The sequence below is a fragment of the Marmota flaviventris genome, chromosome 8 (assembly GCF_047511675.1).
Source record: "Marmota flaviventris isolate mMarFla1 chromosome 8, mMarFla1.hap1, whole genome shotgun sequence".
Taxonomy (NCBI): Eukaryota; Metazoa; Chordata; class Mammalia; order Rodentia; family Sciuridae; genus Marmota; species Marmota flaviventris.
Window position 1 is genome coordinate 122,948,416 of NC_092505.1, and position 288,358 is coordinate 123,236,773.

Genomic DNA, 288,358 nt, shown 5'->3' on the forward strand with positions numbered 1-288,358 from the left:
TTCAATTCGCTGTCCTCTCTTCTCTGAGGTCTGCCCTAACCCCTGTATAGTATAGTATACCCTGCCAAAAGAGTCAGTCTCTCTCTCTCTCTCTCTCTCCCCACCCATCCTCCAGGCAGAATCTTAGCAGAGCTCCTGAGATGCTATACCTGAGATACTACTCTTCCCACTGGCCGGGGTACTCCACAAGACAAGAAAGGACTCATATCCCTGACACTTGCTAGGGGTTTTGACACATGTATAGGTGTCTAGTCCAGAGTCTTTAAATGAGCTAAGAATTGGGTGACAGAGACAGCCCACGCCTTGGTAAATGCAAAGGGTGGCAGGAACCTAAACTTACCTTTTTCCAGTGATGCCCCTTTCTCTCATCACACAATGCCTGATGTGCTTTTCAAGTTTCCAGAACTTATACTCAAAAGATCACCAATTTTCTCTTGGACAGTTTTCCTAAACCACATGCATGCTCACCTCATTTGACACACATAGTACCTATGGCCGAGGCTGGCCGATGGTGGCTTCTGGGCACACAGCTGACCATGTATTCTGCCCTCCTTTGAAAATCAGAGTGACATATGCACCCTTCAGGCTGAGCACACCGTAACCACAGTCACAAACACCACTGAGGTAGCATCCAGTGTGCGGATGTCCTGCTAGGGGTGTCCACGTGAGCACTGAGCAATGTAGGAGAAGACACAAGAGCCACAGCTACAGGGCAGGATGGCACAATTGAGGGCCCACATCAGGGCACCTACATGACTTGCAGCTCTCAGAGCAACAGGAAAATGCACAGCCTTGGCCATTGGCTAGGAAACCAACCATACCTTCTTCCCAAGACTTGTAGCCTCAACTCACAGAGGCGGGTCACCCCCAGGGGACTGTGTCTCCACACATGGACATGTCTGACACCTGGATTAAAGGTGAAGGAGAGGCCCTTGCAAGTTTCCACATTAAGCATGAAGTGTCCCTGCAGGTCCCCAGGGAGAGCAGCTTCCACCTTGCCGCACACTGAGATGCCACAGGGCACTACCCAATCCCTGTATCTTCCCAGGCACAGACCTGGGCCTCCTCTAACCTGCTCCATCCCCCTGAGCAGTACAGGACAAGAATGAGAAGTCAGGAGACCAGACAAGGCCCAGGACACTAGGGTAAGGGGGAGCAGGCAGCCGAGAATGTACCCAAGAGAGGCAGCAGGAGGTGGCACCATGTAGGGGCTGAGGCTCAGCCTGAGCTCATTCGCCATCATCCTATCAAACGTAACTTGCAAAACACAAATTCAAAGATCACCGATTATGAATTTCAAGACGACAACCACAAAGCCTTAAACCCCCAAGCATGGGTGTATTCTGAACACAGGGCCTGGGTGTCTGCACTGCTCATGTGCCCATAAAGTGACTTTGGGTTGGCTAGGGTGTCACCAACCATAGGATCCCTGGAGGGTCAAGGAAAAAAAGAGCAGGAGAAACTAGGGGGTCAGAGCCAACATCAAGAAGGAGGCAAATCCCAACTTCACTGAAGCCTGATTAGGTCGTGATGGGCAGAGTTGAGGGAGGCTGTTACCACCAGTCCTGCTGAGTATGGGAGAGGGGGACCCTGGTCTGGCTCTAAACCTGTCCTATTCAAAGTGTGCTCCCAGCCGAGCAGGTCCAGCATCTCCTGGGGACCATTAGAAATGCACATTCTTAGATCTCAGCCAGGTCCTCTGGACCCTGACTGCAGGGTGGGGCCCAGGGGTCTGCTATGACTCTGCTATGACTCCCCCACTGAATGACTCACCCACTATGACGCTGAAACAGATCCATCTGTGCTATCCAGGACTAGACCCAGCAGTCTGTGTAGACCGTCAGTACCCACATGGATCCCAGAGACCACCCAGCAGCAGAGGAAGCCCAAAAAGTGTTCCCATCGGAAGCTCTGGAGCCAGACTGCTTGCGGTAGAGCCCCAAACCTGTCATGGTGTAGCTGTGCATCCCTGGGTGACTTGGCCAACCTCTATGTACCTCCATCCCTCATCTGTAAGACAATTATGATCACACATCCTGGGGCTTTTCTGATTAACGAGTTGAGATCAGTTAAGTGCCTGGAAGAGTGTCTAGAACACACAGTAAATTCTCTGTGTTTATTAGTCCAAATAAATAAAATAACAGTGAAAGTTAACATGGAGCTGATACTATAGACCCGGCAGTGAGTCATGTTTATGCGGATAATCTCATCTGCCCATGACATGGGTGTTTCTTCTCTCCTCATCCTCCTTTTGCAGTGAAGAAGCTTGTGGGGGTGGGGTGAATCTACAAGGGCAAACAAATTAGATTCCGGGTCCCCTGTATGCCAGCCCCCGTGTCTTAGATTCCGGTGCCTAACCTCCAGCCTGCCTTCAGCTCTCTCTGGAATGGTAATTAAAGCCTCTCTCTAATTTGATTGCAGTGAGGATCAAATTAAGTTCCGGAAGAACTCTGGCACACACAAGGCCCCGGCTGCCCACTGGCCGTTTCGTAGTGACCAGGTCTGCTGCCTATTCTGTGGGGAGGCCTGCCCATGTTCTTTGCAGCGTGAGGTCTGTCTGCTGCCATCTCAGCACACAGCTGCCAGAGAGCCCCTAATGGCCACAGCTCCTCCTAGCCTTGCTAATAAGAGAGACCCCTCCTTCCATCCCCCCTATTCCTTTCCCTTTGAAGTAGCCAGGGTCTGCTTCCCTCTGTCTTAGCCATTTCTGCTGTTTTTCTCCTTGAAGAAAGCATATAAATATTCAAAGAACACTGGCATTTAGATGCCCTACAATTTAAGGACCTATTTAAAATTAAGCATGCTGAATAAAAGGCCTTTATGAGGTGTTCTAAACCCCTGTAAAATACCATCGCCGACACCTCGGTAAAGCGGGTTATTTGCAGCTTCATAAACAGGCTACATGGTGGGTGTCTCGGCCGCACTTGGCGCTCCCTCTGTTCCTTCTCATAAATGTGGATTGGACCCTTGGAATGTTGTGTTTATGAGCCCCGCGGGAGGCCCGAGCCCAGCCTAGGATCGGGGATCCATCGAAGAGTTATGTCCTGGGGTAGCGGTAATCTCTGATTAAGTGGAAAAGCAAATCCAGTCGTGTTTGGGAAATCCTGCACATAAATCTCAAGGTTGGAAGCTCCCGACCTCTCCCACGTCTGTATTTCTGCTTTTCTGCTGGTGGCGAACCTAGAGGATTTTCAAGTTCCTTGCTACATCTCTGCTAGGAGTCTGGTGTGGATGCGAGGGTCTGACACCCCTGCCCAGTGGCTCTTGGGCAAGTACCTGCTCAGGGTGGCCTGTGGGCTATCTCCACCAAAGCCCCTTCCCTGCTTTCTCACAGAGAGTCAGGGTTAGAACATATGCTAGAACATAAAGAGGAAGAACTGTATACCCACATTGTACAGATGAGGTCAATTCTTTGGTTTCATGCTGTACCACAGTTATATAAGATGCAGTCATTGAGAAGAATTGGGTAAAGGGAACAGAGGACCACTGCCTTCTCAACTTCCTGGGAATCTATAATTGTCTCTGAATAAGAAGTTAAAATGAATTCAAAGGGAGGCACCTGGTTTTAAAGGCTATATTCCAGGCTGCTCTTAAATGACACAGTGTGTGCTCAGCTGTCACTACCTGTCCCAGTGAACAGATTCCTAATAAAATTTTGGTAATTGAAGTTTTTTGTAAACTGTTCCTTGTTGTTTAAATGCAGGAGGGAAATTTGAGTCACTAGATGTTTGTTAAAATATCTGTTAAGTATCCTGCTCTGTGCTAGATTATTGAGTTTGGTACTTAAAGGAATTTATTAATTATAATTAGAGTAAACACCAATATTATATTATGGAGAGCGCTATGATTTATACTCTACAAAGGCCTATAAATCTTCACACAGGCTAGTGTCTTGGTGGGCACTTAACAGAATCTTCATTGATTGGTTGATTAACTCAATATGGTTTTTCCTATATGTCTTGATAAATTTCAATTCAATGAAAATCAATAAACACATAACTATTGAGTATCTATTATGTAGAGTTGGGAACTCAACAAATACTAAAGCTGATTATGTGCTCAGTGAGGATAAGGTAAGCAACTCTAACCGTGGCCAAGCTATGCTAGCGGCCATGTTGGTCACAGGACATTTGCACTGTGTGGTCTAGTACAACTGCTCCACATGGTGGGTGTTATCATCAGCAACATCCTCACACCATAGATAAAGAAGTGGGGATAACTTGCACTCCTGAGGTCACCCAGCTGGTGAGTGGCAGAGTCAGGATTCAAACTCCACAGCCCAGCTGCAGAACGGGAGTTTCGACTTACGCTCCACTACCTCTATCTAAGAGACATCATCAAAATGCATACAAAGCATCATGGGATCCCATCAGCATGAGTAGTTCACTCTGAATTGAAGGAGGGAGGATTTCCCAGAGGGGCTGGGAAGGATTTCCAGAGTTGTAAAGGGTAGAATCCAGTATGCAAAGCCGAAGAGGAAGCTTTCCAGGGGGAGTGAGGGCCCAGCGATCAGACGCAATCCTTCCCCATCATAGCAAGCATTGGTTTTCTCATCATTGAATAATGATGTCTGTGTTTCACAGCTCTGAGAACGCTGGTCCACGTGACCAGAGATGACAACCATCAGTGCAACCTGACCCTTGCTTTGGAAGCTCTCCAAGAGAACCAGCTTTGTCACCTAAAAGTGTAAGGCCATACAGATAGCATAGCTGTCTGTCCTGGATCTTTGGGCTGCAATCCACTTTTGATCCCCAAACACAGCAAGAATACCCTTGTCCCAGGAATTCTATCCTCTTAACAAAAATTTTAACTGTTTGGTACAGCATTGTTAACTATAAATACATTGTTGTATGGATCTCTAGAACTTTCCCACCTTACCTGATCAAAACTCAGCTATGAATTTGAAGACAGAGACTTGAGGAGTATCAAGGTGCGGGGGAGAGCCAAGTGGGCACTGTCCAAGGTGCTAAAAATGCTAATGTCCACAACAGTTCTTTCTCTGGTTAGTCCTCAGAAAATGCTAGAACAGAAAGAATCTTAGCTACTGTTCTATTCAGTTATCTTACCAGTGTTGAATTAAGATAGAAATCAAAGACATAAAGGGACACATTTTCCTTTAAATAAAATAGACTAGAAAAAATTCATGAGACCTCTTTGGAAACTACAGTATTATGGAGAGGTTCATTTTCCAAAAGAGGACATCGTGACTGTTGTCAATGAGCACTGGGCTGGGAGTCTACTGGGCTGGGAGTTCACTGAAATCCTGTCCTTCATCTCAGATAGCTACATCTGCCATCCCAACCTCCCCAAGATCAAAAAATAAAAATGAAATACTTCATGAGAAAGCACTTTTGTATCACCAAGGCATTAGCACATAAGATATTGTATTCCAAGTAAAATAATAAATAGTGCGGCAAGCAGTGCCAGGTTAGACAGATTTATTCCTACCAAATAAAAACCTCTTAGGCATCTGATTCTCTAACAAATACTCCAGAAACAAAGCTCTAAGTCCTCTTTTTATGGTGTGAACAAAGCCTGTTAATAAAAGAAGACTAGTTTCCCTTTGAAGAACACTCATTCCGGACATATCTTGAGTGATAAGGCAGAGCATTAGGTAATGACCTAATGGCCAGACAGGGAATTCACCTTCTCTGGGACAGAAAATGAAATGTCAGAACACAGAGAGAGGTCTCACGTCAGAAGTGCTAATCTGAACAAGAGGCCCTGCGCTGACACAGGCTGGGAAGTTATACCATCCAACTCCAAGCCCAAAGCACATCCACAAGAGTCAAAAGCATTTCATTCATTCACCAAACACTATTTTGGAGTCCCTGCCATCCATTAACTTGTTGGAAAGGGAGGTGGGAGTGAGGTTATGAAGTATCTTGAGGTGTCACTTGAGGATTTTAAATACTATCATTAAATCCTTAATAATTTAATACAAGAATGGCAGGATCAGCCTTGAACTTTAGAAAGACAGTGGGACTCCCTTTAAAACAGGAAGGGCGGTGAAGGGCAAGTCTTCTGAAGTAACAGTGGAGAGAGATGGAGGGAAGGATCAGATTACTCCCATCAGTAATTTGATGGGAGACTCTACTGGGCTTTGTGTCTGATGGGACCCAGGGAGGGAGAAAGAATTCTAGAACGTTGTCTAAAGTTCTCTATGGCCGACGTTGGTGCCATTCACCAGGTTGCAGCCTACAGAGCAGGAAGAGCAGCCTGGGGTTTGGGGGTGGTGAGGATGATGAATTCTGTGTGGAGTCCCCAGGGGCAGAGGCAGTTCGGGTAAAGAGAGGTCCGGGTGCAGACAGAGCTTCCAGCTGGATCCAAGGTTGTCAGCAAGTAGGTGGTAATGAAAACCACGGGGTAGGAATTCAGCCACGCAGCATGCAGACAGTGAGGAAATCAGCGACCCGAGATCATAACCTCGGGGACACCCTGGTGCACAGAGGCAGAGAAGGTCTAATGAGATACCAAGAAGGACTCACAAAAGAAGTGGGCGGGAGAGAATGGAAAAATGAAGCCAAGCAGAGCAGGAGGTGAAAGAGCAGTCAAATTTGTCCAGAATGAATGACACCAGGCCTTGAAGTCCATGTTCTGAAATTCAAAGGGAAACGAACAATGGAAGGTTTGTTGAGGACCAGCTCTTTCCTAGAGGTCTGCAGGAATCCAGGATGATAAGACACCACTCCTGCCCTCAAAACACCTCAAAGCATCAGCAGAGCTCCTGCCTCCTATTAACAAAAGCTCAATTATTACCAAAATGATGGCATGCCCCCCTCCCCGCGCGCCATGAAGGTGGGGACAGAGGGGCCAGGGAACAAGAAGGAAGCCTCCTGGAGGGGGGTTGACCCCTGAAACACGTAAGGTGCTGGAGGGTGGCATGAGAGTCCACAAAACAGACACAAAGGCCAGAATGGAAAGAAGGACCCATGGGATACAACTGGCCTGAAGTCCATGCTGTGCCTTCACCTGGGTTCTTCTTTGCAGTCACGCTCAAGGACAGGCAATTCTTTAAAACTTCAAGCTGCTGTGATTCCAGGATTTTTGCTTAGGCTGTGCCCACTCCCTGGAATGCCTTGCACCCCTTCATGTACCTAAGTCCTGCCCTACTTCAAAGATCTTGGAAGCATTCCATGATGTGCACAAGCTTGCCTTTGACTGACCATGGACTGTGAGCTCTTTGAGGGCAGAAGCTCTATCTTATCTATACGGCCCAGCTCCAAACTCAGTGCTTTAAAATTCCCAACATCACACTGGTTAAATAAATCACTGAATGCTAAGAAGCCGCATGAGATCAGCTAAACGAAGCAGGGAAGATGCCCTGAGAAGAAATGGGTTCTTTAACAGATCCACCAGGTGATGGAGTTTATAAATTTACTTTATTCCAATGTGAGACAAACTGACAGATCAATAGATTATATATATATATATATATATATATATATATATATATATATATATATATATATATATATATATAAGCACGGTGAGGCCTGAATTAGATTCTGGAGAGAAGCAAACATCATCTCTAGATTTGAGAATTTTTTAAACTACAAAATGCATTTTAATCCAGAGCAGGCTGGGTAATCACTTCTAAAATATTGCAACGTATCACTAACAGATCACCTGAGCCTGGGAACCTCGCTGTATGGAAAAAATAAACATTTCCCTCTTTAGTTCTTGAATATTCTACTGTGCTGGGCTGGGCCACCTTGCCATACAGTCCCTTTGAAGAGCACGGATGGGGATGGGCTCCCAGGAGCGCCCAGCTCAGCAGTCATTTTTTTCCCCTCCTAGCTGGGAATCAAACTCCCTCCCCAACTCATCCAGCCTCGCCCTGGTGAAGGTCCTCCCACCCTGCTTGGGTTTAAAACCTGGTTGCAACCATTTTCAGCTGAGGGACCCAGGGGAAGTTACTCCATTTTCCTGGGACTCAGTGAGGACTCTAGTACTCCTACTTCTTAGGGCAATGATTCTCAATGGGGAGCAGTGGCTCTCCTGGGGACATTTGGCAGTGTCTGTAAACATTTTTGGTTATCTAATTTCATGACAAAAGAGTGCTGCTATTGTCATCTACTAGAGAGGGTCCTAACGATGCTCTAAGCATCCTACAATGCACATTTCTGTCCCCACAAAAGAAAACAACCCAGCCCAAACTGCTAACAGTGCAGAGATGGAGAAGCTCCGCTCATGGGACTCTCAGGGAGCATTCAGTGAATGCTGGCTCCTCCCCACTTGGTCATCAAAATCCCACCGTCCCCCTGGGTCCTGGCTTCCTTAACAACATCTTTTCCTCCTGTGTTCTTCCTCCCGCCCTGTCACAATGTCCTGACTGAACCCTACATCGTTTCACACCTGGGACCTTCTTCTGCACCCTGATGATCTTCAGTCCCCACCGTGGACCAACGCTCCCCCATGATACCAGGATCCCCTCACCATCAGGACATGGCACTTTATTCCATGGATCTTCAGTCCCTGTCCCAATGCCCATCAACAATACAAAAAGTGCCAGGTGAATGCTGGGAGGGACAGCGTGAGAGCCACACCCCACAGAGCTGCCAGACTGCAGGAAGCCATCCAAGAAATACGTGAGGATCTTCTCCTAGCATATAGTCAGGGAGAGGTAGCCTGCCTGGCACTGGGACCTTTCCGTGACTCTCCCACTGCAATAGATTGCCCAATCCATGTGACCTTTCCCTCCTCTCTGCTAGGAAGGTTCCTCATAGTTTAGCTCTGGAGATGGGCGTAACCCATTAGGAACTGAACAGCACAACTTGAACCTTTTTTGGAGAAGAACATCCTATAGAATCTCTTTGATGTCTCCTGATATAAATAAAGCAGGTGCAAGCTCCATCTTGGTCTAGAAGCTTGATCCGTCTGATCAGCTGGCCCCCTCTCTGAAACTACTTTCTGTGGATTTGTTTTTTTTCACCAGCCTATTCCACCCAGGGGTACCCCATTCCCACTGCCCACGTGGGACGTGGGTAGGACCAGACCATCCCTCTGAAACACCACTTCTGTTCCGGTACTCTTCCAAGCACTAAGCCCCAAGGGTCACTTAAAGCTAATGTACAAAACATCTAAGGTGTCACCTCCTGAGGTCCCAGCCTCCGTGTGCCACTTCAGGTCCCACCACCCTTTTCCTTCACAATCCCATGCTCACCGTCTATTAAACATGTGCCCTCTATCCCTCTCTCGGGGCATTTGTTCATCAGATGTCCCTGCCTCATTTCTTCAGGTGACCAAATTCTATCCATTCTTCAAATCAAAGTTCAAACCCACACCCTCCCTAAAAGGGTTCCTAGTGACCCCCATCCATAAGGGTCCCTCTCTCTTTACCTCCCCAGTTTGAACTCTTCCGCTGCTCATGGTCACCTGCCATTTTGCTCCTCTCTCTGAGACTCAGTGTCCTCCTCTGTGAGCCAGGTACTGATGAGGTCTTTAATAGAGCTGGGTGTCCGTAAGCCTTCTCTGATCAAGTGTTAAAACTATTTCGAAATAAGGCAAAGTTGGAGAATGAAGCAAATATGCACCTCTGATGACTATGGCCACAGACATTATTCATATTATTTGAATACATCTCCTAGCTTTTTTTATCCTGACTTTAACAGTAATCTAAGAAGGTGAGATCTTTATGTGATTATTTGGGGTGGGGAGAACAGGAAAAAAAAACAAATGGTTACTAAAATCCCAGCCTCCTGCCTCCTTGTGTTCCTAGGCCCCAGGCTCTCAGAGGTGGAAGGTGGACCATATGTTCCCATAAGCTTCACTCTTGGAAGCTTTTAGCCTCCATTAATAAATGCAATTGAGAGCAATGAAACATTTGGATCTCACTTTAATAAGTCAACAAAATGTAAATGAAAACGGCAGTTGGCAGAAGCCTTTTGTCCTGGAAGAGGAGGCGTGTCTCCCACCTGCTGCCAGCCCTGTTCAGTGGCTTAGAGAGAAGGAGGGAACAAAACCCAGAGACTAGGAAACCACCTGCAGGTGACAGGTGAGGCTTGAGTGGCACTGAGAAGCCCCATTTCCCTCCTATCCCTGATCTTCGCCACCACCACCCCGCCCCCCCGGGAGAGAGTGCCTGAAATCCCACTCCAGGGACTTTGCACTCTTCTGAGAGCCTGATGAACTTGTCTTTCCTAAATGGTCATCCTTTCATAATTAAATGGCCATCTCACACTCATTCAGAAGCCCCAGCCTCAAACTGGCACAGGTGAAATGTAATGGACAAAGGTGGCAAAGACGTTTCTGTCTTCAGCTCTTCCCATCTCACCTGGGAGCCAACCCTCAAGGGCAAAGCCACGTGGGTGAGAAGCAGCAGCCTTCACAGGAGCTACCTGCCCTGCTGCAGGGAGGAGGGGATCCTTCAATCCCATTCGGCAAATAGAGTGAGCCAATCCTGCCCGTCCACCAATGGGGTGCAGATGAGGATTTAAGTCCTCTTGGATCCGATGTCTCCTGGACTTTTGGAGGTTGGCAATATTTATGGAACTTAATAAGTATGCTCAGCAATCCCCCCTTCTAGAAGCTCACCCTGCAGATATATTGACATGAGTAAAGTAGCATATGTGCAGATATTTGTGGCAGCATGGTTCATGATGACAAATAATTGGAAACGATCTAAATGTCCACCAAAATGGGAATGCTTAAATAAATTGGTACAGCTGTTGAAAACGAGGTCATTGTGTATTCCAATGCGAAAAGCTACCCGACATGTTTTGTTAAATGAAGAAAGCAAGGTGCGGGACCCTGCGTGAGCAGGGAAACTGTTCTGGATGTTCTGTGTTTGTAGAAGCAGACATTCTCCAGAAGCACACACAGGAAGCTGGTTATGGTAGTAGGCTCTGGGGAGAAGAAAAGAATGGATCAGGGGCTGGAAGGACAGCTTGCTCTTCTTTATATTTGTATACTTTTGAATTTGTAACCAGTGTATATTTTCAAAGGATAAGTAATGTAAAAAAAGGAAAGAAACCGGTGGGTTTGGTAGTTAGAAGAGGGCATGCATCCAAGCCCTTCCACCTAGGGTGGGCCAGCTAACCTCCCTGGGACTTGGTTTCATTGATTTGCAAACAGGAATAATGTTATTTACCGCAACAGGTTATTGTAAGGTTGGAGAAGACAGTGGCCCAGGCTAAGGCTCAGTAGGTTATCCCTCCACCACCATCACAGACACTAGCATTGTAGCAAGTGAAGAGTGCCCGCCGGGCACCACCATCAGACTTGGAAGGTGGTCTCCCTCTTTCTTTGACCCCAGACTGATCCCTTGACCATGGACTGACCCTGGCCTTGAACTCAGACTACACTCAAAAGTCCTACTAAGATAATCATGCGTTCATAAACCTAGTCATGGCCAGGGCAGGGGAGTGGCATCTGCAGGAAGAACCAGCAAAGCAGCGTGGAATCAAACCAGACACGAGGCAGTGACAATCCTGGCTGAAAAGCCCTCCAGTGTAGCTCCCCTCGCTGCTGGCAGCAGTGTGAGTCGGTTCAACACTTCACAAAGCTGTGAGGTGGCATCTATCTACTAGAGCTAAACATAAACCTGCCCTACAACCAGCGATTTCATTTCCCAACACATACACAACAGAAGTGACTACATCTGTCCTCACAGAGAGTTGTACAAGAATGTATGCTCCTAGCAGCTTTACTTGTAAATAGCCCAAAACCGATAAAAAGTGAAGTATTCTTACTAGAGGAACAAATAAACAAATTGTCATATACCCGTGCAATGACATACCATCTAGCATCAAGGATGACTCATCAATGTCCAACACAAAGTGGACAATTGGCACAGACACAAACGTGAGCATAGGATATGAATTTAACAACAGGCAAAACGGACCCATGGTGACAAGAGTTAGAACAGTGATCATCCTGAGGCAGTAGGCGCTAGCCAGGAACTGGCATAAAGGAAACTTCTGGGATGCCAAAAATGCCCAATATCCTGATCCAGGTGATGCCACATGGGTGTCTACCCAGTCAGGACTCATCGAGGTTCATGCTTGAGACACTTTATGGTAAGGAATAGAACTCAAATAAAAAAGAAATGGGTGACAATAAAACAAAGCTCTCTCTCATAAGTTTTCATTGCCTCTTCCCCATGCTAAGTCCCCCTTTGCCAGCCAGAAAGTCCACCCAGTTGTCTAAGATGTCATCCTTCCCAGGAGGGCCCAGGTCTCTCATACCTGGCTCTGTTCAAATTAGTCCTGGGAAAATATTTCTATTCAAGTAACCTCCTCCTTGAGAGGCCACGTGGCTTCCCAGGTGTCAGGTTGTGACAGTGCACTGGGTTTCTCGGCTGTGGGGGCAGCTGCTCCCACTCTCCCAAGGCTTTCTATGCATGGGGTTTGGGTGGGACTCAGGATCCAGGCAGCAGAATACCCTTCATTAAGACTGCCACACTCTGTGGGAAGTCCACTGTCCAAAGGGGACTCTGGGTGTCTCTGGTGGTTTGAGGAGCATAAATCCACTTACAACTTCAAGGAGGGGCCCTTGGCTGTCCCTTTGGTGTCAAAAACAGAGAAACAAATGGGAATTGTTGAGGCTCCCATCTGAGAGGCCCTTGGAGGGGACTGGCTTCTACTCCATGCGCCCTCTGCTGGTCCTTGGGGGGAAATGCAGCTACTTGGCCTGAGTCAGCTCTAGACAGAACTGGCTGGGGGAGGCCTTATAGGCTAGAAAGCCAGTCCTCTGGATGGTCTCCTTCTCTGCCACCTGCTCTTCCCAGGAGTCCCAAGTGGCCAGAGTATTTTAGCCATTCCCATATCAGGAAGCTGGGGAAAGCCAGTTTTTAGCTAAGGTGACCTTTTAGCCACTTCCCCAAATACACACACACACACACACACACACACATACACACACACACACACACAGAGCGCTTTCTGAGGACATTGCTTCCTCAGGGAGAGATTAGGAATGTTCACTCACAGGAGAATTTCTTCCAATAAATATAGAAAAATCACCCCCAAATACTTCAGTCTTCAAAGCCCTAGTTTACACGGAGCTGAAGGGCGGAGAAGTGGTCTTTAAGGCCAGGGATACAAGCTGCTTAAAATAAGTTCATCTATTTCCATCTCCAGACCCCCTCCAGGGAACCTCATCTCTCAGGAATTCTCAGGACTGTTTTTATCTGGAGAAAGGCTAGGAGATTTGTGAACCATGCCCAACTGAAGATAGGCGCCTGCTTTTGTTCCAACCTCAGTCTTCAGAATTCCCTCCTGTGTCATTAAAACCACTTGAAGTGTAATTATAGCTCTTCTGCCCACTGACCTCTGGGGGTGGGGGGCACAGGAGGCGAGAACCGGAATGCACTCTTTTTAGACTCTTCAGCGCTTTCCCAATAACAGCTATTTAAAGCCCTGTCAAGCCAACCAAAGGCTGTAATCTTGTCAGAAATATGTCTGTCTTTTCATTTTTTTTTATTTTTCCAACTCCAAGGCTTGGTTGGATTTAGGGAAAACTTAGCTTTAAAGTCCTCGGTGAATGTTTGAACTGACAAAGAAAAACAGGAGCCTGGATACACGTGCAGAGCCCACCTCCGCTCGGCTTCTGTCTGGGCTGACAGCCAGGATTTCTGGCATCTCCAGTATATTTGTTCAAATACATCTCCAGAATGTATTTGTTCAGATCCACAGGACCTGGTAGGGCAGAGTGCAAACATCACAATAGCCTGGACCCTGAGGCAATAGATTTAGAAACATCTGGCTGATGTTTAAAGTGTTATCCAAATAATAATCCCTGTCCTTCTTTCTAAAACCACAGGCTTCGTCTGGCATGCACTTTGGACCCACGTGTCCAACGGGAGGCTTGTTTGTGCTTCCTTCCCAGGGGCCCTTCCTGGACCCAGGAGACTCTCTATCAACTCTGCTCCACACTGTCTGGCTCAAGGGAGCTGTTTTGAGTCAGCTTTTTCGCTGCTGTGTCTGAAAATCCCAACCAGAACAATTGTAGTGGAGCAAAAGTTCATTTGAGGGCTCCCAGTTTCAGAGGGCTTAACCCATAGAAGGCTGGCTCCATTCCTTGGGGCTCGAGGTGAGGCAGGACACCATGGCAGAAAAGAGTAGGACAGAGGGAAGCAGCTCACGTGATGATCAGGAAGAGGAGAGAGAAAGATCTCCAATTGCCAGATACAAAATATATACTCATAGTCACGCCCCCCCCCCAATGAACCACTTCCTCCAGCCACACACCAGCTGCCTCCAGTTACCACTCAGTTAGTCCCATCAGGGATTGATTCACTGATTAGCTGAAGATTCTCACAGTCCAGTCATTTGTCCTCTGAACCTTCTTGCATTGTCTCACAGGTGAGATTTTGGGGGACACCTCACATCCAAACCATAACAGGAGCATCGTGCTGTGTAAGAGGGTGAGTGAGACACTATGTGGGGATAAAGAGAAGGCAACCTTTAATTGCTTTAAAAAGTGAATCTGTCACCCAAGGGACATTTTGGGGGAACAGACTCTTGCTGAAATACTGACAGCCAGGAAACAGCAGGCAAGATTCCACAGAAGATCCCCACACACAACCTCAGTGCTGAGGTTCATGCCCCTTAGCCCTGTTCCATTCAGCCCACTGGGGGTGACTAGGAGGAGAGCTGGATGTTCCAGGTTGGTGCTATGCAGTCCCAGGAGCAGGACAGGAGCTGGCAGGAGGACACAGAGGAGGACTCTCATGCAGAAGAGTCCTCTGAGGGAGGACTGCTGTCTAGGAGGTGGGGCGTGGTCCAGAGGAAGGTTGAGCAGGAAGGTGGGCACCTGCTTGGCAGGCTCCACCTGGTAGCAGTTCCCACATCCATTCTGAGTCTATGGATATCACCATCCCCAGGAGAAAGAGACTTCGGGGGCCAAAGAAATTTGGGAAAAAGATCAAAATTAAATAGGTTTCTTTTCAAAAGACTTCTAAGAACCATTAATGTGTAAACGATGAGGTTTATAGTTTTTGATAGGCCTATATTTTGTTATATCTTAGATTTCCTTTTTCTTCCCCCCAGCCATCTCAAAGCATTCGTGAGCTGCGCCATTCTCGTAGCTGTTCGGTCCAGTTCAAAGCTTTGTTTCCCAGAACGCCCTTCTGTCTATGGTTTCAAGTTCAACTTGGCTGAAAGTGGAACTTGCTTGAGTTGTGGGAAGTGGAGGTAAGGCAGAAACCATTTCTCCCTGAAGGTGTCTGAGGTCAGAGATGGAGGAAGATGCAGAAGAACTCAATGAGTTCCAGCCTGTCCTCCCTTACTGTGTGCCTGGCTCTTTGTTCTAATTTCTATCCCTAATCACCAACAGTGGCTCAGACCCACCACCAGATGCTTGGATACCACGGAGGTAGCAGCTACAGGTGTGCCACAGGCTTCCTTGTGCTTTTCCGTTAATCCTACCTTCACTTTTCTACAATTGGATCTACCTGACTTCTCAGAATTTTCTCCGCAAACTCCGTCTTGTCCATCCATGACAGGGCTTTAGAGAGATGGATAGTGACTCTTTCTGGTTTGCCAACTTCCCCTTCCAGATCCCATTATCCTGTTAGAGTTGCCAAAACAAGATACCACGGATTGGGTAACTCAAACAATAGAAATTTATTTTCTAGTTCTGGAAGATAGAAGTCCACCATCAAGCCTGGGATTTTCCCAGGCCTCACACTGTGGCTTGTAGATGACTGTCTTTCTCTACTTTGAATTTGCATGGTCTTCCTCTGTGCATGTCTGTGTCCTAATACACTGTTGTTCTTATGAAGGTACCAGTCATATTGGATTAGGACCTGCATGAGTCAGTTTCCGTTACTGTGACAAAATACCTGAGAAAATCAACTTAAAAGGAGGAAAGATTATTTCAGATCATGGTTTCAGAGGTTTCAGTCCAGGGTCACTTGGCTTCATAGCCACGGGCCCGTGGTGAGGCAGAACATCATGGCGAGGAGCATGTGGTGGAGCCAAGTTGCTCATCTCATGGTGTCTGCAAAGCAGAGAGAAGAAGGGGTAGAAGACAAAATCAAACCTTTCAGGGATCACCCCAGTGACCTACTTCCCCCCATGAGACCCTACCACCTTCCTAATCACCTATGAAGCTATGAGTCCAGCCATGGATTAATCTGTCAGTGAGGCCAGAGCCCTCATGATCCAATCACTTCCAAAGACCCCACCCCTGGGCATTGTTGCATGGGGGAGCACACCTTCAACCTATGGGCTTTCGAGGGACGGGCCCATGCCAGTGACTTCATTCAAGCTTACCTTCCTCTTTAAAGATGCTGTCTGCAAACACAGTCCTATTTTGAGGCACTGGAGAATAAAACATCAACGTACGAATTTTGGAGGACATCATTCATCCCATAACACAGACCTCCCCCTCCCGACTCCTTCCACCATTGTGAAAACTCTAATTCTTATAATAAATTCCTGTCCAATGACACACACAGCGCTCTACTTTATCTAGCTGTACCTGACACAGAACTGTTACTAGAAGTGAAATGCGGCTGTAATAAAATGGAAACAAGTCACATTGGCTTTAGGACCCGTTGGCAGCCAGTGGCTGGAGAAGTAGCAAGGTCACAGATGTCCCCACAAAACTGCATCCTGCCTGCATCCTGCAGAGAGGCAGCTGAGGGCTTTGGTGGGGGGTGCTGGCTGGAGGGTCTCAGGATCAAGGATTCAGGTCCCCTAGCCCCAAACCTCTGAAGTTTCCTATCCGCCTTGGCTCACTGCGCTGATCTGAAGGGGCGACGCTTCTCTTGGATGCCCAGCCTGGGCTGACCATCAAGCAGAGTTACCAAAGAGGAAGTGCCAATGCTAGGGAAATAGCCAGAGATGCACACAAAGCAATTAGAGAGCCACCTAAGCCTGTCTATAATTAACTGTCTCCGTGCATGCCACCAACAACGCGTCTCTCCTCTCCCCTACATTATGTTCCCAGCCAAACAAAACCACTTAAAGCGTCCTGAAATGTCAGGCTATTTCACGCCTCAGGGCCTTTGTTCATCTGCTCCCTCCCACCCAAAAGCCCCCCAGCAGAGCTGCCTAGCAAACATCTGTTCCTCTTTCAAGTGCCACCTTTTGCACAAAGCTTTTCCACCCAGGTATGTATCACTTATTAAGCATTTTCCGTGTGCCAGAAAATATGCAAAGGACTCCATTTGATTCCCTTGACAATATACTATAACACAGGTATGGTACTCGTAGCCCCACATACAAGTAAGGAATCAAGTTTCAGAGAAATTAAATGATTTGGCCAGGATCACCCAGCTCCTACGTGGTACCACTGGACTTTAAACTCAGACCATTGTGATCAGAGCCTGAATCCACATATAATCGTATGTGCCATGTGGACTGGTTCCTCTGAAGCAAGTTTGAGCCAAAAACTAAGGTCACGCCAGGATCTTTCACCAGCATCCTGATGAGTTTCAGAATGGAGATCTAGAGATCACCAACTCCACCTGAGAGCAATCTTTCCTAAGGACAGACACCAAGAGTGTCTGGCTGTCTCTGGAACTACCCGGGCAGGGCACAGAAATGCTGGTCTTCACTCAGAAGGGAATTCTCTGCCAAGGGATGACTCCTGCTTGTCGGACATTGTCACAATCCCTGTATACCTGAGAACCACTCCTGACTTCTCCAGGGAGAGCCATTAGGAGGCATAACCAGAAGGTCAAGACCAGGTCCTGCCACCACACTGTCTGCTCTTGGCACCTCACACTAGGGGTTAAGAGTCAGCATCTACTCAGTCTGTTCTTTGAACACCAGGACGGCGGCTAAGGCCACGTCTCCCTGCCTGTGTTCTCCAAAACACAATTAGGACCTTGCTGATTTGTACATAGATCGTTGTCCCATCATCTATTCACCAGATGATCCATCTGAACTCTAGTTATTCCCATTGCCTGCCTGCATGTCTATCTGTATGTGCACATGTATGCATCTGTGGTGTGTGTGAGTGTGAGTTGGGGGAGGAGGGGAATATACTGAATGTATTACGTATATCACCTCTGATCTCACTTAAAAACTCAGATGGTTAGAATTATCTACTCTGCTTTATTTATTTAGCCTCAGCAAGGCTAAACTGCTTTCATTTTTTTTTTTTTTTTTGTACCAGGGATTGAATTTAGGAGCACTAAATCACTGAGCCACATCTCCAGCCCTATTTTGTATTTTGCTTAGAGACAGGGTCTCACTGAGTTGTTTAACACTTCATCTTTGCTGAGGCTGGCTTTGTTGTGGTCCTCCTGCCTCAGCCTCCCAAACCGCTGGGATTATAGGCATAAACTACTGCACCCAGCCTAAGTTGCTTTCTTGACAGTCTACAGCTTATAAGTGAGGAGTCGACTCACACCTGATTCTGCCAGACTTGAAAAACCCTAAGCCCTTGATGGGATCTCATAACTCCATATACCCAAGTGTTCTCCAAACCTCCCACTCACCCTTCAAGGTCATACTTGACTTAGTTCCAAAACTTGACTCTACAAGGCCACTCTGCTCCTCTCCCTGGTCACAGCCACCTGTATTCCCTCCTCCATGGGCCCAGGGTGCCTTACTCATTCCTCTGGTTGAATGTCCACCCACTGTGTTGAAGCTGCATTACTCCATGTCTAACTAGTGTGTGAGTTCTAATGAAAGAGGGAGAATTAATGAAAACTTTCCTTATTGCTATAATTTGAACCTGGAATACTCCCCCCACCAAGACCCATATGTTCAAAGCATGTCCTCAGCTTGGTGCTACTGGGAACTGGTGGAAACATTAAGATGAGGGTCCTACTGGGAAGTCTTCCAGCCACTGAGTTGTGCTCTTAAATGAAGACTATGGGACCCCAGTCTCTTCCTCTTTCTTTTTGCTCCCAACCATGAGGTTTTGCCCCACCACATGCTCAGGCCCAAATCAATAAGACCAACATATCAAACAGTACAACCTCCAAAACTGTGAGCTGAAATTAGCATTTTCTCTTTGTAATTTGATTATCTCACCTTTCTTACAGTAATAGAAAGCTGACTAGCACAGTAAATTGGTTCCAAGAAGTGGGGTGATGTTTGCCATTACCATATGCCTGACGATGAGGAAGAGTATTTAGAATTGGTCTGCAGAAGGGGTTTGGGAAAATTCAGAGGACTGGGCTAGAAGAACCCTACAATCATGTAAGTGGAACTTAATGGGCGATTCTTGTGCAGACTCATAAAACCAGGATTCTGTGAGAATGCAGACAGTAAAAGCTATGCTTATGAGGTTTCAGGTGGAAATAAGGACTGTTAGCATTTAGACTATTATTATTATTATGTGGCAAAGAATTTGGATGTGCTTTTATTCATTCCCTGAGACTTTTGATAAACTCGGCTTCCCACAAACCATGAGATGTGGTGGTCTAACTTATTTGGTAGAGAAAATTTCAAGGCAGCAAAACATGCAGGTAGTGGCACGAGTGTTATTGGGTGCCTTTAGTCAAATTTACAGTGGGAATCTGGAGCAAATAGAAGCAAAGCAGAAAGATTGGACACACTTGCTGTTTCAACAGAAAGGAATGTGTCCTTTTGTCTTCTTGGTAAATGTGCTGTGTTGCTTAGATGTAAAGAAGGCCAATATTTTTAAATCAAGAACAAAATGATTTCCATTCTCCCAGTAAAAATGACAAACTTTTCATAAGCATAGTGCAAATAAATCTTAAGGGAAGAAAAGGCAAATTGTGGTCCTATAACCTTTTAGCTGTGGACTCCAACAGAGGCACGAAGAGTTGATTCCCTTGAGACTTACTCTTTTGGGACAAAGAAGGTAGTTCTGCTGTCTGTAGCACCATTTAACCAGGCACTTCAGATACCCAACTATGCCATAAGACCAGGGGGGAAAAAAAGAGGCAAAAGAATAAATTTTAAAATAAAATAAATTTTAAGATACACACAGAAGAAACAAAAAAAAATTACAGCCATCTATCACAACTTTAAGAGAATTTCGCCAGGCTGCTAAATGTCAGATAATCACACAAAATTTAATAGCATTCTGCCATACAGACAGTCATCAATTATGGAACATAAATTTTAAAAATAGGATATTAGCTAGAACGAAAGTTAAAAAAAGGCAAAGTTTCTACAAATCTAACAAAATCTATATGATGATTCGTTTTAATCTATAAGAGGGTATACATAAAAACATGAGTACTATGAAAGGTACACCATGTTCAGTGACATTTTAATATTGTAAGCAAGTTAAATCCCCCAAATGAATATAAAAAAATCCAATGCAATTCTAACAAAATGGCAGTTGTTCTTGTAAGAACTTGACAAACCCATTGCAAAATCTTCTAGGAAAAATACAGAATCACAGATAGCTAAGTCAATAAAAATTGAAGAGCCAAGAGGAGAGACATACTCTAGGACAGTAAAAGCTACTATAAAGCCATAGGAGTGATAACAGAATGATATTGGCATAGGAACAAAGAAGACCAATAGTACCAAATAGCCCAATGGTACCCTTTATATAGAAGAACACAAGAAGATCAAGGTGTTTCCACAGAGACATGAGAAAGTGTTGTTTAGTCAGCAGAGTTAGGAATTTGTCTGCTATAAGGAAGAGAAAGCTGGGTGGTTATTTTATGCTGAAATATTCCAAATGGAATAAAAACCTAAGCACAGAAAGTAAAACTATAAAACTCATAGAAGAAAGTAAACTTGAATGCCTATAATCAAATCCTCAAATGCATAAGCCATAAGACAAAAAAAAATCCTCAAAAATGATAAACATCACAACTTAATAGTCATGGGGTTTAACAAGGAGCACCGCAAAGTTAACAGATCAATTTCAGGCTGGAAGAAGATATTGCAGTATCTAATGCCAATAATGAATTAATTTCTATTCTAGACTGTATCAGAAACTCTGAATCATTGAGGAAAGATGAGAAACCCAATTTCTTTTAAATGAACAAGGATATGAATAGGCAAGTCAGAAAGTAGGAAGCTGAGTGAATAATAAGTTAATTTTCTTACTACCTAGTAATCCATATATGCAAATTACGTAGTGAATAAGGTGGTGGCTTACACCCATTAGAGAAGCAGAAATTGGAAAAGTGAGTAATTTGCTGTCAAGGAGAGGATGTGAAGAGTTCAAAGCACCGTGGCCTCTTTCTGGAAGTTTGAGTTGGCACAACTGTCTTGGAAAACAACATAGCAGGACTTGGTAAAATAATGGTTATTTATGTCTATAAACTGCCAATTCTACTTGCATTTATGCATCCCAGGAGATTGTGCATAATTTTTGTAAGGGAACCAATAGGAGGATGTTTATCAACAATGTTATTAATTCTAATCACAAGAAGTTAAATTTGGAGGTCATTGGAAGGATAATTAAGTAAATTTTGGAAAAATTCAGAACCAGAATGGATTTTATAGGTCAACACCTTTTATATAAATTAGAACCTAAGCTTGTGCACACACACACACACACAAAAAAAAAAAAAAAAAAAAAAAACCTTTCCAGAGATGTTCTAAGGTGACATGGCTATTTTCAATCTAAATAACAAATAGAGAAAGATAATGAATTTCATCAGGAATGAACATTGCTTCTGGGAGTAGGCGTGCAATACTAGATTATGGATGTATTCAGGGAGGCGAAGGGAGACAAGGGTTTTTAAAGGTAAAATGAGGAGGGTTACATAAGTTGTTTTGAAACAATTATCCTTCACCACAAAGATCGATAATAAGAGTAGTCTCAGTCCAAGGTTGGACAGGCATACTAGGCAGATGTCCTTGCTGAAGAATTTTTTTGTGTGAGGTTATACTGGTCTCTGTGCAAGGCGGCGGTTCTGGTCAAGTCTCTTGTGATGGTTTTTGTTATCAGCGACACGCCCATATGTGATCTCCTCCATAACCCTTTTTATTTATTTGCTCAGGTTTGGCACAGGAGATCCATTCTGACAACTTTCACACTATTTAAACTTTTCTATAAAACTTGTTAGCATAGGAGACTATGAAGGATGGAGGAATGAGTGTGGAGATCAGAGATGGGGGAAGAAATGAATAGATAAATGGTAAACAGGAGTGGCCCTGTGTGGACAGATGTTGAGGGCTGGGTTCAAACCAAGGGTTGTGGGGAGCTCCACGGTGGTACCCACGGTCCTCACAAAGGAGAAGGAAAGAGCAGAAGAAGAAAGCACACAGCAAGAGAACCAGAGAGCTAGCGGTGTCTCTGGAGCAAGGTGCCTGGCTTCTAGTCCTGGCTCTGTCACTAACAGACTTGACCTTGAGCGAGTTACTTCACTGAACTCTGCCTCAGCTTCCTCAGATGTAAACAGAAATGCTAACAGGATCCACCAAAGGACGTGTGGAAGATTAAGAGTCTCCATGAGAAGCACCTGATGAGTGGTGGGGACTCGGGGACCATCAGCCAAGATTGTTTCTAAACCAATTGTGTTTAATAGTAATGCCATGTACTTTGAAAAAACTAAAGGACCTGATAAGGAGTACAAACATGGGTCTTTTAATCGGCTTTCTCAGGAATCTTTTAGATCCACCAGGAAATAAAAATATCCCCACAAGGTTGCTAGGAGAATAAATGTGAGCAGAAATCCCCTGAATGGTACTTTATAAATGTTACTTGCTAATATTGTTCTAGAAGCAGTGAAAATCCCATCCAGGAGTCTTCAAATAGGAAGAAGATTCCATGTAAAAGTCTTCCCCCTTGGGTCATGGTAAATTTCTCCCAAGACACCCAAACACAAGCCTCACAATGAGTGAGCCCACCGCCAAATCCTTCTTGGATCTATGAGAGTAGCAGGACTCCCTGGCCTCTGGTGCCTGCATCCCAGGGCTCAGTGGATGGATACAGGCTTGCATTCTCTCTCCCTCAACTCCCTCCCTGACCTCCCCACGGGAAGTGAAAGGAGGTTCAAGTGGGAGGGTTGGGCGGTAGCCTCTGCTGGTGGATTCAAACTGCCAGAGAGGACTCGGAGGTAGGCTGCTTCCCTCACGGTTTCTAAAGCAGCCCTTTATCAAAGCCTCTGGAGAATTCTGGTTCTGACCTTAGTACAAATATTCACTCTTGCCTAAGGAAATGATGTTTTAAATTTCCAAAGCTGTTCATGCCTAAAGTCTATTTGCCAAACAGTGATTCTTCTCTTCTGTTGGATTTTATTCCTCCAGATCACTGATGCTAACATTTCTGGAATCTATAAAAATTCTGAAAACCTTTCAGTCACATGGCATATCTTGGATTGCTAGGGAAGACAGGAGGTTTTTCTGTCTCTGAAGAATAACTCACATTTCCTCGGCTCCTGCCAGGTACCCAGTCCTGCACTAGGCCCCTGAGGCTTCAACACCCTCCTCCTCTGGAAGTACATTGTCCTCTTGACAGCAGCCCCAAAGGTGGACCCTAACCAAGGTAGATCCCCATTATAACTTTCATGGACCAGCTGTAAAAATTTTTGCCTTTGTGGGTCAACTTCTCCATAAATAAAATAAAAATTGTATTTCATCACTACATTGTTATAATTATGAATACAATCCAGGCTAGATTCAGTTTTAAACCTAAAAGCAATTATAATTATTTTTAGGGGTCCCTGAAATTATCATGGGCCTTAGGTTCTGTGCCTACTGAGCCTGGTGAATGAGTTCACCCTATATTGAACATTTGATGTGTGCTTCAGACCTTTTATTTCTTTATAGATATACGGGATGATGATACTGTGGAGGAGGAGCAGAAGGAGGAGGAACAAGGTAATAATGACAGATACCATGAATTGAGAGCTTACTCATATGACAACTTTATACAAGTTATTTTCTTATACAGCAACCAAGGAAGTTATCATTATAATTCCCATTTACAGATACAGAAGCTGAGGCTCAGAGAAATGAATATAAAACAGTAAATAGTAGAGCCAGGTCTGGTTGGCTATTAACCCCTCATCCAATGGCCTCCTCTTTGATAAGAGAAAACTAACAGAATCCAAGGGCAGCATCAAAGAATCTGCTAGAGATAATTCAAATGGTTAAGACTATAGTTCATAAGGTCTCCAGCAGACGAGGAGAAATCTGTGGACATCCACACCAAACAGATGTCAGTTGTTCTAGGCCTGTGCATTAGTCAAGGTTCTCCAGAGAAACTGAAACTATAGGAGATGGGGTGGTATTTATAAATTGTGGACATTGGGTCACACAAGGACAAGGAGTCCTCCAATCTGTCATCTGCAAACTGGAGAGCCAGGAGAATAGGTGATGTAATTCAACTCAAATCTACAGGCCTGAGAACTAGGGAGGGGACCTGATGTAAGTCCCAGCACAAAAGCTTGAGAACTCAGAGCTCCGACACCCAAAGACAAGAGATGACGTATATCCTAGATCAAGAAGAATGAGAGTTTGCTTTTCCCTTGTCCTTTTGTTTGGGTTCCAGCCCTCAACAGATTGGATCTTGCATACCTACACTGGAGAGGAAGAATCTTCCCTGTTAAATCTATTGATTGAAATGCTGATCTTTTTTGGAAACACAGACACACCCAGAAATAATGCTATCTGGGCATCTCTTAGCCCAGTCAAGTTGATGCAAAATTAACCATCAGAGACCAGAAGCTGGAAATGAATTTGAGGAAGAGAAAGGAACATTTAGGTTAGGGGAAAAACATCTAAGTGTGCAAAGGTGAAAAGATAAGGGGTGTAAAATCAACCAGGAGCTATCACTTCCTCACTTCTACCTTTGAGTTACTAGCTAAGGGTATTCTGGGGGGCTTCTAGTGCTAAATGACCAGCACTTTTTATTTATTTTTATTTTTTGATTTTTTGGTTGTGCTTAAAAGAGATTATTTCTTTAGAAAAACACAGTCCTAAGAATCAGCACCTGCTTCGTAGCCATCTATGCTGGAAAGCAGGTACTGTCAAACTGAGAAAATGATTTTATTATTCTTATAAATGATTATTCTGCTTCTCTTGGGAACTCCAGAATAGCTTATAAGGGAGAAACTCGGTTTCCCAATGACAGGGCTGTTTTCAAATCAGAGTTGGCATTTGCATCAATTTCGCTGAGAGGGAGCAATTCTTATTTTTTTTCCCAATCCTATATTATGGGGTAGGATAAAAGAGTCGAGTTCCTTGCATGAGAGGAAAATAATGCTTGAAATTGCAGCCTTGGGGGAAAGATGGAGGCTTGTAGGCTCACCCCTTGTGGCGGGAAAGATAACTGTGATGAGAAACGCTGTATAGAACTGATGGTGTCCAATAGGACGCAGTCAACTGGTGACGCTGAACAGAGCCCCTGGAATCCTTCTGTGGCAACACCAGGGAAAGGGAGAGAGGGCTGAGGGAGAGAGTGTGTCCCCAACACCACTCACTGGGCTTGCCACCTGTCTCACAGTATGATGAAGCTCCATCAGCTGATTCTGAGTCCTCCTCTGAACCTCCCCCCATCTGCAATCCGTTTAAGCTGCCCCCTTGCAGACATCAGAAACCCTCCCAATGCTCTTGTCTGCATTTGTTGGGGTCCGTGATCTTCCAGTGCTCCCCATGATCCCAAAGTTCACTAAGATTTCCTGAACTGGTCAGACCTAAACTCTCTTTGCCATATAGTGACTTTGGTGGATTGTGTTCCTCCTTTGCATTCAAGGCCTCTACCTTCTTGACCCTCTGATCTAGCCTTACCATGAGCCCTCCAGGGGCTCTGCAGATCCCCAGTCCCTCCTACTGCCATCGTTTTGTTCATATGGCTGCCCAACCTGAGATTTCCTCATCACTTCTTTCTACCTTGGGTCAACAATGCCATCCAGACTAAGTTTCCTGAGCTCTTATTCTGAGCCAGTCCATGGGGTGTGGGGTGTGGGCGGGGGAGTCAAAAGCACAAAGGTAATGAAGACACAGATCCTGCTTACATAGAGCTAGTGTGGATGTGAGACAAGAAGTCTTACTGCGCTTCCTGCTGCTATAACAAAATACCCAAGACTGGGTGATACACATGACAGAAGCTTTTGGGGAGCTCACAAGTCTGGAGGTTGGGAAATCTGAGAGCACTAATTTCTGGTGAGGACTTCATGCTGCACCATTCCATATTAGAAGAATGAGAAAGGCTGAGACCAGGGGAAAAAAATGAGGCTGAACTCACTTCCATTACAGGCCCCCTCCTGGATTATAACTAATCCATCCATGAGAGCAGAGCCCCTAAGACCTATCTATTCTTATTAGGCCTCACCACCCAAAGCTGTTGCATTGAGGGTTAAATTTCCAACATATGGACTTTGGAGACACATTCAGTCCATAGCACAAGGCAAAAGTACTGGGAAACCTGGTATGTTCTCCAAAATAGTATGAGAAATACGTGGCGCCTTTCAGTCACACATGGGGAAATGGCCAGAGGAGGTGCAGGAGGCCCCCTTCCAAATGCCAAATCCAGCTTCTTCCACCACCTCCAGGCAGCTTCCCCTGACCCTGCCCGCATGACCTTCTTGAGCATGCATTTGAGAGGGCAGTCAAGGGAGGGGTTAAGAGGCCACACTTTGGACCTGAATGCCTGAGTTTTGAATTCCTGCTCTACTCTGTGACTACAGGCAAGTCACTGAAACTCTCTGAGACACAGTTACTCTGTTGTAAAATGGAGATAATAATAGTACTGACCTACTAGAGTGGCTATAAGGATTAAATGATATAAATATGCAAAGCACTTAAAACAGCATCTGGCCCAGTGTTCATGCTTCAGAAGTGTTTGCTGTTACTATCCAGGGTCCTCATAACATACTTCCTGTGGGCTCCATTAGTACACCATAGCTGCCCCATAAACACTGTTGGAAGATGGTGTTTGGGAAGGTATTGGTTTCATCTATTTGGATGCATTTATTCTCTAATATTCTGCCTTTTCCTCCACAATGACAATTCTGTTGGCAATGTTCTGGCCTCATTGGCTCACACACTATCCAGAGACTCCCAGAGAAAGCTGATTGCATTACATTTTGATTGACGTTTTTTAAAAATAATAGAAACAGAAACTTCTGTTGTGAATGTCCAAGAATAGACTCTGCAGTAAGTCTTCCAGCTTCGGGTCTCGGACAAAATTGGAAGAGGAAGTGATCATTTGCCGTCTTTCTTTATAGACTACATATTTGGCATCTCTTCGATGCTAAATGGGACTTTTTTAAAAATAGTCTTTAACAAGCATCTTGACAGAGACTCCATGATGGCTACCAGAGGGTGTAGCCACAGAGAGTCAGCAGGCATGAAATCCGTCCTACCCCAGCCAAATGGCCATTCTCCCAGGGATGAAGGCCTGTGGCAGTGGAGAGACTGGCTCAAGAGAATCATCTGGAAATATGGTATTGGTTTGATGTTAAAGCTCTAAATGCCTCTTTCCCCGGGGAGTGTGAAGTGGGATTAACCAAATGAGAGGCAACTTTCATCCTACCGTGCCCACTGCTCTGTGGGGAGCAGTGAAGGAGACCTTCAGGGACATACTCCAGGTGATTATTTTTTGGAGCCTTCTCTCTGCAGAATCAAGCCCAGATCAAACTTCAAATGTCAGCAAATATTGGCTGAATGCCTTTATCTGTAAGTAGTGGGCTGGTGTGGGCTGGGATGTGAAGAGAGGAAAAGCCCAGACTCTTGTCAATGAAGAGGAGCATCATGGGTGGAAAGGGCTGGGCCCTCATAGGTAGATGCATCTGACTCTGCAGAGCGTTAGGAAGTGCCCATCTCCGGGGCCATCTGTAAAGTGGGATAATAATGATTTCATGGGGACATTGCCATACTGAGTTACCACTGGAGATAAGACCCCCCATGGAGGCCGGTGAGTCTGCCCACAAAGGCTACCGTAGGTGGGGGCAGGAGTGCCATTCTAGAAAGATGGGGATCTGCTGCCAGTCAGGATTCCAAAGTCGCTTCTATCATGGCACCCACCCAAATGGGCTCCAAGGCCAACTAACTGATGTCCACAACCCTATGGCTGTCACGGCCCCTGTCCTTCCTCAAAGCCCTCATCAGAGCAGCCAGAACGCCTGTCCTACTGGGCGGCAGCCCCCGTCGCTGGGGCTCTTTCCCATTCCTCTTCCTCTGCCTCCTCCTCCTCTTATTTCTCCTTCTCCTGATCTTCTTCTGTCGACTGTAATCACACTGCTCTGCCTTTTCTTCCTTTGGCCCAGGGGGAAAGTGAAACGTCAAGTTGGGATTAAGAAGTAACAGGGAAAGCGGGCACCCTGACTCATCCTGTAAAGGGGCCATCTGCACGCCTAGGGGCAGGCCTGGAGCTGGCTGTGCTCCCCCTCAGAAGAGTTCTGCTGGGGGAAGACAGGAGGCCCAGAGTCCCGCCCACCCAGCACCCCCAGAAGAAGGACTCCCCAGGAGAGGAGGGAAGTTAGAACCTTGAGATCTTGGGGCAAAGCTTGTGTACCAGATCCCAGTCAGAATCCCTTTTTTCTCCAGGGAAGCAAGCTGTCTCGGAGACTTAACCGCCTGCCCCCTCTTTTATGGAGAGACAGCTGAGTCCCAGAGCCCAAACTGAGGGCCAGGAGTCAGCTGAGCTGGAATAAAGATGGAAGTCCCTCCATTCCTCCCTCTGCTGCTGCCTCACCCACCTATCAGGGTGAGAAGGACTGGAGAGGAGCAAACACCCCAACCCAGTCCCCCCACCCACACACACATCTGTTGATAATGACAGGTGGGGGAATCCTGGCCTCTTTCCATTTTAAGAGATATTTTTCAATTATTCAATCAATCATCAAGCAGGCTTCCTGAGGCCTGGCACTGTGCTTATTTTCATGGGAAACCAAAGAAGCAGAAGATGCAGATTTGCCCTGAAAGAACTCCCAATGTGTGTTGGAGAGACTAGCTGATTCCCTGCTCGGATTTCTTTCTTTTTTTTTTTTTTTTTTTTTTAGGAGAGCTGAAAAAAACTGCACATGCCACTCAATTCACCCGTTTACAGTATAAAATTCAGTGGTTTTTGGCATAATCAGAGCTGCGCAACCAAAACCACAATCAATTTTCTAACATTTGTATCATCCCAGGAAGAAGCGCTGTGCCCATCACCAATCATTCCCCTAGGAAACCACTCATCTACAGCCTATCTCTATAAATTTGCCTCCTGGACATTTCACACAAATAGCAACCATACCGTGGTTCATCTTTTGTGCCTGGCTTCTTTCAAGTTTCTTTCATGCTTAAGGGTCATCCATCTTTCATTCTCTTTATGGCCAAATAATATTCCATTGCATGGATATACCACATTTTTGTTTATCCATTGGCCCATTGATGAACATTTGGGTTGCTTCCACTTCTTACCTTTCATGATTAATGTTGCTGTAAACATTAAAATATAAGTTCTTGTGTAGCTATATGTTTTTGCTTCTCTTAGGCATATACTTAGAAGAATTTCCAGGTTTTATATAACTCAATATTTAATGTTTTCAGTAACTGCTAGACTATTTGCCAAGGTAGCTGAGCCATTTTACATTCCCACCATCGATGAGTGAAAGTTCCAATCTCTCCACATCTTTGCCAGCATTTATTATCGGTCTTTTTTTAGTGTAGCCATGCTAGTGGGTATCAAGTGGGATCTCATGTGGTTTTGGTCTTTGTTTGCCTGTTTGATAATTATGTTAAGCCTCTTCCCATGCATCCATTGGCCATCTTTATATCTTCTTTGGGGGAGTTGCCTACTCAGATTTATAGCCTGTTATTAAATGGTGTTATTTGCCCACTTGGATTTTAACCCTTTTCCTACGAAACAGATGAATTTTCATTTATGTTAGGAATTTGTAAATATTTCAAACTAGTCAAATCTAGAAATACTCATTTAAAAATTTTTTTTTTGGCCTCAGTGTTCTCAATTATATCATATTTTTTACATTATTCCAAAGATGGGGGAGAAAGATGGTCAAACAGCCAAAGGAATAGACATTAACTTCGGAGGAGACCAGTTTAAGCAGGCCATCCTTCAAATCAGGGTTTCTGAATACCCATTTCCCACCAGCCGGCCTGCACAGGGCAGAGAGGGGAATCATGCTGGTGTCTTTCTTAGAACTTTGCCAGCAGACTGGGAAATACCTGAGAGTGAGGAAAAATGGCACCCGTGTCCAAACTGTCCTAGAGGTAATGAAGTCGGAAATGACACCTGAGGGAAAACTTCTGTGTCCTCCAGACCCCCCACAGCTGTTTTCCTCAACCACATGCACACACTACCCCATCCAACCTGAAGAGGGTCCACTATGTAAGCAAGAGCAGGTGCCCCCTTCATTGTGGAAAGCACCCTCAGAGCATCTGCCCACGGGCCAGGTTCTGCACTGGGCACTGCTGTGCTCAGCAAATTACTCCCTGCCCTCAGTTTATCACAATCTGCTGGGGAAACAGCTAGTTTTAATAGAGGAAGGTAAGAGACATGCGGGGGAAGCCTTCTCAGCCTGATGACCTCAAAGACTTCCTAGAAGAAGGACCCTGGGATGGCTCTTAATGAGTTTAGAAGTTATTCAGACATCCATGGCTCAGGACATACTCTTCCTACAAACTCCAGAAGGGTAAAAAAAAAAAAAAAACCTATGGTGACTTCAAGTTCAAGTTTGCTTACTCAACAATGATATGTTTTTAATAACAGAATATCTGTGCCCTTGGTTTTTATTCATTTGCTCATAAATTTAATACATTCCAGGTAAAGAAAAAGGACAAAACCCCAATCTACAAGAAATTCCCTAGTTAAAATCACTTTCTTCTTCACCTGCCCTGAATGTCATTCTAGCCAGCTCTAGACTTAAACAGGTGTGCTTCCTGTTCACAGGTGGGCGGAGTATTCTCAGAAGCAAGGACAACTTGCACTTCTGTCTTCCATGGACCTCAGCAACACAGTGCTCTGCCAGAAGGCAGGGACTGTGTCTCTCCTAAATCCACATCCCCAGCTCTGGAAGCAGAGCCTGGCACACAAAAAGGTCCAGTTAGCTTTGGAAGGTGGGAGCAGCTTCAGAGCTGATCTGGTCCAAGCTAGCCTGCACCCTGGGCCATGGACTCTTTAAGGGCAGGGCCAAGTGCCCTCTTGTGGGCTCCCTCCAGCACAGAGCTCTGTCTGGTGCCCAGCTGGCCTTCACCACACGTCTGTTGAATATGGTTGGAACATTCTGAATGATCCAATGCAGCTGCACCACTTTGATAGAACGATGGTCTCTATTTTATGTGACTTTAAGGGATCAAGAAGAGAGACAGCTATAGTCATTTAAGAGAGACTCTGCCCTACCCAAATTTGCAGCAATCTTAATCCCCTTTCTTCCCACTACCCTGAGTTCTGGTCTGAGCTCTGCCTCCTGAAATAGAGCATCTAAAGTACTAACCAAAGCCTGACACGGTGGCACACGCCTATAATCCCAGTGACCTAGGAATCTGAGGCAGGAGGAGGTCAAGTTTGAGGCCAGCTTCAGCCACTTAATGAGGCCCTGTCTCAAAATTAAAAAATAAATTAGAAAAGGGCTTGGATGTAGCTCAGTGGTAAAGCACTCATGTTCAATCCCAAATGCCACAAGAAAGGAAGAGGAAGGAAAGAGAGAGAGAGAGACAGAGAGAGAAAGGAGCTTTCTCCTGAAAATTAGGTCTTCCACTGCTCATCTATCAGCTGAGATGGTTGCTAGGACTAAGGTGAGTTGTCTCTGTGTTCAAGGGGCCCTGAATGACTGACCCTTGGGGATGGGGCAGGGAGAGAGAAGGAGACCGATATTTTTAACTTATTAGCACTAAGGCTCTCAGGCAAGCACAAAGCACTATGAGAAATTCACTTCAGCCCTTGTCAAATGGAGAGAAAGGACCACATGTGCTGAGCAATGCAAAGAGGGGACAAGGAGCCACAGCAGATCCCTTTGCCCCAACAGTGCTACGTAAGGCTGATTAGAAGCTGGTTCAGTTGAAGTGGCATCAAGTCCCATGTCAGCGGTGTGCTCTTTCTTCTTCTTAAATGCATATGAAATGATACACATGGTGTGTTAGTCCATAGCATGAAGCAATAAATAACACCCTAAGGTTTACAGTGATGAACAGTGTCTCCCAACCTTGGTGGAGGCTGCACCAGGAAGCAATCTGTGTTCAAGCTGCAGAGCCCCTCCTTGGAATGAACTGCACCAAAGTTTGTTTCCTAACTTGGAAATTCTTCTTCTTAGGGGATTCCCAAAATTGTGGAAGCCTCTGCACCAAAACCTCCAACCCAGCCTGTTTGATCACTCTCACGCACACCCCAACCCAGAGCAAAAAAAAATCCAACTCTGGTGCATGTTTTCTTGACTTTATTTTCAATATATATATTTTTTAGTTGTCAATGGACCTCACACATGCTAGGCAAGTGCTCTGCCCCTGAGCCCCAGCCCCAGCCCATGTTTTCCTGACTTTTATGTCCATCTTTCTAAATAAGATGCTTAAAAAGCAGCTAGTGCTTCAAGTGTAAGTGTGTTAAACAGTATCTAGCAATTTCTACTATGAAAGGTGGTGACTGAGCCTTTTCTCACTCCTGTGGCCCAGTACACACACACACACACACACACACACACACACACACACATATGACCTTTCGTCTCCATCACATCACAATTTTTGGATGAATCATTGTAGTGTTTACATTTCTAGGACCGTGAAAACATTGTTCAAAGCTGAGACAAACAGTACCTTGTAATTACATTTAATTTCTTGAATATGTTTTTGATTTTTCCTGAAGTTGAAATTGCCTTCCCTTTTCTGTTCCCTGGCTTTTCCTCAGCATCAGTCATTAATTCATGCTCAACCCAGACACAGTTGGAAAACGGTTCTTATTAGAGTCAAAGGTGCAAGAAAAAATCTTTAAGTTTCTTTTTTTTTTTTCTGGCAACATCTCTCCTGGATCCCTCCACCTCCTGCTCCCTGTCTGGAAGGTCATTTTCTAGCTGCACATCTGTCTTCTCAGGTCACTTTTGTCACCAGCTTGCAAACCCCGGTTACCTCTCTCTGTCTCCTGGATCCCATGTCTCTGTTTTGTACCTACATAAGGGGTGCCTGAGAGGTCACCGTTTTATTCTTCTTGAAGGTTGGGCCATACAGAGAATTCTAGAATGGAAATTTTTTTCCTTTAAGGATTTTGAAGAATTGCTCTATCCACCAGCCTCCTGGGTTGCTGTGAAGAAATCCGCTGCCAAGTCTTCCCATTTATTTTATATGATATATCCTCTACCCACTTTCGGATCTTTGCACGGTCTCTGGATCCTTGGCCTGTGTGGGTCGTTTTTCATCCCCTGGGCTGAGCACCCGGCAGGCCCTCTCTATCTACCTGCAGCTTAAGTTCTTCAGCCCTGGAAAATGTATTTATATTATCTCTTCAATAATTTCCCACCAATCTTGTCTGTTCTCTATCTCTGCCGCTCCCGTTAGATAGCTTTAGACCTATAGATCGAGTCCATAATTTTCCTTCCTTCTTCCTTTTCTTTCTCCTTCCATCTGTCCTTCCTTCTTTTTCTTTTCATTTTTCTTTTTTGTCCTTTTTCTGTGTTCTAGTTATCATTCAGAAAATTCCTACATAATGACGTTAAGCTGGGCCATGGGCCACCTACGTTCTTGTGGAAGTGGAGGGAGGGAGAGGGGCTGGGCTCTTCCCAGTCAACCGTGGACTTTTGACTTGATCCTGCTTTCACCAGCATCCCCCAGAGCTCCCTGTGCTACACACTGTGTGTCCTGAGATCACGGCATCCTGGAGGAATTACATCAGAGTCACCTCCTAGGACCAGAGAAGAGGAGGTATGGAGCCTTCCTGCTCCCTATGCAGACTTGCGTCTTACCTGCCTGTCTCAATCCTTGCCTGGGAGGTACCTGGGCTTCCCATCCCTGAACCACCCACTCTGGCTGTGGACCACCCAGGTGCTCACTGGTGGCCCTGCTGCAGACGGAGCCCCTCTGCTATCTCCACCACCTGCGTTTCTTCCTCCCCATTGTTCAGCTCTCTCTTACCCACTGTCTACTTTGTCTCTGCAGATGTATACCATGTTTATTTCTACCATTTTAATGGAATCTCAGGAGAGAATAAGGAAAATGCATGTGCAAATCACCCTGTTTAACTCAAATTTTCTATTTTTCTTTTGTTTAAAAAAAATTGCAATTTTAACATTGTTTCGTACCAAACAGAGCTGTTGTATTTAACAATTGAAACTGTCAATTCTCTTTCTTCTGACAGTTCTAACACATTTTAAAGAACCCTAAGAAGTTATCTTTTTGAAATTTCAAGAACAGGTACATTCAGCTCCCCCCACCCCCACTGGGACCACATACTTTGCTTAGGTCCAGCCATCTGGTATTTGATGCAATTCACCTGTGCTAGTTCCCTATCATTAAAATTGGGTTCTTGGTCTCCGCAAAATCTGAGTGGCAGTGAGCACCGAGGAAGGGGTTCCATACGCGTGGGAAAGAGACACAAGGCCTAGACAGGCAGTGGGAGAGAAGGAGAGGGAGGATCCCAAAGGGACCTGAGAGTCCAGTCCATCTTCCATCGCCCTCATTTCATGGTGCCATTGAATGAGCTGGCTACACCTGTGCAGGTAGAGGTGTGTCCTGGCTCCTTCAGCTGAACAGTATAGAGGAGCAGCAGACTACAAGACCCAGAAAAATGTTGGAAGAGTGAAATGGGATGATAAATTGGAAAGCTCTTGGAAAATAAAAGGGCTATATAAATGCACAGTGTCACTACCACCTCGTGCAGTTCAGACAAGTCCAGTCCTAACTCATTGTAACATTATTGGGCAAGTACATTACAGTCATCTCCTGGGGACATGGAAATGTCCCTTGAACATGGAATATCCCTTGGACAAGACAAATGTCTAGAAGTCTCTATGAAGAAATGTAGTGTTCATTAAGGAAATTAAAGCTCATGACATCCAAGGTTGGCCCAGGAATAGATCTGTTCCAGTGCTCCTGTCTGCCCTGCAGCTCTTGGAGGACTTGTGGGAAGATGGTGGGATATCCAGATGGAGGAAGTCTGGGTCCTTGAGCCACTAGGTGGAAGCCAGCTCTGGCTGACCCACACCAGGCTTTGTCTAAGGAGAAATGAACTCTTGTTTACTAAGCCACTGGGATTTGGGGACTGATTTGTGACAAAGATACAGTCTGGCCTTTGCTAAGAAGCTTGGGCTAAGAAAAGCTCCCCTGTAGAATTCAGGGGTGTATGGTGAGAAAGAATGAATTGGATGCAAAGGCCCTTCTGTTCATGCCTGGAGATTCAGCTGAGACCAGAAGGACCCTCCTGGACAGGGCTTGGCTAAACATTGTGGAATTTCTTATATTCACTTGGACAATCTCTCCACTATAGTGCACCATGGTGCCTTGTTGAGAGCCACAGCCGAAGGGGCCCCAGCAAACTTCCAGCTGCCAGCAAACTTCCAGCTGCTGGCTGATGATTGGCTCACAGCGGCCCCAGCAACATCTAGCTGATTGGCTCCTCGGCCCCAGCAACATCTAGCTGATTGGCTCCTCTGCGGTGATGCTCATTGGGCTGTTTCCCTGCCCTTTCAGACCACGGAGCTGCTCATTGGGGGACCTTTTTGGCTCCGCCCACGTGACCCAGCCAATCGGCCTCAAGAGCAGGAGGATTGTGGGAGGTAGAGAGAAGCTTGTGGAAAGCCGGTGGTGGCAGTTGAGGCTCTGAGGGTTTTTCCTGAGGAGCTGTGTGGTTTGGTGTGTGGTTCTAAAAGTAAAGTTAGTTTCTTTTGACAAGTGGCTCCTGATTGTGCCCAGCCAGAATGCGGCATTTGGTGGCTCGCACGGGGAGCGACTGAGGGTAAGTGAAACTGCTCGCCCCTGAGGGCAGGGTGAGAGGATGGGTAGCCATTTTAAGATTCCTCTTTTATTTTGCTTCACTTTTGTTTTAAGTTGCCTGTCCCTGGAGATGAGTGAGACGGAAGAAAAACCGCTCACATCTGAGGAAAAACTATTTACGTCTGAGGAACAGATAGGGAGAAGGATGGATGCACATGTCAGGAGGATAGAAAGGCTATAATGACTTTTTGTTGTTCCCTTTTTATTTCATTCTGTCTCGGTTTTGTTTGGCGTCATCTTGTTGGGTTGTATTATAGTAGAAATACGGGATCAGAAACTAGCAAAAAACAAACTGAAAGAGTGTTAAGTAAATTGTTAGAGGAAGGAGGCATCTCAGTAAAATCAAGAACAGTCAGGGCATACGTTGATACAATACAAAAATGTAGCCCATGGCTTTTTAAGGAGGAGTTGTTAAATATATCACAATGGAACCATCATGGTGAAGATTTAAAAAGAATAGAAAAGAAAAGCCCAGGGACTCTGCCAGTTGGCACATTGCCATTGTGGACGTTCGTATCTTGTTTGCTTAGTCCAAAACCTTCAGTTCAGACAATGGTAGAGGAAGGAGAAGACATATTGATTCAAGTAAAAGAGAAGGTCTCTCAAGTTAGTCAGACAGAGGAAAACATTCAAGTAAAAGAGAAGGCCTCTCAAGCTAGTCAGACAGAGAAAGAAAGTGTAAAACAGAAAAAGCCATCAGGGGGAAAGTTACAACAGGAGACTGCTACTAACACCTTTCTATCACCAGAGGGTGTAAGTGTCCAACCAACAGCACCACCTCTACAGGAGACTGCTACTAACACCTTTCTATCACCAGAGGGCGTAAGTGTCCAACCAACAGCGCCACCTCCATATGCTGGGAGGCCCCCAACCCCCGCAGTTGATAGTTGGGATCCTGAGACAAGATCTCAAATATTAACATGCCCTGTATTTGAGGCAGGAGGGCAGCGATTTTACCAAGTTTTAAATTTCAAAACAGTGAAGCAGCTAAAAGAGGCTGTAACAACCTATGGTCCTCAAGCACCCTTCACTGTAAGCATGGTCGAATCCATTAACAACTTGAACATGACGCCAGCAGATTGGGCTAATATGTGTAAAGCTGTGCTAAATGGAGGACAATATCTGCTATGGAAGGTTGCCAATGAGGAATTTTGCAAGGAGACGGCTAGGCGAAATGCAGCAGCTGGTTATCCTCAGAGAAATCTAGATATGTTGTTAGGAAAGGGACCTTATGAGGATCAGCAGCAACAAATTGCATATGATCCTGGTGTATATGCACAAATTGCTGTAGATGCAATTAAGGCATGGAAGACTTTACTAGGACATGGAGGTTTACAAGGTCAATTATCTAAGGTAATACAAGGAGCTAATGAACCTTATGCTGAATTTGTAGATAGGCTTATTCAAACAGCTACCAGAGTTTTTGGGAATACAGAACAAGCAATGCCATTACTAAAACACCTGGCTTATGAGCAAGCGAATCGTTGGTGCAGAGATATCATTAGACCATGGAAACATGAAGATTTAAACACATATATTAAATTATGTAGAGACATTAATGAACAAGAGCAAGTCGTGGCAGCTGCAGTAAAACAGGCTTTAGATGCCAGAGACATTAATGAACAAGGGCAAATTGTGGCAGCTGCAGTAAAACAGGCTTTAGATGCCAGGCCAAGAACATGCTACAATTGTGAACAAACAGGACATTTTAAAAGGAATTGCCCCATTGGAGGAGGGTTTAACAAAACTAGGTATCAAAGGAGTAGAATACCAGGTATTTGCCCACGATGCCGTAGAGGGAGACATTGGGCTAATGAATGCCGTTCTCAAACCACCATAGAGGGTACTCCATTATCAAAAAACGAGCAAGGACCAGGTGTTTATCCACGATATCGTGGAGAAAGGCATCGGGCTCCATTGCCAAAAAATGGACAGGGGGGCCCAATGCTCCGGGGCCCAAAACCACAAATATACGGAGCACTGGAGGAACCCAGCAACCCCATCAGGGTAGTGCCCAGGACACATTGTCCATCAGATCCCTCATCAGACAAACCAGAGGGAGCGCAGGGTTGGACATCTGCGCCTCCGTCAGAGCAGTACTAACTCCAGAGATGGGAGTTCAAATCATTCCCACAGGGGTGAAAGGACCTCTTCCCAAAGGAACAGTAGGCTTATTATTGGGACGCAGCTCTTCTACTCTAAAAGGACTTATGATAAGTCCTGGGGTAATTGATCCCGATTATGAAGGTGAAATAAAAATTATAGCCAGTTCTCCAAAGGGTATATCAGTAATTTCACCAGGAGATAGAATAGCACAGTTACTAATAATACCCAGCCTACATGATAAATTTTCCAGTCGTACTGTAGAAAGAGGTTCCAAGGGATTAGGCTCCACAGGTGTAGATTGGGCTATGCTTTCTTTAAATTTAGATTCTCGCCCCATGCTAAAACTAAATATTCAAGGACATGAATTTAATGGGCTACTGGATACAGGTGCATACCTTAGCATCATCTCTCGTCAAGAATGGCCAAAACATTGGCCATTACAACAAGCCACTCAAACGCTTCGAGTGGGTCCGTCCACCAAAAATTCAAGTGGCAACTAATCCCCATAGAAGTGCAATGGTATTAGATTGGAAGGATCCTGAAGGATGTGAAGGAACTATACAGCCATATGTATTGGATCATCTTCCCGTAAATTTATGGGGACGAGATGTCCTAGATCAATTAGGTTTGACATTAACAAATAACATCAACCAAAATGCACCCACTATTATGACTAGACAAGGTTTTAGGAAAGGAAAAAGATTAGAAAAACAAGAACAAGGTATAGCAGCACCAATACAAATAGATCAAGGAACAGACAGACATGGGTTGGATTTTCAGAAAGGGCCACTGAGACAATAAAAATTACTTGGAAATCAGAAAGACCAGTATGGGTTCCTCAGTGGCCCCTGACTAAAGAAAAGATACAAGCAGCCCATGACCTGGTCAAACAACAATTAGCGGAAGGACATATACAACCTTCTGTATCTCCCCATAATACTCCCATTTTTGTCATCAAAAAGAAATCTGGTAAATGGAGATTATTGCAAGATTTAAGAGCCATTAATAATGAGATGGTTATTATGGGACCTGCTCAATCAGGGATTCCTCAGTTGTCTGCTTTGCCAAAAACCTGGTATGTTTTAGTTATAGATATTAAAGATTGTTTTTTTTCAATTCCAATTCATCCTGAGGATAGTCCACGTTTTGCATTTACTATCCCTGCACTGAATCATGAAGGTCCTGATCAGAGATATGAATGGAAAGTACTCCCTCAAGGGATGGCTAACAGCCCAACTATGTGTCAAATTTATGTTAACAAAGTAATCCAGCCACTTAGAAATCAAAATCCTGAACTACAAATATTTCACTATATGGATGATGTATTATTAGCACACAAAGATAAAAACACATTGCTAGAATGTTATGCCACACTTACAAACTTATTAAAAAATTATAATCTAGAGATAGCAATAGATAAAGTACAATTAAATTTTCCAATTAATTATTTAGGAGTTCTATTATCCTCAACCATGGTCCGTCCACCAAAAATTCAAATACGAGTAGATCAACTCAAATCACTTAATGACTTTCAAAAGTTATTAGGAGACATAAATTGGATAAGGCCTTATTTAGGTATACCAACAGGAGAGTTGGGACCTTTATTTGATATCCTAAAAGGTCCATCAGATCCAAATTCACCCCGAATGTTAACGCCTGAAGCAAGAAAGGCATTAAAAATCATTGAAACATATATGGAAAATATGCATTTGGATAGAATTGATATAAGTTTGCCTTTACTATTTATTGTACTACCAACAAAAAATATTCCTACAGGAGTATTTTGGCAAGAAGGTCCATTATTATGGATACATTTATCTTATTCTCCTAACACTATTCTTACTAGGTATCCTGAGGCTGTAGGACAATTAATACTCAAAGGAATAAAAGCAGCAAAGGGAGTGTTTGGAATTTCTCCCAATAAAATTATTACTCCATATACTATGAATCAAATTGATGAGTTAGCTAATGAGTTAAATACTTGGGCAATAATCATGTGCAAATCTAATGTTTCATTTGATAACCACTTACCATCTAATCCTTTATTGTCTTTTTGGTCATTGCATCCTGTAATTTTTCCAAAAATGACAAGAAAAACACCTATCATGAATGCTCCAAATATATTCACTGATGGGTCAAATAATGGTACAGCAGCAATAGTTACACCTGATCAAACTTTTACATTTTTAGTACCCAAACAATCAGCTCAAAAGGTAGAGCTTAATGCAGTTTTACAAGCTTTTGTGATGTTTAAAGATTCTGTATTTAATTTATTTTCTGATAGTCAGTATGTAATTAATGCTATAGTATCTCTTGAAGATGCTGGTAGGATTTCCCCTTCCTCTACTGTTTTCTCTTTGCTTTCCACTATACAAAGTCTAATCTGGGACAGAAAAGATCCATTCTTTATAGGACATATCAGGGCACATACAGGATTGCCTGGAGCCCTTAGTTTGGGCAATGATTTAGCAGATAAAACTACACATGACATACATATTTTCTCTACACTAGAAGAAGCTATAAATTTTCATAAAAAGTTCCATGTCAATGCTAATACTTTACAAAAGCGTTTTAAAATAACTAAGGAACAAGCTAGACAAATAATAAAACAATGTCAAAATTGTGTGACCTTTTTACCACAAGTTAATCTTGGAGTCAATCCTAGAGGATTGATACCTAACCATATTTGGCAGATGGACGTCACACACTTGCCAGAATTTGGAAAATTAAAATATTTGCATGTTACAGTTGATACTTCTTCTGGATTTTTGATGGGCTCCCTTCATGCTGGAGAAAAAACTAAAGATGTTATAGCTCATTGCTTACAAAATTTTGCCACTGTGGGTGTTCCAAAACAGTTAAAAACAGATAATGCCCCTGGTTATTCTTCTACCTCTTTTAAACAATTTTGCTCAACATTTGGCATTACTCATATAACAGGAATCCCATACAATCCACAGGGACAAGGCATAGTTGAAAGAGCTCATCAAACTATTAAAATGTACTTATTAAAGCAAAAAGAAGGAATTGGGAAGGGGTATATATTCCCCAAAGATAAACTTAAAATAACCCTTTTTACTCTAAACTTTTTAAATTTGGATTCATCAGGACTTAGTGCTGCGGAAAGGCATATGTGTCCAAAAAATGTACATAAGCCCAAGGTACTTTGGAAGGATATTCTAACAGGACAATGGAAAGGTCCTGACCCAGTGATTGTCTGGAGTCGGGGGTCTGTTTGTGTGTTTCCACAGGGAGAAGAGCAGCCGATTTGGATTCCAGAGAGATTAACCAAGGTCCTGACCCAGTGATTGTCTGGAGTCGGGGGTCTGTTTATGTGTTTCCACAGGGAGAACAGCAGCCGATTTGGATTCCAGAAAGATTAACTAAAGCGATTTCTACAGACCAAAAAGAAGATGATTTGGCTCAAATCCATAACAACTGATATCCAAAACTCCAATTTGGCTATTCTTACATCTGCAACAGAACCAGGATGCTTTTTTCAATATCTATTTTATTATTGCCCTTTGCCATATCATGAAGTTCTATTTAGTTTTTTGAGCTCATACAGACCTAGGTTAATGTTTTGCTGATCAGTTCTATTTTTTGACTATAGAGTTTTTAAACATTGCAATGGAGATTTCACCTGTAAAAAGTTATAAGGCCTTTACTATAATGTTATGTGTTGTATGTATTATATTATGTGTGCACACTTGTGTTTTGTGTTATATGTTTGAATGTATGTATGTCCATATATCATATATGATGAGCGCTCATGATAAAATGGATCCAAATATTTTTTTTTCACGTGATTTATATGGTTTAATTTAAATTGGGTAAACAACTGTTGAGGATTGTTTTAATATGTAAACAAAAAAGAAGGTTAACAGATCTGTTTGTTTACTTTCACCTTTCCTTTTCATTATATTTAATAATTCTTTTAAAGATAATGTAAATTATTAAGAAAATTGTTTTCTTTTAGTGCCTTCTGTAATGTTACATAATTTTTTCTTTAGCCATTATTGCCAGAATTCCTATCTTCATCCCAGTGCCGGTGAAGACAATGTAAATTGTTAAGAAAATTGTTTTCTTTTAGTGCCTTCTGTAATGTTACATAATTTTTTCTTTAGCCATTATTGCCAGAATTCCTATCTTCATCCCAGTGCTGGTGAAGTCAAAGATAAAACCAATCTACAGCTTCTACAATAGCCATCACTGAACTGCTTGCAGAACTTGCCTGGACACATTGTGAGCTCACCTGTATGCATTGTGAACTATCTGTTGGTGCAGCGACTTGTGGTAGTGTTGGGGTATTTTTGCTGATGATGTCATTGGTGGTACAATTTTTCCAAAAGGAGCCGTCAATTGGCTTGGTGTATCTTCCTCCCTTCTGCTTGTCATGATCGTCCAGCTAAAATTTGGGGGCCAACAGAGGTGAGGCAAAGAACCTCACCCCCCCGCTGGTACAAAGACCTCTCCACAGGTGTGGCTGTATACTGGACTGGTAGTCAATGACGGGTAAGATCCAATTGCAATGGTACCAACCTAAGGACCATATGTACTATTGGACAACCTAAGGCAGGCACGGTCCCTAAGCCACATGCTTGTTGTTTAAACAGAGAGGGGGAGATGTTGAGAGCCACAGCCGAAGGGGCCCCAGCAAACTTCCAGCTGCCAGCAAACTTCCAGCTGCTGGCTGATGATTGGCTCACAGCGGCCCCAGCAACATCTAGCTGATTGGCTCCTCGGCCCCAGCAACATCTAGCTGATTGGCTCCTCTGCGGTGATGCTCATTGGGCTGTTTCCCTGCCCTTTCAGACCATGGAGCTGCTCATTGGGGGACCTTTTTGGCTCCGCCCACATGACCCAGCCAATCGGCCTCAAGAGCAGGAGGATTGTGGGAGGTAGAGAGAAGCTTGTGTGGGAGAGAGGCTTGTGGAAAGCCGGTGGTGGCAGTTGAGGCTCTGAGGGTTTTTCCTGAGAGGCTGTTTTGTTTGGCGTGTGTGGTTCTAAAAATAAAGTTAGTTTCTTTTGACAAGTGGCTCCTGATTGTGCCCAGCCAGACTGCGGCAGTGCCTTCTCTGTCTCCTGGTGTCCCCCATGTGGCAGGCCCCTCAGTGCCATCTCTCAGACCCATTCTGAAACTCAGCCTCACAAAGATCCTTTTCTGCCCACCCCATTTCTTGGACCAGCAAGCAACATCAGTCATGTCCTCCCTGAGATCCTGCCCCTGGCCCTGAGCTGTGAGATCTCCCTCTCACATGGATCCTCCTCTGGGAACCTCCTTAGAGCTGCACCGTCACTGTTCCTCAGTGTCTGACACACAGGCAGATGCAGAAAGGTGCAGAAAGGACAGCTACCTTTGACCAACCTTCCCAACTAAGGTGGAAATACCATGGAACCTTGGTTCCAACTAAAGTCCTCAACTTTGAAAAGCTGAAGTCCCTTAAACATCAGAGGTTTCAAAAGCTCTTCCTTTATGAATAATGTGAGCCTGTGAGGATCCAACGAAATTGGAAATAGTCAACCTACATATTAGTTTTCTAAAAAAGTGTTGAATGTAGAATTCTCCAGTGGTTCTAGAACTGGGAATGGAGTCACCATGTATCCTATATTTGAAAGCAAGCCCAAAGCAATTTGAGTCCAACATCCGGACTTTCCACCTAAGACTTAGGGGGAAACAGCAGAACCAGGCCTGGTACCTCCAGCCCTGGGCTACCCTCTCTCTACCTGTCTGATCAGAGGGTAGGAGAATATTCTAAGGAGAAGGGAGGTCCATGGAGAAAAGCATCCCAGTCCCTTGCCAAGACCATGAGGCTTCTGGAGGCTGATGGAGGCTGTAAGAGGGGAGGGCAGGCCTCACCTGCCTGTAAGTGGCTCAGTACCCTTGGCATCCATCAGTGCCTCTACTGTTGGTGCCACTTGGGATTCAGGTTAGCGTATGTATCTGTTAAGAGAAAGCTCGACATGTGTTCCCTGAAGTTTGGGGCAAATTCTAGACAGAGGCTGGAGCCTGCATCTCTCTTAGGATTTTCTGAAGCTTGGAGGCTGGCTGTAGCAGCTCACACAAGCAAGCAGCGTGGGGATATGGTAGAGAAAACACCACCTTCACTACCACATGTAGCCGACAGCTGGCGCCAGAGAGAACCTCTCTCCTCCTGAAAGGGGATTAGGAATGAGCACTAGGGGAATAGAAAGAAGGAAAGCCTGACTGCCTCTTTATGGATAAGTCCTCAGCTACGGGGAAGTTAAATACTGCCTCCAAAGTCCACGTGTCCCGTTGGTGTGGGTTAGGGTTTGGATATGAGCTGTCTCCTTGTGGAACGATTACATTCTGAGAACTGTAACCTAATCAGTCTGTTCTAACTAACTGGGTGGTAATGGCAGGCAGATGGGGTGTGACTGCAGACAGATAGGGTGTTGCTGGAGGAGGCGGATCACTGAGGGTCTGACCTGGAAAGGTTCATCTTTTTTGTGATCCCTTTCCCTTTCCCTCTCTCTGCTTCCTGGCCCCTGAGTAGAGCTGCACTCCTCCACCATGTCCTGCCATCACGATGTTCTGCCTCAAACTTGGGCCCAGAACCATAGAACCAGCTATCTATGGGTAGAGATCTCTGAGACCATGAATCAAAGTAACCTTTTCCTCCTCTAAGTTGTTCTTGTCAGGTGTTTTGCTCACAGTGAAGAAAAGCTGACCAACACAAGATGAGACCACCATATGAGCCACCAGCCAGAGTCAGACCTGCACCAAACCTCAGGAGGCCAGCAGCACCTGTCACCCCACGACTGACCAGTTCTCAGGAGGGAGGACTTCTGCTCCTTCTCTTCCCCCTCCTTGCCCTCAACCCTGGAGGACCTAGACCCTCAAAAGGGAGAGGGGTGCAGGTGTCTGAAAAGGCAATCTCCATACCCCCAAGTCCAAGGAGGCAGGAAGGGGATCCGCCCATGGCTTTCTCCTTCCTACAAGTTCCTGGGGCCAGGGTCGAGCTCTTCTCTGGAAGAAGGTTGGCAAGGAGGTCTGAATGGAGTTTCAGATTGAAACTTTAAACTGGGTTCATCTTCTAATGAGTGAAGGTGACAGAACAGTGGTGGCATCTGCCCAGGAAGTTGCTGAGGCTGGAGAAGCATCAACATGCCCAGGCAAAGGTAATGATAAGAGAAAAAAAAAATCCCGACTTTTATTTATTTCACCCCAGGTGAATTAAGACTGCCACAAATCACAGGGGGCCTCACAAATTTGTAATCTGATTTCAATGTTTTTCGGAGCAAAGATTTCTTTAATCATCCTATTTTTCTTTTCATTTAACCCACCCATTTTATCACAAAAGGAAGATGGTTCACCCCAAGACACATGCCCAAGCAGAAGAACCCAGAACAGCTCATGCCTAATTTCTGATAGGGTTAAAGGAAGCACCAGGGCTTAGCATCATCCTAATCACCCAGCTGGGGATACGGGGGCAGGGAGGGGCTCTTTGGATTCAAGCCACCTAAGAGCTTCTTCCACCCCAGGACACTCTGAGGTGGTGCAGACACACACCTAGACTGAACAGAACAGTGCCTTGAAGTCAGGGCTTGGCATCCATCAGAGACTTTGAGGCCAAGGACACAGGGCTGGAAGACAAGCCACACCATGCACATTCAGGACACGGGCACCCCCATATTCACATGTAAGTTGAAGAAAGGCCAAAACAAGCCCCAAACATAAGACAACTGGATATTCTACCGCCCTGGACAGTCCACCCCATTACATTCTCTCCACAATTGCTGGCCCTTGAGCTTCAGGAGTGGACCACCTGAGGCCTATTTAAGGGAAGAACATGTGAGTAAAGAAATTTCCCACCCCCCAGGAAAGGAAAGATTTGTTTCCAAGTTTACCTTCAATACCACTGAATTGTTTCATTTTTCAAAACGTACAGGGCCAGCCTTCCTTTCCTGTTAGAAATTGTGCAAACATGGCACCTCTTCAGCATGCCTTGCTAACCACGGATTCCATTATGTGTTTAATAATTGACTATTCAATAGAGCATTGATGCATTTTTGTCTGGAACTAATTCACCTTTGTCTGTGCCTCAGCACGAATGTTCGGTGAATCACAGATGGGATCGTAGAAGTGCTTCGAGTGCAGGCTGCCCGGCACAGATCCACGGCCTCAGGATTATTCATGTCAGGCCCTGTGCTCAGAAATGTTCTAGCATGCTAAAACCACCTGAAAATGTGATTTATGAAAGCCATGGAGTGCGGGACTACACCTTTTCCCTTCTAATGAGAACTAACAAATCACAGTCTGCAGTCCGCTTAAGCCAGAGAAGAAATTGTCGGTTACAAAATTAACAAAAATGACGCCCTTACAGCCATTAAGGCCGTGGAGCTACCCAGTTGGAAATCGGGCCCAGCTCTGTTGACTTGGGAAGGAGTATTAGCAAAGGCATATATCTTGGCTTCTCTTTAGTGAAAGGAAAATCCTCACACACACCCTGAAGAGTTTCCACCACGCTTTCTTGGTTTGGATTTCTGGGTTTGGGCAGCTCTGCAAATGCACAAATGGTGCATAATCTTGTGATGAACTGGGTGCATGGTCCTGCAGGGTCCTTTCCTGGAGAGGACCGGCTCTGTGCCCACGCTTGAGGCTGAGCAGGGCTAGTGTGGCACGATCATCACAGATTTTTTTTCTTTCCTTCTTTTTTGTTTTTGTACCAGGGAATGAACCCAGGGGCACTTTAACTGAGTCACGTCCCCAGCCTTTTTTTTAATATTTTATTTGGAGACAAGGTCTCACTGAGTTGCTTAGGGCCTCGCTAAATTGCTGAGGCTGCCTTTGAACTCGTGACCCTCCTGTCTCAGCCTCCTCCCAAGCCTCCTTGTGCCACTATGCCTGGTGAACATCACAGATGTTTTTAAGCTTAGAACTTGTTCCCAAATTGTTCTCAGGCATCATAATCACTTTTGCTATTTTTATACCAGAAACAGAGAATGTGGCATGGGTCTGGGTGGAGAAGCCCACCCAGAGGGGAAGGGTCCTCCAGCCCGGAAAGGCTGGTTGCTTGGGCCTCTTCCCAGATATGAATTAACTGCAATGGGGGAATGGAGGGAACGAGATCACAGGAGAAATATTTCTTCTAGTCATTTGTATAAGCTGGGTATTTGATTCCATAGCTAATGTATCATTTTGTATCCGTTCACTTCAAAAATTCTGGCACAGTTAAATGTCCAGGCCTCCTTATTGGTGCAGCTAAAGTTTGCCAATGGGATTTTCTCTGCTTGGGGACGTGGGATCTGGATTTTTATTTAGTGAGTGCCCTATAGTAATGGATGACTGAATTCATTTATTCCTTGAAGGCAATCTGCTTCTCAGTTAGGGGGCAGGAGAGGACAAAGAGAATACCTTTCTCTTCCATCACACATTGCTTTGACTAGTTCCATTTTTTTTGTTTTTTTACTTGAATGCAGACATGCAAATTAGCATGCACCCAAGGGCTAAGGATGGCCTGTGCTTCTTGGGGCAGCCAGAGCCATTATAATTGAATCTACACCTGGGCCAAGATGGGAAGGATTTGGCCTGCCGATCAATTTTTCTTTTTTTTCACATCAGCAAAGTTGTTAAAATGCCCTTAAAATCATTGTCCAGGTCTTGAGCCTCTGATGAACAGAACCCAGATGCTGTGTTCACTTTCTTGACCTCTGTCAGAGTCGTCTAGCTGAAGACTGAATGCCCAACATTTTTAGCTATAACTATGACATACAGCACTTACTGAAATACAGACTCTCTTCTAAGTTGTCTGTACCTATTATTTAATCACAACTACTATATAAGGTAACTATCTCCAAATTACAGATTTGGAAACTGAGGTACAGAGAGGCTATGCACCATGCTCTTAGTCACAACAGTTGGGGAGCTGGGCTGGGGACACAGATTATGCAGTGCTCTAGTCTGTGTCCTAAGTCACCAGGCTACGGCCTTGCATGAAATAGAAATAGAGCATGCTGTTATATCATTCATGGTCTGAAAGGTTTTGATCTTTCTGGATTTCTTTATTCAGTCCCTACTAAGTGTGTGGCATTATGAAAAATCTCAAACGAATAGTAAAATAAGAGCACAGAACACGATCTCTAACTCCATGATCCAGATGGAAAGACAAGACTCGTGGGCGGGTGGAGAGCATGGGCCTGTGGACAGGGATTACAGGCGGCGCCTCTGGGCAGCTGGGTGAACTTGGCAGTGTGACTTGCCTCTCAGAGACTCAGTTTGCTTTTTGTTTATGAAACACAGACACTGAGCTTGGCCTCCAGATGTCCTGCTCCTGTGCGGCGAGGTAGTCTTCGTATTGGCCTGCGGTAGATGGTCCCGGCTGGGACCATCTTGAGGTGGGAAGACATTAGGCCCAGGGTTGGGGCAGCCAGCATGTCCTGGTATAGCTTTGGTCTACTGGGGACAGTATGCTAGTGTGGGTTTTTAAAGAAAGTACAGCAGGGCCACCACCTTCTTGTAGCCTCAGAGTGGACAGGGGACACCAGATGCAGGGACTATGATGTGAATGCAGTCCCTGGAGTAGTGTGACATGGTGACCCTGGAGTGGGAGAGAAGAGCATACAGGTGAAGGTTAAAGAGGAGAGACTTCAGGGGAGGGGGCTGCTGCTGAAAGAATTTTTTAAAGGGAATATCTAGAAATGTTTAATATAAAATACATGCTGTCCCTGCTCCATCTCCTTATGAAAGCATCAGCAAAAGCCAAGCCATTTGTTCAATGCTTTTGAGAGTTGGACTTGGGAGTGCTTTACAAGAGGTTGATGGGGAGGGTAAATATAACACCTTGAACTTGGCCTTTGGGCAAGAACAGAGAAGTCCACATCCCCACTGCTGTTTGCCAAAGAGCCAACTCCAAGATTACAGGGACCAACGTAAGTGTCTGGAAACCCACACTGCAGAAAGGGAGGGTGGCAGAAGAGTCCTGGGCAGGCTTCCTGGAGGAGGAGGATGAACTGGCTGGAAGCAGAAAGTAAAGATGGCTTTCAGAATATTAGGAGCCATAGCTGTCCCATGATGTGACCTGTGAGGGCACCAAGAAGCCCCTGACCCATTGCCTGTCTGTCTCAGGCCTCTGTGGCACGACAGAATAACCTCTGACATGTGAAAAGCACCCCTGCTTCAAAGAGGAAGCACACTTAGTACATCTGGCCAAGTCTACCAACTATCTGGGTAGAAACAGGACATTTAGAGGGCAACAGGCTGAGCTATTTCTAGAATAACCTCCCCAAGCCCCATGGTTTGAGGGTTCCTACAGTGTGGGGTAGGGAAGGCATTACTTGAAAGAAAGAGAAAATGGGAAGGAGCAGATGGCTCATGCATTCATTCAACTCACCTCCACTGAGCTCTGTGCAGTTCTGCCAGATGCTGGGGTGCACCCTGTTTCCCCCTTCCAAGAGTGTTGCTCTGACAAGAGTATATAAATAAAAACCAAGTATATCTGCATTCAATCAGACTATAAATATCTGCATCCTCCCTAAGGCCAAGGCCTCTACTCAGGGCCTCCCCAAATGACACTGGCTGCTGGGCTGGCTGTACCTGGGCTGCACACACACAGAGGGGTCCCCTGCACATCCACACCCAGCAGAAAGAACTTGGAAGACTGCTGGGTTCTGATTCCAGCAACAGTATGAACTTTAACGGGCTTGGCAATAGATAGTTCTAGAAGAGGAAATATATTTCTGGCCAGTTGCTGGCATGGTCTCCTGTGCCACATCTCTCCAATCATCACACCTGGGGAGAAGAATGGGTGTTGACATGAGCCAGACACTGGCTTAGAGAGTCACCTCTAAAAGGTAGGTGTGAGTATTGCCATCAACAGGTTGAGAAACTCTCTGCGTGGACACCTGCAGACAGTTATTCAGCTGCAAATGGCAGGACCAGGATTCAAGGCTATGGGACATGTAACATCAGTGGCTGACATGATAAACCTGGCTTCTAGCATGTTTCCGCTCCACACTCCACCCCTGCTGAATGGTCAGTGCCCTGCATATGTCTCTGAACCCCTGTGGAGCTCTTCTAAGTCCCACCCCTGTCTGGCCAGCACTCCTAAAACCTCTAGTGGATGTCATTTCCTCTAGAACACTTTCCTGGACACCCTCATCCACTCACCTGTCATGTCCTTTACTTCTCTTTACCTCTTGAGACAAGAGCCAGCTCAGATTGATCCTTTAGCTCGTATCCTGGACTGGGACCTGACTCAACTGGGACTCAAGAATTATTTGTAGGAAGAAAGGGAGGTGGGAGGAAGGGAAGGGGGGTACCATCTCCCAAGGACTGCCACAGGCCTTTCTTCCAATCCTACAAGGTCTGACCTGCCACCACTGCCCCACCCCCCACCTCAGATCTGACAAAGACAGTGACTTCTCTATCCCCAGATCAGGGGCACAGTTTCCCAAGCTGGGGCAGTAAATTGACACTGCAGTCAATTTTTAGTCTTCCCGAAGGGCACGATTTGCCGGCTGGTGATCTGCAGTGAATTTCTAATCACAGATCAGCCGCTCCCCCTCCTGCCGCCCTGACGGGTCTCCAGGGCTGCTATGTGCTGAGGGAACAGGGACTCTGTTTGCCTAGAATCTGTAGGAAAACTAATCAGGAAGGGGGACTGCGGCTTAAGGCTTCACGCAGGCTGCTAAAGCCTCCTGCAAACACTTGCACCTGATAACTGTCCTCTTGATTCTGGAACAGTTCAGAGTGGAGAGCATCAGCCTCGTGTGGGTGATTCTGTCACCCCTGCTTACGGGGCCCTGTGAGCGGTATCTCCAGAAGAGTATGGAGACCAGTGATGCAGAATCTGTGATATGGGCCAAGATGGATCTGAGGCTTCCCAACTTACAAAGCCCTTTGTGTCTGTGACCTCAATGAATCCTCATCACAGAAGCATAGGGGGTGACATCACAAAAGCTCTTCTCTTACTGGACACTTACAAGATGTGAAGCTCTATACTCACTGCCTTTACAAATGCTGCCTCTTTTAAGTACATGCATCTATGAGATAGGTGGGTTGTTTTAATTTTTTTTTTAAAATTTATCTCAGAGATGTTAAATTTCTTGCCTAAAGTCACACAACTAAGCAAAGGAAGTTCTGGAGCTTAAGTTCAGATCTGATAACCAACACCAGGCATTTGACCACTTTGACAAACTACATGCCCATTTCACAGATTTAAAAAAAAAAACAGTACATCGTCAAGACATAACAGGATTTGAGCAAAGACACAGAGAGATGAGCAGAGAAGTAGAATTGGATCCAGTGGAATTTAAGTCTTGGCTTGACTTAAAAGATGCATAACCTGGGCAAGTTTCTGATCTCTGCTTCCTCGGATATAAAACAGGGATGACAGCACACAGGTCTTGGAAGCCTGTGTTCTGCAAAACCCCTCAAAGTGCTGCTTTGAGACTGTCAAAAGATTCTCCCTCTCACTGTCTTCTAGATTTCTAAAACCTGAAGTTCTTGGAAGCCAATGAGTTCTTGAAACTCAGGCCAACAATGGCCCCAGGGTAAAAGCTACTGTTGAGCCCTGACCATGTTTCAAGCACTGTACTTGCACTTGGGAGCAGCCTGCAAAGTGGGGATTTTTATGAACTTGACAGATGAGAATGGGGCACAGAGAGAGCAGATTCCGTCTGGGGCATGGCCCAGACTGTCTGGCCCCACCCACCTTGTTGCCACATCCCGCCTGTGATATGCCGTAGCACCTGTCAATCACCTCCCAGTGAGCCTCTTACCACAAGAAAAAAAAAAAGAGACAAACTGCCAAGTATCACGGATACACGTATGGCTGAACTTTAAACAGAACAGCTGAGTAGGTTAAGAACTTAATTATTTTGCCTTTTATTTTTTATTTTTCAAAACAAAATGCATTTACCATGTGTATAAGAGCTTTTTCTTTCTGTTTGCAAATAATATTATTTAGCCTTCTTTTACTGAAGGAAATTTACTTAGGAGTAAAAAAGAGAGAGAGGGGGAAAAGAGAGAGAAAGAAAGGAAGAAATTACAGTGGATAAAAGACCTAGGGGACATAATTACAGAAATTCTGCAGGTTCTGCATTAGCTGGAAAATTGCAGCCATTTCATTGTGGGAGTAAAGCTATTTTCTTTTATTTTAAAGTGGATCCTTCACCTTCCAAAGGGCTAATTATGGTGCTGCCTACATGTTGCACTCACAGGCCCCAATTTCATCTTTTCATTAACCACCCCGGCAAATAACAAAATTGGGCCTACACTCGGGAAGCATCTTCCTGATGGTCCCGTATAACAGTCAGGAGGGAGGCGATGATCACTCACTCGTGACTCTGTCCGTGTTTTCCATAATTGAGCCCCCCCAAGGACCTTGTCGGAGGCCCCTCCCCCGGCTCAGCCATGAGAAATTCAGGAAACAAAGCAGGTGGGCGGCAGGAGCAGAAGGAGGTCCCGGGAGGGCGACAGCCATGCCTATTAAGAGGGGGAAAAAAAAAACCCAAATGATGTTTATGGAGCATTTTTAATGTTGTAGGAGAATAAAAGCAGGATATACAATAGGTAGACAGTGTGATTTCAACTACGTTAAATGTATATGTATATATACACAAATATATTTATTTATATTCTGCAAATTAGGATGTATTAGCTCTAGAATATCATTATCTATCATTATGATATTTTAGTGTTAATACATATCATCTTACAGAATTCTTGAATATCCAAACGTAAGAACTCAAGCCCAAAAGCTCACCAAAAGGAAGGAATCCAAAGCCGCCTCCTTGAGTTTTCAAGGACACCCTGAGAAAAAGGATTTTATTTTATTTTTTTTTTTCTAGAAGCTGCTTCTCACCTTTTTTCTGCAAACCCTCTTAGCGGGGTTATTAATCCCCTTGAGAGATCTCAGCACCTTTCCATCTCGCCCGCTCCTCTCCCTAAGCCACTTCATCCCTCTCAGGACAAGCCTCCCTCGCCCGCACCCCTCAGGGCACCAGCAACATCAGGCTATTTGGGAAATACTTGAGCCTCAAGGTTTGAAATTAAAAGGGCGGGGGGCGGGGGGGGGGCTGCAGGATTGGCAGGAAAAGCTGCCAACGGAAGATCCAGCTTCAGCCTTTGGAGTGATAAGACCTGCCAAGCCCCAGGCACTGCCTGGCGCCTCTTATGAGGCAGGTACCCATGGCGCTCTGGGTGTCCTGTTCTGCACGTGCGCATGCGCAAGAGCATTCTCAGTCCCCTCTGTCCCTTGCATGCCACTAGTCTTGCTGTGTCGCCTACTCTTCAGCCGCTGTGCTCCGACTTACCTGAGTATCTCTGTCTCAAGATCCCTTAGACTTCCCACTGGGCTCACAGCCTGTCTTTTTAACAATTTCTGGAGCCCCAATACTGGAACCCCCTTTCTCACCGCTTTTGCAGAGAACTTAAAAAACTTGTTTGATTAGCATGCAAAGAATTGAGAAAACTTTTTTTTTTTTTTTTTTAAACAATGCTTACCATCCAGCCTAGCAAAGGATGGGACAGCTAATAGGCCTATTAAGGCACCTTGTCCTTCTGCCCAAATGCAGAAACAGCTACTGTTTTAAAAATAGCATGCTTTCATCTTTCAAAGGAAATATGCCAACATTTTAACACTGGCTGCCTTTGGGTGGCAAGGAAAAGTTTGGTATTATTTATTTCTTTCTATTTCCTTAAATCTTTCAAATTGTCCATAGCCAGCATGAATTGCTTTATCATGATAAAATTCTCCCATGTAATATGCAACCTGCCTGATATCTGGTTTAATCTCCACAACAGCCTTAATAGGGAGATATTTATATGCCTATTTAGAGGTTCAGAGAGGTTAGGCAATTTGCTCAAGGTCACACAGGCAGATGTAGAAATCAAACTAGACCTTAGGCCCTCAGCCACTAAATCACGCTGTTTGTGCAGCAGCCCAGCTCGTGCTCATCCTGCAGGTGCAGAGTGGGCACGTGCCTGAAAGCTTACCAGGTTGCCTGAACTTCCTTGCCTGGCTCCCCACTGTACATGCGAGAGGTTCAGTACATTGAAACCCAGGAGGCTAGCCTTTCCTGGGGGTCGACTTTCCTATACTCGTCAACCTCAGAATTGGCCCCGGTGACCTCACTAGAGGCCTATGGAACCTAGAAGTGGAATGTGACTTGTTTCACTTAATAACAACTTGGGAGGACAGGACATAAGGAGCCAGCTCACACTTCTCCCAGTCCCTCCCTTTCCTCTGCCACAGGCAAGGTCCCTGTAGGGTTTAGTATCAGGTGTTCCCCAAAGGCTCCTGTGTGAGACAATGCGAGAAGGTTGAGAGGTGACATGATCCGGCTATGAGAGCCTTCACCTAATCAGTGCATTAATCCCCTGATAGGGATTGACTGAGTGGTAACTGTAGGCACGTGGGGTGCAGCTGGAGGAGGTGGGTCCTTGGGGACAGTGCCTTCAGGGTATGTATTTTGTCCCTGGTGTGAAGAGGTTCTCTCTCTCTCCCTCCCTTTGTCCTTTCTTGTTGCTGTGTCCTGAGCCACTTTCCTCCACCACACCCTTCCCCCATGATGTTCTGCCCAGAACAATGGAGTCTGTCATCTGTGGACGGAGACCTCTGAAACCATGAGTCCCAAGTAATCTTCCTCCTTTAAAATTGTTCTCATTGGGTCTTTTGGTCACAGCAGCAGAAACCCTGATTAAAACCGTCCCCAAGAAGATCCGTGTGCAAACGTGGGTTGAAGGATGGACAGGTGACCTGGGAAAGCACTAGACCTTTGTTTTCCTAAGCTGCTGGAGTGTGGGGTTGTTTGTTACCACTGTGGGACTTGATCTACACCGACTGACTTGATATATGTAAAGCTGCAAATGTAGAAGCAATTACTGGGCCTTTCCTAGTCCGCCATCCTGGAGGGCAGAGCAAGAGAGCCGTCTGCATTTCACCAAAGCATTAGTATGAGATTCCACTTGTCCTTTCTGAAAACGATCTTGGGACAATTATCTCCTCCTCCGGGGTGTACTTCCACAGCATGCTCTCTTGACGGGACAGGCTGTCAGAATCCGTCCCCATCACGGGCTCTGGATCTGCAGGCCAATTAGCGCGTGGCTCTGAGACATTATGGGACCATGTGGAGGAGAGCGCTTGGCCCGCTCTCCTCCCCTCCAGGGGCACAGAGCTCCCACCAGCTGCGTTCACAACTGGAGGCAGGAAGCTCACGGGCCATCTGGGCACAACATGAAGCAATAAAGATGGACAGAAGAGAGACTGGGGGTAGTGCATCAATTACCACCTTGCGGTCTGAGAGCCAGAGAGCCACACGGCCTTTATAGACAATCTGTGCTCTCTGTGCCTTTAACAACTCTGCCTTCCAGGGGAAACGGTGACTTAACCCTCCAGCTGCAGGCTCAGACTGAAATGAGTAGCTGTCATCGCTGGGAAGCAGGCGGGAGAGGAAGCAGACACTGCCTCTGCCACCATATGAAGTGGTCAAGTGCTTTGGCAAAGAATCCCTGGGGGGATGAAGATGGTCATCTCATCCCTCGGTGACTTAGCTGATAGCTCTGTTGATGACGGTTCCATCCAGTTTGCTCTTCCCTGAATTCTTTCCTTCGCTCTTTCCATACATAACTCCTTCCTTCTTCCCCTCACTCTGCCAGTGAGGACTCAGCACAGCATTGCTGGTGCTCTGCAGCCTGAGCGGCATGCAGAGGAGGTGCCAGCAAGTGGGGCAGGGCAGAGCCAGCAGGTGGAGGAAGGAGACCTGGCCACCACTCACATGTCCTGGTGGTCAAGCAACAAGGCTTGACCACCAGGACATGGATCAGGAGGGCTGCCTGGAGGAGGAGGTGAGACTTGATTCTGAGCTTTGATAATTAGCTTCCTGGGGACACAGTTACAAACAGATACAAAGGTATCTATGAACACCCACAAAAGAAACCGATTCTGGCTTAAAAGGAAAGGAGATTTGCAGGAAAACCTCTTGGAAGCTGAAGAGCCAGTCGGGAGGGCAGTCAGAAACCCAGCAGCTCTGGGTCCTGCGTGGCAGGAGCACCTCCCTGGTTCCACCAGGCCCTGCTCTGAAAACAGGTGGATGCCACCGCTTCTAGGGTCTTCATTCCTCTGCTCCATTTCTAGGACTGTCCCTCCCACTGGCTGGGGCATGGTCTAATGCCTTGGTACACAGTCCTGGCCAGACAGAATGGTGCTCTCCAGGACAGAAGGAGAAGACCAGGAGGAGCCCAGGGAGAAGTTTCTCTGAAGGAGGTGGCCACCAGCATCCAATGCAGTCCAATGCAGGCCCCATAAAATGAAGATTTGCTCCCGGGCATGAGCAAGCTTCAGAGTGGAGGTGAAGACAGAAGCTAGAGGCTCTGAGTTCAGGATTCCCCGGAGGAGAGAAGGTGGGGACAGGGTGCTTGTTTGAGAAGTACAGATAAGAGGAGGTGCATGTTGAGTTTTTAAAGAAGTCACTGCATCCGCCAAGGATTACTGCTAGGACAAAAGGAGGCACAGGGAAGAGGACAGGGCCAAGAGGCAGCAGGAAGGGGTGAGGGCCTGAGCAAGGGCTGGCCTTTGAACTGTGTCTTGGTCATTGCAGTTTGTCTTTGGCTGCTAAGAATTCTCCATCAATCAGCTTCTTGCTCTGTCGTTGGTCAGGAATATTATTCTAACCTTCATGATGACAGGGCTGAAGGATGACCAGATAGTTGGTAAAACAATTTTTTTCTGGGTGAAATGAGGATGTTTCTAGAAGAGATTAGCATGTGAATCAGTAGACGGAGTGAAGAAGATCTGCCAATCTGAGTGGGCATCATCCAAGCTGTTAGGGGCTAGAACAGAACAAAATGGCAAGGGAAAGCGAATTCTCTCTCCCTCCTTGAGCTGGGACATCTATCTTTGACCTCAATGAAAGGGTTTCCCATTCTCCTGCCTCTGCCCCTAGGGCTACTCATTACTCACATGAGCAAACCCTCTGCTCCCATCTTACCCCTGCTCTGATCTCAGGCCTTCAGACTCAGACTAAATTACACCACCTGCATTCCTGTTTCTCCAGCTAGCAGAAGACAGACCCACCGTGGGACTTCCCTCCTTCCACCATCATGGGATCCGATTCCCATAAGAGATTCCCCCTCTTATGATCTCAGTATATTATCTTACTGGTTGCTTCTCGGGAGAGCCCTGTATAATAAAGCCCCAGTTTGACGATGAGTCCTTGTAGACAGAAACCATGGCTTTGTAAATAGAACAGGAACCGTGCTGCATAGAGAACTGCAAGAACAGCACTCTAGAACTAATTTGCATTATTGGATTGTGCAAGACTGTGTGTTCTGATACTCTACGACAGTATTTGGCCAAATCAAATTTTAATTTTCTTCTCATTAGAAGTCTGGGGAGAGGCAGTTGGTACAGCAGCTCCATGATGTACTTAACATATCAGGCTCCTTTTATTTACCCACTCACCCACCCCTTAGCAGATGGATTTGGACATCAGGCTTGCTACCTCACAGACTCAAGATGGCTGCTTGGTCTTATATCCACAGTCTAGACCAAAAGAAAGAAGGAGGAGAGGGACAGGGAGCTCCTGTGTTTGTAAAGCAAAACCTTCCTAGTTATCCCAAGTAGACTCCTATTTGCTTCTTATGGCCACCTGGAGCTGCCAGGAATCCACCTGTGGGGATTTTAATACCCTCTGGCTTCTCTGCATCCCTGTCTCCCTCCTAATAGCATCTTTCGGGGTTTCCTTCTGAGGGTGGCCTCTCTTCCACTATGTGAGTCTTAGTAGGTGAGGAAATTCAAAGGAGTCGGCAACACCTTCCTCAGGACAGCCAGGGGAGTGTGTACTAATGTGGTCAATCAGAGGGCCTCTCCCAGGACTGTCTAATGACTGAGAGATCATAAGAATGTCTAAGATCTGATCGGTACCCTGCAGTGACATCCCAACTGGACCATTTCTACTAAGAGCTCCTTCCTCAGGTTCTTGCTTTCTAGCTTTTCACGGCTCTTTCTAAGCCCTGATCTCCAATCTTCCTGTGCGTTCTGGGGTCCAGTCCTACCAATAAAGCCTCTTCTATGGGGTGAGCAGAGACTGTGTTTGTTGATGGTATCAAACAGATGAACAAAACCCTAACAGTCCATCCCCATCACCGGCTTGCTGTGTGAGACCCTGAGAAAAATCCTCTAACCTCTTTGGGTAACAATCTCTTCATCATAAAATGATGGCTTATTCTTTAAGTGTGACCGTTCTGAACAATTTTAAAATTCTGATCACTTACAGAAAGCCCTTTTGTACCAAATAGGCTCTAATGAACATCAAGATCTGCATTCAGGTTTTAGAGGCAAGGGTGGGATGTAAAAGCTCCATTAGGAAAGACAACGGAAGCACTGGGGTGCAGCTGCTGGAGCATTCCTTAGACAATTAAGCCTAGGTAGACGCCAATCAGAATCCACTGAGCGCCAGAATGCAATGTTTTCATTAGCAAAGAGTATTCTGGCCATAATTTCCAGGGTCCACTTAAACTGCCATGATTTCAACTGTTCTTGGATCTAAGACCTCTTAATTACTCCATTGTAAAAGGTGTTTTTAGGGGGCATTTGTTTTCCATCTGAATGCCTCTTTTGCAGCAAAACTTCAGCATAAAGGGAAGAGACCTCTGTAAACTCAGTCCACACCTTCAAGGAAAAAAAAATGTTTTCTTAGAACAGCAAAGTGGCCCCAGTTTGGCCTTATGTTCTAGCAAAAGCTCATTGCTTAGCTGCATTTAATAATCCATGAAACATTTCTATCAACTTTAGTGTGTATGAATTGTGTGACTGCAATATGGGTAAAATAAAATTTAAAAAAAAGTGAGAGAGAAGCAGGAATACAAAATATGCAGAAAATGAAAATAAGTGAGATCTTAAATATTTGATCAAGGCCTTCCCTTTTCAGGTAGCCAGTTACCATCTTGGGCTCTCGAATGCCTACAAAAGCCACGGAACACCATTCTGAATTATTCAAATGACAAGGGGAAACTTTTTTCTTTTTACTACTTTTAAAAAAGCCTGTAGCCTTTCAAGCTAACCTTTACTTAAATATTTAACAGAGACACGGGGTCAAATAGAAAATAGCAAAATTTCTCAGTCAAATACTCAACCTGTAATTATGAATCGGTTTAGATAATGCAGTCCAGCCAAACTCCCTTTGGCCTTTTTCTGTGTTCTAACAATTCTTTCCGGAGTGAGGAATCCAGCCTAGCTTACTTGAAAGCTTGCATCCTAGAATGCTTTTAATCTACGTATTCAATGATTTTTTTTTTTATTCATTCAATTCTGTTTTTCACTTGTTTTTTTTTTTTTCATTCATTCGACAAATATTTTTTGAATACCCACCAGGAGCCCGGCACTCATCTGGATGTGGAGATACATCCAGAAATAAAATATATGATAAAGACTCAGCTCCTGGGGCTGGGGATGTGGCTCAAGCGGTATCGCGCTCACCTGGCATGCGTGCGGCCAGGGTTCGATTCTCAGCACCACATACAAACAAAGATGTTGTGTCTGCCGAAAACTAAAAAATAAATAAATAAATACTAAAATTCTCTCTCTTTCTCTCCCTCTCTCTCTCACTCTCTCTTTAGAAAAAGACTCAGCTCCTTTGGACCTTACGCTTAAGTGAGGGAGACAGACAATAAATAAAAATATACTCTAATAACAAATAAGAAGTACTCTGAAAGGGGTGGTGTGTGGGAGTGCGTCTGGTTTTTGGCAGGTGGAGTTTCAGAAGGCTGATGAACTGGGCAAGCTGTCTTGAGACTAAGGGGATGTGTCCTGTCAGTGAGTGACAACAGCAACACAGCTATGGGGTACAAGTATGCCCAGGACATCTGTTACGGCTTGGAGATGAGGTGTCCTCCCAGAGCTCCTACTTGCACGTGACTATTTGTCTTGAGACCTGCTTCTGGGGGACTCGATCTCACCCATCTTCTACATAAAGTCCTTCTCCTTTCTCAGAGCCATCACCTAGGCACCTTCCTTAAGCTATAATGGCAAACAGGATCCAGGAGAAATTAAACTTACTAATAAGGGAGAGGACCAAAAATTCTAACCCCATCATACCCAGGATCCAGTTGCTGCCTGTGATTGTAAGCAAAGAACATTGCTCACATGTAGGTATTTTCCCTTCTGAATGTTAGGAGTCAGGGGTCTCCAGAATGGATTTCTCAGCCACTGCCTCTTTCTCACCCAGGTTAGGTAAAGTTTGGCTGTTACATGAGGTTCCTATCTCCTATAATAAGTGGTCACTATCTCTTGCCCAGGAAGCCAGTCTCCTTCTAGAGCAAGCCTTGATCTTCACTAGCCCAGGAAAGAAAGCTTTGATTCATGGGGTCTAATTGCCCAGTCTTTCCCTCCCTGGCCTAGGGTCCTGACTCATAATGACCTGGCCTCTGATTTTAATCTGAGAGCTCCTACCAATCCATCATGCCACAGGCTACACAGAGATGCTTAGAAATCCCCAAGCTCTCATAGCGCTCCTGCCATGCTGGGACATAAACTGACTTAATAAAGAAGAACCAAAGATCATTATTCTTGTATACTTAGATGTTAAGCTACTTAATTCTCCCCCAAAGCTAGTTGGGGGGAGAATTCAATTACAGTGAAGGAAACTGAGGCTTGGAAAGGTAAAGCGACTTGCCCCAGTTCATCAGATGGGAGAGAGGGATCCACAAGGCATGGACCTCGCATTTTCAGCCTGAGTGGGAAGCACCCTTCCTCTGGGTACTTACTGGGTGGTAGCTGGGTGCTCCCTGTGCTTGGAGGTCACTGTTCCTGCCCAACTAACCTCATGAGAACACTCTGAGGATCTGTTGACAAGAGAGTCAGGACCTACATGAGCTTCCAGAAGCACTCCCCATCCTCAGGTGAGGGCCTGGCATTGTAGTTAGGAATACAAACCTTGACATCATCCTTGATGTTTTTTTTGAATAGTCCAATTCACTCCTTTAGGAAATCCGATTGGCAGAAACTGGTGAGTCTTGACCTTCCAGACCCTCGCAGCAAGTCCCTTGTGAGTGTCAGGAGTTTTAGAGGGTTTGGGGGTGGGGAGCAGAGAGGCCAGACTGCATTAGGGAAGCAAATTAGAGACCCATATTACCTAAGAAGATCTGAGAGGCTTAGGACCTGAATCTCCCAGGCCCTAGGCTTTTGAGGTCAATTCTTTTTTTAATTCTAAATAAATTTTCCCTTGCTGGTCCTAGCTCTGTATTTTTTTTTTTTTCCTAAAACTGCCCTTCTCCATCCCCTACAATTGTGTAAGCTCAGGCCCCAGAAAACCTTCATGCACTCCTGGTTTGAGGTTTCAGCCCTCAGAGGGCAGGGCTGGAGAACAGAGGTGTAAATTTGTCAGGAGAAGGAAGCAGGGGCGCAGTAAGAGAGTAAATTCTCATCTAACATGGCAGAAAGTCAATAGATAAATCAAGAAATCGCTATGTAAGCTTATTTTTTTTTTTTTTAGCGACAAGGGGTGACCACCAGAAGAACTAAACGAAGGAAATGATAAAAAGGGTTGTGGGTGAGAAGCAAGGGCGAGAGGCCTGTTGCTTCCATTAGAAGCACATTACAGGCAATCATTTTATTTTGTAAAAAGTGCTCATGCATACTTTGATATACTTTGTAATTCAGCCCTAAAAAAAAAAAAAGAAAGTAAAGTGAAAATGAGAAAGAAATGGAATACAAAATATAGGAAAATAAAAAGCAAACTCAGGTTGGGATTCAGGGCAGGAGCGCGGGGGCGCGTGGGGGTGGTGGGCGTGGCTTGGGTAAGGGGCGGGGCGGGTGGGCCCTTGTCCCCTAGGTCCCACCCTCGGGGAGGGAGCCTGCGGCCCAGCGGCTGCGTTCACACTCCGCCCACAGCGGGGAGTTGCGGGAGCGCAAGGTCAAGTGCGCGTAGACCCCGCCCCCCAGCGTGGGGGCAGGGAGGGCTAGCCCGGGACAGTTGGTCCCAGCCCCGGGACAGTACGGGCCCCGAAGCGGCCCTGCGTGGGGACACCAGGAGCGATCCCTGCTGCCCTGTCCTCCAGCGCGGGCCCAAGTTCAGCCCGACAGATCCCCAGTCCCCGTCGCTGCGGGTGCCACTGCGGAGCCTCGCGACTCGCAGGTAAGAAGAGCCAGGGGCCCTGGCCCGCCCTCCTGCCTGTGCCAATGTGGGCACACGCAAGGACCTGGATCCCGGAGAGACACCTGGGCCCACGTGACTCCCGGTGGCGGCGGAGACTTGGGCGCCAGGTGGCGGCGGAGCTGCGGATTCCTGTAGCCCAGCACAGTTCCGCCCCTGCTTCCCAAACTGCCGGTTCTCGCTGCGTCCACCTGCGCCCCCACCCCACTCCGTTACCCGTTGGACTCCAACCTCAGCAGGCAGACCACCTTCTGCACGCGTGCACGCAACAGTGTAAAATAATATCCACTCATCTTCCTCGTGTGCTGCTCAGTGCTCACCTGCCACTGGGCCAAGTACTGGGGTCACAGTGATGGGCTTGGGCTGGCAAATGTGGTGCACACCGCGTGAAGGGCCGTGCAGGGGAGCGACCTACACGAATAGATAATCCACACACACAGGTGTAAAAGAGCTAGGAAGGAGAACTCCAGGGTGCTGGAGAACGTTTATCAGGGCCCCAACTGCAGAGGCTGCTGGAAGCCAAACTTTCATGGGAATCAGAGTTCCAGGGTGGAAAACAATGGAGCAGGCTTGTTGGGAGAGAGTGTGACTTGTTTGAGGAAGGGGAGTCAGAGGGACTGGCCTGCAGAGAGCTTGACTTCCTCCTGTGTAAATGGGACTGTTCCTACTTACTGAAGATGAAAGCCCTGTGTGTAGATGAAGGTGCCCTTCCAGGGGAGCAGTCAGGGGAGCAAAGTGGAGATGTTCTGTGGGGACTCTGGGTGGCCTCTAGGGCTGCAACTCAGCAAACTCCCTTCCCCTCTCCTGAGGACGCTCTCCTCTGTCAAGTGAGGGATTTCAGTAGAATCTCTTAGATGAGGTCTGGTTTAGCCATTCATTCTTTAAACATATAACTGGTGTCCACCTTCCCTTGCTCTGAGGATTCTGAGAAATCAGACAGAGGCGCTGCCCACAAAGTGACAGTTCCAGCCTGATCAAACCCAGAGTAAGGGGTCCAACACTCTGGCAGTGCCCCAGGTAGGACCTGGGTCCGACCCCAGGTCCCACCTGGGGCACTGCCAGTTGTATGAGTCCCGAGACTTGGGGCTCACGCTTTACCATCAGGTGTCAGTTGCTTCATGACTTTCACTGGTGACTCTTAGCTCTTGGGGTCACCATCTACACCTGGTCAGAAGACTCCCCAGGAAAAGCAACTCTGCTGGTCCCTTGCTGAGGACCCTCAGACTTTGAGACCCCCATGAATTTGGGAGACCCCTTTGGGCTTCAGGATTCACCTGTTAGTCACTTGGTGTGTTTTATGGGCTTGAATAATCCCAGGGTCTCCTATGGGTCTGTTGGTATAGAGGTAGGATTTGCTCCATGGAAGCTGACTGGGAGGCCCAGGGAGGGGGGACACAGTCCAGGGAGGAACCTGGCACCATTTGTGGGGAGTGACCAAAACCACAGGATAGATGTTAACAAAAAGGTGTTGGAGGGAGAGGGAGAGATGGCAGCCCTGGTGCAGCCCCTCTGTTTTCTCTCAAAGACCACAGCTCCTGTTAAAGAGAGAAGGGAAGCTCAAGTCTTGGTGGTCACAGACCTGGCAACTCTGTCCCTGACCCTGGACAGTCACTTATCTCCTGAAGTATGAGGACAGTGGGAGCTAAACAGGTGCTTGGCGTATCATTGTCCCTGAAGAAACATTAACTCTCGCCCTCTCCTTCCCCTGCATGAACTAAAATAGGAGTTAATAACAGCGCCTACCTTAGTGCGTTATCCTGGAGATTGTCTGGATACCTAAAATACACTGAGCCTGCTGACTTGTGGAGGATACTACTCTGCTGCAGCTATTGTTATGCCTTGTTCTGGGTAAACATCCTGGGTGGAACTAAGCAGCAGGTGGGTTGGGGGCAGGGCAGGGACTTAGGGGACTGGGCAGGGTGATTAGAGGGGTAGTTGGATTATCTTGTGTAGTAGTGGTTTCCCCAGAAGCACAGGCCTCCATGTGAGAGGGATGTTCTGCATGATAAAGGGCCTGGGGGAAGCTTCTGTCAAACCACAGTGGTCCAGCCTATGAAGACTCAGGCCAGAAAAATAGCACAAGGTGTTGGTGGTTGGGGAGAGAATAAGATTGGAAGACATCTAAATGGTCTTTTTCAATGTTGCCTTTAACACATGGCCCTATACAGGTGCCCTTCAGGGGGCTACCTGCCTTTGCCCTGCTGACCTCCACCAACCAAATGGGTATGGGAATTGTCTGGGGCTGTCTGGCTCTCTGTGAAGACCAATTTTATAACCTCTGCACCTGGAAGAGTATCATGTCTAAAATGCATGAATAAAAGAATGAATAAAAGAAAATAAGCCCAGAGACAAATTTTTTTGCTGTATACACATGGTGTGTTTTTTAAAATGGAATCTGTAGCCCAAGAAACATAACTATTGTTTGTTGTTGCTGTTGTTTTGCTGAGGGCCAAGCATGTTCATGCATGTGGCAGCTTCGTGATGAACATGAAGGTTTGTGGTCAGATGATGTCACTGCTGTCACCTCCCATGCATCACAGAAGTTCACCAAACCTAAGCTTTTGCATCTGTAAAATGGAACTCAGCATTATGCAAGTTAACTACATGAAGCTCTGACCTCAGTGCCCACAGGCAGTATGGCAAGCCCTGAGTCTATAATAGCTGGTGTTATTTTTTATTATATTTATTATTTCCCTCATAATCACCAATATAAAGAGGAACCACAGACCCAGGTGTGTGGCACTAATTCTGGACTCAGAATCATGTGGTAGCAAAGGTACTTTGCAAACACTAACCAGACAGTTTGTATGAAATGTAGTGAATTCTTGTGTGTTTCATTCATTACTTAAAGCACTTGACTGTGAGATCTTAAAAGGAAAAAAAAAAACCTGGAAAATTATAATTTATATGACTTTCAAGTTCAGGTATTTTATCATCTAGATAAATCTTCCAGGCATCTATGTTAAACCACTTTGAGCTGTCGAAGCTCTTAAATAAAGTGGCTTGTTCTGACCAGTGTCTGTCTGTGATTGTTTATCATAGTTCCCTGGTAACGATGGACAGATCCCAATTTGCAGGGCAGGCCTCAGGACAGCAGCTCCTGCCCATTTTTTTTAGCCTTGCAGTTCCACACGACGGTGTTGAACAAACCACACTGGACTCACAATTCCCTCGTCACTGTCTCTGTCACGTGCACATAACCCACGTGCCAGTTTAGAAATTAAAATAGCAAAGGATTCTTTGTGTGTGTGTTGGTGCGTGCATGCATGCTGAGGGTGGAACCCAGGGCTTCATGCAAGTGCTCCAGCAATGAGCTACATCCCCAACCTCAGAAGAGCCAGGCAACAGTTGCTAGTGTGAATCTGGAAATCAGCTCTGGAGTTGATGGGTTTGTGAGTGAGAGTGCTTTGCATGAGGGTGATAGCATCTTCTGCAAGCCTGAGCTGTCTGCTCTCGCTTCACAGGGGTTCTCTCTCTTCCCTGACCCCTTGCCCAGGGGAGGCCTGACATCTTCCTGTTCCCTACTGCCTCTGCCTCTGGCCAGAGCTGCCCCTCCGCCCATAGTCCCTGGGCAGCTGCAGCCTGTGGCAGGAAAGCCTTCCTAGGTCGGCTCCTCTGCCTTCCCAGGTAACTGTGGGCACCTCTGCTGCATGCCCCTCTCCAGCTGCCCGAATCCTCTTCTGCAGAGCTGGGAGCACTTCCACAGCTATCCAGGGGTCCTGCACCTGGTGTTGTGCCTGGCCCATCATCAGATCTCTCCTCCTTCCTTTCTTCCTTCTTTTCTACAAATGTTTCAGTCAGTGTCCTGGGGATTTGAATAAGCCGTAAAGATGACACAATCCTGACCCTCGTGATGAAGCCCACACACATCATGAGATGGATTTAATGAAAACAGAATTAAGTACATAAATATCCACAGTGACCCATCATAAACCGGGTCAGCTGCCATGAAGGAGGGACCCCTGGTGCCACGACTATGTGTGGAAGTGGGACAGAGACAGTCAGTGTGGACTGCTGAGAGCCATAGCCCAGTCGGAATGACGCATGGCATTTTTGCCAGAACAAAGTGGTTGAGAGGTGACACCAGCAAGCCATTGAGATGATAATGGTTATGTTAAGCTGTGTATTCAATTGTATATTAGACCCCTGCTGACCGCCTAGGCCTGCTACTTTGGAGTTCTCTAGGGGATTCCTGGAGAGTTCCCATTGGTTGGGAAAGTGCGGGAGGAGGGATTTCCGGAGGAGGGATTTCCAGGTGGTGTGTGGTGTGTCCTCAGAGAAGGCCAGTGCGTGGCATTAGTGGGAGTGCGGAGAATAAAGGAGTTCCTGTTTTGAACCTACAAGGCTGTGTGGCGGCTTGGTTATTTTGTGCCCAGCCAGACTGCCGCAGTGGACATAGGTTCAGCAAGCCCGTAGGTGTCCATTGGAAGGTCATATTCATTTATTCACATGCCTTTAAAGACTGTTGTGTGTATTTTCTATAAATTCTGGTAAACAGTGTTTTGTGCTGTGGGTAATCCTACTGAGAATGTGTATTTTTTCCTTGTAATTACTTTTTATTTATATATGACAGTGGAATGCATTACAATTCTTATTACATGTATAGAGCACAATCTTTCATATGTCTGGTTGTATACAAAGTATATTCACACCAATTCATGTCTTCATACCTGTACTTCGGATAATAATGTCCATCACATTCCACCATCATTTCTAACCCCCTGCCTCCTCCCTTTCTAGAGTCCTCTGCCCTATCTAGACTTCTTCTATTCCTCCCATGCTCCCCCTTCCTGCCCCACTATGATTCAGCCTCCTTATATCAGAGAAAATATTCAGCATTTGGTTTTTTGGGATTGGCTAATTTCACTTGGCATTATCTTCTCTAACGCCATCCATTTACCTGCAAATGCCATGATTTTATTCTCTTTTCTTGATGAGTAAAATTCCATTGTGTATATATGCCACATTTTTTTAATCCATTCATCTATTGAAGGGTATCTAGGTTGGTTCCACAGATTAGCTATTGTGAATTGTGCTGCTATAAACATTGATGTGGCTGTGTCCCTGTAGTATGCTATTTTTAAGTCCTTTGATTATAGACCGAGGAGAGGGATAGCTGGGTCAAATGGTGGTTCCATTCCCAATTTTCCTAGAAATCTCTATACTGATTTCCATGTTAGGTGCACCATTTGCAGTCCACCAGCAGTATATGAGTATACCTTTTCCTCCACATCCTCGCCAACACTTATTGTTGTTTGCCTTCATAATAGCTGCCATTCTGACTGGAGTGAGATGAAATCTTAGAGTAGTTTAATTTGCACTTCTCTAATTGTGAGTGATGATGAACATTTTTTCATATATTTGCTGATTGATTTAGGCCCCAACATTCTTAATAAGACTCCTTTGGCACAAGAATTAAAACCAAGAATCAATAAATGGGATGGATTCAAACTAAAAAGTTTCTTCTCAGCAAAAGAAACAATCTGTGAGGTGAATAGAGAGCCTACATCTTGGGAGCAAATCTTTGCCCCTCACATATCATATAGAGCCCTAATCTCTAGGGTATATAAAGAACTCAAAAACTAAGTACCAAAAAAACAAATAACCTAATCAATAAATGGACCAAGGACCTGAATAGACACTTCTCAGAAGAGGATATACAGTCAATCAACAAATATGTGAGAATGTATATTTTTAAAACAACTGTGCTCTAGCTGCCAAACAGAAGAAGGATCCCACTGCTCTGGGTCACATATTCCATGGTGGTCAGCTTCCCTCCCCGGGTGAATCCAGCTGGGCGCCCTAGTTGTCATTGTCACCCATCTCATCCTGGGCGGCAGCAGTAGATGGGCATCCTGCCCTCCCCCAGCTCCATCTTGCAAAGTTCATGGCCAGAGGCCTCTCCCTCCCAAGCCACAGAATCCACTGGAAAGCCTATTTGCTTTCTCCTTCCTTTGATACCTCTGAGCATAACAGCCTGAGGCTCCAGCATAGATTTGCTCACCCAGTGGCTTGCGGGCTCCCATCTGAGAGGAGAGAAGGGCACAGCCCACCTCAGATGTCCAAAAGGTTGGGCCCACTCACTCATGTGCATGCAGCTATGGCACAGTGGCTGGGTGGTTCCCCCACGCCCTCACCTGCAAAGCTCTGTCATCCCAGCACAGAACCAGGGGACTCCAGAGGGACACCATGCCTGCCCTCAGGCCCACCCAGTTCCACTGAGAACAGGAGACAGTAACACCAAAAGACTTGTTTCAAAACAGGAGCCAAACAGCCCCGGAAAACATTCTCTCTCCCTAGTATATCCTGAATATTTTTAGTTATTTTATTTGTTTGGCCAGAGCTGTTGACAAAATATACCTTCCATCCCCATCGGTCTTAGATGTAGATCTTATTACGCGAGATTAGCTGTCATCTTCCCCAGAGCAAAGGAAGGAGACCAGCGTAGCTGTTCTAACATGGGGGAGGCCTCCATGTCCCTCCTGATGGGGTGGGCTTCACGGCTGCAGTGTAGACCGGCGGGTAAAGGCTGTATTCCCAGGGCACGGCTTTAATAGGATTGTCATCATGTGGCTTGTAGCCACAGAGCAAAGAAGAGGGAGCTCTGGAAATCTCCCTTCCATAAAGGCTGACACCCAGTGATGGTATTTATGCCTCTTGAAAGCTCATGTTAAGTGGTGGATATTTATGAAAAGGGTTTTGAGAAGTAAATGTGTCCATCAGTCAACCTGGAACTTTTTAGAGCTCCTCAGATGGTGTTAAATTAGACCAGCCTTCTTCCTGCCTTCCGCCTCCATCAGCGCCCCCCCTCCCTTGCTTCCTCTTAGAAAAATGGAGTGTGAAAGCAGGGGAGAGCCCAGGCAGGGCCCTGGAACTGCCTTGCAGAAGAGAATTCACATATTAGAAGCAGAACTGCAGGGCTTGGTGCCCAGACTCTGGCCCTTGCTGACTGGGCACAGTGTCTGAGGGAGAGGGGAGCCCAGCTGACCAGCAGGTTCAGACTAATGGCCCCTAACCACAGTCAAGGCAGCTCTGGGGCAGGTGGGGAGAGGGGAATGATGAGGAAACAAGTGATGAAGCTAACCTGGATTGGGGCTCGGTGAGTGGCAGATGGGAGGGAGCCAGTGTTGGCGTGGGTAAGGGAATTTGCCACATCAGGGGAAGCGAAGCCTCAGAAGGCTGGAAATTTCTGTGTGAGCAGGTGATCATTAGGACAAAACGCCTGTTACGTGAATGAGTACAGAGGAGTTTAACTGGAAATTATTACTGACTTTGGAATGTTCATTTTAAAGATCAGAAACAGGTGTTTACTGAACAAACCCTATCCTTAGTATCAACGCCTGCTCTGCTTTGGATCCACCCCCCACCACCACGTCTGGCCACCTTCCGGGAAACTTTTAGGATGCGGATCCCCATCTTTCTGACTGCTTTCTTTGTGAGAAAAAGGATGCTAGTGTCGGTTAGCTGCTTGATATTTTGTCAGTAATCAAAGGATTGAAGATGACAGAAGCAGAGGGGCTGCCTGTTGTCAGTGTCACAGAAATGCCACACTACCTCTTGGCTTCTTCTGCAACTCTGCTTTAAGAAAATAATCTGAAAAGTGGAAAAGGCACGGTATAAAGATACTGTCTCCATCGTTGCTGATAATGGTGAAAACTTAGACGTGGTCTGAATGCACAGAACGGCAGGATCGTGAAATTATAGAACACCAGGTCAATGGAATATTATGCAGCCCTTAGAAACACGAAGGTTGGTAGCACGGGAAACCTTGGCAGCACATGCACAGTGAACAGGGTGCCAGGAAGGATCCATCCAGGCAAATGGTCTGCAGGGAACCCTCCAAGGGGACAAGAGTTGTATACGAACAGTAGAATTATAGATACCATTTTTTTTTCACTATGTCAAGTTTTTGGCTTTATTATTCCTATGATTTATTTTTAAAAATCTTAAAATGAGGGCTGGGGATGTGGTTCAAGCGGTAGTGCGCTTGCCTGGCATGTGTGCGGCCTGGATTCGATCCTCAGCACCACATACAAACAAAGATGTTGTGTCTGCCGAAAACTAAAAAATAAATATATAAAAAAAAATTCTCTCTCTCTCTCTCTAAAAAAAAAAAAATCTTAAAATGAACCAAGTTAAATAAATAATGATATTTTTGCTGTTTTCAGTTTTGAGGTCATCACTTTTTAGCAACCTGAATTCAATCTTTCAGTCAGCAACTTTTAAAGTAGGCTGGGCTCCCTGCCTCCCTGTCTGTGGTCCAGGGCTATATTCTGGGTCCCCTGGCCAAACTCGTACAGATGTGTTCCTGGCCCGGTAGACTTGGCCCTCAGGGTTTTATTGGTTGATGAAGGATAGTGGCCCTTCTGGTCTCCTTCTGAAAGGCAGAAGTGGCACGGGAAGAGGTGGGGATTCGGTTTGCACTTTAGGGACCTCATTGATGAAATTTCAGCACCTGTGTCCCCAACACACACACACACACACACACACACCCTAGATCAGCAGTTACCTGGGGCAACTCCAGTTGTTTCTCCCAGTCATCCCTATATGCACACACCTTTTGCTGCCTAATGCTGGGCAAAACCTAATGTCTGGCCAACAGAGTGTCCTAAGTGGCTCCATTGGCCAAACATGGGGGAGCCAGGACACGTCTTTGTTGGAGACAAAGATTTGAGTCTGAGTGGTTTATTTGGAGTGGATTCCAGGAAGCACCAACAAGTAAGGAGCTGGCCAAGGAAGCGTGCCATCAAGTAGACTTATGTAGATTACATCAAGTAGATTACACTCCAGTGTGGGAACTGGAGTGTCATCCTGCTGGTAATTCCCAGAGTTATCCTTTCAGAGGGCCGGGAGCTGGGTTTTCCAACCCTGATCCTGTTGGTCACCAGGTTGAGCATTGTTCCTTAGGGGGAATTAGTTGGGTGGGTTCTTCTGTTAGGTTCTGATCTCCAGGTAGAGCACCAGGGCAAGCAGAAGCAGATGCTGGTAGTTGGAAGCCAAGCTGACAGGGTTCCAAGACAGTGAGGCCTGAGGCAGAGGGTACAACCCTGGAAGCATCTACTGTAAACAGCGAGCACTCCCAGAGGCCAAAACATAAGACAACCCCATTCATAACTCCATGCTAAAGAACAGACCCAGTAACTCCACGTTGAAGACTGCATTAAATAATACCAACCTCCCCCCCCCCCAAAATTATGGGACCACTTTAAGAAAAATATTACCATACTTTTTCCCCAGTGAATCAGAATAGACCCCAATCTTGGACTTAAGAAGCCAAAACTAGTGCTCTGTAGCTGTCCCCTGGGAGACCCAACACTTGAAGAGAGAGCCTGGGTGTTTAATGAGATTTATCTGTACCTTGGCAATGTTTTCCCTTCTGTCATAGCTCTGGTATTTAATAATTTAATAAAAGCTCCTGTTATTTCTTTAGTAAATTGAGACGATTTTAAAAGAACACTTCATTGGGAGAAAACATTTAACCTCATTTGCATCAACTCATGATTATATCTCCCATGCCCTGTTTTAATATTAGGATTGGATTTACTACACAGACACTAGTGCCAGAAAATGGCAGAGAATTTCTGTAGTTATGGCTTTAGGCGCTGTGATAAATGTTTTGTAGTCATTGCCTTGATACTGAACACTCCATCTCCAATTAAAGATTTAGTAAGCTCTTCATCAAAATATCTTCATCAAACTATCACAGTTGAGGCACAAGTTACGGTCATGCTGATGTTTCCACTGAATTCACCCTGTGCTTGTGTGGGTCCCGATCCATATTGTATGCTTTTTTTTCTAAGCTTGAAGGAGGAATAGCAGCAGGAATTCAGGCCATAATGCAGCTTCCCTGAACACTCGCCATATGTTGATTATTATGAAGTCTCTTGGTACACTCATCACCACGAACAAAGGCTTCACTCCAAGAGATGATTTAAAAGTGTTCACGTAGCAAATACTATAGGGTCAGTGGCTGGAGTTCATGTGCTTTGAGTTATGGGCATTTTAGGATTTGTCCAGGAGGATCCTAATGTTTCAGAGACATGATTTCCCTTTTAAATCGTGGTCTGAGATGCATCCCAGGAAGACTGAGAGGACTGACCTTCTATTCCATGTGCTGTGTCCTGTGCACACAGCAGACATCACCACCAGGGCCATTGCCTGTCCTCAGAGAGAGCTCCCCATGGCCCCCAGGGGTCAGGGCTGGCTCACTAGCCGAAGCCTGTGGACTCTCCCTGCTCTTGAACCTTCATGTTTGTCCCTGTCGTTGGATGACAAAAGCCACTTTCATACCCCGCACCCCCCAAAAAAAAGGAATTCAAGAGGCAGCTGTTTTGGTCACCTTGTGGCTTTCCAGCCACCTCTGTGTCATGCAGGTGATAGTCATTTAGTTCAGTGTTTTTACCTCTTTCTTTTTTTTATCATTGCATTTTCCCCCCAGTTTCTTCTTCTTGCCCAGAAGATGAAGTAGGTAGGCCCAGATTATGTGCTATTTTCTCTCGTAAAAAGTTTGGTGGAAGTCACTTGTATTCGTGGGAATGCATTGAGATTTTGATTTTTTTCTACACTTCAGGGTGACTGCTCTGCTGTAGGTCCCCAGTGACCACAGCACCAGATCTTTCAGGACTTCTCTGTCCCCGTTGTCTGTGTGGCATTTGCTGCCTCTGACCAGGCCCACCTGGGGAACCCCTGTCTTAGGTTTTCCTCTCTTCCCTTGTGGTCCCTTCTCTGACCCCTCTCCTGCTGCCCTTCCTTCCTCAGCTGGCATTTGCAGGGGGACAGGCTTGCCTTGGCCTCCTCTTTCCATGCAGCCCACCTGGATGTTTCCATCCATATACGTAGACGCCTCCATCATCCTCATCTGCACCACGCCTCCTCTCAGGAGCCTGGCCTCTGTGTCCGGCTGCCTGTGTGTGACTCCTCTTGTGGCTCCCATATGCATCCACAGTCAGCACGCTTTGTGTGTTCTAGACTGTTCCTTCTTTCTCAGGGCTGGTGAGCACTTGCCCTGTCAGGTCATTTCTGAGTCACAGGTGAACCGCCGTCAGCCTGTCAGGAAGCCCAGGGTCAGTCAAGCACATAGACGAAGGCCTACTCCTCAAAACCGAGAAGCTCACAACAGACAACCACCTCACCATCATTTGTCACAATTCTGGTTGTGGCGGGGTGCAGTCAGGCAGCACCCTCTGTGTCTCTCCAAGAACAGTTAGAGAGTGGCTGGGACTGGAGCCACCTCCCAGGCTTCCTCCCTCTGCGGCTGCGGCTGGGGCCTCAGCTGGAAGGGTGGCTGGAGGGTCTCGTCACGTGGCCTGGTCTCCTCACGGCAGGCAGAGGGACTCTGAGGACACACCTCCCAAGAGGACCCTGCAGGAGCTAGGCCACTGCCTGGGCTCTACTCTGTGTCACTTCTGCCATCTTTTCCTGTGTCCTGCCTAGCCTCACGGGGACAGGAGACATGTCACCGTCTCACTGTGAAAAGAGCTTGTGGACAGGAGGGGAGTGACAGGAGGAGCTGTGACGGTGTTGGAAAGGCATCTTGCCACAGCCCCTAACGTGCCTCAGATAGTTGCCTTAAGTCCACAGGAGTTTATGCTTAACGTCTAATCTTTCTACCAGCAAATATATTTATAAGATATAAAAGTTAAGAAAAAATAAAAATATACAACAAAAGTGTCCCTTCCATCCCTGCCCCCCCCCCCGCCCCCCAGAGGATCCCTGTTGAGTCTTGTTGTCCTTCCCTCATGGTCTGTGTGTCTCTTTATATTTCACTCTTTTTATATAAAACACCGTCTTCTACACCCACCCTTCTGCACCTTCCTGTTTTCCCATTTCATCCGTCTGCAAGGACTGCCTTCGCAGAGGGCTCTCCGTCCCTCTCTACACGCTGTGTTCTATCCTGTGGTCACCGTGGCTTTCTAGACTGTTTTCTGGGTGGGTGCTGAGCCGTCTCCATCCCTTTGCTCTTGTGGACGGTGCTGCAGCGAGTACCATGTGCGTGTCCTCTTTCCTGTCAGTGAGTAACCAGGGAGGCCATGCCAGCCACAGGCATGCTCTTCCCAGCACCCTGCTTCTAGTCCCACCATGACTCGTCCCAGTCTCCTCTGTTCACACGGACTCCCAGAGGTCAGCAACATGGCCACTGCAGCGCCACACTGTCCAGCACAGAGCTCTGTGTCCACCCTGTACAGCAGAGGCAGGCAGAGACAGTGGAGGAGGAGGAGCAGGGAGGTGCCTGGGTACAGGTGACTGAGAGGCCTGTACTCCACCTCCTCCAGTGTCATCCGTCACGGTGTCCCTTGATGGCAGTTACCGCTCCAGACCTGTGTGGTTCCTCCCTCGGGGTCTTGCTAGATTCGCTGGCCTTTATGCACAGGGTGGAGGCCCACCCCCGAGCCCAGTGTTTGCAGCCTCGCTGGCCAGCCCAGGTCTGCTGCCTGGCAGCCTGTCCTGCCCCAGACTACCACCAGCAGGCTTTGTTGTGGTGGACGATGTGGATGGGGTTGACCAGAGGGCCATGAAATCACTAGTGAATTGCTGTCCTGATAAAAAGCCAACATCATGGAATGTTCCCTGCCCGAGGAAGCATCTTTGATCATTTCTATTAGGAACTGTATTCCTTAAGGAACATAGGTTGATTCGGTTAAAATAAAGTGACCAAACTCTAAGCTCCACAAGCAAGACTGTTCTTGACGCTTTAAAGAAGGCATCCTTGGATGGCATATGTTCAGGATTCTTTCTGTGGTAAGAAATAAAAACTTCACCCAAACTGGGTTAAGAAAACACTATGAGTGCGCCTATTGTAATAGAGAAGTGTTTGGGTATCAGGCCCAGCTGGATCCAGGTGCTCCGAGGAATCTGGCCTTTACTGTCTTCCAGTTCTTCTTACCACTGTGTTGGCTTTATTCTCTAAGGCAGCTGCGATGGCAGTTCTGGGCTTCTATGGTGTTCACAGCTCCATTCTTTTGCCCAGTGTGCAGATTGAACAGGGACTTGTTAGTCCTATAGAGATAATGTGTCCACCCCTGGACCAATCAGTTTTTCCAGGAAGTCGAAGTGCTCTGCACATCTTGATTATGCCAGAATCCTGAGGAGTGGTGGCTGAGCAGTTTGCAGAACAAAGGGAGGCCGGCCAGCACGGTGGGTGGCGGCGCTGTCTCCCAGACACGGGACTCCAGATCTGAATTTCAGACTGTGACACGTACCCGAACCAGACGGTAGGCCTGGGAGTTAGGAACAGGCTCACTGCGCCCAACTCTCTGCTTTTGTATATGTTCAAAAATTGGTTTAATAAAAGTGCTTTCTTAAAAAAATAAATTTAAAAAAAAGGTGCATCAAGGAAAGAGAAGGGGGCTTTTTTGAAAACAATCGACAAACCAGCCTCATGTCCCTGGTTGCTGTCTGATTTTCTTGCTTTGTTTTTCTTCTCGTTGTACAAAGAAACCTTGATCCTTCCTTCCCTCTAAGCTGGGGATTGGGGGAAGACATTTGACTTTAGATGGGTGTGGTGTGCTTGCAGGGATCTGGGGGATGTCACCAAAGGGCCCTAAAATCCATGTCTCCATGGCGCCCAGCACAAAAGCCTCACAAAATTCCAGCTGGGAGAGAAGGATGTGTGATCTGTGCCCACAAGTCTGCATCTCCCCCTTTTTTGTTGGTATTTGAGCCTGCGGGGGAGACAGGCCAGCTGAGGGCTTAGGAGGGCCAGGGCCTTCCGATCCATAGAGTTAGGGGGAGGCCCAGAAGCTCAGTCAGGAACTGGCTGCTGGAGGAGATCTTAGCTCTTAGACCACCTTTGCATTTCATAGGTGAGGAGTCTGAAGCCAGAGGAGTTATGTGACTGGCCCGAGGCCACACAGAGGATAGCAGGAGCAGAGCTGGTACCACCTAATGGTTGTGTGGCCTCCATGAGCTCGATTGCCTTTCTGAGCTTCTGCTTCCTCACCTGCCGTGGAAGGTGGAATCGTAGCCCTTCAAAAATGTCCACATCCTCATTCCTGGGACCCGTGACTACTGTAGGTCACATGGCGTGGGAGACTTATGGTGGCAGACGAAGTTGAGGTTGCTCATGAGCTGAGCTGAGGACAGGGAGAGGATGCTGGGTCCCCTGGACGGGCCCTTCTCATCACAAGGGTCCTTCTAAATGCAAGAGGGAGGCAGGAGGGCCAGTAGGAGGAGCAGCATGAGAGAGACAGCCCCAGCCTCGGCTGGCTGAGGACGGCAGGGGCCACAAGCCAAGTGGCAGAGAAGCTGGAAAAGGCGAGAAAGGCCTTCTGCCCCAGACCTGCAGACAGGAGGGCAGCCCTGCCCACGTCCTCATTCAGTCCCTTTGGAACTTGTCACTTGGCAGAACAGTAAAATAAGAAACGTGTATTGTTTTAAACCACTAGGCTTGGGGTGGTTTGTTAAAACAGCCATAGGAAAACCCCATGCCTCTAAGGGGCAGTAGTCATACTTGCCTCAGGAGACCGGCATTTAGAGTCAGGGACATGATGCAAAGCCAAGGTGCTCAATAACAGTAATGTCAGGGGTGGACAGTGGAGGTGGGGTCATTAATATAGAGTAGAGGAAGGGTAGTCAATGGCCATTGTCTTTGAAGAACCAAAGTTGGGGGGCTGGGATTGTAGCTCAGCAGTAGAGCATTCGCCTAACATGGGGGGAACCGGGTTTGATCATCAGCACCACATAAAAATAAAGGCATTGTGTTGTCTCCATCTACACCTAAATATATATATATATATTTTAAAAAAGAACCAAAGTTGGTGCCTCTGATAAAGTTCGAATAGTAGGAGGTCAGTAGGAGATGCCAGATGCCCAGCAGGGTGTCCGGTGGCCCCTGTGGGAATGCCCCACTCCCAGAGTCCATGAGGCCTTCCTCCTACACTTCCCCAGGACTCCCCACTCCACAGCACCATCCTGCAGGACAGGAAGCCAGAGCTAGCTCAGGGCTGACCCTGTGATGCTCCATCATAGCCTCAGGGATCTGTAGGATGTGGGCTCTGACCCCCAAGCTTCTGCCTGACCCTGTCCCTTGGGCCTTAAGGATGACTCACCCCTCACCCCCAGTGTGAGTAGGACTGTAGTGAGCTTACCCTGGGCCAGTCCCTGCTCGGGCTCTGTGACCATTTTCAGGACTGCCCTTGATGGCAGGTCTTTTTCCACTGTGTTGAAAGGAGCAGACAGGTTCCACAAGGTCAGATGTGTTGCTCAAGGTCGTAGAGCTCATCAGGGGAAGGGCAGGACTACAAACCAGGTTTATCTGGCTCCAGATCCAGCTCCTGGACAAAGCTGGTCACCAGGAGAGGAAGAGAGATGGCCTCCTTCACTGCTGACTCGGGGGACTCGGGGGTGCTGTGGCCTGTGGGAGTGAGTCCCCCCAAGTCCCTAGGTGGAGGCCTCCACAAAGGAACACCCTGCAGTCCTCCCATACCTCTGGGATGAAGGAGCCTTGGTGGGACAGGTGGGGCACCCTTGCTTCTCAGGGACTTTGAAGGGACATTCACACCTGTCATTTGCTCTCAGTCACCGTAACCATTTCTGCATTTTACTTTTCAAGCTGACATTTGGACTGGTGTGAGATGATACTGGGGAATTTTTGTTAATTGTTAATTTTCTCAGGTGTGATCATGACATGGTGGATAAGTAAGAGAGCGTCCTTGTTTTAGGAACCGTCCTTTAGTTTTGAAGTATTTACTTCGGGCAAAAGAGGTGAAGTAAACATGGCAACACGTGAATGACCCTTTGGGGACCTCTGTGTGGACGTTCCTTCTGTTGTCTGTTTCCCTATGATTATAATTTTTCATAGTAAGAAGTTGTTATTTTTTTAAGGCATTCACTGAGCCTCAGAATGTCTGTGACACAGCCCTAGGTTCCAGGAGAAAACCCCCAAGGAAGTCACTTGAACAGAGTGGAGAGGCCCCTTGACCCCAGGAGGACGGAGGCTGGGCACAATGGGTAGGTCTGGAAGGACATCAGATGGCCAGACCTGATCCAGACCTGATTCTGGGTCTCGTGGGTGCACAGGGGATCTGCCAGCCATCTAGGGTCAGCCCTGAATCCAGTAAATAAGGAGCAGCTGGCCCATGTCCCCTGTTGCCTGGTCGTGGAAAGCTTTTTTGCCATGTGACTGTCCTTCCACAAATGGGGGGTGAGTTTCCCTCCCCAGGGGCAAAATTCCTTTGCTTTATTTCGATACAGGAAAAGGACCGTGCTATTTTGATACACATCTCCTCATGGTGTGTACTACTTAATAGGCATTACATTTGTCACTGCAGATCCCCCAGCATGGCTTATTTATTTATATATTTTATTTTTGGCCAATTGTGTAATTGCTACGGTTTTACATGAAAAGTTCATTTTTCAAACATAGCATCGGAGCAGATAATCAGATTCCCCCATCTCCTGTTAGCCCCCTCTTCCTTTGTACTCTCCCTTATCAAAACAGCCAGCTGGTGAAGAAGAGCCCGGGACTATTGTTCTCCCCTGTCTCCTCTAACTTTAGGGTGACAGTATTGCCAAGGACGTCACCAAATCCCACAGCCTGTGCTGAGCATCTTTTAATAGAGACATCACTGCTAATCAAGAAGCCAGGTTTTGCCAAATACAGGATTAAGATACTCCCTAAATACAGTGTTATCCTCCAAACAAAACCATTCCTTTCCTATGAGCCTTTGGAAGTACGAACGAATAACCAATGACCTCTTAGTGGTAATTTCATAAATTCTCGGGGAAATGAATTGAATCAGATCAATATATCTGCAGATGCATCAGACTTTTTGAGCTGAAAGGGACTTTAAGATGAAGCTGGTACAGCTCTGTTAGTGCAGGAAACATTCATTTTAACTGCATAGTCAATTCTCAATTAACAAGGGTAATGGAGTGGAAGGAGGTCACTGATAATCAAAAATCATGGCGAAAATAAGATTATAGTCAACACTCGATTTTCTGAGGTCTGATTAACTGGCATGTGGATTAATTGAGGTTAAGACACAGTGGTCCCCAGGATGTCATCCCTTTGGTAATTGGCCAGCAGCTTCTCACCAGCTGACACTCCCACCGACCCTCTCTGCCCCAGGGAGGAGAGGGGTTTCCCTGGGTGGCAGTGACCTTGGGTGAAAGGGCACCAATGGTAGAGACTTCCTGGGAGCTAGGGAGAAGGGGGCTTGTTCCACTAACCCCCTACACACCGAGTCCATGTGCAGAGCATCAGAACTTCCCAAAGGCTTATTTTGCCTTATTGCTGGCCCCCCATCCTGATTTCCCATCCAGGAGGTCTGGAGTGGGACCTAGGAATTTCCATTTCTAACAAGTGCCTTGGGGTTGCTGATACTGCTTGTCTTTGAAAACTGCTACTTTCTAAAACAGGTTTTTCACCCCAGACTGCACATTAGAATCACCTAGGGAGCTTTTCAAAGCTACTGATGTCTGGACGTGCCTTGACCAAGTCCATGAAAGGCTGTGGGTGTGGGACCCAGCAGAGGAGAGCCAGAGCTCCCCAGGTCATGCTAATGCCCAGCCAGGACTGACACCACTGCTCCAGATAATGTTCCTGCCCCCCAGGAATCTGCCCAAGGCCACCTCATGATTCTCCCTTGGCTGTACCCCTCTGTTTATTTGTCTAATGTTTTTCTTTAAATCGAGGGTTTATCATGTAAATAGATTTATTGGAAAAGTAAATCACATATTCATGTAGGAAAACTATTTTAACAGGCCAGGAATGGGACATAAGCATAAACACAAATGTATTACCTGTTGACACTTTTAAGTTCTCACCTGGACCATCACACTTGGGGAGTCTCCACTCTGGGACTGTGCTTTTATTGTCTTGATTATGTTGAAGCCCTGGGGCCTCACACATTCTAGGCAAGCACCATACCCCTGAGCTGCATTCCCAGCTCTTTCTAAAATTTTTCTTTTGAGACAGGGTCTTGCTAAGCTGCTGAGACTGGCCTTGAATTTGCAGTCCTCCTGCTTCGGCCTCCTGAGTAGCTGGCCTGCACCACCAGGCCTCACTTGAAACTGTGTTTCTTTTTTTTCTTTTTTCTTTTTAAAGAGGGGGGGAGAGAGAGAGAGAATTTTTTAATATTTATTTTTTAGTTTTCGGCAGACACAACATCTTTGTTTGTATGTGGTGCTGAGGATCGAACCCAGACCGCACGCATGCCAGGCGAGCGCGCTACCGCTTGAGCCACATCCCCAGCCCGAAACTGTGTTTCTTGATCCTTTTTCTATTGCAAAGGTGATGAAATACACTTATTTTGTTTTTTTATACACTCTCGTGGACTAAGGAGAGCAGTGCTAGCTCCGAGCACACCTAATCTGCCAATAAGACAAACAGGTCTAAACGCAAGAAAGAGCAACTTGTGTTACACAATAGCCCTGATTAGGTGACAACCTGTACTTTCAAAATAAAGTCACTGGTCAGTAGGAGAATAAACTGTGGTGTCGACAAATAACAGAAAATTCCTCAGAAAAGAAGCCACTATTGATTGACACAACAGTATGGATGAATGTGAAACCATATGGACCTTGCTGGCTGAAGCCTGATGCAGGCGATGGTGACGTGTGATTCCATTTATACCTAAAACAGGGAGGACCACCATTTTAAAGACTTAAAATAGTGGTTGCTTCAGGAAGGGGGATGGGCTCAGCAGTGAAGGCCATGTTCCAGATGTTGCTAGGGTTGGAGTGACATGGACACCTGCATTTGTCAAAATTCATTGAATGGGGCTGGGTCATGGCTCAGCAGTAGAGCACTCGCCTCACACGTGCAAGGCCCTGGGTTCGATCCTCAGCACCACATAAAAATAAATAAATAAAATAAAAAGTTACAAAAAAAAATTTCATTGAATAGTGTGCTTGAGAGTGGCACAGTGCATTGTGGGTTCAGAGGCGAGGTGGGGGGACAGGAAGAAAGCTAAGCAAATCCTTACAGAAAGCGAAACCGACCTCTGGTCAGCATGTACCTGCTGAGGTGGGCGGGGCTGAGTGCTCTGCTGCCTTAGTCTTTGAAAGGTGTCAAGAAAATCTGGATTGATGAATGAATAGAAGGGTAGATGTATGATCAAATAAACTTCATAAAGTATTAATTGTAGATTCAGGGGATGGACATCCAGGTGTTCACTTTAAAGTTCTTTCACTTTTGCTGCATGCTGGAGATCTTCAATAATACAGGTGGGGGTGTTAATACCGATGTTCTAAATGAGTACTTCTTCTGCTGCCTGAGCTCTAGAAGGAGCCGCCCAGTGGGTCTTGCTGTGATGGCTCCTCCCCAAGGGGGATGGGAGGGATTGAGCCAAGAGTGGAGGGCAGGGTGCTTATTAAGGGGCGCTGTGCCCAGAGAGAAGATGGGGAGTCTGGGCACCCCAGCGCTAGGCCCGTATGGGGGGTGGGGTGCCGAGGGCATTCCCTTCCCTCCCCTGTGCAGGCTCCTGGCTGCTCGCTTGGGCAGTGAGCCCTGGGGAGGCTGTGTTAGATGTGAGCTGCCAGCGCCCCAGGGCTTTGCCACAGAGAGGGGCACCTCCCAAGTCCCTCCAACCACAAGACCCCAAAACATGCCACCCCAATGCCTCACTGGCCATCCTGAACCCAGGGGATGCTGAGGTTGGGGGCACTGGGGTATGAGCTTACTGCCCCCAGGGTTGGGCAGGTTCAGTGAGCAAGAAGAGCCTTCTCAGGCCTGGTTGGGGGTTCTGGAGGGGACTCCATATCATTGACCAGAGGCACCACTCTGGACCTCAGGGTCTTCCCTGCCTTGCACAGCCCCACAACCTGTCCACTCACCTCACAACACTCACAGTGCACACCCCAGTATACACTGCATGGCATGATTTACACACAGTGCAGTGTGGCCTCTGCATCGTCTGCCCTCGCAGCACACCTGCCTCCTCATGCAACACCCACACCACCCTTCACACCCCTCGCTGGCAGACTCCAGCAACACCCCTTACAGCACATAATCATGTGGGACACCTTGTGACACTACTCCCAACATGGCCTCTGCACACTCCCCCACCGGGGGCACACCTCTGCTGGCCCCTGGGAGGCCTCTTGTCCTGCCATTGGAGATGGAATGCCCTGGGATCCCTGTGCTGTCAGAGCTAACCTGCTGTCCCCTTCCTTACTTCGAGGATCTTGAGATGCACGAGAAGAACCATGTACTCTCAAGGGCAGAGCCTATGGCTGATGTCTAAAGGGTGGTTAATATGCTGATGACGTCTGTTGTCTCCTCCAGAACGCGAAGGAGTCCATCTTGAATACCAAAGAGCTTGAGGCTCAGTTGGGAACAGTCTGGATCCCTCGGGCTCCTGTTGTCTCTGACTCTTCAGATGGAAAGTGAGACGGCGCAATCCCCATGACCCACAGGAGCCCCTACCTGCCCTGTGTTTCCTAGCTCTGTGCCTTTGGACCTGGCCTCCACCTTCAGTCTTCTCAGAAATAAGATGGTCCTAACTCTACACAGCGTGTGCACAAATTAAAGATAACACCAAGACGGCATAGATACAGGCACAGGTACTGCCAAAATAGGAGTTAGTAGGCCTAAAAAGTACCCAGTACACTTACATTTATCTATTGTAATTGTTACTTTTATTATCAATTTATTATGATTTTGGTGTATCATTGTCACCCATGAGGATTCAGAATGTGAAAAGATAATATTTGGAATTCCTGCAACTACAGTTTTACATTTTTTTTTGTTTTTCCACAGATGGTGTTTTGAACATTTAAGTAGCAACTTGCTTTTTCCATATCTTACTCCCCCTCCCCCCACTAAAATGAGTTCCTTAAGAGCAGGGACTATGTCTTCCACACCTGCGTCCCCAGGACCACGCACAGTCATACATGGAAGATGTCAGGGACCTGGAGGTCAGCACAATGGCACAATTTCTTGACTAACCAATCATCCCAGAAATAACACTGTTCAGTTTGTCCAAACGGCACTTTCAAAACAAAAGCTGCCAGTAGCGCCTTCAAAGCCACAGTCACGTCCTCATTTGCATGCTACCCTGTCACTTCACTTTACATGCCAATTAAATGGGACATTAAGCTGCCAATATGTCTGCCACTCTGCTTGGTAGAATCCGTTTCCCTTCAATCAGTGACCTGGATTCATTATCTCCCATCTATTAAGGATGTTTGTCTTCCCCCCACGATCCCCAGGCAGCGCCCACCAGCCCTGGTCCTGCCCCGTCTTCTTCTGGAGAGGCCTCGATGGCAGTGAGCGTGGCTGAACTCCTATCCCAGTGTGACCTGGCACTGCAGCTCATCTGAGAGATGTCAATCACACCTTTCAGAGTTTCTCCTAGAAATAGAAAAGGCAAGAGCCGGTGCCTAGAAGTGCCGGGTACCTGCCTGTCACCTAAAGCAGTTTTCAAGGAATTTCTTTTAGAGAGCCCTTAGAAGCAGCAATTGTGCCCGCATCTGAGTTCTTCCCTGTCTTGCTGTCACCTGGGTCAGGTTTTAGGTAAACGGATCATGGTGAGCACAGCCCATACTCGAATCGCCGTTTGCAAACTCTTGCTATTTTATTGCCGGAGGCTAAAGATGCGGTGATGCTTGCTTCTTCCCTCCTTCTGTGGCTCAGACACTTTAGTAATTTAAAAGTGCTTCTTCTCCACCTTCATCTAGAGAAGTAAAAATAATTATAATAGAAAATGGGTAATTTGCAGCTACAATGCCAGGCTGATAATCAAAAACTTGTAAATGGAAACATGAGCATATGTTTATCACTTCTTGAAATTAGATTGCAATTGAAAGTAGCTGTGGCCTCAAAGAGAGGGCATTACAGAAGGGAAGGCGGCTGAGCTGTTGGTGGGAGAGCTGCCTGCTAATGAGGCTTTTATGTTGCAGTTGCCTCAGGAGCAGTGAATAAAGGCAGGCGTCCCAAGAGCGGCTCAGCTGTTCAGGGACCCTCAGGTAATCACTTGTGGATTGATTGTTCCCCTGCGTCAACCATGCAGGGGCTCACCAGCCCCCTCCATCAGGGTCCAGTTCGACCTTGTCAACCTAGAGCACAGGGCTCTAGCCAACCTGGCCCACGTCCCTCACCCTTCCTGCAACTCTAGTATGCCCCGACGGCCTCTCACATCCCCAGGATTTTGCAAATGGTGTTCTTTTTCCAGCCTATCTCCTGCCTGATTCCTGTTCACTTTTCAAAACTCAGAACCCTTGTTACTTCCTCCTGAGAGCCCCTCCTTCAACCTCCTCAGTGCACCCATTCTCCTCCTGTTTCTGTTCATACCAGCTGACCACCCTGGGTTGTAACCATCAGGGCGCCCTCTGGTCTCTCTGGTTCCTGACCCACTGCCTAGCTCCCGGGAGAGGCTATTTAATGTCTGTGGAGTGAAGGGATTATTAATGGAAGCCAAGGACTTGAAGGGACTTTAAAGTTTGGCTTTGAAAAAGCACAGTTATGACTTCGTCATTGATAAAATAAATCCTATAAGGCTCTACACTGCCTGCTGAGATATAGGACCGTCTATATCTAAACTAAGGGCGGATGGCGAGGTAGGCCTGCAGACTTCAAGTCAAAATCAGGGTCGGCCCAAGAAACCTCGTGGTTTTGCCTGTCTTAAATTCTCTGTGCCTCTATACCATCATCGGGACAGCAGTGTTTTTGCTGCATTGTATCTTATTCTTGTGGTATTATTAGAAGCACTGAAGGGCAGGAGAGGGAGGTCAGTCTTATTCATTTTTCAGTTGTGAGCCCAGGAAGCAGGCCGATCCCACCTACACCCCTGCTCTGTGGCCCTGCATGGAGCCGGCTCCCCCGGGCGGCCCATGGAGCTCAGGCTCTGCCTGTGAGGGGGCACACGGAGCGACGGTGGGCTCCCCTCCACCACCCTTGTTATACTGGCAGAGCCAGTTCCTGGGTCATGGATCAGGGCAGATTTCAGTCAGTCCCTGGTTGGAATTGACTTGGTTTTCACCTGCAGATTGGTTGCCAAATGCTTAGCTCTTCATTGGGGTCCCTGTCACGCCCCTAGCCCTGGGGAAGCAAGAGGGACTCAAGAGTGACTCCTGCGTGAAGGCTGTCACCCACCAGGGCAGCGAATGGCACTATTCCAGAGAAATCCTGGTCTCAGAGCTGTCCCAACCCAGGACTCTGCTGTGTGACCTACCAGCTCCTGGAGACCCAGGGACGTGAGAGGAGTCAGGGCAGCCCAGGACCACATGCCCCTGCCCAGGCCACGTAGCTTTTCTCCAGCGTGTGGACCTGGGGAGTGACGAGGCGGGACCAGCAGTTGCGCTGAGGTGCTGTCAGTTGGTCTGAGCTGTGACATGTGGCTGACGGTGTGTGTGAGGAGCCCAGGTAGCAGGTAGCGGGCATCAGGCAGCTCGGCTCCAGGACTTCTGTGGGGGAAGGGCTGGGCTGCAGGAGGCTCATGTCCATTCCACAGGCTTTGCCTAAGCCCAGCCCTTGCTAGGCACAGAGGCCGGAGGCAAGGAGCTGAGTGCCCTGCCCCACCCGCCTGCCCCTGCCCCACGTGGGCCACACTTGGCAGCCATCGTTGGGCTTCTCGTGTGTCAGTGCCAGCTCCGTTTGTTAACAGAATAGCCTGACTTGATTAAATATTGCAGAAATGGGTGAACTGTGAGGGTGAAAGAGAAGTTTTTGAGAACTGAATGGAATGTTCCGGAAGGATTCCAGGTGGGAGCTGTCCCCTCCCTGGTCCTCCTGCCAGGCATGGGTGGAGAACTAGACTGTCACAGATTTGTGGAGAGGGGGGCAGGGGACAGAAAGTGAGGTGATTCTGTCCTTGCGCTGCTTCTCGTGTTTCTTCAGGTGACTTCCTATCTAGACGAAGCTGAAGTGGGGGGCCCTCCCTCAGGGATGGGCTTCGTGAGAGCTCCACATCCTGCTCTGGCTCGAGTCACCTCCCTGAGGTATTAAGTTGTGACCAAAGTTCACGTACAGGGCCTTCACGACTCTCCACTTCACCGTTTGCTTCTCTGTGACCGCCCAGTCCACATCCCAGCCCTGGTGAGAGTGAGCCTGTGCCGCCCTTGGGACAGTCACTGCTGAGTGGGGGGTGTGGAGGGGCCCACCCCTGAGGCTTAGAGGCCAGCAGAGGCTCACCTGGAGCCAGCTGAAGAGCTGCACAGAGAAAGTGGAGCGGCCACACAGCAGCCCCAGGGTGAGAAGCAGGACAGGCCTGGCCCAGGTGTTAGAGGAGTGGACGGAGGGAGGTGGAGAGAGGTCTAGGAGGGGAATGCAGAGGACTTGGTGATGGGTAAATGGAGCAGCAGGAGGGGCTGGGAGGGGAAAGCAACCTCCCGAGCAACTTGCTGGGTGATGGTACTGGTCACTCCCAGGGACCTGGAGGAGACAGTGCAGAGGCACTGAGGGGGCGGGGCATCCAGGGGGAGAGGAGAGCTCCAGCAAGGAAGGAGGCCAGCGGTCCAGGTCACATATGTCCAAGGAAAAGGGGTCCAAGGTACTTGTCCCCTTTACTGAGCAAGTATTTATCAAGCACCTTCTGTGTGCCAGGCTGAAGACCAGGAACATTAAGAAGGGGTGGGTTGGTCTCAGATGCAGGAGGAAGAATCGACTTCAGGGGTGTCCCCCACAAGGTGCCCTCGGCAAGGTTGATAACGTGGGTGTGGGGCCATGTCACAGAGACGGTGCATGGTGGCAGCTTGGGTTTCAGGAGGTAGCAACTGAGGGGTGCCCCGTGTGCTAGGGCTCAGGCAGAGAGGCCAGAGATTGGCCTACAGAAGTGAGCTGAGGAGAGGCCACGCCAAAGGGAGGCTATGGATGTGGGAGGGTCCCAGAACACAGGTTGTATGATCGCTGTCAAGACTCTGACTCAGGAAAATGGTCACCAAGAACCCGCAAGCACAGGATCTGTTCGAAAATAATGGCTTCCCCTCACTTAAACATTTAACAACTTTTGACTTGTATTATTTTTAATTTAACCGGTTTTTTAAAATTATGAGGTCTTTAACAAAACCACCATTTTCATTATTCTGTGACACATTGAGACATGTGAGATTTTTTTTTTACACTTGAAATTACAAAAAAAAACACAACACATCCTAGTCCTATTTTATTTGCAGAATGACCCCTTAGGAGTCATTTAATCCAAACAAGATTTTTATAAAACATAGAGGGAACAGAAAATGACAAAATAATACCAGGAAGATCATTTACAAAGCAATGATTCCTTGACCTCCCCCAATTCTGTCCTGTAACATTTGCACCCCATTGTTTCAAGAAGGTGGGAGTAAGAGACTTTTCATGAAACTCATTTTGTGTTTTTAAGTCTTTTTTGAATCCTCTTTTAAGTAAATGCATGTCTCTGGTTAAGTGTACCAAGCTCCCATGTTTCTTTAGTGGATTTGACTTTGAACTTCTAGAGTTACCATGAAAACCACCTGCTTTCGGTTCCGTGGTGACTCCTAGCCGCTCTCTGGGGAGGGGAGGGATGGTGGCTTATTGGCTCTCGGTGCTGTCTCCTAGGGAGACAGACTGCAAGGCTCTGTTCATTTTTGCTTTCAAAATTAAAGTGGATTTAATTTACGCTGGAGAGTTTTGCTATTCTACCTAAACGTTGTGCAGTTGGGAACCTGGGAGTTGGAACAGTCAAGTCCCCCACTAGGGCCTCTGGGGCCCAGGCATAACTGAGAAGTGCTGTTGCCACCCACAGGCTTCCAGTTCACACCCCGATCCTGGGAGGCAGCAGCAGCCAAGGACCCTCACGGGGTCCGGTGAGTCCTTGATGTGCATCCTTGAACACATGGGTTCACTTCTCTGTGACCAAATTTTGTTTCTGCAGGGGTAGAGTCACAGCATGGAATTGAAATAATGGGTATAAAACAAATAGCAATGGTCCCCTTAAATGGGTAATAATGACATGATCCAACTCAGAGACTCACTCTCCAGCTTTTCTCAGTTGGTCCACCAGAGCTTTTTAGGTTCACATCCCCCTACAGGGTATGGGTGCCCTGAGGCTCACACCTCATGGATTATGGCTTTTGACTGGCATGGCTCCTCTAGGATATGCTGAGTCTCCTGGGACCCCATTCTGGGCTTGGGCACTGGCTGGCATGGGGTCGACCCCAGGGCAGGAGCCTTCCTTCCAGAATCAACCCCAGCCTGATCTTTCAGGGTTCTTGGTGAGACCCTTTCAGACTTGAACTGGATAGCAAGTGAGGGTTGCACACAGCAAGGAGAGGGGTCTAGGTGTTCTGTTTGGTGAGGACAGAGGGGTGTAGTCTCCCTCTACCTGAGGGAGAAAGCCGGGGGCATCCAGAGAAGCCTTGCTTTGCACCAGCAGAAAGAGCTATTTGAAGTCCTTGCCCAGAGCTTGGCTACCCTGGGGGTTTACTCTGCTCTCCATCACAGGCAGCCTAGGCTGCACCCCAAATGTGGGGCCACCTTAATCCCACAGCTGCCTTGGAGCTGCATCCTGGGTTTTCAGGAGCCTGGAATCTCAGCACTTCTGATGGAAAAGCTGTTCAAAGCCACTGGCGGTGGGTCAGCCGCATCGTCTGCAGATAAACGGCCACACATTATTAGCTTCCGCTCCCTTAATATCACGCATGTTAGGCCGACTTCCTCCTCTCAGGATAACCTCTGGCTTTGGAATTATTGAGCATGAATATATGTGGAATCACTGGAGGAGTTTTTAGTCTATTTTGTTTTTATCTTATTTTTCCCTTCAGATTACTTGGAAATGCACTTTCTGGAACTGAGGTCTAATGCAGAACTACTCTGTAAAAAAAATGGGGGCTTCCTACGAAACTTAGAGTGAAAACCATCGGGCCGGAGCCCTTGCCCAGTCTCCAGCACCTTCGTTTTCGTGCCCAGGTGCTTTTTGCTCAGTAGGTGTCTGTCTGCCAGACTTGCTGTCCAGGTTCTCATATGACCAGGCCCGAGTGGCTCACGTTCTTACCCCTTCTGCAAACCCACAGCTGAGGTCCCGGGAGGACTCCAAGCTCTTCTCCATTTCCAGAATGTTTTCCTTTTACAGTTTGAAAGGTTCATCTTGGATGAAACCAGAAACTTACTTCACATGATCACTTTGGAGGTATCACAGTGAGGAGGCTTTTATTTACTTATATTTATTTGAAAAACTACTTGTCAGTTTTCTCTGGTTGTTTCTTGGATCCTCCTGTTGAAGGGAAATCAGATAGTCCCTTTTGTAAGTGAAGCTGTGAAATTGTCCCTGAAAGGTTTCAGAAATAAGATAGATCCTTCTCCCTTGGAGAGATGTCCAGCTTCTGCCTCAAGGAGAGGAAATGGAGTACAGATCCCTCCAGGTCCATTTTAGCCTTAGAATTCCCTGAAATATTTCCTTCATAGAAAGGATCTTATGCATCTGCCATGCTGTCCCCTAGTGTCAACTGGCCCTGGTACAGGGCTACATGCAATGGTGCATGCCATGTGAACTTTAGATTAAGCCTAAACGTCACAGTGTGGTAGAAATCCCAGCCCTGGCAAGGGGTTGGAGCCTGGGGCTCCAATTCTAGCTTCGTTAACTTGCTTCGTTACCTCGGTTAAGCAATGTCACCTCTCTGGTCCTCAGTTTTCTTAACTGTAAAGTGGGATTTTGGATCTGATGTTATATTATACAAAAGCACCAAATAAGCAGGGCTAAATATTTCAATTAAGCATAAGCCTTCTAGAAAGAGCATTGCCTCTACTTAAAAAAGGGTCTTCCTCCCAATAATGTGTGTTCTGGTGGCAATTTCTTCTGAATACAGAAGAGGAGAGGCCTTCCTGAAATTAGCAGAAAGCAATCGTACAGTGTCATGAGTTTTTCAGATTCGCAGCAAATCTTGAAGGAACACACCTTGAAGGGTAAACACTTTGTGTTATGGGGAAGAAAGGGGATTGGTTCCTTTCAGCAGAAAGCAGTAATTTCACTAAGAAGCATCATGGAAGCAGTTTTTAAAGGGACTTGTCTCTCTCAAAGCGCTTTGCTCCTGTAGCGTGTGTTTGAGATAGAAGTGACCCCTGCCCCTGCCTGTGTGTATCCAAAAGGGAGTTGGGCTGATAGTTTCTTGTCTAGAAATTGGATCTCTGCGTAGGGGTCTTGAAACACACCCATGCGTCTTGTCAGTGCCCCTGAGCTGCTGCTGTGGTCCCTGTGTATTTCCCTGGCTGTACCCACTCCCTCTGGGCGAGCTGTCGGGCAGCCTGCTTGGGTAGTAATCCACACTGACCTTCCCCTGGGCAGGCAGGCAGGCAGGCTTCCTGTGCCTGTGGGGGAGCACCAGAGACTTCAGCTGTGCCCTTAGGAGGGGGATAGGAGAGTCCTTTTCAAAGAAGTAATGCCTCCTTTCCAGGCCAGCAACTCACAATGCTGAGCCCTGCAGGAACTGTATGCTCACTTGTGAGAAAACTGTCACCCTTGGGATGGGGGGTGACACAACCTTTAGAAACAGTGCCATGTAGAATTGTGGGACTTCTCAGGAGCAATGGTGTGAAGCTCCTTGGCTTCGGTGTGACACTGCTGGGAGTGAACTGTGACTTTGTCCCCCTGCCTTGGAAGAGACCAAAGATAGACCTGCTGGAGACTTTGGCCACTGACTGTGTCTTTTTTATACCTTTAAATGAGAACATGGTGGCAGCAGTGCCAGAGAACTCCGTATAAATGCCAGGCTTTCTGCCTCCTGCCGCTGGGCACTAGCGGGGCTGCAGGAGACCTCAAGATGCCACAGCAGGGTCAAGACAGTTGACCGCACAGCCCTTCACAGGGCACAGTCCCCGAGGAGTGCCACTGTTCTCCTGACACTGCTGGCTAAGGCTCTCAGAGCACATTTTATTGCCTTTCTGCCTTTTTTTCCCTCAAGACTAGAAATAGCACCAGAGGTCCCCCCAACCCCTTATCTGATGGAGATGCGTTCTGAGACTCCCCAGTGGATGGATGCCTGAAACCTCAGAGAGTGCCAAACCCTGTCACTGAATGCCTTTCCCACCTAACCAAGCACTCGGTCACACTCTGTGGTCCTAGCTTCTGCAGTTTGAGGGGCAATAGCAAAACTAGCACAAATTTCATTTTCCCTTCTTCATGACTTCATGGAGAAGATTCATTCTTACTATAGACCTTGGTGACCTCAGCATAGGATTTTATTTTCTTATTGAGTTGAGAACTTTCACCTTTTCATTTGAAGGAGGCACTTTACAGATTCTCTTTTGCATACCCAAATTGCCAGCATTGTTACTTTTGCACTCTGGAGTCATTATTAAGTTAAATAAGGGTTACCTGAGCACAAGCATTGTAATACTACTACAGTCAACCAGATAACTGGGAAGGCTGCTCAGTGATGAATGGGCAGGTAGCATATACAGCACGGATACTGTGCTGGACAAAGGGATGAGTCATGTCCTGGGTGGGATAAAGTGGAATAGCACAAGATTCCATCACACTACTCAGAATAGCTTGAGATTTAAAACTTAAGAATTGTTTATTTCTGGAATTTTCCATTTAATATTTTCAGATGAGATTGACTGTGGGAAATTGAAACCAGAAAGCAGAACTGTGGATAAGGAGGAACTCCTATATGAGCTTAGGGGAAAAATCAGGTCAGCATAAAATAGTACTAATAAAGCCCAAGTCTGGCCACTCCTGCTGCCATCCCCAGAACCCTCCTCCTTCCCTTAGAAGTTGAAAGCTTACTGTCAAATGTGCACACCTCCAACAAATTCATAAGTATATAGGAAAATATACACCATGTGTAACAGTAATATAGATTGCTTGGTTTAAGTAATTTAATACTCTATGCAATTTGTATTTCTTCACCCTATATTTACTCAGTAATAGCTTCCCACATGAGTACATGTAGAAATAATGTCACTCTTTTAAAAAAATAGTTGCCTAGTACTACATGGAATTTAACCGTTATTATTTTAGTAGACTTTCAGGTTCCTAATTTTTCAGTATTCCAGATAAACCTGCAGAGAATCACCTGCTAACATATGCTTGCAGACATCTGGCTGTGTTTAGTAATAATTACACCGCATTTATTTGAAGATGTGCTACACACACACACACACCTACACAGACATAGCAGTGCTGTGGTTAATTCACAGGAAATTTCTCAAATCCCTCACTTCCTCTGCCCGCTTTCATGCTTTACCTGTTCAGATGTTGGCTTTAGGAATTACACTGGTTTTGTTTTCCAGGCCCTCAGCCTCTGCCCTGGGCGGGCACCTTGCCCAAGGCTGGGAGTGGGCAGTGGTCCGGCTCCCACCTGTGTGACAACCACCCTCTTTCATGCCTGCTGGAGGCAGGACGTTGAATTCTACCCAAAACCATCCAGGAACCGTGGAGTGTTAGGGACAGCTTTTGTATAAACTGAAACCCTTCCTCCTCTACCCCTATGGGTACATCAGTTTCCTATGGATGCTTTAAAAAACTGTCACACACTTGGCAGTTTAAAACAACAAAAATTTATTTTTTTCACAGTTTGAACTCGGTATCTGGAAACCAAGTTCTAGGGGAAATCTGTTCCTGGCCTGGCCCAGCCTCTGTTGGCTGCTGGCACTCCTTGGCTTGTGGCCACATCCACCACAGTCCTCAAGGCCAGCGTATCCGGTTTTCTCCGTCTCCCTCTGCATGTGGCTTTCTATGTGTGTATCCTGTCTTGCTCTGTCTCCCCCTTTTAAGGATGTGTGTGATTACAGGCAGCACCCTCATCTCAAGACCCCTACCTTGTTCTCATCTTTAAGACCTTTTCTCCAAATAAAATAATAATTACATTTTCTGGGGGTTGGAACCTGGTATCTTTGGGGGACATTATTAAATCTACTATGATAAGATTTTTTTTTTACCTATTTTTCCCAGCATTTTAACTTGCTTTGGGGGCACCCGTGATATTTCCCTTGAACTCTTTGGAAGAATGTATTTTCATTTACAAGGAAGTCCAAATTATTTTGCTCTGTGCATTGCAAATTGGCTTCAATTTGGTGAGGTGGCAGAGCCAAGGTCAGACAGAAAGAAAGTCGCCGGTTGGCAAGTTCCTTAACCCAGAGACTGCATGGCATGAACTTGCACACCTAGCTGCAGCAAGTTCAGGTGAAATGTGCCCATCTCCTCTTTTTAATTTAGAAATGTGTGGCAGTAGGGTAGTCTGCATGTCCTACCTCAAATGAGGTTGAGAAGTGGTTCATCCCACCTTCCCCCATGTAGATCAAAAACACGCCCAAACCATGACATTCCTTCTGAAGTCTGCCCAGATGGGCGCACAGGTGTTCAGCTCTTGTTAAAAAACAGTGGTGGGTGGTGGGCGACATTAAGGGCAAAAGGCCCTGGAAGCGTGTGCCTCTAAGGCAGTTAGCCGTGTTAGAATACAAGGATGGGTCAGTGTGCGCAGGTTCAATGGAAAGAGGACAGCTGCTCCCTCCGACTCTCCAGTCCTCCCCCAGAAAGGCCTTGGACTTGGCCTTGCCCTTGCCATGCAAATGCTAATGCCTTCTATTTCCATCCCCCAATTTTACAGCAGACCTGCATGCTCATAAATTAAACTGCAGTGCTCAGCATTATCATGGGCTTCTAGGATTTAGTCCAAAATGGCCCAAACTCCTGCCGATTTCAGCAGAACTCCCTTTGGTCACTGCCTGTTAATATATTATAGAGACATGAGGACAGCGATCCAGAGTGCAGAGAGGCAGGGGAGAGCACGCTTCCCTGCACAGAGGACCCGCCAGCCACCAGGGCCCAGGGAGTGGAGGGGGGGAGGTGTCCCCGGCCTCACCTCACCCCAGACAGGGCAGCACCCAGGTACGCCTGCTGCACCTGGGCAGGGCGATGTGTGGTCCCCAGTCGGCCTTCCCCTAAGGCACCTGGAATGAGAAGGGCTCAAATTTAAAGGAAAACAAATCAACTGCAAGAAGTGAATAAAATAAGCCCAAATATGGCCAGTTTGTGTCACTTTCTAAGCCAGTGACCAGGACTGAAAATACACACCCAAATGTCTCCCCAGAAGCAGGTTGCCAAGGGTACAGAAATGCAGTGACACTTGGCTTCCCAACATAATAGACTATTGCTGACTTTTTAATCAAAGCAATATGTACACCTGTTTTTTAAAATCAATTAACACAGAAGGGCTTTTCATGAAAAATTACAGCTCTGCCCCCACCCACCCTCCCTCTGCCTACATCCCAAAGGCAGGACTTGGACATTTTAATTATTTGGAGGGTTAAATGCACAGCTCTAAATTTTATGCCACTGAGTCTCATTATGAAAAGCAAAGATTTGACTCACTTGTACTCTCTGCACCCTTCCTTTCCTCCTCCTTCCTTTTTTTTTTTTTTTTTTTTTTTTTGATGCTGAGAACTGAACCCAGGGATGCCACTGAGCTACTTCCTCCCTTAATAATTGGGATTACAGGCATGTGCCATCACATCTGGCCAAACCCAATTTATTTAAAAAAAAAAATCAATGTATCCTCTAAAAACTACACTTCTCAGATTTTCTTGTGATGGTTTTCCTTGCATTCTGGCTAGTGAGGTGTGAGCAGACGTTGTTGGGTGGGGCTGCAGGAAGACTACAGAGAGAGCTGACTCAGCAGTTGGCTTCTTCTGCCCTCCTTCACTCTTCCTCTTCCCACTTGGAACACAGATATGATGGCTCTAGCCGCGACAGTTATCTTGTGACAGTGAGGCAATCTTGAAGGTAAATGGGAGGCATGTTCTAAGAATGCTAGAAAAAAAAAAAATCTAGAGGGATCCCAGGCTACTGATATCATAGCTGCTGCTACAGCCCTGAACTGCCTGCCTTCTCATTTCATTTTATGAAAAAAAATATTTGAAGTCCTCTCTTTTTTAAAAATTTTTAATTTGTTTTAATTAGTTATACTTGACAGTAGAATGCATTTATGCACTTTGATATATCATACACAGAGGGATATAATTTCTCATTTTTTCTGAGTGTACATGTTGCAGAATCACATTGGTCATGCAGTCACACATATACATACAGTAATAATGTCTGTTTCATTCTACTATCTTTCCTATCCTCACATCCCCTCTCCTCTCCTCCCATCACTTCCCTCTACCTAATCTAAGGTAACGCTATTCTTCCCTAGTGTCCCCCCACCCCTTATTGTGAATTAGTGTCCACATATTGGAGAAAACATTTGGCCTTTGGTTTTTGTGGGATTGGCTTATTTCACTTAGCATGATATTCTCCAACTCCATCCAAACCTTCACCACATCAGCTAGGATCTGACTTCCTTAACAAGACTCCTAAAGCAAAAGAAGTAAAATCAAGAATCAATAAATGGGATGGATTCAAATTAAAGTTAATAAATGGAATAGATTCAAATCAGCAAAGGCAACAATTAATAACATGAGGAGAGAGCCTACAGATTGGGAGAAATTCTTTACCCCACGCACCTCTGATAAAGCATTAATCTCTAGGATGTATAAAGAACTCAAAAAACTTAATACCCCCCCAAAAAAACCCCAAATAACCCAATCAATAAATGGGCTAAGGAACTGAGCAGACACTTCATAGAAGAAGAAATACACTCAACAAACATATGAAAACGTGTCCCACATCTCTAGCAATTAGAGAAATGAAGTCCTCTCTTAAGGCACTGTTTCCCCATATTTGTTATTCACAATCAATTCTATTTCTTGTTCATCAACTTTAATCAGTATCTAGACTCTCCTGGAGTTAAGAGGAACATATTAGTGCTTTTCACACTTCGCAACATTCTCCCTCCACCCACTTCTACTGAGTAGCTGTCCTTATATTGCCTGTGCCTTTCTCTTCCTTATTCACAATGAATGTCTTTTTGCAAGATAGGCTCCAACTATTGAGCACCATGAATAGGAAGTGTGGCTTATGACCTCATGCATGCTCCCTCCTGGGCCACATAGCCATGGATCACATAAAGGAATACCCCAGTATTAGGGTCACATGAATTTTCTTAGATTCCATCACAAGTTTAAAATCATGTCTCATTTTAATTCACATGCATTTTGGCCCCTGCCACTCTCAGGGGGTTGTTGTTGTTGTTGTTGTTATTATTTTGCTTGGATTATCCTCCGTTGTTGTTATTGTCCTTATCGTTGAGAGGGGAAGTGCATTCGCATGTCCCCAGTGCTCTGAGCCTCTTCAGTGTTCTGTTTTCTGAGAGCTCCATTGTTGTGTTCTGCCTGGGTGGTTGCCCTCCCGCCCCTCCGACTTTCATGCTAGCTGCCCATCTCCTGGTATGGATGGAGACCTTATATTGTACCTTTTGGTTTTCCTTCTTTGTTCTGCTGGAACACATCCTCAAAGAACTTCTCAAGAAAGAGTGCCTGAGGAGCTGGGGTGGAGCTTCGCGGTATAGCATTGCCTAGCACCCACGGGATCCTGGGTGCAGCCCCCAGCACCACACACCCAGGAGAGCCGAGAGGCAAACTTTCAGATCTGCAAAGTGGATTTTTCCTGTTCCTATACCTAATTGGTACTCCAGCCAGAGAGAATTTAATGCTTATTTTCTTTCAGAAGTATGCAGTCATTTTCTCATGGCCCTTTACATGTAATTTTGCAAATAAGAGGTCAGATGCCAGTCTTATTATCATCCTTTTTTTAATCTGTGAATTTCTTTCCTTTGTTCTCCAGCAGTCTCTAGGGTCTCTCCCTTATTTTCAGTGTGCTTATATTTCAGACCAAGCCCATCATCAGTTGGGTTGACCTGGGTTGAAGTGTTACACAAGCTCAAATTGGCTGAGCGATGAAAGGGGGATTTCTTGGTTCACTTTTTGGAAATGCCCTGAGTAGGAGTGATGTCGGAAGCAGCCTCTAATCCTAATGGGACAGAAAACAAAGACTTGAGGCAAGGATTTCTGCCCTCTCAGGATCCTTTTGAGACGTGATTGCCTGTGCGTGATACCACAGAGAAACAGAGCCTGGTGTCAGAAGGCTTCCCACAGGAGAGCGCTAGATTTAAATGTTTAATCATAAAATACACATAACATAGAGTTCACCATCTTAACCATTTTTAAGCACGCAGTTCAGTAGCACACTGACTTTGTTGTGCAAACTTAAATCCATAAGCATTAAACAGTAACTGCCACCTCCCTCCTCCCAGGGCCCAGTGCCTGCCTTCAGCTTTCTGTCTCTATGAATCTGACTCTTCTAGGTCCCCCAAGTAACTGAAGTCATATTTGTCCCTTTGTGACTGCCTTATTTTGCTTAGCATAACGACTTCAAGGTCCATCCGTTTGTAACCTATGTCCGAATTCCTTTCCTTTCTCAGGCTGCAAAATATTCCATTATATGCACACAATGTCCTTTTATTGTTCCAGTCATTTTGTTTATTCATCCACCCTTCGATGGAAGGTTGGGTTTCGTCCACATTTTGGTTTCTTATTAATAATGCTGCTGTGAAACTTGGCTCTAGAGAAAGCTGTTTCTGTGGCTGCTTTCCACTGTGTGGAGTGTGCACTAGGAGCTGGGATTGGTGGATCACGTGGAAATGTTACTTTTAACCTTTCAAGGAACCTCAGTGCCATTTTCTACAGCAGCACATGGTTTTTTGTCCCTGCCAACAATGCCCAGGGTTCCCGTTCTCCACATCTCCGCAACACCTGCTCTCTCGTCTCTCCGGGGATGGAGGTCTTTCGCTGTGGATCTGATCTGCCTCCCTTAGTCCTGACCTGAGCATCTTTTCACAAGCTCCATGGCGTGTTGGTCTTCTTTAGAGCAGTGGCTACCGAGTCTTTTGCCTATTCTTTAATCAGGTGTGTTTTCCATTGCTCAGTGTAGAAGAATCTTTGAGGGACAGTGTCATATGGGCTGGGTGCTGGGGGAGCAAAGTCCCATGGGGAGACATTGGTGGAAAGGCCTTGTCGGCAGAGGGCCCTGAAGGAGGAGGTGACAGCGCTGGGTGGCTCAGGCCACGGCACACAGTGGGGAAGCGCGCAGCACTGGGCAGGAGAGCAGGGCTGTCCCGTCCAGGAGAGAGGAATGTTCCAGAGGGAGCCTTCAGGGGCAGGAAGACCTTTCTCCCAGATACAGAGCTGTCCCCAGCAAGGTCCCCACGGGGCCCACGGAACACTGAGTGCAGTCAAGGGGAGTTTGCTGAGAGGCCCCAGAGGAAGCCTCCCTTAGTCCTAAGATGGCAGCACCAACCAGAAACTGTGTTTTCCCAAAATGATCCTAGAAAATTCCCCCCCCCCCAGTCCCTGTGGGGTCAACATCCATTCTCTGCCTTGTCCCTGCGAAGCATGGTTTCCTGGAGCCGTGTGGCCTGTCTCCTACGTGGATTTGAGGGCTGGGTCCTGCAGAGAGCACCCATGTCCATATACTGGACCCACTTTCTGCCCATAGCAGGGCCCACTGCTAGAAGGCAAGAGGCGGGGACGTGTCTCTTTGGATGCCTTGGGCCCCAAGTCACTGAGCACCTGACCTATAGTAGTCTCAGCAGTAAAGATAGTTAGCATTTCATGTCATCGTGGTAGGGACAGATAGTACAAGGCTACTGTGGTTCTGTGGGCCTTCCCTCATGGCACAGGAAGGCTGCAGCAGCCCCAAGTGTCAGATCCCTGCACCACAGTTTCCTGGGCAGGCAGGAAGGGTCAGAGAAGCACAGAAAAGGGCCATTCTCTCACTGCTCCTCATCAGCTGGGGAATCTACCCCAGTGGCCTCCAGGTCCCTCCTCTTGCCACTCACTGAGCAGAATGAGGTCACCCACGACCAGTTACCACAAAGGGATGGGCCACCATGGGGGTCATGGTGCTGCACTTCCTGCTGGATCTGTGCCCCTGTCTCTGAGAGGACAGCATGGGGGTCTGCTAGCCAGAAGCCAAGGGGGGTCCCTGTGCCACAGGAAGGACCCGTGAGCTCTCCTTGGCCATCACACATCCCTCTGTGACATCTGCTCATGGAGATCAGTCACCTTAGATCACTTAATCTTAGCCTGCATTTTATTTTGTACTAAGACTATTATTGCGCTGATTTTGTGAGACCAACATACCCAGGTGAGATGTCACCACACGTCTCCTCTGGACTTACCTCATTCTGTGGCCAAGGGGTGTCCTTCAATCCCTTTGGCCTGACTGGGGGATGGATTCTGGCTCCATTCCTTGACCTTGAAGCCCCAGGAGTGGCCTGTTACCCCAGGGCCAGCCACCTTTTGCCTGAACCTCTGAATAGCCTTTCTGCTCCAACTACAGAACTTGTGCTTGTGGCCTGCACACTCATCAATTGCCCTGTGTCACAGAAGAGCCATCGGTCAAGACGTAGCGCCACAATACACAGTAACCTCTCTTTGCTGGTTTCCAAATCCACACACAATAAGCAAAGTCAGGAGCTCTGTGGGAGGGAGCCTGGTGCGGGTCTGCTGGGGTGTTGTGTGTAGCTGCTGGGACACACATCAGCCTTCTTAGTCTGTCCCATCGGAGGCAGAAAGCAGCCGGACACCCTCAGACGGTGGCGGTTTCATCGGTCTTGCTCTTGCAGGGACAGGCCGAGTCTGTCATGGACACTGGTGTCTTGATGCAGGGTTAGCCCGTATGGGTCCTGATCCTTGATGGCACAAAAATGGAAAGTACCCTCCCCCTTCCAGAGAGGTGCAAGGGTGGAGTCCTCGGTGTCTTTAATTCACCCTCACAACACCCAGCTGTGGGTTATCCTCACTGTGTGGAGGCCTGGAGGACTTGCTCAGAGCCACAGAGCCTGCGACTCTCTCCCTCACAGAGGTACCCCCAAGCTCAGGCACAGGTAGCCTCAGTCCAAGGACGGAAGCCATGTCCCAAGTCTGTCTGTTTATCTGCAGATGTCCTCCTGTTCGTGAAAAATGGCAGCCTATGCATTAGCTTTGGTGGGGACATGGACATGGCATGTCCTGCCAGCCCTGCCAGTCCAATTTCAAGTGATAATTGAGGGAAGAAACAAAATTAAGTTTGTGTGTTCAAGACTCAGAGAGAGGCTACAGTCATTCCTGTGAACTACCCACCATTCTGGCCTCATTTCCAGCCAACGCGATAGAGATCGCGCACACCATTAGCTATATGTCGGAAGGATTCTGGTAAATGTGAATTACTCACATTACCTCAAATGTGGATCAGCTCTGCTCTGACTTCACAGATCACTGCCCACATGTGCAGAGATCTGCTCCTAGCCCAGTGAAGAAGGGAAGATGGGCTGCCCAGCTTATAATTTGTAGAGGAAATTATATTATGTGTGACTGGAGAGAACGGCTCTGAACCTGGCCATCGTGCCCAGTGAAATTCTCAGCCTGCCTTTGAGCATCGAGCTATTGTCTGCATCCCCCTGCTGTGATTCGCTGAGCCTCTCTGGTCTGTCCTGCCTTCAAGGGGAGCGTGGCCAAATTTGCCTCTCTCCAGTGTTTGAATATCCCCTGGGGTCCCCCTCCTGTGGCCTTGGGGAACTTGGTAGCAACGGCAGCTGGTTTTCTTGTGTGAGTGGATGAACAAACAAGAGAAAACAAAGGCATCTACTTAGTTAGAACTTTGAGATTCTGATTTAGGGCTGGTCCGAAAATTCAGTGTAAGGGGATTTGAGAACATAGGGATGAAACTGATCCTAGTATAGGAAGGACAGCTGTCACACGGCCTTCCTGGGAAACTTTTCTTTCTCCTTTGTCAGAATCTTCCTTCCTTAAAACCAGAAAACAGCCTGGCTCATCTTCTGAGTTCAAGATGCTTCAAGATCATCAGCCTGCTTTCCACCCACCCAGGTACCCTGGGCGGACCCCGGGCCCCTGGCCCTCCTGTCTGACTCCACTCTGTTGACTGGAGCCCACCACCTGCACTGAAGCTCACTGACCCTTTCCACCAGAGTGCTCCAGGCAGCCTGCCCTGCCCTCCACCTCCAGCCCCCATGTGCAGTCTGCACCAGGAAAGGGGGTTCCGCAACCACGCTTCCACATAAGGGCATCTGGCTGCAGTTGTGTGGACGGTCATTTGTGCCTGAGTGTCTTTATGACAAAAATAAAAGAATATACTACATGGAAAAGTGTAGTCAGGGTCTCGCGGCCTCTAATATCTTTCCAACATCCTTCTCAATGATCTACCCCCGCCCCCCACCCCCATGGTATTTCCTGCGCCACCAGAAGCGGTTCAGAATTTACTTTCCTGTCTGGCAAGAACTTTAAGGGTCTGAGACTTTACCCTACGTGCAAGGTAGCAAGTTTCCATGCCACTTTCACAGATGCTGGAAGGAAACACGAGGATCCTGAGTCAGAGACCAGGGACTGCATTACTCACAGCAGTAGCCGTAGTTAGATTTGAGGTTTTCTCGTGCCGCATTCCTAGGCTGTAGAACAAAGGGTCAAGTGAAGAAGTGAAATCATACCTTCACATGCAGTGCATTTTGTTACAGGAAATAAACCCCATACTTAGGGAAACCAAATATTTTAGAAAGGGCAACAAACATCCCTATAATTTGCTCCAAAGAGATTTAAACCTCATCATACCAGATAGTAACTATGCCCGCCTTTGCACCAGAAGATGACATTATCTACTTTCCGAGGCTGCTGTTCACTATACAAATATTCTTGAAAAGATAGTCAATGCCTTGCTGCTTAGACATGGAGTGATCCATGGAGAACTGCCCCTCGACGTTGTCCTGGTCTCAAACTCATCCATACCATTTGGTTGTTCCACACGGTCTTACAGCTACTCTGAGCAAGACCCAGCGCTGGGAGCAGGGAATGCAGAGTATAAAACACATCCTTTGCCCTCAAGGAGCTCACTGTTCAGTAGAAGAGACAGACAGTGGACAAGGTGCCCTGTAATGAGATATGAGAGAAAGGTCCAAGGAGGTGTGGCAACCAGAGGGGGGCTTCCTGGAGGAGGTGGGCCCTTCAAGACGTGCATTAGCTGACATCACAGTGTGGGAGTGAGCCCAGCACTCAGGACGGGTGGAAAGCAATCTGATGGAGCAGACACGAGGAAGGAGTTGGAAGGTGAACTATGAGGTTGGAAATATAGGTCACAAGCAGATTGTGACTATGGATGTCATGCTAAGGAGATCCTACACGGTACAGAACGCAGAAGGTTGGGAGGGGGACTGAGTAGAGAATCAGATGCACACATTGAACGGCCCCTTGGGCAGCTGGACAGGGGATGGATCAGGGGAGGTGAGAGCAGAGACAGAAGACAGGAGTAGATTCAGGCCCAGTGGAGAAATAATGGGCCCCAGACCAAGGACTGTGGAGGGTGGGAGAGGAAAGCAAAGATTTTGCAGAGACAGAACTAACAGGCTGGGGGGGGGGGTGGAGCCCAGATGGCTGCCAGTCTTGTGCCACAGTGCCATGCCCTGCTGTCACCAACAGTTGCTTCTGTATTGTGCTGCCACCCAGGGAAACCCTGGGGGTCGTAGTGGACGTAGGACTGCTTTCCCCATATGAGATGTGGCCTTTCACCCGGTGCTGGACTGGAGCAGGGGCCCTGGCACAGACCCTGAGTTAGGCATGGGCAGAGGCCAGGGGAGGCCTGAAAATCCCAGGGTGCTTCTAAGGTGGGAATTGGGGGTCAAGATGTCCTAGGGGTGAGCCCACCCAAAGTAGAGACCGATTTGTGGGGAGAGAACAAAATTTAAATTCAGAGAGGATCTGACACCCAACTGGGGGACAGAAACACTCCAGGTAAAGCAAACTGGGGAACCAGGACATGCCCGTGTCGAAAGCCAGAAGTGGGGTGTGAGGCTGGTATGCCTGGGCTCTGCTGCTTTGATTTGGGGATCTTTCTCCCTCAGTGGCATCCGCCTGTGTCGGCCTAGACCCTGCCATACTGTGGCCATGGATCCCCAGCTCCCATTTTGATCTAATTTTCACCTTAACCTTGTCCCCCAAAGAAGAAAAGAGGCAACTATTCACTCCATTCTGCCTTAGACCCTCTGCCATCCTGCCCTTGGGGGGTCAGCGTTAAGGCAAGGCAAGGGGGGGGGGGTCGCAGTCATCCCCAATAGACAGCGTGTCCCCTTTTAGAGGTCAGAGGGGGAAGCCCTGACTTCCGGGAGGACCACCAGGGCAAGTTCCACAAGAGGGGCTTCCAGAAATGGCCCAAGCAGAGGCTCAGGAAGCAGGAACAATTAAAAGCCACACAGAGAACACCAGGTGACTACCACTCGGTGAGGAGATGGCGCTCAGGTGGGCAGTGGAGGGAAACGAGGAGGAGGAGCAGAGGAGGCCAGATGAAGGCTGTCACCTGGCAAATAAATCCTAGTGGAGAATGATTTAGCCCAGCCTTTATCACGGGGCTGGAGAAGGGCCAGGCTGTACACACTGCTTAGAGCCTAGGAAGCAGTCGAGTGCGTCACATTAGTTTGAGTGATCGAGCTTGGCGTCAGGACTGGTTAATATGCTTAACATGTTAAGAACTGATTGGACGGGGCCAGACTGGAGGTGAGGCAGTGACTTCATGCTGTCCCCCACCTTAACAAGCACGGGAACCTTCACTAGGGGCCAGCGGGGCTGTCCAGCCCTTGTCCAGTGCCCCTCTCTGAGAACAGCATGGGCTGGTATGGGCTCCAGTGACCCTGTCTGAGCCATGGCACCCTGTCCAGGCTGGACTGGGACACTGTCCTGCCTTGTCCACCCTGAGATCTCTCTACTTCACCTTTCCTTTACTCTGAGAGATGGCCTTCTCAGAACTGTCTGTGCTCCTTCACTGTTTTGCCTTTGCTGGGAGAGGGACCAATATAACCATAATTTGATGGTCTTATATGAAGTTTTTTTTAAAAAATGTAATTAATCCAATGAGATACTGAACTCCTACAGCGGTGTGGGTCTAGGGAATGTTGGCCATCCTTGAAGGCTCACTATACCGAGGGCAGGTTTTGATGAAGGATGAGGAGATGTCATGGCCAACTGGCAGGTGTTGACCTTGAACAACTAGAAAAATGGCAGAGTCTTCTTCAGACAGGGTGGGTATCAACAGCCAGAGTAGATTTGGAAAATAGCAGGTTATGTCTTGAACATGGTGGAAAGGAGGGAACTGGTATTTCTAGAGTACTTTGTTGGTCTTGGGTTGATCCCAGTAATCCTCATGCCAATCCTTGGAGGTGAGTATGATTATCTCCATTTCCCTCAAGGATTGCTGAGATTCAGGGTGGTGGATGCACTGACTATGGTAAGCACATGGTATTCACCAAATGTTGCTGGTTCTGTACCTTCAGCAGAGTAGGAATGTACATTCTAGATTGCTATAGTGGAGTGGGATCTATGGAAACGCCATGTCCAATTTGGAACCAAGTGTAAAACTGTTGGTGAAGGGCCTCCCAGAACCCTCTTCTTCTTGCTATGGTGGCTATTTCCAGGTAGTGAATGATCTATTATCTTGAGTGCTAGGTTGGAAGACAGAGATGACACAATGTAGAGCTTCTACTCACCATGAAACAGTGTATAATACTAACATGAAATAAACTTTTATTGTAGATTTGGGGGTTGTTTGTTACTGCAGCTCACCCAGCATCTCCTGACTGATACAGTCAATCAAGGTCACTCAATTAGAAAATATTTGTTGGCTTTGATTACATTCCATCTACATTGTTATCAAGTAGATGTCTCTGGACCTGTAGGTGCCCATAAACAAGATGGAGAGCAGAGCTGTAGATGTGTGTGTCATCTATACAGGTGAGGTGGGGAGTGGAGAGAAAGCCATAGGGATTTCATCTGTAGGCTTTGGGTTGAGTCAGTCTCTCTCTCTCTCTCTCCTATGGGTTTGCCATCAACACCACATGGCCTGCTGATAAGTAGGACGTCTCCGCAGGGTCTGGTTGTTCAGAGATGCTGGCTTGAGTTTGTCGACAGCTGCACATTCATAACATTGCTAAAAACTTCATAGACTCTGAAGCTTGGAAGTGGCCCAAGTGACTTGAGGTTTTGCTCACTTGTAAATGTTTGAGTATTGTGTCCACAAATTGCAAATTGAGTAACTCAATTTTGAAGCACAGCTGTTATTTGGAAAAGACCCATCTAGGAACACAAGTTCCTTGCAAAATGATTGTGCTTCATTTTTGTCAAGTATCAGAAAACCATTTAACGGCCAAGCCATATGGCAAATGCCCACTGGAAGCAGGGTGCTTCGGCACACCATAATGGATGTGTTTGGGGGAATGTAGATGGGACAGCGTCTGGGTTTTGTGATCTACAGAAAAGCAGATTCACTGCTACATATTCCAGCTTTCCAGGTTCCTGAGTAAGGATTTTTTTTCCCATGAAAAATTCATATAAAAAATTAAGTTATGGTAGATTTCTTCCCCTTAAGTTTATTTTCCCCGTTCAAACAATCTGCATTTAAGTTGCTGCGTATGAAGTAGATCTAACTGAGGCAATAGAAACTTCCAAAGGTTTACAGACCTTTTTTGTTTCTTTAGAAACTGTTTTAGTAAACCTAACTATCAGAATTAGGTTGAGCTACATATATTGGAAAAAATAGAAAACAATAATGGCTTAGAGGATTATTTCTCCCCCAGGTGAAAGCTACCTGGAGTTGAGGTCCGGTGCTGGTACGGCAGCTTCAGGGTCTTTAGGCTCCTGCGTTTCTCTTACTTTATTCTCTATCACACTTGAGTTTGTTCTTGTTCCCGGCAAACAATATAGCTGTCATAGTCCAGCCGTCACACTCCAGGCAGCAGGAGTAGAGAAGAGATGAGGAGAAAGGCATGGTTTTTATTGCAAAGAGAGTTCTGGGAAGGAACACCTAAGATTTCTGCTCAAACATCACTGGGCAGACCCTAGTCTCATGGCCTCACCCCGCTGCCAAGGCGGCAGGGAGATGTAGCATTATGCCCAGGTAAGACGGATGCTGTGACTAAAGCGGAAGAAGAATGGATATTGGGAGGTACCAGCCGGCTGCCATGCCTGGGGGCCTGGGGGTTGTCCTTCCTGTGAGATCATAACCTTCCTGTGAGCAGGAGCCGGTTTTATTTGTCCCTCTACCTCCGAGGCACCGGCACGGCAGCAGGAGGGTTGTGTTCTTAATTATCCGCCACCTTCCTTCCTACCGCCGTCCCCGGGCGCCCTCACCTCCCACCCTGTCCTCTGCCTGCCTTGTTCCCAGTGGCCGGTCAGCTGTGATTGGGGGCCTATTGATTCCTTATCACAGAACACGTGATTTCTATCAGACTGGCTTTAGCCTGCCCCGTCCCTCGGTTTCTCGATATTGATTTGTGCCAGGACAATTGACATTTGGAGCTGATGGTTGATGTGGCTGGAGCTGGACCGGGCTGCCACCGAGTAGGACAAGTGCCATCTTCCAGGGCAATGTGGTGTGAGCGATCTGCCCATCAGCAGGAGTATGTGCCCAGGGGCCGCCAGGTTTTGATTGTGGGTAGCTAGAAAAATAACGATTGGGGTCTTTTTCAAACAAGACCACAAGCATCTAGAAGCAGGTAAGGAATGGTGAATTCTGTTCTAAACACAATGAAAGGAAAGAGAAAGGAGGGGAAATTTCTGGAAAAGCCCCTGTGGACCAAGTCCTGTGTGAGAGGGGTCAAGGTCATTATCTCCATCTTCCATGTGGCTCACAGGGCCCCCGGGGGAAGTCGATTAGGCTCTTGCAACCCAAACCCCCGTCCTTCCCAGGCTTGTTGAAAGAAGTTTCAATGCTCGATGCGTGTCAACTTTCTAGAGAGTTCCAAGCTCCTCACTTGGCAAGCCCAGTGTCGGTTGCTCAGCTCCACTTATTGCCACGACCAAAATTATTCCCAGACCAGAATTATTCCCGGGATGGCACAGGACCTCCTTCCCTTCCTTGTGCTCCTTCAAGTCTTTCGAAAGTTCTCAGAACTGAAGAGCCAGCCGCCTGCTTCCCTGGGAGCCTTGTAATTAGGACGAGTGCATAATTGGCATGTTTGTTTCCTCTGAGGGCTGGCGGGCGAGGACCTGCACACCGACAAAGATAGCTCGCTTGGCTTTTGTTCTCAGCAGCAGCGCGGGTGTGCCCATAGCAACCAGGGGCCAATCTAACCCAGTTGAAAAGAAACGGTGCAGGGTTCTCGTGAAGGTTGATGGCCCCAGAGGAGCTGGTATGCTCACCCGGGTGGAAACGATCACCCTGGGTCCCGAAAAATGTAGCCGTCAACCCCACAAATACACACCGTGTCTCTTGTTTTCTTTAAGGTGAGGAGTCTGGTCCAAGAGGTCTGGGTAATGAAAGATGCTTGCAGAATCCATTTCCATTCTGCCCCAAGCCATCTGCTTTATGTCCATAATAAACAGGGGCGTTTGCAGCCACCTTCCTGGGTCAGGCGCCAGGCGCTCACCGCAGGGAAAGGTAAATTGACTGCCTCCCGAGCCAGGAGCATTAGCACATTACGGTCTGCAGCTCGCTTTCCGGGCCTGCCTTCTTCTCTGTGTCTGTGACGGCCTGTGACAAAAGGGCCAGGGAGTGCAGGTGAGCTGGAATTCAGTGTGTGTGGAGCACTGGCCAGCCACGTTACCTGGCAAGCCAGGGGAGATGGGAGCAGCAGAGAGGCCACCCTGGGGAAGCTGGGTCCCACCTGATCTTCTCAAGGTCGAGGGGACCTGGACAGCTGCAGCCGTCCTGAGGATGCCACGTGGCCTTTGTTGCCCACCTTCCCCGGCCAGCCTCATGCAGCGCTGCTCTCGTCACCAGCTCGGCTCTAGCCCCCTCCCTGCCCCTGCTCTGAGGTCACCTGAGACCCCACTCTAAGAGAGCATCGTGGGGATCTCCTATGCTCCAGCCACAGGTCCTCATGGGCTTGGTGGCTGAGAACAGCACATGGAGGCCAGAAATGTGCTGCAAAGGTGGGTGGGCCTGCATCCCTTTTGGAGGCCCTGGGGACATGCTTGCTGTGCCACACCTAGAGGCCACTGCACTGCTTCCTTGGTGGCCCTTCCCGATGCCTTCCTTCCTCTGACCCCGCTCCATCCACACATGTTCCTCCATCCATCTCTGTCTCCTGCTGCCCGCCTACAAGGACCCTGGTGATAAAACCAGAGAATTCAGGTACCGTCTCCATCCGAGACCCTTCCTTTAGTCCCACCTGCAAAATCCATCATACCAGGTAGCATAATATCCACAGGTTCCAAGGACAAGGATGTGGACCTCTGGGGTCAGTATTCTGCCTCTTGCAGTGAGGTGTTAAGCTCTGAACCCCCTGCCCACCGCCCACCATGACTAGTGTGTGATGAGTTGTCACTCCTGCAGATGACTGGAAGCTCCTTGAGGACAGGGGCCACATCTGCTCTGCCTCCCGTTGTACCCCATGCCCAGAACAGAGGGCCTGGCTACTAGTGGACACTTAATGAGTGGTTGTCCCATGGGCCTGTCCAGAGGCCTGGCCGGGGTGCAGACCCTGGATGGTGTCTGGAAACTCTGAGTGACACCTCTTCAGAGGGGCTGGGCCGAGTGTGGGAAGGGGGTTCTGGGAGGGCACCGTCTGGGCTCTGCTGGCAAAGTGGCAGCCTTCAGTTCCCCAGGGCGGGCAGTGAGCCGGGCCCAGTGTGCAGGGGGCACCGGTCCCTGCAGAGGGGGTCCTTGAAGAGGCACAGCAGAGCAGGGTCTCCTTAACTCCATCTGAGCGGGTGCAGTCCTGTCACTGGAGGGGTCTTAAGTGTCCCTAAGGAGTCAGAAAGGCCATCTCTGTCACTGGAAGACACAGGCCCGTGACTGGAACAGAACTGAACAGAGGACAGCCACCTGACGGGGACACTCGATTCCCACACACCTCCTGAGCACCCAGGCGTGCTACTGCTAGGGCTTGAGGGGACCAAGGGCATAAGGAACCACCCTCTAGGATCTGCCTTGTCCTTGGGGAAGAGCCACAGACAAAAACTGAATAACGGTTCTGTGGTTTGATGAGAAAAGAAAATGGCCAAATGTGTTCTGGCTACATCATCTTCGGGGAGAGGGCATGGGGTAAATATTCCAAGGAGAAAACCTTGGATGTGGATCAGCAGGGGTGGGGAGGGCATTTCAGGAGGTCATAGCCACATTTGCAGAAGCAGATGACCCCCTTTGAAGTGGTGTCGTTTGCCGAAGCAGCAGGTTGTCTTTGAGGAGCCGGATGAAATGCTGTGGAGCCGGCTGAAAGGTGGGAGGCCAGAGGTGGAATCTGCCTTGGCTCCAGTTTAATGACAAAGTCTGAGAAGGCTGCATGCCACCTCCTCCACTTGTTAAGTCCTCAGCAACATTTATTACCCACTCTGCGGGCCTCCATTAAATACTGTTGACGAGCAGCCTTTCCTAAGAGCAAAATGTCTGCCCCACTTACTCTTCTCCCGAGACAGTAGGAGACGGCAAAGCAGGTGAGGCTCCTTTGTCACCTGTGCCTGGTGGATCTGCTCTCAAATCAGAGCCTGGTTTGTCCCCGGTGGACCCCGAGGGAGTCCATCCCACCTCATCGGGGCCTTTCTCTGGGGCTCGCAGGGAGGGTGCTAAGTTGGAGGATGCATATGCTTCAGGTGCCCTGGCCTTGTCCCTGAGCCTCGACCTCCAGCCCAAGACGTGGCTTGGATGGGGCACAGTCACTGTTAAAAGCAGTGTGGCCCAGTGTGGCCCGGCAGGGCAAACAAGCAAAGAGGCTCATCCATTCTTCTCAACAACACACCCATTGCCATTGATGCTGCCATTTAAATAAATGTTCTAAGTTGCAATTTCTGGAAACTGGAAAATGAATCAAAACCCCAGGCTACCTGAGATGCTGCAGTTACATGTTTTAATGGCTCCAAATTTTATATTTTGTCAAAATGAATTAGAATTTTGAGAGGCTTCAAAGTAGTTGTGAGAAACAGCTATCTCCTTAAGTACCCGTTTCCACGAGGCTGTCCTTGTGAATAACTCAGTGCACCTTGCAAATAATATAGCATTAAACCACTCCACCTTGCAGGAAGAAGCCAGTGGCAGCTTGTAGACCCCTGTCTTTGCATGCAGGAGCTGGTGTTCCTCAACCTCAGACGGAGCGTGGGGAGGCAGCACTACCCCTGGCTCAGAGCTGTTCAACTTCACACTGTAGCTTCGAATACATGCAGGACAACCTTTCTGTACACTGGGAAGTATTCAGGCTCATTACCTAGTGATTGAAGGTACCAGGACCTGGGTCCCCTGTGCAGCCAGCTAGTGCTGTTTCTGACTCCACTGAGCCCTACTCTGCCATGCTCTGTGCTCAGAGCTGAGATCCAGAGACAAAGGAAAGAGCCTCCTGCCCGCACGGGGCTTGCTCTCAGGTGGATAGGAAGCACGTGGGCAGGTGCCTTATAGATTGTGGCATGTGATTCACTAAAGAGAAGTCAGAGACAAGCTGACCCAAGCCGTCTCAGCAGCCTCTGCGCTCTGAGCACAGTCACATCCTGAGCTCTATGGTGGCCACTGTAGACCAGCTAACCCAATTCCCAGCTTCCCTTTCTTGCTGCTTCCTGCTGAAGAGGCTGTGAGGCTAAACACATGCCTGTCTAGCCCCCGCTTGTGGCTAGAGAGGCCATGTGACCTAGTTCTAGCCAATAAGAAGAATCTACAGGTGGTTCTCAAAAGCACTTATGTTCGGATTAAGAGGGACAACCGTCTAGTACAACTCCTTGTTATGGTCTTGATATCAGGTGTCCCCCCAAAAGCTCATGTGTGAGCCAATGCAAGAAAGTTTAGAGGTGAAATGATTAGGTCACAAGAGTCTTAATCAGTGCATTAATCCCCTGATAGAGATTAACTAGGTGGTAGCTGTAAGCAGGGAGGGTGTGGCTGGAAGAGTTGGATCATTGGGGACATGCCCTTTGGGTTTCTGTTTTGTCGATGGTGAGAGGAACACTCTCTGCTTCCTGGTGCCATGTCCTGAGCTGCTTTTCTGCCATGATGTTCTGCCTCACCTTAGGCCCCAAGCTATGGAGTCAGCCATCTATGGACTGAGACCTCTGAAACTGTGAGCCCCCAGATAAACTTTTGCTCCTCTAAAGTTGTTCTTGTCAAGTATTTTGGTCACAGCAGCAGAAAAGCTGGCTGAAACACCTCGATCTGTGGCTTGCCTTGATTGAGGTCACAGTGGCTATAGCAGCAGGAGTGATCTTGTGACCAGGAGGAAGAAGCAAGAGAACTAACTGCAGGTCATTATTGAGACCATGATCCGATGCCATCAGCTGTCTACTTCCAGACTTATTATCACATGAGAAACAAATGGACCTCTCTTTGCTCAAGCCACTGAGGTTAGGCTTTGGGTTCTTCAAGCCAAATGCATCTCTGATACTAGCACCTAGCAGGTGGTCAATACTAGTGACTGAAGTCACAAATAATGTGATCATCTGCAGTGAGTCAAGAGATGGGGGTGTGCTGGGGTGTTCTGGTTGGGAGGAAAATAAAAGAGCATTCAAGGCAGCTTAAAGCAGGTGGCCATGAGGAGCTCACAAAGAAACCACGACAGGTAGTCCTTTGTTGCTGGTCTGTTAACAGCAAGCAAGCAGCAGTGGATACGAGCCTGGAAAAGTCCACCACGCACCCAGATTAAAACCTATTCCTTTCATTATAAAAGAGGATCTTGCAAAAACAGAAGGGACATGAATAGAATAGAAGCAGGGGACCCAGAGAGGCATGGGCAGGGAAAGAACGGGGAGTGAAGCTGACCAAGTTCTGTGGGGTGCATGTGTGAATACATCACAGTGCATTCCAATTAACCCTAATTGCACCAAAAATAATAAATAAATAGAAGGATGACCAGTGGAGTAGAGGAAGGGGACCAGGGCATGGAGAGAGGAAGTGCTAGGGATTAAAATGGAATCAATTATGTTTGGGTCACTTATGAATATGTCAAAATGAGCCCCACTGTTGACCATAATTCACTAGTAAATTCAAAATAAAAAACAATTCCTTAGGTCAAGAGGATCCCAGTTCCCAGCCACCGAGAATTCTCCAGGTTTCCCCAGAACGGCATGCTTATAGCCGAAGTCCGGTGGCTGGAGGGATAAGAGAGGCCCGGATGCTTCCCATCTGCTGGCCACCGCGTCCTCTGTGGCTGCATGACAGATCACCCCAAAATAGGCAGCTTGGAACAGCACGCTTATTTGTTTATTTTGATTTATTATCTCAGCTTTTTTATTAGACTAGTATAATTATACATAATCGCTGTGTTCATTTTGACATATTCATGCATGCACAGAATTTGATTTACTCCATTTCAGTCCACGGCGCCCCCCCCCCCCATCCCCCTCACCGCCTTCCTCCCCCGTTCTCCCCCCTCCCCGGCTACTCTGCTGGTCTTCCTGCCACTCGCTTATTTATTTATTTTTGGCTGCTGCTTCACTCAAGTCCCTGTGGGTCTCCGGTCTTCTGGCTCAGGGTCTTACCGACCTGGAACCAGGTGTCCACAGGGCAGCAGTCTCACCTGAAAACTTGACCATCAAAGATCCCCCTCCACACAGAGCCGCTGGTCATTTTGATTCCTCCTGGCTTAGGCCACCAGAGGTCTCCCTGGGTTTCTAGCCCCGTGGACCTCTTCTTGGGGCATCTGGCACCTGGCAGCCGGGCCCCTCAGACTGAGCTAGAGAGGTGAGCACGAGGGAAGCCAGGACTTTGTGACCCTCCCTCAGGCAGGACGTCCCTCTGCATTTGCCACTCTCTGTTCATTAGAAGGAAGTCACCAGACCCACCCAGGGTGGAGGGGAGGGGGCGACAAGTGAACACCAGGAGGTGGGGAGCATCAGGACCACCCTGAGCTGCCCACCACAGGTGCACTGGTTCTCCCTTGCCTTCCCCCGTCCCTTGTCAGGGGCAGAGTGATATTGTCCCCAGCTGTGTCAGCTTTTTCACAGCTGTGACTAATGGACCCGACCAGCACAACTGTAGAGGAGGGAGAGTTTATTTGAGGGCTCACGGTTTCAGCGGCCTCAGTCCATAGACGGCCGGCTCCACTCCTCAGGGCTCCAGGTGAGGCTGAACGCTGTGGTGGGAGAGGTGGCAGCGGGAAGCAGCTCACATCACAGTGATCAGGAAGCAGAGAGACTCCACCTCCCAGATACAAATATATACCCAAAGCCATGTCCCAATTCCACCTCCCCCAGCCACACCCCACCACTTCAGTTACCAACCAGTTAATCCCTATCAGGGGATTAATTCCCTGACAGGGTTAAGACTCTTACAACCCAATCATTTCCTCCCCTAACCTTCTGGCATTATCTCACATGTGAGTTTTTGGGCGACACCTCACATCCAAACCATGACTCCATCTAACAGATGAAGAAACTGAGTTTCAGAGAGGGCGGTGCTCTGCCCAGGTCTCCCAGCCACTGAGTACCAGAGCAGGAGTCAGGCCAAGGCCTACTTCCTGGGGAGCCCTTCTCTCCCCCCTCCAGCTCACAGGGTGCCCGAGAGGCAGGGCCCTGGGCCAGGCGGCTTCCTTCCTTCTTCTAACCTCACCCTGGTGCTAAGAGTAGGAGAACAGAGGGAGAGCTGGCTCTCCAGTGCTCTCGTCCCAGATGAAAGACAGTAGGTGAGATCAGAAGGCCTGTAGATTAGACAGTAGTCCTGCTGCCCTGAGCATTTCCTGATTTCAATCATTGTTCTGCAGTTATGTAAGAAAATGTCTTCCTCCTTAGAAAACATATGCTGAAGAACTTGAAGGTAAAGGGGTATTATTTCTACAAATGACCCTCAAGAATTTCAGGAAAAAGTTACTATAGATATTTACAGATTAGGGGTGTGTTTGTGTGTGTGTGTGTGTGTGTGTGTGTGTGTGTAAGTGTGAGTGTGTGAGTGTATGTAAGAATGAATGATCAAGCAAGTGTGGTAAAATGTTAACACTGGGGAACTTGGGCAAATTTCGTTATGTTTGAAATAATTTCAAAATAAAGTTTCTCTAAAGTGTCTGTCCACTATGAGACCTGCTGAGTTCCTTTTGGACTATCAGAGTTGACATTTGGGAGCCTTGTAGACTTCCTCTTGTCCTCAAGGTGACCCACAGCGCCCAGGAAGGGCATATGGGTGAAGGGCAGAGTGTGGGCTCTCAAGTCAGGCTGCCTGGGTTCCAGTTCTGGCCCGGCAGCTTCTAAGGTCATGTGAGTAACCACTCGGAGTTATAGAAAGGACTGGGCAGAAGATGTGCACCTTGACATAACACTTGCCCTAGTTCCTGGCCCATGTGAGCTGTCCCTAAATGCTACTGATCTAATTGCTTCTGCAAGTCCTCCTACAAGCGATGGGTTAGAACCACTGGCCTGGACTTTTGTCTTGGTGCCAACTCCCTGATGTGAGTTTTTGTCTCCAGGAAAGCAGGGTGGCCACTGCAGTGGGTGCAGACACGCCTGACAAGATGAAGAGCCGAATCCCTGTGGTGCTCCTGGCCTGCGGCTCCTTCAACCCCATCACCCACATGCACCTGCGCTTATTCGAGGTGGCCAGAGACCATCTGCACCAAACAGGTTGGTGAGGGGGCCCTGAGTCCCACAGAACTGGTGGGTGGGTTAAGCCCTGGGGACTTTGCGGGTCGCTGTCGTCACCCTCAGTGGAAGTGCTCAGCGGATTCACTCACCACATAACTGTGGCGTGCATTCCCTCCATCACACGCAGAGGGCTGGCATCCCTTAGCCTGTGACACGTGTGCACGTCTTGTCTCCGGATGGGGTTGCTCTCCTATCTGCCTGCCTCACATTGTCCTTGATGCTAAAAAGACACCAGGCCCTTTATGGGACCTGTGCCTCTATCAGGGGCTTCTTCCCAGCGCTCCCAACACGCACCTCCGCAGCCCGGTGAATAGGCAGCGTGCGCCTCTGAAGGATCTTACCACTCTTCAGTGGGAAGGCAGAAGCTCCCTAATGAAGACTGTGACATTTTCTCCTTTTGAAGAATAGATCTTAGACTATCGCAAATTAACAATCTTGTCTGTAGGGTATTTTCAATACAGATGGCATGACATTGAAAGAAATATTTAATCAGCTGGAAATATATAATCTGGGAACGTTTCATCTCCTTGACTTTCCATTTCATTATTAAGGGAATAAAATGGCATTTAGAGTCTGCTTGATTATTTCTAAAGATTATGTCATTTTTACATTGATATCAGATAGATATGAAAATATTTACATATTATGGATTTATGTAGGTTTATGTATATAAATGTTTTGTATTATTGCTTTGTTCAAAAACTTTTCCCTTTAAGGGCATTGTTTTTATTCCAGAATCAATTCCTATTTACCTTTAATATATGAAAGAGTATTTGAGTAACATGTAAATCATTTCTTGAAAGAAATCATGTACAAGTTTATATTGTAAAGAAAATAGCTTTGTTTACAAAAAAAAACATTTTTTTATTATTGAAAAAGTGAAAGTGGATCTCTATTCTTAGTAAATAAATAGCTCAAATAAGGGAATTTTAAAAAATCCAAGCAATACAGTTGAAACTGGTCAGTGGACATTAGTAGGCAGTGTCCCAAAGAAGAATGTTTATACCAATAAGCTTGAGAACAGATGCACTAAGTCACTAGTAATCAATGAAAACGCAAATAAAACTACGGTCAGTACCTCAAGGCACCATGAGGGCAGCTACCCTGGCTGCCTGGCCACCATAGAATTGCCACTGTCTGTCACTGGGCTGATAGTTGGTGCCTGTGGACATTGGTTGTGTCTGTCAATAGTTTTAGCCTATGGGACTGGCTCATATCAAAGACTGACAGGATTTGGTGCTAGCAGGACCGGGGGAAAACAGCCACACTCAGGCACTGCTAGTGATAGAATAAATAAGGAGACATTTTTGAAGGACAATTTGGTATTCTGTGACAAAAAGTTTAAATTTGTATCCACACATAATGAGGAGAAAAATCAATCAATGGAAACCTAACCAGCACTGACAAGGGAGGTCTCAGATGTTAGAATCAGCAAAGAGATCAAAACACTTATGTGCCATATGTTCACAAGTTAAGTTGAGACACGGACTGCATAAAAAGGACCCAAATCAAACTTCTATAGGTGAAGAATATAATTTGTGAGAAGAAAAATACACTAGATAGGAGCAACGACAGATTAGACACTGTAGAAGAACAGATACGTGAACCTGAAGGTATAACAAAAGGAGCTACCCAAAGGGGAATATAGAGAGAAAAAGAATTTTAATACAGAAAGAAAGTATATCAGTGATACATGAGGTAACTTCAAGCAGCTTTATACACTTGTCAGGAAACCCAAAAGGAAAAAAAGAGAGTGGGAAAAGATATTTGAAAAAATATGAAGGAAAAATTTTTCCAGATTTGACAAAAACATCCCACAGATCCGAGTAGCTCATCAAACCCCAAGGACAGGAAACATAAAGAAGAGAACAGCAAAGCATGTGGAAATCAAATTTCTCAAAACCAGGAATAAGACAGAATCTTAAAAGTATTCACAAGAGGACAAACATAAGGATGACAGCAGATTTCTTGCTACTGAATTGACTAAAAAAAGAATTTAGTGAAATTACATCATTACAGAACTGAAAGAAAAACTATCCATCTAAAATTCTATATCCATTCTAAATCCAGCAAAAATGTCTTTCAAAAACAGAAAAAGACATTTTTACATTTACAAAAGATGGAAGAACTCACCACCAGAAAACTTGCAGTACAAAAGAAAAAAAAATCTTCATGCAAGAAGGAAAATAATACCAAATGGAAATATTGACCTATAAAGGGAATGCAGGACACAACACATGGGTTATCATATGGTATCATGTAAGATTTTTTTCTTATTTAAATTTCCTTAAAACGTAATTGACAATTTAAGCAAAAATTATAATATGCTGTGGGGTTTATAACATATATAGATGTAGAATATATATCAATCATAGTGAACAGGCTGGGGGCGTAGAATGGAAATGTACTATGTACATAAAGTGATATAATATCACTTAAAGGTAGGCTGATAAGTTCAAGATGTACATGTTAAATCCTAAAATAGCAAAGCAAGCAGAGTTAATAAGCATGCAAAGGAAATATTTGAATCAGAATATACTCAGTTCACTCAAAAGAAGAAGGGACAAAAGACACTGATGGAGCAAATAGAAAGCAAATAAGAGACTCAAACCTGACTGTATCAATAGTCACGTTAAATATAAATAGTCTAATGACTTCTAGTAAGTGGCAGATTGTCACATTGGATAAAATAAGCAAGACTCAGCTATACACAGCAGTCCTCCCTTACCCACAGGGCTATGTTCCCAGACGGCCGGTGGACACCTGGAACTGCAGATAGCAGCCAGCTCTATGTACTGTGCTTTCCCCCATACATACACGGCTGTGATGGAGTTTAATTTATAAATTAGGCACAGTAAAAGATGAATAACAAAGTGGGAAAACCACAACCATACTATAATAAATGTTATTTAAGAATCATGAATTATTTATTTCTGGAATTTTCCATTTAATATTGTCGGACCTCAGTTGACCTTGAATAACTGAAACTGTGGAAACTGAGACTGCAGGCAAGGAGGGAGTGTGTATAAGAATCACACTTTATGGGTTCAATCCCCAGTCCCGCAAAAAAAAAAAAGAAGGAGGGTATGGGGAGAAGGAGAGCACTTTAAATATAAAAGCAGAGATAGGTTAAAAGGAAAAAAATAGAAACCTCCCCTGTGCTAACTCTAAGTAATAAAGAAAGCCGGAGTGGCTATAGTAATAACAGGGAAAGTAAATTTCAGGAAAAAATATTACCAAAAATAAGAAGTTCATTTTATGATTATAAACTTATGAACTTAAATTCAAAAATTCCAAATAAAATATTTTAAAACTAATTCAACAATGCAATGCATATAAAGGATAATATATCATCACCAAGTAGGATTATCTCAAAGGTGCAAGGTTAGTTTAATGCTCAGAAGTTAGTCAATGTAGTTGAATATATTAACAAGCTAAAAAAGAAAAACCACATGATTATCTCAGTAGATACAGGAAAGACAGTTGTCAAATGGCAACATCAATCCATAACTTAAAAAAAAAAAAACTCACAGCAAAATAGCAATAGAAAACAACCTTCCTTTACCACCCCCAAAATCTACAACTAATATCTTACTACAAGCAAAAGACTAATACTTGATGTCCTAATATCAGGAACAAGATAAAAATGTGCATTCTTACTACTCTGTTCAACATAGTTTGGTCGTCCTAGCCAAAACAATAAGACAAGAAAAAGAAATAAAAGGCATCCATACTGGAATGGAAGAATGAAACTACTTACAGTTGACATAATCATCTATAGAGAAAATCTTAAGAAAATCTACCAAAAGGCCACTAGAACTTAGTAAGTATGAGAAGGACACACATTTAATATATAAAAATCATTGGTACTTCTGTATGCTAACAACAAAGGATTATAGTTTGAAATAAAAATAATACCATTTGCAATAATATAAAAAAGAAATACTTAGATGAGCCTGACAGAGGTATGCAAGATTGTACAATAAAAATGACATAATATTGTGAAAGAAATTGAAGACGTCCCAGTTCAAATGGAGAGAGACACTTTGTCCATGGATTGGAAAACTCAACAATGATAAGATTTCATTTCTCTCCAGAATTACCTATAAATTCAACTTAATCTCAAAAGACATTTTTTCCACTTTTTTTTATCAGTGCATTATAGTTGTACATAAATGATGGGATTTGTTGTTACATGTTTGTACACACACACACAATATAAAAATATAATTTGGCCAATGTGAATAGCTTTTTAGTAGAAGTAGATAAATTGATTCTAATATTGAAATAGAAATGGAAAGAACCCAGGATATTTAAAATAACTTTGAAAAGGACAGTGTTGAAGAATTCACATTATTTGATTTCAAGACTAATTTTAAAGCTACAGGGCATAAAGATAGTTAAATAGATAAAGGGACCAGAATATAAAGTACCAGTGCGACTCCCACTTATGTAGACAGCTGATTTTTCACTCAGGTGTAAGGGCAACACAGTAGAAAAAGGACCATCTTTTCAATGGTGTAGGAACAACTGAATTTCCACACGTGAAAAAAAAAAATCCAATTCAGAGCTTACGCTACACATAACTCTAAATGGATCATAAACCTTAATGTAAAACCTATAATTATAAAATTTCTAGGAGAAAATCTTTATGACCCATAATGGAAAAAAAATGGTAAATTGGACTTCATCAAATTTAAGACAATTAACAGGATGAAAAGCTGAGATTTGATAAGGGACTGGTATCCAGAATATAAAAGGACCTCTCAATCTAGAAATGAAATATAACAAAACAAATAAAATAGCAAGTATTCTAATAGACTCTTTACCAAAGAATAGATATGGAGGGCAGTCAGCCCAGGACAGGTTTTCAACAGCATGAGGGAATGAAAGATTAAGACCAAGATGCCAAGCCACTGCTCCCTAATGCCTGGGTTTGGTAAGGATGTGAGAGCTGCCATCCTCACACTGCCCATGGCACTGTAATTGGTGCTGGGCTGTGGAAAACAGCTTTTGCAGCATCTTACAAGTTAAATGTACATCTACTTTGTGATTCAGCCATTCCACCCCAAGATATTTAACCAAGAGAAATGAAAGAATATGTTCATGCAAAATCTTGTGCGTGAATGTTCAGAACAGCTTTAACTATGATAGCTCCCATCTAGAAACACTAGCATGTGAATAGAGAAGCAGACTGTGGTTTATCTGTACAACAGAATAGTACTCGGTCATAAAAAAGAATGAACCCAACTTAGAGCTGAATCTCAAGATAATCATGCCACGTGAGAGAAGTCAGACCAAAGAAAGTACACATGATAGGTGTTCCATTTATATGAAATTCAAGAAAATGCAAACTAATCTACAGGGATAGCAAACAGATTCAGAGTTGGGGTGAAGGGAAGCCAGCATAGGGAAGGTGAGTGGGAACCTCGGGGGTGTTGGGTAAGTTGGCTATCTGGATCTCGGTGTTGGTTTCGGGGTGTACAAGTATATCGAAATTTACCATTTGTGCAGTTTGTTGTATACATCAATTATGCATCAATGAAAATAGCAAACTTCAAAAAAAAGAGACACAATGACTCTACAGGGTTGCTCTAGTTATATATAAAATGTAACTCTTTAGAACAAATGACTCCATTCTTTTAACAAACAGCAAGAAAAAAAGGAGGAATTGGAAACTGTAAACAGAGACCTAAGAGACTCATAAATGAAATATTGCATGTATTAGTGAGCTTTTTTATCACTGTGACCAAAATACCTGACAAGAACAACTTAAAGGAGGAAAAGTTTATTTGGGGCTCTTGGTTTATTCAGGGCTCCAGGTCCATCCCCCTGCCTCGGTTACCACCCAGTCAGGGACTGATTAGGTCCTAGCTGTGACAATGCAGTCACCTCACCTCGGAACATTCCTGCATTAATGCAGGAGCTCTGTGGGGACAGCTCATACCCAACCCATAACATTTCACGTGGCCCTTATTTGAATCCCATCCAAACAGATCAACTTTAAAATAATATCCTAGGAAATGTAGGTAAATTTAAGCCCACTTGGATCTTATATGGCATTCAAGAACTATTGTTTAAAAAAAAGAATTATTGTTTACTTTTTAAGGTCAATAATGGTATTGCTGTTATGTTAAAATAAAGTGTGACTTTATTTCTCGGGGCACAGTATGCCCCGTGGTGCAGCATCCCTGTGTATCTTACAGTAGTGCCCAGGATGCTGTTGAAGCTACCTTCAGCTGGGGACATATGTGGCTTCTACTGGGTCTATAGAATGTAAGAGCCTGTTTGTTGTAAACCCCTGTCTGATGGTATATAAGACTTCACATATCTGTGTTCACCATTGATGAACATCTCGACTCCTGGCCACTCGGTGGCTTTTCCTGCCTGGCTTGGCTTATCCCAAGGTCCCCTGGCTCCATGCTCCATGGTGCTGTCCTTGTGAGGTTCCTTGGGGTGGTGCCAGTACCCCTTGCTGCACAGACGGCTCCATCTGCTCTGTCCTGGAGACTTTAGATCCCCTAGGTTGAGCCTGCTGGTTCTCCCCTTTAGTGACATGAAAAGCCTCATTGTGACCCAGGGAGGTTTCAGAGAGTCCTCCTGATCATGAAAGGTCATGGGACCACAGAATCCATAGAAAATTCATCATATGGATCCTTGATACCTGATGTCTGTCACTTAGGCTATTAACGGACAGACCTTGGTCAGGTACGACCCCCACCGCCCCCTTGCCTGTATTTTGAGTGCCCCTTTCTATCAGAAACACGTGGTCATTTCTCAAGTCCAGAACGGAGTCCCTTTAAATGCTGCCCATTGGGTGTCACCTTGCCACGATCCACAGGTACCTACTGCATCCTCCCCAGACCAGGCACCGAGGCTGGAAATAGAGTGGATCAACCACAGCCCTTGCCCCGGAGCGCACAGCACGGGGCACAGAGACGGTGGTAGCAATGACTGTGGCGCTGGGCACAAAGGAGGGACGTCTGTCTCCCACGTGGCATCTGGGGAAGGCTCCTTGGAGGAGGTGACACAGTGCTTGAAGAAGGTAGAAGACTTAGTTAAGGGAACAGTTTCGAGGTCACTCTGGGGAGAGGAAGCAGAATGGGGAGAATCTGGAGATGGGCAGGAGGGCGTCCAGCAGGTGGAGATGGGGCTGGGGACAAGGGACTTTCTGGCCACGTGAGGGGTGTGCTGTGAACTCCCCTTCCCTGCACGGTCAGGGTCGACCCCGGCTGCTCAGGGCCCCCGTGGCAGCCACGGCCTCCCACAGCCAGCAGAGGAGCCCTGACTGACCAGTGGCCTCTGCAGGGCCAATTCTGGCCCAGAGCCTTTACCCCGCATGGACCCAGCTCAAGGACCCTGACTTCCTTTTATTCATGAAGAAAACGATCCTCCCTTCTGTTAGAGTACTCACTGCAACAACTCCCAGTTTTAATTCTACATCACATGCATATGCATTGAATTAAATGAAGCTCAGGTGATCTGCTTTGTGCCTTTAAGGAGAACTCAATGACCTCTTCCTCCTTGACTGACATCTCAGTCTCTTTTTGCTCTGAACCCTTTGCTGAAAGCAGCCCTTGGAGCTGCAGACGCCCTTCCTTCCTTTCTCCTTCTCTCCTGAAACCAACCCTCGAAAATGGCTAGAAGCCCTCCCCCTCCCACCTCAGAACATTCTGCTGTCTCCAGTCCCGTGACCGCGCACCCCCTCGTCACAGGAAGGCACGCCTCGGACAAAAAGACGCGCGTCTGTTGGTTCTCATTGTTGATTGTCCATGACCAAAGTCGTAACGAGCTCAATGAATAAAACGTGGCACCAGCTGTTTGTCATGCTCCTTCACTTGGAAGAACGTTTCAGAAAAAGACACAAACTGGTACAAAGGAATGGCCCCCGTGTTTTCTGAACTTTGCAGTATGGCCCTCTCATCTTAGATGCGTCCTTGCCCTGGATGGAAGCTCCCTGGGCCCTCACAGGAGATTCTCAGAGGCTCAGAGGAATCCGTGTCATGGGCATCAGCAGCTTTTAAAAGTTCTTTTGGGGTCTTTATGCTTGTTTGACTGATCTTTGTCAGAAACGATTCAGCCCATAGCTTCAGACATACCCAGAGTGTTCACGGAATACACTGGGAAAGTCTAGCCCACACCTCTCTCAGGGTGTTGGATGTATTCCCAGCTGTAAGTGGTTGCTTTCCAACATGCATTCACGAACTTTCTAATGGAAGCAGAATTTAATTTAAACCCTGTTTTATGTTATTTAGATGGTTTGTTATACCCAATCAATATAACCTGGCCATTGGCCTATATTTCAACAACAGTCCACTTGTATTCCTTTTCTAAAATCAAATTTTGTCAGTTTAATTAATACTCCTTCAACAAATGGTTAGCACCTATTCATTTCACGTATTTAACATACATTTTCACCACCCTTTCCATTCACCAGTGAATATTCTAAGTGTGTTTCATGAACTGGTTTTAAACTTTACAACAAGCATATGAGGCAGATACTGTTACTCAGTTTTACAGATGAGGAAGTTGAGGCCAAGGCTCAGAGAGATCAAGTAACTTGGCTGGGATCACACAGCCAGGAAGTGATAGGACCAGTGTCTCCCATTGTCTATGCCATAATCATCAGGCTACCCTGCCTCGGTTCATTCATCAGATCTCTTCTTAAGCATGGAGATGTGCTGGGTGCTTTGCTGGATGCAAGGACACATGGGAGCAGAAGGTGGCCCAGTGTTCCTGGAAAACGGGCACTAATCAAATCCCACAGAGGTAAAAATTATTAAGGTGATATGCATCACAAAGGGGACATTCCTAATGCTATCCATGTGAACAGAGTAAATCAGTATTTGATGTAGGCTGAGTCTAAGGAAGGCATTTCTGAGAACATTAAGGACTGAGCTAGAGAATGAGGCACTTCTTAAGTTAAACATGAGGTTGGCTGGGGTCAGGGGATGCAGTTGGCCGGGGTCAGAGGATGCAGGGAGGGAACAGTCTTGGCACAGAAAATTGCATGTGCAAAGGCCTTGTGGCAGAAGAGAGCAGGGCCACCAAAGAATGCATGGGTCGTGATGATCAGAAAACATGGAGCAAAGAGAAATGCTGCAATAGATGCGGCGGGAGAGGAAGAGAGGCACACCCCGTGAGAGCCCTGTAGGCACTTGTAAGGACCCTGTTTTTATTCACACAGAGATCATTCACATCTTGCTCTCTCTGTTGCACAGGCAAGCACAACACTGGGCAGGGCATGAAGGGAAGCCAGTTAGGAGGCAGTTGAAACAATATTTTTAACATGGCAGGGATTACAGGAATGAAGAGAGGGAAGATAATTAGAAGATAAGATTCATCTGGTAATGGAGTGAATCTGAGGGAGACAGTACCCCCCCTCCCGCCCCCACCGCTAGAGTCCAGGAGAGGAGCCAGATTTGGAAGACAGGATGGAGAGATTGCAAGAGACCAGAGGTAACAATGAAGTTATGCAGGAATGTACAGAGAACTGGGGGGTGGGGGCTCAGGGACAAGCAGTTGGCTGCCTGCGAAGGAGGAAGAACTTGCAGAGAAGCCAGAGGAGAACCTCAGAGAGCAGTTTCTATCATAGAAAAGTTAGAGAGCCCCAGCATCAGGTGCTAGAGGTTAGAGTTCAAATTAGGAGAAGATGGAAAAGCAGGACTCTGGGGTTCAGCAGCCTGGGTTGCTGGTGGAGTCTGGGAGGAGGTTCGTTGCAGCAATGCTAGTGACACCAGGCTTAGTGTCCACTTAGGAACCGGGAGACAGTCCTTCAGGGAGTGACCAGGACCTAGATAAAGTGAGGTCCAGTGTACAAGAGCAAAGAGAGATGGTTCGTCATCAACAGCAAAGAGAACAGGGGGAGCAGGCGTGCCCTCTTCAAGGCCAGGAAAAGGCACCCCTGACCTCCCAAGAGAAACTAGAGACACGGATTTCCGTATTTGGAAGGTTGTTGATGGCCGCATCGCTTGCAATGGCCAAACATGCAAAGCAAAATATTCTATGGTAAACATTATTAAACTTATTACATATTTAAATGTAAGAAGTAGGTTTCTTTTCCCAGACAGAGAGGTTAGCAATTCTGAAATTATTTTCTGTGTATCCTAGGATTGAGCAGTAAGCAAGTATTTTTTGGATCTTGGAAATCGGGTTTCTCGTTGTTGGAGAAGGGAAATACAAATGTGGACAGAGGAAAGAGACATGCCCTGCTGTGTGGGACTGGAACTGTAGTATCAGTGTGAAGTCATGGAGAGGTCGGATAGAAAAGGCAGCTGGCTGGGTGGATGGGTAGATGGTAGAGACAGACTAGATAGATAGATGGATGGATAGAGAGAGAGATAAATAGATAATGGGCTGGGTGTGTATACAGACACACATACATCTATATCTTAGCCTGGTCTCCTGGGAGATAATTATACCCCAGTAGCAGTTATATAAATTGGCATCCTAATTTGGATTTCAAAATACTATCATATAAAAGGGCTCCTTAGAAAACTAGTTGATGCTGGATGTGGGGAGAGAGCGTAGAAGACAAACTTGGAGTATCTCGTGGTCCTAGAAACTGGGTAAGCCCTTGAAGCTTGGGCACCTGTCAGAGGACACAGAGGCCAGCCTGCAGGTCTCCCCCAGCCACGGCCGGGACAGTCTGAGCATGAAAATAATGAAGTAAATATGCAGGACTCACTGAATTAAATTTCAAAAAGAGTCTAGCCGATTTTAACAATCAAATGAACAAACAAATGGGGGAGAAGGAGAGCCCCCCTCAGGTAGAACTTTATCGCTAAAGGGACAGAGGGCTAGAAAATCACCACTTGAAAACCATCTGACTTACACCAGAATCACTAGTGGGTCCTAAAGTTAGGTGACGTGGGATGACAAGATATGTACCTGGCTGCAAAATAACTCCTAGTAATAGACATACTGATTCCAAGGGGAGTCATTATTTACTGACTTCACACTGGAGAAGTGTGGCTGACACAACCCTAACCAAATGGTCCAAGCTAACACTACAGCCTGGGACAGAGGGACATCACACACGTCCTAATGTGACCCACTGGGAAGGGCTCGCTGTCCCATCTCTGCCATTCCCAGAGGGGCATACTTTGTTTCTAAAGACAGGGACATTCTACAGAATGATTGGCCTATACAAATGTCACTGCCACGATACACAAAATAGCTATTCCAGAGGAAAGAAGAACTACGCGGTGTGACAGCTAAATGCAGCCCATGCATTGATTAGTTGTTTGATTGATTGATTGCTATAATGGGGAATATTGGGACAATTGACAAAAATATAAATTAGATCTGTTAGGTCAGGTAATAGTGTTATGTCGGTGTTAATCTCCTGATTTTGATTATTTTATTAAAGTTATGCCAAAGAAAGATTTTGTTCAAAGGAAACATACTTAAGTATTTAGGAATAAAGGGACATCGCACCTGCAGTGTACTCAGCTGGGTCAGAAAACTGTGTGGAGTTAGGGGAGCAGAGAGAGGGAGAAGGATAAGGCCATCATGGTGAAACATTTCCATTCAGGGAATCCCAGTGAAATACCCATATGAAAATTATTTTTACTATTCTTGCAACTCCTCCTAAAGTTTTATCAAAATAAAAAGTCAAAAGAAAAAAATCCTAAAATATTAAATATAGGCTCGTTAAAAGATTTTTTAAAAATTTACAGTGTATGGACCACAGAACATGCACCTTCCCTGGCAGATTCAGGTTGCACTTGCTAGGTCCGCAGCCTCTGTGGTGAGAGGATGGGAGCCCCAGCTCGGGTGGATGGACCGGCCTGGGCTCCTGCCCCTTGCTCCTGGAGGGGAGGTGGGCAGGACAGTGGTGGGTGTTAGGAAGAGGTATTTGGCAGCAGGGAGAGGAGGCTTCTCTGGTCCTCCAAGGTGAGTGTCACCATTCTCAGCTGAGAGTGAGGCCTTCTGAGAAGCTCTGGGACTTGAGGGGGGAAGATATTGGTTATATTGTGGGTGGCCCTATGTACAGGACCCCTCAAGCACTACCAGACGATGTGGCTGGTCCATCTGAGGTCAGAGCTGCGAGCCCCGGGGTGGCTTTTCCCAGCAGCTCTTGGCTTCTCCAGGGAAGCCCCAGAGAAACAGGAAATCTGCGTCCAACCACGGGGGGCAGTGTGCTACCTGAGAGTGGTGGAGGTGAGGAGGGACGTGGCTTTAGGGACTGCTTTGAGGATCCTTGAAAGGACTCACCTCGGGATCTCAGGTGGACCAGAAGTAAAGTGCAGGAGGGAGCAGATGGGCTGGGAGGGTCATGAGTGGGTGGGCGCCCTCAGGGGGGTGGATACGTGGTTTTATCCAAAGTGGCAGAATATGTGACTGGGAGGAGCCAGAGTGTATTCAGGGCCTGGGGACAGATTCTCGACTCTGGGGCAGTCCTAGGACTTGCAAGGTCCAATGCAGGCAGGAACTTCAAGATACAGCGGAGGAACTGTGAGAGGCCAGAAGGCAGGAACTGAGGCCTTCGGTGGGTGGTCCATGTGGGCTTGGAAATCGCCCCAGGCCGTGGCCAGGTGAGGGGTGAAGAGGAACATCAATTGCCAGATTTCAAAGCCAAAGTGTGGCCATATTTTTAAGGTTGGTAGATGATGCCCTCATCAAGAAGGAGAAGATGCAGGGAGGGGGCCTTCCTTGTGGAAGAGCCCAGGCGTAGGTGACAGCCAGGGCGGAGGAGGGCAGAACCTTCTGAAAACGAAGGAGCAGAGATGAGGACCCTGCCCCGTGTGCAGGCCTGAGTACAGATGCATCTTACAAAGAGGAGGCACCTCTATTCCCCAAGAAGGTCGGATTCAAATGGAACCAGGTGGCACGTTGGACCAGGAAGGAACACCTGAGGCCCAGGGACAACGGCCATGCACAAGAGAACGTGACGTGGGCTGGAGGGAGTGAAGGAGGCTGTGTGCAAGCGCAGCTCAGCTGTCAGGAGTACCGTCCCCACCTTGACACGCAGGGCAATGGAGGCATAGGGAATTGTCACTTAGCAGCTAACCTGGGGGCGCTGGGACCTGAACTCAAGTTTGGTCCAAAAGCCACTGTCCCCTGCTGCACAGCAGACTTCGTGAGTCCTCCTGAAGGTGCAAGTCCCACCACAGAGCTGGGGAGGGCCAAGAGTTCAGGGGGACCAACAGGAAGTACAAAAGGGGCCAGAACTTGACCTTGGAGTCTGCAATGTCAGACAAGGAGAAGGGACTTCGGGTAAAGGGGACACACTGAAAGTCTTTAACCAAGTGAGCCATCAGGTGCCCACTAGGTAAAACCTAGACCATGGGAGGAGCCTTGGCACGGGATCTTCAGCCTCTGGAAAAGCAGCTGCTGGAATCTCACACAACCTGGATCTAGATAGCCTTGACCCTGACCCAGTGCTTGGCCCCGCTGATCCTGAGTGTTCCGGCACTCTCCACCAGAGGGGAGAGTCACCTTTGGGGGGCAGTCATGCAGCGGTGGACAACTCCACCTGCCTGCAATGTGACCTTGTGTACATTCCCACCCCTTTGCCAAGGTCATCTTGGGAGACCTTGGCAAATGCCTGGATGAGGCTTTGCAACCACAGCTGGTACTGGCCTGCTCATCTGCAAACTACCAAGGAAGGAAGTGACCCATTCTTGCTCTGAGCAGTCATCACTATTCCTAAGTGCTTAGAGACAGTCAGTTTCAGATTCTTTTCCTGGATTTTGCTCTGGGTCAAATTCAGAGTTCCAAACTAAGGTCTCCAGAATTTATTCTCCAAGCTTTTCAATGATGGATGCAACAGATCCCTCCAGAAGGAAAAGCCCCGATTCTCCAGTCTTGTGGAACAGACCTGGGCACACATCTGCAGTCAGTCAGATCTCTGTCCTGACCTAGGAGGCCATGGCTATGTCACACAGCCTGCCTCACACAGACCCCACCCAGACCTGGCTTGCTTCCCAGCTGCGCTCAGCTCTGACTTGGTTGCTGCTGGGTCCTATTTCTGTTCTCCCTTGCATATCAAAATAAAATAATGCAGAACGGTGGTGAACTTCAGAGGGGACACTGCTCCCCTCCCTATGACCACGGGATCACAGAAGGAACCCACTGGCATTGCAGTCGACCTTGATGCCAAACCAACTTACCAGCTGCATGACCTTGAGCAGTTGACTCTGCCCCTCCAGCACAGGAATAACCTCTTCTAACCATACAGGGTTGTTTATTTTAAGGCTTAAAAGAGATGATGTACATAAAGTGTCCAGACCATGTGATAGATCCAGTGTGTGCTAGGTCTCTTCTCTTGTGTTCTGAGTAAGCCCAAACCCAGGGCTGATTTAAAGCCATGACCAGACGGGTTAACAGAATATTCTCATATCTATGCATAGAAGGGAGAAAAACCACAAAACAGTTTCTCCTGTTTTCTTTTATCCCTTCCTTGATACTTTATGATGTTATTTCCTAACGATCCTGCCCCACATGCTTGTGGCATCCCAGATTAAATTGCATCGTAAAGATAACAACCCAGTCCAGAGACTTGCCCTTTTTTTTTTTCCTCCCCTTTGGACAACCTTGAGGAGGGGAAACATATTTTATGGCTCCCAGTTTTTTTTTTTTCTCTCAGTGACTTCCATTTTAAATTAAAGCATATTTATTGTAATAACATTCACACCAGCAATTTTCTGTGTTAAATAAAAATGTCTGATGGGTGTCTGGCATGATACACAGCACTTCCACTCCCCTTGTGATTTTAATTTTGATTCTCTATTACACAGTGCATATGGAGAGAATTAAATGCATCATGATAAGGTGGTGCAGTACAATCTGAGATAAGGGGGGAAATTAAGCTATAATAATTCCATTTAAGGCAGCGACAGCCCCAGTTCTGGGTCTGCTGGGCTTCAGGAGATACCAGGAGAGCGTGAGTAAATATTATATAAGCTCAGCATGTTGCTTTAATCTTGGGCTCACACGGACGCTTATTAATCAAATAGAGTGATTTTAATATATATTCATGGACAGTGCTCCAGCTTGACCTGAAAAAAAAAAAAACTATTCATTTTCCCATTTCTAATTTAAAAGATTTTTCTGGAGAAGATAGGCTTAAGAATGCTGAATTACTCCAGCAATTGTTTTGAACCGAGATAAGTTTTTGCCTATCATGGGAAGCTTCAAGGATTTGAGGTTACAGTGTTACATTCCAAATTCTTTCGAACAGTGGTGCTTTTTGGACCTTATAACAAACCGGTATTTTCTCTGTCTTTGCATTTCTACTTTGAGATGTGGCTTAACTGAGGCAGACTTTGAAAGGGTCTGTGGGGGGGGGGGGCAGTTGCTATGGTATTCTAGCTCCAGACCCAGCTGCACCAGGGTAGGGTTGGAACACTGGATAGGTGTGTGTGCTTCACAGCGAGGTCCTCAGATACCTCACAAGGCCCCTCCCTTTGGGCTTCACTGGCATTATTCCTTAAAAATAGTTGGTGAGGATGTGGTGAAAAAGGTACACTCATACATTGCTGGTGGGACTGCAAATTGGGGCAACCAATATGGAAAGCAATATGGAGATTCCTCAGAAAATTGGGAATGGGACCACCATTTGACCCAGCTATCCCACTCCTTGGTTTATACCCAAAGGACTTAAAATCAGCATACTACAGGGACACAGCCACATCAATGTTTAGAGCAGCTCAATTCACAATAGCTAGACTATGGAACCAACCTAGGTGTCCCTCAATAGATGAATGGATATAGAAAATGTGGTATATATACTCAATGGAATATTACTCAGCTTTAAAGAAGAATGAAATTATGGCATTTGCCAGTAAATGGTTGGAGTTGGAGAATATCATGCTAAGCAAAATAAACCAATTCCACAAAATCAAAGGTCGGATGCTTTCTCTAATATGCAGATGCTAATTCACAGTAAGGGGGGGGGCACTAGGGAAGAATAGCGTTACATTAGATTAGGTAGAGAAAAGTGATGGGGGGGGAAAGGGGAGAGGATGTGGGGATAGGAATGAAACAGACATTATTACTGTATGCATATATGTGACTACATGACCAATGTGATTCTGCAACATGTACACTCAGAAAAAATGAGAAATTATGTCCCATCTATGTATAATATATCAGGGTGCATAAATCCATCATACTGTCATGTATAACTAATTAAAACAAATAAAAATTTAATAAAATTTTTAAAAAGGATTGTTGCTGACCACACATCCAAGAAGAGATTAGAATCTGGAATAGATAAAGAACTCTCAAAAGTTAATAATAAAAACACAATCAGTCCAACTAGGAAATGGACGTAAGACATGACATTTTATGGAAGAGGATATATGGATAATAAATAAGCACATGAAAGATATTTAACACTATTAATCAGTAGAGAAATACAACTTAAAAGCCACAGAAATATATTACTACACACCTACCAAAGTGGCTAAAATAAAAACATAGCAATAATACCAAATGCTGGAAAAGATGCTCAGAAACTGGATCACTGGTAAGTGACAGTAAGAATCTAAAAAGGCTCAACTACTCTGGGAAGAAGTTGGGCAGCTTCTTATAAGACTAGACCTGCAACCACCATGATCCGGCAATCGCATCCCAGTTACTCATCCTAGAGAAATGAAAACTTAGGTTCACACAAAAACCAGTATGTTTTTTACAGTTTGTTTTTAATGTTTGTTACAGTTTCTTTCATAATAGCAAAAACCCAGAAACCACCCAAATGTCCTTCAAGGGATGAATATATCCATACTCTAGACTATTCCTCTGCAATAAAAGGAAATGAGCTATTCATGCAGCAACGTGGATGAATCTCTAGGGAACCATGCTGAATCAAAAATGCCCATCCTAAAAGGTGATATGTGATATGATTCCACTTAGCATACATTCTTGAAACAATAAAATTATATAATTCAAGAACAGACTTGTGGTCGCTGGGGTTAGGGATGGGCCTTGGGAGATGGGAGGGAAGAGAAATAGACAGAAAAGAGTAGCTCAATTTCCTGTGGGGGTGGAGTGTTCGTGTCTTGACCAGTGGGTGCATGAAAACCACAGATGTGATAAATTTCATAAAACTAATACACTCAGGTTAGTGCATATAAAACTGTGACATCTAGCCGGGTGTGGTGGCGCACCCCTGTAATCCCAGCAGCTTGGGAGGCTGAGACAGGAGGATTTCAAGTTCAAAGCCAGCCTCAGCAACAGTGAGGCACTAAGCACGTCAGTGAGACCCTGTCTCTAAATAAAATACAAAATAGGGCTGGGGATGTAGCTCTGTGATTGAGTGCCCCTGAGTTCAATCCCTGGTACCAAAACAAACGAAGTATGACATCTAATAAGATCAGTGGATTTTATCAATCTCAATGTACAGAAGTACAATGTTGCAAGAAGTTCCCAGTGAGAGTAACTAGGTAAAGCGTTCATGGGATATTCTGTATTACTTTCCACAAGTGCCCATCAATCCACAGTTACCAAAACATTAACAAATTGGCACATGACTGTATTAGAGTAAGGATGAAGTGAGGAGGGACACTCCCCTCCACGGGGTCTCTTCCATGCTGTGTCCTCCAAACAGCCCTGTGAGATAAATGTTAATGTTCCCGTTTTACAGGAATAAGGACACCTGAGGTCTGGACAGGTGACATGTTCTGCAAGTGTTTGGCAAAGCCCGGGTCCCAGAGAGCACAGAGCCAGGGCTGTCATCTGCCACAGGCTGCTCATCTCCTGGGCAGACTGTGCTCTCTGTGGCCTTCGGCTGCTGCTGCTGCTGCACCAACCAGTCAGACCAAACTCTCAGGTCCCCAAGGAGACAGCTCCAGGGTTGAGATGCCAGGGCTGGTAACCATCTCTGTCTTGCAAATGGGAAGCGACCATCAGAGTCGGGGACCAGCGCTTGGCTCCTCCGCTAAGCAGACCATAAAGAAACCTCGCGCAAAGAGCATTCAAAAAGATCCAGTCGGATCAGACATTCTGTGAAGTGGAATTCCCAACAGCACAAAGGGCGTTAATTAAAACGAATTGAATAGATGTGTCTGTATAAATATTCCTAAAGATGAGGTTGTCAAGACAGAGTCAGACCTTGGGGAAATTTATGAGTTACTGATAATTATAGGGAAAATAAATTTAAAAGGACAAAATCATTTAAGGATAGATTCTATAAACTAATGAGATTGGCAGCTCGCAGTGGTATATGGGAAGTGTAGAGAATGGGGGATGGGAAAGGAGCAGAAGATGGGGTGAGGAGAGGGACCCTTCCGGGTATGCCTCTTTCTACAGTACTGTCTCTTAGAACAGGGAACCCCAAGCCACGAAAAACTACACGTACAATCAAAGCCTCCTGGGATTCAATAGGAACCCAAGCAGACGTGAGGGAAGCTGGCTGTATTGTGAAGGAATGCATCAGCACACTGAAGGCAGTAGGAAGGGAGGGAGCTAACCCCAAGAACAAGAGCACATGAAAACAGGTCCTGCAGGGCTCAGAACCTCAGAAATGGACACGTCAGTGCAGTTGTCCAGCTCGCCCTGGTTTTCCACAGGGGTGTGGGTGAATATTTTTGCAACCACCTCAGGTAAATACTAGGATCAAGCAAGTAATTATCATGGATGATAGAGCCCAGTTTCTTACTGGCGAAGAAAGTGATTACAAATTTCAAAGGACAGAAAACTAGAATGCAATCTTTGGTGTTGAATTGGAGTTGGAGGTTTTAGCACCAACACATGGTTTTTACTGTATGTACAGATGGATCATTCTAGAAAAAAAACAGAGAGGTGTGTGGACATATTGCTAGGATAGATAAGTAGGTAGGCATGGATGCAGGTATCGTGGATATAAAATTATACACACAGGTATTGTTGTAGGGACAGACGAGGCAAGGCACGGAGGACAGACGAGGCAAGGCACGGAAGACAGCCGGAAACAGTTTTATTTGGCTGCAGCCAGGTTCAGAGGGCACAGCTTTTGCTGTAATCAATCAATTCCCTAACCCTGAGTTCAGGGAGTTTCAGAACTTTATACCCAGCATGTAAGGGGAGGGGCTCAGAAGTTCACAGTCTGCAGAAGTTCACATAAAGAAGCTTTTTCTTTCACTGTTTGGGGCAAGTTAACTCTTCAAGGACAACACCTGAGAAGGGGAGAGTTTCATCTCCCCTTTCTTTCCTCCCCCTGCCAGCTGTTACCATGGGCCCATTTGTAACTTATCTTAAAAATGTAGACATCTCTGTGAAGCCCCAGCTCAAGGCCAGAGGCCTTGTTTGCACATTTCTTCAAAGTACTATACTGGATACGTTTGTGAAAAACTAGTAAGGGGGTGTCCAGCACCCGGAGTGCTGGTGGCCAAGTAAACAGGGTGACACGAAAATAGGACGTTTATCTACATTGGACTCTTTTGCAGAGACTCTTTTGCTGACAGTCCTAAAATCAGCCATGGTGAAGCGGGCTTTTCTGTGGAGAAAGGGGGTGCCACTTCAGTATATAATTTCCAAGCTCTCTCTTCTAAGAAGGTTTAGAAACCACGACAACCAGAGGCAATGGGTACAACCAACCCCCTTGGCTTCTAAATGCCATTCTTCAATAGCAGAAACCAGAGTCCCTGGAAGAAATGGTTGACCCAATGGCTGGACAGGGACATTACAGGATAACCCTGAACATCCCATGGTTCCAGAAAGCAAGGAGATTCTGAATAGATGACAGGGGACAGAGAGAAGGCAACTTAAAGGCGCTTCCACTGGACAAATCTGGGATCATTTAACAAATAAATAAGAATATTGGATCAATCCTGTGGAACAGAATAAAATACACCTCAGTCCATATTGATAAAAATAAATGAATAAGTAAAGGTAGGAGAAAAGGCAGTTCTTCCTTGTGTTCGAATTCTAATAAAAACTATAGAAGAAATGTTGGAAATAGAAAATCACCATTTCACAAATATCACAGTAACCATCCTTGCAAACCAGAGTCATTGGTGGATGCTAAAATTAGATGCAGAAGTAGGAAGGGAAGTGGGCTATTTACATCTCCTTGTGGTGTTTTCCGACGAGGTACTTATTAATTACAGACACACAGGGGAGCACAGTAACCACTGTGGAGAAATCTGGCAGATACCCTCTCGCCCAAGCATTCAAGTTAACATCCCAAGAATCAAGACAGATCAGCATCCTGTGCCCTCTGCCGTGGCGCACTGGGAAGGGACCAGCAGTCCTTGTGAAGTATCTCACCTAAGATGAGCGAGCTTCATGAGTCATGAGATACCCTCAAGGAACCAGGCTGAGGGGTGGTCTCCAAATCACCAGCCAGGACTTCCCCAGTGTCCAGATCCTGAAAGACCTAGGTGCTGCCCCGACTGGCAGAGACTGAGGATACCAGAAAAATGGCACCGTGGGACAGTGGGGACAATATGGAGGAAGCTCCTAGATCAGCGGATGGTGTTAATGCTGATTTCCTGGTTTAGATGATTGTGTAAGATGCTAACATTGACAAAGGCTGAGCAAAAATGATATGAGAGTTCTTGGTGCTACCTCAAACTTGTCTAAGTCTAAAACTATTATAAAATCAAAAGTTTAAATAAATAGGGGGAAGCACAGAGGAAGCCAGTTATGTTGAAATCATCATCTACATAGTTAAGTTAATGTATCATAGTCAAAAATTTTAATCATGTGAAAACAAAATGATGGTAACAAGGTGACATGTGAATAGCTTCTTAGATTTCACAAAATATTTTTATCATGTTATTTACTCTCCAGAACACACCCATGAGGTTGGTATTATTTCAGAGATGAAAAAATCTTAGTCTAAGAGGTACTTGGTCTAGTTAAAATGAGAACAAGACACATAAACAAGCAACAACCTCAAAGCCAGAGACACAGAGCTGCTGTCCAGTGTCTCCTGCCTGGAAGTGACCGCAGAGGCGGGGCCAATGAAGAGATTTTAGGGGAATCCTGGTAGCTGCCTTTTGAGACTGTAAGGATGTCAACCCTATCCACACAGCACAGAGCCTCCACATCCCGGACACTGATAAAGAAGAGTGAGAAGATGAGGGAGATGTTGGTGGTGGGAACTTAGAGCTGAGGGGCATCTTCAAGGTCAGCCCAGCAACCTCCCTGATGGCAGAGTCTGAGCATCCCTGACAACGGGACCCACTGTGGACCCTTAGACTGGGGCAGTGACTTAGCGCCATTTGAGGGAGTTTCTCTCTCTCTCTCTCTCTCTCTCTCTTTATCTTTCAGTTTCTGTCTGTATTTGTGAAGAGTATACATATGTTTTAATCTGTTTTTCTATTTTTAAGAGTTAACAAGAGGCCAGGGATATAGCCCAGTTGGTAAAGTGCTTGCCTCACATGCATAAGGCCCTGAGTTCAATTCCCAGCACTCCCCCCCGCCAAAAAAAAAGTTAATAATACTCGGATTTGCAAAGTGATCAATCATGTCTATTATCAAGATGACTTAGGAATGAATGATCAAGAGGAGGATGAGGGATTGAGGATCACAGGGTGGCACCTCTGCCCTCTCATCAGAGTCACCGCTGGTCTGTCTGGAGTGACTGTTGCTGTCTGTGCAGGTGCTTGGAAAACTTTCCAGCTATTAGAGCCCGAGGAATTTTACTCAAGACCCTCGTAGGACTTCGATGCATGTGATATGCTACAGAATAACAAGAAGCACCCCTGACACCGCAGCCCACCCACTGCATGCTACTGACATGAATTACAGAGAACTTGGCTCACAGACTGGTGTCACTCCACCAGGACACCAGGTGCCACTCTGTGCTCCTGGCCTTTCATCTTTTTTCCCCCAAAGAATTCAGTGCACTGGCATGACCTCTGGTGCTACACTCAAAAATCAGCACATGAAACAAGTCACACATAATCAACAATAGCCTGAACATCTCCAAAATCAGCCCATGCAGGCTGGTGTGTGTGCCGCTGACATTTACTCACTGCATATGTGCATAGACATGGCACAGACGGTGAGCTCACAACGGCATTTGGAATAAAATCACAGTCCTAGAAACAGATTACCTGGGTTTAGATCCTAGTTGTACAACTAATCAGCTTTAGATCCCTGGGCTATTTATTTAATGTCTCTATTTGTTCATCAGAAAAGTGGGGGCAACCATACAGTTCTTCCACACAAGAGCTGTAAGAAGTAAGAAGATGGTATGTGTAACCTGGTGGCACACGCTTGTATCCCAGCAGTTCAGGAGGCTGAGGAAGGAGGATTCCAAGTTCAAAGCCAGCCTCAGCAATTTAGCAAGGCCCTAAGCATCTTAGCAACACCCTCTCTCAAGATAAAATATCTTAAAAAAAGAGGGGCTGGGGATATGGCTAAGTGGTTCCTGGGTTCAATCCTGGGTACAAAAAAAAAAAAAAAAAAAGAAATATGGTATATATGAAACCATTAGCACAGTTCCTGAGACTTGGTTAACACTCATATAACACTCATTAGCATCTTTATTATACATACAGACACATGTGTATGTGTGTGTGTGTGTATATATATATATATCAATGTATACATAAAACGTAACGGTTTGGATGTGAGGTGTCCCTCAATAAGCTCATGTGATAGACAATGCAGGAAAGTTCCAAGGTCAAATGGTTAGATCGTGAGCGCTGTCACCTAATCAGTGAATTAATACTTTGGAAGGTCTGCTGTTCTGCATGGTAACTGTAGGCAGGTGAGGCCCGGCTGGAGGAAGTGGGCCTGTGCCCTTGGGGATTCTATCCCGGGGCCCCACCCCACCCCACCCAGGCTCCTTCTCCCTCTCTGCTTCCTGGCTGCTTCGAGGTGATTGGCTTCCTCAGACCTGCCCTCTGCCAGGGTATTCTGCCCCACCTCTAGCCCATAGCAGTGGTATTGGCCAACCATGGATGAGACCTCTGAAACTCGAAACTCGGAGCCAAAGTAGACTCTTCTTCCTCTTAGTATTTTATGGGCTATTTTGGTCACAGTGATTAAAAGTTGACTAACGCACCCCCAAAGGCTCGTGTGTAGAGCTTGGTTTCTATTGTAGCGTTGTAGAGAGGCAGGGCTTTGGGGAGTGATTAGGTTATGAGGCTCTGATCTCCTCAGTGAATCCACCATTGATGGGCTCATAACTGAATGGATTAGTGGGGCACAGTAGAGACTGCAGGTGAGACCTAGTGGACGGACCCAGGTCACTGGGGGTTTTAATCAGCTTTCTCACTGCTATGACTAAAGGACCCGACCAGCACAACTGTAGAGGAGGGAAAGTTTATTTGAGGGCTCACAGTTTCAGAGGTCTCAGTCCATAGAAGGTTGGCTCCATTCCTTGGGGCTCAAGGTGAGGCAGAACATCATGGCAGAAGAGTGTGGCAGAGGGCAGCAGCTCACATGATGATCAGGAAGCAGAGAGATGTATTCATTCTGCAATACAAAATATACCCCAAAGCCACCCCCCCAATTCCTATCTCCTCCAGCCACACCCCACCACTTCAATTATCACTCAATTAATCCCTGTCAGGGGATTAAGTCACTGATTGGATTAAGACTCTTACAACCCAATCATTTCTCCTCTGAAACTTCTTGCATTGTCTCACACATGAGCTTTTGAGAGACACTCAGATCCAAGCCATAACACTGTGGGTAATATCCTGAAAGGATACATTTAGCTCCCAGCCCCATCTTTTCTCTCTCCTTACCCACCCCCATCTCTCTCCACCCTTCCACCCCATTCCCCTTCCCTGCTACATGGCCAAGATGTTCTATCTTTCCAAAGGCCCAAAGCATTCAGGCCAAGTGATTCAAGTATCTATGGACTGAAGCATCAGAAACCATGAACCAAAATAAATCTTTCCTCCTGTAAGTTGATTTTCTCAGGTACTTTGTCACAGTCACAAAAAGCTGACTCACACACTCAACAAGAGCACATAGTTGAGAAAGTTCAGAGCTGGTCTGTTGTGACTCTCCCTAAGGCACCTGCTCAAAGGGGACACAAGCTTCACTTTGTGCTGCTTTTAAAGTTTATGATTGCCCTGTGGCTAGAACAAGGGCAAGGGCAAGCTCAAGGACACCATCCACATATCTGAAGGCAGAGTGGGGCTGAATCCTCCCATGAGATTAGCTGGTATGCAACTCTGTGTGGCAGGTTGAACCCCTGAGATGGAGATCCCTGCTTTGAACTGGAGGTCTTGTTTAGACTCTAGACTTCAGACCCCAGGACTCTGCTGGTACCACACCTAGTTCCACTCAATGGTTATTGAGATGCCGTAATAACTCGGGGAAATACTTGCAATTGTATTGACCATCCAGACTTTGCATACAACCTAGAATAATGACACTGTATTTCCTATGTCCCCTCCTCTCCTTATCTGGCCATGGGAAGCATGATGGCACCAGTAGGAGCAGTGGTGATGGCTGCTTTGACAGCAGTCCTGGTGGCTGCAGTGGTGGTAGTTACTGTCGGTGATGGTGGTAACGATGCAGCGGGCTTGGTCGGTCAGTGTGGTGGTGATGGTGTTGGTGTTATTGGAATGACAATGGGGACATTGGTGGTGGTAATGAGGCAAAGGTCACAGTGATGGTGTTGACAGTGGTCTTGTTCATTATGGCAGGATGGTGGTTATGAGGATCTGGCTGTTGGCCAGGCATGATGACCAGGAGTTGATGGTAGCAGTGTTGGAGATGACCAGGTAGATGCTGGTTGCTATTTATATATAAACCTGGATGACAGGGGTGGAGATTTCTATTTGAGGAAGATTCCCCCAAACGATCCTATCACACCAGTTATAAGATAATTTCCCAGGATCTCATGGGTAGTGCAACCAAATAAAGAACTCTCATCCCATGATGTAATCTGCAGATGGAGTTCACCAAATATTTCCCAAAGCATGGCTTTCTGAACACTTATTCCAAAGAATGATCCATGAAAGCCAAATGAGCTAGTTAAACCCTGGGATTTCTTTCCTCTTCTTGGAATGCTGCTGTATACATCCATGTGCTCTGGACTCTCAGAGCCTCTATAATCTGCAGCAAAAATCTGTCTCACTGTGTCCACTCCAGTGTTTCCCAAGCATCTTTGGTCCTCTTTCTCTGGAGGAGGTGAAGGGTCCCTGTTGACCATAATGCAGAGCAGCTAGAGGAACACTAAACAGCACGTGAAATGAAGAAATAAATAAATAAAACTTTGAAAAAAGCATCCCCTATTGGGACTGATTTTTACGTGCTTGGTAAGAATGGCCGGCTTTAGGTTAGCTTAAATTATGTCTTACATTACACATGGAAAAGATCATCTTAAATTTCCATAAGCAGAATTGACCAAGGAATACATTAGACATGTAAATTAGGGGTATTATTAGAAACAAGCCTCAAAAATGAAATTGCATTAACTCTATAAAACATTTACAACCTAAGAAACCCATATCCTTTTATTCCATACTCATAAAATTGGTAATTTGGTTATTATAGAAAAGTGGTCCTTGTTTACTTTGGAGCCTGGAGCTGGGTTAATGAACTAACCTCGGATGATTGGAAGGAAGTGGTCTTTTCAGCTCTCACCAGTCTGCAGTTCTCCACTAATGTGTAGAGATCACCTGGGATCAAGTTCCCATGCCTCGATGTTAGGGAGCAGCTTGGTGCCGCCAGGAATGTGTGTTATTAGCAGTGACTTCAGTGCTGACCTGGCTTTGAGAAGTTCCAACAGAACCCATGTTGGAGTGTTGTCCCCTGCTCTGTCTACCAGCAGAGGCAAGATTCCTGTCCAGGAGCAGCCAGGTGAGGGGAGGTGGAAGGTGGACCACTCAGGTCTCTGCCCTAAGGCCATATCTATTAGCTGCAAGGCCAGAGTGCATGCCCCCCCCCCACACCCCCACAGTTGCTTATGGAATCAGGAAGATGACTTCCTGGTTTCTAGAAGCATCCCTCTGCCACTGTGTAACATCAGTCTTAACACGAATAATGCAAAAAAAAAAAAAAAGGAGCTAAGCAGTTTAAATTTTATCTATAAAATTAAGCCCTGTGTTTTGCCACAGTATTTAACTCCATGACCTATTTCATTGAATCCTCTGGTACTGATCCTGGACAGTTTCCTTCAGTGTAAATTGCCACAAAGGTAAATTGAAAACGTATCAAGAAATGGGCAAGGATATTAGTGCAGAATCAAGGAGTCATTGAGCTTCGGTGTTCTGCAGATTCTTTTTTTAATCTCCTTTCAATACACTACAGTGGGAAGAATTGATTTGGTGAACAAGGCCTCACCTGTGTTATGTTACCATTTGCCCTCTGCAGTGAGAGCAGCTGTTCAGATGTCCCATCCTCCCAAAAACCTGCTCCAGCCTGCTCAGAGCTTTTCTGGACTCCAGAAGCTGCCCTCGTGTGCCTCTGCCCAACATGGGTGGCAATTCCTCTCCTGAGGTCCAAAGACCCCCATCCCCAGGAGAGCAGGACTCCCTCCATGTTTATTTCTGAACCTACAGTGCTGACGGGCTACCTGGCTTGGAATGCTGTCTGTGGAATCAATGAACATCTCCTCTTGCCTTACAAAGAAGGAAGAGAAATTGTGTTTGGAGTACATGTGGAGGAGGTAGACCCAGACTCAGGGGTATTTCCAGTGTGCTCTCCAACCGTGGCTACCCCTGAACTTCTCTCTGTCCCCTACCCTAAGTCATTGATTCTCATACCAGCCCTCTGAAATATGTAGCATTACTTATTCTCATTGTACAGGCAAAGGAACTGAAATTTCTCAAGTTCCTACCCATCTCCCAAGCCCCCTTCTTGAGAAGTTGAAGTGACAGATTGCCCAGGGAACAGGGCCACTTTTCACAGATCACACACACAGAGGTTGCCCAAGGCGTCATCCTGAGCTGCTCCCCCATGAGACCTCCCATGACTTATCCCCAGTCAGAAGTGCCTGTTTACAGTTGTGCCCACCACTCCATCCCTCCTGCCTTTCATCCTGTGGAAAGTTCCTGCCAGGTCTAAGGTCCCCAAAGAAAAGGTCATACGTTTCTGAGGATCCCAGCAACACCGACATCTAGCGTTCTGGTGGGTTCTTTATAAAAACTTAACACCAAAAGAACAAACAGCCCAATCAATAAATGGGCTAAGGAGCTGAACAGACACTTCTCAGAAGAGAGATACAATCAATCAACAAATATGTGAAAAAATGTTCAAAGTCTCCAGTAATTAGAGAAATGCAAATCAAAATAACTCTAAGATTTCATCTCAAGCCAGTCAGAATGGCAGCTATCAAGAATACAAACAACAACAAGTGTTGGTGAGGATGTGGGAGAAAAGGTACACTCTTACATTGCTGGTAGAACTACAAATTGGTGCAACCAATCTGGAAAGCAGTATGGAGATCCTTAGAAAACTTGGAATGGAACCACCATTTGACCCAGCCATCCCACACCTTGGTCTATACCCAAAGGACTTAAAATGAGCATACTATAGTGGTGCAGCCACATCAATGTTTACAGTAGCTCAATTCACAATAGCTAAATTGTGGAATCAACCTAGATGCCCTTTAATATGAATGGATAAAGAAACTGGGGTATATTTGCATAATGGAATATTACTCAGCATTAAAAGAATAAAATCATGGCGTTTGCAGGTAAAGGGATGGAGTTGGAGAATATCATGCTAAGCGAAGTAAGCCAATCCCAAAAAACCAAAGGCCAGATGTGCTCTCTGATAAGTGGATGCTGATCCTTAATGAGTGGGGGACATGGGGAAAATGGAGAAACTTTGGGCAAAGGGAAGGGAGGGGTGGGGAGGAGTCATGCCGGCAGGAAAGATGGTGGAATGAGATGGACATTATTACTTTGGTACTGCACATATGGTATGACACTACATCTTATACAGAGGAATGAAAAGTTATGTTGCATTTGTGTACAATGAACCAAAAAGCATTCTGCTGTCATATGTACCTAATTAGAATAAATGAATAAATTTATAAAGAAAAAAAATAGAGTTCTGGTGAATTCCTTTTAAAACTCACCCACTCTGAAAGGATACGTTTGTTCAGCACACAGCCAAGAGTTAAATGGTGGGAGTTGGAGGCATAAAAAAGAAAAAAAAATGGTTCTAATGTCTGAAAAGCAGTAGGACCCCAAGCAGGCAGCCACCTGACCAGGGGCTTTGTCACTACCCAGACACAGGCACTGCCAGCCCAAGTGCCAAATGCCTGGGACCAGAGATGATTGTGGAGAACGGGGCAGGAGAGAGAGAGAGAGAACAAAAGTCCTTTCTGTCCAGTCCCAGAGGGAAATTTAAACCCTTTGCAATATTGATGCTTTGTTGTTTACTTGGCTAAGTTTTTACGAAGTTGCGCACATAGAAAGTAGGACATTTGGAAATGAAAGGAAGAAAAAACCTCACGCTGACAAGCTTGGGCACTGTAAATTCTGGAGGCCAGAGGGGGGGCTTCGTAAAGTGCAGGAAGAGTTTGCTGATTGAAAGAATCTTTCACTGCACAGACAGAAGGAAGGGAAATGGCGGGCAGTGCACCATGGGCACTGGGCAGGTAAGACAGGCCATCCGGCTTCCAGCAGCCAGCTGTGCTTCCAGAGGGCCTGCGGCCTCTACTTCGAAACAGCAGGACTCCTGGATCAGCTTTTCTCTCTACCACAGGCTTCTGTGATGGAGACACGCAGTGGCCTCCGAAATTGATGGGCACTGCTGGCCAGCAGGGCGGAGAGCTGAACAGTAAATGGGTTGTCTCGAGTTCACTTGGACTGTGCAGGCCAGGAGCTCTCTGGTTAAAGAGAAAAAAAAAAAGGCAAAATTGTTAAATACACTTGGAATGTGATGTAAAAATAAAGAAAAGGCATCAAAGCTCAATTGCTTCTGGCCAGACCCCCATGTTTTCCAGGCTTAGCTTGGAAGTCGATTTAAATCACAATAATCTCTTTTTAAAAGCATGCTGTGTCTGTTTGGTTCTGATTTGAGATCCTGGGCTTTTGCTTTTTTAAATTTTTTTTCCTCACCTGCTCCATTACCCCGGCTTGCCTTTCCTTGTTTACTTGATTCCCAGCAGCTCTTGCAACAGTTGCTCCTGAGCTGTCTTAGAGTTTGCCTTTCAAGGCCTTGTTTCCCAGGGTGCTTTTCAACCAGCACAACCAAAAAAAAAAAAAAAAAAAGAGGAAGAAAATGGACAAAAGGGTACACTAAGTGGGTAGGGGCTGACTGTGACTGTACCCACAGGGACACTGAGCTTCTCCCAGCAGAAGCCCCAGATTTACGTCTGCACAGGGACGGGGAGAATGAGGGCTTGTCTGCGCTCCCGGGAAGCCACGTCTGAGCATTACCTAATGCTTTTCTCAATGGTTTTGACACGTGTAGTTTTGTTTTAAATATGCATGGTAATTCTTAATAAAGTACTGATAAATGCGCCAAGGCATTCTCCGTGGAAATAATGAAGTTTTTACAGTTTGGAATGCCATTAAGTCTTGGCTTCATGGTTTGTGAGGCTGCTAGCATTTTAAACAGCAGTAACGTTTTACTGAAGCCAGTCTTGCTGGGGGAGGTGGTCTCATTTCTCAGGCCAGTTCCAGAGGGGGAAGTTCCTCCATCATGCCCCAGAGTGACCTGGTCTGGGTCCATCAGGATAGTAGCAAAAGCACAGACAGCCTTGGATTCCAATCCTCATCCCACCATTTTCTGGTAGTTTTGGTAAGTCACAGGTGGACATGAGTGGTAGGAAAATGAGGTTAAAGAGATGATCCTATAAACCAGGCCCACTCTGCTGACCCCCACATGCTTTCTTTTTAAAAGCAATTTACCTGCAACCCTGCCTGGCTTAAGTCAACAGAATCTGTTAAATTCCCCAGCAAACAAACAACCTGTTCTCTGAGGGAGAAACACAGGCCTGAAATGATGATAAGAAGGACACAAGTTACCCTGAAGGGGCAGAATTTTGTGACCATTTCACAAACCAGCTTCCAGAACTCAAAGAGATAAGGATATTTCTTCCTACCCATAAAGTCTGTTAAGAACAAGTTCCAGTTAGAACCAGTCAGCACGGGCCAACAGGACCTAGAGTGGCCCTGGACCTTTACCACACACAGTGGGGACTTGAAAGTCCAATGCCATCCTGTTATCAGTTAAAATTCGAGAGGTGCCCTTGGGTGAAGCGCTGGAAACTTAGCTGGGGCACACAATAAACTGGAGGGCAAGAGGAGTGAGCCATCCTTCTCCTCTCTAAGAGACCAACTCTGTCCCTTGAGAGTGTCCCCTTTTCCTGTCCCTACAACTCATGCCCACTACTCTGAGCACCATGTCTGAAATCTTCCTGGGGTAATTGCAAGAACTGAACGGTGGGCTGCTGCTGCCTCAGCTCTGTGATGGATCCTTGCCCTGTAACAGCATAACCATCGGAAAATCACACAACATTTTGGAATCTTTGTTACTGATGCAATTATTATTATTGCATAACAAACAGTATATGGTGGTATAACTTTACCATTTTGATAGGCTTATAGACTCAGCAGATCAGGAATCTGGACAGAGCACAATAGGGGCAGATTACCTCTGCTCCATGATGTCTGAAGACTCAGCTGAGACAACTCTAAGGCTGGGAGTGACCAGGTGGCTGGAGGCAGTGATCCTCTGTAGACTTCTTTACTTAAGTCTGGCAGGCCACACTGGGTATGGAGACTTTAATCTGTACTCTGGGGTCTCTCTGCATAGGCTACTTTGGGACTTCCCAGCATGCACTTGACTTCTGAGACACTGAACCCCAAGACCATAAGTTGGAAGTGCCTCAGAATCCACACCTACCCTTCTGCCACTGGGTACATTAGTCACATGGAAGAGTGGCCAGGTTTTCCAAGAGTCCTTGGCTGTGAGATAATGCTGGGGCCATGTTTGCAGAACAAGTCTACCATAGTCCTCTCTTCTGCTGATCCTGCCAGGTCCGGGAGTGGAGAGAGTAACAATGACTGAGTCACCAGCTATGTGCCATGAGCTGTTCACGTTGGTTACCTGATTGTAATTGTGTGGGTCTTAACAATAGTATCCACATGCGCTTTCGTTGTTTCCAGATAAAGCATTTTATCAGTCAGCTTCAACTGCACCAAACCTCAACATATCAGGGATATGCTAGAAGAAACAGTTCATTTCTTGATCACAGATCTGTGGGTGGCTGGGACAGGGGGCTTACCCACCCACTCTGGGTCCAGGGAAATAGGAAGGGCAGTGACCACTTGCGTGTTCTTCTCATGGGGATGACACAGGCTCAGGATTGTAAGCCCCACCAAGCAAGCTTTGCATCTCTTCATGTCCCATCTGCTAATATCCCACTGGTCCGGCAGGTCTTCTAACCACGCCCAAAGTCAAGGGCTGGGGAAGTACGCTCTGCCTTGTGTAATGCTATAATGGCAGAATGAGGAATTGGGACCCATAATTCAACCTACCGTAGCCATTTTCTAGCACAAAGAAAATTGGATAAGGATATTGTGGCATTACAGCTAGTGTTTAACAGTATAATCTTGGATGCAAAATACCCATATAAAGTAGTAGGTTATCAAATTGCTAATAAAAGAATAATTCTACAAGCCCAGGTAGCATTTATCCCAGGTATTCAAGGACAATTTACCATAAAGATATCTATTAATATATCACATTACTAAGACAATATATTTTTATGAAACCTAAATCATCATCTCAATACATACTTAAAAGTCATTCAATAAAATCCAATACCTATTCAGGGATTTTTTTTTTTTTTTTTTGCACTTCTAGTAAATTAGAACTGCAAGGATCCTTCCCTAGACTGATGCACAATGGCATAACACTTCAGAGGCATTCTCACAGTCGCAAAGATATAGAAAAGAATGCCTGCTCACTGCCCTGATTTCCAATGGTATCCATCAAATTATAGAAAGGAGACTTGGTTTTCATTGTTTGCAGGTGATGTTCCTCTCTCCCTCCAAGGGAAAACTATTAGAATTAATAAGTTGAGTAAGGGAGCTTAGATCCAGGATAAACCAAGCAAAGTACTCAGTTTTCTATGTAAGAGTGGTAGTATTATGTACCGAAACAAATATGTACGATGAAATATAGTGAGAAAAAAATTCCATTCTCAAGAGTAATGGCCAGGAACATGTCCCTGAGTCTAACCTTGGCCAGATACCTGAAGGGTGCCAGGGGGCAGCAGTTCCGCCTTCTCCTGAGACACTCGACCAAGTGTGACCAAGTGGGAATAGCCACTTATTGATCAGGTTTCCAGTGAAATCACCAATGGGTGGACATTTTCCCTTTTTTATTTAACTGGAGAAAATAGTTCTGGAAGACTAAGTAGGTGTTCAGAAACTTCCTGCTGTGTCATCACACAGCATCAACTGTGTGATGCCGACTCCAGTTAGCACCATGGAGCATGAAGTCCACATTAAATGAACATATGATTAGAGAAAAACAGAATCAGGGGAGGTGGGGAGAAAATTTATATAATAAGAGAAAGTGAGACAGACATTTAAATAGTTGGAGGAAAAAGGCAATTGATTTCCTGCCCCATGTATTTCACTCAGCAAAATACTAAAGATAATCGACCCAAAGGTTACCATTATGAAACAGGGACCTACCCAGAAGCCAGTGGTGGGCAGACAGAACTTTCCAGAAGAGGCCAACCAAAGTCACAGGTCATATGAAAAGGGACATCCGTTCCAAAGGAGGTGCCAGTCTGCAGATTCAGAGCAGGTGGCTTTCCACTTAAGGAGGAAAAGAGAATGTTTGTGTTTCTGGTTCTCTGCGAGACTGAGGGGAGTGGATGGCACAGGCAGAGGTGCAGGAGGAGCAGCCTGGGGACGGTGACATGCCAGATGAGTGGTCGGAGGAGACAGATAGGGAGGCGACTTCTAGCAATGAAACAGAATGACAACGCTATTCCAAGAAATTCTATGAAACTCAGTAACAAGATAAGGAGACGAAACTCTTAAGACGAGACACAGAGAATCAATGCCAGACCGGAGCCGGGGAAGGCCTGTGAGTCGGTTGCCAGAGGGACCAACAGTCAGGCTGAGAACCTTCTTGTCAAGGAGAGTTCCTGTGTGTTGGTAGATAGATAAGGAATGCAAGTGAGGGGGCACTTTACCAAAGAAGAAATGTGAGTGTGTGTGTATGTGTGTGTGTGTGTGTGTGTGTATATATATATATATATATATATATATATATATTTTTTTTTTTTTTTTCATTCCATTATTATGTAATCATTTAAAATGATATTTTCAAAAGGGCCAGTGGCCAAGAAAAATGATGATCATATAATCTCATAAAGATGATATATAACATTAAAAAGATAGTGCACCACGATCAAGTGGGGTTCATCCCAGAGATGCAGGGTTAGTTCAACATACAGAAATCAATAAACATAATTCAAAACATCAATAGACTTAAAGACAAGAATCACATGATTATCTCAATAGATACAGAAAGAGCATTTGACAAAATACAGCATCCATTCATGTTCAAAACATTAGAAAAACTAGGGATAGTAGGAACATACATCAACACTGTAAAAGCTATCTATGCTAAACCCAAGGCCAGCATCATTCTAAAAGGAGAAAAATTGAAAGCATTCCCTCTAAAAACGGGAACAAGACAAGGATACCCTCTTTCACCACTTCTTTCAACATAGTCCTGGAAACACTAGCCAGAAAATTAGACAGATGAAAGAAATTAAAGAGATACAAATAGGAAAAGAAGAATTCAAACTATCCATATTTGCTGACATGATTCTGTATTTAGATGACCCAAAAAAAATTCCACCAAAAAACTTCTAGAACTCATAAATGAATTCAGCAAAGTAGCAGGATATAAAATCAATACCCGTAAATCAATTGCATTCTTATACATCAGTGATGAATCAACCAAAATAGAAGTTAGAAAAACTATTCCATTCACAATAGCCTCCAAGAAAATAAAATATTTGGGAATCAATCTAACAAAAGAGGTGAAAGACCTCTATAATAAAAACTACAGAACATCTAAGAAAGAAATTTTAAAAGACTTTGGAGGATGGAAAGATCTCCCATGTTCTTGGATAGGCAGAATTAATATAAATATATTATTAATAAAACTGCTATACAGATTTAATGCAATTCCTATTAAGGTTCCAATGATGTTCTTCATAGAAATAAAGAAAGCAGTCATAAAATTCATTTGGAAAAATACGAGATCCAGAATAGCCAGAGAAATCCTCAGCAAGAAAATGAAGCAGGAGACATCACAATAGAGCTATAGTAACAAATGGCTTGGTATTGGCACCAAAACAGACATGAAGACCAGTGGTACAGAACTGAAGACACGGAGACAAACTCACATAAATACAGTTTCCTTATACTGGACAAAGGCACCAAAAACATACATCGGAGAAAAAAATAGCCTCTTCAACATGGTGCTGGGAAAACTGAAAATCCATTTGTGTAATAAAATTAAATTAGACCCCTATCTCTCACCCTGCACAAAACTCAACTTTAAGTGGGTCAAGGACCTAGCATTCGACCAGAGACCTTGCACCTACTAGAAGAAAAAGTAGGTCCAAATCTCTATCATGATTCTTTACAGAATGGGAGAAAATCATTGCCACCTGCACCTCAGATACAGCATTATTCTCCAGGATATATAATAAGAACTCAAAAAACTTAACAACAAAAAAACAACCCAGTCAATAAATGGTCAAAGGATCTGAACAGACACTTTACACAAGAAGAAATATGAATGGTCAAAAAATATATGAAAAATGTTCAACAATTAGAGACATGCAAAATAAAACCACACTGAGATTTCGTCTCACTCCAGTCAAAATGGCAATTATCAAGAATACAAGTAACAAAAGTGTTAGCAAGGATGTGGGGGAAAAGTTACACTCATACATTACTAGTAGGACTGCAAATTGGTGCAACCACTTGAGAAAGCAGTATGGAGATTTCTCAGAAAACTTGGAATGGAACCACCATTTGACCCAGTTATCCCACTCCTCGGTTTATACCCAAAGGATTTAAAATCAGCATATGGCAGTGATGTAGTCACATCAATGTTTATAGCAGTTCAATTCACAATAGGCTAAGCTATGGAACCAATCTAGGTGCCCTTCAATCGGTGAATGGATAAAGAAAATATGGCTAATATACACAATGGAAAATTACTCAGTCATAAAGAATGAAATTATGGCATTTGCTGGAAAATGGATGGAACCAAAGGCTATCATGCTAAGTGAATAAGCCAATCCCATAAAACCAAAGGCCCAATGTTCTCTCTGATATGCAGATGCTGACTCACAACAGGTGGGGGTGGTGGGGGGAGTGGAAGTTCACTAGATTGGATGAGGGGTGTGGTGGGAGGATGTGGGGGGGGATGGGAATAGGAAAGACAGTATAATGAATCCAACATAACTCTCCTATGTTCATATATGAATACACAACCAGTGTAACTCCACATCATGTACAACCACAAAAATAGGAAGTTATACTCGACATATGTATGATATGCCAAAATACACTCTACTGTCATATGTAACTAAAAAGAACAAATTTTAAAAGGAAGATATGTAGGTAGATTTACATTATATGGAGAATAATATACATAAGACAAAGAAAATGAACCAAAATATAAGTAGTATTAACCTGCTAGATGTGTTTTATTAACTTTGGATCCTTACCATTTACATTGATTTCTGAACTCATTTTACTCATTGATAACATTTAAGTTAGTATACGGCTTAGAGTGCAGGACTGTTGGTTCTGTCTCCCCCACCCCAGATTCCTGGTTCACAGAGCCTCTTTTGGCTATTTCTCTGGCCTTTGGCTCCCTGTTTCTAAATAACAAGCTCATACTGTTGCTTCCTGACTTTTTGGAGCTAGATATTATCCATTGGCTTCTAATTATGAAAAATGAGACTCCAGCTCTGTCACATCTCTGCCGTCAGGCTCACACTTTACGTCTCAAATTGATCGGCTCACAATGTTGGTTCTGCTAATATTTATCGCTTACATTTTTGTCAGCGTAAATGGAGTTAAGTAAATCGCACAGACTGCTGCATTTCCCTGTCTCTTATGTAACTTTAGAACTAATAATTGCTTCCTTACTTGTTCCCTTGTGTCTTTACACCTGAAACTTAATTGAGTCCCACATTTTCTAGAAGGTCTCGAAAGCCCTTCTTTGTACAGGTGACTCAGATGAAATGTCTAACGCATGTTGTTTCTGCCCCTATCCCTCCTGAAGCTCCAATCTCTCCTCAGCCAGCTCTCTACGCCCACTATGTCACTGTCATCTGGGATCTCCTTTCATTGATTCCCTAGGGTCCCTTGACTTGTCTTCTGACTTACAACTCTTTTGTTTCTTGGATTCCGTACCTTCTACTTTTTTGGTTTACCATCTCATTTTATGGAGTGCATTCTCCAGCATCTTTCTGACAAAGGTTATATGAGAGGTAAACTTTCTAAGATTTTGCATAAATGAAAACAGTTCTATCCCATGGTCTCAAGAACAGTGAACTACAGCCTGTAGGCCAAATATAGCCCATGGCCAATTGTCATTTGTTTTGTGAGCTAACAGGGTTTTTTACATTTTAAAAGTTTTTTGTTTTTGTTTAAGAATATGCAATTGGGCTGGGGTTGTGGCTTAGCCATAGAGCACTCGCCTAGCATGTGCGAGGCCCTGGGTTCGATCCTCAGCACCACAGACAAATAAATAAAATGAAGGTATTGTGTTCAACTACAAAAAAAATAAATAAATATTAAAAAAAAGAACATACAAGAAAGACTGTATGTGGCTCACAAATCCTAAACTATTTACTGTCTTCTTAGTAGAATAAAAGTCTGTCATGCCTATTCTAACCAATTGGTAGTTTGGCCAAATATAGAATTCAAGGTTGGAAATTAACATTTGACTCCACTGACTTCTAGATCCTAGACTTGCTGTTGAGAATTACAGTGCTTCCCTGCTTTCCAATTCTGTGTGTTTGACCTCTGGTTTTCTTTCTAGAAACTTGTAGATTCTTTTCTTTAAACTTGGTGGTCTGAAGTTTTATAATGGCTTACCACTGTGTGGACCTTATTTTATTCAAAGTGCTGAGCATTCAGAGGATTGTCAATTCTGAAAATGTGTGTCCTACTCTGGGAAAATGTTTTTCTTTTTTTCTTTGATGATTTCCTTTGGTCTCTTTCGGGAATTTCTATTAAATTTGTCTACCTCCTGGATGGAACCATGCTCTCTTCTTTCTGGCATGTGATCCCCTTACACCTGTTACCCTGGGGTCCCGCCCTGCACCTGACATGCTGCAGGCACCTGGTGATATTATGGAGTGCATGTCTTTTAATCTCTAAGAGCTTCTTCCTGTTTTCTGATTGTTCCTTTATAAAACACCCCATTCCTGTTTCATAGGCAGGATATCATCTCTGCAGTATTTCTGACAATATTACTGGAATAATATTAAACGTCCCTTCTGTTTCCTGCATTTCCCTGTGTCCCCTGTGTTTCTTTCCTCCTGGTAGTTGCTCAGTTATGTCTTTTGTGGTGGGCACCTTTCTGAAGTCTGTCTCTTCCCAGGCTGTTGTCTGAGCCATTTTAAGTTGTGATACCAAAATGCCTGAAGCACGGTAGTTAGAAAGAAAAGACCAACCGTAGTTATCTCATAGTTTGGGAGGCTGGGAGCCCAAGATCAGACAGCCCCCTTGTTCAGCCCCTGACCAGGGCCTCATGCTGGGTGGCGTCACACTGGCAAGAGATCAGATAGCAAGACAGGAAGCCAGAGCTGGGAGGGGACAGCTGGAACTAACTCAGTCCCTGAGGCCAGCACTGGGCCCTTCCAGGAGTGGTGCTCCCGATGATGACCCAAATACCTCTCACAGCCCCACCTCCTAACACGGCACCTTGGGAACCAGGCTTCCAGTGCACGAACCTTCAGGAGAAGCACTGAATCCACCTCCCAGCCACAGCAGCCGTCTCCCCATCCTGCCCATTGGGCCATGATGGCAGACCAGAAGCTCTGGGTGTTCTGTGAAGGCTGGTGGTCCTCACGGCCATGTGATCATGCCTAGGCCCAAGACCCCCAGGTGTACCCGTGTCCATGTCTTCTCCTGGATGAGTCTGTTCCCCAGACAGACAGCTCTGATCTGGTATTGTAAGGGGACAAATGTGACCCTCTTGTCTTAAAGATGGTACTTCTCCCTCCCCTCAGCTGTGCCTATTCTCAGGTGTCACAGTTTACTTTGGCTGAGAAAGCAGATGTCTGGCCATTTAACATGGCGCTGCTTGGGTAACCCCGAGGTAAGGGTGGCGTGGCTCCTTACTAATCAGGGTGCATGTTACCCAGACAGGAAGAAAGAGGCGGAGGCCTTGAGGAGCTCTCAGTCTTTAGGAAAGACAAGGGCAGACAGATCACTATCATACAAGTGCTGTGAGGAGGTGGGCTCAGACAGCAGAGGGTCCCTGAACAAGTACCTGCACGTAAAGAAGGATCGAGGGTGGGTCACAGGAAAGGCAACACTGCCATCGTGGCCAAGAGCATCTGAAGGGAAAAGGCCTGGACTCATGACCATTTGGAGGATAAGAAGGAGTTTTAGCTCAAATTGTTATTTTTATTGACTCTCCTCTCCTGGGTGCTGTAAAAAAGCATTGATTTCTCGGTGCATGACCTGTGCCGTCAGAATGAGCTGAACCATCACAGGTGACACCTGGGTATCCAGGATGCCCAGCAGAGCTGCCTGGCTGGGCCCAGCCCCCCACCCTGTTTCCTCCTGTAAAACAGAGATCAGTGTGAAGGTCAAATGCATGTAAAGGGCCCCAGAAAGTCACAGCCCAACAGGAGTTCGTCCTCCCAGCCCCTGTTCCTTTTAAAGGGAAAAAGAGAAAGAAGTAGCCTGTATGTCCCTCGGATGACCCAGGTAGGCAGGAATGTAGCTGCTTTCTCAACACTCAACATTCTCGTAAGACACTGTTTCCATTAAAAAAAAAAAAAAAAAAAAAAGGCTTCTATTTTGGGCTGAGCCTCTTGCAGTCATTAATCAAGTTCATCGTCCCTGCCTACCCCTCCAGGGCAGTTTAGCATCCTGGAAAGGGTTAGTCTCCTGGCATCCAAAAGGGCCATCTGGCCCTACTGCCCCCAGCTGAGGGCTCTGCCCTCAATCTCGGGCATTAACCTTTGTCCTCTCTGCCTCAGCTGTTGAAGCCTCCTCCGCTTCTCCTGGCCACAGCACCATCCCCCTGTCGTCTAGGCTGGTGCCTGGGCTCTCCCCGGTACTGCCAATGCTGTGGTCCCTGGCTTTGGGCTGCACCCCCCTGTACCCTCTACCCTCTCCCTAGGAGCCATGTCCACTGTTAATTCTTAACCCCCTTCACTACTCCCCGAAGGGGCCTTGGGAATTTTCCAGGATCCTTGGTTGCCCTGCTGAGGGTGGGGGATGGGTTGTTTTCTGCAGCACCCTCTGCCTGTCCTGCCACAGCTCCATTTCTATGCTGCGGGTGCTGCTCTGAATTGTCCCAGAGCAATGTAGGGAGGTCTCCTCTCAGAACTCCAGGAAGGAAGCAAACTATGTGCCCACCTGCTCCCCAGTGTGCATACTTCACTGGGCCTCTTAATTATGTCCGCCCAACCCCACCTCTGACAGCAGCTAGGGAGCAGGCCTGACTCCAGTGTGAGCCCTCTAAACCCCAAACCTTTCTTCTAGACTCTTCTCCACCCTGCTGCCAAGTTCACCTCACCCCACCCTCAGCCCAGAAAGAGCCTTTCATTTCCGTTAGCATACTCTCCTCTTCTTAATACTCTCAGGATTTTGGTGTAACTTTGTGCTCTAAGTCCCTGGACTCTGGTTCCTGATTTTTTAAAGGAACTTGAAACTTTTCTCTCTCAACAAGCCTGACTCCTACAAATAAAAGCTCTAACGTTTGCCAGTGTTACCTCTAAAATGAGTTTTAGGAGCCAGTTCTGGAAACCAAAAGGTGAACATTGCCTCCCTGTTCTCCGCTGGGGTCTGCCACCCGTTGATGTGGTGCATGCTTCAACTTGCAGGAAGGAGGGCCCCGGGCAGCCAGGATGGCCAGGAATGCAAAATGTATCTGAGATCATCAAGCTCTGGGGGGAAAGCTACACCCTTTGGATTTCAACTCTCCTTCTGAAACAAGAAGTGGTGGGTAGAATGTCTTTCATTCTTCATTGTTAAAGCTGAAAAGATGGGAGATCACTCGTAATCAGAGAGGTGAGTGGGCTATTGAAGCACCAGAGCCACTAATGCCCTGAAATACACACCTAAGTTTTGAATCAAGGGTTGTGCAAGTCAGGAGGGGCAGAACCCAAAGGCAGGGAGCATGTAGGTGACTTCCCCGACATTAAGCTCAACCTGAAGGAACCACACACTCTGGGCCAAGGTGAACAGGATCTTAACTCACCCCCTTCCCCAATCCTAGAGGACTTGAGAGAAGCCTTGGTACCTTAGTACCATTGCTTAGACAATCAAAGAAAAAAGAGAGGAGAAAACATCCTTCTGAAGAAGGGCCACACATGAGCCCTTGCTCAGATTTGCGACCTTCAGCCTGAATTACCCCAAGAAGTTCAAGTCGAGATCTGTGAGCTTCTAGAAATTCCAGGTTCCTGCCAAAGCAAGTATGAAGCCTTTCCAGAGGAGGACATGTGACCATCAGGATGTGGCAGGCATTGACCAGCAAGCATTCAAAGAAAACTAAGCACAGAAAGTAAAACCATAGGAATAAGAACTAACAGAAATAAAAGACAGAAAAAATAACTGTACAGACTCTGAAACTAATATTATTCAATATAAATATCGAAACAGTTATGCCTATATTTAAAGAAAAAAGCTAAAAAGTGACTTGCCAGATTTGTTGAAGAACCAGTCAGACTTCTAGAAATGACTAAAATAAACAAAATTAAAAGTTCAATGAAGGCCCCCTAAGAAGACATAATCATTCTAAAACAGAAACACCAAAAACCAGGGTCTCAAAATACATGAAGCAAAACAGAGTTCAAAGGCCAAATAGTCAAATTCACAATCATAGGTGGGGACTTCAACATCCCACTCTCAGCAATGATGACAAATAGACAGAAAACCAGCCAGGATGCAGAGGGGCCAACCACATAGTTAACCACAGGCTTGAACTGACATGCATGGAACTCACCCACTCAATGTCACATTCACCAAGATAGGCCATAATCTAAATATGAACTAATCTCAACAAGTTTAAAAGAATCAAAGTCACATCGAATATGGTTTCTGACCACCATGGTATCTTACTGGAACTGATAAAAGAAAGACAATTGGAAAATATTAAAACACATGGAAATTAACACACTTATAAAAAAAATCCATGGTTCAAAGAAAATACTGCAAATGAGTTTTGTTTTTGTTCTTGTTTTTTAAATAACTGGAACCAAATGAAAATGGATACACATTGGAAAAGAAAAAAAGTTTCTTATTTGCATATGACAGAATTGTCTATGTAGAAAATCTCAAGAATCTACCCAAAAAACCTTCAAAATTATAGGAAAGTGATTTCACTTGCAGGATAAAGATCAACACACAAATATCAATATATGTATATATATTGGGATCCCTGGGTCTCTTAAATCTGTGGGTTGCAGTATGTATATATATGTATTTATACATATATAGATGTAGATATATATCTATAATGTATGTAGATCATATCTATATTCATATCTAGATAGAGATATAGATAATATATACGTGTATATATATGTATATATACATACCAATAGAAAACATGTGAAAACCAAAATTAAAAACAATGCCACTTAAAATTGATCTAAAAAAATAAAACGCTGGGCTGGGATGTGGCTTAAGTGGTAGAGCGCTTGCCTGGCATGTGTGGGGCGCTGGGTTCAATCCTCAGCCCCACATAAAAATAAAATAAAGATGTTGTGTCCGCCAAGAACTAAAAAATAAATATTGAAAAATTCTCTCTTTCTCTCTTTAAAAAAAAATTAAAAATAAAACGCCTAGATATAAATTGAACAAAGCATATATAGAATTTCTGTCCTAAACATTAAAGATGCCAATGGAAGAAACCAAAGAAGAGCTAAACAAATGGAGAGAGGTATAACATGTTCATAGGTTGGAAAACTCAAAAGTTCAATGAATGATTTTGAATCATCTTGGTAGAGTAAAACATAGATTGAATGAATTAGAAGACAAATGAAATGAAACTATTGAGAATGAAGCATAGAGAAATAAATTTTTTAATTCCAGAAGAGAGGACAAGAGACATGAAGTCTCCATGTATACAGTGAAAGGGCCGCAAGAAAAGGGAAGAAAGAGATGACCCATGGTCTAGACATGATGTGTCCCCCAAAGTGTGGGTATTGTATTAGATAATACCTCAACATTCAAAGGTGAAATGACTGGGTTGTGAAATCATTAACTTAATCATGATCAGTGCAATAGGCCACTGGTAGGGATTAACTGAGTGGTAACTGTAAGCAGGTCGGTGTGGCTGAAGGAGGTGGGCCAGTGGGGCATGACTTTGGGGTATATATTTTGCCCGTGGTGAGGAGACCTTAGTTTCTCTGATTCCTGCTTGTCCTGTCCTAAGTTTCTTTCTTCCACCACACTCTTCTACCACGATGCTGTGCTCACCTCGGCCCCAGAGTAATGGAGCCAGCTGTCTGTGGACTGAGACCTCTGAAACCATGAGCATCAAATAAACTCTTCCTCCTCTAAAATTGTTCTTGTGAGGGCTTTTGGTCACAGTGGTAAAAAAGCTAAAATAGATAATAACTAAAAATTTTTCAGATCTAACCAAAAAACTGTAACCCACAGATTTAAGAGACCCAGAGATCCCAAATCAGGGTAAATAAAAAGAAATTCATATGTAGACAATGTTTAAAGATGAAAAACAAATACAGACTACCTGCACATAAATGGTAGACTTTTAGAGGACTTCTCAATATCAACGATAAAAGAGGATGGAACAGTAACTTGAGAACACTGAAGAAAAAAAATTATTGCAACCCACTATTTTTTTTTTGAAAGACAGAGAGAGAGAGAGAATTTTTTAATATTTATGTTTTAGTTTTCAGTGGTCACAACATCTTTATTTTATTTTTTTATGTGTGCTGAGGATCGAACCCAGCACCCCGCGCATGCCAGGCAGGCGCGCTACCGCTTGAGCCACATCCCCAGCCCTAAAACTCACTATTTTATACCCAGTGAAAATATCTGTCAAGACTAAAGCCACACTAGCTCAAGGAAATTCTACAGTGTATATTTCTGCCAGACAGATTAATTCTGCCAGATTCCCAGGTGGAATGTCTGACATACAGGAAGAAGTAAAATGTCGAGAAAATAGTAAATACATGAAAAAAATTAAATAAGCATTGGTTGCATAAAAGAGAATAGCAAGTAGCAAGATCTAATAGAATAAAGACACAGCAAAAATGACACATGTAACAAGAGGGTGGTAAATGGAGTTAGTCTTTGGCTGTTAAGGAAAAGGCTATCTTCGCTTTTTTTCCTTAATAACACAAAGGTTTTGATTTACTTTGGTGGCAAGATTATGTAATTTCTAAACAATCTCAAAGAGAAAAACAATTGAAATAATAAAATCAAACATAGGAAAAGAGAATAAAAGTAACTAGAATATGGTGACGAAAACATAAAATAAGATGGTACCTTTGAACTCAAATATTAGCATTCACATTAAACATAAATAAACCTGTGTTTCAGTTAAAAGTCAAAAATTGCCAAGTTGACATTAAAATGTTTTCATGGGCTATTTACAAAGTCTTGCTTAAACAGAAGTATAGACATTGAAATTGAAAGGTGGAAAAAATACACCATAAATATACTCACCAAAAGAAAGCTGTTGAGCCTATATTATCACAAAAAATAAGTGAATTTTAGAAAACCATAATTTTACCAGAGATAAAGAAGTTCAATTCACATAAAGATACAGATATAAGACATATGAATTATAGATATAATATATATCAAACAACAGTTGAAAGAACTAAAGGGAAAAATAGAAAAAAATCTAAAGTAAAAGATTTTTCTAACGTGATTAATACAGCAGGTCAGGTGGACCAAAAAAAAAATCAGTAAGAATATAGATATAAACAAAACAATGAGTAATCTTAACTGAATGGTCAAATCATTACACCAAACAATCACAGAATACAAATCTTTCCAAGCACACATGAAGCATTTGCCAAAACTGACCAAATACTGGGACATAAAGCAAGAGTCAACACATTGCAAATGATCGAATCAATTTAGAGTATGTTCTCTGATTATGAGTGGAACTAAATTGGAAATCAATACCAAAACTATAACCCACATGTCACAATATGTTTAGTAATGAAAAAATGATTCCTCCAAATAACTCATACATCAAATCAGACATCATAATAAAAACTAGAAAGTATTTTGAACCAAACGGTCATGAAAACACTCTCTATCAAAGCTTCTAAGATGCAAGTAGAAATGTGCTCAGAGGGAAATTTTTAAAGCCTGAACTGTGTATTTTAGGAAACAGAACAAACTGCAAATTAATTAGCTGAGCACATATCACAAGAAGTTAGAAAAAGAACAGCAAAGTAACAACACGAGAGTGGAAGGATAGAATTAATAAAAATAAGAACAGAATTTGGTGGAACACAGAAAAGAAGCATTCAGGAGAGAAAAATCAATATGCCAACAGTTGGTTCTTTCAAAAGACTAATAAAATAACAAACCTCCAGTAATACTGTGCAAAGAAAAAGAAAGGGATGCAAGCAGCCTTCGGAATGAGAAAAGCCATCGGTACAGATGGCTCAGACACTGAACAGATAAGAGAACAGCATGAAGAAACTTATGCCAATAAATTTCAAATGTTAGATGTAGTGGACAGAAATCCTAGAAAAATCCAAGTTGCCAAAAATCATAATGAAGAAATGAAAATCTGAATCATCTTCTAACCATTAAAGAAATCGAATCAATTGTCAATGATGTTCCCACAAATTAAATCCAAGCCTCATCAGACTTCACTGGTGAGCTCCACCAAGCAGCAAAGAAAAAAAAAAAAATGTTACTTCAGTCCTCCACACGAGCCCTGTCGGGGTATAAAGAGGAAATTCCTCAACCCTCTGTATGAGTCTGGCTTCCCCTTGATACCAAAACCTCATCAGGACATTGGGTTAGCCAGCTTTGGGTCACTTGGTGTCACCAAAATAACCTGACAAGAACAACTCAGAGGAGGAAAAGTTTTAAGTCGGTTCACAGTGTCAAGAGTTTAGTTTATGGTCAGCCGAGTTTATTGCTCTGGGTCCAAGGTGAGGCGGCATATCGTGGAAGAAAAGTGTGCAGAGAGAAGCTGCCTCAGGACATGGCAGCTGGGAATCACAAAGAGAGAAAGGGAAGGGACTACAGGGAATGTGCACCTTGCCAGTGCAAGCCCCCACACTGACCAACCACCTCCAGCCCTGGCCCCACCAGCCTATAGTTACCACAAGGTTAGCCCTTCAGACAAGGATGGACGGATTCGTTTACAGCTCTCACAATCCAACCATGTCACCTCTGAACATTCCTGTATTATTAACACAGGATATTTTGGAGGACTCCTCATATCCAAACCATGACATTCCACCCCCGGCCCCCAAAAGCTCATGTCCACCACATAATGAAAAATGCATTTAGTTGATTTTCAGGAGACCCCGTAGTCTTAGCAGAATCTCCCCAAATCCAAGTTCAAAATGTCTTCTGAGACTCAAGGCAGACTCTTGGCAGTGAGCCTCTGTAAAGATCAAAAGCAATTACATATATCCAATACACGGTGGCACAGAGTAAATGTTATCATTCCAAAAGGGAAGAATAGGGGCTTAGAAAGAAGGGGTAGGACCAAACAAGACTGAAAACCTGCAGGCAAACAGGTCCCTTAACACCACCTATAGCCTCTTGGATACCTGGGGGAAGATGTTCTCTCCAAAGGGCTTTGGAAGCTTAGGGAAGGCTCTGGCCTTGCCAGTTGCTGTGCTTATGGTCTCTTCCTTAGTCTGGTTCTCTCCGCAGCCAGCAGATTTTCTCATCGGATAGTCCATGTTACTGGCATCTTTTAATTTCTAGGGTCTGCCTTCCAGCTTCGTCCCCACCTTCACAGGGTCACTTATCACCCTCTCAGGGCAACCTGCACAAATGCTGACCCTGCTCCACCTCGCCTGGCACTCCCAGATCTTTCCTCAAACTCCTGGTGGAACCCTCCATGGTGGCTTAACTTCAGCTTCCTTCATTCCCGCAGAACCAGCAGCACGTAGATGATGCCGAGGCCCGCTACCAGCTCATGGTGGCCCCTGTCATGTTAGCCATCTGCACTACCCTCTCAGTACCTGGGTGGCTGAGCACAGGGACAAAAATTTCCTAGGACCCCTTGTGCAAGCAGGGCATCACCAGGATCTCTTCTCAAAGGAATTTTTCCTTCTACATCCTTAAGCCTGCAATGGGTGCCATCATGCAAATTCCTGAGATGCCTTCAAGCCTTCTTTTCCTCTATGTGAAGTACTTAGCATCTCTTTCATGGCTAACATCTCTTCAACAGTCACACCTTTCTTGTCCTCAATTTTAAATGCACTCTTTTGGTCAAACTGCAAGTTTTTATTCAGCTCTGCTTTCCACTCCTGATTCTCCCAGTAAATTTGGCTAAAAGGTTCTAGCAAAATTCATGCCACTGACTGAATGCTATGCTGCCTTAGAATTTCCTCCACCAGATTAATTATCCCATTGCTTTAAAATTCAGCATCAGGCAAAGTCTCAGGACATAGGAAATGTAGAAAAGTTCTTTGCCAGAGTGTCACGTGAAGAGCCTCTAGTCCAGTTCTCTCTAGATTCCTCATTTTCCTCTGAATCCTCATGAGCATAGTCCACATTCCTATGGGAATTCTGGTCTTCTGAGTTCCCACCAGAATTTCCCATTAAGCTCTGCTTACAGCAATCTAAGATTTATCTATTCTGCATCCCCAAACTTTTCCAAACTCCTTCCACAAACCAGTTCCAAATGCCTCTGAACCACATGGTCAGGGATTGTAAAAGAATTATAGACCCATCTTCCTTCCCAACAACTCCCCTACCCCCAGTACCAGTTTCTCTGTTAGTGAGCTTTGTGTCACTGTGACCAAAATACTTGACAAGAATTTAGAGGAGGAAAAGTTTATTTTGGTTTTTATTTCAGAGGTTCAATCCATGATTGACTGAGTCCATTGCTCTAAGACCAAGATGAGGCAGCACACCATGGCAGGAGGCCTACCAGAGGGAAGCTTCTCAGGACATGGCAGCCAGGAATCAAAGAGAGAAAGGGGAAGGGGTCCCAGGGAAGGTCCACCCTTCCAGGGCACACCCCCACTGACCCACCGTCCTCCGGCCACATCCCACCTGCCTACATTTACCAGACAGTTAGCCCAAACTCGGTTGGGTTGATTAGGTTATAGCTCTCAGAGTCCACCCATTTTATCTTCAAACACTTCAGCATTAACCCAGGAGTGTTGCCGGGGGTGGAGGGCGGGACACCTCACATCCAAACCATAACAGACCATAAGACGAAGAATTATAGAGCCGTCTTCCTTCCCAAAAGTAACTAGCAACATGAAGCCATCGGTGTCAGTTTATCTAGAAATGCAAATGTTAGTTTTAAGACTAGAAAATTAATCAGTGCAATCCACTATATTAACTGACCAAAGGAGAAAAACTGCACCATCATTTCAACAGTTGCGGGGGGGATAAAATGATAAAATCCAATATTCTTGCATGTCAGAGACTCTTGAGCTAGAAATAGAGAATGTCTCTAAAAGTAACACTGTCCAGATCAAGTAGACTCAGCTTCAGAAGAAAGGCCAAGTGTCAAGGGCTTAATACATTTAAGTTATCTCCCATCAGAAAGATCCCATGCAGGTTCACGGGGTCTACAGGGAGTTTCTGTGGCAGATGAGCACAGCCCATGGCTATTCCAAGACAGACCTCTCCTTCCACTGATGGCAGGATCCTCCAAAGTCAGTCCACCCAACTATCCCCCAACCCTGCTCCATGCTGCATCCCATCTTACACCTTGCAGCCTCAGTGCCTGATTTGGACTAAGAAACTACACATATCCATTGTCTCCCACAGAGGACCTCATGATGTTCCTCAAACATTTGTATTTCTTGCACTGGGGAATGAAACCAGGGCCACTTGACCACTGAATTACATCCCCAGCCCCCTTCCCCAACTTTTTAAAACTTTTAAATTTATTTTGAGAAAGGTCCCCAGTAAGTTGCCGAGGCTGGCCTCAAACTTGCGATCCTCCAGTCTCAGCCCCACAAGTCTCTGGGATTACAGGTGTGGCCCCTGCACCCAGTCTTCCAGCATATTCTGGTATCTGGCTCTGTGGGCCCATTGCTCTGTGGGCTCCGCCCTTGCAGCCTTCCTCTCGATAAAAGTACTGCAGGGAGTTGTAGAAGACTGTCAGGGAGGCACGAGATCACAGAGGTGATACCCTTGCTCTTGCTGTTGGCCCATGAAGGAGAGCATGCCAGGGTCGCCCCCACTCAGGACAGGCAGAGGTCTTAGCACCTGCCTGGACTCACACCACAGGGTGGCAAGCATGTGTCTGGACATGCAGCATCACAGTTCTCTCCTGCCTAGGAATGTACCAGGTGACCCAGGGCATCATCTCACCTGTCAATGATGACTACGGGAAGAAGGACTTGGTGGCTTCTCATCACCGAGTGGCCATGGCCCGGCTAGCCCTGCAGACATCCGACTGGATCCGTGTGGACCCCTGGGAGAGCGAGCAGCCACAGTGGATGGAGACGGTGAAGGTGCTGAGGTAAAGGTAGTCATGCTCTTGTGCCATGACCTGCAGGGTCTGTGGGGGAAGAGAGGGAAGGGGAGCAGAGTGGGACTCAGCTAGACCTCTTCAGCCAAGGTCTGAGAAGTGTCTCCAGTGAGAGAGACTGACAGTCACCTTTTCAGAGAAGTCCCCAAGCCACTGTCCATCAGGAGGCACTTGTGGGGAGACCCACCTAATCTTCTGTCAGAGAGCTGTAGCATCAGGCCCTGGGCCATCACTCAGTTTCTATGTGACTCTGATCAAGTGACTTAACCTCTCTGAGACCTATTTCTTACTTGTGAACTGAGGACAATAAAATCTAATGAGGATTTTTTTTTTCAATGTAAATAACTCTCATGACCTTGAACAGCCTAATAACCTTCATTATGATTATTTTTGTCATTGACTAGCTTGGGAATTGAATCTATACAATAAGCTCTTTTGCTTGCACAAATCATAGGTTCTCTAAATCTAGACTTTTATGTAGAATAGAAAAAAAAAGAAAGACTGTGAATCTAGAAATAGTTACTCAAGATTTTTTTTCCTGTCTATCTTTTGAAATTGCTGTTAGTGTTCAACATAAGTAACATAGCTCTTCCAAGCCCAGGACCAGGGTGTTTGGGGGAGAAACAGGGAGTTTCATCTGCCCTGGCTGTCACCATCGGTCACCACTGCCAGCTCGTAGCAGGGACTGCAGGCTGCAGGCGGGGTCTTCTATTTGGAAGCACCAGGATTTTCACGGAATGGGAGGAACACGGGACAAGTCAACTCATTGGCAGCCCTGCCCATAATGTGTTCAGCCTCGGTTGTTTACTTATTTGCGGAGGCACTTGGAAGGAAACTGTTCGCGTTTTGAGTAAAGGTAAACATGGAGACGGCATGTGCTGGTTCCAATGACTTCACCTTCTGCTGGGGAAGAACAGCTAGGAGCAAGTCACCAGTTATAGTGCCACTTCAGAAGCTGCTGCTGAACCAAAAGGAGAGCAAATAGGAAATACTTGTCAAGACGTGTTCACCCTTTTTTTTTAACCACCCCTTGGGATAAGCAAAGGCTCATATATTGAAAACTGCACAAGGAATAAATTTGCACCTAGATCATCCTTTTAGAATGAGTCATGGTCTCATTTATCCAGGCTAACAGAGGGGAACAGAAGCAAGACAATAGATGACGCAACAAATCACTTAGCCTGCAGGGATCTGCCTTCCCCGCCACCCTAGAGAGGCAGGTTGCAGAGGGCACAGGCTTTGAAGCCAAACTGACCAGTGGAATGACTCGGTGTAAGTGGCATGGCCTCCTCCCTGAGCCTCCATTCCTCACCTAATAAAATGGGTGACGTCACCTACCTACCGCACAGGATTCTGAGATGACGCAGCAAACGACCTGGTTTATGGGAGGTGCTGGATAATGCCAGCTCCCCTCTCTGCATCCTCAACATGAGGCTGACATGACTTCTCCTCAGAGCCTGTCCGTCATTTATGGATACGCAGGCAGTGACCAGAGTAATTTAATGTCACTCATGCTTCTGCTGCAAAATGCAGGTGTGAGCCACGATTTTACTGCACACACTCTTTATATTTTTTCTTTCTTTTTTTTTTTTTTTTTTTTACTATATTCTTTATTCTACCGCTGGCTACACATTGGAACCACCTGGGGAGCGTGGAAAAATATAGGTGGCTGTGATATCAATGGTCGGGGGTGGGGTACTGAAATTTTGAAGAATTCCCTGATGATGCTAATGTGTGGCTAGTATTGAGTCCCCCAGACTCGGTCACTGAGCATGTAACTCACTTCTGATTTAAACTGAGGTCCACTCAAGGGCAGTGGTCAAAAGCTCTGGCTGCAGGGATCACTTGGAAAACTTTTTTTAAAATGCTCACCCGCATCCCAGAGGTTTGGGTTTGCTGGGGTGGACTCTTAAGTGTGGGTAAGGGTCCCGGATGATTTATGCGCTGCCATGGTTGAGAATCATGATGTAGATAACAGTTTTCACGGAGAGATGATTGGAGATCTTCTAAAGGTTGAAAATCTGGTTAAAATGGTCAAGTCAGGTGGTGTGGGCAGCACAGCAGGAACTGGTCCCATCATTGCTCCATTGAGTCTCCTTCTGGTAGAGTCCACGGTGGAGCCATACCACAGTGACACAGTAGCAAATGACATCAGGATGAATCTCACAGTGGTATCAATTCCCCATGGAACTTATTGAAGATTATTTTTCTTTTTCCCAGATTGTTTATTTTTTATTTTTTATTATTATATTTTTTTTAATCTCGGCCACGTTTGTGTCCTCAGGGCATTGGCAGCTTTCCTTTTCTGGGAGCTGTGGGCAGGAGGGTCTCACAGTGCCAGCTCCTGTGGCCCATCACCCACTGTCCTCTTTGTCCATTCCAAGCATGATCTTAAATTGTCCTCATTTCACAGATGAGAATACTAAGAGGGCTAAGTTAGTCACAGTCACACAAATCAGCAGGAGGTGGCACTCCAGTCGGCCCCACTCTGAAGCCATGCCGTGGCCATCTTCAAGGACAGTGACCTGCCGGCTGGGAGCATGAGGTAGCTGTCTTTGCTCTTGCCATTCTCACCCTCTGAAGAGGCTTCCCTGGAGATCAGGGGGCTGCTGGGGACACAGGGAGCTTGCTGCCAGCATCAAGTCACAGGCCCAGTGCTGGTGGCCCCCAGCCCAAGAGACAGAGAGGAAGTCCACAGGGAAAGCACACTTGGTACTGAAGGTCATCATTTGAACAACAAGATCCAGAGAGCCAAGATTCAAAGTAGAGACAACTTGGAGTTTAGAGACAAGTAAAACGAGATGCCAGTCACTACCTTAAGGCCCCGCCTACTGCACATGCCAGGCTCCATCATGCACATGTCTCTAGTAAGCTCTGCAACTCTGAGAGGTTGGGTTCAGCCCCATTTAACAGATGGGGGGATGGAGGCTCTGGAAGGCTCAGCAACATTCTCAAAGTCCTACAGTCAGAAAGCGGAGGGGGGACTCAAACCTACTTCAGTCTGAAGAGTGGGTGCAGACCAAGCCGGGGCACACCTTCAGAGAGGAAGCTTTCCAAGCCACGCAGACAAACAGCCATGGAAGCAGCCTAGCCAGGCCCTGGGGAGACTCAGCCGAGTCTCTGAAGCAGTCGAAGGGCCTTGGGCCAGGGTGAGATGTCTCCACGTACCCACTCCTTCCCTGGCTCCTGAGTTCAGGAGACTGCAAGTGGGCACTTTCTAAGGAAATAAGAATATGAAGGTGAATTAAATGAGGTCCCTATTCACAGTCTGGTGGGACGACAGACTGAGGAGTGTTACCATAACAACAGGTGAACTCTATTGAGCAGGTCCTGCATGGGCTAAGCTTTCCTGTTCCGCCAAGCCTCCTCCTGGTCCCAATCAGCAGGGGCCACTTCCCCAGCCTTTTGCAGGGTAGGGCACTTTCTCTGTGGTCTTATGATATGTGCTGCAGATGAGGCCGAGTGAACTTTCATGATCAATTAACAGATGAGGTCAGTGAGGCTCAGAAAGTGTCAGTAACTCATCCAGGTTCTCAGAGCACTTGGATTGCACTTGAACTTGAACCCACATGCTCTGGCTGCAGAGCATGTGCTTTTCCACCAGGCTCCGCCCCCTCCCACAGGGGGCTCTAGCAAATGTATAAAAATAAGAAGAGGGAAGATTGGGTCCATGCAGGAAAGCGTGTATGGTGATTTCCTGTGTTCCATAAGAGAAGAAGGTGCAGGTACCTCCAGGTTTAAGGAAGACAGATGGCTTAAAACGCTGAGCATGCCCAGTGGGTGCAAGTCTAATCCTCTCCAAAATGCTCAGTGCATCCATTAACTCTTCATCTCCAGGACTGCCCATCAGAGGTGGGCACTGTCATCACCTCCTCTTTGCAGAACCATTCACAAAGACCCGGAATCCTTGCCCCAGGGTCACACAGCCTCTGGGGAGCTGGGACTCCCCTCAGGCTATCTGACTCCAAGCCCTGGCTCTCAGTCATCACCCTGCTGCATTTTAAAGCACTGGTTTATACTAAGAGCAGGGTGTCTCTAGAGAGCTAGCTGGGGGCTAGGATGTGCCAGGGCTTGGTGTGAGTAGCTCCTTACTTTCACAAAAGCCCACAACACAGGCATTACCACTCGGCTTTCCAAATGAAGCCACGTGCTCAGCTCTGTCCCTAATGGCCGGGTCCTTCACTTCCATTCAGCACTGACTTCTGTATTTTTAAAGTGGGAAATATTGAAGGAAATGTTGAAAGAGTGGAAATAGGCTCTCTTGCTGCTTTCACCCACATGATACAGAAAGTAGTGAGGTGTCTTGGAGGGGGCTCTCTGGGACAACCCAGATGGCATCTGCTTTCTGTCCCAGCACCTGGCACAGTGTGGGACACACAGGGTGCCCTCAACAAATATTATAGGATGAACAGATAAAGATGGATAGGAACAGGTCAGGACTTAAATTCTGAGACCCCTGGGGTGGCTCTGGGGACGGGAGGGCCACATACCTGAGCCCCTGTGTTTATGCTGCAGGCACCATCACAGCCTGCTGCTCAGATCTCCGCCCCCAATGGAAGGCTCGGACCCCGGCCAGGCGCCCTCAGCACCCACAGGTGGGTGCCCACTCTCTCTCCACAGGAGGGGGGATGCCAGCGATCCCTGTGAGCATTGATAGTGTCACAGCTGCAGAGGACTTGAGGCCAGTCCTCTGAGCTCAGACAAGGAATGTGCTGCCCACCTGGTTGGGTGAATCTTTCAAGGTCAAAAGCTCAGATTCAACCACCTGCCACCCCTCTCCTCCATAAATTATTGTGCTAACTTGGGATTTACTGCCCAAAGGAGTTTACCTACCCCGTGACCTGTGCTTGTGACATGGATTACAGGGATACACTGGTGAGTGTCGCTGGGATTCTTTTAAAAGCCTTATTTAGCCTTTTTGAATTCAAATTGTGTCATTTAAAATGTGGACAGAGAGACTAACACTTTCTCACACTTTTATCAATGCTTTACTCATAAAAGGAAACCTATTTTTAAGGGAATTTATAGTCAATTTGGATGATCCCCTAACCCTGACCCCACGTTTCACCTCTGGTCACCTCCTGGTGGTTGATGGAGACTTGCTGCCTGTGACATCAGGGGACACACAGCCCTGGTATCCATGGACACAGGCATGACCTTCTTATGAAAGCAAACAGGATCCCCGCATGGTGGTGGGGGTCAGGGGTGGGGACAGGATGTGACGTGCCAGGGAATCACTGGCCTCACTGGGCTGAGATTCCACCCGTCCCTCTGCTCAGTCTTCTATTATGGGGTCTACAACTTGGGTTGGTGGGACACACTTCCACACTGCCAAGGAGAGGTGCACCTCAAATGTTTTAGCTATGCAGAACTTTCCAGAACCTTAACTACGTCCGTGTGCATTGTGACTCATCAAGAAAGGGAAAAAGCCCTCAGCCATCCCTACTTTTTAACCCTGGAACTCTTTTCCAATGCCTTTTTGTGTTTCTCAGACCCAATGCTCCCGAGCAGGAAGGGAGCACACTTCCAAAAGGACTTGGAAATGCCACCAGGCCCTGACAGAGGAAGGCTGGTCAATGGATCCCACCCAGCAGAATCACCTGAGGGCTGGTCAAAAACACTGATTCCCAGGCCTTCTGCATGGGAATGGGGCCCAGGAATCTGGATGTTTAATAAGCACTTGGGGTTTACTTTACAGCCAGTTTGGGGGACTTTTCACCGGAGTAAGAATCTAAGTAGGAGTTCTGGTGCCTCCTACATGTGCTCCCCGGCACTTCCCTGGGCCAGACTCTGGGCTCAGACTGAGAACAAGGACAGCCAGTGCCAGCCCCTGCCCTGAGTTGGAGACAGGTGTGAAGGAGCAAGTCCAGGCTTGAGTCAGGAAGGTGACGATTAAGTCATACTCACAGGCCATGTAGGCTCTGGAGGTCGGAGGTATTTCAGGACAGAAGGGCAGGCTAGGGCACAAGGCAGGAATCGGCATCGGTGTGGGGCACTCCATGCCCAGGGAACCCACAGCCTGCAGGGAGACATGGGGAGCAGCCAGGGTGGCGTGGAGACCCAGTCCTCTCGCACCTGCTCTGCAGAGACATCCGGAGTCTGTCTCCTCTCTTTCCCTGACTGTTCCTCTTCCCCTTCCCTTCTTGGCTCCTTGGTGGAAACCCTCCCTGTCCTGCAGGCTCAGTCCTGAGGCCACCTTCCCTGTGAAACCACCCCAGCTGCTGTCATTCATGTGAACGCTCTCCCTCTGCCAAAGCACACCCCATGTTCTCCCCAGATCCACCTGGCTCTACCTGGCCCTGTACTATTTGAACTCTTTCTCTATTTTAAGACCCTATATTCTGCTTGTCTTGTTCTATTCTGTGCAAAAAGAAAGTTTTCATGGAGTGAAAAGTGGACTTTTCAATTTACCAAAATATATTAGTTCCTTTAAAAAAAAAATCTTCATGTCCTTTGCTTGACAATTTCTCCTTCGAGGAATCCAGCTAAGGGGACTATTAGAAATTGGGACAAAGATGTATGCAGAAAGATGTTTGCACAGCAGTTTTTACAATGGCAGAAAATAAAAGCAACCTCCTTGTTGAAATATAAAGGAATGTGTAAGTAAATTATACTGTGTACATAGGATGAAGAATCTGCATAAAAGGTTTCAATGATATGGAGAAACCGTTATGAAGAAAGCAGGGAATATCAGGATACGATACCATAGATATTACCTCAAGTCTATGAAAAATGAATATACTTTCACATTTGCTTGCACATCTAACTCAACAGAAAAACTTAAGGAAATACACAAATATGTTGGTGGTTTGTGTTGAAAGCAGAATGATTTTTATTGTTGCTGTTGTTATTTTCTGTTTTACATACTTACGCATTTTCCATATGTTCCCTGAGGAACACATACTTCATGTTTGTAATCAGAAGGAAAAGTTAGTGATTGAAAACCAGAAGGTGCAGTTTTCTCAGCCTCTGTTTGGCTTTCCCTGACATTGGCATGTATGTTACGAGTGACACATTTCTAAGGGACCATCTTGTGCGCTGTCTTTTGCTGTGTGTTGTTATACCCTGGGATTGCAAATTCTGTGATGAGTTCAGCCTGGCTTTGCCCATCACTTCTGTGATTTGCTGTCCTCCTTGGACTCACCCAGAGTCTTGTGGGTTGCTGTGTCCAGGAGCTCCTTGGGTGAGACCCTTGGGAGTGGATGATGGCCCGTCCTTTAGAGTTTGGCTGTCTGTCTTTTGTGAAGGTGGTCCCTGCCCTTGGCTCCCGGGGACAGAGCCCAGCTCAGTGATGCTCAGAGGGTCCCTTTCCATTAATCAGCAGGTGCTCAATCTGCACACACTTTTCACTGAATGGTTAACATGGGCACCACCCCTCAGATGCCTAGACCTGGCGCCATCTCTGTCTAGGACCCAGGGGTCCCATGCTTCTCGGTGTCTGTGGGGTTCTGTGACGGACATCATCATTAGTGGCTGTGCCAGGTGGGACGTTCACACTGCATTCCTCCATCTCCCATTTCCATAACATCCGTGGTCTTGGTGCTCACGTTCCCACTTCACAGCTGAAGAGACTGGCTAGGTGGCTCTTCCAGAGGGCCGGCCAATCTAAAATCCAAACCCAGGGTGCCCGCATAAATCTTGGTTTCCTCTGCTTTGCCAAGCCTGTAGCTACTCAAAGGCAGAACACACTTCCCCCAGAATGCCCACGGATGCCCAGTTCATGTCACTGTGTCACCGTTAGAACAAACCACATTGAAAGCCTTTACACTGCTCGTTGGAGTTGGGTACTTTGGAGCTGGACACAGTCACCCCGTCTGAAAATGTCGTAGCTCTGATGTAAGGGGACATGAAAGGGATACGTGGATGCCTTTTCGAGACCTGAAGGCAAGACAGCTCAGAATTGGGGTCTGAGGCTTATGTCACCATAGGAACAGATCCACTGCATGATGTCACCCAGAATAACAGGCACCACCGGCCTCACAGACCTGCCTTAATGGGGATCTGGGGACGTGTGGGCACTTGTCCTCTCAAGGCAAGGGTCAGAGTGAATAGTACCCCTTCCTTTCATGGTTAATAAACCAAACAAGACCTAATACAGAGCGAATAGGAGGAAACTTCCCCCGTATAAACCACTGGGAGAAGAAGGGGGTGTCTTCTCTGTTCTCTGACCTGTGGAAACAGAGGGCATGTGCCCCAAGCCCCAGGAGACCCTGGAATTAAATGGACATCATTTAGCACCCACCCACAGGAAGGCCACAGAACCCACACAACTCTTGAAAAACCAAACACTGATCAGTGGTTGAATAATAAGAAATTAGCTGTAGAACAGTGAAAGTCCATATGTACAATGTGAGCAATGAGACCAACCCAGAGTAGTGAAAAGTGTGAGTTACTAAATGAATTTTATCATGCAACTTTATTAGTTTTAAAAGGCCAGGCATTTAGGAGATGATTCATAACTGCTGAATGGATATTTTGGTGAGTAGACAGGTAGATAAATAGGTACATGGATGAGTTAATTAATTAATTACAGGCAGTTAGCACATAATAGCACTTACTCCGTGCCAACCCCTCTTCTAAGTGCATTATACTTATAGACCTATTCAATTCTCAAATAATCCTCTAAGTAAGTACTACTCACAGCCTCATTTTAAGAGATCACATGAGCCTCTGAATGGCAGGGCAGGAATGGGAGTCGTAGGTGTCTGCGCTAGAGTGTTGGTGTGAAGCCACCAAGAATTAACACTCGCGTGAAGGATGGAAGGTTTGAATGTCATTCATTGTACCAATGGCATGCTGCTGGGGCGGGGCTGGAAAGTGTGTTTCCATAACTACATCTGGCTCTTTGAACAAGTCCTGTGCCTGTTGTCTCAGGGATGGGGAAACCAAGGCCCAGAGAAGGGAAGGCCTTGGTACCATAGCAGCCTGTTCCCAACTGAGGCCAGACCTCAGACCTCTGCATGACACCATTCGTCCCTCACACCCCAACCATGGCCAGCCCAGTACTCCTTTGCAAACCCTCCTCTCTGGTCCATGTCCAAATTCCTTCAAATGCTCCACTACCGAGGAGCCCAAACCCACCCTGTACCCCTAGTGTAGCCCCTCCTTCCTGAGGCAACATGGTGATAAAGATACCAGCCCTCCAGGAGCCCAGACTTCACCATATACTGAAGCTGAGATCGGTTTCTGGAAGGACCAGAGATCTTGCAACAAGCTTTAGCATGGACCTTGCTTTTCCTTTTCAAGAATATGAATGGGGGTGGGAAAACCCTGCTGGTCCCCTGTGCTCCAGTTATGATGCACCTACAGATTCCCACCAGCAGGCGGCGGCAGAGCCTAGCAGTTACAGATGCCCCACCTGGAGGCTGGCTGCCTGACTCCTGACTTCTGGGACTAGCTGAAGACCTCACTTGCCTCTCAGAGCCTCAGTCTCTTCTTCTGCAAAATGGGCACAAAATGCCTACCTCATAAAATTGTTCTGAGGATCACATGGTATTATACACACACAGTGTTGAGTAATAATGCCGTACTGACCACCTAATTAATGTTAAGTGTTATTTTCTCACCATAATCAGCATGATAGAACAAATCCCCAAAACTTACCCAACTCTGAGTTCTGAGATTTGTCATACTGGAAATGACAAGGCCCCAACTAAGGGCTGGGGATGTGGCTCAAGCGGTAGCGCGCTCACCTGGCATGTGTGCAGCCCGGGTTTGATCCTCAGCCCCACATACAAACAAAGATGTTGTGTCTGCCGAAAACTAAAAAAAAATAAATATTAAAATTCTCTCTCTCTCTCTCTTAAAAAAAAAAAAAGGCCCCAACTAAGATCTTAAAGATTCTTTGGTTATTCAAGGGTCTTTCTTTATACCTCACCTTCATGATGATGTTTTCCGTAGAAGTACCAGGTCCTAGTGCCTAATACAGGAGGGCAGGCATGGATCCCAAATATGGCAGTGACTTGTCCAAGAGCTTTAAAACCCTTACCTGCTTCAGAAAGGGGGATTCTGGGGACAGCATGACCGCCTCTGATCCTGCAATCACAGACAAATCCATTATAGCACTGGGGGGTGGGAGGGATCCTGTTTGTATCATTTGGCATTTTGCCAAAATTAAACAAAAGCTGTATTGATTAAATCATCACTTACAACCACATGCCCTGAAACAGTTTCAGATTCCATTGCTTGCTTTTTCTTGAGCGGAACACAGAAACATTGAGTTCTCAATACCTTCCAAGAAAAGCACTGGGCGCGAGTCCCCGGCAGAATGTCTCCTGATCTTTCCAGGCGGCCTTGGGTACTTCTCTGAGACCCGCCCTTGTTTTCACAGCTGCGCCCCAGCTGAAACTCCTCTGCGGGGCAGACGTCTTGAGGACCTTCCAGACCCCCAACCTCTGGGAAGACGCACACATCCAGGAAATAGTGGAGAAGTTTGGCTTGGTGTGCGTGAGCCGGGTGGGCCACGACCCCAAGGGGTACATCCTGGACTCGCCCATCCTGCGGAGGTACCAGCACAACATTCACCTGGCCAGGGAGCCCGTGCAGAACGAGATCAGCGCCACCTACGTCAGGAGGGCCTTGAGCCAAGGGCAGAGCGTCAAGTACCTGCTGCCTGACCCGGTCATCGCCTACATCAGGGACCAGGGTCTCTACACCAAGGACAGTTCCTGGCAAGCCACAGGCACCCAGAGGAGCCAAGGAAAGACGAGCTAGGAGGGACTCAGCCACCCCTCCTCCGCCCAGCGCCCCCCGGGAGGGAGGGGGCGGTGCAGTTTTTGTTTCGCTTTGGGTTTTGCTTTTGGTCAGCATTTTTCATTTGTTTTATTTCTACAGTGATGTTACCCTTAAGTCTTGACTCTCCTGCTCCAGGACAAGATAACCTGCCCCCACAGCAAGGACAGACGCTTATCAAGGAAGTTAAAATGATGGGGCGGGTCCTGAGGATCAGGTAGACCCTCTCAGCCACTGCATGGTAATTAGCTCTCCGCACACTGAACACCATTCTGTGCGGCCCAGGGTCCGAGCAGAATTGCCCACGTGCATTTTTTAACTAGGACCAGGTGCAGCATGCTGGTCTTGATTGGCGGGATTTGACAGGATGCTAATTACTGAACAGTGGGCCTTGTCAACGTCCTTGTTTCAAACAGAATAATACTAAACGGAGGAGTCAGAAATTTGGAAATTTGCTGATTTCCTCTGCATCTTGCCTTACAAACCATCGTCTCCCTGCCTGCGGGCCTTTCGTCAGATTTCAACTAAACTCTTTCTAAGGCGCGATCCTCAAGTACTATTTTTGATACAGCGAATATTTTTAACACTGCTATCCTCCGAATACCAGGGCTTCTGGTTTCCCTGTTTCTAAAAAGGAACGGAGGTAAAACAGATGCCTGTTTTAGATGTTTTTGAATGTTTTATGACTGCCTACCTGTTGGAATATTGGCAAAGGGATAAATAATAAACTGACATCAAAAAGTGCTAATGAAAAGTTTCTCCTTTTTTTTTTTCTCCCTTTGTTATATTATTAATGCCTGGTGTGCCGGCTGTTGCTCTTCTTTTTAGTCACTCCAAGAAATTTGCTACTGTTCCTACCGGAATGACATGAATCTGAAAGTTTGTGTCCTGGGTCCAGGAAGCACAGGAAATAATCGCTTTTCAAGGTCATGCAAACAGTTTTCTCATCCAAAGCACTGGATCGGTGCCTCTGTTCAGGTGGCCTCAAAAGGGAGCAGGGGCCGCTGGTGTGTTCAGATCTGACATTGCACCCCAGGTCAGGCAAGGGCTTTGGGGGGCCTGATTGGATTGGGGTTGACTCCACACCTGCTGACCACTGACTGCACTCGGAATTTGCTTCTCCAAAGCTCTCCTCTGGCTCAGCTTTGTTACAGATTTAATGGTGCAGAAAAACAAAGGGCAGGCAAGAAAAGCTAATGCTTCCTCTAAGATACCCCAATATTTGTGTTGTAGCCTGAAATCAAGATTAGAAAATCAATATCGGTAAAATTCAAACTAAATTTTAAACTAAATGAGGGTAGGACACTCATTTAAGACCCCCAGACTTCCCTCCCTTACTGGACTCTGCCCTTGAGAAGGTCCCTGAAGACCTCAGAACTCAGGGGAAGAGGAATCAGACAGTCTTGTCCAAAAGCTGCCACAGCATAATAGTGTGACCTGCCTAACTCCCTTCTCCCCTGGAAGCCTCAGTTTCTCTCCCTTTAAAATGGGAGTTTGATTGGATATTCTCTAAATTCTCTCCTACCTTCTCATTTTCTAAGACTCTGAATACTTCTGACTTTGTTTCTTTTTTAGCCTATCCATGCTTCTTTGGGTTCAGCACATTTCTAGCAAGATAGACAACTCCCCACGGGCAGGGGGGTCTCTGTTTTGTTTGTTGATACATCCTAATATCCTAAGTGCCTAGAAATTTGCTACTCAAAGTGCAGTCTGGGCCAGTGTTTGTACCCCCTAGGTGCTGGTTAGAAACACTCTTGGGTCTCACTGTAGACCTACTATTCTTTTTCTGGAAAAGGGCCTTTGAAAGTGTACACAGTTTGGGCTTCACGAAATGGATTTGCCTGATGACAGTGTAGACAGCAGGGAAGTGACAATGGACTTGAGACACGGAGGATGTGTTCCCAAGACTTGGGTGTGATGGAGGTGACTGGCTTTCAGGAAGAACAGCATATACAAAGGCCCTGAGGCAGGAGAAGGCAACATAAGTACCACGATGAGCAGGATTCATCATCACTTCCTCAAGAAAGCATCAGTTATTACATCGTGCACCTGAGAGCAGGTACCTTGCCTGCTACCATCTCCCTGTCCAGTCTCTCCCTAGTCTCAAGGCACCAGACCCAGCAGGCTTTCTAGAGAAGTCCTCATCTCCCTGATCCACATCTGTATAATATGGCTTCCACCAGGTAAGGCATGAATTTCTGAGCCTTTCCATTGTCTCTTTCTAAAGTAAAAAACACAACAAACCTTTATTAAAATATCTATGTATACATGCACACATGTATATATGCATCTTAATTTCTCTTATCTTGCTTTGCCTTATTGATTCATGTATCCTCTATTTTTTTTAATAGAAGGGAAAATATGTATCTCGGCTGTGGCCCTGGCGTACTGCATTGACTCTGACCTGCACACCTGATTTCACATTCCTTCCCATTCCCCCGGGTTCTATTTGCATTTAGTTTGCCAGACTGTTTTGTTTATTTTGCAAGAACAGAAAAACAGTGGTTTTGGCTCCTGGGTAAATAGAATTTCCAGTCTTAAATAAAGGTTCTCCTGTGATAGCATTTGCTGCCCAAATGAGAGGAGCGCTGTATCCTTGCCTGGAGAAAGAATTTTTCATTTATAATCCTGTCTGTGTCACTTGGGACAGGATGATGTGAAATCCCATTTTAAACTGATTGTGCTCCGGATTTGCAAGGTACGTTTGGTAATTGGGTTAATACATGAATATGAATTTTCTTATCCTGATCTTCCTGCTTCCTATAGGAGCGATGTTTCTGCTCTTCTTTTTTGCAGAGGGCACCCTGCAATTCAATTCAGTCATGAAGTTATTTTCTTAGACCCAAACTGGGTATTACAGCTACACACACAAGTGACTAATACATAATCTACAATAATTCGCCTAGACATGAGCCTCAGAACAGTTTAGTACTGTTAAAGTAAAAGGATTGTCCATGGCACTATAGACTAGAAGGGACCCTCAATTTCATCTGGTCTCCCGTTTTTCCATTATCATAAAGTCCCACAAATGAATGGGAGTTTCACTATTTAAAACGACACTAATGATGCATTCCATGGACAGGTTTGAGGAGCACGGCTTTCCTTGTGCCTGTTGGAAGTCCGTGGTGTGCTTGCACAGCCCGTGAATACTGCCTTCCACAGCCCCTCACTACAGGGCCCCCCAGCCCAACCGCCATCGTCTCTTACTGTTGCTGCAGTGACCTCCTAATGGAAGTCCCCAATCCACTTCTGGCCCTGCAATTCATTCTCCACATAAGATTTGTGTGCAAATCTGGTCACATCACCTCCCTGCTCAAACTCCTTCTGGAAGTTTCAGACAACGAAAAGACAGACTAGGAGGGAACATTTGCAAAATGCATGTTTAATAATTGTCTCCTGAATATGTAAAGAGCTCTAACAACAACAAAAATAAGATGAACGATCCAATTTAAAAAGAGACCCTGCACCTACTAGTAGAAAAAGTAGTCCAAATCTCTATCACATCAGCTTAGGAATTTACTTCCTCAACAAGACTCCTAAAGTGCAAGAAGTAAAATCAAGAATCAATAAATGGGATGGTATCAAACTAAAAAGCTTCTTCACAGCGAAGTAAACAAGAACATGAAGAGAGAACCTACAGAAGGGGAGAAAATCATGTCACCTACACCTCAGATGAAGCATTAATCTCCAGGATATATAAAGAACTCAAAAAACTTAAAACCCAATCGATAAATGGGCAAAGGAACAGAACAGAAACTTTACAGAGAAGAAACACGATCAGTCAACAAATATATGAAAAAATATTCAACATCACTAGCAATTAGAGAAATGCACATTAAAACTGCACTGAGATTTCATCTCACTCCAGTCAGAATGGCAATTATCAAGAATACAAGTAACAATAAGTGTTGTCAGGGATGTGGGGAAAGGTACATTCATACACTGATGGTGGGACTGCAAATTTGTACAACCACTGTGGAAAACAATTATGGAGATTCCTCAGAAAACAAATCATTATTTGACACAGTTATCCCACTCCTTGGCATATCCCAAAGGACTTAAAATCAGCGTACTATAGTGACGTGGCCACATCAATATTTATAGCAGCTCAATTCATAATAATTAAGCTATTGGAACAAATATAGGGGCCCTTCAACAAATGAATGGGTAAAGAAAATGTTGTATATAAGTGGAATATTACTCAGCTATATAGAAGATTGAAATTATAGCATTTGATGGTAAATGGATGGAACTGGAGATTATTATGCCAAGCAAAATAAGCCAATTCCAAAAAACACAAAGTCTGAATGATCTCTCTGATAATACTCTTATAAGGGGGTGGGAAGGGAAGAATAGAAGTTTATTGGATTAGACAAAGGAGGACGAAAGGCAGGGAGGGGCATAGGAATGGGAAAGACAGGGAATAAATTGGACATAACTTTCCTGTGTTCATGTGAATACATGACCAGTTTAACTCCACATCACGTACACCTACAAGAACGGGAAGTTATACTCCATGTATGTATGATATGCCAAATGCACTCTACGGCCATGTATATCTAAAAAGAATAAATTAAAAAGTTCTCAGAAGCATTGGCTAGACACATGCAGGAAAGGGTGAGCCCAGCATCCTGATGTTGCTTTCTGGAAGGGTCTCCTGGTCCAGCTGGTGCTCGTCTGGCATCTGAGAGCTTGGCTTTTGGGAAGCTGCCTAGTCTCTACCGGGCAAGGCGGCTTCGTCTTCCTGGGGCACTGAAGCCTGCCGTACCACCTGTCTAGACCACTGGACAGACAATGCCATTTGTGGTGAATGCCTTCTAGGAGTTTGGAATTTCAGTAACCAAGGCTGGTCGTATGGCTGAGGATGGTGCTTATATACACCACCAGCCCATGAAGGGACAGGAGACTCTGCGTCTCGAGCAGGCTTCCCTGGGCAGGGCTGTGCACAATGGCCGCATTTCACAGCCAGAGCCAGACCGTGCTCTGTGGGACTCCACCCCAGGAGCGAGGACTGTGGAAACCTGCCCTGGACTCCTCCTGGAGCCTCCACCTGCTGAGTGCATGTCCTTTCTCCATGGTAACCATGACCATGCGTGCATATAACTACATCTGGGGTCTGTGAGTCCTCCCAGCAAGTCACCAAAGGCGGAAGCCCCACACCAGACACTTTGCCAGGAATGATATATGAATGGCAAACAAGCACAGAAGAGAGGCTCAGCATACCAACCACGAGGGTTTGAATGTAAACCAGAACCAGAATGAGCCACGACTTCGTACCTATTAGGAAGGTTAAAACTGGCCCAGCAATTTCCCTCCTCAGAATCTACCCCAAAGAGTTGAAAACATCTGTCTGCTCATACCGTGTGCAAATCTGCAGCAGCATCACAGCCCAATACAGCAAGAACTCCGATGTGCATTAGTTGGGTGGAGGTATGTGTGCTGTATCCATTCGATGGAACGCTGGTAGCTCTCCACTGCCGTAGCAAACACCTGAGATAACCAGCTTACGAGGACAGAGCCTGACTTTGGTTCACAGTCTCACTGTTCCCAACCCTGGCCCCCCTCGCTTTGGGGCTGTGGCAAGGCAGAACGTCATGGTGGGGAGTGCGTGGCAGAGGGAGGAAGCTGCTCACTTCATGGCAGCCAGACATCAAAGACAGAGCCAGGTGGAAAAAGGGCTTGGGTCCCCCTCCCCCCTCACACCTCTGTGACACCTTCCTTCCACTAGGCCCCTCCTACCTGGGGCTCCATCACCTGACCCCAGGGCCATGGGCTGGGGACAAACTCCTCAACACACATGCCTTTGGGGAAAATGCAAGATCCAAACTGCAGCAGATACTGTTCAGTCATTTTAAAAAGGACTAGGGACCCCACAACACGGTTGACACTCAGAAACACGCTAAGTGGACAAGCTGAACATAGGACCTGTGGTTCCAATTACAGGAGCGAAAGTATAGAGGTGGAAAGCAATGGCTGTCTGAGGGGGGCATGGGGACTGATGGCTGGGAAGCCCGGGGAGCTTTTGGGCTCATAGAAGTGTTCTGAAACTAGATGGTGGTGAAGGTCGCACAATATGTAAACTAAAGTTCATAATTACCAAAAGTCATTTTAACATAAAATGGGGACATTTGTGGTGTTATACTTCAATAAAGTTATACTTCAATAAAGGTGAATCTTAAAAATCCTCTGAGCTTCCTCTGCTCACCTTCTGAGTGAAGTCCCAACACCTCTGCAGTGGTCCCCAAGCAGTCACTGTACTCCCAGCTCCCCCTGCTCCTTTGTGACACTTGTCTCCCGTCACTAATAGAACTACTGATGTCCCAAGCACAGCTCCTGGCTCAGAGTGGGCACCCAGTATTTCATAAAATAGCATCTGAACAAGCATCTCAATAGCTTGAAGAAGCCTGCGATTAAAAAAAAAACTTGGCAAAGCACTGCTTTTGAAGCATATTTGTGCACAGAATCCCTTTTTATACTTAATAAGATGAGGGACATAATACTCAAAGGAGCAGTCTGACTTCTTATCTACAAGATTTTTTTTAAATTTTTTTGCTGCTACAAACAATGCTGCAATATAAATACCCTTAAGCATAAACCTTTACGAGCGGGTGTTTTTGTGGGACAGATTCCTAGGGGCGGTATGGCTGGGTCAAACGGTAAGTGCACTTTTTATTCTAATAGATGTTACCAAAATGTAGACGGTAGATTTTTTTTTTAAGTACATTGGATTTTTTTAAACAATCTCAGAGCTGCTGAAATGCTTGCTGCCTTTCCCTTTGCAGTGAACCGTCTTCATTATCTCTGATACAAGTCAAAGCAAAAATCCATCTCTTTATTGCAATAGATAAACTAGGATGAAAAATTTCAGGAACTCATTTGCCACGGATAAGCCCAGCAATCTGTGGACAAATGTTCCTGCTGTTTGCTGGGTGCCTGAGAGAAGGGGGTATTTTTGTCTCTTTGATGAAGAAGAGCTCTTCTAGAGGAAATAAGGTGGGGTTCGGAGGGGAGGTTTAGTAATCGTGGCAGCAATGAAGGACAACAAGAGGACACGGTAGATGTCCAGGTTTCAGGTCAGACTGGAAAGAAAGAAGTCCCCACCCCAGCTTCCCCCATCTCTCTTTTACGGTTCAGATGTGAGGTGTCCCCCAAAAGCTCATGTGTGAAACAATGCAAGAATGCTCAGAGGTGAAATGATTAGATTATGAGAGGTATGACCTCATCAGTGCCTTTTAATCCACTGATAGGGATTCCCTGGGCTCTAGCTGTGACATATAGGTGTGGCTGGAGGAGGTGGACACGGGAGCGTAGCTTGGGGGTTTATATTTTGTCCCTGGAGAGTGGAGCGCCCCTACCTCACTTCCTGATCGCCATGACCTGAGCTGCTTTGCTACTTCCTTTCTCTTCCGCCATGATGTTCTGCCTAACCTCAGCGTCGGCCAGCCATGGACTGAAGCCCTGAAAAAAGGGCCCAAAATAAACTTTTCCTCCTCTTTGTTGTCCTTGTCCTGTCTTTTGTTCATAGTAATGGAAAAAGCTGACTTTGTCCTTTCTTCTCGGCCCCGCCCCTCCCCCTCCTCTCTCTCTCCCCTCCCCCCCCCCAGGCTGGCCTCTGTTCCTTGGCTGCTGCATGTCCTCCTGCAGCCTCAACACCTGCGCCCAGGTGACCTTCCACCTTCACCCTCTTCTCGGTCACCATTCCAGGTTCCCAAAGTCATTTGCTGGCCCTGCATGGACTTGTCCACCCTGGTCCACGTGGCATGGCTGGCAGGGCAGGATCACATGTTCCTGTGGCGGTGAAGTTTCTATAAGGAGGAGGGACAGGCAGTCAGGAAGGGAGGGATGGGCACTTCCCCCACTGGGTAAGGGCCACAAAACCAAGAGAACTTAGAGGTCTGTGTACATGCCCTTCCCTCCTGCTGTTAGAGGGAGTGGATAAGGAGGACATGCTGGAGGCGGAGGTGCATTGGAAGAAGAAAGAGAGGCCATGGGTAAGGGGGCGAGGATGGCCCTTGCTGCCAGCCTCTCCTCTCCACAGCTGCTCCTGGGCCAGACGGGTTGGCAGGTGGCGGAGGGAGCTCCCTGTCTGCCCAGACATTGCCTCCACATGTGTTTGAGGGAATGATGACCGGCAGCCCGATTCTGCAGGGAAGCCAGGGTCTTCCTCTGTGTGGAATGTAGGACAAGCAGCGTGGAACTGGCTTGGGGTCTCCATCCTCCCAGGCAGCCCCAGGGCTTGTCTCAGTATTCACAAAGTCCCTGGGAACACTAGTTTGACCAAATCTCAACAGGCTTCTTGGCAGAAGGATGGCAAATTTGTACAAATGGATGCTGGATGTGTGGAGTTCCCTGTCATCTCAAGACATCACCTTGTCCCGAGACCTGTCTTTGCTAATGGCTACCCACCTCCCCCCGACCTGAGCTGTAACAGAGCCTCTGTTCGCTGCTCCAGCTGCCCATGTGTCCCTCCACCACGTCCCATCACCCTGGCTGCCCTACTTCCACAGCTGTGTCCTGGCCTGACTGTGCACCCTATGAGGGCAGGAGCTATATCAGAACAGCTCGGTGCTTCACAGCGTCTGGACCAAACGCCCCAGTGGCTGGGCACTGGGTGGCCTGGCTGAGACCTGGCATCCTCTTCCCCACCCCTACAGCAGCCTGAGCTCCTTTTATGGACTTCTTCTCCCCTCCAGAGGTCACTCACTCCTAGAATTTTAATCTGAAACAGAACAGACTGAAAATGGGTTGGTCAGTCCTGGTAGCCATCACCCAGCCCCCATTCAAAGCCTCACTTGTCGTCCCTATTTTCCTTCCCTTGTGTGAGCTCTTGATCATCCTTCCCACAAACTTTCTCATTTCTTAAGTTCTCTATAATCAGTTTCTGTTGCTTGCAACCTAGGAAGGAGGTTGAGGTGGGCGGAGAAAGCAGGAGGGTGTGGAGAAGGAGGGGAACCTAAATCACCCCCTGTGAGGGAGTGAAACAGAACCTCCTGGAAAGCCGGACACCAGCCGGACAGTGGGGACAATGGGGACAGTGGTCCACAAGAGAAATACTGTCTTCCTGGAATATCCAGCCAAGCCCACTCACACCTGTAGTAACCCTGGGCCAGACGTGGAAATGATCTCAGAAAATCCTCTCAGCTCCCACAAATGTGGTCAGGTTCATGGTGCCCTCTGCCGTGGCAGCAATGACTAACAGACACCCACTGGGCCTGTGGGTGTAGAGACAGGAAGGCCACCGCCCCAGTCCTCAGACTGCTCAAGAGAGAGCCCTGCATCTGGGAGATCAGGAGTGAATTCAACAAAGGTCACATGCTACCCCACATACCCAGTGAGGCACCCAGACTGTGATCTACAACAGCCTCAAGCATTTTTCTACATGGCTTATGGTTCCTAGTTATACCTTGAAGTGAAAAACTCTATCTGAAAATGAAGATATCTGGATGGTTGGAAGGATGGACAGAAGGACAACTGGGTGGGTGGGAAGTGCTGTAGAGATGAGTGAGTGGGCAGATGGGTGAGCAGGTGGGTGGTGGGATGAGATCCTTGGAGGTGTAGATACAGGAGGTTGGATGGATAGATGGTGGATTGTGGATGGACGGACGGGCAGAGGGTTTGCACATCCTGCTCCCATCCCTGTGGCACAGAAGCATGGTGGCATGGAAAAGACCCTGTGCTGACATTGAACAGTCCTTGCAACATCTGGCAGGCAGAGTGCTGTCCTTCCCACCACCACACCCTCAGTGTGCTGCGTCCCCCTGGGCTGGGGGGGCTGGCACCAATGCCCCCTCACATCACTTTGCCACCATGACTGTATTTCTCTCCCCTTCTGTCCTTAAAACTTTGCAAATTTTAGAATTTTTAATTTTTTTAATGAGCACAAAGAAATTGCACATATTTATGGTGCACCATGTGATATTTCGACACACATATACATCGTGCAATGTTTAACGTTCAAATTGAGGTAAACATATCTACTTCCTCACTTATAATTTCTTTATGGGGAAGACATCCGACCTTCTTTTATCTTTCTGCAAATATCATTAATCTTATTAATGATACTCTACACAGTACACATTATCATTCTCCATAGTCACCTACTTTGCAGCACTGTGTAGTACTGATTTATCTAACCATAACTTTGTACCCCTCAATTGCCCTTTCCCATCCGTCCCTGCCACCTACTCTCTCAGCCTCTGGTAACCACCAACCTACTCTCAACTTCTGTGACACCGACGTTTCTAGTTGCCATATGAGTGAGATCACACAGTACTTGTCTTTCTGTGTCTGGCTTATTCCACTTAACATAATGACCTCCACTTCCATCCACACTGCCACAAATTAGAGGACTTCATCCATATCATGGCTGAATGGTCTTCCATGTTCCGTGTTTCTTTACCCATCCATCTGTTGATGGACATTTAGGTCATTCCCATTTCTTGGCTATTGTTATTGTTGCTGTCATAAACGTGGGAGAGCAGATGTCTCTTCAACATACTGACTTCATTTCCTGTGTGTGTGTGTGTGTGTGTGTGTGTGTGTGTGTGTCCAGGATTCAGACTGCAGGGTCATATGGTAGTTCTATTTGTAGCTTTGGGAGGAAATTCCACACTGATTTTCCTAATGGCTGTCCTGATTTGCGTTCCCACTCACGGTGAGTAAGGGCTCCCCTTCTCCACATCCCCTCCGCCACTTGTGATCTTCTCTTTTTGATTCATTCTAACTGGAGTAAGGTGATATCCCACTGAGGTTTTGATTTGTGTTTCCCTGATTTGTGATGTTGAGCATGTTTTCATTTACCTCTTGGCTATTTGTATATCTTCTTTTGGGAATGTCTGTTTATTTAATGTCTAGTGCTCATTTTTAATTAGATTATTTGTTATTTTGCCTTTGAGTTGTTCAAGTTCCTTACATATTCTAGATATTAACTCCCAGTCAGTGTTATAGTTTGCAAATATTTTCTTCTGTTCCGTAAGCTGTAGCTTCTTTACTCTGTAGATAGTTTTCTTTGCTGTGCAGAAGCTTTGTAGGTTTTTGTTTCCTGGGCTTTGAGGTCTCATCCCAAAAAAAAAAGAAGAAAAATTCTTTGTCCATTCCACATCCTAAAGTGTTTCCCCTATGTTTTATTCTAACAATTCCATAGTTTAAAAGTCTTCAATTCATTTTGAGTTTACTTCTGCAAATGGTGAGAGGTGTGGTCTGGTTCCTTCTTCTGTATGTGTATCTCCAACTTTCCCGGCACCATTGTTTGAAGAGAGTATCCTTTCCCCAATGTGTGTTCTTAGCATCTTTGTTGAAAATCAGCTGGATGTAGGTACCTGTGTTTACTTCTAGGCTCTCTATTCTCTTCCACTGCTCTCTGTGTCTATTTTATGTCAATACTATGCTGTCTCGATTACCACAGCTTTGCAGGAATTATTGAGGTCAGGTAATGTAATGTCTCCTGCTTTTTCTTCTTGCTGAAGATGCTTGGCTATTCAGAGTTTTGCAGTTCCACACAAACTCTAGGACATCCTTTTCTAGTTCTGTGAAGAATGTCATTGGCATTTTGATAATGATTGCACTAATCTGTACATCCTTTGGGGTGATATGGACATTTTAACAATATTGATTTTTCTAATTCACAAACACACACTGTCTTTCCCTTTTTTAGTGGCCTCTTCAATTTCCTTCATGAAAGTTTTACAGTTTTCATTGTAGCGATCTTTATCCTCCTTCATTAAATTTATTTCTAGGCATTTGGGGGGGGGGCGTTACAAATTGGATTACTATCTTAATTCTTTTCCATAAAATTAGCTCTTGCTATATAGAAGTGCTGCTGATTTTTCTGTATTGATTTTGTATTCTGAAATTTCACTGAATTCATTGTTAGTTCTAGTAGTTTTTCTGTGGAGTCTTTGGGGGGTTTTCTATTCATAAGATCATGTCATCTGCAAACAGTGACAATCCCACTTCCTCCTTTCCAATTTGAATGCCCTTCATTTCCAAACGACTATGTTGAGTAAAGGTGTTGAAAGTCATCAGCCTTACCTTGTTCCAGATGGTAGAAAGCTTTCTTTGGGTGTTTCCCCAGTCACTGTGTGGCTAGCTGTGTGCCTGTTTTGTGGCCTCCGTTGTGTTGAGGGACATCCCTTCTATCCTGATTCGTTCAAAGTTCCATCAAGGGGGAATGTTGAATTTCACCAAATTATCTTATGTATCTATTGAGATGATCATCTGGTTTTACCCTTCATTATGCTGCTGTGGTGGATCACAGATATTGATTTCCACATGTTGAACCTTCCTTCATCCCTGGGATGAACCCCACTTGACCATAGTGAATGAGATTCTTAATGTGCCGTTGGATTTGGTTGGTAAGTAGTATGTTGTTCAGGATGTTTTTCATCTATCAGGGTTATTGGCTATAGCTTTTCTGCTGTTATTGTATCCTTGTCTACTTTTGGTGTCAGGGTAATGGTGGCCTTGTAGAATGAGTTTGGAAGAATTCCCTCCTCTTCAATTATTTGGAATAAATAAAGAAAAATTGATATTAGTATTTCTTTAAGTGTTCAGTAGAATTAATAGAACAAGTTGTTTTAGTCAGCTTTTTCACTGATGTGACTAAAAGACCTGACAAGAACAATGTTACAGGAGGAAAAGTTTAGTTGGGGGCTCACGGTTTCAGAGGTTTCAGTCCATAGACAGCAGGCTCCATTCCTCCCAGCTGGCTGTGAGGCTGAACATCATGGCAGAAGAGTGTGGTGGAGGGAAGTGGTTCACATCGTGATCAGGAGCAGAGGGAGACTTCACTCACCAGATACAAAATATATACCCAAAGGCACGCCCCGAGTGACCCACCTTTTCCAGCCACACCCCACCTGCCTTCAGTCACCAATTAATCCCATCGGGGGATAGATTCACTGATGGAGTTAAGTGCCGGGTTTCTGTTCTCGCGACTAAAAGGCTCAGGGGTCACTCTAGTTAAACTGGGCTGACTGGGCTGCACGAAATCACCACACAAGAGACACAAATACCTTTTTCTTTGGGGTTGCTGTGACGGCTCCTCTGACCTTAAGGGTCCACAGAAAGAGAGAGAGAGAGAGAGCGAGCGAGCACGCGCTTACCCCTTTTATTGAGGAGAAACTATTCAAATGAGGCAAGGGGTCAGGTTTCAGGGGGCTGAGTCTATCTTCATGATGTCCACTGTCAGCAGGTTGACTGAGACCTGGGTAGGCCACACCCAAGGGCACAGTAAGAGGAGGGGACACACACAAGGCACTTCCATGGAAGATTCTATCCTAAACAGGGCAAGGGGTTATATTACAAAGGAACAGGTGAGCATAGCTTCACCCATGGGGCTGTAGCAAGACACACCCATTTCTGTGACTGAGCGCCTCAGCACCCAGCTGGGGAGTGTAACTCAGTCACCGTAAGGTTGGCCTCCCACAGTTAAGGCTCTCATAACCCGATCATTTCTCCTCTAAACCTTCTCATATTTATCACACTTGAGCTTTAGGGGGACACCTCACATCCAAACCACCAGTGAATCCATCTGGTGCTGGGCTTTTCTTTGAAGGGTGATATTACTAATCCCATCTCATTACTTATTATTTTGTCTGTTCGGGTTTTACATTTCTTCATGATTCAGTCTTGGCAAGGTGTTCATATCTAGGAATTTGTCCATTTCTTTTAAGATGTCAGATTTTCTGGCATATGGTTATTCATGAAAATCTCTAATGAGTCTTTGTAGGCCAGTTGTAATTTGCCTTCTTTTTTTGTCTCTAATTTTATTTACTTGAGCCTTCTCTATTTTTCTTAGTCTAGCTAAGTCAATTTTGTTTATCTTTCCAAAAAAATCAGCCCTTGGTTTTGTTGATCTTTTGTATGTTTTAGTGTCAATTTAATTTATTTCTGCTCTAATCTTTATGATTTCTTTCCTCCTACTAATTTTGGGCTTGATTTGTGATTGTTTCTAGTTCCTTTAGGGGTCATGCACTGTTGCTTTTTTGATGTCTGCCTTCACTGGTACAAACTCCCCTCTCAGTAACGCTTTTGCTGTATCCCACAGGTTTGGGCATGTTGTGCCTCCACCTTCATTTATTTCAAGAAACTTTTAAATTTCCTCCTTGATTTCTTCCTTGTTACATGGGTTGTTCATGAGTACGTTGTTTTATTTCCAAGTATTTGTATCATTTCCAAAGTTCTTCTTCCTATTGATTTCTAGCTTTATTACATTGTGGTCAGAAAACATGCTCATTATTATTTCAATTTTTTAAAAAATCTATTGAAACTTGTTTTGAAACTCCCCATATGATCTCTCCTAGAGAATGTTCCATGTGCTTTTGAGAAGTTACATTCCAAAGCTGTTGGATGGAATGTTCTGTGGACATCTATTTGACCTAAGCTATGGTTTATCTCCATTGTTTCTGAGTTAGTTTCTGTCTGGAAGATCCATTGCTAAAGGTGGGGTATTAAAGCCCCTAATCTCCCTCCCTTTAGGTCTTTTCATATTTGCTTAATATATTTGGATGCTCCAATATTGGGTGCACAATGTGTACAATTATAATTTCCTCTTGCTGTATTGACCCCTTTATTATTATATAATGACCTTCCTAATCTGTTTTTATTGTTTTTTTATTTAAAGCCTATTTCATTTGATGTAAGTATGGCTACTGCTGCTTCTTTTGGATTCCATTTGCATTGAATATTTTATTCCTTCCTCACTGTTAGTCTACGTGTGTTGTTAGAGGTGCAGTGAGTTTTTTAGAGGCAGCCCATAGCTGGGTGTTGTTTTTTATCCATTTGGTCACTCTTATATCTTTAAATTGGAGAATTTAATCCATTTACATTTAAGGAAATCATTGGTAAGTAAGGTCTTATGCCAGTTTGTTTTTTCAACTTGTATTTACCTTTTTTATTTCTTCCTGTCTTCCTTGTGCTTAAGTGATTTTTCTCTAGTATCGTGTTTTGATCCCTTGATTATTATTTTTGCTATATCTACTAGAGTTTTTTCCTTTATGGTTACCATGAACCTTACAAAAAACTCTTTGATTATAACAAGCTACATTTAAGTAACAGCAACTTGACATTCTATTGTAAATATAGAAAAAGAAACAAAAACAAAAAAAGAGCAACAAACACTAATAAAAAACTATATTTTGCACTTCATCCTTCCTCACATTTGGAATTTTTTGTCCCATTTTACATCTCCCTATATGGCCTGTCTATCTCTTAATATATTCATGTAGTTATTATTTTTAATTATTTTATTTTTTTAGTCTTTCATATACAGATGCTAATGGTTTTCACACCACTTTTGCCATCTGCATAATTACTTTCACCAGTGGATTTTCTGCCTTCCATTCTCAAGTCCCTCTTAAACCCTATAACCAAACTATGTGCTTTTAATGTTGCCCCAAAATTCCTGTGAGCTTTTTACACTCATCTTCATTTTTTTTCTTTTTTCTTGCTCATTAGCATATCTTTCAGTTTGAAGTACTGCTTTCAGCATTTCTTGGAAGACAAGTCAGCTGGTGATAAATTCTCTCAACTTTTGTCTGGGAATGTCTTGATAATCTCCTTTATTTCTAAAGAATAGCTTTGTTAGATATAATATTCTTAGTTAGCAGCTTTATTCCTTCAGCACTGTGAAAACTTCATCTCACTCCCTCTTGGCCTGTAAGGTTTCTGCTAAGAAGTCAGCTGTCAGGTGAATTAGGACACCCTTTCATATGTGTTATTTATTTATTTATTTATTTTCTTGCTGCTTTGAGAAACTTCTTTGCCTTTAACCTTTGAGAGCTCAATTATAATCTTGGGTACATGCACTTGGTTGAGTTGAATCTGACTAATGACTTTTGACCTTTCAACACACAGGTATTTGTATCCTTCTCTAGGTTTGGGAAGTTTCCTGTTATAACCTCTTTAAATAAACTTTCTACCCCTCTATCATTCTCACGTCTCTCTTAAACCCTATAACCAAAATATGTGCTTTTAATGTTGTCCCAAAATTCCTGTGAGCTTTTTACACTCATCTTCATTCTTTTTTTCTTCTTTTTTCTCATCTGTGTATTTTCAAGTAAATATATAATTGCAGCAGTATGCACCACAAGCATAGCACAGCAGGAGGAAGCCATAGCAGCATGGGACTTGGTCCTGTCCCTATGCTGTTCTGGCTTTTGTAGGCTGTGGGCTCTGGGCATGACCCAGCATTGTGGCCCTGGTGGCCATGGGACTGGAAGCCACTAGTATCTGGAGTAGAAAATCCATCTGAGTGAGGACACAGGTCGCCTGGAGCCAGAGTGGGTCCAGAGGTCTGTCCATAGGCACTGGCTTTCTTTTGTTGGATCAATTCTGCTATTAATAACTGCTATCGTGTTTTTAATTTCATTTAGTATGCTTTCTAGCTGAAGAATTTCTTTCATTTTTAAAGTTACTTCAATCTGTTAAGTTTCCACGATAGACTACTGAATTGTTTGTGTTTTCTTGAAGCGCTTTTGAGTTTCATTATAATAGACATTTTGAATTATTTGAGTCCATTCATATCAGTTGCCATATTGTCGGTTTCTGGTACCTTGTTTTGTCTATCAAGTGAGGTCCTTGTTCCCTGAAAGTTCTTGATTTGTATTGGAGTACCATGTCACCTGTGCATTGAACTAGTTACATATTTCAACTTCCTTATGCAGAAATTCTAAGCATACTGCTTATTTTCTCTGAGTCTTTGGTCACTTTAGAAATTTTAACACTAGATGGAACCCTAAATCCAGGTTTGCCACAAGTCTATGGCTGATGTTTTGTCACTATGTCAGCACTAGAGGGTAACCCAAGCCCAAGTTTGTCCCAAATTGGTATGCTGTTCAGAATGAACTATGGGACTCCCTTAAAAGGGTTATCCACCTTGCAAACCTCTACTTAGGGCCAGGGTGGGCTCAAATCCCTCATCCACAATCATCAACCTGTGGTCAGGTGCTGTGGAATGTTGTCTGACTTGAGACCTCATTGTGGAGGGCCTAGCCCCAGGCTTCTATATAATGACTTAGTGTAACCTCTTTTCTGCAACATGGAAAATTACTGTCTGTGTCATGCTACATGGATGTCTAGGGAGATGGCATAAACAGTTCCATGGCCACCAAGGCCACAATGCTGGATCATGCCCAGAGCCCACAACCTACAAAGGCCAGTACAGCATAGGGACAGGACCAAGTCCCTTGCTGCTATGGCTTCCTACTGCTGTGCTATGCGTGGGACACATATTGCTGCAATTAGCCACAGATGATTCTGGCTGAAGTAAAAATCCATCCAAGTGAGGTCACAGGTTGCCTGGAGCCCGAGTGGGTCCAGAGGTCTGTCCATAGGCACTGGCCAGGAGATAGGAGCCCTTGAGATCTGCCAAGTGTTAGGCTTCACCAGCACAGTCCTGAGTTCCAAGACAAAGTCCCGTGCTTACTTCTCTGACCTACCCCCAGAAGATGGAATCTTGCACTAGGTTATGCGGCTGAGGATTGGAGGAGTGGTGGTGCAGGTCCAGAGTTTCAATCAATGTGCATCGGCCTCAGGCCAGGGCTATGGGGCTCTGCCTGGTGCTGAAATTCCAGCCTAAGACCTGGACTTAATTCCTTCTCCTTACCCCCAGTACAAGGTGTCTCTCTCCACCCTACCTTGCTTAGGGGTTGAGGAGGGGTGACATTATCAACTCCTTGCTTCTTGCTTACTTCATTGTGTCTTATTACTATGCCGAATAGTATTTTCTCACTTGGTTTCCTTAGCTCTCATGAAGAAAGTTTAGTATGTGGATAACTACTGTTCAAACTGATGTTTCTATGGGAGATGAAGGTTGTAGGGTCCGCCATCTTTCTCTGAGAGAAATTTCTGTGCCTGAAACTTTTTAGTGTCTCTCCCATTTCCTGCAGAGAGAGTCCAAGTAGCCTGTTACCATTTGTAAGGCTCTCCAGGGCCTGACCACATTTGTCTCCCCAACTCTTCAGCATCCTCTCCCAGGGTGTCAGGACATTCCATCCCTCCTGCCTCCCACTGTCCCTCCGTTGACCACTCTGAGCCATGTTTGGCTATTTCCTGAATAGCCATTTCCCACACCCTGTGCTTTTGCATGAACTCGTCTGTCTTAGAACTTACTCCACACTCAGGCGAAGACCTAATCATTCTTCAATGCTTTGTTCCTATGCTCAGACACCATCTTGACCTGAAAGCACATGTACAACCTTCTACTTGTCACATTTCTGTCCCCCACTGGACTTCAACTTCCTTAGGGTGGTGTCTCACGGCAGTGTCCTCAGCATCTTACCTAGTTCCAGGGACCTAGAAGGTGCTCAGTAAGTGTTTCCTGAAAGTACCCATAAACCTGCAGCTTTGAATCTTTCCCCACTTCCTTCAATGAATGTCCATTGAACTCATGTTGCTATGTGTCCAGCTCTTGACCAGGAGGAAAAGAGAAGGAATTTAAGAAAATCACTGCTATTGACAGTCTTATAAGAGGGCTGGAGTAAATATGAGCATGCACACTCGAGAAAGATGTATGGCCTCCTAAGAATGCAAGTCCCATGATTGTGAAAGCCCAGAGCTGTCAGAATTCAGAGAAAAAATAGTGGTGAAATTGGAACAGAGGGACCTTGATGTGTGGAGGAGAAGGTGGAGAGAGAGAGTGTTTGGGCCAGAGGAGCAAAAGGACCATGGTTCAGAAGACAAAGATGGGAAGTTGAGGTAGGTCTGGAAAACATGTTGAAGGATCTGGCTGAGGGCCCCAGTGACAAGGAAGACCAGGAAACGAGAGTTTATTGAGGATATGTGTGCCGGGGGCTTCAAAACTGCCCCACTGGGGGTGGCTCAGAGACATTAAGTGACTTATGCACAATCACAAGGAACAGCGGGCCTAGGCTTCAAAACCAGTGTGAGTCCAAAACCCAGCTCTGCTCATTGCACTGCAGGGACAGTGGGCATGTAGAGCGGGAAGGAAGGTCACAGGTGACAGGGTCTTATTAAACATAATTGCAATGCAGTTTGGGATGTGTGCTCTGCACTAGAGTCAACGCACTCCTGGCCTGTTTCTTAGCTCTCTGAACATCCAGATGGTCTCTGTGACCCGCCTAAAGAATATGTTCACCCTCTGCTGCTTCTATGGAGACAGGTCAGAGACCGAGGCTTGCAGGCTGGTCCCAGACAGGTGACCCTGGTTCGCCACTCCAAGGCCGGGCCCCAGTCACAGGTCAGCGTGAGCCCTGATCTGCGTTCGCTCACAGGAAGGCCTCGGAGGACCCCGCCATGCTTCCTGGAAATCACTGTATGTCTGACCAGCTGTTTCCCTTTCATCTCTTGGTTGTCTAATTCTGCCCCAAGAACGTAAAAACATTGCCCTGGCAGGATTTGTTCTTGTTAAATCTGGCTGGAGCCTTGCTAAGATACATTAATCTTTAACTGTTTATGGATTTTTCTCCTTAGAATATGCTCTGTGCTTTCACGTCCCACAGGGAGTCAAGTTCTTCTTCCATATTGATGACGACATGGGAGACTTATTTTCTCCCTGGGATTCCCTTCTCCAGGCTTATTTATCAGATCCGCAGGCCAAGATCCCCATGGACCTTTGCTTCATTCCTGAGACAATAGGCGGTTAAGACCTTGGGCTCTGAGATCAGACAGAGCCAGGAGCAGGCTCTGTGCCCAGCTCTAATGCTCCACCCACGTGACATGGAACAAAGTCGTTAAACCTCTCCAAACTTCATTCTCTTCTGCAAACAAAAACGCAATAGGGTCTTATCTTACCCAGGTTCTCTAATCAGCCCAAACCCATCCATGGTCAGAGGAATTACTTTGCAATGTCCTTAACTCTTTCCAAGGACTTCAGTCCCCTTTCAGCCCTTCCCATTACTCTCCTTCCAAGGAAAGCTGCCTGCTCTTTGGGTGTCCACCACGTCAGCCTTACAGGGTCACCTTGCACCCTTAATCAGCTTAATAAGAAGGTGTGGGACAAAAAAAAAAATACAAAACGATGATCTTACTTAAAAGGGAGGAGGCAGGGAAAGCTATGAATATAGATGATTCATATCTCTTACAAATTTATGACTGGCCCAAAACACATTCTAAGAGCATCATTAAAGTAAAATCCCAAAATGTGTAAATATTCTGGTGGTGTTTCAAACCCTCCAAGGTCAAGTACACCAAGTACTTAAGACTGCTTAAAATAAGTAGTCAAAAACCAAAATGCTACTGGTAGCGTGCATTGGCGCACACCTGTAATCTCAGTGACTGGGAAAGTTGAGGCAGGAGGATCACAAGTTCAAAGCCAGCCTCAGCAACGGTGAGGTACTAAGCAACTCATTGAGACCCTGTCTCTAAATAAAATACAAAATAGGGCTGGGGTTGTGGCTCAGTGGCCAAGTATCCCTGAGTTCAATCCCTAGTACCATCCTCCCAAAATGTTGGAAAACACTGGTCCCCCCACACACAACCTCTGCACAAAACCAGCAGCCATGTGGACCAACAGTCTGCCTATTTATTTAAAACCAGCTTGGCAATGGCTGCCCCTGGTTGCCAGCTTCTCAGATTGCCTGACCCACCTCCCATTTTAGTTCTTTTACAAGCCTTTCTCAGGGGATAGAGGCTGGCTGGCCACCAGAATGCAGATAAATTATATTGACCCTTTTCTCACCTTTCAGTGACTCTAGAATAACCTAATTTTCCTTGACACCACGCTTAAATATTCCTTCAGTAATTGCTTCTGACCAAAAAAACCATTCCCACATCAATGCCATGACACGGTGAGGCTGAGAATCATGACACTCTGCTGTCTTTCATCTACCTTATCTCTCACTGGATGAAATGGCCATTTACAGGCTGAAATAAGACTGAAACTCAGAGGCGGACTGTTCCTGATTTCCTGCCGGCTCTGCTACCGTGTGAGATGCTGTCAGCTGTACCCATGCTCTGGTGACCATTCTGTTAGGCATCCATAACTGCTCAAAATCCTCCTGGTCCCACTGTCTGGGTTGCTCCATGAGATCTTCACCCCAGGGGAGGCCATCAAGACATGAGCCATGACCTGGCACAGCGTTGGAACTCAGGTGGGTGGCTGCCACCAGCAGATGGGTCACCCCACCCATCGCACCCACCCTCAATCAACACCTGCTACACAAAAACTGTCAGATTCTACAGTATCCATACTTCATTCTCTACAAGAGATTCCTTTTAAACATGGTAGATGTTTATGGGGCCACAGGATTGGAAGGTCTGGACTCAGGTGTCTCTGCAGAAGGATGTTAGACCCAGGAGGTGGGCTGGGGTAAAGGGGAAGGTCGTCTGTTCTTCACAAAGCTGCCGTGACCATCAGCAATTGACTCACCAAGTGGCCAGGGTCTGCCCACTGAACCATGCTGTCCTCACTGTGGACAGGATCCCTGCTGACTCCCACCTGCTCTATCACCCTTTCCACGGTGCCCCAGCTATCCACGGCAACCCGGGAGAGTCTAGCACACCAGCCTGTGGCTGAGATTGTAGGATGGCATGGCAAAAATGATCCTCCTCCCCCAAACCGGGCGAGATTCACAGGGAGCCTACCAACATGATAGACGGATATGGCTGCCCACAGGGCCATCTCCCCACGTGTCAGATCCTGGGAGACCTGGGCTGCCGCAGTCTGGCTGGGCACAATTCAGGAGCCACTTGTCAAAAGAAACGAACTTTATTTTTAGAACCACACACGCCAAACAAAACAGCTCCTCAGGAAAAACCCTCAGAGCCCAATTGCCACCAAGGGCTTCCCACAAGCCTCTCCACCTCCCCCATCCTCCTGCTCTTGAGGCCGATTGGCTGGGTCGCGTGGGCGGAGCCAAAAAAAGTCCCCCAATGAGCAGCTCCGTAGTCTGAAAGGGCGGGGAAACAGCCCAATGAGCATCACCACAGAGGAGCCAATCAGCTAGATGTTGCTGGGGCCCCTGTGAGCCAATCATCAGCTGGCAGTCTGAAAGTTTGCTGGGGCCCCTTCGGCTGTGGCTCTCAACACTTGGCCTCCTTGGACCCTTGAGCCTGCTACAGCACTTATGGTGGCAAGTTACAGTTAGCAGACATTCACATGATACAGCATCCAGGAATAAAGACTGTGGGTGAAATTGACTAAACAAGCTCAGAAGTTAGGGTTGTGCTCTGCAGTTCTACCTCATTTACACACACACAGAGGAGCAGGAAGTGACTAACTGAGAGAGGGACTGCTCCTTCTCGACATTACTCATTCTCAACTTACATATTCTCAAATGCAAATGCAAAACACTCCGAGATCACCTTTTTCACCTAGCAGAAGTCCAAGAGTTTGAGCACATAATCTGATGGCATGACTGGTAAAAAACACATATTTTCACATGTTGTTGGTTGTCGGTCGGTGAAGTGATAAAATCCTGTGGTGAGAAATGCAGCAATAAATTATTCAGCCAAAGTGCATCCGTTTTTACACTTTGACACAGAAATCCCACTTCAAGGAATCTATCCCAAAGACACACTAGCAAAAGTATAAAGATTCTCCCTTCTATCCCATCACTCTTTGTTACAACCTGTGTGTCCATCAGTAGGGTGCTGGTTCAATTACCTGTGGCCTGTGCACCCAGGGGTGCACCGCACAGCTTTTAAAAGAGAAGGGACAATCTCCCTGTGTATTGCTGAGGAACAGTCTCCAGGATGTTTTATTAAATTTATAAAAAGATATGGTATCTTATCATTTATCTAAAAAAGGAGAGGTGTGGGTAGATAATGATAATTACATCTTATAATGGAAAGAAAAACCATAACACAAAAGAGATATGGCAGCCACTGGTGACGTATGAAAGAAACATCACCAAGTGTGTTGGAATTCAAATGAGATAATTGAACCCCTTGCAGATATTTGTTATTAGGGAATTAATATATGTTTCCCAATAATGATACTGTGGTTATATTTCCAAAAACTGAGTACCTCTCAGAAGCAGTCAGACAAAGAGAATGTATTATCCACCTGCTATTATGCAATTACCTGTTTTCAACAAGGTCATCTCAGAGGCACCCACAAAAGTGCTGCAGAACTACCTTAGAATACCAACCACGCCAGACAGCCAGAAGCAGATCTCTAAACGGGGGTCAAGTGTGAATTCCCAGTCCATATCACCACCCTCTCTCTCCATGATGCAGGAGGAATAAGAACCAGAAAACCGAACATAACAAAAGCCCAGTTTTCTGGATAATGCAAGAAAAGTACAACATAGAAAAATGGGTTTCTTTAGGCTTTCAGCCCAACAGTGGTAAATTCAGGGAGAGAAGATTTGGGGATCACATCAAAGTCTGGCTTATACATTGAGCTACATATTTTTGTTAATGGAAAGAGACTTTTATTGGTTTTGTGTGTGTGTGTTTGATTTTTGGTACCAAGAATTCAACCCAAGGGTATTTAACCACTGAGCTATATTCCAAGCCCTTTTTAAATTTTTAATTTGAGACAGGGTCTTGCTAAGTTGCTGAGTGCCTCACTAAATAGCTGAGGCTGACTTTGAACTTTCGATCCTCCTGCCTTGGGCTCGGAGCCTCTGGGGTTACAGTCGAGCACCACTGTGCCCAGCTTTGCCTTGTTCTTTGATGTGGTAAGCAAAATAATGGTCCTCCCAAAGATGTTCATGTGCTGTCTGGAGACCTATAAATTTATTACTGCTATGATTTGAATAAGTGTCCCACCAAGGACCATAGGTTAAAAGCTTGGTCCTCAGGGTAGTGGTCAGGGGAAGTGGGGAAACCTTTAGGAGATGGGCTGTGGGGGGCCCTTAAGTTACAGAGGTGTGCCCTTAAAGGAGAGAGTGAGACCCCAGACCTTTCCCTGTTCCCTGTTCCCTGTACTGATGCCTGGGAGAGCAGTTGGCTCCACCTTGTGCTCCCTGCCATTCCCATCTGGCACGCCCATCAGAGGAGAGAGCAATGGCTCTGCCTGTTCATCTGCCTTATCTTGGACTAGCACCTCCAACACTATGAGCCAAAATAATCCTTTCCTCTTTATAAGTTAATTATCTGAGGCATTTTATTATAGTGACAGAAAGCTAACACAGTTACCTTTCATAGCAAAAGGGACTTTGCGGATGTGATTAAATTAGAGATCTGTAGATGGAGGATTATCCCTGATTATCTGTGTGGCACAATGTAATCACACCATGTAATTATAAAACCAACAAGAGAGTCAGGGAAGGAGGTGTGAAGAAGGAAGCAATGGTCAGACTGATGTGGCTGTGAGCCAAGAACTATGAATGACATCCACAAACAGGAACTGCAAGAGAGGAGCTCTCTCCTAGGGCCTCCAGGGGGAATGCGGTTCTGCCAACACCTTCATTTTAGTCTATGGGGCCATCTCAGACTTCAAACCTCCAGAACTGTAGGATAATAATTCACCTTTTTTTAAAAAAACTTTAAAACATAAGTCCTTATCTTTTAAAAATACTTTTTGCAAAGGCATGGTGTCTGGTATTTGCTCCAAAGTAGTTTTTAAAAATTAGGGTGTGGTGGGTGGGATGTTAGTGAAACTAGGTTGGCCACAGCTGATGGTCATTGAAGCTGGAAATGGATCTGTGGTGGTTCAATATAGTGTTTTCTTTGTATTTACGTAGGCTTAATATTTTTCCATAATAACGTAGCTAAGAAAGCAAGAAAGACGGAGGGTTTGGGGGAGACGAGGAGGAAGGGAAAGAGGTTATGAAGAAGAAGAAAAAAAGGAAAAAGAGAAAGAAGGGAGAGACAAAGAGGGAGAGGAAGAAGCCCTTCCCTTGCATTGCAGTGTAAGTCGTGATCTACAGGAACCATTGTGTGGTTGGCTGAAGGATCAGATGGAAGACAGCTGTCACCCTGCAGAACCATTTTCCACACAGAAATCAATCCCCAAGCCACCCCCCAGAGTGGGCTTAAGATTCTGAGACCTGTGGACCTGGTGTGTATTTGCATGTTTGAACATTCATGAACCTGTGACAGAAGAGCCTCCTCAGTGGACCTCAGTGTCCCTCAGCTCCAGTGGCCTCTTGGCCAGCCCTCTGGGTCCTCAACACAGTGGACACAGGAAAGCAGCTTTGTTGGGCCACACACATCTTTTGAGACACTAATCTTACAGGTGGCCTGGTGACAGCTGGGAGATGGGAGCGGCGTCATTCCCTGGAATGAGATGCCAGAGACGTGTTTGAATACAGGAGGAGATTTCACAAGCCTCTCAAATAAGCTAAGCCATTGAGAAGCGAGGCCGGGATGAGGGGCCAGAGCCAGCACCCGCAGATGAAGACAGCCTTCTTCCTCAGCATGAGGCAGGAGTACCAGGCACCAAGTGAGGGTCCCGGTGTGGGAGGTCTGGTAGAAAGGGTGGGATGAGGCTGGGACCTTTCAAGCCAGCATCCTGAGAGGAGGCTCAAGGCCTGTCCCAAGGATCTCTGCTCCAATCTCATGGCTCTTGGGAAGCCAAGCAGCCCCCCAAACCGGGCACCTTGTGGCCACTACTTGGCCTGTCAACCATATGGGCAGAGGACCAACCTCACAAGGCAAGAAGCAAGCCATCATTTTGTGAATCTGTCCCCTGTGCTCTGAGGAGTCCTGCAGAGCCGACAGATCAGTAAAGAATGAAAAGGCACATTTCCTCCTTGTCCTCGGAGTGGGGGCCTGGAGCTCCCCTGAGCCCTCGGTCCAGCCAGGAGCCCACCTGGGGCCCTTTAGACCTCTCCTCTCCTCCCTTTTCCCTTCTCCCTCCTCACCCCAACCCAGGATTGCCCCTGTGCCAGTGTGTCCCACTGCACACACAAGGTCACTGGCCTGGCTGTTGTGGCCTTGGCAGCTCTTGGGGCCTCCAAGAATTGGCTCTGGATCTCTGCCACCCTTCTTTAAGGCTAGTGAATGAAGCAAGCTCACTTAGAGGTGTCCTAGCACGTTTACCTTCCCCTCCAATCATTAGCAAGACTGCCCTCCATCTTGTCCACCTGTCTCCTCCTTCCTCTGCACTATCTCCTCCTCCTCACCTCTCTCATCCTGACTGCCCTCAATGTCCAGCCAGAGCCTCACAGATTTGATCCCTCATAGATCGCCAGCCCACTCAGACCCCTTGTCTCATTTCTATCCACTCTCCTCAGTTCCTCTTCTGATTTACACAACCCAAGTGATGTCAGCTCAAGCAGACAGAAACTCCAGAATATGCCCTGATTCATGAATTAAATTGAGCATGATGGAGTTGGCAGAGAAAAGATGATCATGATCGGACCAGATGCCTCCACAGAGCACATTCCACTTCAACCCACTGGACTGATCTTAGGGCCCCAGAAGCAGGGCACGGACCTGCTACACCCTGGCCTTTCACTTCCAAAGCTCCTCTGGCTCAAGCAGCAGCAGAGCTGAAGCAGCCTCTGGGCCCCACCTCTCCTTTGCAGTTCATCACGCTGAGAGGTGGGTACTCAGTGTCTCCATCTACAGAGGTGGAGACCGAGGCACAAAGAGGCCACGTCATCTATTCAAGACTGCTCCACAAGACAGTGACATAGGCAAAGTCAAACCAGGCCATCTGGCCCTGAAGCCTACTCATGACACCTTCCCCCAGCTTCGAGAAACTCACAGCCAGCAGGGGCTGTGCCTGGGAGGAGACCCAGAAGAGGACGAGGATACTGACCTTTAGGGGACTAGACAAAGAGACAGGAGGGACCAAGGAAAACCAACCCCATTAAGTGTTGTGCTGCCCAGCTCAGAAGAGAGAGGTCAGGTGAGCAGATGTCCAAAGTGGTCAGAAGAAGGAGGAGTGGCCAGATCTTGGTTCTTTGGGATGGACAAGGGAGGCCTGGGGAGATAGGAGGAGCAGCAGGCCTCTGCTCAACTGCAAGGGTCCTCTCCAGACATGGCAGAACTGACTCAGACCCTTGTGAACCAGGCACCGTGCTGGGTTTTGGCATAAACCATCTCAGGAGACACAAGACAAAGGGAGAAGGTTGGGGACGCTGAGAAACTCAGTTGGCTGGGCTGGATGGTGCCAGAGAACAGGGGAGAGGACTTTAGACTAGTTGTAGGTGGCCAAGGAAGGGCTTGTTTGCTGTTTAAGCCTTTGGCTGATCCTCCATCCCAGTGAGTCAGGATGATAAGGAAGCCCAGGGCTGTGGGTGGCCCTGAGAATTCAGGAGCAGCCCCACCCATTCCCCTGACTGAACTACAGAGGCATCTTCTCACACTTTGACAAAGGGCAGGGCTGGGACAGGTTGTGTTGGCCACCCAGTCAAGATGAGCTCTGGGCTGGCCATAGAGAGACACTGAGCCAATGTCTGTATGAACCTCTGAGAACCCCAAGAAATGACCACAAAGGAGAGGAAGGCCCAATGCTGGGACAGCCATGCTATTCAGCCAGGGCAGTTTTCTTCCCCTACCCCAACTTTGCAGTCTGAAGGCATCTTTATGGGGTGCCACTGGGATCTTGTGACTAGAGGCCAGGGATGTTGCTAAATATCCCACAAGACACAGTGATAGGGGACAGACAGATGTGAGTGGTGGGGACACAAGCTTAGGGAATAATTCCATAAAATGGGCCCACTGTGCTGACTCTTTTCCAAGAAGCAAATTACCTGCAGCCTTGCCTGACTTAAGTGGACAGGATCTGTCACATTCCTCAGCACACTACCTGTTATCTGCAGGAGAAGTGCAGGCCCCAAATAATGTCCATAAGAGGAACCCAAGCTCCCCTGAAGGGGGATACTTTGGTGACTCTGTCTACAGACCAGATCCTGAAACTCCTAGAGATAAGGGTAATTCCTCCTAAACAAAAAAATCTCTAAGAATGTATGGTTAAGAAATCCAATTAGAACCTGTCAGCATGGGTCAAAGTGACTTCGAATTGTCATGGCAGTGGGGACTTAAAAATCTGTTGTCATTGAGGCTCTCTGCCCTGGACTTGGGCAGGACTCTGGAAACTTCTCTGGGATTCCCAATAAAAGTGGAGTGCAGGAGAAACACATTGTCCTTCTCCTCTCTGAGTGACAGGACCCACTCTCCCTTGGGAGTGTCCCCTTTCCCTTTTCCTGTCCCTTCAATAAACTCATGCCTGTTACTTTGAGGCTGAGGGATGTGTCTGAAATCTGACTCCATCACAAGAATTGGGAGTTAAGTGTGTGTGGGGGGGTTCCTATATGTTGCCTCAGTTTCCCAAAAGGCCCCAGCCCTGTAATATTAGGACAGTTCCCACTACCCAACCTCAGTCCCCAAATGTCAACGGGGCTGAGGTTGAGAAACCCTGGTGAAGAGCAAGTGAGGCCTGAGAGACTGAAATCCACACCACTCCCCAGGAGGAAGCTGCCTCTACCCTGAGGAAGGGGTGTCTTTTCCTGATTCTGCCTGGAGCAGCCAGGCTAACATGAGCTTGGGGGTAGGGAGGACGTGCTGGTGCTGCTAGAGAGGAAGAGAGTGTACTTGCTGTCACCCAGGCTGTCATTTGTGCTAAAAGCAATTTAAAAGAGATATTCAGTCTTTAATGGAGGGTCAAAAAGTCAACCAATGTGATTATGTCATCTCCTTGGTGGCAGAGAGAGCCCTTTTAAAAGCACTGTGACATACCCACACAGGTGGCAAATAAGATGTGATCCAAGATCACCATTGTAACACTGTTTCTAAGAGTGAAGCCACATCAATGCCCGTCAAGAGGGCCAGGCAGGGTAAACAACAGAATACCCTGCACCACCATGGGGATGCTTTATGCACAGCGATGAATAGGAACCCGAATACATTAAGCGGAAAAAAGCAAAGTGCAGAACTCGAGGGAGTACTTGGCAGCTATTAAGTGAAAGAGAGGACAAAATTAACAGTATATTGGTAATTGCTTACATTTGCATGAAGTAGTGGGTCTCTAACTTGATTGTGCATCAGAATCAGCCCCAAGGACTTCAAATAATATAAAACTTGATTTTTATTTTTCGGGCAGGATTGGAGAGCGTTCCCCCCTCTTCTCCCCAGAGTTTTACTGCCGGGCCCACTGGCGCGGGGGCAGCTTGGAGCCTTAGACAAAGGCCTGTTAAGTGGCCTCTTTCCCTAATCCCTCCAGCAAACCTGAGGACTCTGATTCCCAGGCCTCAAGTGGCCGCTGAGGGTGACAAGTTCATGGCGTTCAAAGGAATCCCTCAGGAACCGAAGAGTTGGGACCAATAAAGGGACCTCTCACGTCCCATCACCTCCTCTTCCTTTACAGGGGAAGCGAATGGAAAGTCTGAGACGAAGGTGGCCCGCGGCGAGGGACAAACCTGACCCTCCAACCTGCCCCGCCCCGCCCTCGCCAAGGGGGAGGAGCGACGGCTACAATGGATCCTCCTGCGGGCTTTGTGCGCGCTAGGAATCCAGCTGTCGCCGCCCCGCGGAGACCCTGTCCCCCGAGAGCGCGCATTTCCGGGCCGCCCACCACCCAGAGCGCGTCCGCAGCCGCTGTCCCGGCACAGCCCAGAGCCGCTCCCGCCCGCTCCGTGGCCGACGCTCCCGCCACTCCCCGAAATGCCAGTCGACTTCAACGGGTACTGGAAGATGCTGGCCAACGAGAATTTCGAGGAGTACCTGCGCGCGCTCGGTAAGCGCTGCCCCGGCGGTCCCCAGGGTCCCACGAGCCGTCACCCGCCTGCTCCGCCTGGGCAGCCGCCGCCCGGTGCACCCCGGCGCCAGGAAGGGCGACCGCGGCCTGCGCTTGCGAGGGCGGCCGGCGGGATGTGAATCGGAGGCTCCAGGGTTGCAAGGGTTAATTGGTGGCAAGCGTCTGCTTGTTGGCTCTGGACGCGGATAATTTAATTAGTAGAGCTGGCCTTGGTTTGCTCGTTTTTGTTTTTAAAGGTTAGTGTGAGAGCAGAAAACTTTGTTGCCAAGAGGAAAAGAGAAAAGAGCGCAAAGCCAGCGGGGGAATCCCAACTGCATTCCTGGAACCGCTCCTGGGTCCCGCTCCCTCGGGAAAGGTTCTCTTTCGAGTTTTCCTGCCAACTCTCTTCCCCTGTCTCCGCACCCCTTGCAGATGTCAATGTGGCCTTGCGCAAAATCGCCAACTTGCTGAAGCCAGACAAAGAGATCGTGCAGGAAGGCGACCACATGATCATCCGCACACTGAGCACTTTTAGGAACTACATCATGGACTTCGAGGTTGGGAAGGAGTTTGAGGAGGACCTGACGGGCATAGACGACCGCAAGTGCATGGTGAGGATTCTTGAGTCCTGGGTGTCTCCTGCTCAGGAGATCTGACCCAAGGCCCCCGGCTAGTCTAGTTGATCTTTGAGAGGAGCAAAGGCCTTTCCTTGTGTTGTGAAAGACTGCGGATCTTCCCACTTCCAGCCCGCAGGGCAGGCAACACCCACTCAGCAAGCACCCCACCACATCCAAACCTGTCGGTTTAGTTATGAGGGTTGTGGTTGCTGAATCTGCCCGGCACTTTGCCAGATATGTTCGGCGCATGACTTCACCAAGGCTCCCCACAGCCCTGAGGGCAGCAGGAGTTCCCCCTCTTACAGGTGAAGAACAGAGGTGAAGGGGGTCCAGGAGACCCTGGCTAGGGACCAGCGACCTGGGGTTCCAAGTCCATCCTGTGCCCTCTAGCAGACTAGGGGCTGCTGGAGGAAAAAAAGGAAAGAAAGAAGCAATACAGGACACCACCCTGAAGCATAAACTTCCAGTGTACCCCCATGTGAAGTCCCCTAGGGAACAGGCACCTTGATCTCTCTGGAAGCCCCCTGATCTGCCCTTCCTTGGGATGGCTGGGTCATGCCAGCTGGGACTTGGCCCCTGGTCATGCCTTGACTCACCCTATCATTTTCTGCCTACTGAGCCTCCTTTTAACCTCTGGGCAGGTCAGTGCCCCTGCAGCCCAAGCCAGAGGAAGCCGTGGTGGGGGATGGGGAAGGCCCTGCTCCTCTCCTTCCCAAGGATGGGAAGCTGTGACCAGGAGACCCCAATTAGTGCTGCCACAGCAGTTCCGGAAGGTCATCCCCAGGCCTCCAACAACATTCTCTGTTTCTGGGGTTTCTGGGAGGTCAGGGTATTCCCAGTCTTGGGCTTGCTTCCTTTGTCTGGGTAGGGAACTGGCTTGTGTTTCCATTGTGTGGGTAGGAACTGGCTTGTGCTATCCAGGGGCCCTCACACACCCCTCCCACCATTTGCTGAGGGTCTTGCTGCTAGGTCTGCTTTGTGCTTTGCATATGGCCTGCTATTTTACACCACAGCCCTGAGAAGGAGGGTTTAGTAATTCCTATTCATGCCATGACTGAGGCTCAGAGAGGAGAGGAGACTAAGAGCTGGGGACCTGAACCCTGCTGATGGGTGGCCCACAAGCCTGTGTTCTGCCAGGCCCCTCTGCTGATGGACTTTGCAGGAACAGGATGGCTGAGTTGGTAGGACCACTATTGATGGGGTGCCCACATCTGGTATTAAAGAGCCCCAGCCTGAACAAGTCACCCCACCGTGCTTACTCCTCATCAGGCACTCAGGACTGGTGCCCAGTCTGCTGTTTGGAATGGTGGGAAGAGGGAGTAGTGAGCAAGGAGTGTCCTTGAAGGGGCCACTGCAGGGAGAAGAGGCTATTGTAGAAAATGTCATGTTATGACTCAGGTCTCAAGGCCTCTTGTCCGCCAGAGAGGCTCACAACGAGGAAGGAGAGCTCAGAGAGGGTCTCAATTTCTAGTCACTGCCCAGATGGCATCCTATCTACTGCAGGGACCTGTGCTCCATGAGGACAGTGCTTGTCCCCAGCTCACTCTTGGGGTACTAGCAGGACCCATCTCCATCTCTTTTCTGGGGTCCTTACCATGCCGCATGCACCTTCTGTATTCGCCTGGTTATCTTCACTCTTCACTCTCTCCATCATCCATGAACACACAAAGCATTTATGGATCACCTAGTGAATACTGGTCATCCCGTGCTGTGTGCCAGACACTGTTCAGAGTTTGCATTCATTCACTTTCTCCTCACAGGACCCTTTGCAACCCCGCTTTATAAAAAGGATTTCTCTAAATCCTTTTTTTATCACCTTGAGGAGGGTCCTAAATGGCAGAGGAAGGATCTGAGTTAGCCACTGCTTCCCTCCCGTGGTGATCACCACACCAGGAAAAGGACAGCAGATGTGCCAATCCTGATGCCCAGGAGCACACAGACCCACAATCCTGACACATGTGCTCAGCAGTGACAAAGGGACATGTATGATGAGCGTGGAGGGAGTGTGGTCATCCAGAGGAAAGGGTCCCAGATATCTGTAGGAGGTCACTTCTGCACTTACAGAGGAGGAAGGGAGGGTTGGGGACACACAGGAAGGGAGAGTAGCCAGCTTTTCTCAATCCATCGTGATAGGTGGGCCTGGCAGCTGGACAAACTCCCAAGTAGACAGCCTTCTCTCACCTCGCCATTGACTCCTGGGAGGTGGGATGGCCCTGGCCCTCTGCTCTGCTTTGCCCTCCGCTTGGACCCCAGCAGTGCAGAGAAGCCCCTCTCTCTGGGCAGCCTGCTGGATGCTGTGCACCTTGGCACCACCACGAAGAGCACACTGGGGGTGATGGAGGATGAGGAGTTAGGCAGCTGTGGGGCCTTGGACTTGTGTATCTGAGCAGCTGGTTTCCCAGAGGCCAGTTTGGCCATGGACTCTGACTGCCCCTAGCTGTCCTGGGTTAGGTGATTGTCAAAATTACTTCCCTCGCGTTTCTGACCCCTGTGCTGCACTCAGAACCCAGCACCCAGAGCAGTGGCCAGGGGCATGTTCGCAGCACCTTCCAGGAGTCTTGTTCTTCATTCATTCCTTTCTTTGGGTTCTACAAGCATTTCATGGTGCTTCCTCTGTCTTCGAGCCCCTGTGTCAGTGAGATGATTCCTGTCCTCATGAAGCCCTGGGGGAAAGAAGGGAGGGGACAGACTGAGGCAGCCACTCAGGTGATCAGGGGCAGAGAAGCACTGCAGTCTGGGAGGTCTGGGATGGTTCCCAGTCTGAGCCAAGTCTTGAAGGATGGACAGGAAGTAGCCAGGCAGACGGGATGAGAGGAAGACCCAGGCCAAGAGAACAGTGCCCGGTAAACGTTACGTCAGACCTGTCCTGCACCAGGCCCTGCACCAGCTCAGATTCAGGGACACAGAGGCAGCAAGACCTCCTGGATGTCCAGGCCAGTCTAGAAGACAGAGGCGTCACTGGGCAGTAATAGCCCAGTGATGGGACCAACGGGGCCGGAGGTGGGGGAGCAATGGTCAGAGAAGGTTCCAAGAAGGTGACAGCTGAGCAGGCCCTTGAAGGACAAGGAAGAAATAGGGCAGATTGGAGGACATGAGAAGAGTATTTCAGAGCAAACCCATGCACACTCAAGCCCAGAGGGCCTGGGTGCCAGGGGTTTTGGAGAGGAGAGAGGTGGATTCCGCAAAGACTTGAGATGGCTGAGCATGATGGGGAGGGCAGATCCTTGAGGACCACAGGGGCCTTGGATGTGACCCTGACAGGCGGGAGGGGGGTCCTGGTGGAGTGAGACCAGGCCAGGCTGACATTCCTCTGCAGAGCACCAGAGACCCTCTGGCTGGATCAGGGCTTTTCCATGGGAACCTTATCTGTATTCCAGAGCAGCAGCCAGCGGTGTAGTCCAGCTGCTGATGGGTAGTTCTGGGCCTGCACAATGTTGGAAAAACCTTAAAGCCAGTTGCCAAAGATGGCCAGAGATTGTAAGATTTCATAGAAAAATCCATATTTCTAGCTGTTCTTACAAAAAAAAGAAAAGAAAAGAAAAAGAGAGGAAGTAAAGAAAGAAAGAAAACACCAGGTGCCTGTCTGTCTGTCCCTGCAGGTTGTGGATCCTCAGTATGCTGTCACAGTTGCTCCTTTTTGATAGACATTCTCCAGGTTACCCACCTTGTTACCTGAAATGAAGGATCAAGGGGGCATTTGTCACAACTCGCTCAGTGTGTTCCCTTAGAGCTGGGCCAAAGTGGAAAGAGAGGCAGTAGCTGTACAGTCAGCCTCTCGGTAATGGAAATGCCGGCCCCTGGCCTCGGCCTTAGAAACCCCAGGAGTCAGGTTTTGAGGCTGCTAATGCTCGAAGCCCCTGCTGTGGAGTATGGAAGCATCTCTCTGTGTCTCTCTGCACCTGAGCCTCTGTGAAAAGTGGAAAAACTGAAACATTTGGTGTTGAGGACCCTGGGCCACTGGTCTGACCCTATGCACATTGCAGTCTGTGCCCAGACACACCTGAAATGTCCCTGCAGTCTCTCCCCAGCAGGGGGACCAGGGTTTCAGATCTGTGCAGCCTGAGGGCTCAGCTTCCTTCCCAGTCTGGTTATTCAGATCCTGCAGGCCCCACGGGCAGCAGGGCCATGGTTTCTGTGGACGTGGGCCCAGCAGGCAGGGGCTCTTCCCTGTCTCTGGTATCCTTCTCATTAAAATGTCCACAGACCCAGGAGGACACGGGTAGCGTTTGTCATACACAGCCTATAGGGGTTTGGCAAGGTGGGGGTGGGGGCGCTGGGGTAGGAAGGTGGTCTTCAGCCCACTCCTGGGTGAGGAGTCCCTCTGAAGCCATTCCACTCTTTGTCCCCAACTCCCTCCAGAGTGAGTGGCTTCTGTGGGAGAAGACTGAGCCTCAGCCAGGAATCACAGCCGTGAGCCTGGCTCCACGTGGTGGTGGCAGAAGGGCCATTTGTCATCTGGTGGTGGACACCAGGTCAGCGTTTCCCTGTAGGAGCGGCTTTGTTCATTGGGGCCTGGTACCTCCCTCTGGCTGAGGCCTTGCCTTCCCATCCAGCTTTGAACTCAGGATGACCCTCCCCAGGGCCTGCCCTCCACTTCCAGCCCTTGCAGACTGGGGCCTCCTTTGTTTTTATTATAAAAGGGGAAAAAAAATTCAAATAGCACCAGAGAGTACAGGCTGAAGAGGAAAAGACCCCTTCCTTCCCCGGGCCCGGGCCCTGGGAGTCGTCACTGTTATAGTTCCTAGTGGATCTATCCAGAAACTACTCAAATGCATAAGCTATCTATTGATTGGTCAACTAGTCAATACTGGTCAATATCTTCGTCTAAAGCCAGAAGAGTGGAAGGAAGAAAGGAGGGAGGGAGGGAGAGGAGGAAGGAAGGAAGGAAGGATCAATCCACTTTTCTGCACATAGTTTTTTTTTTTTTTTTTTTTTTACCCAAAATATTTCTTAGGCATCTTTCCATATTAGCATTAGGATTTTCAAAATCCCTTTTACCCTCTGTGTTTCCTTCCCTCCCTCCCTGACTACCTTACATCCCTCTGTCCAGCCGCCTGCCATCTAATTATACATGATAATACGTGAAATCCACCGAGCTGCTGTTCCCACTTTGGTTTAAACTCTGGCCAGCCTCTGATCCTGCTCTTGACCCATTAAAAGGATCTTCTGGTTCTTACATTAACAAACACAATGCCAATGGCAAAATCAACTCCCCGGGCTACAGAGCCGAGAATTCCTTTGGATTTTGAAGCCTCTGAGAGCCGACCCTGCCCTGATCAGGCCTGAGCAACAGGCTGGGGCCCTTCCAGGACGGAAACACAGGACCTCTTTCATGTCTTAGCTTAAAGTTCTCCGACCTTTTGAAACCGGGTGTCAGCAGCATGTTTTTGAGGATTATAAAAAAAAAAAAAAAAGAAGAAGAATTAAAGCAACCAAGTAAAATTCACAAAGCAGCTTTCAAAAATCACGCTGGTTTGTTAGGTTTGGGGTCTTATTAGGCAGGAAGAAAGGAAAATAACACGCACAAGTCTTTCCCAGGCCTGCAACAAGGGCTGTTAGTATGTTTTCTCCTTTGGTCTCCACAGCAAATGCTGTTCTGCAAGTATTTGTCATGCCCACTTCACAGATGAAAATCAAGGCACAGAGAGGGGCAGTGCCTTCTTGCCCCATGTTCCTCTGCCAGCTGCGGCAGGGGGAGGATTCTGATGCGTGTGACTGTAAAACTCTCTACCATGGGTCTGGGATGAGGAGGAGCTGTGCTGGTAGAATCAGCACAGCTGGTTTTGAATAACCTCCATTACCTAGGAGCCAGGGCAACCTTGGCCAGTTAGACACACTGCCTCTGTTTGCCCATCTGCAAAATGGGCACCATGATTGCTGTTCTGCCTGTCTCAGAAGGCAAATTCTGAGGCCCCTGGAGATAGTACAGGGGAAAAGGACTTGTGTAGTCACCACACTGTGGGGCCTCTTCTGCTATCCCAAGGCTTGTTCACTTAGGATAGCCAGATCTTCATGAGAGAGCTACAGTGGTTTGATTTTCTGATCTACATTGCTTCCCTGCCCACTGCCCAGAGAAGCACCTCCTTTTCTGGGTAGTAGTAACCCCTGCTCACCATGTAGGTCCTGGTGGGCCTGAAAATCACAGTGCACTGCCTCTCTTGGGACGAGCACCTTCTGATAGGTGGCCACGGGATTCCATGGCCTGTCACATGATTGTGTCTCTTGACTCAAGCTGGACCCTTTCTTTAATTTAGGGATCCTGGGAAAGAGGTGAATTCTGTTCCCTTGGAGATTGATAAAGTGGTATGAGGTAAGCTTGGGACTCTCTGAAGCCCCTCTCTGCTGCCTTCCATGACTGCATGGAGAAATCCAACAGAAGGAAGAGAACAAGATGAGTTCAGGAGAGACAGACAGACAGACAGAGGGAAGTAACACTGGAGAGGTACAGGAGTTCCTGACCCTAATGCCACTCTAGGCTTCCCATGCACTGAAGTCGGTATCTTCCATTCCATTCCCTGTAAGCTCTTTGGGCTAGTTTCCCATCACTTGCATCTGAGGGAACCTCGTAAGTAGTTAGAATAGTAGTTCTCTCTCGCTGGACCATGCCTTACCCCCGAGTTTCTAATCCGGCAGCTCTGGGTTGGGCCTGAGCACTTATCTTTCTGACAGACTTCCCGCTGTTGCCAATGTTGGTTAGATGACCATGCTTTTGATATCTATAGGAAAGGAAAACGAGGAAGCTGCGGGCCCATGCCAGATTCCTATGATGTTCTTATCTTGATCTTGTGCTGGGGTTAAAGGTGCCCGGTTCTGAGGGATGAAGGGGAGTGGAGAGGAGCAGCCCTGCAGCCCTGTCCTTGGAGGTGGTGGGGCTATCTGTAAACACCAGTCTTGCAGCAGCCCATGAAGGCTGCACCCGAGGTTCCAAGTAAGTGAAATTTGTGCAATTGAGTAGGTAGGGTGTGACAGAGTGGTCAGGAGCTTTGGCTTTGAATTGAACCTGGATTTGAATTCTGGTCCCACTGTCCAGCTGTGTTTCCTTGAAGAAGATACGTTATCCCTCTGATCCCTGTGTCCATGTGGGTAAAGTGGAGTCAGTGGTAGTACCCATTTAACAGGATTGTCATGAGGATTAGATGTGGTGATGAATTATTTTAAGTTTTTATTAATGTGTAACAAATCATCCTGAGATCTAGTGTTTTAAAACAAGTTATTTACTTTGTTCACAAGTCTGCACTTTGAGCAGGGCTCAGAGGGGATGGCTTGTTCCTGCTGCATTCCCTGTCAGCTGGAAGCTGGAGGATTCTCTTTCCAGATGGCTCACTCATGCTCACTATCCACTGGCTGCTTGGGCTTCCTCACAACATGGCAGCTAGGTTCCAAAAATAAAAATCTCAAAAAAAAACAAGGAAGAATTATATGAAATCTTTCTGAGCTATCTAGCCTCTGAAATCACTGTATCAGTCAACTTTCCATTGCTGTAACAAAATACCTAAGATAATCAACTTAAAAAGAGGAAAGGCTTATTTTGGCTCACAGTGTTGTAGGTTTCTGTCCGTGGTCTGTTGGCCCTGTTGCTTCTGGAAGAGAAAGCTTGTTCACCTCATAGCAGAAATGAAAGAGGAGGAGCTAGGGTCCCAATGTGCCCTTGAAGGGCATGTCCTCATATGATGAGAAGACTTCTAAGTAGGTCCCACCTATTAAAAATTCCACCACCTTCCATTAGCACCTCAGTCAGAGGACCAAGGCATGTGAGCCTTGGGGAACACTTATCCTAACCTTGGCAGTCACAGAGCAGCTGGTCTGCCACACTCCATGGTCAAGGTAATGACAGAGCCCCACCTGTCTTCTAGGGGACTCAGACCCACGTCGTAATGGGTGTGGCATGGTCCTAGTGGAGCATGCAGGGTGCTGACCTCTAAAGGTCAGTGTGCCAGACACATGCCACGCTGTCCCATGGTGCCTGGTGCTCAGTGAGAGCTCTGGGGGCTTGGAGCACGGTTCTGTGGTTGCAGGTCAGGCAGGCTTGGGCTGTTCTGTTTCTGACTCATGTGTAAGACCCTGCAGGGTGGGAGAGGAGTGCCCCTGGTGCCTGAGCCTGCCCTTTGCCCTTGGGGCAGAGCCTCCTCACCTCCCTGGCCCAGCAAGGGAGGCTGGCATGTAGACTTGAAGGGGAAACAGTCCTGTAGAAGCCCTATAAGTGTTGGAGTGGCCCCAACCTTCAGCCATGCGCCCCTCTAGAGTCCCAAACAGGCGGTTCTGACAGTGGCTAAAGCACTTTCCAGCCTGAGCCTCCAGTGCTCGGGCCTGACCAGCCCAGCCTCCAGGTTTCTGGGCCCTGGTGGTCAACCCAGGCCCTGGCTCCACAGGGCTGGAACCAGAAGAGGTGGGCGCGGCCAGGAGCCTCTGAAGGCATCTGGAAGATGTTTGCCACTGACCTCTGCCGGGGAAGAGAAGGGGGCTTGAAGGGGTGTGTGCCCCTGTCTGCACAGACCATGGACCCCATGGCGGTCACCCTCTGGAATGCAGCCCTGCCTGCATCCTGGGTCCTGCTGCAGGCTCTGAACTGAGGCTCGGGGATTTATTGGTATTTTTACTTGGAATTGATTGAAAACTCCTCTGAGAGAAAGGACTGTGCTCAATTTACAAGAGAGAGAGAGAGAGAGAGAGAGAGAGAGAGAGAGAGAGACCTGCCCCTTGTCCTCCAAACAGAAGCCCCAGGTATCCCTCATGCAATCTGAAATTCCACAACTGGATCATATTTATATTGGTGAAATACTCAAAAGACTTTCTAGATATTTCCTTTAATATGCAAATGCCTTAGAGCACCTTAGAGCAACAGCTCCCACCAACATAGAGATAGTACTAATCCCTCCTCTCCTCCTTCCCTCCTCTCCTCCTTCCCTCCCTCCTTCCTTTCCTCCCTCCCTTCCTTCCTTCCTGCCTTAACCTCTTCCCTTACTTCCCCCCCTCCTCCTCCCATCCCCCTTCTTCTTTCTTTCCTGATCTGAGGGTCCAAGGACAACCTGGGGTTACTCCAGGAAACAAACAAGATAGACGTGAAGGTAGGAATACAGGGAACCCAGGATATTCAAAACCCATCTTCACCAGCCTTAGAGTGAAACTGGCCCTGCATTCAGAAAGAAAGGAGGAAAAAAAAAAACCTGTCTGGCAATGTGCAGTGAGTCAGAAAATCATTTTACTGTTTGACTCAGAGATCCCACTTACGGGATTATATTCCAGGAAAATCATTCAGAAGAAAAAACAACAAAAAACCCCATTTATCTCTTTGGACAAAGGTATCTGTGTGTCCCTCTGATGGTAATCCTCAACGACTCACATAAGCCCAACCACCCTGCAGGCCTACTGTGTGGCCACGCTGTCCCAGGACTGTGTGTATGTATGTCTATGTCATCCTCCAGATTCCCTCCCTTTTATTTATTTATTTATTTACTTACTTACTTATTTTGGGTACCAGGGGTGCTTAGCCACTGAGCCACATTCCCAGCCCTTTTTATTTATTATTTATTTTTTATCTAGAGACAGGGTCTGAGTTGCTTAGGGCCTCACTAAGTTGCTTTGAACTTATGATCCTCCTGCCTCAGCCTCCCAAGCCACGGGGCTTACACGCATGCACCACCACACCTGCGCTACCCTTCCATTTTATGGGAACTGAAAGTCCCCCCAGGATCCGATGACTGGGTAGCCATTGCCTCGGGTTTTGAATTCGGCTAGTTCTGACTCCTGGCTTTTTGTGGTTTGTAGAACAGGCTCTCTCCTGCTGGTGTTCCTAACTGCCAAAACATCATGGGTGGTTAGAAACACTGTGGCTTTTTAATTCCGTAGACCACTCCACAGCCGCGTCAACGATCACTGTGAAGATAAAAGAAAGTGTTTATGGGCAATTAGTCAACAAGTTCCATGGATTGTGCTTCTGAACATCTCTGTCCTCCTTTCCCATCCCACTGCTTGGAAGATCTCTTGCCTGTAATAATGATAACAATAATAATAACAATTAACATCTCTTGTGCATACCATGTGCCAAGCTCAGCGCTTTCCGTGGATTATTTCACTTAATTACTGCAGTATCTTCGCATCCATCTCCCGTCCACCATCAACACTTCAGCCCATCCTTCTCATAGTAAAAAGGGAATCGGATCACGCTGCTCCCTGCTCCACACCCCCAGAGGCTCCCCAGTGGGAGGCCAGAGCCCGTGGGCTCTCTAGCCAGCTCCCTAGATGATTACCCATCGGTAAAGACCCAGCCCAGACGGCCCCTCTGTTGACCCCGATTTCCTTTCCTCCGCTGCCTTCTGTCACCTTTTGGCTCAAGTTCACTGGACAGCTGGTTAATGCATCTGAGGTTCCAGACAGGAGGGGCTCACACCTTTGCATCTTCAGGGCCTCCAATGTGTTTGCTAAAATGAGTGTTAAGTGAAAATAGCAGAACAATATAAAGGGTAGTCATTGACTGTCTCCCTGCAAGATCCACTTTAATCCCACTTAATGATAGCTAATGTTTGTGAAGTGTTTCTCCTGCACCAGGAATTGTAAGCATTTTCTGTACATTAATTCTTTTAATCCCCACAACAATTTTAATTGTGAAGGTGCCCAAATTCTTCCTATATTATATATGAAGAGAATGAGATGCAGGACGAACAGGTCAGGTAGCTGGTGGAGCTAGAATATGGGAATCTAGGCAGTCTGGCTTCAGATCGTCAGTAAGGAGAGATGGCACAGTTGTTATTTTAAAGGGTCAGTGCTCTGGATTACTTCCTCTGAGATTTTTGATATCTCAAATGCAGCATCCCCTGATGCACTACTGGTGTTTGGGGATGGAATCGAATCGTCACACGCAGGGGAGTGAGGTCTGAATTGTATCCTCTTCTTCCCAATAATGGAGGCCACATTGCTGGCTGAGAACCCAGATTCAAGGAAGGCAACTGTTCCAGGCCCTCCTATACCCATGTGTTTGTCTACAGCCCAACTCTGTTCATCAGTTTTCCATCACTGTGACAAAAATACCTGAGAAAATCAACTAAAAAGAGAAAAGATTTATTTTGGTTCATGATTTCAAAAGTTTCAGTCCTTGGTCACTTGGTCCCATTGCTTTGGGCCTTTGGCAAGACAAAGCATCATGGCGGAGAGTGCATGGTGGAGCAGAGCTGCTACCTGGTGGTGGCCATGAAGGGAGGGAGGAAGAGTCCAGGGACAAAATATACCCCCAGTGACCCACCTCCTCCAATAGGCTCCACTCTGAAGTTTCTACCACCTCTCAATATGCCACCAGCTGGGGACTGATCCCTCAATGCAGGAGACTGTAGGAGATATTCTAGAGACAAACAATACCACTGTCACTTCTCTGGGCCTCTCCCTACTAGTCAAAAATGGAAATAACTATAAAGCAGGGTTATGTACTTCGTGGTAAGGATTAAATGGAGAATAGCATGTGGGAAAATGTACAGTGCCACCCATTCCCTGGGAACTGTCACCTGGAGACAGATTCTGGAGGTGGTTGGTCACATGTGGGAAGGGTATCCTGGCCACCAAGGGACGAGCTAGGAGGCTCCTGGGAACAGAGAGCAGGAAAAGGGTGTGTGCCACTCCATGGCCACAGAGAACAGGCTGGGCAAGGCCAAGCAGAGTGGAGCACGGCCCATACTGTGTGTGTCCTGCACAGACACGGGTCCCTGCAGCCTCTGCCATGTCCTCTGATGGCTGTGCTCAGTGGCAGATCTAGCCCCATTTTGCAGTGAAGAAAAGAGGACCCCAAGAAGTGGAGTAATTCCCACATCACTCCGTTGGCCCACCCATTTCTATAAGCCAGCTTATGGAAGAGAATTCAGCCACGGTGCCTCGGATATTTTGTCATACAGCAGGAGAGGTGCGTTGCCTGAGGAGTGAGGCGTGCCCCTAATTCTTTTTGCCAACCATTCACTCAACAAATGGCACTGTGCTCTTTCTCTGCCATGAATTCTGGTAGCTGGTATCCTGCAGTGAGCAGAAGGACCCCAGACCCCAAGGAGCCCTCTGTCAAGAGTTCCTGACCTGCTCATTCTTCTTGGTTACTGAGATTGCATCTTTTTATCTTCTGAGCAACACTTATTTCTTTTCACTTTGAAAGATCAAATTTTAAAAAATAGACCAGAAACTTCCATGAAAGAGCTGAGGCCTCCCAAGCTCCTGGGAGCACTCTCTAGAGCAGAACATGGCGCTCACTTATTTCTATTTCCCCATCTTCCCAGCCCCATCCCACCCCCACACACTACCCCATGCTGGGGGAACTGATAACAGCGGGTGGCCAGGGACAGAGAAGCAAGCAGCTGCATTTTCCCATGATCCCAGGTTTGGTCAGCTGGAGCCACAGACATGAAATGAGGAAGAAGGGAGGCTCTGAGCCATCTCCCCAGCAAGTTCAGGGTCCGGCTTCGTGGAGAATGTGATGCCAAGAGACGGTCCAGCCAGCTCCCTGCTTTTGTTCGTATTGGTACCTTTTTGAGGGGTCCTCTTGTTTCTTTTCTTTCTTATTCTTCTTCCTAAACCTAATTCTATGGCCTTTTCTGGCATCAGGTCTAACGTTACTTCTAGCCACACCTTCTCCAGGAAGCGTTCCCTGATGGGCCTCTGCCCGGAACTTCCGGCCCCTCTGGCTACCTGGCACTCCTGCTGGAGCTCCTTCTGGTGTCCCCTGCTCCAACAGTCTGAGCCCTTTGCCTCACGCCCTCCTCAGTCCTGAGGCTGCTGTGCAGCAGGTATGGACCCCATGACTGCTGGATGCCATTGCCTTGTACGGGACCATCCTGCAAAATCCACTGCTTATCCAAGGGGCAGCTTAGGTCAGGGAACGGCAGAGCCCAGTAGCTGGGGGCACGGATGTGTCCTCAGAGTCAAAGCTCATCTTCCCACTTCATGGCAAGGTCCTCGGTCCTCGGTCTGCAGAGCTGTAAACTGGGGAGGGTGTGCCTGCTCCAGGAAGTCCTGAGGAATCAGCTTGATATGATCCATACTTAATACCCAACCTGGCACATCGTCCCCAAACATGTCATTATGGTGACCAGAGTGACAGGGATGCTCTCATGTGACCACATGTGACCAACCACCTCCAGAAGCCTCCCTTGACCCCCCAGGCAGGGCTGGATGCCACAGGCCTGTGACCTTCTCCAGCCCTACTTCCCACCTCCCCATCCAGAAACTGGGCCTCTGTGGGGCCCTGAGCACTCTGACAGATTAAGTTGATTCTAGACACTTTCTGGAATGTTTAAGGGAAAAAAATAACACGTCAAGATTATTAGTCTGGACTTTTTTTTTTTTTCATTTTATTTTTCCTAAGAATCGTGTTATCATTTGCTGCTAAGTTCTTCACGGTGGAATCGAATTCTTCCAGGCCCACAAAGGCCTTCAGTGGCTACCCTGGTTCCTGGTAGCTGCTTCTGACAGCTTTTATGTCTCTAATTACTCATTCTCATTTAAGGCCTTATTAATTTAGTTTTAATCTGCTTTTATAGTACCCTGGCTGTATGCTGATTTTAGGTCATTGCTAGCCCCCAGGAATGGACCAGGAGGACAGGAGCCACCCGCTGTCTACTTGCCGGCCTGGTCTCACAGGAAACTTGTGGACTTGGCTGCAAAGAACTGGGTTCAGTTACAGCCCAGCTCCTATCCCCTGGGTGGTGGGCTGGTCGTTTCTCAGCCCTGACACTTTAAGATTGTGGAAAACTCCCAGCACAGTCTCTGGCAATTGGCCCGTTCCCTGTCCCCCACCCTGCCCTTCCCACCCCACGGCTTATTTAACAAAACACCGAAGGTTGCACTCATCATTTTCCCAGGAATATACGTGTCCTAAAGGGAGAACCACATGTTGAAGTCAGACTCCAGGAGAAAGTGCCGACTGGCATCTCTAGCCATCACAGGATGTACAGGAAGTGTCCACTTGCTGTCTGGTTTTTTAATTCTACCCCCAAATCTAAAGAGTATGGCCTTTGCTGGATACAGTGGCTCATGCCTGTAATCCCAGCAGCTCAGGAGGCTGAGGCAGGAGGATGGCAAGTTCAAAGTCAGTCTCAGCAACTTAGTAAGACCCCTGTCTCAAAATAAAAATTAAAAAGGGCTGGGGATGTAACTCAGTGGCTAAGCACCCCAGTACCAATCAATAGATAGATAGATAGGTGAGAGAGAGAGAGAGAGAGAGAGAGAAGGAGCAAGCATGGGCTTTGGAGTCAGAACTGGGTCAATTCTGTCTCTGGCCTTGGCTAACAGAGTCGCCATGGGCTCTGGAACCACAGAGACACTAAGACTCGGTCCCACCCTCCAATGACACGTCCATGAGCAGAAGGCCTGATAGAGCTGGTAGACAAGTGTAATCCGCCATCATCTGCTCTTTGATGATGGTGGAGCTTTGATAAATGTCACAAGTGTCCTGACAGCAAAGTTGAGTCCCACCATTTGTAGGTCATGCCAGGTCACTGCCAAGAGATGGTTCCATTTAGTGGGAATTGTCTGTCACCACCAGTACTAGTCATCTGAACTGGGCCTGTGAGCCTCGAGCCATCCCCGGGATGGGGTCACTCAGGCGTTCTGGGTCACTGGGCCCTGTACAGCCGTGCCAGCTGGGGTTTATAAGTGGCTGGGGAGCTGGATAATGGCTTTTGAAATGACAGCCCCTCATCATAGTGGTGCAAAGCTGTCCTCATTCATCAGTTGGCACACACGTCTCTCTCCGAAAGCTGCTGACACAGACCAAGAAATGGAGGTTATTATTAGTTCTTGATAGAAAAGTGAGGCCAGCTTGGCTTACAAGCAGCTACCCTGGGCCCCACTCCACCTGCTCTTTCCGGTGGTCTCTGGGTGGGAATTTCTGCTGAGGAGCCAAGTCGATGGTGGCCATCCCTCCTCTCCATGTCCTTGGATGGGTCTAGCTTCATCTCTAAGGTGGGGTCCCAGAGCCCAGGTTGGGGGTGAAGTGGAGGCAGCAGAGTCCCTGTCCCTCCCACACCTGTAGGCATCTGCCCCACCTGTGACTTGAAATATATCAGGAGTATCCTCCTGCCTGAAATTCCCCCACTGGACCCCGGGTGATGGGGTCCATGTAGGAACCTGGATGGAGTGACCTCTTAAAGCCCCTTTCAGATCAGGCGTTCAGGTAAGTCTGAATCCTGGTCCCAGGTGGCCGACTGCTCCTGGTCTGGCAAACGTGGCTTGCGGCCGAGCTCAGAGGAAGGTCATGAAGAAGCTCTTGGGTCTTGGAGAAGCTTGTTATAAGAACTGACATTTTGTTTGACAAGAAAGTGAATCACCTGCCTCACCAGGCCCCTTCCAGGTGTTTCCCTTTCAGTTGTTTTTGAGGGGTTTTCTTCCTCCTTGATTTTCTGCTTCTCTTTTCTGTTCTTAGGGCCCCTCTGCTTGCTTGCTCGCTTTTTGTTTGTTGTTTTTTTTTTTTTTTTCCTTTTTGTTCTGGGGAATGGAGCCAGGGCCTGGAGTCTGCTAAGCATGCACTCTACCACTGAGTGTCCCACACCAGCCCAGTTAGGCTCAGTCTGATCCTCGGAGAAACGCTTGGTTTATTCCCACAGGACAGAAAGCTTAAAAAGAAAAATCCATTCCCACTCTTAAGTGAGCACAGGTAATAAAGTAGGAGAGCGAAGCCACCTTGCTGGGTCATCCCAGATGTCAGTGGGAGGTTCCAAGTAGAGTATCCATGTAAAAAAAAACTAGTTAGAACTTAGGGGAAGCAGGCACCGTGGGCTCCCGGGGCTGGCTCAGCGGGCAGGCTCTGCAGAGTCTCCTCTTGGATCTGGGTCTCCTGGAAGGAAAAGGAGCATCAAAAAACTTTATCCACAATGTCCATCACTGACTGCTTCACCAACATCCAACTCTTAAAAAAAAAAAAAAGTTTTTTTTTCTAGTTACTGTTTATGTTGGACGTGTGAACCCTGTCCTTGTCTAAGCGCAGGTTCATGATCACCTGCATTCAGTCCTCCTGTATGCCAGCCCTAGGCATCTTATGTATGTTTTCTCAGAATAAACTTATAAAGTACATATTTTGTTTATCTGATACAATGTGAAAAACTACCCCAAAATTTAATAGCTTGAGAAAACCGCCATAGAGTCTCGCAATGCTCCGTGGTAATTGGGCAGTTCCTTGGCTCCACATGGCTGTGTTCAGCTGAGCGCCTCAGGTGTCCTCCAAGTGGACATTCTTCCATCCTCCAGGACTTTGGCACATGGCCTTTCTCTGCAGAAGAGCCTTGATCACCTCAAAGCATGGCAGCTGGGCTCCAGGAGGGCAGGGTACCAAGAGGACAGGCCCCTGGACCACATAGGCTCATGAAAGCACTGTTGGCATCGTGCCTGCTGATGCCCCAGTGGCCAGAGTGAGTCAGCCACCAAGCCCTGCACAGGATGTGACTATCATGTGATTCGCAGGGGCCACCCATGAACCATCTACCACAGTAGGCCTCTGAACCTTCTTGCAGCGAGGACCTGAGGCTCAGAGAGGTTAGTCCAGTTGCCTAGAGTCATCCCACATGGCCATGAACAGAAAACTCAGCTCTGGCGGATGCCAAGGTGCATGTTCTTAGCTGGCTCGACCTTATATAGGTTGAGGGAATATGGAAGGAGGTTGCAGGGACCAGGACCCTGAGCTTCCAGGTCCCTAATGACTGAACCAAAAGTGTCCAAAAGGTGTCCCTCCAGGGGCCTGCTCAGAATCTCAGTACCATGCTCACAGTTTTTTATTTGTTATTTTTGTTTTTCCTGCAGTCCTCAAAAGCTTTAGCAAGTATCTACTAAGCACCTTCTAGACACTTTCTGGAATGTTTAAGGGAAAAGCTCAGGCCTCAGCGGCCCCTCCCCTCAACCCCGTTCTCTGTCAGGTGTCCTGTCCTGGGCTGGGAAACAAGGGTGCATTGAGGCATGCAAGGCCAAATTCTTTCCTTCTGCTGAGTGACTGGGATAGTCACATAACCTCTTGAGCTTGGCCACCCCTAACATCCAACATAGACAAAAACAGTCAGTGCTGTGTCCAGCTCACCCAGGATCACAGTCAAGAGGGGGTTGTGGTCGGAGAAGGGCTTCCTTGGCAACTGATGTCAGGTGATAGGGACCCTTCCCTCCAAGAGGTCTGATGAGTAGTGCTCTCAAAAGCGCTTTGAGCACCCAAATAGGCTTCTGCTCCCTGCACATCTTGATCTCTCATGACACCTGATATTCTGCTGCCTGTTACTGGCTGGGGCTAAGGTGTGGTTATTGTTTACAGCCAAATGGCCCCCGTTAAAAGGCGCCAAGTGATCTGGAAAGGGTGAGACAGTAGCCCAGGAGCAAAAGCTGGCTGTACCTATAATGAGCCTCTCTTGCACGAGGGTTCTGTGACACTGGTGTTGAAGGGTAAATAGGTGTGAGCCTGCTGGATCAGGTTGGGAATATTTAGCAAAAGCTTTAAAGGTGTGCACACTCTTCCGTGCAACAGTTTCTCCTCCGGACATATATTCTGAGAAAGCAATGTGTTCAAAACTATGTATGCAAGGAAATCTTATTTACAGTAGCACAGAATTATAAATTACCCAAATGTCCAGGAATTTGTAATCGGTTAAATAATGGTATGAATGGACAATAAAATACTGCCAGGGAGGACAGCTTTCTGCGCCCGTCTCCAGGGCAGTCCTTCGGGGACTGCCTCACGTAGTTTAATGCTCTGCTGTTGCAGTTTTAAATATCTTAATCATTTTTGAGCAAGAGTTCCTCGTTTTCACTTCATGTTAGGCCTTGCAAATTATGTAGTCATTTCCTGAATGTTACATAACAATTAAAATAATGCTTAAGGAGAATATTCATTGAAATGGGAAATTGCCTCTACTGAGCAAAGAAATGAGGCTACAAACCCCTACAAGATGCAAACCTAATTCTGTAAAAACAGAAACATGTGTGTGTTTTGATAGAGGAAAAAAAAAAAGACTTGATGGAAATACACCAAAATGTTACAGCAATTATCTCTGAAGAAGCAAGATGACAGGTATTTATTTTATTACCATTTTCTTCTTTGGGCATATTTTCTGTATGGAGTTGCTCATAGACCTTTCTGGCAAAGGCAGAAAATTGTGTATCATCCTGAGGACAAGCAAGTCCTCTTGCTCCTCTGGAGAAGTCAGGGGCCTTCATATGCCGAGTGGATTTCTGAATAAACACGGAGGGGAGATCCGTGCTCGGGGATCCCGTGTTCTTAGGAACTCCTTGAGGTTGAGGACTGATTTGGGGTCTCCGTTTCCCATCGCAAGCCTGGCACAGATGACACCCAGAGAATGGGCTTCTTGCCATGTCTGTGGCCTAAGCCTTTAGCTGTGACAGTCTCATCAGACATTGACCACACTGTTCTGTTCTGGAGGTGGGACCTTGCTGCACTGGGGCTAGATGTGGGCTCTGAGTGAGTCTCTGAACCAGGGAGAGAAGCCACGTCTCCCGGCTACTCCCAGCTCTCTTTGTGCCCTGTCTCCCTCTGGGAACAGGTTCCAAGAGCAGAGGTCACTCTTAAGCCTATGTAAAGCCAGGGAAAACACCTTGCTCCCCCTGCCTACTTCCTGTGTATCTCAGCCCAGGCCTCACCCCAACAGCAGAGGGCGGTAGTGGTCAGCAAGTCCAGAAGGGAGGCTGGTGGGCATGGGTGGGCAGTGAGGAGAGGAGGGGCGGTGGTCCTCCAGGAGGGAGGTACCCCACCCACTCCACTCAGTTCCCAGATTTCCCTCTCTCTCCCAAATCTGTATCAGACCATTGCTAACTTCCCTGACCCTTAGCTGAGTAAGGTGGGCAGGCAAGAATTTAGAACCTTCGCTCTCAACAGCCAAGGCCTGCGAGTTACTGACCTCACATGGAAGATAGGAATGCAAGGCCCAGAGCAGGAGTGGACTTGCTCAGAGCCACACCGTGAGCAGGGGCGGAGTTCTTCCCATGGTACTGGGGATGCAGGGCTCACAATGAGGAGCTGCCCCATTGGGGAGGCTATTCAAAAGGGGGTGAGAAGCCACAAACATGATGGACACATGCCCGCTGCACCTTCATGCACCTAGTCTTGGGACATGGGGCCAATCAAAGCCAGGTGCTCACTGCCATGCTCAGGACCTAGGACTGCCTTGCCTCTGAATTCCCACACTGTTTTGACCCCATGTTCCTGGGTGGGCTTGCTACGACTTGACTTCCCTGCAGCCTGCTCAGCCCCCAGCAGGACACACTGCGCTCAGGGGAGGAGAGAGGGCTCAAAGGGGGATGTGGGCTCTGAGAGGTGTCGTCAGCCCTGTGTCTGTCAAAACGAGATGCCAATCCACACTCCAGGTGGACAATCAGGAGGAGTTAGACCCAGCACAGAGAGGGCCTGGTGGAGCAGACAGGTGGCTACTGGCTGCCACCTATACCTATAGCTGGCTATTTAGACCTAAGATCATTCTCCTGGGAGATGAAGACTCTTTGAGGGCAGAAGTGGGGTGTTTTGGGATGTCCCAGAACCTAGCAATGGTTGAAACCATGGGTGGATGGATTAAATGATAAAGGGACAGGAAGGTACTCTGAGACGTCCACCCCCTGCCAGCAAGATGCAGGAAAACAATCATCCTCACCAGTCTGTGCTCAGGCCTCAGCGGCCCCTCTCCTCAACCCCGTTCTCAATCCTTGCAATCACAGCCCAACCCAACGACATTTTCCCTCCTAATTATTCTTTTTAAATGAAATTTGTGAAGGTTTTCATAAATTTTAAAACTGATTTGCACACTTTAATAAAAGCATGTGGTAGACAGGGACTATTGGGCTGCAAATTTTCTGTAGTAAAATGGACGTGAGCACATCCTACATTATCAAGGTTGGGGGCTGTCCCCTCCCCTACTCCCCAGGGGCTGCACACTCACAGCTGACAACTCTGCTTCTTGCTTGGCAGACCACAGTGAGCTGGGACGGCGACAAACTCGAGTGCGTGCAGAAGGGCGAGAAGGAGGGACGCGGCTGGACCCAGTGGATTGAGGGTGATGAGCTGCACCTGGTAGGTTCCTAGGTGGGGACAGGTGTGCCCCAGAGGTCCTTTGTCACTCTGGAAGTCTGGATGGATCTTGGAAAGAGGCACCCACAGTGGCTGGGCCTTGATTCTGCTCTGAAGCTTCTATTCCAAGGGCCTGGAACGAAGGCTCAAGTGACTTTAAAGACCAGGCCGTGAGTTCTCAAGGTGTAGGTGACCCAGTTGCCCATCAAAGGAAGCAGAAGAGGAGATGCATCTTCTAATCATCAGCAATGAGCCCACTTTTCCTCTCTTTCTAGTATCTCAGAGTAGGAATATGAGCCAGGCATGATAGCACACACCTGTAATCCCAGTGATTTGGGAGGCTCAGAAAGGAGGATCACAAGATCAAGGCTAGCCTTAGCAAATTAGTGAGCTCCTAAGCAACTTAGAAAAAGCCTGTCTCCAAATAAAAAATAAAAAGTGCTGGAGCTGTGGCTCAGTGATTAAGACCCCTGGATTTAATCCTTAGTACCAAAAATAAATAAATAAAAATAGGAATATGGTTCCTATTCTGGTGATGAGGATATTTGTGACTGGTAGCCAAGGAAAATTCTCCAGCCTTTTCTAAGATATGACCTAAGCCTATGACAGGGGAAGGAAAAGCTTTTCCCAGCTCAGGGGAAACTGTAGCCACCCTGTTCTCTACCCTGGGACATCAGGTTAAAGCCACTTGCTCTGTCTACCCTCTGGGAAAAGCATATACAGAACCACAGCAGAGACCTTGGCTCCTGGAGAGTTCATAAGGCACATGTCCTCAAGCCAAGACCTCCTGTAACTTCTCTACCCCAGAGAGTGGTCCAGGTGACCTGAGCTCTGATCCCAGGCCACTCACCAGGTGTCCTTGGGTAGCTCCTTCCTTCCCTCAGCCTCACTTGCCTAAGAACACACAGGAGTTCTGCAAAGATCTATGGTCTTCAAGAGCTTTGAGAAGTGTGAACACTGGGGAAAGGCATGGGGGGTTACATTTGGAGGTGGCCAGCCTAATGCAGAGAGTCCAGACCCAACCTTGAGCCAGTGTCCTCCTGGGCCTTTGTTCCTTGACTGCAGAGAAAAGAGTAGATGAAGTGACCTTCGTTGTCCTCTGAGCTCAAAGTTCTGTGGCTCTATGCCAGAGGTTGCAAACTAGGGGCCATAGGCCTGCTTCATCTCGCCCTCAAAGAGCTCCAGACTTCTTCAGCCAGCCATTTTAAAAGTTAGGAGATGCCCTACAAATATTCAGATTTCCAGTCTCCTTCATAAAAACTTGGAAGACATGGCGATAGGACTGTGGTTGCACCTGGCCTCACTCAACACAGGCTGAGCAGGGGCTGGGGCTGGGCCTATGGGAAGGTTATGGCTACATTTTAGAACCGCCCAGAAGGCTTTTAGTAATAGTGATTCCAGAATTCCACCCACTGAGACACTGGTGTACCAGGCTAGTGTGAGACCCAGGCATTTCCAAGCTCCATAGGTAACTCCAGCTTGGGGCTCAAGTTTGGCATCCTGGTACCACACTGCAACCCCGTTCTGCAGAAACCTACTGAGCCATGTATCTGTGCCCAGTTCCTTCCAATCCCAGGCACAGACTCTATCCTGGGCTCAGGCCTACAGCTTCCAAAGCTTTTTGGCCTCTCCAAGATAGCAGGGTGGGGAAGCATCAACGGGGCCTATTGGCCACTCTGATCCACATCTATTCCCCCAGCCACCTCTGTCTACAGGATGCGGAGAGACTGATCTCTGCTGACCCCGTTCAGTTGACTTTCTAAGGATTTCATGAAATCAAGTCATGGGGAACAGTAGCAGCCACTGGGTGTTTTCAAAGCTCCTGCCCCTAGATGCTCTGACATGACTCTGGTGAACCACAGCATCTGCTTCTGCTGCAGGAGATGAGAGTGCAGGGCGTGGTCTGCAAGCAAGTGTTCAAGAAAGTGCACTGAGGCCAGCGGACGACTTTGGTCTCAAGGAATGAGCAGCATGGACCTGAGGCAGATCCGCCTCTGTGCGGCGTGGGACAGAAGTGTCCAGCCACTCCCAGGCACCTGTTAGCGGAGTCTGTCTCTTCACTTTATCTTTTCTCTTTTTCTTCAAACAAAGCCATTTCAATAAAGCGATCTCTGTCTGAGACATCGTTTTGAAGAAGTTTCATATTCCACTGCTCACTTTCCTCCAGGGTTTCTGAGGTCAGCTGTTCCTGATGCCTCCCCCAGGCAGAAGGGAGACATTCAGACATGCATCTGCAGATTCAGCCGGGTTGCATGCTGTGTGTTATCCCCGGGGCACAGGCTAGGTTCTGAGCATGCGTGGCCTGACATCCCAGCATCTGTGAGTTAAGTACTCACCACATTCCATGTCCAGCCAGAGCTGGTATTGTGAGGGCCACAGAAGAACAGAGGACCTAGTCAAGGAGGTCTTACTGACAGAATGATGTCACAACTGCACTGCACACAACATTGTGAATGAAATGGAACTAGACAGAATTGTCATCCCCAAATCTAGAATGAGATTAAACCTTAATCAAAAGCAACTACCTATTGGAATTGATTTCAGAAGAGTCGTGAACACATATTTCACCCTCCTCAGCCCACTGAGAGGCTGATATAAAGCTTTTCTTTCCACTGTTGTAGAGGAGGCCGATCTTGCAAATCCCCCTAGAAAAGGGCGAGCAGCCTTGTGTTCTCACTGAAGTGTAAATGATCACTAGCTGGAGCTTTGCATAAGGCAACTCAGGGAAACTGAAGGAGGGAGGAGGAGGGAGACCACGGATAGGGAAAGCAAAGTGAAAAGAGAATCCACCTGAGAATCTGGTCAGCTGTGCCCTATTTCTTGGAAATAGTATGGGGTTAGGATCCACGTGAGCTGAGTTCAAATCCCAAGTTTGCCACCCATGGGACACTACCACGCCCCTCTGCATCTCACTTCTCCAGCCAGAAAACTACAATAATAACCTGCCTCACCTGCTGCACAGGTAGTTATGTAACCTGTGATGCATATAAAACCTGCAGACAGCCAAGCACCAGACCAGGCTCTCAGACCTGACTACAGGTTAGAACCACCTGAGGAGCTTTCAAAATGCCCTGTCCAATTATAGATGCATATCTCAAAATTCCAGCATCTTTATTTTTTTAGAGTTCCTAAGTGGTTCTAACATGTAGTTGGCATTGAGGACAGCTACCCGGTTCTCACCTGGGAGTAATTCAGCCCTGCCCCCCACTCTGGGGAATAGCGGTGTCTGGAGACTTTTGATTTCACGACATGGGATGGAGAGGTGCCATGGCATCTATTTTTAGAGGCCAGGGATGTTGCTGACCGTCCTGCCGTGCACAGGAGAGATACTCCCCCACAACATGGAAGTATCCAGCCCACAATGTCCATAGGGACAAGACCGAGAAACCCTGCTTCAGGGACATCATTTATCATAGAAGCTATTTCCCCAGCCTAGACCAAGGAAATGAAAAAAACGTAGAATTGCCTAAGACCCTGGAGACCCCTACACCTCCGTAGCCTTGGTCTCTGCCCCTGATGTTGCAGAGATTCTTGTACCAACCATTCATTCATCATACCAACATTTAATGAAGGCATATAATGTGCCAGGCACTGACGGAGTGCCATATCTGTTGGGCAATCAAATTTCCATCCTGTCCTGTCCCAGGTATTGAGACCCCCATCAGAACTCCACTCCAAACATAAATGCCTTGCCCAACAGTTAAGTCTTTTTTATTATTATTAAAGAGAGAGGAGAGAGAGAGAGAGAGAGAGAGAGAATTTTAATATTTTAATATTTTATTTTTTAGTTTTCGGCGGACACAACATCTTTGTTTGTATGTGGTGCTGAGGATCGAACCCGGGCCTCATGCATGCCAGGCGAGCACGCTACCGCTTGAGCCACATCCCCAGCCCAACAGTTAAGTCTTGATGGCAGATTCCAAGGTTTGGCCCTGGTAGCCTGAGTGCGTGCATGTCAGGGAGGAGCTGGGGTCCCACCTTCAGGAGCCTCTGGTCCTCTCCCCCATGGGAGACTCAGCCTCATTCTAATTAAATAGCTTGGAAAGAAGGACACATTTTTGTGGGCAATGGGGAGCCACTGGAGGTTTTTGAGCAGGAGAGTGACCTGATCGGCCTTTGAGCTGAATTCATCTGGCAGCCATTCTCTCAGTAGGAATGAGACAGAGAAGGAGGAATACCAGGTGGGAGCTTAGCACAGGAAAATCACATTTAACTCAAAGTTCATCTCATACGAGAATGATCTTCCCAAAGAAATAGACGTAAAGTGGGAGGATCGTCTCTCGTCGTGTGTGATCCTGTAACCTCAACGACAGGCTTTTGGCTTGAACGCTGCTTTTCATTTTTGCAGCGCTGTCTCCAAAACCCTGGGGAAGGCCTGCTCCAAAATCAGCCTTCTCTACAGCCCTCCAGCCCCTCTCACCTCCAGGCCAAAGTCTCTGATGTCAGCTCCATTTTTAGAGCTCAGCTGCAAGCCCCCCACTTGACCCACACTTGGATGTCATGGTCACTGGGTTGAGTGTATTAAGTATTTTGGATTCTAACAGTGCCTGATAACTGGGCACTGCAAATAGAACCGTCCACTGGATGTCCGAAGTATTGTGACACTCATCAGGACTGACAAGGGATGTAGTTCACCTGGTGCCCCTGTCACCACATCTCAAAATTCCCTGGGTCTGCCACAGAATTGGTGTTTGTTGTTTTTGTTATTGTTGTTGTTTTACTTTGTTTTGTACCTAGGATTGAACCCAGGGGCCCTTAACCACTCAGTCACATTCTTAGCCCAAGGTCTTGCTAAGTTGCTTAGGGTCTCCCTAAGAGGCTGAGGCTGAGCAGGGCTTGGTGGCACACACCTGTAATCCCAGTGGCATAGGAGGCTGAGGCAGGAGGATCTCCAGTACCAAGCCAGCCTCAACAACGTCGAGGCTCTAAGCAACTCAGTGAGACCCTGTCTCTAAATAAAATACAAAATAGGGCTGGGAATGTGGCTGGGAATGCCGCTGAATTCAATCCCTGGTACCAAAAAAAAAAAAAAAGATGCAGAGGCTGGCTTTGGAAATCCTCCTGCCTCAGCATCGCTGGGATAACAGGTGTGTGCCACCATGCCCTGTGATTTGGGGCATTTTTTTGAACTGGGGTTTCCAATATTTCAATAGATGCTCTAAGTGAGACCATGATCTATTTACATCACATAACTTCAAACTTTCAAAAACCAGCACTGTCGTGTGCAATAACTCACGTGGGGAGGTGCTGAGGCCAAGCCCAGGGCAGTGGCAGACCCCCCCTGAACACAGGCAGGGAGAAACGGTTGAGTGAGTGGCTCAGCTCAAGAACCACATGGCTGGGGCTCCCACCAGCTCCCAGCACTGAGAGGTTGAAGAAGTTGAGCCACCTCGCTGCACCTCAGTTTATTCATCTGTCAGTCAAGGCTAACAATTCCTCATTTGGGTGAGCATTAAATGAATCTGATTACCTATGGCCAACTTGGAGCAGATGTAGGGAGGTAGGTAATGGAAAGATAGATATTCCTTGCTAGGAGATTTGAATAGCGCCTACCATTTAACAAGCCCATTTATATGTGAGTTAAACAACCAAAAAGGATCCAGAAGGCACTCTTTGGAATCAACATGACTTTTTGTCCAAAAGGTAAAGAGAAAGTGAAGGAACCAAGCTCAAAAAAAGCCAGGGAGGAACAGAGATCTGGGGATACAAACCCACGTACAGATTCTTTGCCCGCCCCCACCAACACACACAATGTGGGCATTTCTGCTGCACAGACAGGGTGACCTATAACTGCAGGGACAGTGAGAGGGTAGATTTCAGGCTCTAAGCCCCCAAGACTGCTAAACAGTCATCCTCTGGGCAGCCTTCAAACCTTCCTACAAGAGAAGTCCGACCAGGTGAACCCCAAGGACCTTTCTGGAAGGCCTAATTTATAATCTCTGTCTCAATTAACTAGGACACCACTACCGCTCCTCACAGATGCAAATTAAACAACTCAACACTGCAATTAAACTCTGCTCAACTCTCCTAAATGTCCCTTATCTATGACAATATTGGCAGAACCAATCACCCACCCCATGCAACCCCACCTGCAGATCTCGGGCTTTCATAACCATGCATTCCCAGGGACTTCTCCATCACCTCTGAGCTGGTGACCTGTGGGGCTGGGTCAACAGAAGGTGGAGAGAGCCTGCCACTCATCCATATCACAGGAATAACTTTCTTCTCATAGAGATTTAAGACGGGATAGGATGGCTGTCTCTTTGTAAAAATTGAATCCATTTTCTCTAAGACAGACACATACCCACGATGTCATTCCCCATCCCCACACCAATAATCACAATGAACCCTACAGTCCTTCAGGGACAAGTTGGGGGTCCTCTATGTCTACTTCCCCCAACATCCCCCAAGATCCCTTCTCTTTTCTTGGCACTCTGAACCTCTTGAGGGTAATCCTAGCCATTTCTCCTTTTGGAAATACTTGACCAAAATTCAAAAAAAAAAAAACCTCAAGGGCTCAAGGGTCATTTTACATAGTCACATGAATCAAATTAAATAGCACACAGAAATACAATGTTATATGCTGAAGTAATGCTAGTTCCAAGATAATTATAGTGTTTATAAAGTGTATGAAATCATGGTGTACCTGAGGCAGGCTGGGCCCATCACGGCACACAAGTTTAAAGATGGAGAATGAACTTCACCCAGTCCCATTGCTGTCCTTTTGCAACCTCCACATGTAATTTCCTTTGGAGAAATATCAAAAGTTGAAAAGCCCTTCGAGAACATGATGCCTGGATCAGAAAGTTTCCCACCCCCAACACTGCACGCCCCTTTGGAGGCCCTGGTCGGACTCCTAATACTTGATTTCCAATCTTTTTAAAAATCTATACATGATAATTATACATATTTATGGGGAACAGTGTAATATTTCAATATAGGAATATAATGTACCATGATCAATAGGGATGATTAGCATATCCAACACCTGGAAATTTTATTGTTTCTTTGTGCTGGGAACATTCAAAATCCTCTCCTCTAGATATTTTGACATATATAGTAAGTTCTTATTAATTAAATTTGCTCTACTGTGCTATATAGAACGCTGGCATTTATTCCTCCTAACTATAATTTTGTACTCATTAACAAATCCCTCTTCAGTCACCCCTCCCCTGTCACTTATCACCATCTCCCCTTAACAATCACCCTGGCTTCACTCTATCTTATGTCTTAGATGCCTCTAGTGAAGGCTGGTCACAGTTGTGGCTGCCCACAGTCTTGGGAACAATTGCCTCATGTTTGGGGAATTTCCTTCATTAGGAATTCCACCTCTCTGAGGTATTCATAGAAGGAACAACACACTTCCTAGCCTACCTTGCAACCATGCTCCAGGCATGAGAACATGGTGCTCTCATTTTGATAAGCTCCATAGAGAGATTTGGGGAGATAACCGGGTCCAGAAGGTGCATTGTATGGAACTGATGATCCTCTGGAAATGGTGGCAGCAGGAGAACTGGCTTTGGAATGGCATCATGGCAGAACTTCTAGTTCCTGGTGATGAGTGTCACGGGCTCTGTCTACACTGGCAGTGGACTCTGAGTAGTACTGCTGTATAGACTGATTGTAGCTCAACTCTGTAGAGATTTGAAGAAGCCCTAGGATCCTGTAACAAATTCCTTTTCTACCTAAATGACAGGAGGTTCTGTTTGCAAATAAGAACTCTGAAAGCCACATCTTGGCCGGGACGTCTTACCATCTCACCTCCCTCATCCTTTGCTAAGCTGAGCCCCTCACCGACTCTTCATACCCACAGTGAGTGGGGTGAAGAGAGGGGGCTGCCACCCAGGCTGTGCTTTGCAGCCTGGCCCATCAGCCACAGCTGATTGGACAGGGGCAGATGGACACGTGACCCACGAGGGCCAATCAGATGATCTCTCCTGAGAACCTGGACCTGAAATCCAGAGAAGTTGGTCAGTCTCTGCAGTTGCTTGAATTGGTAACCTAGAGTCTGGGGATGGGGCAGGAGAGAGGCAGGAGGATTGTTTTGTGCCCCATGTATGGAAAGGGAGAGAAAGATGATCTGCAGTGGGGGTGGAGGGAAGGACACAAACGTGCAGAGGGAAGCCTGGGAAGGCTGCTGCCATGCTCTGGTGGCTTTTCAGATTTGGGACATGACCATCCTCTGTCAGGCCCACTGACGGTCCCCACTGCAAGACTCCAAGCGTTATTCCCAGAGCTTCCTATCACATTTCTCCTTCAGGTTTAAACCTGGGAGGTTGTGTTACTTTAAACTAAATGAATCTTTTTTAAAAATAGCCACTCACTTGGTAATTAATCATGTACCTCTTGATAGCTCCTTTATGGTTGTGTTGCCATTGTTTTATGTAATGTTTATATAAGTAAAATACTATATTTAATATACTTATAGGAGCTTTATCCAAACAATAGATTTGTTTTGTACAAAACCACCTGACTTTGTGCGGGGGACTGCACTTACCATCTACTTCCCCACTCACCTTTCTGAAGTAATTATGTCAATTTTTAAAATCATTGCAAATACATAAAACCTTTAAATGCAGCTACTTATAAAGAGAAGAACTTAGTGGGCTGGGGGGAAAGCACTTTTCCTTTTTCTTTTGTACCATGTTGTATGACTTAAAAGTTATTTTAAGACGAGAATATGTTTTCATAGTAAAACTGAGTAAATTCTTAATGAATTAATGGATGGGATGAATGGATTGAATCAATGGTAATGGATTGAGAGAATGATCATCGATGGCTGTTAACATCCCCAAACAGAGGCCACCAGGGCATGTTTGTATTTTCCTCACAGCAGCCCCAGTGAGTGGTCTTGCCAAGGAATCAATGCCAAACTCAATCAAGACTTTGGATCTAGCAACAAATTTACTGAAAATGCAGGGACAGAAGGACAAGTTAAAGGACATTACAGAGATGCCATCAGTAAAACTCAGGAGAAGCCCTATAGCACAGGCAAGCTGCTTCCTTCAACAAATAAATTGCAAGAAACAAAAAGATACTGAGGGGGAGACTCAGGAGACATACCCACTGATTGTACTAGGTGACCCTTATTGAATTCTAATTCAAACAAATGGACTGAAAAATAATAAACTAAAGCAAACAAAAAAGTATATGAGACAATTAGGGAAATTTGCGAACTGAATATTTGCAACTACTGGAATATTGATACATTTTCAGGTGGAATGATTACATTTTGATCAAATATTTTGAAAGCTCTTACCCTTTAAACACACACTCCAAAATTCTTATGGATAAAAGAAGAACATGTGAGATTTGTTTCAAGATAATTGGGGAGAGAAGGAGTAGCAGGAATGGAGACAAAGCAAGACTGGCAATGAATTGGTACATGTTGAGGCTGGGCGTGGGTCTGTGGAATTCATTCAACTACCCTGTATGGATGTGTACATGTTTGAAATACTCTACCATAGAACTTCTCAAAATGCTAGTTAAAAATAAATAAAACGTAAGACAAATGACTGAACCTGCACAAAATCAAACTCCATCTGGTGTCACTATGAATACCATTGCAGAGCTGGGCAGCACTTCCCATTGTAGCTCAAAGCTCAGAAAACCAAGGCTGCTCCTTGTCCTGTGGGTGCTGCAGCAGGAAGTTGCTGAGATGCAGAAGCTGAGAAGCTATAGTGATTCTAGCCATCTGGTCTACCTCAGCTACCAGATGATCCAGTCTCCAGGGATACACTAGGAACCATGCAGCCCAGCAGCATGGCTACCATGCATCTCCAAGCATCCCAGAGAGCTAGCTCTACCACCCACCTGCAGCCAGCTTTCTCAGGTGTAAACCATCCACATGAGCCTTTGTAGAGTCACAGAGATACTGGGAAATGTGTGGAAGTGGTGGGGCTGTGAGGCAGTGGGAAGAGAGGAGGGCAGGTTCATGCAACAATAGTAAGGGAGAATCAAAGGTCTTACCAAATGATCCAAAAGAGAGGAAAGTAGAAGATTCCAGAAAAAGATTTTCCATCAAGTGCCAGGCAGTTTACATTCTTCACCTCCTTTCATCTTCATCATTGTTGGAGAGAACCACTGCCAATTTGTTTGTTCCACACCTGTTCCCTTTCTTCTATTACTAACACTCAGTCTGTGCTGTTCAGACAGGATCAACTTCTCTTGCTCCCAACCAGTTCTAGGGCCCTGATCCAGGGACAGGTGCATAACAACCTTGGGTTATTAGTCTCAACTACTGGGAGAATGATGTTCTCTATCATTTAGGTATGCTAAAGGAATAGAGTGTCGGCCTGGAGTTGCTGAGAGACATCACATCTCCTGTATGGAAAAGTAGAGTCAAGACATGAAGAGGTTCTTCATCATTTGAGCAGCTGGATTCAGCCTTGCCTGAAGCTGATAAACCCTGGGTTTTGTACTTCCAAGCCAATTAGATCCTTTATTTTCCCTTAATTCGAATGATTTGGGGTCTCGTTATTTACAACTAAAAATGTCCTATTATAACAACCTTATGAGATAAATATTATCCCCAACCTGATGATGGCAGAAGTGATGTATGTAACTTCTGAGGCCAGGTCACAAAAGGAAAGAGCTTCCTCTTTGCTGTCTCCCTTGGACCACTGATGTGCAGGAAGCCAGCCACCAGGACACGAGGACACTTGGGCAGCCTTCTGGGGAGTCCCCAAGGAGAGTAACTGAGCCCTCTCTTCTCCCCAGTAGCCTCTGAGCCACATTTAAAGCACAGCCTTCAGTCCAGCTAAGTCAATCTCACATTCCTCCCCCCATTGAGCTGTAAGATAAGTGTTTATATTGTTTTAAACTCTTACGTTTTATGGTAATTTGTTACAAAGCAATAACTAATATAGGAACTTCCAGGCACACAATCAGGGTAACCTCTGTGTGGATTGACAGCATGTCCATGGGAACCAAGAAGGACTTCCATGCTAGTTCCCCTGGACCTCACTTATATGACATCTCAGCTGGTGGCAAGACCTCCTCTCCGTTCTTTAGGGCTTTACAGGAAGAACCAAGAGGAAGCACTGGGATTGGCACCTGGGTCTTTGTGGCTGAAGACTTTACCTTTCCTTGAGGCTGTGTTTCAGTTTGGATGTCAAGGAGTTCCTGAACAGGCCCTTCTGTTGGAACCAGTTTTCTCTCTTACAGGAAATTTGTGGTTCTACCTGGCATTAATTTTCTTCTTATTTTTCCCTTAAATTCCTGGTCCTTCCCTTTCTAGCAAATTCAAATGAACTTGCTCAAACAGTTCCTCTTCCTTGATGAACTCTTACCTAATTCCACTCAATTTGGTCTGCTCTTGGCAACGAGGAGTCCAGCCAGGTTGCACACCTCAGATCTCCTTGTCTCCCCTCCCTCCTCACGTTGCCCTTATCCTCTTAAGTTACTGGGTACTGGACTGAGCAAGGCAGTTCCTTAATATCCTGAACAAGGTGGTTATCAGCCCAACCTTGACCATGTCACCATTTATGGCCCTTCTGAGAAAACTCCAGACCGTATTAAGGAAATCTTCCTGCCACGCAGCAGTAGGTGGTGACCTTTGGCCCACAGGAGAGGCCACCTCTGACAGGGTGCTGTCTCCAGATGAGGGGACATTGCATCACCTCATGAGGTATTAAGATAATGCCTAAAGATGTCTTTAAAATTTTTCTTCTATTTTGGACTTTGGGACACTCACTATTTTATAGCCCCTAATTGATAACTCTCAAGGTCCCTGTAATCACCCACAGATTTCTTCCCCCCAAGCCCTACCTATTTTTTAATAATCAGTAGTTAAAAATCCTACCTAAGCAAGACGCATTTCAGTCAGCACTGAGTAATCTCTCCTGACTGCCACAGTGTTATTGATAGATTCCCTTCTTTTTGTGATCCATCAATTTTGTTAAAAAAATGTTTAAATGAAACTGTAAATCAAATCTTAAATGGCAAAATGATTAGAAATAGATGAGAAAAAAAGACTTCATAGGAGAAAATATTTGCAAATCACATAACTACCCAAGAACTCATATCCAAAATAAATAAAGAACTTTTTAAAGTTAACAAGAGGAAGATAATCCAATCAGAAAATGAACATAAGACTGGAGCAGACACTTCACCAATGAAGCCATCTGGACAGCTAATGATCACATTTAAAAATGTTTAGCATCACTTGCCACTGGTAAACTTCAATTTTAAAAAACACTAGGAAGAACTGGGGATATAGCTCAGTGGTAGGCTTCTTGTCTAGTATGTGTGAGGCCCTGGGTTTGATCCCCAGTACCACACAAATAAACAAAAACCACAATAACGTACCGCTACCTGCTTGTGAGAATGGCTAAAATTTAAAATACTGATAATACTAAATGCTTCTAAGGATGCAGAGATTTTAGATCATTCATTCACTGCTTCTAGGAATAAAAAATGATAGAGCCCTTCTGGAAATGAGTCTGACAGTTTTTATTAAAAAACTAAACATACTTACTATGCAACCCAGCAAGCCTGCATATAGGCATTTTCTCAGAGAAATGAAACCATGTTCAGACAAAAACCTATACATGAAAGTTGATAGCCACTTTATTTGTAATAGCCAAAGACCAAAAGCAATCCAGATGTCCTTCAGTAAGTGAAAGATTAAACAAATTGGCATATCCAAACAAAAAAGAACAAACTATTGATACAACGATTTGGACGGGCATCGTGCAAAGTGAAAGCCAATCTCAAAAGTTATATACTATAGAATCCATTTATAGACAGTATATAAATGTGAAAATTGTGGCGATGGAGAGCACATCAGTGGTTGCAGAGGTTAGAAAAGGGATGGGAGGATATGACCCAAAAGGAGCAATACAGGTACAGCATAGCAGAGGTCCTCTGTGGGATGGAACAAGTAGCTGGGAGGGGGTTATATGACTATAATGTGATTAAATATCACAAAGATATACAAAGAGTGAGGGTTTCAAAAAACTGGTGAAATCGAAGAGCTGTAGTATACATAATGGTATTAATTGCGACCACCAATTTCCTAGTTTTGATAATGCTCTATAGACCATGTCACCTGTCAGGGAAGCTGGGTGGTGGGCACATGAACCCTCTCTGTGCTGCTTTTGCAGTACAATTAAAGTGACTCTATAATTATATCAAAATAAAGTTTAAAATCAACACTAACAAACCCTAAAGGGTATAGTTAAAACAGGGCTCACGGGAAATATTCATACCCTTAAATAACATTAACAAAGAAAATATGAAAATAAATTTAAAAAATTTAAAGTTGGAAAAGGAATGTCAAACAAGTAGATGAATAATAGGAGAAAGAAATTGTTAAAGCAAAAATGTATTAATTTATATACTCAATTTAATGGCATCAAAAATAGAAAAATGGAAGAAATTTAATAGTTAGATCTTTAAAAATACAATAGAGAAAGTGCTAGTTAGCAAATCAAGACAAAGTGAGAAATTATAAGTACACAAAATTAAAATCAGAAGCAAGAAACAGCCAGTGATACAGAGAAAATGTAAGTAAATACTACTATTTTTTTCAAAAACTGAAAGATTGTGGACTGGGGATTTAGTTCACTGGTAAAGAATGCTCCAGACCCTGGTCAGCACCAAAAAATAAAAATAAAAAATAAAATATGAAAGACCAAAACTCACTTCAGAATAGACAGAAAATCTAAAGAGACCACTTTTCTTGATGAAATTGGCAGCATTGTGAAGAACTACCCTTTCTCACAAAAGCACCAGGCCCAGAGGGTTCCATAGGCAAATTTTTACTCAATCTTCAAGTAATAAATATTACAATTGTATTTTTTTCTTTCAATTCCCTCTCCCTACCCCACCCCCATGTGAATATCTTCTTTCTCTTTTATCTTCTACCTCCAAAGGACCTGTTCTGATAGGTTTCAAGCTAATATTTTTTTACGAGCTATGCATGGTTTTGTGGTGTTGTATTTTAACGTGAGATGCATGGTAACAAGTCATATATTGTGTTATGTTCCCTGCTTTTTTCTTCATCTGTGTGGTCTTTTTTCCTTCATTTCTATTTTCTGTGAACATTTAATTATTTCTAGTGGTTCCATAATATTTTATGCTGTTTGTCCGCTGCATCTCACCTCTCCATCTTCTCACTAATGGATATGCAGATTTCCTACAGTGTCCCCACACAATCCCCTCGTGGATCTCAGTGAGAATTGCTTCAGGATATACACTTAGGATGAGAGATGGAAGGAGGCGGAGTGTGTGTAGACTCAATGTGTTTGACTGTATATAGGGCCATTGGTACTTGAGGATGGCTGCTCACCCCCCCCCCTCAAACTCCCCTATCTCTCCAGCCCCAACCCCAACATATTTGGCACTATTCAGCCTCCTAGCTCTGGCTGGTTTAATGGCTGTGCCATGTGTCACATTATTGTCTAATTCACATTTCTCTGATTCCTAATGAGTTTGCATACTAACTTGTAGGCCTGTTAGGACATTTCAGTTTTCTGTTGTACTATTGGTACTAGAATGTATTCTTTGCCTGTTTTAAAAATGGGATTGCTATCTTTTTTTCACTGATTTATGGAAAGGAATCCTTTGTATATTCTAGAAACTATTCATTGGCTGGTTTTAGATATTGCAACTCTGTTCTCCAGTTTCATTATAAATTAACCTTGTTGATTATATCCTCAGTTAAACAGAAATCCTTAATTTATATGTAATGAATACAAGTGTTGGCCTTTATAGTTTGTGCTTCTGAAATTTTAAATCTTTCCTTCTTAGGCCCAAAAAATAGTCTAGCAAAATAGTCTGTTTTCTTCCAAAACTGTTAGAGTGTCAGCATTCACATTTAAGTCTTTAATTCACCTGGGATGCACCTTTTGTACGAAGTAGTGGGGAGATACCTGGTTTTGTTTCTCTCTGCATAGTGAGCTCTGTCCCTTCTTGTTGACTTGTGGTGTCACTTCCACTGCACCTTAACTTTCCATGTCCACAGGAGTCTGTCTGTGAGCTCTCTAGACCCTCAAGCTCTCCATTTGACTCCATTAGTTGATTTGTCTGAATTAACATTAATATCACAGTGTGTTTATTACTTTGACTTTGTAGTATATCTTATTATCTGGTAAGACAAATATTCATCCTTCACTGTTTTCTATAAAGACTTAGCTATTCATAGACATATATTCTTCCATGTAAGCTTTAAAGAAATTTTTTCATATTGTAAAAACCAAAATTCACCCTGACCTTCATTCAGGGGTGCATAGAATTTATAGATGAATTGGTGAGGAATAGAAACCTTCATAATGCTACCTTATCCAATCCTAAGGCATGGAATGTCTCCCCTCTATCTGGTCATCCTCTGCACTTCAATCGAGATTTTTAAGGTTTCCTCCATCTTGTGTGTTTTTGTTTCTGTTAATTCCTAAACTCGTTGTAGACTTCTTGCCCTTGTAAATGCTTTTTCTTTTTTAAATTGTTTTCCAGTGAGTTGTGGCTGGCATAAACAGGGAAATGCTATTGGTTTTTGTAAGTTGCTGTTATATCGGGCAAATTTTCTGAATTCTCTTATCAGTTCTAAAAGATTAAGGGGTTGATTTTGATTAGCTGGGTAAATCATTATGTAACCTCCATGACAATTTTAAGTCCTTTCTTTCAACCCTTATAACACTTCTGCAAAATAATCTGAAAACAAGATAAAAGGGAAAAAAATCTTCCAAATTCACTTTACAAACCAGTGCAGCATTAATTTAAAAAAAAGCACATACTAACCTCATTCATAAATGTACATGTAAACATTCTGAATAAATGTAATCAAATATAATCAGGAAGCACAATTAAAAACACACCATGAACAAGGTATTCCAAGCATGTAAAGAAATCACAATGTGTTTCCTCAATCAATATGTCAAAGAAGAAAATCATCTGATATTGAACATCTATCACTGATGCTAACTTAAGAGCTTAGTAAAATAGAAATGGATGGCTAGCTTCTTAGCATGATATATTAGACTAGAAACTCAGTCTTATTGTCAAAACATTTTCACTAAAATCAAGGAAGAAACAAGGATGTCCACTGTCATGATTTTTATTTAATACTTTTCTGGAAGGATTAACCATTGTAGTTGTCAATCAAAGCAATAAAAGCACAAAAAAACTGGAAAAAAGGAGGCAAAATTATCATTTTTATAGATGACATGGTTGTACGCATGAGAATAGTCTCATGAAACCACCTATTTCTCAACTAAAAAGAATTCTGGGAATCCTGATTCAGTCCACTGATAGAATCTGAAATTTGCCTAAAGGACTCAAGACCAGATGCCTCTATCCAAGAGTTGATTCCTGGGAAGGCCAGTGTTTGAAGTGCTTTATTCCATAAAAGGAAGACCAGCAGAGAAGAGGAAGGGGCCCACAAGGAGGGAGGAGGAGAGGAAGAGGGGCAGTACTGGGGAATGATATTGACCAAATTCAATCATTACATTGTGTGCATGTACAAATATGTAACACCGAATAACACTACTATGTATAATTATAATGCACTAATTAAAAGATGGAAAACTTAATGAAAAATAAATAAAGTGCCCTTTCCCACAAAAGTCTGAGGCTGTCCTTTGCTGAAGCCATGAACTCCGGTCTGCAGCTTATGGGGTCAGACTTCAGCGAGTTTAGAGTAAAACAAAGACTCTTTACAAATAACAGCTGTGGTTATGTTATTACTGAAATTTTTCAACTGTGAAAAGACTGAGGAGAATGCATAATAAGAATAAGGTCACTGACCAGAAAAAGTTGATTGTTTCATTTGTTGGTAGGTTGGTGAATGCAAAAATAGAGATTATAAGCCCATTCACCAGAAAAATTTTAAACAAATGCTTCTTAGGCTAATAATTAAGTCTACTAAAAAATCAGTGAATTTCAAGTCCACCTTTCAAAATTAAGTAATTTTTTTTTTTTTTGGTACTGGGGATTGATTGAATTCAGGGACCCTCAACCACTGAGCCACATCCCCAGCCCTATTATGTATTTTATTTAGAGACAGGGTCTCACTGAGTTGCTTAGCACCTCGCTTTTGCTGAGGCTGGCTTTGAACTTGTGATCCTCCTGCCTCAGTCTCCCAAGCCACTGGGATTACAGGTGTACCCCATCACACCCTGCTGAATGAGTATGTTTTTATTGAGAAAATTTCTTGAGTTAAACACATAAAATCCTTGGATATAGCATGTATATAATATACCAATAATATCAATTAAAGGAATTCAGTAAGCCTGGAGTAGTGCTTAGGGATCTCTATTTTTATGAAACTTGATGAGTCAGTCTGAGATCTGAGATGCATTGAGAGCTAGCTCTTCAACAATTACTTGACTCAAGCTTTTTTTTGTTTTTAAAGAAAAGAGTCTGTAGCCAGTTAACATTTTAAACAATATTTGAACTATATTTTTTCCACAATATCATCAGGCAAAACACCACTAAGAGTCATATAAAGAGAGGAAATTCAACAAAACAATTTTATTAGACTTTTAATCAGTGTCTTCCTTAACACTAAAACATATACAGAAAGCAAGTCACTGACCAATCTCCAGAGATTTCCTATAAGATAAAATTTCTGAAATGTTTATATTAATAACATCTTGCCTACACAAATTTAACCTAGGCACGACTGAGCATCTTTTCTGATTTGACAATTTATTCTACACAACTCATGAAACCTATTTATTTCCAGAATATTACTTTTTATAAGGTAAAAGAACAAATCTTTGTGATTTCCCAGGAACCCACGGGGAAATCTCAATGACTGCTCTAGGTGTGAAAAATACCCTACAATCTTTAGTTTATGTTCTTTTATACTTTGGACCTAATTTTGGGAAGGCAAAAATCAAAAACATTGTTTAGGGAAGATCTGGGCACTTGAGATTTGGGCAATCGATTAAGATAGGTAAGGCGATAGGTATGTGAGATGCAGTACTTGGTTGCCTATTGAATCAAAGTGACAACCAAACATTGAAAAATAAATACAATGGGTAACATGAATGGAAAGAACCTTCTCACTTTCATAAATAAGGAACTTTTTCCTCTTCCTCCTCCATCTTCTCCTCTTCCTTGTTCTACATCTCTACTACCTTCTTTACTTCCTGTCCATCATTTAAGGCAGAAGTCAACATGCAGAATGTGAACTCATTCAGGTCAATCACAGAATCTTGAGTTTTTAGGGTTTTTTTTTCTTTATTTGTTCTTTTCAGATATGCATGACAGTAGAATGTATTTTGACATATTTCACATACATGGAGTCTAATTCCCCATTCTGGTGGTCGTACATGATGTAGAGTTACACTGGTTGTGTATGCATATATGAACAGAGGAAAGTTATGTCCAATTCATTCTACTGTTTTTCTTATTTCTGTTCCCCTCCCTTCCCTTTATTCCCCTTTGTCTAATCCAAAATACTTAGTACTTCTATTCTTCCCTCTCCACTTCCCTTATTGTGTGTTAGCATCTGCATATCAGAGAGAACATTCAGCCTTTGTTTTTTTTTTGAGATTAGCTTATTTCACTTAGCATGATAGTTTCCAGTTCCATCTATTTGCTGGCAAATGCCATAATTTCATTTTTCTTTATGGCTGAGTAATATTCCAGTGTGTGTTTGTGTATGTGTGTGACATTTTCTTTATCCATTCATTTACTGAAAGGCACCTAAGCTAGGCTATTGTGAATTGATCTGCTATAAACATTGATGTGGCTGTGTTCCTGTAGTATGCTGATTTTAAGTCCGTTGGGTATAAACTGAAAAGTGGGATAACTGGGTCAAATGGTGGTTCCATTCCAAGTTTTCTGAAGAATCTCCATATGGCTTTCCAGAGTAGTTGCACCAATTTGCAAAATATTAGTGAACCTTTTTCCCCACATCCTCACCAACACTTGCATTCTTGATAGTTTCCATTCAATCACGGAATCTTTTCTTTTGAGGCAGATTACACAAAAAGAAGCTGGGTGACCATTTGTCCCAATTTCCACAGGACTGTACTGGTTTTAACACTTAAAAGTCCCAAATCCAGACAATCTCCATCACAGGCCAATCAGGAAGGTTGGCCACCCTAGAAAGAAGAGACAGTCAATTGTAGGTGAAGATGTTAATTAGTAAATCAAGGAAGCAAACACATCAAAATCGAGGAAAGTTTGTTAAAATGCGAACAGCTTAGTAACATACTACTGAGTTTTTCAAACAGTATTGTAGAAAAGTGTAAGTGGAATTTACTCTCCAAGTTCTGTCCTTGGCGATGCCCTTTTGTATGCCAATGATGTTTTAATTCAATATAGATCTTCATGGGAGGGCAAGTTGAATTCTAATTTTATGATAATATTAAAAAGTTATGTAAGATACTATACTGTACATTCATCATTGCCATCTTCAAAAACATAAATATTTTAAACATTTCTCAGTTTTGATTTTTATAGTAAACATAAATAGTTATGACCTCATAAATAAAAGCTCTTTGAAGTCCTTAATAATTAAATATGAAGAGGTCTGAAGAATTAAAAGAAAAACCCCAAGAACTTCTGCTTTCAGTATAAGCAAAATCATGTTCCAGTTGTATTTCCCTGGTCACTGCTGTTTGAGGGGAAGTTACAACCATTCATATTATGAATGTTGTATAAAAAAGTATAACTTTTTTTTTGGTATTAGGTATTGAATTCAGGGGCACTTGACCACTGAACCACATCTCCAGCACTATTTTGTATTTTATTTAGAAACAGGGTCTCACTGAGTTGCTTAGTGCCTCGCTTTTGCTAAGGCTGGCTTTGAACTTGATATCCTCCTGCATCAGCCTCCCAAGTTGCTGGGATTACAGGCTTGTGCCACAGTGCCCAGCTAAGTATAACTTTTAACTGAAGTAACAAACTCCTATTTAACAGAGAAAAATATGAAATGGATCAGAACTTTCTGTTACATTGAAGCATTTTAGTAACTTAACAAAGTTCACAATACAATCTTTTACATATGTATCCTTGTGCAGCAAAAATAAGGACTTTTCATTAACATGAACCATTGCTGTAGCTTCTTTAATAGCATATGAAAATAAGTAAACTTGTGCTTAATAATCTATGTGTCAATGTTATATTCTATTCAGAAAGCACCTAGATTCCCACTGATTGCAAATTAATTACTCTGTTATCAACTCAAGGTTTTAAGTTACCTAGAAATTTCGGAAATTATCTTAAAGCTGCCATTCTATGAAACACAATTATTGTTGAAATAAAAAGTTTGTCAGAATAATGATTTAATTTAACTGAACATAAATTTACATTTTGAATACTCTTAAACATTTTATAGGACTAATGTTAGTTTATTTGATCAGTAAAAATTTATTTAGGAAAAACACACCCAATAGAATAAACTGATTGCTTATATTATGTTTAATTGTGATAAATTAGGGAAGACAATTTGCTTTTATTAAGCTCACATTAGTAAATTACTCTTGTCTGCCAAACATTTACTTCAGTTATATAAATTTGGATTCTTAAAAGATTTCTGAGTTACCCTCAAGAAGAACAATGTTGGGCACATTTCTACAGCATATTAAAAATATTAGAAGTTTAATTATCCTATGTAATGGAGATTTTATATAGGGCATTTATTTTATAAACCAATCTATAAACCAATCAGGAAAAATTCCTTTAATTTAAAAGATTTTGAAACTATTTTATTTATACCTTCCAGAAGTAGGGACGTATGTACATACATTGAGGGGTATTATGGCTTAGATCTGAAGGGTCCTCAAAAGCTCACATTTTGAAGCCTTTGTCCCCAGCACAGCAGTGCTCAGAGGTAGAGCCTATGGAGATGATTGGATCACGAGGGCTCTGATCTGTCTGTGGACTGGTTCATTGTTGGTGTCGTGGCTTAAGGGACAATTGGAAGGTGGTGGAAATGTTAGGAGTTGGAGCCTAGTTGGAAGAAGAAGGTCTCTAGGCATATGCCCTTGAAAGGTGTGTTTTGTCCCTAGCACCTCTCTCTCTCTCTCTCTCTCTCTCCCACACACACCCCTCCCAGCCACCATGAGGTGAGCTGCTTTGTTCCACCCACACTCCCTGCCATGATATTCTGCCTCACCACAACAGAGGAATTGCAGAGTCAAGTGACTATGGACTGAAACCATGAACCAAAAGCAATTTTTCCTCCTTTTAAATCATTTATCTCAGGTATTTTGTTACAGCAACAGAAAACTGACTGTCAAAAGGGGCCATAGCCTCTCCAAGTTGCCGGTAGTTAGAGAACTTTAGCCTCAATTCTACAATTATCCTCTCAGATTCAGAGACACAAAAATTAAAAATTATTAAAAATCATCATTCCAGATATCAAAGACATGTCCTTTCTAATGGGCATGAATTCTTAAAATTGATTTGTATTTAGAAAAGATAAGCACAAACTAAATCTAAAAACCTAACAGACCAGATTTTCTGCCATCTTTCATTGATAAAGAATAGGTATCTATCATTGTCCTAAGTGGACAGACCATAATGCCAAGCTTCCAATCATCCCAATCTCCAAGGAGGTATTATTATCTATAAATGAACCAAAGCAAACTCAAAACAAAATATTAATCAAGAGGGGAAAAAAATAAACCAAGAGAATATTAGTTGGCAAAGATAAAGTTCTGTTTCCACTTGGGACTCACCTCTAAGAGCCAAGAAAAATATATTATCTGCTTAAGCTGATCATGAGGTGCACAGAGTTTACCTGAATTCATAGCTTACCTGGCTCTCTAAGGTGAATCGACTGTGCAACTCACAGGAACTCCAGAAGTGTTTACAGATAATTTAAAAAAAAAAAAAAAGGTAAAATTAGAGCTCTCATATAAAGTAAACTCTTGGCAAAGATTTTAAATTAACTCACTCATTAATAAGGAAACCAGTAAGATGTTACAATGGATTCAAATACAGGTCTGATTTATAGAGATTTGTATTTCTTACGGAACAGAACCTATTTGCATTGCTATTGTCAGGAATCATTTGCATAGCTATAAACCAAAAGCACCTGCCTTATGATCAGTTCCACAAATTAACTTCTGCTACAGAGATGGAAAATAGGAAAAGAAAGTCAAGGCAGAAAAAAACTTGAGTGGGTGGGCTAGACACATCCACCACTAATACTTGCTATCTATTTCAAAAATTGTCTTAAGTCTTTATAAAAGAATAAAGATGGTATACTTTCACAAAGCAGAAAAAGTAAAAGTAAAGACCACTGCAGAGGAATGACGGGGGAAATGAGAAAAGTGGTTGCATGGGAGGAAACGGGCAGAGTCAGAAAAGGAAGTGTCACAAAGGAGAATGGTACTGAGATCAATCCCCTCACCCACAGATCCTGAGAGACTCAGCATCTGAAGCACCCAAAGCCCCAGAAAGCAGGAGGAGGCTCAGAGCAGAGGGATCTATAAAAAAGAACAACTAGGACCTCAGATTTTCACCTCTATCTCACTGGGCTCCTGGGCTCAAGGACACCAAGCAGAACATAGCACCCCTGGGAATTGAGGTACAACCTAAACAGGACCCCTACAATGAGAGGATGAAGAGCTTCAGGATCCTGTCTTCAAGAAAAATGTCCTATTTCTATGTGCTTAATTCTACTTCAGTCTAGTGACAGTGGTTTTATAATACATTTGAGAGTTTGGAAAATAATATTGAAAGGTGTGTATGAAGCTCATAGAATTAAAAAACATTCAATAAGCTTGTACCTATAAAGGCTCCAGGGAAAACAGAGTTGACAGAAATGGAAATCTAATGACAGTTAATTATTCAGTTCAACTACAAATGACATTTAAGTAGTTGAAATGATATAAACACTGAATATTGACCTCACCAAAAATTGGATTTATGTATATATAGAGAGAGAAAGTAGGGGGGAGAGGGCCATGTAGATGAGGGAGGGGGAGAAGAGATGGTATGAATGCTAAATCTTCACTATTTTCAGAATCAATAGAAAGTGTCTAAAACTGATGTTATGAAGAAAAAAATGATACAAGCTCAGTATTTAGAAATGTGGAGGTTAAGTGTCAGAGAAACAGCTGAGAGACAAAAACAGGAGATTCTGGGAAGCAGGAACGTGGTGAGTCGTGGTGGGAAAAACAAACTTGGACTTCATTATAAACCTTGAAGCACTTCAATGGTTGTCATAAATGCATGCATTGTTTTGAGAAAAATAGAAAATATGAAGACATATGATAAATAGGCTCCAAAGCCACCAAGAAACCTGGGGAAATATTTCTAACACATATACAATGAGATTCATTTTATTAATATATAAAATGCTCTTTAAGTTAATAAAAAGACTAACAACTCAATTTAAAAATGAACAAAGGACATCAAAAGGTAACTCACAGAAAAATGAAAAAGGTTTCCAACTATTTGAAAATATGTTCAATATTTATAATAAAAGAAATGCACCCTCAACCAACAAAACATATAAACTTACCTGGTTGACAGATAGACTTAAGCCATTTTTTAGACCTTTATTTTATTTATTTGTATGTGGTGCTGAGGCTCAAACCTAGCACCTCACATGTACTAGGTGAGCACTCTGCTGCTGAGCCACAGCCCCAACCCATAGACTTAAGTCATTTTGATAATCCACAGGTTTGCCAGGAATGTGATATATATGTATATAAAGAGAGAGAGAGTAGGGGGGAGAGGGCCGATAATGATGTGCATATAGATGAGGGAGGGGGAGAAGAGATGGTAGTAACTCTCACACTGGGACAATCTACATGAGAAGCACTTGAATGCTTTTTCCTATATGGACAAAATGTTTATATGAAACAGGTTGAAGCAGCACTGTTTGTAATAACATATATTAGAAAACAACCCAAATGATCTCTATCTCAGAGCTGGCTAAATTTATCATGGTACTTGTACAGTGGGACACTATATAGCCATCAGAGAAGGAAGAAGCCCCTCCTGTATTGATAAGGAGAGTTTTCCAAGATGCATGAAATAAAAAGAAAAATGTGGATCCAAGTTTATCATTGCTGGGATCTGAATATGTCCCCTCAAATTCATGCGTTTGGAACTTAATCTCCAAAGCAACAATGTTGGGGGGCACCTTTTGAGAGGTATTTAGGTCATGAGAGCTCTGCCCTTTTGAATGGAGTAATGAGTTTATGAAGAACTTGCAGGAATGGGTTCCCACTCTTCTGCCCTTCCACCTTCCACCATGTGAGAATAAAGCAAGGTCTGACCAGATGCCAGCATCTTGATCTTGGATTTCTCATCCTGCAGGATTATGCTAGTATCAACTCATGTTCTTTATAGATTACCCAGTCTCAGCTATTCTGTTTTAGCAGCACAAAGCAAACTAAGACAGTTGTATTTTACTTTGGGAGTAAAAAGGCAAGAAGGAGACTGGCATGAAGGCACATATCTGTAATCCCAGCTACATGAGAGGCTGAGGCAGAAAGATCACAAGTCCAACACCAGCCTCAGTTATCTTAAAATAGAATAAAAAGAGCTGGGCATGTAGCTCAGTGGCAGAGTGCTTGCCTAGCATGTATTGTAGCATGAACTGGGTTCAATCCAGAGCACCAAAAAATAAAAAAGTCAAGAAGGAGATTATATCTTCATACTTAATTTTATTTGTAAATAAATTCTGGGAATATACATAAGAAATTAATATAAATGGCTTCTTGTTTAGCCATAGCCGTGGTAGGAACTGATCATAGGTGAACCAGACATTTCATTATATCTTTGAATATCACTTCAATTTGGAACAGTGTAAATATGTTCCCTAGTTAAAAGTGCAATAAAATAAGGATGAAATAGATCAGACATGATGAGTTGGAAATATTCACATGATGTTAGGTGACAATGTCAGCTATCCCTTAAGTCTGATGCAAGGAAAGATCAGTGGGCAGCAGTTTCCAGTGGCTGAGATCCAGAGCATTCCAGGAATCCTTGAAAGAGAATCAGGGACAGCATCTTTGGGACAAGGTGGTTTGGGTTGACCCCTGCCAGCTTACTACCTCCTCCTGACTTTTAGTAAGAGGGTGAGGGAGGATGGGAGGACAAGGGGATTGCAAAGGGCAAAGAAAAAGGTGTCTGATCTGCCTTCTCTCCTGTCCTGCCTTCTGGAAGCACAAGTGGAGATAGGTCACCATTCACTGCTACAAGACCCAGCACTCCCTAGCAGCATGATTCGCATGCACTGGAGGACCAGGCTTCCTTCCCACCGGGACTTCTGGTGCAGACAATCTGATAGCCCATGGCCGAGCTTTGTGAGCACTGAAGATCTGCATGGAGACCCCAGGAGCTTGGCATCTAGGTCCCACCTTGATCAGGCTCCAATGGCCTCCTAAGGGTGTCCATGGCTGGGTAGACAACCTGCCCAGCGCAGGGCAGTGCAACCAGGTACTCCTCACCAGCAACCCATCACTGGCACAAACACAGGGACACACTCCCCAGTGGCTGCCCTGAGGCTGCAGGGCATGAGAGTGGCCATGGCCAGGGTCATTACTTATACCTGTTCCTGAGGCCTGGCTCTCAGTAAGGGGCATCACCTGCAGGATGTGGAGCACTGAGGGGACCATTTCCTTCTCCTTTTAACACTGTCACTGACTCTGCCTTGCTCTCTCCTCAGCCCTGAGGCTCAGGGGAACACGGTGTTTGCTTGCCTGCTTTCTGGCTCCCTTAGCATTCATACCTTAGCATTCATAATGTGCTGCGTCAATGGTTCTCACACTTTGGTGGGTATCAGAATGACCTGGGAAGTGACAGGGTCCACAGATGCCCAGAATTGCTGACATAGCACAGAGCCTGTGAATCTTTGTGATTTATCAAAGTTAACAGGTGTTTCTGACTGGACCACATTGGAGAACCATGGCAGTAAACTCTTTTCAAACACTATCCAAATTAATCCTCAATACTTCCTGAAAAGACACATTAATCTTCATGCCAAAAAAAAAATGCCAAATAATCCAGATAGAAGAATTTCTGGGGTCTGATCCACCATTTTTTTACTGGCTGTGTAACCTTTGGGAAGACACTTAACCTCTCTGAGTCAAGATCGTCATTCTAACCAGGGGTCAGACCACTTATGGGAACCAAAACACTATATATCATAAAAGTTTTTGAATGGGCACATCTTCATGGATTTTAGCACACGAAATGGCATTTGATAAATGGTAGGAGAATACATAGACCAATACCTTATTGATCAACTCACCAACGTTTTCATTTAATTCGAAGTCAGGGAAAGAAGAATGGCTGCTAGCTCACAGCATCACTGGGAATCAAAGTCCCTCTGTCCTTTCTTCTCCAGAATACACAGAAAATTGGGGCTTTCCGCTGCAGAAAGTCCCTCCCTCACACTCAAGACAAGCAGTCCTCATCACAGGGGCATCTGAATATTCCTCGGGGACCACTGCCAGGCATCGGGATAAGGTCGGAGCAAAACAGAAAGCAGGCGTGATCTCAAAGAGAGGGAGGACAGGTAAACAGATTTGGCCTAACCTGGGATGTGTCAAGCATGCCTTGGGTCTGTTCCCGCTGGGTGGGATTCCAAGGGCATCCCAATCATCATTGGCGAGGAGGGGGCAGCACATTTGGAAAGTGCTTGGATTGACCCCCACCCGATCACCACCTCCTTCTGCTGCAGGACTGAGGAAGCTGTGTAACCTTTGGAGGTTACAGGCAAAGAAAGGAAGAAAATTGCCAAGGGTTCCTTCCTTCCTAGACCAAAGAATTTGATCTCTGGATCCCTGGGGGGAATGAGGATGTGTGGCTCCCTTGATCTCTTGCTCTGCCTTCTGGGAGCAAAAGTGGAGAAGGAGCACAATTTACATGAAAAACTAAATCAAAGCCCCTCCCAGGCCCTTTCCTCCAGGTAAAGACAATCTGATGGAGTACCTGGTTCCCACTGTGGGCACTTGCAGTTGGGCTGTACAAGGCACTGGGGCACTGCCCAAGGGAGGGAAGGATAGCGCCCTGCTGTGAAGGTAAGCAGCAGCCTGCAGAGGGCCTTTGGCCTACAAGGAGACTCCTCACCTTAAGAGGAAGGAGAACGGAGGATGGAGCTGGGTAGACCTGTGTAGAAATGGGCCTTGGAGAGGCTGTGTGCAGGTGGAGGAGTCCAGGAGACCAGCTACCAGCAGTCAGATGCTCCCAAAGACCACAAGCATGGCTTGGACCTCGTTTTAGTTAGCTTTTTCCTTTCTGTGACTAAAATACCTGACCAGCACGACTGGAGGAAAGGTTTATTTGAGGGCTCATGGTTTCAGAGGTCTCAGTCCATAGACAGCAGGCTCCATTCCTTGGGGCTTGAGGTGAGACAGAACATCGTGGCGGAAGAGTGTGGCAGAGGGCAGCAGCCCACATGATGATCAGAAAGCAGAGAGAAAGAGAGACACACACGTCACTTGCCAGAGACAAACATATACCCTAAACCCACGCCCCAATTCCCACCTCCTCCTGCCACACCCCACCACTTCAGTTACCACTCAGTTAATCCCTGTCGGGGGATTGGTTGGGTTAAGACTCTCACAACCCAATCATCTCTCCTCTGAACCTACCTGCATTGTTTCACACGTGAGCTTTGGAGGGAGACCTCATCTAAACCATAACAGACCTGTGCAGACTCACTCTTTGCTATCTGATGGGTCTCAGAACCAAGCTTCTAGAGAGATCCATCTGCCCTTTTTCCTGTGGTCTCCAGAAAGAACCTTGCGAGCTAGAAAGGTAGATAATGCTTGGTAACTTTTTCCAGGGTTAAAAGTCACCTGAGGCATTCTGCAAAGACTGAGGTAAGTAATTCAGACTTGGGTAAGTAAATTAGAAACGGAATCACTCAGGTATGTGGTTTGTTAGTATGGCTGGATACCCTTGGAGGCCTTGGGACAAAACTTTTAAGATGGGAATTCTGCCAATTTTAATTAATGGTCTTCCTTCCATGGAAGGTGTAGGGGACATTTATGGCTTATTGAGTGGCCGATACTTTTTCTCATCCACTGTCCATTAATCTCCACCCCCAGTACCACCCCCATCTCATAAACCCAGATCAGGGGTGGGAGAGCTGGCTGAAGCTGTTTTTGAAGACTTGTGTTTGAAGGCTTTTGAAGCTTAGTTCATATCCCCATATCCTAGCTACTATCTTGGAACAAATACATGTTATGTGCCAGAAACTCTGCTGAGAGTTTTATAATGCTTTTTATAAATTCTTTTGTCTATTTTAAATCTTACAATGACCCCGAGATTCAGTGTCCAGGGGTCCCCGCTGCCAGGAAGTGGTAAAACCTAGACTCAAAACTAGGCATGGCTGACTCCAAAACTTTAAGATTTTATATTTTTCTTTTCGTTTGTACTGGTTTCCTCTTCTATTTCTGTCACTCTAAAGCAGTAGTTCTCAAATTGTGGCAGCAGCAACATCTGGAAACTTAGGAATGTCACTTCTTGGACCCTACCCCAGATCCATTAAGTCAGGAACTCTAGGGTTGGAGCCCAGTAGCCTGTGTTCTGATTCACCCTCCAGACAACTCGGATGCTTGCCGGAGTTTGACAATCACTGCTCCAGAGAAGACTCTTAAATTTTTAAGATAATACTTAAAATTATATGTCTCACAAACATCTAGACAGTCAGAAGTGAGAGCCTCCTTATCACGTTTACTTCATCCCACAGCTAACTGCTCATGTGGGTGACACAGGACATTACTTTGAGTTGTTACTAAATCTTTTTCATATTAAAAATCAGCACTTTTTTATTTTGTTCATTTTTATGGAAGTATGTATGATTTGCATACAATAGAAAGGCACAGGTCTCAAGTGTAGAGTTTGAGTTGAGACAATTGTCATATAACCACCTTTCAATCAACCTATAAACATGTGCCCCTCCCCCCAAAAATGTCCCTTGTGACTTTTCATGGGCTACCTTTACCTTCGCACTTCAAACTCTGATCTAGTTTATACCATTGTAGATTAGACTCATTCTTTCCTAAAGTTTCATATAAATGAAACCATATAGTATACAATCCTTTGTGTCAAACTTCTTTCCCCAGGATCATGTCTGTGAGATCCATCTATGTCTTTATATTTAGTGTGAGAGTATTCATTTTTACTGCCAAGTAGTATTCCCTTGTGTAAATGTGGTATCAATTTATTGATTGAAGTCTGGGTTGTTTCCCAGATTGGAGCTATAATATCTAATATGAAATAGTAGATATATATATATATATATATATATATATATATATATATATATCCTCACACTTAAATGTTAGCCATCTGGGTTTAATCCTTGTTTGAAAGTATTTTCCCTGTTCATTTTAATGTAGTGAACCAGTGTTGCACTCCACCACAATTGAAAAGTCTGATATCAATCTGATTATTGCATTGTTCTTATATAGACATTTTGTGTTTTTCTTAAATTTGGAAGATTTTTTAAATTTCATTATTATTTTTCCTAAATTTTCACCTCTGAGAAAAATATTCTTGACTCTTCCATTTCACAAATTCTCTCTTCAGCAGTGTTCTATCAGCTGTTTAGACCATCTGTTACCTTTGTAATTTTAGAAACTATAGTTTTAACATCTGAAACTACTCCTTGATTAATTTCATACCATTATTTTACTTCTTTTTAAAGAGTTTAAGTGCTTCTAAAGTCCCTTTAGTCATTTAAACACACTTGGTTTATAGTCTGTATTTGTTCATTTTATTACCCAAAGCTCTCAGAAATCTTATTTAACTGCTAATTCTTGCTCTTGGTGAATTAGATTATACGTGTTTTATCATTTTGGATTATAAGCTCATATTCAACATGATATATTTATCACAGAGAATTCTGATTGATATTTCCTTCCAGACAGCTTTCACATTTACTTTGACTCAACATCCCATAGATATCAAAAGCCCAGGGCTTTTTATCTTAGAGTGTCCTTGGCTAGCCTGGAAGTATAAATTCAAACCTCAAGTCAGTATCAGAGCAGGGCAGAATTTTTTTTTAAACCCCTGTAGATATCAAGCTAAATAGATAAACTTTATTGTTGTCTCTGAGCACATTTGGACTAGTGAATGTGCTCACAGAAGGAGTGGCCCTTCCAGAGTTTGGGCTTTATGCAGGAATATAGGATTCAACCTCCTGCCTTACACAGGACCAGGGCCTCCTTTCTCCATGCCCATGAAAACCCACGTTCCTGACTTATTGCAATTGGCGACCCCTCCCTTATCTGCAGGGCTCTCCCCCTCAGGCCAGCTTTTCTTCCATTAATTTGGGGGAGACCTATGGTAAACTCTGTTGGTGGCAGGAGGGGTCATGTGGGTGCCCTTAAATTGAGCCTGGAGGGGAAGACCTACTTCTGCAATCCTGAAGCCTGAGCATGTAGTAGCTTTTGGGTGGACCTCAGAGGATGAATCCCCAAAGCTCCCTTTCTGTCCCGTCCTGTCTAGCTGCTTCAGTTCATTTCCCATCTGCCCCCCCTCCCTTGACCCCACCTTGACCTTTTGATAACAGCTGAGTCCTTTTTCACCGGGCCATCTTCCTGACTCCATTGTGTATTTGCTGAAAGATAAACATGTTGTTTTACATCCCTCAAAGCACACAGGCAGAGCCATTTACTTAGATTTCACAGCAGAAGGATACATGGGTTACAGCAAAATAGCCCCAGCAAAATGGCCTCTCTTTGGGGACTCGTGGTGTATCCAGTGCAGCCCACACTTCTTTCTGTGGAGCGTTGGACTGTCCTCATGTCCCAGAACAGGTGTCAGTGCTATAAACCAACCCATTATCTGATCTCCTGGGACAGCCAATTTGGAGAACATTCCTGAACCAACATTCCTGGCCCAAGTGCCAATTATGTACCCTCCTCCTGGGTTCAGGCCATTGCTGGCTTTCCTCGGGGGTCTTAAATAGAGTCACAATGCCCCTCTGCCTCCCATCCACCCTCCCTCCAGGTCTGGCTTGCTTCCAGCACGTTCATGTTTCCAGACAGGCTTTGCTCAAGGAACCCTGCTGCTTGCAAGTCCACACACACCATTCTGAGAAGCAAGGAGAGGAAGGCTCCTACTTCAGGTTCCAATCCTCTTTCCAAGCTGACCTAGCAAGCTGTGAAGGGAAGGGCTTTGGGACAGACAGGCCTGGGTTTGAATGCGGGCTCAATCACTTACAAGTCATTTTTGGACATGCGTTTTAATCTTCTGGAACCTTTCTTATCTGTAAGAGGAGGATGTTAAACATAATTCTGAGCTCTGGTGAGCTAAAACTAGGTGCAGTATGAATGCTGCTTGGCACAGAGTAGAGCAGAGAGGTGGGTTACGTCTTCCCAGTGCCACCAGCCTGGTCAGGAGTGCTGGCTACATGGCTGGCTGAGTTGATGGTGGCCTGTAGTGTATGTGGGTGGACACTGGGTATTTGTTTTCCTCAGGAACTGGATGGAGTGTTCTGTGTGGGGTCAGGGGCTCTGCAGGAGCCCAGCCAGCCAAAAATGAGCTGCTCCAGGCCCTGCATAAGGTGGAGGTCACTGGGACACACACATACGCCTGGCCACACTAGAACTTTGTGCCTGATTTGCTCACAGACCTGCTGAACTTTGCCAAGGAAAGGAAAGTTCCTTTGAGTTGTACATATGACCTTTGAATCGGTTATCTTCAGAGCCATAAACCTGGTCCACTAAGCTATAAAAACACCTCCTCTCAATACCTTCTCCCTGCAGCCTGCTCTTCGACCTTCTCCACACACTCACACCAGACCAGAGGCCGTCACCATGACGAGGGACCAGAATGGGACCTGGGAGATGGAGAGTAATGACAACTTTGAAGGCTACATGAAGGCCCTGGGTAAGAGGCAAGAGGGGGCAGGAGGGAAGGGGATGTGGGAGAGGACATCAGTCTGGCCCTCTGGACAGATCCAGAGACTTGTACGCAAATCCTCACTCCTCACTCCTTACAGCTGTGAAAAATTAGATAATTTGTGCAAATCCTCTGAGGTTCTATTTCCTTATTTGCAATCTGGGAATAATAATAAATAAGATTCCTTAGCACAGTGCCTGGCCCATAGAAAACACCCACACACAGACGATATGACCTAACTCGAAAGAAGAACCTGATTGCATCCTGCCTTGTGGTGGCCATCTTTTGATAACCATTTGGGTCTGACGTTATACACAAATGACCCCTGCTGGCTCTTTTGTCAGCCTTGTAAAGGACACTTAGCAAGCTTTCTCTGCCTAAAGAAAACCAGGCCCACAGAATGCTAGGAGAGGCTTTGTCACGTGGGTCAAACCACCCTCTGCTTATCTGGGCTACCTCTCAGTGTGCCCTGAGTTGACAATAGGGTGAGTCTCTTGGGGGCTGGCAGAAACACATACCCTATCCGGCTATGAGCAGGTGGGATCAGAGGCCCAATATGATGGGATATGATGGTGGGAGGTCTCTCCAAGAATGGGAATCATGGGTTTTTCTGTGCAGTTGAGTAAGTTCTAGCTTAATACATATGTTTACCATGCCAACAATTAAGGAAAGCTGGGATGCATTTCCTACTTGACAGAGCTTAGAGCTCTCAGGCATCACAATCATGTATGCAGTATTTGGGTGTCTCCATCTTTTAAGGCTTTGGACTGGTCTTTCTAATTCTCCTTAGTATTGAATACCTGTTGTCGCTTAGAGCTTCAGCCGAAAGCTTCCAGCACTGCATAACTTTCTTTTTCCTCTGGACTATCAGAATTTTCCCTCTACATATTTGGGCAGGCAGGGGTTGGGGGAGAGGAGGCAAAAACCCTCCTCTCAGGCTCTACCTGTCCCTGTTGCACAAGTGGCAGTAGAAGTGGAATTCTAAACCTATGCAGGGGTGGTTGATTTGGAGCATAGATCTATAATCCTGAACAATGCCATGCAGCTGAGGAAGCCAAGAGTGGTCACCCCAGGTGGGGCCGAGGACTCACTCTGTGACCTGAAACCAGTTTTTTACCCTTTCAGAACCTTCGTGTCCTCAGGTGCCAAATAGGGATAATAGTTCCAACCTTGTCTGTCTCTCTAGATGGGGTTGGGTGTGATGGTGTTTGGAACAATGGGAAGTACTGTAACAAGGGTTATTGGGAAGTTTCAGGGTCTCAGCCACATGGTGAATAAACTGGACTCACAGAATATCATCAGAAAGCACCTTTGTATCTTTTTCTGCTCTTTCCTGTGGAGACTTTAATTAGAAACCCTAGTCTCCACTTGTCCTATAGCTCTGCAAGTAAGCCCCTAGAGCCCAACTCTCCAGGCTTAAGGTGGGAGAATCTGTGGAGGGATGGGTTGCTGCAGGGTGTGCCAACAGCTCTGTCCAAGAAATCCTCCTCGAGAGCAGCCTTCCTTTGGACCTTTTGACACCAACATATATATGATGTGGATGAGGGCATCACGAGTCATGTATGCAGTATTTGGGTGTCTCCATCTTTTAAGGCTTTGGCCTGGTCTTTCTAATTCTCCTTAGTATTGAATACTTGTTGTCTCTTAGAGCTTCAGTCAAAACCTCCAATTGAACATCATATGACACTGATCTCATTCTAATGAGCAAACTCTTTGACCCCCCTGGTACCAGGGTCTCTTTAGCATCGAGGAGTAGCAGGCACCTTGCTGACTGGGGTGAATCCTGCAGGTGGTGGTACTAGTTAGACATGGAATGTGGACATGCTTGTAGCCTGATTAACCCAGCTGCCAAGAGCCCACAGGGTGTCAGAGCCTGAGGAACTTGTCCCATCTCGAGTCCAAGATGTTCTACACAGAAATCCTCAGCCAGAGTCATCATCCCACCCTTGAGACAGGGAACCTGATTTTCCTCTGGGTGGCAGGGACTGAAGACAGGTCTCTAGAGTCTCAGCCAGAAGCAGGTGAGGTGTGGCTGCCCCCTCAGTCCGACCTGCGAATAGCAGCTCAGCGGGTCTGTGCAGAGTCCTCCACAGCCTGGCTACCGGGAAGGCTTGCTGTCCCAACACTTAAGTCAACGAAGCTTGCCTTCCCTGCCCTTTGAGCACTAAGACACTTGGCATCTGGGAACACCATGTGTGGAGATCTTTGCAAATCCCCAGAAGTGTAAATCCCACTGGGTATGGCGTCATTCCCTACCTAAGAACTGTCACTTTCTTAGACCTTAGCCCCCAGTGCCAGGAAGTTGGCTTTCTCTGAGGCTCTGGTTGTTGGCTCAGTAGGGAGGTTCTGTAGAGATATGGGTCTGGGCAGCACACTAGCTTTGTCACTTTCCCAGTGACACTCCACACATTGGCTTCCTCCATGTGACTCAGCTGCCAGCCTCAGGAGAATGACACACCGTGGCAACCTTTGGGTTTGCCTTGAATTATCAAGTCATGAGGTCAAAGATCAAGAGCCACGGGTCAGACCATGGTACGTGTCTCCTCTCCTGCCTTCTTGGACACCTGGGCTCTAGGCTCTTTCCTGACATTGAGGCAAGCAGCTGGTGAAGTCTCTCATCCTGAGGAATTTGTGACATCCTGAGGTCCTCCTTCAGGTCAGATGGGGGAATAGGAGAAATGGGGACATTTTAAAGGGAAGGCCATAGAGGACGGGTACAAGGATGGATCCTAGTAATGTTAAAGAGCACTGGCGGAGAGTCTATTAGCTCTTCCCAGGAGGAGACTCTGGTGCCAGAGCTCTGGCAGCTATTTGTGGAAGGAGAGATGGATGTCACCTGAAGCAATGTTAGACCTGCTGTCTATTCACAGGGGGATCAAACTGGTGCAGATCATTATGTGACACTCATGCACAAATGGTGTTCTTGTTTTCTGCTACTGTGAAAAGCTGTCCCAAAATATAGTGGCTTGAAACAACCACAGACATCTTCTGTTACCTGTCACAGCTCTGGGGTTGAGAAGGCTCATCGTTATGGTTTTTGCTCACAGGCTCTGAATAAGTGCAATTGGACAATGGCCGAGGTTAGGGTCATCTCAGAGGCATCCTCATCCACATGTATGTCTGGTGGTTGGTGCTCGCTGGTGGCTGAGACCTCAGCTGGGTGAAGAACATGTGCCAACATCAACGTGTGGTCTCCCCGTGTGGCCTCTTCTCTAGCCAAAGAGAGAGGTGGTAGAAGTTGCTTGGCCTGCTGTGACCCAGCCTCAGAAACCAGCAAGTATCACTGCCACCAGATTCTACCAGTCTGAGTGTTGCAAGCCCTACCTGCTTTCAGAGGGAACCCTCAGTGGGAAGAACATCAAAGGGACGTTGGAAGAATGAGATGCATTTAAGAAGATAAAAATTGGTCATAGATAGGACAGTGGGTACCTTGGTCCCAAAAGGGCAAGAGTTACAAAGAACAATCGTAACAAGCCATGTGTGCAGGATGGTGGAGGGGGCATCAGTACAGGGGTCAGTGAAGGCTTCCCAAGTACTTCTGGGTGGGTTCTGAAGGAAGGAGAGGAATGCCCCGTGCAGAGATGGAGGCAGGCACGGCCCCATGGCCAAGTGCGAGGGCACAGGCCTGACAGACTAGAAGGGGCTGTTTTGCCAGAGCTAAAGAAGGGAGTGAAAGAAAAGTCTGAGATGGCAGGATGTTCAAGGTGGTCTATCACATCTGGACTTCATCCCTTAAGGACAGGCCCCTGGGAAGAAGTGCAACTGGACAGTGGCCGGGGCTGAGGTCATCATACTCACTCTGCCATCCCAGGAGGGACGAGACCAGAGGAGACTGTCAGAGAACTGGAGGGGTTGTTGCCCAGCCTTAGGAAGACAGGAGGAGCGGTGCTGAGAAGGGGAGGACATGGACATGCCCAGAGCAGAAAAGAGACTACATTTGGTGACTGGGTGGGAAACCATAAGGAAGGACTCAACCCAGAAATGAAAATCTTATACAACATAATTTATAACTTAATAGTGAAGATGGCGATGTATATTGGAAGTTGTGTGTCCTGAAATTACTTAATGTTAAATTTAGATGATCTTTTATTCCATAAATAAACAATTGGGGAAAACCCCATTTTTCTCTTAATTCACAAAAGGTCATCTGTATTTTGCACTTAAAGGAATAATCACAGACTTAAAAGGGCAGCACCTGTGGCAAGCAGTTCTGGTGGGTCTCTGGAACGCTCCACTAGGAAAGGAGTAGCCTTAGAGACCAAAGTCAGACAGCTCCCACCTCTGCCAGGAAAATTCCTGAACATCGCTATTGTGCAAAATTCTGTTCCAACGGGTTTTGCTGTGGTGGTGATGGTGGTGATGCTGGGGGCAGAACTTAGGACCTCACACTTGCCAGTCAAGTGCTGTACCACTGAACTGTACCCCACCCCGCAAATGTTCATGAGCCCTCCGTCTAGCACCAGCAGTGAGTGCAAGCACATATTATTTCCATGCCATGAAAATCCCTGTTGCTAGAGCTCTATATTCATTATTTAATTTAATTGATTCAGTTTTCCACAAATGTATTGAGCACCTGCGGCACATCAGGAAGTATTCTGGGCACTGGCCATAGAATGAGGACAGAGGTCCCTGTGCTCAGGGGGTTTACTTGCTGTGCAGGAGGCAGAGAGCAAGCAAACAGTTGAAGATGACTTTAGGTAGTGGTGAGTGATTTCAAGAAAATAAACAAGAATAATGGTATGGAGGGGGGTGAGTGGTCAGGGAAGGCCATCTGAGGAGGTGACAAAGCAGCCAGGTCTTGAAGCAGACAAGTGTCATTCCTGGCACAGGGTCACCAAGTGCCAAGGCTGTAGGGATGCTCAGGAAGCCACATCCACAGGAAGGTGAGTGTTGGGGAGTAGGAAGCAGGAGGAAGGTGAGGATGGGGGAAGGGTTAGAAAGGCAGGCAGAGGTCAGCCCAGTGACCCTAAGATGGGGAGATGGAACTGATCCTCTTTATATTCTGTGAGACTGCTCTGGGTACAGCATAGAGGATGAATCAGAGTCGAGCAAGACAGGAAGCAGGAAGGTCCACTCAGAGGTTGCTATGCTGCCAAGGAAGGACATAGTGATGGCCTGGCCTGGGGTGGTATCTGTGGAAGAAGAGGAGAAAGGACAGGTCCAGCATATAGTTTGGAGATGAACCTTAAGGGGGCTTGCAGATGAGAGTAAATGGAGGATTCAAAGATGACTCCCGGGTATGGAGCTGAGAACCAGGAAGATGGTGATCCCTTCCTGAAATGGAGAAGGCTGAGGAGCAAGTGGGCAGGGTCAGAGGCTGGTGGGGGGTGCGTTAGGAATTCTGTTTTGCAGACTTTGGTTTTAGATGCTCACTACACATCCAAGGAGAATATTGAACCTGGCATATTGACATAAGATCTCGAGCTCAGAGCAGAGTCAAGGATGGAGACAGAAGGGATGCTTTCCATTTTACAGGGTGAGGAATCTGAAGCCCAGAGAGGTGGAAAGACTTGCCTGGGGCCACATGTGGCTGGGAAATTGTCCTAGACAGGAGCCCTGTTTCTATCATCTAACACAAACTCTTTCCACAGCACGGGTCTAGGGCAGGGTACCAAGCATGTGGGGTAGGAGGGGAGGAGCTTCACTCTGACCAAAGCTTGTTAGGATGGAGGTATCAAAAGCAGGCAGACAGGATGCTCAGAGCACAAGAAGGTCACTCAGAATCCCTGGGTGAAAATGAATGAATGAACGAATGAATGAATGAACGTCTGATAGGATTAATCTGTTTGACATGGATTCCTGCTATTGCGGACAAATCAACAGAGTTATACACCTTGTCGAAGTCTTCACTTGGACCATGTGGTACCTGGTAGAACTTTCAAATGGAAAGTGCTGAGAGTTGGGAAAAGTCAGGTGGCAACAATAAGTGTGGTCGCTTCCTAATGACCTCCTTGCAGATGCTGGCTGCATGTCTACCCTAACACCCATCCCAGTGGTGAGCTCTAGACTATGACATAAGATCTTGAGCTCAAAGCAGAGTCAAAGATGGAGACAGAAGGGATGCTCCTGGTCACCCTGGGGTGACCCAGGGTGCAGGAGCAGGAGGCACACGGGGTCTCCAGCCCACCCCTGCTGTTCAGGAGGGAATGAGAGAAGGAGACAGGCAGGGGGCCAGTCTAATTCCTCCCTAAATGTGTTCTCTGGAGGAGGAAATGGTATGGAAAAAAAAGGAGAAGATTGCTCTTCCACTCTGCTTCTCACAATTGCCTAAAAGTGCCAATGATTTGAGAATTAAAGAGTCCAGGTTCGAAGCCCACGGAAGCTGAATGGTTCTCTTTGAGTGGTTCTCAGATCTCGTGTGATGAATACATGTGCATCTCTGCTCTTTAATTTACAAAGAGCAGCTGCCCTTTTAGCCTGCAACTTTAGATTTTTTTTTTCCACAAGCACCTTACAAAGCATTTTAATGTTTCGTAGCATACTCATATTTCAACGTTATGGCTTGTATTGTTCAAAATGCGGTTATGAAAAGTATGCTTTAATAAAATCACTTCGGTAGTGTTGTTTTTTTTCCTTCTTCTTCTGCCGCAGCTATAAGCCATATATATTATTCAGAAATAGCTTGCCTTTGGACCTTTCCTTCTGAAATAGAAATTCATTTCACCTGGTTATAAATCAGGCTCAGAGATACCTTTAATCCAGAAGAGCAGATAAAACATGCTTGATAACCCTGGTGTTAAAATACTATACCAGGAAAATAATTTCCTCTGCAAAGTTCAAAGAGAAACTGTTTTTGTGATCCGTGTGTGTGTGTGTGTGTGTGTGTGTGTGTTTTCTACAGCTGCAGTTAAACCCTTTTGATTATAAATATCCAACAACGAATCTACCAGCAGAATACTTGGCCCCCTTCCCTGGGGTGGAGCAGAGGTGACATGATTAACTGGCCTGTGCAAACACTAAAGGGTGGCCGGGAGGCCAAGCCATTTTTCAACACAGAGAAGACGTGATGCTTGATTCCATTTGCATAGAACCCCTAATAAGATTCCCCCCCCCACCCCCGGCACTGGTCAGGAAGATTGACTAGGGTTGGTGTTTACAGGGCCAAACCCGTTTTCTCAGCAATAGGCATTTTTAGCTGTGATCCACTTTTGCAGGCAACAAGGGACAAGCAATGATTTTTATTAGAGAGCTTTAGTTATGAATGACAAACAGACTGTGTTTGTAGGGAAACTGGTAGGAGCCCTGCTCTCTAGCTGGGTGACTCTGAACCCACCACTTAAATTCTCTGAGCCTCAATTTCCACATCCATAGAGCAGAAATAGACTCACTTGCTGGGGGACACTTCAGTTCTAAACTTCTCTGTAATTTCCGATTCTTCCTTAGTGTTTTGCCTGGAGCACTCCCCTTTATTTCATCTGGTTAATAGATGATTTCTGTTTATCCCCCCCCCCCACCTTCCTAACTGTGGCTGTAGCAACATGGTTTAGCACAGGTTGGACTTCAGCACAGAGGGCCAGAGCAGGAGATAACCGCTCAATCACAGTATAGAGGGAGGAAGCTGATCCAGGCAGGGAAATGTCCCACCAGGCTGGAGAAGGAGCCCACAGGAGAGGCTGTGATGATAGTGGGAGGAATCAGTCACTATTTGGACTGCTCCATGGAGTGGCAGGTGACTCTAGGGATGCACATACATGATGCATAAATATGAGAACGCTGCTCTGGATGAAATACTGCTATGATCCCTATTAGACTCAAAGAGTCAAGGTCAAGGGTAGAGACCAACGTGAAGACCCATGAGTTCCCTAATACTGCAAAAAGCATTTCACCATCTTGTTTACTAAATCGTCACCACAATAACCCCTTATTTTATCATGAGAAAATTGGTCCTCAAAAAGGGAAAATGACTTCTCTAAAGTCACATAGCTGGGGACTCAGGGATAAATCTATCCCTCACTCCTCATTCTTTTATACCAGTGGTACTAAACTTGGTGCATACAGAATCACCTGGAAGACTTATAAGAACAAGCAGAGCTCAACCCACAGAGCTTTTGGGACGGGTTGCAGAATTTTCTCTTTGACGTGTCCCAGAATTTGCACTTCTAACAGGTTCCCAGGTACCACTGCTGCTGCTAGCATCTTGAGAGCCACTGTCGTGGACCATGCTGCCTCCATTAGCCAATCCATGGTATCTCTTGAGCATCTACTGTGTTTGGTTCGGGGGGGGCGGGGGCGGTGCGGTACACAGAGCAAAGGGAGAGCACTGTCTTTGTCTTGGCAGAGGTGAGACTAAGGAAGACAGAATAATTGACCTCAAGAAAAAGTTCAGGAAGCCCCAGGTAGTGTCTCCTGGAGGTGAAACGGTGCAGCCTGGGCAGAGGGTGAGGAGGGCAGGACAGGCTGCAGGAGGCAAGGCTGGGGCCGGGCCTCATGAGATATGGGAAGCTGGGAGGACTGCAACAGGATTCAGGGAGCAAATGTTCAGAGAACATCGGGGAAAATGCAAAAGACTCTGAAGAAGCTGACCTGGGGGACCCCAGGCTTAGTAATGATGATTGTGAGGATGGCAGCTATCATTTGTGCAGCCACTGCCACCAATGCAAGCCACTGGGCAAAGATCTTCACTAACCCCATCAACTTTACCATAATCCTCACACAACCCAATGTGGTTACTAATAGCTCCACTATGGCTGCAGGGATCTGGATCTGAAGGCACTTGTCCAGCCATGGGACTAGAATTAGACACACAGACATCACCTGACTTGCTAGAGTGTATCTCTAGGATAGAAAGAGAGAGATCTGAGTTTGCATGTGACATATTAGCCTCTTGCTAGCCCCTCTCCCCCACGGATGTGTTTGTACTAACTAGAATATGGAAGGAATTCTTTAGTGGCTTTTAGGAATTCCAAGGGAGGATCCATTTTAAATAAGAAATACCTGGGGCTGGGGTTGTGGCTTAGTGGTAGAGCGCTTGCCCAGCACGTGTGAGGCCCTGGGTTTGATCCTCAGCACCAAAATAAATAAATAAATAAACAAACAAATAAATAAATAGAATAGAATAGAGGTATTAAATAAATAAACAAATACACAACATTTAAAATGAAAAGGAAAGAACTATCTGACCACTTGGTCCTGTCTAAAGAGAACCTCAGTGGTCTTGAAGGGAGAAAAATGGAACAGCACAATGGTTTTGGTGCCAAAGTGGATAAGATAAGAGGCTCATAAAAGGTCCTGTCAGTCCTTTCCATTTGGTGTTTTGTGAAATATTTGGAAGGCTGGATGTCCCACCACAGAGGGGCTCTGTGGCCACAGAAGATCATGGAAACCTGCCTCCTGTATCCCTCCTTGGAGTCACAGAGCATCTTTCTTATTTCAAAGGCTCTGTGATGCTTCTCAGTGCAGAAAACAGCTTTTCTTGGTTTTCATTCTTCATTTCCCAAACTGAGTTAATAATGAGTCCATTTATTGACCACTAAACTTCTCATAGAACTGAGATGAGGAACTCTGGGCTCTGCAGACACTGGCCGCCAGAAGCCTCCAAGGGCTCACAGCACAGGGTAGCAGAGAGAGCCTTTCTCTCACCCTGCGTCCCCTGCCCTGCAGGCTGTGTGGCTCTGATGTGCTCATATACCATTCCCTAAGCCACGGACTTGGAGCTAAATGAACTGTCAGAGCATGTACAGTGGGTGGAGGGTGATCGCTCCAGCTCTGACTTATTATAGAGCCTTCGGCCTAGAAAACAATTGCTTTTTGTTGGCAAGCAGCATGCAAGTGTCCTGCAAAACATAAACTGCCTCGAAGAGGGAGAGCTCATCCAGCTGCATCCAGAAATCCCTGGGTCTCCAGGGGAACTTTAACAAGAATCAGAAGGTAGTGCTACCTGGGGCAGTCATGGAAAGTGCACACATGACAGTGGTTTAACTGGGTCCTCCCAGCACTTTTGAAGTCCAGTTTGAACCTGGAAACAGACTGTCCTGGGTACAAATGCCATCTCTGTTGCTCCCACACTATAAAACCCAGGACAAACAACACAACTCCTCTGAGCCAGTTTCCTCATCGGTACAATGGACATAATACGAGTTAGTCAATTTTTCATCCCTGTGACCATAATACCTGAGAAGAACTCAGAGGAGGAAATTTCTATCTGGGGCTCACAGTTTCTGAAGTTCAGTCCATGGTGCACTGACTCCAATGCTCTGGGAGCAAGGTGAGACAGAAGAACATCAGAGGGGCATGGTGGAGGGACACTGCTCCATTCATGGCAGCCAGGAAGCAGAGAGAGAAGGGAAGGGGCTTCAGAGAGGATGCCCTCTTCCAGGGCATGCGCCCAGTAGCCCACCTGCTCTAGCCACGCACCAGCCTATAGTTACCCACCCCCCAGTTAGTCCATTCAAACTAGGATAGTCTGATGAGGGTTATAGCTCTCGTAATCTCATAATTTCGCCTCCTGTGTTAACATAAGAGCTTTTAGGGGACACCTCATATCTAAACCATAACATTCTACCCTTGAGCCCCCAAAATCTCTTGTCCATCTCACAATACAAAATGCATTTAGTCAATCTCCAAGAGTCCCATCATCTTAACAGTTCCAGCATTGCCCCAAAGGTCCAAGAAAGTCCAAAGTCTCATCTGAGACTCAAGGCAAATTCTTGGCTATGAGTCTCTGTAAAAATTAAAAACAAGTTGCAACAATCCAATAGACAATGGCACAGAGTAAACATTCCCATTCTAAAAGAGAGGAATAGAGGCATAAAAAGAAGGGATGGGACCAAAGCATGATAAAAAACCAGACGGTCCCCATAAATCTGCATACAGTATCTAAGACACATGGTGGCAAGATGTACTCTCCAAATGGCTGGAGCCATCCTGCCCCTTTGGTCTTGCTGGTCGCAGCACTCATGTTCTCTCTCCTCGTCTGGCTGTCTCCTCAGCCTTTGCAGCTTTCCTTGGCAGAAAGTACATATTATTAGTATCTCTTAATTCCTGGGGTATCTATCCTCAATTTGGCTTCAACTTCACAAATTCACTCATCACCATCTCAGAGATTCTGACACTGCTACACTTAGCCTGACCTTACAGGCCTTCCTTTGAAATATTGCTGGAAACATTCACAGCCCCTTAACTCCAGCATCCCACATTCTTACAGAACCAGCACCTTATAAATGATGCCAAGGCCTTCTGCATGATCAAGCAGTAGCTGGACCACCTGGGATCACAGCTGCACAGTTCTGAGTGCCTAGGTAGATGAGCATGGTGAAACCACTTTCAAGCCCTGCTGGGTGACCAGGATGACCCCATGATCTCTTCTTAAAGAAATTTTCCTTTCTACACCCTTGAGTCTGTAATGGGTGTCGTCTTGCAAATGCTGAGATGCCCTCAAGCCATCTTTCCTATATTCTCTGTGTTAAGTACTTAGCATCTCTTTAGTGACTATGATCTCTTCAACAACCACAAACTTTCTTGGCCTCAATTTTAAATAACATCCACTTATCTGGCCAAACTGAAAGTTTTAAAAATCCTTGGGCTCTGCCATCTGCTCTGAATTCTCACAGTAAACCTGGCTAAAAGCTGCCAGCAAAATCCATGCCACTGACTAAATGCTGTGGAGCCTTGAAGTTTTCTCTACTAGATTAATTAGTCCATTGCTTTTAAATTGAGCCTCACACAAAATCTCAGGACATGGGCAATACCTAGACAAGCTCTTTCCCAGATCATGACATGAATGGCCTCTAGTCCAATCCCAAAAGAGTCCTCGTTTTCCTCTGAAAACTCATGAGCACATTCTGCCTTCCTATTGGTATGCTGGTCTTCTGAGCTCCCAACAAAATTGCCCATTAAGCTCTGCTTACAACATTTTAAAGCTTTTTCAGCCTGAATTTTCAAACTTTTCCAAATTCTTCCCACAGACCATTTCCAAAGGCTTCTGGGCCACATAGAGAAGTTAGTCACAGCAACAACCCCGCTTCTTAGTACCAATTTGTGTATTAAGTCAGGTTTTTGTTGTTGTTGTTGTTTCTTTGTCACTATTACCTAAATACCTGACAAGTACAACTTAGAGAAAGAAATGCTTACTTTGGTTCAGAGATTCAGTCCATGGTGGACTAACTCCAGTGCTCTAGGTCAAAGGTGAGCAGAACATCATGGTGGAAGGGCATGGCAGAGGAGCGCTGCTCTGTTCATGGCAACCAGGAAGCAAAGAGAGAAGGGAAGTGGCCACAGGGGAGATGAATCCTTCCACAGCATGCCCTCAGTGACCCACCCTCTCCAGCCACACCCCACCTGCTTGTAGTTGCCCCAGTCATTTTATTCAAACTAGGATGGACTGATTATGTTGGCTCTCATAATCTAATAATCTCACCTCTTGCATTAATCCATGAGCTTTGGGCAGGGGGGACACCTCATATCCAAACCTCATATCCATAACAAAATATACTTAGCTTGTGGTTTTGTTTTAAGAATGAAGTTAGCAAGGTTTCCCAAAGGAGGTTCTATCATGGGGCACCATTTCTAGTAGACTTCAGCCAGGAGTTGGACTCAAAAAGTATGATAATTATCACCCCAAATATTACCAAGAGTCCACACAGCATGCCCTTCCTATTCACCTTACCTAAAATTTGGCTATATTTCACCATAAAATTAAATCTTTTTCATTGATGTATTGTAATTACACACAGCAGTGGGACTCATTATTACATATTCATACATGCACATTATTTAATTTCAGTCCCCAGTACCTACATAAAATCAGTTCCCTCTTTTATTTCCCCAACTCTCAACATGGTTACTCAAACTCAAAACTACTGTTTCTCCTCCCCACTGGGTCCCTCTGCACATCCATACCATTACCAAGCCCCTACGACTTCTGTTTCAGCTCTATATGTTTAGACAAGTCCTTGCCTTCCTCGATTTCCACTTCCTCACCTATAACATGATGAGGAGGTGCTTAAACAGTGACTTTCAATTTTTTTAAAACCATGGAGATCTTCCTCCAAACAACTTCTATGAGTAAGTCCAGGATTTAAAATCACTGGGCTTACCACCAGAAATTCTGGGCCTGGGGCAGGACCCAGAAATCTTCAACTTTTACATCTTCCTAGGTGGTCTTTCAGGGCAACTGTTTTGTGGACCCACTTTTGAATTATTAGACGTGACAAGTACTCCATAAATTGTGGGGAATAATTGGGTGAGCAAGACCCTGGCATTCAGGCACCCTCTCATGCCAACTTGAACCTATTTCTCTTTTCACCTTAAAATGCAGGTATGAATCTTTTTACCTCCCGAACTAGCTAATGTTACTCAACATTATTCCCTAAGATTCAAATCTGATTTTATACCATTGAGGGTCCAAAAGACTAACCCTGAGCAAATGTGATTCTATTGTGAGTTGTTAGCTTGGTGGTCCAGTTTGGTCTCACTGTGGTTCTTTGGAAGGAGTTAAGAGTGACCAGAAGAGTCTGAAAGGAAATGGGTGATAAAGGAACTAGGGAGACAGAGAGAGAGGGGAAGTGATGGTTGCCCATCATGGGAAGGGTTGCAGACATGTGAATTTTGCAAGCTCTCAGGAGCGCCCTGAACTGCTGATACCTGCTGGCCTCTCTCATGGGTGCAGCAGCACTGGTCCCTTACCAGACAGTGCACAATAAGGAGTTCAGTCACTTCCTACCCCAGACAGGGGGTGGGAATTCTGAGGAAAGCACTCAATACATTGGCACTATTCTTCTTCTTGAGACCATTCTTACCCCTGGAGGTTATGAAAGAATAAACCTCTCTGGGTTTTAAAAACCTTATAAGGGGATTTTTGGGAGCAGGGTGGGGGCAATGAAGATTTAGACTGGCATCCAAAGATTTGTGAAGAGTTCACAGGCATTAAGGGGGCTTAAATACTAATGTGCTGACATTCATAGCAGGGATAGGGACTTGGCAGCTTCAGAATTATCCTGTTTCTGGATCGGTTCCTCAGGACAATGATTTTTGGCTTGAGTGACACTGTGTACTCGGCAGAGGTCAGCCAGAAGGCGGACTCAGCACTGAACTTCTTCTCTAACATGCAAAGCTTAGGAAATTAAATGTGTCTATTCAAAAATAGATTTCTCCCTCTTACTAACTACTGCTAAGACATAGATACTACGTGGTTTACCACATCAAAGCAAAATAAACAATAGAGCTAGAATACACTGGCAAATCCTGGATCTTTGTTGAATCTGGATGATGAAAACATTGGGTTCCTTTTACTCTGATTTGTTCAAATTTTTTCACTAAAAAGCTGAATGATTATTAATCTTTTCCTTTAAAACACAAAAGAAAGTCTGAGAGCAAGCGCTTATTGTCTAGGATACACTTAAGACCATGCTGGGGGCAGGTAACTGGGACAGAGCCGCCTAGCTGGGGAAGCCTCAAACCGACTTTTAAAAAGTTTGTAACTGTCCCTCCCTGCTGTGGACATGCAGAAAAGTTTTCATCTTTACCCGTGATCAAGACTGGGGGTTTTCAAAGTAGTTTTTCTTCTAACCCATGAAATCTTTACAGTGGAAGCCCAAGGCATCAGAAAGCATTGAGTGCTGCCTTGGAATGGGTGGAGGTGCACGCGCCTGCGCAATGGGAGCCTCGAGGGGTGGGTGTGAGCGCGCCTGCGCAATGAGAGCCACGCCCCAGCTCAGGTTGAGCTTTGCCTGCCACCTCTCCCTCCCTTCGGGGCTCCTGAGGAGATGCCAAGAGGCTTCTCTGTTTTCCTGGCAATCGCCTGTGGTGCCCAGTCTGGCCAGATAGGCCAACTCTTGTTTCCCACCTGATCCCTGTCTCCTGGTCCTGAGTGTTTGGCCTTGTTAGAGAAATGAATGAGTGTGGCTGAGCGCATCCTAACCTCCACAACTCCCTTCGCCAACAGATATTGATTTTGCCACCCGCAAGATCGCAGTACGTCTGACTCAGACAAAGATCATCGAACAAAACGGCGATAACTTCAAGACGAAAACCAACAGCACGTTCCGCAACTACGACCTGGACTTCACTGTCGGGGTCGAGTTTGACGAGCACACAAAGGGCCTGGACGGCAGGCATGTTAAGGTACTGACGGGCCGGTGGCTCTCACTTGCACGCTCTTTGTGCAGAAACAGTTGGGCTTCGCAGTGGTAAAATGACAGAGAAAAACCTGGGAAGAAAAACCAGAATGGAATTATTGATGCTGGCAATGAGCAGTGATTGAAAACTGAGTAGAAGGGAGAGGCAGGTTCAGGAGAGATGAAAGGATTGCAACCTGTCCAGGATCGAAGGCAGCTTGCCCAGCCCCAGCCCCAGCCCCAGCCCCAGCCCCACATATGCATGAGCAGGCTGGCAGAGCAAAGGGGTCACGGTGGAGTGTCACAGGCAAGGGAAGTGGCTTTGGCCCACTGGGCAATGTGGCAGCCCTGCTCAGCTCCCATTCAAGCCATGGAGGAATGAGGCCTTAAGGCGCCAGATTTATATTTTCTTTTTCAAGAGATGTTGAAATTTCAAATATTTTTATATGAAATATCTTAATTGTAGATGATCCTAACTGGCTGAAAATTTTTTTTTCATCTAGAAAAATATGCAAATTAGTAACAACAACAACAAATCAGTAGACTACATGAAGTCAGGGTTTATATAGACCTGGTAAGTTTCGGAAATTTCTGACAGATTGGTGGCTTCTGTCCTATAATTGCCTTAACTCACAGGACAAAATCTGGGAAATCCTCTGTGCATCCAAAGGCCATGTTGCATGAACTACAGTAGTCCACCCTTATCAGAGATTTCGCTTTCCGTGGTTTTAGTTACCTACAGTCAAACGTCATGAATAGAAAATTCTAGAAATTAATAATTCATACGTTTTAAATTGCAAGCCATTCTGAGTAAGATGATGAACTCTCACACTGCCAGCTCCTTATTGTTTGGGATGTAAGTCATTTCTTTGTCTAACATATCTATACTGTATACGTTACCGAGGGCTAGTTAGTGACTTAGTAGCCCTGTTGGTCACACAGTATACATAGGAATCAGCACTATCCATGGTTCAGGCATCCACTGGAAGTCGTGGGACATACCCCCATAGATAAGGAGACTACTGTACTTGGATACTTAGGAACCCCAAAAGCAAGCAGAAAGCAACCCTTCAAACAGGACTGGGGAGAAATCCAGTCTCAGTCTTATTTAAGGACTCCCCCACCTATCATTAACTTCATAACGAGCCCTGATGATGACACGTCCAGGAGATAAGGAAGGTTCCCTGGCTTGTCATGTATCTTGGGTGCCATTGACTGTTCACTGTCTGTCTGGGCAGTTTATAGGAGGATAGAAATCTGGATATTTGTAGCATTCTTTCCCTCTGTGTCAGCTCAGCCACCAACCATCTGGCTCCCAAGCCGAGGAAGGTCAAGATTGAGTATTCTGTCCTGGGTATGTATGTCCTCATCCCCAACAAGAGATAGCCCCAGTGAAGAAGGAGCCTTCCACCCTGCTTTTACCTTTAGCCATGAGCTCTTTTGAAGTCTCTCCCAAAGCAAGGGACATAAGCTCTGGCCCCTCTCCTGGGGTGGGAGGAACAGCTGTGGCCTCTGGTGCTGACTCTAAAGCCAAGAGAGCAGGACACATTTCTCAGACCATCCTGCAACATTGATAATCTCAGCCATCAGGCTGAATTATATTTAATGCTCCTTACAAAGGAAAAGGGTGGGACAAAAGCATTTTGGAAATTCTTCTATCAGAGCAGTTCTGGCATAAGAGAGCGGGCACCCTGGAACGTCCCTTGTCCTTGAGGCATGATGGACTGAGGTGATTCTGAACTATGGTGAAAAGCCACTCATCAGACACCACCACGGATAGGAAAATTTGTCTTGGAATTTTTGCATCAGTCTGCTGTTCCAAACTAATCAGTTCAAAAGGATTCCATTTCCCTCACCTATCAGTTGAGGGCATGGGTTCTTGAAATCTGACTTGTCCTCTCTGACCTGACCCATTCTTTACCAGAGATGGTAGCGAACTCACTCTTCCTGAAATAAATGATGCCCTTCCCGCCTCCCCTGACCTTTAAAGGACCCAACCGTCAATACCTGCACATCTTCTCCCCTCCACTTTCCATTCTCCTTCCTCTTTTTATCAGAAGGTTACCCTGAAGAGAGGGAGAAACCTCTTTTCCACTGCTTGTCTCCTCTTTCCCTGTGGCAGAAAGCCAGGGGTAAAACACACACACACACACACACACACACACACACACACACACACGAGACTGGTGGGAAGAGATATATCACCTCCAGTTGGATGAAGGTCTATTCCCATGAGAACCACGGCACGGGGCAGCTGCCCATGGGACCACTCACTTCCCATGACTAGACTGGAACCATGCAGCTGGAAGGGGATGCCAGGGTGGGCAAGTCAGTTTAACTCAGGTGTCATGGCCAAGGGCACACCTGAGCTGTGTGTGTGTGTGTGTGTGTGTGTGTGTGCATTTGTGCAGGGAGTGTAATACTGGTAATCCTCGTGCTCATGTTCTCCAGGGCTCTGCTTCTCGACTCCTTGGTCACCCTCAGGAATCCTCTGGAAAACACCCCACTTATTGTCTTGAAGGATAGATGTGTGTGGTTGATGGCAGGGGCCCTAGAGGCCCTGAGATGCCCAGTTCTGTGCCAGCCCAGAGTAGGAGCAATGAAGCCTGACCTGTAATGGGATTGCCTCTTCTCTAAGGGGCCGGAGATCCCTCCTCCTTTCCTGTGGGTCATAGAGATTCCTAACTTCCCACTCTGACTTCTTTCTAAGAGAGTTTAAAGCCTTTTTTCAAAAATACACAAGCCACCTCAAAAGAAATAAAATATAAAGAAGTAATCCATATCCATGAATGAAAAATGGGGTCTCAAGCAGTTATGAGAAGACATCAAGTGCTGATTCATGCTCAGTGTGGATGAGCTTGGAAAACATGCCGAGTGAGAGAAGCCACATGTCAGAGGCCATGTGTTGTATGACTTCTGCAAAAATATCCAGGATAGGCCAATTCATAGTCAGGAAGTGGAGGGTGGAGGGCATGGGGGCTGTGACTGCTCATAGTACAAAATTTCTCTTGGGGTGATAAAAATGTTCTGGGCTCAGACAGTGATAATGACCCAACCTTGTGAGTTTGCAAAAACCTTCTGAATTGTTTACTTGAAAATGGTGAGTTTTGTGGTTTGGGAATTATATCTCAACAAAAAATAATAAGCAGTCAGAGTTGGAGCAGGCAGTAAGGGCTGGAAGAGTGGTATGGACAACAGCAGCTATGGCCAACAGTGCCCAGGAGGAGAGGGGAGGACCCCAAGGAGGGGCAAAGCTGCCTCCTCAGGAGGGTGGCACTGGGGACTGCAAGGGGGCGGGCCCTGCATGTGGTGGGAGGGACACCAGCCTTGTGGAGCATGTTAGTAGCCTCCTTCAATGCTCTCAGAGATGTCACTTTCCTTTTTAAAAGGACTTATTGGGAAGTGATTCAAATTTACAGAAAAGTCACAAGAATACAGCAAAGACCGCCTGTCTACTCTTCACCAGGAGATCACCCATTCGCTTTATCATTAGCACCTGTTCCCTTCCCCAACATACACACTGGTTTCTGAAAGATGCATTTCCCCTAAATAATTCAGTATGCACTTCCAAAAAAATCAGGATATTCTCTTCTGTATCCACAGTACAGGTATCAACTTCTGCAAATTGAACATTGATACACTACCTGTATCTCACTAAGGGAAAGGGCTGTTTTGAATGTCAGCCTTGGACGCTGTGAGAGGGAACATCACAGTGGGGCTCAGCTTCTCTCTTTTACTCTATGCAAACCTGCTCATCCCTGGGGCTCCTCCCTCCTCATCCTCTTCCTCAGAAGCAACCGCTTTGCTCACTTACATCCACTTCCTTCCTCAGCCTCAGGATATTTGAGAACCTTTGAGTCTGTTCCTTAAACCTCCTCTGACACAGGGAGGAGGGCTCCAACCAAAAGCACACTGAGTTGGAGACTTTTTAGTTCAGTTGACCTTGCTCTTCATGCTGCTTCTCCTTGTCTATTTTGTGAAGGAATAAGTCTATCATATGGTAAGTATCTCCACGATTCCTTGGAAACCAATTTACTTTAGGGTCAGAATAACTTCTCATCTTGCTGCCCAATATGAATTATTGAAATAAAATATTAGGACAGGTCCACTTGGGCTAACTTTTTTTTATTTCCTTCCATATACCATAAAATTTGCTGAGCCCCTAGTATACGCCAGGCATCTGTCAGGAGTTAGAAAATTATGAATCAGATTCCCCCTTCCTGTCTTCGGGGTCTTGAACTCAATGGGGAAGATGGTCAAATCGATGGACGGTGACCATACCTTGTCCATCTTGATGGTCATTGTGCACTGTTTGGGGACCTTCTTTAAGACGAGGGGGCAAGTGGATTTATCTCAAAATCAACTGTAAAACCTATCCAGCAATGCAGGTCACTGTGCTGAGTGTGGTGTTGCAGAAGTGCACAACAATGTAGCCTTTCTGTCATGGGGCTTTCTGCCTATTGAGAGAGATGGGCATCAACTCAACCAATGTGTATTAGCGACCATCAGGTGTGAGGCCATACAGGAGGAGGGAGAGTGGAAGACAAGAGTTTTATGTCATCTATTTGGGAGAGATCTCCAAGTCCTAGACCAATGATGGACAACAGCAAATGAGTATTCCAGAGATTTCTCCCTCCCTGAAGATTGAAGACAGCAGCCTGTGACTAGAACTTCTCTAAGACCTTGGAAGATGTGAAGCCTTGAGGGAAAAGGAGACTTGCTTTCCCTTTAGAAAATATGTAGAATTTTCTTTTCAAATTTGTTTTGGGAATAGTAATGCATGCAAAAATCTAAATTTCCTTCCTTGGCCCCCTGGCTCAGTCCTTCCTTAAGGAAAATCACCATTAAGGGCTTCTTTTACCTCCTTGCAGGGAACACATACAAACATCTCCGTGCAGGCTTCCCACCCCACCCCCTTGTTTCATGCACGGGCTCTGCACCTGGCTTTTTTTTTTTTTTTAATTTAGACAATATGCTGTGGCTGTGTTCTTTCATTGGCTGCCTAGCAGGGAAGAACCACACCATATTTAACCAGCCACGCTCTGACAGAATTTATGAAGCTTCCAGTCCTTTGCTGTAACAAACAATGCTTCAACGCACTGGGGAGGAAAATGGGGAGGAATAAAATTGTACATAAAGTATATAATATGGTCAAGGTCAAATATTATTTTAGAAATAGGGAGATTTAACAATCTGTAGAAAACAGATTTGTGCCGAAAAAAAACAGACTTGAATGCACAAGATAGTGGGGAAAAAAAATCAAGAACCCACAGGTCAGTTTATCACCAACTGGGTTACAAGATAGAGAAAAAAGTAAACGTCTGGCCTGTAGCATAATATTGCTCATAGAGGTATAAGATGGCTCACGCATACTTACAAAAAAACCAACTAGCATCAGGGTCATTCCCAAGGACAAAAGACAGCAGGTGCATAAGCAGGTGTACTCTAGTCACAGAGGCAGGTGACCCTGGAGGACCACCTGGGGGAATGGGGGTGTGCAGATGGTATTAGGAAGGAAAGTGGAGAACAGAAGGAAGAATTTGGAGGGTGTATAATTGTAAATCTGTGCACAGGGGTGGGAGTGCTCTGGGGTTCCAACAGGCCTTGCTGGTCAGCTCAGCTTGGTGTCCATCATGAGTTCTACTGTTGTCCCTGAGCTACTGACCAGTTGGCCTCATTGCCTGGAGGGAACCAAGGACCAGTCATATGGTTCTAGATAAAAACACTGGCAAGAGAGCCATGAAGGTACCTCCCTGATTAATTAAGGAGTTTCTCTGCCTCCGTTTACATTCTACAGAGGACAGTCCTGGCAAAGTGACTCCTGTAGGAAAAATTCCCAGAAGTAGAATTTCTAAAAGATAATATGCAATTTTGTATTTTGAAGGGGAATATAAAATTGCCCTCTGAAAAAGTTTCTATTCCCACCTGCCAGGTATGAGGGTACCTGCTTCTCCACGTTCCCTTCCAACTCAGTGTGTTAGCAAAAATCTTTGTCTTTGACCACAGGATGAATTGTATCTGAAAAACAGTCTTATTAGCATTTGTCTTATTGAGAGTGAGGTTGAATATATTTTTCTTACGTTGAAAAGTCATCTGTTAGGGTTTTTTTTTTCCCCCCTGGTACACTGTTGGTGGCCTTTGTAGACATGAACTATTAGGTTGGCAATCTTTTTCTTATTGACTTACAGCAGCGCTTTATATATAAGGAAATCAGGTCTTTGGTGCGACACTATAGTTCTTTTTCTTGGTTTGTTATTTATCTGTTGACTTTGAGGAATTTCCCCCTTCCAAGAATTTTACGTTGTTAACCATCAAATTTGTCATCTTTTCCCCGCTGGCCTGAAATGCTATCTTTACTATATGATAAAATGGTAGCATAAAATTCTTTAAAAGAGAACAGAGGGAGCCTGGGTCAGTCGGTTTAGCTGGAATGGGGGGTGTGTGTGGAAAATGAGATTGGGAGGAACTTGGCTGGCTGAGTGCCAGCAGGAGCCGGGCAATGGCTGCAGGGATTGTAGCTACAGCTTTTGGCATATTCAGTCTCTCAAGACCTCACATGTGATTTGCCTGGGAATCTGTCATTGCAGACGCTCATCACCTGGGAAGGCGATGTCCTCGTGGCTGTGCAGAAGGGGGAGAAACCGAATCGTGGCTGGAGGCAATGGATAGAGGGGGACAAGTTGCACTTGGTAAGTCCTGAGGTCTGCCCAGCTCCTTCCACTCTGCCTACACGAACTCCCGTGGCCACCTGGCCAGGGGCTTTGACAAGAAAAATGGCTCTGTGCTCCTCCCCTGAGCTCCAGCCAAATGTATGTGGTCATATAGTTAGAAAGTCATTGCCATCTGGCTCAGGGGACTCCAGGAAGAAAATCTATATGGCTGTTTCTGTGAACGACCGCAATTAAAAAGCAAGTTGAAAATGCTGAGTTAGGAAGCCAAGATCCAAGGAGAAATGCAGGGAACCTGTTAAAGACCAACCAAGGAGAAATGCGAGCCACAGAATTAAAATGCCCTGGAGGAGGGCAGGACCAGGCCTTCTCTCAATGACCATGGGATGGCTTGTGGAAGGGGGAGCTTGGGCCTGGGCTGCCCCAGGCACTGACCTCCCATCATGAGGTATGTCTGCCTGACCCCCAAATACTTCAGATTAATTTGGCACTAGAACAGAATAGTAGGAACAATGGCCGGTATCTTCAAATAAACTATCTGGACAGCTTAATTTTTCATTCTTCAATCTTGAAGGCAATTTGTAAGCCCAGCATTCAAATGCTGAAAAATGTTTCCCTCCTTCATGAATCTGTTAAATCAATGTCTGCTCATTCATTCTCCTATGGAGCTGTTTGGTTTTGGGTTGTTTTTTTTTTTGGGGGGGGGGTGCGGGTTAGTGCTGCAGATTGAACCCAGGGCCTTGTGCATGCGAGGCAAGCACTCTCCCAACTGAACTCTATCCCGAGCCCAGGCAGGTCATTGGCTCCAGTGTCAGTATCCAGGTCACCATGGTGCCCTTCAGAGCCAGGCTTGCTTCACCGGAGGTCTTTATTTCAGAGGCAGTGTCAGCTGATGATATATGGAAAGCATTCTCTGTGTTTTCTACTGACAGTTTTCCCTACCTGCACTGGTTTATATGATGGATTTTTTTAATTGTAGTACCATCCCAGTGGTACCTGGGGCTGAGACAACAGATCTATTGCCAACTGCAAAGAGCATGGTAGTCTTCCCCACATTCTTTTTTCCTCCTTCTTCAAAGATCAGTGAGGGGCAGATAAGATCTGGGGCTCTCTCTATTTGGATGAAAAGCAGTACCTGGTCAGCCGAAGGGCTAGACCTGGAGGAACCATGCTGCAGCTCACTGTGCCCCTGCCAGGCACTAGTATGATCACCAGAGCCCAGAAAGCTCACAGAATGGAAGGGCAGCTCATCCTCCCCAGTCCTGGCCTTTCTAACACTTTTGCATACTGGATCCTTCCTCTCCTTGTGACTCCACTACCATTTATAAATTAAGCCATGTTGCTTTAATCATGGGAGCAGGAAAAATCCCGCCCAAGAGGGTCATTTCTTTACATTTTTCATTTTTATAGTTGTTCAAGCTCAATTCGAGTGTCAAAAATCAAATTACTGCTATCTGCAGGGCATGCCGGTAGATTGGGTCTGAGGAATGCACTTTGCCCCAAATGACTAAGTGTCCTCTTTATTCCAACCCCCAATCCCTACCCCAGATACCACAAAGGCCAGGTGCTGGGTAACTGGAAATCCTGGCTTATTAGCCACTCATCCACTTTCTGACATTTGCAGGAGCTGACCTGTGGTGACCAGGTGTGCCATCAAGTGTTCAAAAAGAAGTGATGGGGCATGGGACGCCTGCCAAGATGTAGAGTTCTCTACGGCTTCAGGAAGCAGCATGGGGACCCTCTCACTCCTGATGGAGCCCCACTAAGGTCCCTGGATGCGTTTTAAACAGAACGAGTGTAATAGTGACAAGCATATTCTTCCCCATTTGAAACCTGGCATTATTAAATGGAAAAACAAAACTCACTCCCAGGATTTGAAACCCTTTATATCTATCTCCCTTTATTTCTAGATGGGTCAGTTTTGCCCACAGGCAAAGGAAGTCACTGCCAGTGTGATTTTTTTTTTTTTTTTGGCATGGCTTTACCATTAGTTGATTTCATTTCGTTTATTTGTGTTTGTGTGTGTGTTGTTGTTGTTGTTTCTTTTTTTTATTAGTTGGTCTGTGGGAGTGGCAGCAGAGGACTTTTTTACTGAGAAACATTCTCTGGCCAGCACGATATCTCCTACTCTTTCTTAAACATCCCCCATTTGAGAGACACCCCTTTGGATATAGCACATTAGTTCTCAAACATTCTGTTTTATATACACACGCCTTCCAGCCTGCACCTTGCCCTGAGCAGACCACACAAAGATGCTCCAGAAGCCCAGCAGGTCTGGGGTGCCAGCTGTTCTGGGCCCTTTGCACTTGGTCCCTGTATCCCAGAGTGCACATCCATCCAACCTCATTATGTTTTCTCCACAGCGCCCCCCTGCAGGGCACTGTAGGCATTGCACCAAGAGGCCTGAGTTCAAGTCAGGCTGTTCCACTTATTAGCTGGGCCAGGGGAGCGGTGGGCGGCATGGACATATCCTTTGGCTTTTCTGTCCTCATTTTCCTCTTCTATTAATGGAGAATACAAAAATAGCATCTCCTTCACTGGGCCACTCTGACAACTAAGCAAGTTAATAGGCATAACACTTGCAATGGGGCCAGGCACAAGGTAAGGACTTGGTCCCCGCTGGCTCGGACGCTCCTGCTGAGCTGCTCCCCTGGGTCCTGGCCAGGGGATGCTCAGTGGTGATGGGTCAACACTGCTGAAGACTCCTGGTGCCTTCAGAACCTTAGGCTTATTGCTGTGGGCAGAATCGTCTTTCCCTGCAGGATACACAAAGGGAATCATGCACCTGGAAGGACCGAGGGCCCTGGGCCCATGGGATCAAGACCATCTCCTTCATCCTGCTGGAAAGAACCCAGAATCCCACCTGAGGCAAGCTTTTCCTTGGAGATGCTCTTAGGTTTAACCGAAGAGATAGAGCACCTGGTATTAGCAGACTATGGAATAATTTGAATGATCATATTTTTTTTCAATGATCTTGGGCATCCTGGGGCTAGGGAAGGATAGGAAAGCTAAAATCCAGCCATGTGGTCCAGGGCCAGCCTTGGCTCAAGCCTGTGACCTGGCGGCCATGCAATGGGCCTCTGGTAGCTTGTGCCTCCCCACGACCATGCCACGTACCTGCAACAAGAAGCCAGGAAAGTGCCTATCTGGAGCTTTCTGCTGGCTGGGGAGCCATGTGAGGGACATAGTGCTCCCGCAGGAGCCCTATGAGTCAAGTCAGTGAGAGGTTCTAGGGAGGCAGGTAAGCCTCCAAGCAGATGCAGGCCCTGCCCCAGGGAAGACAGGAGTGAATGAACAGACTGTCATGAATGCTCTGTCCCTACTTTATCAGAGCTTCCCCAGACAATGCCCCTCCAGTCTTGCCCTTGCTCGCTGCAACCTCAAAGGACCTCTTCTTTGTCCCTATTGAATGACATAGTGTCTGAAGCCCACTGGAATCTAGCTATAAAATGTTCTGTGCAGGGAAGGGATTTTTGATCCTGGATTCTGCAAATTGTATTCTAGTGGCTGTTAGTCACCCAAGATTTTGTGAAAAGGCCCATGGTCATATGTGGGGAATTATATTCCCTTCCTAAAAATTCATAGAGAACATTAGCATTTTTAAAGGCACCGAAAAGTTCTGCAGCAATGGAGTCTAGGCTCTTAAACCACAGGCCCCCTCCACCCAACAGAGTGTTGCTCCACAGAAGAACTGTTCGAAGCACTAGTAGCACTGTATTAGAAGCACTGTGCTCATTCCCTAAATATGGAGACCTCTTTTCAATGACAGAAAACAAACAATATAATTTAAAACTCTCATTTTCCAAATGGAATAGTCCCAGCATGTTTTTCCTATTTGTGAAGAGTAACTGAGTGTGTTAGTTTACGTGTGTGGCAGAAGACTGATACTAACAGTATTCATTCTACTGATCATTCTTTTTTAAAATCAGATGCATCTGAACTTGAAGAAGTAAAATTTGCAGTCCCATTTCAAAGCCAGGACAGATGTTTTGGGCTATGGCTTCTCTTACATTCCTGCACCCACAAGCCTTGTTCCCTGCCTCCTGTTTCTGGTTCCTCAGCTTATTCCAAAACCAAATCATGGCAGGACTGCTTCACCCCTGCCCCAAACAGCTTCTCTGGAGCACAGTGGAGGATTGCCTTTTGAAACCCACTAGGACTTGTCCTGGGGAGGGGAGGCCAGAGGGAAGGACTCTCAGAACCTCAGAACCCCAGGGAGGGTCATGACCAGGTTGCAGTTAGCTATAAAGCATGCAGGCCTGGTCCTGAAAAGTTAAAGAAAACCTGTCCCATGCAAATCCCAGCTCATAAACAACATTGCAAACTGGCTGGAGCACGGGTTTTGGCCTCACCCCTTGGTTCAAATGTGGACCCCGCGACCCTCCAGCTGTGTGGTTAAATGCAGTTACCTCCCCTCTCGAAGCCTCCGTTTCCTCATCTGTAAAATGAGGACTATAGAAACTGCTTCAGGGGACAATAAGGGTTGAGTAAGATCCTACCATAGCCCCAGAAACAAGTCAGTTACACACACACACACACACCTCCAATGTCACATATTTATACATACTGGTGTGACAAGGTAGTAATTTCCTTCATTAAAAACCTCCATGCCTCCTCAAAGCTTTACACTGGGGTCCCTTACCAAAGGTGTTTTCAAGCCTGAAGATCTCCAGAGGACTTGTTCAAACCAGATTCCTTTTCTGTCCCCTCCCAGATTCTGGTTCTGTAGGCAGGGTCAAGACCTGGGCGTCTGAACTCTTTCCAGGACCCATGTGAGTCTGCTGCAGGCGCTGGGCACCCCTGCCTCACGGATCGTGTTCGACATGGATCCGCCCACATCCACACAGGCACCTCCTCAGGCAGAAGCCATCTCCACGGGCAGGTGAAGGTGGCCAGTGGTCAGGGCCTATGAGCTCCTCGCCATCTTTCTGCTGATGCACATAAGGCTCCACTGGGTCCTGTAAGGAGGGAGCAGCTTTGTGATGGGGAGGTGTGTAGACCCTGGACAGGGGCAGTGGACAATGGAGACAGGGGATGGCAGAGAAGGTACCAGCACAGAAAGAGTCAAAGAGGCAGAAAGAGTCAAAGAAGATGGATGGGAGTGTGGGCACCTGCTGATGGCTGGAGAGAAGAGGGAGGGCCTGTGAGGTTATTAATCAGGTGTGAACAGGCCATGAAAGCCTTGCTCAGCTCAGGCGGGAGGGAGCCAGGGAAGGCTTTGGAGCAGAGGGATGTGACCTGAGACCTTTGGACCAGGACAGCACGCCAGCCACCATTGGCAAATGGGTAGAGGTGGGGGTGGTTTAGGGTTAAAGTACTTCAGGGGAACATCAGTGAGGGACCCTATCAAGGTTGGGCTGGGAGTGACCACAGGAAGGGAAGGACAGGAGAGATGCTTAAAGGAGCCACTTCCCTAGAGGATGGGTGTACAAAGCTCACAGAGGAGGGAGGGACATAGAGATGGGGCAGGAGGAAGTTGGTCCTTCGCGGTGGCAGGAAGAGCACAATGCGTAGGGGAAGACCATGGGTTTGGGTTAGGACTGGTGCATGTGAGGCGACAGAGCACTGATTGCTGAGCCCAGCAAGCCCTGTCCCCACCACCCACCACCACCCTCCATTAGCTCAATGACGTAGAATGGAGGGACAGATGTGAACCAATCCTGGTGTGTGCGAGAGCCTAGACTACAGCAGTAGCCAGGTCACAGGGCCTTCTCTGGTGTTTGTTGTTGGTCTCTCCAAAGCCCAGGATGTTCCATTTAAATACAACCAGGCAAAGAAGGCAGAGCTATGGCACCCATGGCACTCAAGGCCCAACCTGGGCCCCCAAGGGTCTTCATGGCAAGAAACCAAAGTAGTTTACAGGTTCAACCCTTTATTAAGCATCTCCTCTGTCTCCATACGAGCTCTTTCCAGGATTATGGTGAAGGTGCCCATTTTACAGGTGAGAGAACTGAGGCTGGTACTGGACCAAACACACATCCAAGTAGCCATAATTGTGAAGTAACAGAAGCAGAATTTGAAACCAGTAGGTCTCTCTCCAAACCCAGGACCCTCCACACAGGAGGCACTGTGACAGGGAAAAGGCAGGCCTTCCACAGAAACCTCCAGACCCCTGGCATCTTTAGAGTCCTCTAATCCCACTGCTTCCCAATCATTTGAAATCAGGCTTTATTTTTCTTAAATCAGCATTCACTTTAAGTCTCCTTCAAGACTAACTCTAGGGCAGACAGGATGTCATTGGACATGGTTAATTTGCATTCTCTCTGGCTGGGGTTTAGGTCTTGCCTCTGTGCAGAGCCTAACAGAACAGATGGACATAGCTGGCCTTCCAGAGCTGATTCTTCCACTTGAACCTGCTATTTTTCCTTTAATGATTCGTGATTGATGAGAAGGGCAGAGGTTAGGGATATTTCATTTTGGCTCACTGATCATATTTTGTATGTAGATACATACAATTAGAAGCTGCAACTTGAGAAAACTAAATGAAAATTAACTAAGTCTGAATTTTCAAGAATGTTAAAAATTGTCATGGATTTTTTAAGATTACCCCTCATATTGGTTGCCCATTGTGATTCTGCATTGCTATAATTTTGGAAAGCAAGGGAGGAGCACAAAGGGGAATTCCTGAAAGAGGTGGACAAAATCCCACCTTTTTGAAATATTACAACAGAAAATATACTTAGCCAAAAAGATCTTTCTGAGGTTCTACCATGGTCAAGTGCTGTATCAGAGGCTGGAGACACAGAATGTATTAGTCTGAATCCTGAAGTAAAGAAAGAGAAACCATGCCAGGTATTTCACATGGGGGGAATTTAGTACAGGGGATTTGGAAACACTGAGAAGCCAAAAAGAAGATAGTGAAACAGTTTGGAGCTTAGCAACATCAGGAATCTACCAATAGCACTCGGTATTGAACACAGCGAGGAAAGTGGTGTTTTCACAACCAGGAAGCCATGGCTGCCAGGCAGGGCTGACCACACAGAACAACTAATCAAGAGATCCATTCACTGCCAAAACAGAAGAAGAAGAAAGAGTCAGGGAAACATCTGGCTGCTCCTTTCTTCCTACTTTCCAATCCTTCACCATTGCCCCCATTGGTGTAAACCCCATACACAGAAGCCTGTTGTTGCCAGGAAGCCTGAGAAATATAGTTCCCTAAAGTGCAGTCACCGAAAAGGTGACTGACAGCCAGCCAATAGACACTGAAGGTCACAGAGGTGAGGACTCTCAGATTCTGTCCTCCAGGAACATCAATCAGACCACTGCAAGGATGTGAAAGACTGTGGGAATCCAGAAGTTCCCCAAGCCCAGCCAGGAGTGGGAAGTCTTCCCATTAGCACTATTGCTGGACCTAAGTTTTAAAGAGTGAATGTGGGGCTAGAGATGTCACTTAGTGGTCGAACCTGCTTGCCTAACATGCATGAGGCCCTAGGTCCAATCCCCAGCACTGGAAAAAGATAAGAGTGGATGTGGTTTGGAAAGGTGCTGTATTGGTTAGGGTTCTCTAGAGGAACAGAATCAACAGGAAGTATAGTTTTAAAAGGGGGACTTATGATGTTGGCACATGTGGCACATGTGGATAGTCCACAATGGAGGACGGCAGGCTGGAGAGCTGGAAGAACCAGTAGCTGTGCAGTCCAAGAGACCAAAGCCCTAGAACAAGAGGGATCAATGGTGCTACCCTGGTCTGAGACCAAAGGCTTCTGGAGGAACTGCTTTGAAAGAGTGAAGAAGCAAGAATCCGATATCCTCAGACAATTACAGCAGCAATCAAAAGAATCCATTCAAGAAGAATCCAGCTTGCATCTGCTGCTGCTTCCTTGTTTTAAGCTTGTTCTTCCAACTTTCCTTCCATCCAAGCCATCATTCTATTGGTCAGTGCTGCCCATGCTTAGGGAGGGTCTCTATTTCAGTTGGCTAACCCATATGCCAATCATTCCTAGACACATCCTCACTGACACACACATAATCCTGTTAATCTTTGGCATCTCTTAATCCAATCAAGCTGACAACTGGAATTGACCATTACAGATGCTCTCTGGAGTAAAGGGAAGAGACACCTTGTACGACCTGGTATTCCATATGCTTTACATATACACCTTGGCTGTCTGCAACCTTGCACAGTGGCATTACCCCCACTTAACAAATGAGGGGACTGAGGCTTAGCAGGGTTTGACACACATGTCCAGGGTGACAGCCAGAGCATGGCTGGCCAGAGTTGGAATAGGGTCACAGAGCTCTGTCTCTTTCTGCATCCCAAATTGCAAGTGACTGCCTTTTGTTGTCTACCATCTGTCTTTGGGCAAATGTGACCTTTTCCAAATGCAGATAAACCTCCATCCAAACCTTAAAGGACATTGAAGTTAAGCAAAGAAAGCACTTATTGGATTGGAACAAAACAGACTATTTTATTAGCCTAATTACTCTTAACTCCTATTAAGTGTGTAAAATTTCATTGGAAGTGTTTTCTTTCATTAAAGTTCATTGTTTTCAGCTTTAAAAGCACTATTTTAAAACAAACATCCCTAGAGACCAGGCCTGGGCCTAACCACAAACCCACAGGCCAGGCCGGCGCTAGGCAGGTTTCTCACTGACTGGGGCTGGATGTGTTCAGGTGTGAGCACGTGGGTGACTCTGAGCCTCCGTTCACAGTCCTTTTCACACTTGCATTTATTCACATATTTGATACTGTTGGCCACTGTCCCCAACCTCCCGAGCCATGGATTCCACGAGGGCTGAGGTGGCTCTACTTTGTGTCCTGCTTGCTGTGTGTCCGATGCCTGGGGGCTTCTGTCTGTTGCCGTCAGCGTCACAGTCCACCATTCAGCACTGATTGACCACTTCTCAGTGCCAGACGCTTTTTAATCAATTTGTCCAAGGATCATTTATTTATCATCTACTACCAACCAGGCCCAGAGGCCAAGAACTGAGGGGTCATGGGGGGGAGGAGGCAGGTTCCCTCTCACCTTAGATGTTTGGTTTCCAGCATTTCAGCCTTGCAAAGCGGGAATTACTATCCTCCTTTTGTAAGTGGGAAGAATCAGGCACAAATAGAGTCTGCAATAACGGGGCCCGGATTCCAACACCCTTCCCTGCCTGCTGTGGTTTTGATATGGTTTAAGTATGCTTTCCAAAGGTTCCCATGTTGGGAGCTCCGTCCTCAGTGTGCTTATGTTGGAGGTGGGACTTTAAGAGGTGAGGCCTCATGGGAGACTCTTAGGTCAATTGGGAGTTGTCCTGGAAGGTCTCCGGTTTCCTCTTGGATAATGTGCTGTCTTCCTCTCAACTATGCTCTCACTACAAGGTGACACATCCCACAGGGGTCCTCACCAAAATCAGGAACATGCTATTTGGACTTTTAGCACCCAAATCTGTGAGATAAATAAGCCTCTTTTCTTTATAAAGCTAGCCTGCTTTTGGTATTCCAATACAGCCATGTAAACTGACTAATGCACTGCCCAACACTGGCCCTCCTTCTTACTGAGTGGGACAGGAGGCCAAGGGAAACCTGCCATTAATTAAAGAAGTTGGAAGATCCTATGGCTTTAGATGAGTCTCATAATAAAAATAAATGAATACAAGGCCCTTGTAATGTTCTTAACACGATGCCCAGCATCACGATCACATAATAAATAGTGGCTAAAACAACAACAGTCTATTATTGCTTTTTAAAAAATGGACCCAGAGCAGTGTTTCTCAACCTGGGATGAGTTTGTCCCCCCGAGGACATTCAGCAATGTCTGCAATAATTTTTGTTGTCATAACTGGGGTGGGGTGATACTGTCATCCAGTGAGTGGAGGCCAGGGGTGCTGCTAACCACCCTACAACACAGACAGCCCCCAAAACAAAGAATTGTTGGGGTCACGATTTTCAATAGTACAGAGCATGAGAAATGGATCTGATGGGGACTTTTCCTGGGTCATTAGCTGTTCTTTTATAATGTTATTTTCAGCGGGGATGGAGTGATTAGCCACACAGCTGACGACTTCCATGGAGTCAATTGCACAAAAGACTTTTCCTCTTAGCTCAAGCATAGGGTAAATGTTCCTGGATCCAATTTAAGAGTCTCAGAACAGTTGTAGTTGCCTTCAGGGTTCCCTTCACAGATCAGCTTTGGCGTGCGGCCACTCTTTGGCTGATACCACCCACCTTGGTCCCACAAGCTCTTCAGGGAGCATGGAGGAGTTGGACAGGACCTTCATCTTTGCAGAAAGTGCCCAAGATTTAGTTACTATTTTTAAAGGATCACCATCTCAAAGTCCTTCTCTCTTCTCTCACAGGCCTGGAGGCTCCTTCTTGGCTCCACTATCGGCTTTGGGGAATGTTAATGCCCTTGCAGCTGACGGGAACCCTGGAAGCCGGCACCATGCTACGCAAACCCAGCCAGATCAGAACTATTTCAAGTCCCTTTAGGATTAAGGAACAGTGACCTTGTCAGGAATGTCAGGATAATTAGAAAGAAAATCATGCTGTTTTCCCTAAACAGGGTGAGGTTTCTGTAGGTTGCAGGCACCAGCTGGGAAGCAGCTCTGTTTTCTTTAAAACTTGAGGCTATCAAGACCTGGAAGAGCCGAGACTTTAGCCCCTGGTACTTTCCTCATGCAAGAGTGGGAGTCCCCAGTTTACTGTATGTCAGTTACACCTCCACAAAGCCTTAACCTAGTATTTTTTTTTTTTTAAGTCAAGACTCTGGCTACAGTGGTAAAGTGCTCGTTAAAACTTGGAGAACAGGAATAGGGAGGAGCCTTGAAGGTCATCGGATACTCTTCCTCCTTATTAGAAAACAGAGAAGGGACTTGTTACGGTCACTAAAGGAAGTCTTAGTTTTGAGGAAATTGGAATTCAAATTCAGATCTTCCTGATTTCTGCCTCAGAACTCCTTCCAGTTACCATGGGGTCTAGCACCATAACCACCTCGAGGAAAGTCGTGCTGCACCCTCTCATGGTCTCGTTTTCAAGTAGGGAGAAACTGAAGAGCCCAGCATTGGATTGGGTTACGGGG

General features: G+C 46.0%; 3 protein-coding genes across 7 annotated transcripts; all 3 read left to right on the forward strand.

Moving 5' to 3' along the window:
- The first annotated feature begins 61,634 nt into the window (after positions 1–61,634).
- Nmnat3 (nicotinamide nucleotide adenylyltransferase 3) lies at positions 61,635–174,442 on the forward strand. Of its 4 annotated transcripts, none has more exons than XM_071615604.1 (5): positions 61,636–61,913; positions 114,048–114,201; positions 162,750–162,948; positions 167,473–167,552; positions 173,288–174,442. In XM_071615604.1, exons 2-5 carry the CDS (start codon positions 114,093–114,095, stop codon positions 173,668–173,670), a joined length of 771 nt encoding a protein of 256 aa, XP_071471705.1. In that variant the 5' UTR covers positions 61,636–61,913; positions 114,048–114,092; the 3' UTR covers positions 173,671–174,442. The 4 variants fall into 4 exon arrangements, with proteins under 4 accessions (XP_071471707.1, XP_071471705.1, XP_027789347.1 ...); XM_027933546.2 differs by having other exon boundaries at positions 61,638–61,913; positions 162,765–162,948; XM_071615606.1 differs by lacking the exons at positions 162,750–162,948; positions 167,473–167,552 and having other exon boundaries at positions 61,635–61,913.
- Rbp1 (retinol binding protein 1) lies at positions 114,131–225,956 on the forward strand. Its single transcript, XM_027933545.2, is given in 7 exon segments — positions 114,131–114,201; positions 202,856–203,025; positions 203,028–203,120; positions 203,123–203,224; positions 203,657–203,835; positions 223,754–223,855; positions 225,733–225,956. Coding segments are annotated over 6 exon segments (591 nt in total). The 5' UTR covers positions 114,131–114,201; positions 202,856–202,964; the 3' UTR covers positions 225,787–225,956.
- A 29,451-nt stretch (positions 225,957–255,407) lies between these two features.
- On the forward strand, positions 255,408–279,235 carry Rbp2 (retinol binding protein 2). 2 transcript variants are annotated; one of them, XM_027933967.2, is made up of 4 exons: positions 255,408–255,622; positions 270,516–270,694; positions 277,275–277,376; positions 278,980–279,235. In XM_027933967.2, exons 1-4 carry the CDS (start codon positions 255,550–255,552, stop codon positions 279,028–279,030), a joined length of 405 nt encoding a protein of 134 aa, XP_027789768.2. In that variant the 5' UTR covers positions 255,408–255,549; the 3' UTR covers positions 279,031–279,235. The 2 variants fall into 2 exon arrangements, with proteins under 2 accessions (XP_027789768.2, XP_027789769.2); XM_027933968.2 differs by lacking the exon at positions 255,408–255,622 and adding an exon at positions 258,066–258,166.
- Positions 279,236–288,358: the final 9,123 nt, after the last annotated feature.

Bases quoted from the DNA above. Each gene is read 5' to 3' on its own strand.
- Rbp2 (XM_027933967.2), top strand. From the start codon at position 255,550: ATGACGAGGGACCAGAATGGGACCTGGGAGATGGAGAGTAATGACAAC. The intron at 255,623-270,515 runs GTAAGAGGCAAG...CTTCGCCAACAG, and splicing joins AGGCTACATGAAGGCCCTGG to ATATTGATTTTGCCACCCGC. The intron at 277,377-278,979 runs GTAAGTCCTGAG...TGACATTTGCAG, and splicing joins AGGGGGACAAGTTGCACTTG to GAGCTGACCTGTGGTGACCA.
- Nmnat3 (XM_071615604.1), top strand. From the start codon at position 114,093: ATGAAGAGCCGAATCCCTGTGGTGCTCCTGGCCTGCGGCTCCTTCAAC. The intron at 114,202-162,749 runs GTTGGTGAGGGG...GCAGCATCACAG, and splicing joins AGACCATCTGCACCAAACAG to TTCTCTCCTGCCTAGGAATG. The intron at 167,553-173,287 runs GTGGGTGCCCAC...TTGTTTTCACAG, and splicing joins GGCGCCCTCAGCACCCACAG to CTGCGCCCCAGCTGAAACTC.